The sequence below is a fragment of the Amblyomma maculatum genome, chromosome 4 (genome assembly GCF_055883805.1).
Source record: "Amblyomma maculatum isolate TAMU_Amacu chromosome 4, ASM5588380v1, whole genome shotgun sequence".
Lineage (NCBI taxonomy): Eukaryota > Metazoa > Arthropoda > Arachnida > Ixodida > Ixodidae > Amblyomma > Amblyomma maculatum.
This window is the reverse complement of record NC_139347.1, coordinates 175,015,867-175,304,224: the sequence shown is the minus strand read 5'-3', so window position 1 is coordinate 175,304,224 and position 288,358 is coordinate 175,015,867. Positions and strand designations below refer to the sequence as shown.

Below are 288,358 nucleotides of genomic sequence, written 5' to 3'. Positions count from 1 at the left end.
CCCAAAGGCCTCGACCCATGAGTCGAGGCCTAAAACTGACAATCCTGTGCTTTCTGCACAGTCGTCCACCGCATCTGAAGATGCGATGGACACAACTTCTTCACCCCAGCTGCCTAGGCGGCAAAGCTCACTGGAGCGAAAAAGAAAGGGAAAAGTCCCAATAACAGGTCCCAAGGACCTACAAACCTAAATTTAAACTTGTCCCTTAAATAACTTTTAATTATGGCGCTCTTCATTTATTGGAACTGCCGAGGACTCTTTAAAAATTTAGATGATATATATGAAATTCTTGCGGACTATCAACCAAACATACTTTGTCTGCAAGAAACCCATTTAAAACCAGCAGACTCAAATTTCCTTAAGCAATATAATGTATTCAGGAACGACAGGCAAGGCAGCTCTCACTCCTCTGGTGGCGTTGCCATTGTAACACAAAAATCAATCTCGTCTCGACACATCTCACTCAACACAGACTTAGAGGCAGTGGCAATCAGAAGCTTAGTTTATGGCAAAATAACAACCGTATGTTCCCTGTATATTGCTCCAACTTATAAGCTAAGTAGCGAAAGTTTTGAAAAATTGATTGATCAACTTCCGGAACCTTGGTTGCTGGTCGGAGACTTTAATGCTCACCACCCATTATGGGCATGTACAAGAACGGACTCCCGAGGCGTTCTAATCGAAAAAATCTTATTGTCCTCGGGATCATGCTTACTAAACACGAAACAGCCAACTTACTACAATATAGCTTACAACTCTTACACATCCATAGATCTAGCCATTGGCTCCCCGATGTTCCTGGCAGCTACAGAGTGGACTGTCATTACCAATCTATACGGAAGTGACCATTTTCCGATCTTAATAAAATATACTGGGAACGAAAATGAAAATGTGTCGAATCCCAGAAAATTCAAAGAAAATGCAGCCAACTGGAAGATGTTCAGGGAACAGTCATCATTGGCCAGTTCATCAGTTACTGACTTAGGCGTTGATGAAACTCAACGCTTAATCACGCTGCACATCATAGAGGCAGCAGAAAAATACATTTCACAGACGTCAAGTAAGCCACGAAATAAACGAAGACCGTGGTGGAATGCAGAATGTAAGACTGCTCGTGAAACTCAAAACAGGGCATGGTCGAAACTACGCCGATACCCCACAGCCGAAAACCTAATAGCCTTTAAGCGTGCAAAGGCAAATGGCAGGCGTATTCGACGCATCTCCAAGCGCGAAAGCTGGTCATCATTCCTTTCTTCAGTGAACTCCTATTCTGACGCACACAAAGTTCACAACAGGATAAGAGCACTTAAAGGATATAGCACAGTCTCAACGCCCCTTGTCAGCACCAGTGGTGACTCTCTTGAACATCAAGCAGACACACTAGGGCAACACTTTGAATACATATTCAGCTCAGCACACTATACAGATTCCTTTTTGCGGCACAAGGCAAGAGAGGAGAGGAAGCACATACATGATAAAAGGCCATCCTCAGGAGGATACAATAGCCCATTCACCATGCAGGAGCTGAAGATTGCACTAGACACATGTGGTAACACAGCATCAGGTCCTGACAGGATCACATACGGAATGCTCAGGCATCTGCATGTGAACACTGTTGAAACCCCACTCTACCTGTATAATAAAGTATGTGCCACAGGACGCTTTCCTAAAGCATGGAAGGAAGCGATCATCATCCCAATATTAAAACCCGGAAAAGAACCCACACTTGCTGCTAGTTATCGGCCTATCGCACTAACCAGCTGTCTATGCAAGCTTTTTGAGAAAATGGTAAATCGTCGCCTTCTCCATTTCCTTGAATACAATGGTCTTCTTTATCAAAACCAAGCTGGTTTTAGAGCTGGGCGATCAACAGCTGATCAGCTCATTGCCTTTGAGTCTTATGCAAGGGATGCTTTTGTACATAAACAACATTGTTTATCTGTCTTTTTCGATCTTGAAAAAGCATATGATACCACTTGGCGCTATGGTATCATCCGCGACCTCTTCTCTCTTGGCATCACAGGAAACATGTTGAGCACAATTCCAAGTTACTTGTCTGAACGGACCTTCAAAGTTCGTATTGGCAATGCATATTCAAAGCAGTACATTCAAGAAAATGGTGTCCCTCAAGGTGGTGTTCTCAGTTGCACACTTTTTGTAGTCAAAATGAACTCTTTAAAAAGCGTGCTGCCAAAAACTATTTTTTGTTCTGTATATGTTGATGACGTCCAGATAAGCTTCAAATCTTGCAACTTGGCCATCTGTGAACGACAAATTCAGCTAGCTGTAAACAAATTGTCCCGGTGGGCTGATGACAATGGGTTTAAATTTAACTCTGAAAAGAGTGCTTGTGTACTTTTCTCTAAGCATCGTGGCATCAGGCCTAACCCCAACATTACACTGAATGGCCAGAGCCTTGCCTTTAAAAAAGAACATAAATTTCTTGGCGTAGTTGTTGACGAAAAACTTTCCTTCATTCCCCACACAAAAACAGTTGCGACTGAAGTGTCTCAAAGCGATGAATTTGCTAAAAATTCTCTCTCACCGGTCATGGGGCACAGACCGCGACTGCCTTCTGAACCTTCTGAATAGTGTAGTTCTATCACGCATTGACTATTGCTCGATGGTTTATGGGTCAGCATCATCCTCTGCGCTATAATTGCTCGATCCCGTGCACCACCTCGGCCTTCGCCTCGCTACGGGCGCTTTCCGAACTAGCCCAATTGCTAGCCTCTATGTCGAGGCGAACCGATGGTCACTGCAACGAAGGAGACAATTAACTTCTCTAACTTATGCTGTGAAGGTACTATGCCAACTGGACCATCCATGTCGTCGGCTCCTGCTTGACAAAACTGGCACAGCACTTTTCTCAAAAAAACCATCTCTAACACCACCATATCCAATCAGAGTTGCCACGCACATTGAATATCTGAATGTTTCGGTTACCAGTCTCCATACAACTTCCATAAAAGACCTAATTGCTCCTTGGGAAATGCACGGTGTTAATTGCGACCTGTCGTTTCTTGAAGTGGGCAAACATGCATCCCCTATTGCCATACAGCAGCACTTCATGTCACTTCAGGAGAAGTACACTTGTGATGAATATTACACTGATGCTTCGAAGTCTGCTCAAATCTCCTGTGCAGCACATGGACCACAGTTTTCACAGTCAAAAACCCTGAACAGACATACTAGTATATTTACCGCTGAATGCCATGGTATCCTTTTAGCTGTTAGACACATTATAGAAAATAAAATACAGACGTCGATCATCTACACAGACTCCCTCAGTGTTTTAAAGTCCCTATCCTTTTGGAAATGGCAAAATAAGAACCCAGTACTGAACTCTCTTTATAACACCCTTATGTTTGCCCATGAACAAGAAATTAAAATTACACTGTGTTGGGTGCCAGGCCACCGCTGTATACCTGGTAATGAGGCAGCTGATAGGCTAGCTGCTTCAGCTGCCCTTCGAAATGACACAGACATTGATAAGATAACTTATCATGACCTCAAACCACACATAAAAAACATGATTCGACAACAATGGCAAGAGGAATGGGACGCAGCATCAGAAAATAAACTACACACAATAAAGGCAAAAATAGGCAGGTACACCACAGAAAAACAAGACAGATTTAAAGAAGTAGCCCTGTGCAGGCTGAGAATTGGCCACACATACATAACCCATACATATCTTTTAACCAACTCTCCTGCACCACGCTGCTCGAAATGTGGTGATCGACTCAATGTCATTCATGTTTTAATCATATGTGCACAACTGGAACCAGAAAGAAGACGTCATTTTCCCTCCTTGTTCACTCATCAAATACCTGCACGCCCATCCATTTTTATTGGCGACAACCCAATGTTTCCTTTAAAACAGGTGCTTAAATTTTTATCAGAAGTAGGCTTTTTATATGAAATTTCTTATCGACGTGGGTCTCAGCCCGCTCCTCCTTGAGAGGACGGATGAGATCTTTTAATACATCTACTTATACATTGCGCATCCATTATATATCACAAATGAATTTTAGGCCCTATACACCAGTTTTTTATCCCTTCATGAAAAATCAACTATTCCATCATATAAACTTGAGTGCACCATTAACCTTGAGTTTGGCGCTCTTTGGCCTGTGTCGCCCTTGCGCCATTAAAATCCATCATCATCATCAAAAATTTGACAGGCCGACTTGGCCGCTGGATTCTACGCCTGGAAGAATACCATTTCGACGTCACTTATAAATCTGGTCGCCAACACCAAGACGCTGACGCTCTCTCTCGCTGTCCCCTTTCGGAATCCACTTGCTGCTTTTCTTCCCAATTCATTTCCACCTCTTACCAGAGCCGACCATCTCTTTGCCCGACGTATATCACAACCGTTTGTTTTGACGACTCTGCGAACAAGCACGCTCTCCGCTCACAGCAATTAGCCGATGTCTACTGCCGTCCTATCATCGACCGCCTTATCGGCGCTTCGGATCCGCCCATTGCTAATCTTCACCGACAGCTTCGCAATTTCAAGCTCGAAGATGGCATCTTAGTCCGCTACGTGTATTGCACTGATGGAACTCGCTGGATCCCAGTCGCGCCGCGTGTGCTTCACCCACGTATACTGGCGGCTCTCCACGATGACGTTACTGCAGGTCACCTGGGTTTTGACAAAACCTACGACCGCGTGAGAAAACGATTCTTTTGGCCTGGCTTATCTTCCACCGTTGCCAAATACGTCGCATCCTGCCCTCTGCGCCAACGTCGCAAACGGCTGACTTCTTCGCCCGCTGGCCTTCTACAACCTCTTACTTGTCCCACCACGCCATTCGACGTAGTAGGCATCCACTTATATGGTCCCCTACCTCTCTCCTATGGGGGTAACCATTGGATTATAACAGCTGTCGACCACCTCATACGCTACGCTGAGACAGCACCTTTACCGACTGGTTCCGCTGAAGAAGTAGCAAATTTCTTTTTGCGATCAATTGTATTGTGTCATGGCGCTTCTCGGGTGCTCCTAAGTTACCGCGGTACAGCTTTCGTATCGAAAGTCGTTGCCGAAGTTCTTCACGCCTCAAACGCCCTTCATAAGACAACCTCAAGCTACCACCCCCGACTAGTGAGCGAGTGAGCGATTTCATCGCACCTTGTCGGACATGATATCAATGTACATCACACCAGATCATCGAAATTGGGACACTATTCTACCATTCGTCACATTCGCCTACAATACAGCAGTACAGCGAACTACTGGTTACTCTGCATTTTTCCTTGTTTATGGCCGTCCTCCCACTACAATCCTCGACGTTTTCTTCTTCTCTACGCCCGACTACTCCACATCAGTACCTACCCATTTTTTATCTCGTGTGGCCAGATGCCGTCATCTTGCCCGCCTCAACACTCAAGCGTGCCAGGAAGTCCGCAAGATTCGCTATGATTATACACATCGAGTGGTCTCTTTTCGTCCTGGTGACGAAGTACTGCTTTACACACCATTGCGCACCCCTGGCCTTAGTGACAAATTCCACCACCGCTACGTAGGTCCCTATGAGGTCATAAGCCAAACTTCTCCAGTGAACTACATATTTACGCCTGTTGATCCCCCAGCTGATCGACGCCACCGTGGAACTGAAATTGTTCATGTGTCTCGCCTGAAACTGTTTGTGCGCCGCGATGCATCGGTTAGGTAGGAGCGGCCAGGCTGGCCGCTTCCGACCCCCCGGGCAGATTGTGTGAGCCTTCCGTGGATGTTCTTTAATTTGTACATGCCATGATCTTCCTCTTTCGTTTGTACATACCATCATCATCGTCCCGCGGCGCCGGCGCCGGCACGCGCCTGGGTTTTGTCACCGGATTGAAACGCTAGACAAGGCATCGCTGGCCTTGCCGTCATGACCTTGCCGTATCAACCTAGCCTTCTTTCACAATATATATATATATATATATATATATATATATATATATATATATATATATATATATATAAAGGTGCGAACAGTCTACAAGTGCAAGGCAGATGTTTTTTTTTACACTGTTGACATTTGTTTTTTTTTTGCTGACGTTTTTTTTTACACTGTTGTCTCGTCGTGATTATTAGAATAAAGAGTATTCAATGCAAAGTGGAAGGAACGTCAGCGCGCTGATGGTGGGAATCGAACCCACGACCTCCGAATGTCGCGTCCAGTGCTCTTCCAACTGAGCTACATCGACGGCTGTTCCCCCTTCCGCTTGCTTGGGTATATACATTCACTAACCGGTTTTTAAACATGGATGGATGGATGGAATATAGGAGCCTCCCTTTGAAACGGGGTGGTAGCAGTAGCTATCATGTTCATTTTTCTTCCTATTTCTTAATTACTGCCTTATATTGGTTAACTATAGCATCATTCCATTTAATAAATTTTAGTTTCTACGTTACTAACATTATGTCACTTCTCTGATTTTAAGCCACCAATCTTCAAATCGTTTTTTGCTAGCTTCCACCACCGGTTTATTCACCCGGCCACTGGAATCTCTAAACCCCAGAGCTTCAGGAACAGTGACTGCGCCTGAATCAACTTCCGGATGGATACCATTCCATTCGAGTATAATATGGTCAATTGTTTCACTGGAGTGGCCACATACAGCACATGCGTCATGTTCATTGTTAAATTTCTTTTTGTGGCTGCTTCTAAGACACCCTGATCTAGCTTCAAAAAGTAGGGCACTGCCTCTTCAGCTATCAAAGAAAGCTTCCTTCGTGATCTGCCTTTTCCACTTTCGGTATAATTCCACACTGTTTCTTTTCCATCGAATTTATCCAATTTTTACCTTCTGTGATTTTCACCTGTTGCTAAACGCTTTTTATTTCTCCGTCCATGTGACTAGCATAGTTACTAGTTAGTTTCCTAGTTTTTTTCCTCCATTTTGAGTCGACGCTGTTTAAGTATAGTTATTTAAATATTTTTAAATTAATTTTTTTTTTTTGCTGAGCCTAGTAGAGTTTTGTCAAGAAAACAACCTGACCATAGCGAATACTCATTTTCAACAGCACAAGAGGCGCCTGTATACATGGACTTCACCGGACGGTCTGTGCAGGAATCAGATCGATTATATTCTTTGCCAGCAGAGATGGAGAAGCGCTATACAAGCAGTGAAAACAAGGCCTGGGGCCGATTGTGGCACCGATCATCAGCTTCTTGTTGCCAAAATTAAGCTTTGATTGAGGAAAACGCAGAAAACTAAAGGCCTTTCAGGTATGATCTGGATCAAATTCCATTAGAATATGCTGTGGAAGTGAGGAATCGATTTCAAGAATTAGATCTAGAAGACAGAGAGCCCGAAGAGATGTGGACCGATGTTCGTGATATAACACAAGAAGTTGCTTCTAAGGTAGTACCAAAGCAAAAGAAATTCAAGAAAGCAAACTGGTTATCTGAAGAGGCTTTGCAAATAGCTGAGGAAAGGAGGATGGCAAAAGGTATGGGGGAAAGAGAAAGATACAAGGTTCTCAATGCGGATTTTCAGAAAATAGCAAGGAGAGATAAGAATGCCTTCCTGAGCATACAGTGCCAAGCAGTTGAGGACAACAGCCAATTAAGGAACACAAGAGCTCTGTATAAGACAAAGACATCAAAGGAAGCTTCTGTGCTAAGCTGGGCGTGGTAAAGGACAAACGAGGCCAGGATCTCACTGAAGCCTCAGAGATAAAGAAGAGGTGGAAGGAATACACAGAAGAACTGTACAAGAAGGACCCGAATGTGCAAACCCAACATAAGACAGTTGGGATTACTTATTTCGAGCCGGGCATCCTGAAGAGTGAAGTTGAATGGGCCTTAGCCAGCCTTGCTAAGAACAAAGCTAGCGGAATCGATGGCATTCCAGCTGAGTTGCTTCAAAACCTCAACCATGACGCTGTTAACATTCTGCATACATTATGTCAGAAGATTTGGACAACCCTGCAGTGGCCACAGGATTGGAGGAGGTCAGTTTACATCCCCATCCCAAGGAAAGGCAGTGCCAAAGATTGTTCCAACTACCGCACGATCGCGCTTATTTCGCATGCTAGCAAGGTGATGTCGAAAATCCTCCAAGGTAGGCTGCAGCAGTATGTGGATCGGCAGCTTCCGGACGTGCAAGCTGGGTTTCGCAAGGGCAGAGGAACTAGAGACCAAATTGCCAACCTTCGCTGGATCATGGAAAAAGCAAGAGAGTTCCAGAAACCCATTTACTTCTGCTTTATTGATTACGCGAAAGCGTAATCAATAAAGCAGAAGTAGTCCGTAGTCCGTAGTCCGTAGTATGTAGTCCGAAATGACTTGGAACGCAACCAGATGTTAACGTTTGGCCTTGTGTTGTGATTTTTCCGTGCTGTTAATGACGTTTCCTGTAACAGGCTAAAATGCATTTTTAGAAAGCCGCAAGAAGGTTTAAAGATCGGTATATATTATGCTCTTTTCGCAGTTTTGTTTCAGAATGTTGTCTACAGCTACGTACAAAGCATAAAAGTCTGCAGTAAATATTCTTGTACTGTTAGAGCACGGAAAACGGGTAGAGGTAGCAATCCTCAGGTTTCCCTCTTCTAGTCCTGTTCAGTGCTTTTTCATACCGTGTGACCATATTCGTCCTCTTGTTCCACCTCTATTCCTGCAGTGTTAGGCATTCTCGCAATATGTGTTCTTGTGGTGCTTGCTCTTTTCTGAAGACTGTCAATGTGAGATCACATGTAGATGTAAGTTTGTGCAATGGTGGCAATGGACATTGTCTCTGAGCAACTTTTGAAAGTGCATCCAGAATTCCTAAATCTTGACATGTTTCTTCAAAGCGCAGTAGTAGGGCCTGATTGAATGAGGTTCGTTTATGAAGAGTGTTCTGAAGAGCCCTTTCTAACTAAGCGGTAAAAGAGATTTTTTGGTCTAGATCTAACATGGAAAAAGCAAGAGAGTTCCAGAAACCCATTTACTTCTGCTTTATTGATTATGCGAAAGCGTTTGACTGCGTAGATCACAGCAGATTGTGGCAAGCTCTCCAAGAGATGGGAGTTCCAATTCACCTCATCTGTCTCCTCAGGAACCTTTATGAAGGGCAAGAGGCCACAGTCAGAACTGGGCATGGTCTTACTGATTGGTTTCCGGTTGAGAAAGGGGTGAGGCAAGGCTGCATACTGTCGCCCTGCCTATTTAACCTATATGCAGAGTGCATCATGAGGAAGGCCGGTCTGGACGAGTCTTCAGCTGGAGTGAAGATCGCTGGAAAACGCATCAACAACCTTAGATATGCGGATGATACCACTGTAATGGCAGAAAGTGAAGTGGAACTCAAGATACTCCTGATGCGCGTACAAGAAGAGAGTGAGAAGTTTGGGCTTAAACTGAACATTAAAAAGACAAAGATCATGGCGTCTTGCCCTATCAAGTCCTGGAGCATCAATGGACAAGAAGTGGAAGCTGTGACAGATTTTCTCTTCTTGGGCTCCATGTTTGCCTCGGAAGGAGACTGCAGCCATGAAATTAAGAGACGCCTGCTTCTGGGAAAGAGAGCAATGGTTAGCCTTGACCGCCTAGTAAAGAGCAGAGACATTAGTATGCCAACCAAGATCCGTATAACTCGTGCTATGGTCTTTCCAGTTGTGATGTATGGATGCTTAGTTGGACTGTGAAAAAGGCTGACCGCCGAAGAATTGACGCATTTGAATTGTGGTGCTGGCGAAGATTCTTGAGAGTTCCTTGGACTGCCAGAAGATCAAATCAGTCGATATTGTCGGCCATAAACCCTCACTGCTCATTGGAAGGTCAAATTCTAAAGTTAAAGCTCAGCTACTTTGATCATTTTATGAGAAGAGAGGAGTCGCTGGAGAAAGATTTGATGTTGGGAAAGGTTGAGGGTCGCCGGGGAAAGGGTAGGCAGCGAACGCGATGGTTAGATGGCATCCTCGAGGCACTGCAGATGAAGTTGTGATGTTAGGAAGATGGTTTGAGACCGGAAAGAGTGGCGTGACATGGTCCATAGGGTCACGAAGAGTCGGACACGACTGGACGACTGAACTGAGCTGATTTAAATATTTTAGCTGCCCATCTGTTACTGTCCAATTTCCTCAGGCGTTCCTCACATAATATTTTACTCTGAGCTTCCCGTACTTCGAAAGGTGACCAGCCCATATCTCCCTGTACCGCCTCATTTGTGGTTTTGCCGTGGGCCCCTAGTGCTAATCGACCAAACGGCTCTCTTATTTAATTTTATGTCGACTGTATTTCTAAGGTCGCCTATAGGCACAAAACCGCTTTTCCAGAAGTAAGTTCGGGCACAATAATTCCTTTCCAAATACTCCTCAAAACCTCATACTTGTTGTAACCCCACAATGCCCTACGCTTCATTATCCCGGCATTTCTTTGCCCTTTGGCCTTAAGTGATTGCTCATGCTTTCCATTGTATGACAATCCTTCGTTTACCAATACCCCCAGATATTTATATGCTGCTACTCTGGGTATTTCATGGCCTTGTATTTTAAGTCCTTGATCAGTTGAGCCGTTGAAAATCATCAGACCCGACTTAACTGCCCTAAAAGTGAAGCCTATAGCGTCCCCTTCGTCTCCGCAATACTTAACTAGAGTTTGCAATTCTTCCAGACTCTCAGCTAGCAGCACAATATTATCTGCATACATCCAACCGGTGAGGCGCTACCCTACCTGCTTTTTACCTAATCTATATGACAGGTTAAAATCTTGGTTACTTTCTTGTATCCTCCATTCCAGGTTTATCATATAAGGCATGAACAGTAGCGGTGATAGAGGACAGCCTTGTTTTAATCCTTCGCATACTTTGACATATTCCGTACTTCTTATCCCTTCCCATGTAATTTCACTTTGTTACCCCGGTATATTTCCTGTAGGAACTCTATTATCTCATAACCAATACCTTCTTCATTTAAAATATTCCACAGGAGTTCCCTGTTTACGTTTTTGTAAGCCCCGTTTATGTCCAGGAAGGCCAAATACAAAGGTCTATTTTCCACTCTCGATATTTCGATGCATTTGATAAAAGCACGGACAGGCTATTATCTAAGCGGCTACCATTTCTCAAGCCGTTCTGAAGTTCTCCGAGTATCTTGTTACTTTCTACCCTTGCTTGCACCTTTAATTTCACCGCCTGCATGGCCAACTTGTACATAACAGATGTTATGGTAACGGGCCTGAAGGATTTTGATGTGCATCCTTTCTCCTTTCCCTTTAAAAATCAACTTCATTTTGTTCTGCCGCCAGCTGTCCGGAATTTGCTTATTCGTTATGACTGTTTCCACAGCTTTTAACAACGTTTTCTTACTTTTTGTACTAAGTTCATTATTCCGCTTGGTCGGAATGCCATCTATTCCTGTAGATGGAATTCTAGGAATATTTATTTCTGCCTTTCTCCAGTTTAGATTGGTCAGTTTTAAGCTGCTTTGTACTCTGCTACCTTGTGTTGCTTCCTGGCTTGCGGAGATTACCCTATTGTCGCTCTTAAATAACTCGGCTATAACTGATGTAATGTAGTTCACTGCGTTGTCTCCCTTTAAACAATTTATCTCGTTATCTTGAACCCGATCCTGCTTTGTTTGATTCTTTTTCCCTAGCCAGCTTATATGGTTCCAGGATTTTCTTGCTCCGCCTCTAGAGGCATCGTGTACGTCAGCCGTCCAGCGATCGGTGTACTGCTTTATTTCACTTTCGACGAAGGCCTGTACCTCAAGTTTCTTTTGTCGATATGATTCCCATTTTGGTCGATTTCCCCCTGAGATACCTGTGCTTTCTTTGCCACTCGGTGTTCCCTTCAAGCACCCCGTCGTTGTTCAATAGCTTCCCCGATTTCCTTATTCCACCAGCTCCGTGGCTTCCTGTTTCCATTCCGGCGGTTTGCTACTTTAACCTCCTTAATTTTCCTCCTTATGAGTAGTTCTACATGTTCATAATCCCAGTATTCCATGGGGCTTTTCTGTATTTCTTCCAATGTGTCTGCTGCTATCTGCGTTATTTGATCGTCGTTTAATTTTGCGTTTACTTTTTGACTATGTTTCATTTCTCTCTTCATCAAGGGCCCCATCTGCAGACTAATACGTTTATGATCACTTCCCAGACTACACTCCCCTTCTTCGTCTATTTCCATTTTTGTGACCTTGCTATAAATTCCTTGCGACACTAGACAGTAGTCAATGGTCGTCTGCCTGTTGCGGAATTTCCACGTGATTTGGTCCTCGCATTTTATTCTCGATTTACTATAACTAGATCGTGTCGCTCACAGAAATCTAGCGATAGCTTCCCGTTACAATCCGTGTATCCATCTAAATCGTCGATGTGGCCCCCAGCAGAATAATATTGGCTCCGTCCCCAAACTGGCTTGTATTGTCACTCAAATATTCAACAAAATCCTTATTTTCTTGCCTGCATTAGTGGTGTCCTGTTCCTAAATATACTACCCCTAGCTATGTCCTTATGCCGGCAATTGTTCCTCATACCCAGATATGTCCTTTAAAAGATGATTATAGATTTTATTCTCTGCCATTTTGTTCCCTGGTTTATCAATACACTTAACCCTCCAACCTTTGTTTCCGTTCTCGTTCTGTTGCACCCTTCCCAGACGTAGCCTTCTATCAACGGCGGACTTTCTAGATCCCTGAGATGAGTCTCGCGTAGAGTGTACACGCCTATTTTGTCATCCTTGGACTGCTGTTCTATCTCTAGCCATTTCGCTCTTTTTCTACCTCCTTGCATGTTTATGTAGCTGACCCTAGTGTTCAATTTCTATTTTGTAGTTTTCTTTCTCGACCTGCTCCTTGCGAGTTTTTGGGGCGAAGCCTCCGTTATTACACTCTCTTCTGTTTCACTTTAACTCCCTCTGTGCGCGGAGTCCTCGCGGATCCCCTCACAAAGCTACAGCCCTGCTTTCCAGGCACCAGCCGGCCTCTGCTCCCACCCTTTTGTTAAAATAAATGCCACCTCACTGAAAACCTTCACCAAAACCTGCTTCATGCACTTCCCTGTTTACCTCAACCACTTCGAAACGCTTGTCCAGGATTAAATTTCTTATGTCCTGAATAACTGTCACCATGTCCTTTTCCGGCTTTCCGTTCGATCCTAGCACCTCCGGTACTGTGCATACAACTATATTCGCTTGCTGTGTTATCTCCCTGATATTGTCCACTCCCTTAGCTAAACTTTCCACCACTCCTGCAGCGTCACCATTTATGACATCGTTTTGCACCGCGGCTACTATCACCATACTGCGCTCTGCGGAATTTTTCAACAGCCTATCTTTAATCTCTTTCAGCACAACCCTCATTATCCTCCCTAGGGAGGATGCAAGCAACACTCGCTGACACGTTCCAAGATATCTTGCTTGCATCTGATCATGTTAGTCTCCGGCGATAATTACCGCGCATTCTCTCTTCCTCTCGCAACTGTTCGCTCCTGCTTTCGGCTATCTGTGCCTTCTCTCTGGGATTTTCATTCTTCCTTTCGTATTCATTTTTCCCCACTTCTTCCTAGCTGCTTCTACATAACTCTGTCGGTTTGAATCCGTCTCATCTACTTTGCTTGTGCCTTCCATTCCAATGCTGGTCCCAGGCACGTGGCCCGCACTGGGATGTTCGTCTTCGTGGGTTCTAAGGACTAGTGAGCGTGCACCAGTGCCATCCTCATTCCTTGCGGCAGATGTCAAACATCCTGCTACACCGCGAGCGTCACGTAGCACGTGATTAATAGGTAGGGCAGCAGCTGGGCTTGCAACTCTCTTACGCTATCTTTGCGACCTCCAGACTGCCAGAAACCTTCGCAGAAACTCGAGGCCCTCGCAAGCTATTAAGCAAACAATTCAAAGGAAAATGAGGGGCTCGCTATTAAACCATTTAGAGGAGCGAACAGTCTACAAGTGCAAGGCAAATGTTTTTTTATTCTTTTGACATTTACAGGAGTTTGTCTCATGGTGATTATTAGAATAAGGAGCATTAAATGCAAAGCGCAACAAAAAACAACGCGCCGATGCTGGGAGTCGAACCCACGACCTCCGAATGTCGCGTCCACTGCTCTTCCAACTGAGCTACATCGACGGCTGTTCCCTCTTCCGCTTGCTTGGGTATATACGTTCACTGACCGGTTTTTAAACTTGTGAGCGTGCACCAGCGCCATCCTCATTCCTAGCGGCGGATGTGAAACATCCTGTTACACCGCGAGCGTCACGTAGCACGTGATCATCAGGTAGGGTGACAGCTGGGCTTACAGCCCTCTTTCGCTACCTTTGCGACCTCCAGAATGCCAGAATTGCTGCTGCATATGGGGGATATAGCACTTCGCAGGACTTATCTCCGCGCACCGAACGTCGTAATTTTTTAAATACTGTAAAGTGTCTTGTGAATTAAGGAATCAACGACTTTCTAAATCTCTGCCAAAATTAGGAGACCCTTAGGCACGTTTGTTAAGGGTATGAGAGGGAACATTTCACACCAACAGACGATGTTTTTCACGTTTTTCAATTTGTAATTTTTATTGTACTTATTTTATTTTGAAGTTTCTCAATTTATTATTCAAATATTTAACATAAAAAACGATTGGCATTTTAATTCCTAGAATTTTGACACCTTTGAAGATCCTTTTCCTAATTTTTATTTTCAATTATCTCTATTAATGATATAATGCTATCCGGTTTTTAAATTATCATGAATAATTCGCTTTTCATTCAATGTATAGTGACATTGAACTACCATTTATGCAATTCTACACTTCTCGTATAATTTAATACGTAAATCATTAATTACACACTATGAATTTTACTTATAGCATAATCAAGCATTGGCTTTTAATCCTGACCATATTAGAACCTGCCAACTCCTTTTCAATGTTGCATTTTTTTCCATTTTTTAGTCAGATACCTGATCAGTCACACCATCTACCTCTTTTCAATTAGCACATCAAGCGGTGCCCCTTAATTTTGAGCACTGTGACACATTTAGCGGATTTTTTTGTTTCCTTTTAACACTTTGATATTTTAATTGATAAATTACACTCACGATTTGTAAATAGAATGCCTTTTTATTCTAATGATTTTGACATCTGTGCAACATCTTTCAAATTATTTTATTTTTAATTAACTGATTGAGTGCATTATAATTTTACTTGACATTATCAAGCACTGAATTTTCATTCTGAGCATTTTGACACCTTTAAGAACATTTTTGCATTTTTCATTGGTCACTTGTGTAGTTCTTAAATTATTCCCTTATTATACCACTTTTTATAATTCGTAATCGCCTATCGGTGCTATTATTCAACAAACACTAGGTCATGGAGTAGGCAAGATACCATTTCTTATTCAAGCCAACAGCTCAGCCGACTCGCCGAGCCGGCTACTACTACTACTGCTACAATACCGACGACTTTTCGACAGAACAAGCTCTAATAGCAATCTCCTTATTGCCGATAATAAATATTTACTTTCATATATATATTTTTTTAATTATAAGGAAGCAAGTTTAGTCGACATTCTGTTTCGAGAGCCAAACAGGCATGGAGATATTAGGCTGTTTTTCCAAAAGCAATTCATGCTCTTAAAAATATTCGCTTCTAATCTTTCGGAAAATGCAGGAAGGACTGAAGTAGGCGGCAGTTTGAAAAAATTGTTTTTGTCACCAGATTTGTGTATCAACGACACCTTTGCGCGCTTCATATCTGCTGCAAATGTGGCGGAAGTTATAGAAGATAAAAAAATTAAGGATCGACATACGCCTTTCAAGGTCGAATTTGACTGAATGAATTGTGGCGAAAAGGCTGAGGTCACAGGAAAAAGAGAACTGAGAGATCATGTTTGACGACAGTGGGAAGACGTTGTTGGGCGTAGCGTGAGCGCTCCCGCCCGCGCCACTGCCCGCTTCTTCCTCCTTCCTCGTCCATAACAGTATTTTGATGGGCGCGAAGTCTCTAGCTTTACTATTTTTCAGTTCGAGAAGCACTGAGTGAACCTCACAGTTTTCATTGCAGGAAAGAGTAGACTACACTTATTGCAAGCACTTGGATAATTTATATAGGAGGAGAAGTGATTGCTGTTCGCATGATTAATGAGAAGAATATGAAGCATGTAAGAATATGAAGGCTTGCCGGCAAGAATTCTGCCAACACAGAGTGCTTATAGATGTGATTTGAAGGAATTTTTTTTAGTGTTATAACTAGGGTCAGTGGCAAACAGTGGCTCGATTAAAAACCCTGACCGCCCCTCCCCCCCCCCCCCCCTCGACCGCTTAGTGTATAAATAACTCCTTTTCAAATATGAAACATACCGCCAGCCAGTTTACTTGTATTTATTTTCATTTTGTATGAAATGCTTTCTGCATAAAGGCCCGCCTCAGCTATTTTGGTTTATGCACTCCTGCGCAGTCATTGGCGCAAAATGCGACTTTGTCATTTTCCTTTACGCGCAAGATAAGCCTGTATGTATCTCGGATCATCCCAGGCACTCCCATCTCTTTCCGTAGTATACAAATTGATTCTGTTTACCTTTGCTGCTTTATCTACATGTTTCTTCGCTGATATAAACTGAGTGCTGAGTAGCGCAGCTAGCATTCCTAAGCATTTTTCACAATGCCAAAAACGAACACCGGGGAAGAAACACACAAACAAAGCAGCTAAAGAAGGTTACTTTCTTTTTTTTCCGCAAGTCAGTTTCAACCTGAAGGCTTATGAAGGCGCGGTAAAGAACTTCAGCGAAGTAAAGATGAACAAAGCAGCAGCAAAAAAATTATTGCGCTTTAGTTTGTGGTTAAACCTGGAATTACGCCCGAGCAATCAGCATAGATACGGTGAGGTTCGGCATGAAACTAAAGACTTGACGTTTGCACATAGTAGTTTATGCTATGATTTCAGCTGTATTTATTCCATAGGGGAATCACTTCACGTATGGGAACCCTTTGCTTTTCATGGTTGACCATTCTCATTCGTATGTCGAAGACTTATAGTAGTATGACATCGTTTCCACGTCGAACTCAAGGGCACACCGTCGTTATCGCGGTCCTAGCAATTCTCTGTTGTCGTTCTCCTCTATTAGCTACCGAGTTATCTGTGTTCTCCTTCTTCTTTTTCTTCTGGTTCTTTTTCTCGTTTCTTCGCACTTTGGACGGGCACGGACAGGCACGGCGAAATGGGCATACCGTGGTCAATGCTGCTCTCGCTATAAAAGGAAAAGCATTTGCTCTACTGAGTGAATTCGATTTGAAGGTTTTACATGCGAGAGTCAAGGCGACAGCCGGGTGCCTGCTGGACCTAGTCTCCATGGTCAAGTCACACAAGCCAGGCATTCCGTTTCATGCGATCGTGTCCGAGCTGTGCATGTGGCAGTATGAGGTGTATGGTTTTTGCAGAAGCGAATGAAGTGACTTATAATTGTGGATCCGTTCCTGATCCCAGTTTCCAGAACCATTGTTGAGTTTCTTTCGCAACACAACCCGGGAACCTGCTCTGCGTTTAGTATTGACGTAGAAGGCATGTTGTACCCGCAGCCGCATGACAAGAAAATTACTATGTCGCCTTTATCAATGACAGGGGTGTTACTGCTGGCCGTTTTCTTGAACTGCTTTCTTTCTACCTGGCTTCAACCTCGTGAAATGGGGCGACCGGTCCTACGTGCAAAGGTCAGGAGTGTATATAGGTTCAAGGGCGGCCCAAATCCTGAACGGCATATTACTTAGGGCCGTGAACAAGGCTATGTAGACGACTGCCTGGGGTTCACTACAACAGAAGCGACATGAGAACATCGGTAAATTTTTGACAGTTTTCAAGGAAAACAGAAAGAGCCTAAGGTTTACTTTCGAATTCCCCGATAATGGCAGATCAATTTTCTGGACATTCCCTTGTTCTGAATACAAGAGCGTGTGTGTTGGAAACATGCACCACGATCGCAGAAGCCCTTTTTGAATCCCAATTTTGGTCACTCGAGACTTGTAAAAGATGGCATAGACATATTATGTCTTGGGTCGTCACTGAACAAATCGTGCCCATGCGTGATAGAAGACAGCTTCTGCGCACAGGGTGAAAGGCTAAAAAAGGCTGGTTTTCTCGAACAGGGCAAGCTCGCCTGTAGGAGAAGCTCGTGGTGAAAATGCAGGGCCTTGGCCGGAAAGCCAGAAAACATGTAGATGGAATAAATTAAAGGAATGCAGCTATCCCTTATTTACACCTTATCTGTCCCTTACCACTCACACCCTCTAAGAATATATGTTCTGGCAGGCGCGGCATACAGAAAGCCTTCACCTCCGAGAGCAAGGTCAGCAGCATTTGTGGCGCGCTCAAGAAGAATTTGGACCAGTCGGGGTCCACTCCAGGCCGGTGCGCTGTCAGACACGCCAAAAGATACGTGCCGTTCAACACGAGGTTCGTCTGTAAAGTACCCGTCTCGTATGGGAAAGTTTATTATGGAGAAACTGGAAGGTTCCTCATTGTCCTTTTGAGGCAACACGAAATGTCGTTGGAGACCTCGGCTGCCTATTTAGATCTCGTGGTTTATTGGCACGGCTGCAGCAAAATAAAATAATACTTTATGCGCACCGCATTCGGGGAGTGCCGATGTCATCTTTCCACATGTCCATCAAGTGGGGCGGGAAATAGTGGGGCATATCTGATGGTCACATCGATCACCTCGCCTGTTGCTAAACGTTTGGTGGCTTTACTCCAGATAGAAGTGGATGAACTTATTGGAAATTGACTAGTGCAAATGAGTCTATGCGCACATGCGTTTTGGCTTGTCCGTAATTGTTTTGCATGCCTTGCGTTTGTGTGTAGGATTGGGTAACTCCGGAGCGAACCGTATTCTCGGAACCGCTCCTTGCAAAGAGCAGGTAAGCCATTTGGCTCCGTAAAGTCGGAGCCGTACCCGCCGAAGCCGTCGGATCCGGAGCAATCAGAGCCGGAGTGGCCAGAGCCATCGGAGGGGTCGGATCTTTCGGAGAGCTAGCATGGTTCTCTCGTTCAGCGAACCTTTCCGTCACAGACGAGTGCGACTTCCACGCCATCTATTACCGATGCGAGAAAGCACCATCCCACCGTTCCTCGAAAGATTCGCAATAATGTCCTCGTCCTGGGCTGTCTTTAGAGTGGAGTGCGCCGTTCTTCTGGAGATGCGAGGGGGGTGGTTCTTTTGTTTTTGTTCTATGGATGGAGATCTGCTAGGAACGGCGGATCTTTTGAAAAGCCGGTGCTTTCTCGTTCAGTGAGCCTTGTCTGTCAGAGCCGGGTGAGATTTTTCAAAACGCAAAGCTAAAAAGCAGCTATACTGCCCTTCCTTGTCAGTGTCACAACCAACCCATTGCCTTCGGATCGTTCCGCGGGTATCGTGTGCGCACTGCTGCTAGTACCCGCACTTTCTTTGTGTGTGTGTGTGTTCGTTCCATGCCGACGAGTGGAGACCGGTTCTCGTACCCGTCCGCTGTGTAAAGTGGTCCGTGGCAATCCCTTTGGCTCTGTATGCGTAATATAGTGTAACACCCAATTCCACTGAAGGGGAGAGTAAAGAAACCTTAATTGGCAAAGAATGGCGCCATTGATTGCTATGCTGCTGTTCGAACAATGTCTCACGACACTCATCGGTCGTGCATTGTTCGCTGGGGCAACAACGCCACTTGAAGACGAAGTCTTTCGAGCCTCAAAAGACAATCGAACGTGCAATTTACTCTTTTGATGAAATAGCGTGTAGGAAGAGGACGAAGATAGAAGAGGACACAGAGAGCACTGACTACAACTTATATGCATCTGATCGGAAGAGAAGTGAAAGAAGTCAGTGGGAGGTAAGAAGAGGCAAACAATGACCATATGCCCGCTGCGCTCGTCGCACAACTACCATTCGCGCCAAACACGACACTTGCCGTTCTGCCATCCAATGCCTCCTCACTGACGACGCGCGAACAATCTTATATATATATATATATATATATATATATATATATATATATATATATATATATATATATATATATATATATATATATTGTCATGTAGTGGTGGCAAGGCCGTACACGTCAAAAGAAGACAGAGGCGTGATGGTACGGAAATTAACTCTTTATTGGGGCTGACTTGCGCCCGCAAAAGAACTAAGCAACTCGGCGGCGGCGATAGCAACAAACGTGCTCGTCGGTCGTCGGATAAAGAATGCTCGTCACACTCGGCAACGCTCAATTTAAAGGCTGCACAGAACAATCTGGATAACGTCGCAAACAGCTACCAGCACGGGCTGGAACATTGTGGAAAGACACCCAAGTGGCCGGAACCTTCGAGACAGATCTCGGTGCATCTTGCGCTACAACAAAACTGATAAAGGTGTGACTCGCGACATCGAGCATTAACAAACAAAGATTACGAAACTGATACGCGGTCCAGAATCAGAGTGATAAGCCTGTATGCCGGCGTCTGTTAAAAAAACAACAAATACTGTTTTGAAGGTTTCGCGGCATTACTCCCCCCTTAAAAAAGCATCGCCTCGATGTTCCAGAACAGAGAAACTTAAACATAAACACTGCAAAGTTTAAACACCACAGATTCTTTAACGCGCGTAATATGGCTTCAGTCACACAACATGTACAATTTCTGGGCGTGCGCGTCGCCGTTGTGATGCTGACGTTCCGTCGGGAATGACTTCATAGTCCAGTGGTCCGACGCGGCGAAGGATTTTGTATGGTCCAAAGTATCGACGCAACGTCTTTTCACTTAATCCGCGACGGCGAATTGGTGTTCAAACCCACACTTGGTCTCCTGTATTGTACTCTGCTTGGCGTTGTCGTAAATTGTATCGTCGGCTGTCGGTGCGCTGTTGGTCTTTAATACGCAGCCGTGCGAGTCGTCGAGCTTCCTCTGCACGCTGCAGGTAGGCGGCGGCGTCAAGGTTGTCCTCGTTGGTTACGTGCGGCAGCATTGCGTCGAGCGTCGTCGTGGGCTCCCTGCCGTACACAAGCTTAAACGGGGTAGCTCTAGTCGTCTCCTGGACTGCCGTGTTATACGCGAAGATCACGTACGGCAAGATGGCGTCCCAGGTCTTGTGTTCAGCGTCGACGTACATAGCGATCATGTCCGCGATCGTTTTGTTCAGGCGCTCCGTAAGGCCATTGGTCTGGGGGTGGTACGCAGTTGTTCGTCGATGGCTTGTGTGACTGTATTACAGGATGGCTTGCGTCAACTCTGCCGCAAACGCCGTTCCCCTGTCCGTGATGAGCACTTCTGGGGCGCCATGTCGCAAGAGAATTTGTTCGACAAAAATTTGGCGACTTCTGCGCGGTACCTTTTGGTACTGCTCTTGCTTCGGCGTAACGGGTAAGGTAGTCAGTGGCCACGATGATCCACTTGTTACCCATAGACGAAGATGGAAAGGGGCCGAGGAGATCCATCCCAATTTGTTGAAAGGGTAGGATTGAGGGCAGAATCGGGTTTAGTAGTCCCGCTGGTCTGATCGGCGGCGTTTTGCGTCGTTGGCACTCACGACACGTCTTCACGTAGTGGGAAACTTCGGCAGGCAGTCGCGGGCAGTAATACTTCTCCTGGATTCGACGCAACGTGCGCGCAAATCCGAGGTGGCCTGCTGTGGGCTCATCGTGCAACGCCTGCAGAATTTCTTGCCGAAGGGTTTTAGGCACTACGAGAAGCTGCGCGGTCTTGTTGGGTGCAAAGTTCTTCTTCACGAGGAGGCCATTGCTTAACGTGAAGGATGATAAATGTCGCCTGAACACACCAGGAGGGGAAGCGGTCTTTCCTTCCAAGTAATCGGCTAGCGCTTTCAGCTCAGGGTCTGATCGCTGTTGTTCTGCGAAACTGCTGGCGCTTACCGGTCCCAAAAAGGCGTCATCGTCATCGTCCTTCGGGGGAGAATCGACGGGAGCGCGGGATAAGCAGTCTGCGTCGGAATGCTTCCTGCCCGACTTATAGACTACAGTCATGTCAAATTCTTGAAGTCGTAGGCTCCATCTGGCAAGGCGGCCGGAAGGATCTTTCAAATTAGCCAGCCAGCAGAGCGCGTGATGGTCGCTTACCACTTTGAATGGTCGGCCGTATAGGTATGGACGAAACTTACAAGTAGCCCAGATGATCGCAAGGCACTCCTTCTCAGTCGTCGAGTAATTGACTTCGGATTTTGTGAGAGACCTCCTAGCGTAGGCGATTACTTTTTCCTGTCCGGCAGTCTTCTGGACGAGAATGGCTCCTAGGCCTACACTGCTCGCGTCGGTGTGAATTTCGGTCTCGGCGTTTTCATCAAAGTGGCCAAGTACAGGAGGGCATTGCAGGTGGCGCTTAAGTTCGTCGAAGGCTTCTCCTTGCGGCGCTTCCCACTTAAAAGGTACGTCAGCCTTTGTAAGCTGCATCAACGGTTCGGCGATCCGCGAAAAGTTTCTGACAAATCGTCGATAATAAGCGAACAGCCCAAGGAATCGGCGCACAGCTTTCTTGTCGGCAGGCGGTGGGAATTGTTCGATTGCAGCTGTTTTCTCCGGGTCTGGGCGAATACCGTTCTTGCTAACGATGTGACCTAGGAATCGGAGTTCTTCGTAGGCGAAGTGACACTTTTCTTTGCTTTTAGCGTTAGCCCCGACGACTTGATGGCTTCCAGCACTGTCTGTAGTCGTTTTAGGTGGCCTTCAAAGTTTGACGAGAAGACAACAACGTCGTCCAAATATACCAAACAAATTTTCCAATTCAAGCCTGCCAGGACTGTGTCCATTACTCGTTGAAACGTGGCTGGTGCGGAGCAGAGGCCAAATGGCATCACCTTCAATTCATATATATATATATATATATATATATATATATATATATATATATATAAGATTAGGCCCCTCTTGAGCGACCCACCCACCTCTAGAGGTGTAAGTGAGCCAGCCGGCTCAATTAGTCAGCGGAGCAGCTCCGAACCGCTCACTACAGTGAGCCGTCGTGCCCATCTCTAATTGTGCGAGGCAACACATCAACACCTTCTAAGCACGAGTTTGCAATGCTGTAGAAAAAATACTGTAGGCTGCCTGTTCGAATAACGTCCCGGTCGCTACAGTTGAGAATTTACGGGGTTGGACCAGAGCATCAAAACAATAAGACCAGCGTGGCAGGCTTCTCGAATCGAACAGCTCGTGCCATGCTTGCTCACCGAGCACGCACTGTTCAACGTCATTTTCTTCTTTCACTAGAAATGCCGATATTAGCGCCTCCGCTTACAGAGTCGTTGTGCGCTACAATACAAAATTCTGTTGGTAGTCAGCGCTTGGCTTGCCAGTGTGTGTTTCGTCCACGCTCTTCGTTTTTCGCGCTGTATAAAATTCTTCACTCGCACTAACTCGCCCAGTATTCAGTTTTGCTGGCAATCGTAGTTGGATGACTGACGAGCATGACTGCTGCTGCTGACGCTTACATCTTTCTTTGTTGTTTGGTGACGCAGGTCAACCCAGTAAAGAGTTTCTGTGCAATGCGCCACTTCCTTTATCGCCCATTGCATTGACGCTACGACGTCAGACTTTCTGAGGATGCTAACGCCGTCAACGTACACATGCACCTGAGGATGAAGCCATATGACCAAACACTGCCTCTCGTTTTCCCTGAGCCCCCCCCCCCCCCCCCCCTCCCTTCCACTAATAGCCTGATGAGCGTACGAAAGACTAGCTCGACCATGTCGGGATTGTGTCACCGTTCAATACCCATAATTATAAAGAGTAGCAAATGCTAGCCCACATTGGCGGCAGCAGTGGTCACGACGATATACTTCTGATACATTTTCTGTACTGTCGCAGATTTCCGCTGATACACGCGATAACTTCAACAGCAAAAGAAAACGAAGAAAAAGAGCCTGTCCTCGTGCCACGCCCAAACTTCTCGTCATCGGAACCAGGGATCGGGGATCCGTTTGGCGGCGGTACCATCGACTGACCGAGGATAAAAAGCGGCCACCGTGGCATCTAGGATCACATTGGCGGCAGCAGTGGTCACGACGACATACTTCTGATACATTTTCTGTACTGTCGCAGGTTGGTGCTCCCCCTTTTTTATGCGTACATTTAGTCAATTCTTTGCCCACTGCTGCTGCCAAGCGTGTTTCAATGCCTGATGATGTTGAATGTCCGGAATGCCAGTCAGTGGTGGAATATCGAAATGGCGTTTCCTGCAGCATATGCCTCACTGTGTTCCACGTAGGAAAGTGTGCAGACGTTTCTGAAGCAACACTGAAGTCAAAAAAAGACTGTCTAAAAACTTGGAGATGTCCTAAATGCAGAGGGCCGAAAGTCAATATGCAACTGTTTGAGAGCGCAGATGCAGAACCAAACCTACAGAGCATGTGGAATCTGCTGCTAGCCATAAACAAAAAACTGGAAGTGTTAATGCCACTGAAAGAAACTGTTGATGATGTGGAGAAAGCTGTGCAGTTCATGTCTGATCAGTTGACTGGTTTGTTTGAACGAGTAGAATAAAATGAGCAAGAAATAACAGAAATCAGGAAAAGAATTAGAAGGCTAGAGGAAAGTGAATGCACTGAATCACTCCTAACTCAGCTTAATGACTTGGAATGGCGGAATAGGCGCGCCAACCTGCAATTTCATGGGATTCCCCAAACTGAAAAAGAGGACCTTCTAGGAAAAATTTATGCCATTGCTGCTAAGACTCAGCTCCCGCCACTCTCCTGTGACGATGTGGATGCCATACATCGTATGCCTTCAAAAGCAGATACGATCCCTGCTATTATCTGCCGATTCGCAAAGCACAAAACCCGGGATTTGTGGTGGGCAAACAGGAAAAAAATAGAAGATGGTACAGTGCACGTCCTTGAAAACCTGACAAAAAGGAACCGCGAACTGCTAAAACACGCAAAGGAATGGGCAAAGCAACATGACTTCAAATATGTCTGGCACCGAAATGGCAAAATATTGGTGAGGAAATCTGACGGCTTGTCTGCGATAGTCATCTCAAAGGAAAGTAAACTTGATGAACTACTTAGGGGCCAGGGCCAGGGGGAGTAATGCACTTTTCGCACCCTAAATGAACCCGCCTCCTTCCTTTTTCAGCCAAACAAAGCCTCAGTTCTTCATGCCATCTATTCTAAACCCTCCGTGTACTCAGAAAAAGAAAAGCATGTCCTTCTTTCACGTTAATGCACAATCATTGCGTAACAAAGGTGACGAGTTTGAATCATTCCTTTCTGCACTTAATTTTCGTTTCAACATAGTGATGGTGACTGAAACATGGTATCAAAGCAATGATGAAGCCTTAGAATTGCCAAACTACAACACGTATGTGCAAAATCGCGTTGATAGACGAGGTGGGGGCGTTATGATAGCGATAGACAGAAATATAAATTGCAGCGTTCTTACCGATTTCACTGCAACTAACGATGACTATGAAATACTCTCTTTACAAAGTGGTAAAAACATCTTTTCTGTATTGTACCGCCCTCCAAAAAGCAACTTCGTGAATTTTGCCTGCTTCCTTGATGAATACCTCCAATGGATCACAGAGAACAATCTTAACGCTTTCTTGGGGAGCGATATAAACATAGATTTTCTTTCACATTCAACTAATAAAGTACAGTTAGAGTCAATACTGCAGTGCAACGGCTTTAATAACGTCATAAATGTCCCTACGCGATTACAAGCAGCGACAGCAATCGATGTGTTTTTTACTAACTCCTCAGCTGATGGTCTGACTTCTGGAGTAATAAATGGCCACATAAGTGACCATCTTCCAATATACATGCTTATTGAGAGTGTCTCCTGTCCTAAAAATCGTAAGTTCCATTTACTACCTTTCGACGAATTAATCATGACACAATGGATCATTTTAGGGCAGTATTATTAAATGTCAACTGGAATATTGTGCGAAACAGAGAGGACTCAGAAGAGGCTTACAATACTTTTATTGCCATATTTAAATCTATTTACGAACAATGTTTTCCTCTTGCAACATCCAAAAAACCGCGCAGAGCTCGCAAACCATTAATAACCGCTGAATGCCTCAAGATGATAAAAACAAAAACAGACCTGTACAATCGCTTTATCCTAACCAGGTCATCAGATGATCTTGTACAATTCAAAGCATACCGGAACAGAGTTACGTCTTTTCTTCGTCAGGCGAAAAAAGAATACATGGAAAGACTATTCAACCAAGATTTATTAAAAAGGAGCGATCTCGTGTGGCAAAATATAAATCGAGTTTTAAATCGAGTTACAACTGCTACTAGTGCACTTGAAATGTTGGTGAACAATGAAAGAGTGAGTGGAAAACGACTAGCCGATGAGTTCAATAATTACTTGTGTCTCAGGCAGTTTCCGGGAATAACAGTTCTAGTAACGTGAAGTGTATTGACTCGCGGGTTGTTTTCAGTGCATTCTTGTCTCCAACCAGCGCTAACGAAATCGAAAATTGTATCCTGGCTTTACGAAACAGCAAGTCTCCTGATATCGACGACCTCAAAACTTGCCCTGTCAAACATGTAGCTGATGTGTTGGAATATATTTTTAACTGCTGTATTGAACATGCAGTATTCCCTAAGAGAATGCAGTTTGCCAGAGTCACAGTCATTCACAAAGGTGGAGACCGGAATAATCTTTCAAATTATCGTCCCATATCTATTTTACCTGTTTTCTCAAAGTGCTTTGAAAAAATCTTGTTCACACAAATATTACGTTTTTGTCACAAATACAGCATAATAACGCCGAGTCAGCATGGTTTCAGAAAAAAATTTTCAACAGAAACTGCATTGCTAACACAAAAAGAGCTAATTTTAGAGTCTTTTGAGCACAAACTTCTACCTCTTGGCATATTCGTTGATTTTTCAAAAGCATTCGATCGCATCAATCACAAAATAATGTTGGCTAAACTCGAACACTACGGTTTCCGCGGACAGTTTCTTCATATATTACAGTCCTATTTAAGTTCTCGATCATAACAAGTAAAAATAAAAAATCACTTATCAGCTGTCAAGCACGTGGTTTCTGGTGTTCCGCAAGGTAGTATCTTGGGATCGTTGCTGTTTCTTCTTTACGTCAATGACGTTGTCCGTATCAGTTCTACCAACTTTTGTGATTTATGCTGACGACACAAGTTTATTTTTCAAAGCTGCCCAATTGGTAGACCTTGAGAAACAAGCCTCAGAATGCCTACAGTCGCTTCTAGAATGGTCTCAAAATAATGTTTTAAACACAAACACTGAAAAAAACCAAAGCTGTGCTGTTCAGGCCTCGAAACAATTTGACAAATATGCCACCACTCTGTTTAAAGATCGGTGCGTCATGCATCCAAACGGTCTCGACGGTAAAAAGCTTGGGCGTTATTTTCAACGAGAATTTGAGTTGGAATGATCATGTTGATATGGTGATGAACAAACTGTCAAAAGTTGTCGGTATCTTGTGTCGATTGAAATATTTTATGCCAAAGCGTATCAAGGAAATATTGTATAATGCTTTCTTTTCTTCTGTTGTTAAGTATTGCTTTTTGGTGTGGGGTACCACGACGTTTACTAATATTAACCGCTTATACCTCCTTCAAAAGAAAGCCGTTCGAAATGTTATGAATGTTCCCCGACTTGGACACACTGAACCAATTTTCAATGAACTTCAAATTATCCGCTTGCCACAATTATACGAAACATTACTCTTGTGGCGGTATGAAATCGGTGTACACAATAACAACTGCCTGGTAATAAAAGTGTCAGGATTGCAACGCAAAGAGTCAATATACACTACACGAACGACACACAAATGGCTTGTACCTAAGATCCGAACGAATTATGGTTACCAAATGCTGAGCTACACTCTCCCGCATGAATTAAATAAACAGTATGAACGAATGTGTAAATAATGAAAAATCGATTGTTTTATGTTTGATCTTGTTTCTAAAAATGATATTATGCTATGTACCACTGCAATGCCTCTGTAGGGTGCGTCGGGCTCGTCGAGCCTTTCTACTGGCTTTTTTCCGGCGCACCCAACATCCTCAAGATGTTAAACATTATTCTTATTCTTATTCTTATTTTGCCCTTATGGAATCAGCCCGTATCTATCTTGAGAAGGGACTGTTTTGAAGGATTGTGCTAGCTTCCTTCTGAAACTCCTCTCATACCCTCGAGCCAATTACTCGATCACTGAGGAGTGTTTCACGACCGTTTTGACTACGTCGAAGTTTTGCTGCCACATATACGGATGAACGTTTAGGGTAGTGAGCGATCGTAACTCTCTGGGCTGGGTTGTCAATTATAAAGATGCCTCTGGTCGCCTTTCTCATTGGAGCCTGCGTATTCAGCAATCGACATCTTAGTGCTTTACAAGTGTGATTGTATGCGTTCCGGCTATTACTGCGATATCACAAACCGCCGTAGATGCTTCACCGAGACAAGGCGGCGCCTCCTTGGGACCGGTCAGTGCAAGCCGGTATTGCGAAAGCAATACTACTCCCATTTTCAGCCCTTCGCGTAGCCACGGTCGGTAGGCACGTTCGACCTTTAATGACCCCAGATGGTTGTGACGTCATACCAGCTGCGAGGGATGCGCTACCAAGTCGAGTCGTCGGGTGGCGGCGGTCGGTGGGCACGGCACGCTGCAGCTGGAGCTGCGCTGCTACCGAGTGGAGGCGCTGCTTTCACCTCTTCTCTGGCAATTGAGAGCAGGGGGAGGAAAATGATGGGTATATAAATGCTCGCGCTTGCTCAGCTGAGGCACTCGCTATGCATTCTGATAAGCAGAAAGAAAAGTCATGCCGTCAAGGTGAAGCCAGGTAAGATAGCGGGCTACAGAGACAGATGAAGAACGGGAACAGCGTTTCGCTGGACGGCGCGCCGATGCAGCTTGACTAGCGCTTCGCGCTTCTGTTATATCGCCCTCATCCGGTGACGACTCCGAATAGAATGCATTGGACGCTTTGAACAGTTTGTCGACGTGGTATTCTCGATGCTATTATTCTTTCGCAAACTACCGGGCTTAAATAAAGCTAAGCCTCAGCAAATTTTTTTTCATAGCAGCAACGCTTAAAACATGAGGTATAAAACTAGTAGATTACATAAAAGGAGAGACCGCATCAGTTCTAGTTCTTCGCCTTAATATGGCATCGTCGTGAAAAAAAATAAAACTCAACAGCGTGGCTATGCAGCTTCATATTTGTAAAAAAACGAGAACAGCACCGGACACGAACAAGAACGTCACGAGACGTGCGCTGACTCTCAAGTAAGGTTTTAATACCAGCACCTGGTGCTTATATAGAAAAAACTCAGAGTACATCCTATGTCACACTAGAATCGATAAAACGAGAGTTAGAGAAGCGCGCGGCACTCGAAGGTCACCAAGAAAAGATATCTTTATTGATAGTGAAAGACGGTTTGCTGAAGCACTTTGGCCTTGATGGATATGGAAGGCTTGCAGTAATTTTCGCAGGGACTGATCACAGTGCTATCAAAGCACCTCTGGGCTACGCCACATGTCTCTGCTTAATTTCTTTTCTTTTTTCATGACTTCACACATTTTACAGTGGCTTACCAAGTATGATAGTTCATTGTTGTAGACGAGATTGCTTTTGCGCTTGCAATCTTTTCCGCTTCACACGCGCTGTTTTACAAATATGGATGTGTACCGACTAGACCAACTGAATGCTCTGCCTAAAGATATTCATTGTGCAACGGGCTCTGTTTTTGCCGTAATGTATGCCATTCTACAACTCGACAGATCGTACCTACCAAGCCAAGAAAGCATCTTTGTATAGCAAGCTAGGAGGGGCGGGACCGCAGGCCTTTACGCCTGCGGTTTTTGCTACCGGCCACCAGGCATACCAGATTGTAGTGCCGTATCTTGTCTTCTGAGGTCTGGCGACAAGCTCGGCATTACAAGGATTGCTTGTGGGGAACCTGCTGGCTTAGGACGGGCTATGAAACGGGAGATCATTCCGGATATGGTGTGACGCGTCGGACCAGCTCACAGAATTATTCTGGAACACAGTAGCTCCCCGACTACCGCGTAAGAAAAAGAGCTAATGCCAAGAAGGCAATGGTTTCAACTTTTCCGATGAACAGGCACCTCCGGACATAATCGACGTTCTCAAGCTCGGTCTCAGGCATCCCTTCGAACCTAAACTAGTCTAGGCAGATAAACTTGCAATATCAATATTAGCTGCAAAAAAGGTTGAAAATATTGAAAGGCAATGATACATTACAGACTGTGTGCTAATTCTTGACCGCCAGAAAGAAAAAAAGAAAAAGCCTAGTCCGGTACATGTCATTACAACGTGGATCTGTTCGCATGGCTTGAGGGTGATTCGATCAGATAAAGAAAGCAGGCTTGCTATCTTTTCTGAAGACCAATTCCATGAAAAACTGGCAGCAGCGATATTGAAGAGCTTCGAGTTTTTGACTTTGAAAGAAGTTGAGAGCCAGAATCAAGCGGTTGCGCTTTTCAATAACCGTGGCCTTCAACAGCTCTGCACGCCTGTTGGCAAGTGTAAAATAACTTCGTTTTTTCAGCGCACAAAGAAACAAGGATCATCTGTCGTTTCAAGCAGTCGTTTCAGAGGGGAGCAGGTGGTAACAGCATGTCTCACTCCTCTTGCAATACCTCTCAACCCTTCAATTTAATGACCCATTAAGGATTCCAGATTCCACGGCGTTTGTTTCTTTCCTGGCGGGTCGCAACCCAGCAACCCGTGTATCCTTCAGTATAGACGACAAGGACTTATTTTACAGCCTACCGATTGATACTGGATGTGTGACCGATCGACATTGGATGTGACCGATTGAATGTGTAAAAAGTTTTATTACAGAATATAAGGATCAACTAGACCTCGTCATGAAGTGTTGTGTCACAGTTGGAAGTTTCTTAGAACTACTCCGGTTTTACATGAGTTGAACTGTCACGAGTTGTCACGGCAAATTATATACATAGAAGGCAAGAGTGTTTATCAGATATAGTGCTGCCCAGTCCTTAATGAAATTTAGTTTTCCCGCGTATCTGAATAGGCACCTAGAGAGGGAGCTATCAGAACTGCACCATAAGACCACGAGGTTTTTGGATGACTACCTCATGTTTACAGATCCTGTCGGTTGGAAGCTCACGTGGATGACATTTGAAAGTGTTCATAATTTGTGGTTCAGGGCTTGAATTCTCCTTCGAGGCACTATCCGGCGATGACTTGCGGATTTACTCCTACGCTTCTATCCCGGCCATATTTCCTAGATATATAACCTTAGATCAAGAAATGCTATCCTTATTTTGCACACAGATATTCCAAAATAGTTAAAAATGGCATTGTCGGTTCCTGCCTTCGGAATTCTTTAACAAAACTTTTTGTGTTTGTGTGCTGTGTGTATTTTCTTTTGGCTGGTTTAAAATGAATGCTTACAAACTTGTCCAGTCGTCAACATAGTTCAGTTTCAGTACCTCGTTAACTATTCGGTCGGGACACAATCGGTACGACCGAAAACGAACCCCGACCTCAAGATGAGAAGTATGGGTGGTCCGCCTCTTGCGACATGCTTTATCTATCTTTCTCCGACACCCGTCTAATGTGGTACTCTTTTTCAGCTCTAGACGTAACACAGAAAGTGACACAGTGGGCGCATTGTAGGCGAGACTTTTGCGGCCTTCCGAGACGATCACCATTGGAGTATGGAAAGAATATTGACTTATCCTACCGTTCCAGGGGACATCGCCTACTCCGTAGAATCTGGTGAATCAAGTACAAATGGAATTTTTGCACCCGGAACAGTACCAAGGCATAACTCTGTGCGAAGATTTAACCTGTATTGCGCATATCACCAACAATCTATCGTCAGCTAACAGATCGCTTGGTTTCTTCAGACGGCACTTGCGCCACGCACCACAAGACGTAAAACTTTTCGCATGCAAGTCACTAATACGAACAAAACTAGAATATGCACCCCTTGTGGAGTCCAAACCAAATCTATCTGATAACTTCACTTGAATTCCTACAGAATAGAGCCGCTAGTTTCATTCATTCCTGCTATTCAGACAATGCCAGTATTTCATCATTAAAAGCTAAGCCCGGTCTACCAAATCTTGCATGTCGTCGTCGAATCGCCAGCATGTGCTTGGTTCATAAGTTTCTTTCCAGCTCACATCAAATTCCGCCCTACATCAATCCTCAGGCACGCATTTCACCCCGCATTGGTCATCCCCTTTAAGTTGCACGTCCAAAATCCCATACTACATCGTTTGTTGCATCATTCTTTCCTCGCCCAACCGTAGCCTGGAATGGCCTTCCACAAGATATTGCTGGAGTCACCTGCCCATCCACGTTTTGTAATTGTATAACTGCCATATTTACCCATAATGTTGTTATGGGAAGATCCACTGTCCAATAGCTTTGCACACAACTAACGTTGAACACAGCACCGTTCTTCCTACCCTCAGCGTCATCTTCTTCTGGGCGTCTGTAGCACTTCATCATCCTCAGCACGATCAGTGAATACGGCACGGAAGCCACAGCAACACCAGAGATCCAAGAGTGTGCTTAACAGCACGGTGGCGCCTGTCGTACCGGGACCTTTGGGAGTCTTGGGATGCAGAAAGCCTGGCATAAGCTATCCGGCGGGCGTCATGAGCGCGGAATACGGCATCACTGGCATTAGTACTGGTGGCGTCAGCCGCGGGTAGTGAGGTGTCGAAGGGCAGTAAAGAGAGTCGACGGAATAAAAAAATAAAATGGAGAGTATCCAGTGGTAGAATGGACAGATGAATTGCAGGCGAATGTCATAAAGGGTACATTAACGTCCCAATCTCGATGGTCGTCAGACACATACATGGCCAGCATGTCTGTGAGGGTACGGTTTAGACGTTCTGTGAGGCCGTTCGCCTGGGGGTGTTCGGCGGTTGGGAATTTGTGGCGGACGGAGCCCGAACAGAAAATGTCGTCAACCAATCGCAACAGAAAGCAGCGGCCACGGTCAGTTAGTAGTTCACGAGAGGCACCATGATGAAGAACCGTTTTCCCTACTCCCCCCCTCCCCCCCCAAAAAAAATAAAAATGAACAACTGGCCCGTGATGAATGACAAATCAGGAATTGATTACAAATCTGACCTAGAAAAACTAGAGAAACGGTTGGAAGCAAAATTTGATAGCAAATTTCAAGAGTTGGTGCAACTACTCAAACTAGAAATGAAAATTTGGGCAACAAAGATCACTACCCACGTGCTTCAGAAGGTTCAAGAGCAGCACGGCCCCCTGCCATCAAGAAATTAACGTATGGCAGTGGAAGTGCAGAAGCTTAAGTCCAAAAATGACCTAGTCCAGATTCTAGCAGAAATTCATAAACCTGACATTACTGCTCTCCAGGTGAATAAAGGACCAACCAGTCTGGCCGGAGGTAAAACTTTCATTCAGGAAAACGCGGGTAGCAACAAGAAACAGCTCATAGCCACTCTACTACAGGGACACATTACAGCCATACAGCACAACTTCGATAGTGTCCAGGCAAATTATACGTTGTTAGAAATAGTACCCAAGAACCGTGGTAGTAAAAACCTGTTCGTACTAAATATCTATAGCCCGCCACAGGACAAAGGCACCAGCCTATCTGATCTTAAACAAAAGCAATTACGCTAGCCAAAGGGGCGCAACTCCTCGTGGTAGGGGACTTCAACGCCCCTCACGCGCAATGGGGATACATAAAATCTAACAGGAAAGGAATTAAGCTATGAGAAGCCACGAGAGTTTTGGGACTCTCTTCTCAACGACCCTCAAGCTTATACGCGCATAGGAAACAGCATAAGCAGAGATACCATGCCGAACCTAGCCTTCACTAAAAACAATAGCAGCGAAATGGCTGAACAGAGGAAACCCAGCAGGCAGCGATCATTACATGATGCGAATCACCTTCCACACTTCATCATATAAATCAACAGCAGCAAAATCCAGAATTACCGACAGGGACAGCTTTAGAAAATTAAGAGAGGACACATCCTCTAATATAGAAGATCTGAAACAACTCAAAGAAGACACCACTATTGCCACCCAGGATATAAAAGCACCAGAGAAACAGTCCATTGCTTATCCGAAACTCTTGCACCTCTGGGAGGTACGCAGGTGCATCCTAAACAGATGGAGGAAACAGAGGTGTAACAAGAAATGCAGGTCCAAGCTAGCATCAATTGAACGACAAATCTAATTCCATGCACAGGAACTAGGCTAAAAACAATGGGGACGGATCTACGATGGGCTGAACGGCCAACGTGGGAACAAAAGAGCCTGGCTTCTGCTAAGACACCTCTCAGATCCCATGCTCACTAAAACAGCTAGTAGATCTTACATGAATCAAATCATACACGAATACCCAGGTACAGATGCAGATCTGCTAAGCGAACTCCGAAGCAGATATCTGTATATCGGTAGCAACCCCAATGCCACCTACTACTACAAAGGGGTTCCTAATGAAGGCTTATCGCGGAAGCGAAAATTTGGGCCGCGATCGGCCATTAACGTACTACCTCAGCGCCAAGGCCAGATGGCGTAACCAATAAAATTCTAAGAAACTTGGACCCAAAGTCAATCTTAGCAATTTGGGACTTAATGAATGAATAATGGAACAAAGTTGAACTTCCGCACATGTGGAAACACGCGAAGGTTGTCTTTATTCCTAAACCCAAAAAGGAGCTAAGGATAGAAAACGTAAGGCCCATCTCTCCTACGTCGTGCTTTGGTAAACGTATGAAACATGTTATTCTAAATAGCCTTCAGAACTACGCAGAAGAAAATGACCTTCTGCCCACTTCAATGATTGGTTTCAGAAGTCAACTGTGTACTCAGGACGTAATGCTTCAGTTGCATGCAGAAGTTATGGATCCCCCTAACAAAACCGGAAGCAAAGCAATTCTTACCTTGGATCTGGAAAGACTTCGACATTGACTCTCACGAAGCCATTCTCCAAATCCTCTCCAACATAAACACGGGGAACAAAACCTCTAAATACATTCGTTCCTTTCTCTCGGGAAGGACTGCGGAGCTACGTATCGCAGGACTTAGATCGGGCAAAATAGGAATAGGGGACAGAGGAACCCCGCAAGGATCAATCCTTTCCCCCTCCTTATTCAATCTAGCACTGATAGGTCTGCCTCAGAAACGTGAAGAAATCCAAGATCTTCAACACTTCTGATATGCTGACGACGTCGCATTGTGGGTAACAAAAGGTTCGGACGCTCACATAGAGAAAACGCCTCAAGAAACAGTGAATGTAGTCCAGTCATACGCTAACCAGATTGGGCTGAAATGCTCACAACCTAAATCTGAACTCCTAGCAGTCAGATGGAAAACACAAGACAAAGTAGAGATAAAACTGTGCCTGCACGGACTGCCCATACCTACAGTCGATACTATTAGAGTTCTCGGGCTCTACATCCAGACCAATAGGAAGAGCAATGCTACTATCAACAGGCTGGAAAAGACTGTGCAACAAATCCACAGACTGATACACAGAGTAACGGCAAGAAAGAGAGGAATGAAAGAGGTTGACATTTGTCGTCTTATCCATGCCTTTGTAATAAGTAGATTCCCATACTCAGTCCCTTATAACGGTTTAAGGGGCTAGTTGGTGCAGCATAATACCGAGAAATGTGGCGCAACAAACACAAGCGAAGAGACACAGCACACGCGCACACTACCAACTCTAATATGGATCTGAACACACTTCCTCTTCCCCCTCCTCTTCTTCTACACTCAAGTACATCTTCTCATCATCCTCTTCTTTGCCAAGGGGATAGTGGCACTTTCTTCCCCGCTGAACATAAACGTTGTCCAAGCATGGCAGTCACCAATTCTACAATCACTTGCTTCTCCACACCTCTGCTTTGCCCACTGGACAGTCACAAAGTCCACCATATAGTCATATAGTCACACACTAATAACCTCCACCACACATGTGAAGTAGGACATGTCCATCTACCACACATAAATTCTGAAGTCCCTATGCATTGAAAAACTATAACCTGCCAACATGTCCACCCAAAACACATCACTTGTGATTTCCTCATGTATTAAAAAAACTACAACCTGCCAACATGTCTACAAAGCAACGAAATCCGTGTACTTGAGGGAAAAAGAATCTTTAAACTACCACGACCACAGTACGTGAGTTATCTAAGAATAACAGCTTTAGGCCCAATAATAAACTTCATTCTTTGCATTACTCGAGAAGATTCCTCAATAAAAGTAAATTCTTTTCTACGTAACGCAGCGTGAGCCATTGTTTAACATGTTTAATATTTTAAGGAAGCGTCGGGATAAGATGGTGCGCGAAATTTTAGTGGCGTTCTGGATACAGAAGAAAGAAGACAGATGTATTAGTGAAGCGGGTCACTGTGTTTACGTAGAAAAGAATTTACTTTTATTGAGGAATCTTCTTGAGTAATGCAAAAAATCGAGTTTATTATCAGACCTAAAGCTGTTATTCTTAGAAAAATCTCACGTATTGTGGCCATGGTAGTTTAAAGATTCTTTTTCCCTCAAGTACATGAACTTCGTTGCTTCGGGAACATGTTGGCAGGTTGCAGTTTTTTCAATACATGGGGACTTCCCAAGTGATGTGTTGTGGATGGACATGTCCATCCACATGCACATGGGTGGTAGTGGTTATAAGTGTATGTCTATGTGGTGGACTTTGTGACTGTTCAGCATGGTATTAACTTCTGCGCAAAGCAGATGTGTGGAGAAGCAAGTGAGTGTAGATTTGATGACTGCCATGCTTGGACGATGTTTATGTTCTGCGGGGAAGAAAGTGCCACTATCCGCTTGGCAAAGAAAAGGGTGATGAGAAGATATACTTGAGTGTAGAAAAAGAGGAGTGGTGAAGAGGAAGTGTGTTCAGATCTATATTACAGTTGGTAGTGTGCGCGTGTGTTGTGTCTCTTCGCTTGTGTTTGTTGCGCCACATTTCTGGTTTTAAATCCCTTATCTCCGCCTCATTCAATCTGACAAGGCGAAATTAGACACTCATTAGAAGCACCTACAAGGCTGGGCTAGGTCTACCCAGAAACACTTCAACCGAAACACTTCTCTCACTTGGGATACACAACACTGTAGAAGAGCTGATCACCGCACATAAGACAGCACAGTTACAAAGAATAACGAACTCTAAAGCAGGCAGACAAATTCTGCACCGCATGGGAATTATTGCTGAACCACTAGCTAGCCATCCAGGACCGCTACCAAGAGGAGTGTGCGACAAAATTATCTCCAAACCTTTGCCCAAAAGAATGCATCCCTCCTTTAGAAGGCAAGAGGAAAGCTAGAGCTAGGGCCCTAAACAGAAAGTACCGAAATAAGGATGGGGTGGTGTATACCGACGCCTTGGACTACAATGTGGCTGAAGGTGCCTTTACCATCTATGTAATGCAGCACAGTAACGTCAGTAAATGCGTATCCGCCGCTTCGATCAAAGTGCGCTACTAGCACCAGGCGGAAGAAGCCGCAATCGCTTTAGCCATCGCTACAACAGATGCGGACATAATCGTCACTGATTCAAAAACTGTCATACGTACCTTCTCGTGCGGCAGAATATTAAATACTGACAGAAACATCATCGCGGATCTCAGACTCGACAGAGGGATAAACTCGTATGGACACTTGCCTAGTCAGGGAACCGAAGCAATGAGGGTGCTCTCCAACACGCTCGAGGATTTGTCGGCCGAGCGGTGAGACCTAATGCCGAGGAACTTGAAATGGAAGGACTGCTCACATACAGCGACCTCACAGAACACTTCAAACTCTCTAGGAGAGTATACCCACCACCACACAAATCGCTAAGACAAGAAATTGTTTGGAGGAAACTATAAACGAACTCTTTCCAAAACCCAATCCTGTGCCCCGCCGGGGTGGCGCAGTGATAAGCCGCTCGTCCACTGTGCCGGAGTTCCCGGGTTCGAACTCGACCTCGGCGGCTGCGTTTCGATGGAGGCGAAACGAAGTGGCGTCCGTGTGCTGTGCGATGTCAGCGTACGTTAAGAATCCCTGGGTGGTCGAAATTACTCTGTAGCCCTCCGCTACGGCTCCCCTTTCTCTCCACTTTCACTCCCACCTTCCTCTCTTCCCTTACGGCGCGGTTCAGGCGTCCACAGAGCAAGTGTGACAGATACTGCGCCTTTCCCTTCCTTTGAACCAACCAACCAACCCCAACCCTGTGGTTTACTCACACATATTTCCGGACCGCATAAGCTCATCATGCACTAAGTGCGGAGAGAAAGCCGAATTTAATCATATCCTGTGGGATTGCTCAGCTGACCTGCCTCCCAAGGCTCCCATAGAAGCTCCCTCACTTGAGTCCTGGGAGGAAGTGCTGCGTAACGCGAGCCCCGATATACAATTGGGCGCCGTAAACCGCGCTGAAGAAGTCGCCGCAAGTCACCAGCCAACGGCTACTTGGCTCTTCCACTAAGACTACTTCCGACAATAAAGTTTTCTCTCTCTCTCTCTCTAAAAGAAAATCCGCGACGTCTGTGGCGCAGCTAGTTGATATGACCGCGTAGCGTAATCGGTGGCGACGGCGATGCATTTGTTTCCCGAGGCGGAAACTGGGTAGGGGCCAAGAAAGTCAACGCCTACACAGGAAAACGGGTCAGTCGGTATCGGGATCGGCTGAAAATGACCTGAAGACAATATTGGGGGCTTCCTCCGGCACTGGCACAGTTCACATGCGGCATTGTACTGCTGGACGGAGTGGTAGATCTCCTACCAGTAGAAACGTCGGAGCAGGCTGCTGTATGTGCGAAATAGGTGGCCACCATGGGAGCATCAAGAAACTTCACAAGGATGGTGGAATGCAGGTGTTGGGAAACGACGAGCAAAAGCTCTATGCATCTGATCGAATATTACGCCGGTATACGTTGTTCTCGTGGAGTACAAATAAGGCGAGAGATGGGTGAGGGCAGTTGGAGGTGAAACGAAGGATAATGGAATGCAGCGAAGGATCTAAGTGCTGTTCGTCGGCAATGTTAGAAAATGCCGAGACAGACATGACACCTTCGTTATCGTCAGAGTCGGTAAGACTAGGGGAGTCGACGGGATGACGGGACAAGCAGTCTGCATCTTGGTGAAGCCCGCCGGACTTGTAGATGACGGAAAAGGTATTTCTTACTGTATCAAGATTCTAAAAGCCACAGGCCCTGATGGCAGCAAGATGCTACGCCGACCAACGAATGACCGCTCGGCGGTTTATTTCAGGCCTTTATCAGGACCACGGAACGAGAGGAGGGAAAGGGACTGGGAGAAGGGAAGTGACATTATGCGTTGCTTTCGAGCTGATAAGCTGCAGTCTGATACCATCTTCTGTTCCCAATAAAACAACTATGACACTTGGTGAAAGTGGCTGTCATAATGTAGCCTTCGAGGTTCCGCACGTTGCCTGGTTGATCTTCGTAGGCTTGGTGAGTTGACTGAATGATCTGTACTAGGCGTCGGAGTAGTGCGATTCACCGTGCTTGGTCTAGGCTTTTGCGATTGATGAGGGCTTGCGGTATCCCGGCTTGATCCGTTAATTACGGGCGTTGGATCCACCATATATTTTTGGTCCGTGTCCGCGTGTCCCCCACGGCCGTCGATAATCTGGTCTTCACTCTCTTGAGTCTGTTTTGCAGGGCTGCCGACGTTTTAGGGAATGGGTAGTAGGTGTCGCCTGTTCCGTCTCAGCAGCCGCTGGTCTTCCGTTTCCACAACGTACGACCTCGGTGCTGCTTTCTCGACTACTGTCACCGTGCGGGCCCAGTTGTCGCCTTGGACGCGAACTGATGTTCCTCCTTGAGTGGTGACACTACCTTGCCTACCGAAGACTGCCGATGTTTCAGCACTGCGACGCTTGGCTGCTCGTTGTACAGAGTCAGGGAACAACGGAGGTGCCGGCCTTGTAGCAGTTCGCCAGGAGAACGGCCATCTTCCAAGGGAGAAGAGCGATACGCTACCAGACCCAAACAAAAGTCGCTGCGTGACTCATTGGTCTTCTTAAGGATGCGCTTGACTAGCTGAACCCCCTTTTTCGCTACCTCATTAGATATCGGGAATTCAGGACTCGACGTGATGTGGTGAAAGTCGTACTTTTGAGCAAAGAGACGAGACTCTCTCGATACGAACTGGGGCCCATTGTCAGTATAAACTTCTACCGGGATGCCGTGGCGCGAGAAAATAGCACATATTTTCCCTATAACCTCTTTTGCCGTTGTGCCTCTTAGCTGCTCCACTTCAGGGCGATTCGAGTGGGCATCATATACTACCACATAAGAGGCGCCCCCGAACTGAAAGAGGTCAATTTCTACGCGATGACACGGCCTATCGAAGGTAGGCTGCATGAGCAGTGGTTCGCTCTGCTGCTTGTATGCATGCTTTTGGCGAGTACCACACCCCCGAATGAGCGCCTTAATAGCACTGTTCAAGCCAGGCCAGAATGCCAACCTCCGTGCTCTGGCCTTGCATTTGTTCAATCCGAAGTGCCCCTCGTGAACTCGTTGAAGGATTTCTTCTCTCATAGCTTTAGGTATGACGACTTTACAGCCCTTCAGCAGTATTCCTTCCACCACAGACAGCTCTCCTGCAAATGGCTCGAGCTCACCGTCGCTGGCCGAACCTTGTGAAATTCGCTTTCTCACCTCGCTTAAGTACGGATCTTCGCTGCATTCCTTTTCCAACAGCTCTTTCATCGGCTTGCTTACGATGCTGGAAATGACCTGCATTGCATGCACGTCACTGTCTGTTTTCCATGATGCAGTCGACAACTGGGTTTCCACCGGTGCACGCGACTGCATGTCCGCCAGCAACAATTCCTTGCCAGGCACGAACTGCAAATTATAATCATACTGTAAAGCCTGATAAAAAAAACGCTGCAATCGTGGTGGCATGTCTCCAATGCTCTTTTGTGAAATGGCAAGAAGGAGTCTATGGTCAGTTTCGATCAGGATTTTTCGGCCATAAACAAAATGGTGGAACTTTTCGCATGCGAATGCTATCCCAAGCGTTTCCGTTTCAATTTGCGAGTAGCGTGTTTCGCAATCTGTTAGGGTCTTAGATGCTACGTCACTGGGTGCCAGTCACTGCCATGTCGTTGAAGTAGCGCAGCGCCTAAACCAGTCCCCGAAGCGTCCGCTGTAATCTTTGTTTCTTTCACTTCGTCAAAAAGAGCGAGTAACGGAGGGCTTGTTAAGGCGTTGCAGATCTCTGCCCACTCACGCTCATGTGCGGCTGTACATTCAAACATGACGTTTTCTTTCACGAGGCTTCGCAGCAAGACTGTCTTATGACTAAGTGACGGGACGTACTTTCTGGAGTAGTTAACAACGCCCATCATTCTGCGCACCGCATGCTTATCTTTCGGGGCCGACAGCGACATGACACTGTCACCTAAGCTGCGACTGGGTCGTATGCCATGCTCACCTATTACATCGCCCAAAAATTCAATTTCTTTCGATTCAGAAACACACTTCTGCAGGTTAACTGTCAAGCCCGCTTGTTCTGCCCGCTCCAGTATGGCGTGCAAGCGTTCGTTATGCTGCTGCTCACTGTCACCCCACACTAGAATGTCGTCAATGTATATGCGGACGCCTACCAATCCCTCGAAAATTTCTGTTAACGTTTTCTGAAAAACTTTGCTTGCTGATGAAATTCTAAAGGAAAGACGAAGAAAGCGGTAGCTTGCGAACTGGGTCGCAAACAAGCACACTCGCGATGTACTTTCGTCCAATGGGATTTGATGGAGGCCCGCATTCGCATCCAGGCGGGGAAAAATACCTCGCACCCGACAGCTCTGCCTCAATCTCTTCCCTTGTTGGCATCGGGTAGTGCTCGCGCTTTATATTTTTGTTGATCTCTCTCGGATCTATGCACACACGAAGCGCTCGATTCTTTTTATGCGCTATAACCAAAGGACTTACCCATTCTGTGGGTTCATCCACCTTCTTGATGATGGAAGACTTTTCCATGCGCTCCAGCTCTTGTCTAAGAGGCTCCTTGAGAGCCAGAGGTACTCTCCGTGCTGGATGCACGAATAGAACAGCATCCGCTCGTAGAACCATCTTGTACCGCCTTCGACACAACCCGTGCCTAGAAAGAAGTCTGGAATAACCTTTTCCGGTGCTTGCTCAGTCCACTTCACCGAATCCACAGCTTTTGGAATTAACCCAAACTGCTGACATGCCTGCAGTCCTAATATGGCCTGACGGCCTTTCTTCACCACGAAGAACGTCACCGCCTGCGCCACACCATTCAGAAAAAAGAACTGTGTCGAGTCCGACATGCTTGATGGCACTGGCGTTGTAAGCTTTCAGCACAGGAGTACTTTGTTGGAGGCTCGGAGTTTGTTTTTAGACGGCGGTAACCAGTCGCCGGAATTATGTTCGCTTGCGAGGCTTTGTCCACCCTGAACCTGATATCATGGCCACGTATGCTTCCGCTAACCGTCCATTCTGCACCCGCCCCTTTATCGATGCCACAAACACCGATATTTAAAATGTCGAACCAATCCTCTGCCTTATCTTCTTGAACTTAATCTATCTGTCGGCTCGGGCGATGCTTGTAGCATACGGCAAAGTGGTTTGGCTTCTTGCAGGCATAGCATCTCTTTCCATGCACCGGGCAATCCCTCTCTGCATGCATTTTGTTGCATTGCCGATAACGAAAAGCTTTTCGCTTCTGCTCAGATTTGCGAGTATAGTCTACCTGCAGGGTATCTTTTGACCAAACGGCATTCTGCCGCGCTGACACCTCGACCGCTTTACATACTTGCTCTGCCTTCTGTAACGATAGGTCTTTTTCTCGCAGCATTTTTTCCTTCATCTTCGTATTGTTGGTACCGAAAACAATCTGATCTCGTATCATGGATTCTTCCAGCACGCCAAAATTACACAGCTTCGCCTGCTTCTTTAAATGCCTCAGAAACTGCTCAAATGGCTCTCCCTCATCCTGCATGCGAAGGCGAAAGACGTGTCTTTCATAAACCTCGTTCCCCTCATCAGTACAGTATTCGTCAAACTTTCGCAGTACGGTCTGGTAGTCTTCACTACTCTCACCTTCTGCAAAGGAGAAGTTGTTATAGACGTCGAGAACATCTTCCCCAGCGACACTGAGAAGGATTGCGGTCTTGGCGGCTTCCGTCTTGGGTGGCGTGGTAGGCGTTGCCGTGAAGAAAAGCTCCAGTTTTTGCTTGAACATTTGCCAACTTCTTCGTAAGTTTCCTGCCGGGTGCAGCGGTTTTGGAGGCTTGATAACATCCATTCTGGCGCGGCTTCGGTCCTTCTGACACCAGGTATCAAGCTTCTAAAAGACACAGGCTCTGATGGCGGCAAGGTGCTACGCCGACCAACGAATGACCGCTCGGCGGCCTAGAGAAAGAGATTGGTAAAGAGCGATCACTCGGAGAAAACTGGCCCCAGGAAATGCCGCGCGACTTTTTGCGCCTCCGCCGATTGATGGATGGCGGCACCAACGTGCGCATGCGCAGACGCGCACGCGATGGCACACTCTGCAGCGGTAGCCCGCCGGAGCACTAGCAGACGACAAGAAGTCGTTGAATGGAGCGGTTATGTGCTCGTGCCTCGCCGCGGTTGTGCGGCACAGACCTCTTGTGGGATGCTGCGCGGAACGACGGCAAGGTGAACAACGTTTTTTCTTAGCTACGCTGCATTTCAAGCAGTTTACGCTGACCATGCCGGCCGGTGCCAAAAAGTATCACAGCTCGTCAACAGGCGCGCCGGATGTTCAGGCTCAGTTCGTTACGCCGTATAACTCTGGCGTTTCCCAACCGCGGCAAGGTGTAAAATGTTGTGTTCCCGAGAAACAGCTTCATTTCGAACAGTTTAGCTCGTCACGCTTGACAGAGTGGCATGTGAAGGCACCAAGGCAGGCCGTTGGGCCAAAATGGCGTGTTCGCCGGCCGTTGCGGCCATGCTGACGCAGTTTGCCGAACGGCTAGTTTTGCTAAGTGTCGCGTTTGGCAGAGCGACGGTAAAGTGAGAAACGTTTCATGCTCAGTACGGCGGCGAGTGCGCTTCACAAAGTCGCACGTGTAGAATAAGCTAACAGGCATGACAAGGCGTGCTGACCGCCGCGGTGAAGTGACATGGCGATTTTGCGAACAGCTAGTTTTGCGTGGTGTCGCGTTTAACAGGGCAACCGCAAGGTGTGGAATGTTTCATTCTTGTCAAACTGCGAGGCATTTCGGGCAGTTTAGCTCAGCACGGTGGTCCGCGCTTCACAACGTCACGTATGAAGGGCAAGCCAACATGACGTGCCCGCCGGCCGCGGTTTTGCGTGGTGTCGCATTTCATGTAACGGGACAACGTTAAAGTGAGAAATGTTTTATTATGCAGCAGGCTTCATTGCTTCAGCTGTACAGTGCTTTTGAGGAGTATTGTTAGTTTAATGGCTGTTATTTCACTCACTGTAGAAATGCATTTTCAGATAGGTTCGCTTAGCCTGCATTTCCTGACCTCTACGTTGCAACAGTAGCTTTTGTATCAATTTTGCTAATCACAGCTTTTCTGTTCTGGACCATAACTGCTGCTCACCAAGTCCTCAGTACGCACCCAAATCAACAGTTGTGTGCGCGGTGCAGTGGCCTTACATTTCTTTGCAACCTTCTGCATCGTGTTCATTCCTTTTCCAACAGCACTGAATGGACCCACGGACTGCAGCTGAAGCGCGGCAGATGCCACAGGTGAACGGTGTGGCCTTCCCCCAAGCGTCAGTACTTCTCTCTGCCCTGAACAATACAAGTTACCCTTGCTAAGGTAGCCGCGACTGAGACAGCGTAGTTTATGTATAATGCCTGCTTTGTTACATATCATTTGCCATAATTTGGAAATTAATGTTATGCTATTTTTTTTATCTCTACCTAAGTGCTGTTTCACGCCTTGTGTATTTTGTTTTTCTGTATTTTGCACATCGCCTAATGTGGGCCAAGTTTTGTCAATGCATCCGTCTAGATCTGTTGCGTCTCTTGTGTGTTTTATGTGCAGAAAAATAAATGTTCATTTCACAAAGCACTTCGCGTCTTTTCTGCAATACTGTTTTGCAAAGGCTGTGGCGCAGCTGCGTTGATGGCCAGTTTAGAGAACTGGGAATCTATTTTTCATGTTATGCATGCTGAACATAAATAGAAACACAAGCAGACCGTGTAAAACCAAAATAATGCGCCAAAAGGGCAGGGAAGGGCGCAGCTCCCGCTAGCATTCAAATAACGCCTTTCAGCAAGACCGGAAGTAGTTGCCGCCAGCTGCTTGGTGCACTACAGTCAAATAGTCCGCTGGGCCCTATGGGAAGGTCCGCTCTTTACTAATCTCTTTCTCTATGTCGGCGGTTTATTTCGGGCCTTTATCAAGACCACGGAACGAAAGGAGGGAAAGGGCTCGGGAGGAGGGAAGTGACAAGTTGCTTTGCTTCCGAGCTGATAACTGCAGTCTGATACAGTTACAATTGTAGCGCCCAGCGCCCGAAACGGTTCGTAGGATCTTTGAGAGAGGAAAGCCAACACAAGGCATGATAGTCCATTTTAACAGTGAAAGGGCGGCCAAACAAATAAGTGCGGAATTTTGAAAGCCCGAACAAGAGCCAGGGACTCTCGCTCTGTGATAGAAGAATTTTGTTCCAACGTAGATGGGATTGGTTGGTTGCACAACTTTTATTTCCGTCGCAAATGGCCGTCCTCTTCTCCGCCCCCGGCACGCGTGCCGGGGAAGACGGGGAGTCGTGCGCCCCCGGATTAGAGGCTGGCAGGTAGCCCTTGCCTTGTTGCGGCCTCTCCCGCGAGATGGACGGTGCAGTGCTGGATCGCAGGGTACGCGCTTCGCAGCAGGGTATCAGAGGCAACTCTACTTGTAATATTTTGTCGTATCCCTGGTAATTGTGGGCACTCCCAAATTAGGTGGTCGAAGGTCCCTCTCGTCCCTGAGTGTTTTCATAGATGATTGTACCTAAGGTCTGGTAGCGCGTGATACGCCCAGACTGGGTCCATGAACATATTAGTTTGTAGCCGCCTCCACGCGACAGCTTCTCTATTATTTAGGCTAACATATGGCGGGGGTGCTAGTGTACGTCTGAATTTATAATGGTCGATGATTTCCCCGTAATCTTGCAGACGTTCGTCGTGTGCCCAGTGTTCAGGAGGGTCGACGGCTACCCGGAACTAGAGAGCTCGGGCTAGTTCGTGAGCCGCCTCGTTACCAGAGACGGCAGCGTGAGCGGGTGTACAAATTAACTGAATTTTCCTATTCCGCGTTCTTTGGGTGAGAATTTTGGCCGCCTCCAGCGGTATCCTCTCCTTTCCTAAATTTTGAATCGTAGTTTTGCTGTCGCTATATGAACTTGGCTTCCGTTCCTACGCAAGCTAGCGCTATCGCAACTTCCTCCGCAGTCTCTTTGTTGTGGCCTCTGATGGCTGCTGCGGATACCGGCGCCACTCGGCCATCGACTACCGAAGCTACCGCGACACCTGTTCTGCCGTTTGCCGCATCAACATAGACTACATCCTTTGATCCAAAGTTCTTGAACCGTCGCTCTAGAGCTTCGACTCGTTTGGCCCTTCTTTCGACATTACATTCTGGATGCATATTTCTTGGGAAGGGGGGGACAACCAAGGCGTTCCTGCTTTCCCTATTAATTGCGACTTTTTTGAACTCCTCTGTCTGGCTTAGGCCTACGTTTGCAAGGATTACCCTGCCTGTATCGGTCGTAATTAGTCCCTCTATTTGGGAGACTCGCACTGCTTACGCCAATTCTGCCCACGTGTAATGCACCCGAGTTCGAGCAGTCATTCACTCGAGGCACCCATGGGCAGTCCTAGCGCATTCTTAATGCATCTTCGAATCAGGCAGTCTGACTTTTTTTTTTCGCCGGCCTTGATGTCTACGTAGGGCGTGGCGTAACGGATTTTTCTTATTACCTATGCCTTGATTAGTTTTAGTATTTAGTAAATTTCTCTCCTTGAGGCCTCTTCCGTCAGCGGCGACCCTCCTCAAGAGCCCAAGAGTTTGCCTCGCGTAACTTTCTAATTTTTTCAGCACCTCTTCAATGGCCGTGAGATTGGATGACCATCCCCAGAATCCTGATCTGATCTACTTTTGGCACCGGTTCGCCCTCCACCTGAATATGAAACTGCCCGCTATTCTTGCAGCGGATGTACTTGAGGTTATAAACGAACAGCCCAGATTTATGCGTGTAGCACGAAAGTCCCCTTTTAGCCGCGTAATCGCCAATGATATCGGTCGCTGCCTGCAGGCGTTCCTTCGTACTCGTATCGCTCCCATGGTTAAGCCAGAGGTTGATATCGTCCGCATGCATGCTAATATTTAGCCCCTTGTTAAATTTACCCGGGAGGCCTCTTATTGCCGCGTTGAATAGGAAAGGCGATAGCCCTGAGCCCTGCGGCGTGCCTTAACTTCCTAACTCTATCGTAGGAGATTCTAAATTTTCAAATATAATGCAGGCTTCTCTGCCCGATAAGAGGTCTTTTACATAGTTGTACGTTCTCTCCCCTACTCCGAGAACTTCGAGCCCTTCGATGATAGCCTCGTTCCTGATATTATCGAAGGCCTTGTTGATGTCTAAGCCCAGGATCACTTTGGCGTCTCTCGATCACGCGTCTATGATATCATGCTTTAGTCGGAGCATTACATCCTGCGTGCACAAGAGTGGTCGGAGAGCGACCACTTTGTGCGGCCACAGGTAGTTTTGCTCCATTAAGCACGTTAATCTTGTCTGTATTACGTGCTCCAGCTACTTCCCTACGCATGTGAATAAGGAAATTGGTCTCAAATTTTCCATAGCGGGGGTTTTCCCGGTTGGGGTATTAGTATTATATTTGCCGTCTTTCATTGATCTGGCAACTGGCTCGTTTCCCAAACTTTTCCAATGAATTCGTTAGAAAACTAACAGAGTCGTCGTCTAAATTTCTTAGGATTTTATTGGTGATCGCATCGGGGATCGGTTTTGATTTAGTTTTTAGTCTTAAACTTTCCGCCCTTACCTCTGCCTCCGAGATGGGGGCGTCAAGCGCCTCGTTGGGCGTGCCACCGTAGCTCGGGAGGGGGGAACGCTGGTTGTCTGCAACGTACGTTTTTACTAACTTAATAATAAACGCCGCATGGGCTTGACGAAAAATTGAATTCATTCATGAGCCAAATGACCCAATTCATGGAACAAATTCAGAGCCAGGAACATGCACTTGCAGGGGAAGTGCAAAGAGTTCGAACCGAGCACATAGCCGTCAACGCGGGGTAGCAGAATGTCGAGCAAAACCCTAGCCCAGCTGAAAAATGGCCAGGCGCATAAATGAAAACCAAATTTGGCAGTGGAACTGTAGCGGCTTCCAGTGCAAGAGAGCGCTGCTGCAGCAATACCTTCCACTCATAACTGAGACCCCCCTCGCAATCGTCCTTCAGGAAACAGGGAAGGGAGCCAAAATTATGGGATGCCAGGTGTTCAACAGCGATAGAGGCGAGAAATTGATGGTGGCGACCTTTGTCAAGCACAACGTAGCGGTGATAGAACAGGATTTGAATTCCAGAGATATCGAGAACGTATTTCTCGAGATATTAACGGGACGAAAGATGGATCCCAGTCTATTCCTTCAACATTTATAGCTCACCCAAGCAAAAGAAAATTAGATTTTTGGCCCTTATGCGCAAAGCCATCAATGCGGCTGGGAATAATTCTTTGCTGATCGTTGGTCACTTTACCGCAAGACATCAAAGATGGGTCTATGCTATACAGGACACCAAAGGTAGGCAGCTACGGGAGGACACGTACAAGCAGCTGCTCAGAAATGCTTTCTGTGTACCTGAATTCAACATTTGCTGAATGAAATGGTGCACACATTATTCAAAGGCAAACCATCTGGATTGGATCATGTACTGTCCCCCTGCTCAGTGATCTGTTCTTAGCTATGCATGACAGAAGCCTCAAGAGCCGCTTCGAACACTCTCGAGTTAAAAAACAATTCTGTTTTGTGGATGCTTTCTCAGTTCTTTTCGACTGTGAGAAGGAAGCCTTTTTTCATGAAGAGCCTGAAGTTTCTAGTGTAATCAAAAGTAGCCTGGCTCCCATTGAAATAACGCATGAAATGCCAGACAACGATTCCATGTGCCTCCTTCAACAAAGAATCTTCTTTACACCCAGGTGCTGGGAATCTGAACCAAGGGGCACCAATCCCGTCCTGAAATACGACTTGGCTCGTTCTGAGCTTGAAAAAGAAATATCATTCAGTCTGCTCTTGTTAACGCCTTGAACACGTCATGCGAGCACAAATTGCAAGAAAACTTCTTGAAAAAGATATGCAGGCTCACTCAATCGTGGTACACGGTGAAAATCCTCTCTACTGTCGCAAAAAATTGCTAAAAATCACCAAGTGCAAAGAAAGTGAACCACTGGCGGAAGGAAATAGGCAACGCAAAAAGGTTGCAGTGATTCCTTACATGCACCAAATTTCCCCCAACTCTAGGAATTGTGGAAAGGAAGCAGGAGTTGACGTTCTTTTCTGCCCTCGAGCGGCTATTGCAGCTTTTTCGGATCGTCGATAAAAAAGAACAAAAAAAAAGAAGCCGCGCCAAGAGGCACAGCAAACCCTTAGCAGCATGTGCAGAAGGCATCAACTCCAACCCCTTGACTTGCCCTAAGGTATACACAGGTCAAACAGGCCGATGCATCAATCAAAGGCTAATGGAGCACAAAAATGACTTAAAGGGATATCAGTCAGGACTCTTCCAGCCCACTGCAGGACCTGCGGCTCAAAGAAGCCATGCCACCCAATGTTTGAAAAAATCAACAATTTTAAACCACTCGGAATAAGCTGAGATGTGAAATAATTAAAGCCGCCAAGTTTTTGAGGCTCAAGAATTATTCTGTAAGAACGCCCTTCATTTCACTCTCGAGAAAGAGAGACTGCCTTCCTTTCTAGATTTGTGTGATTCAGTTCGGTTTTAGCATTCATTCATTTGTTCAATTCATTTGCTGATATCTTATCTTTCTCGTTCAGTTTTATGCACCTCATTTTCATCATTTAGCTATGTTAATTGTTGTTGATTTCACCCTTGTGTCTCATGAGCGTTTCGTTCGTTTACTTTGGTTTAGCTATGTAGTATGCTGGTCTTCTGCATTTAGCAATGTCAATTGTTGGCTTCATTTTTGTTGTTCATGCCCCCTTTTTTCAGGTTTAGTGCACTTCATCTCATGTGTTTTGCTGTGCTAATTCTTAGCTTTACCTCTGCTACCCATTTTCTGCTCCCTTTGCACATTAGTATATTTTTTGTTTTAATTTGTCTGCTGTTCCATGTGACGGCGGCTTAAAAAACAATTTGCCTATTTTGTTTTCTCCTCGTTCGGGTTTGCCCTTCCGGTGCTTCTTTTGGTTTTTATTTTTCATGTTACGTTTTGTTGCTACAAGTGTCAAAAATTCGCCACTGGTTTTTGCCATTTTGGGTGCATAAGCAGGTGGTTACAGAATAAGTTGAAGTTCAGCGCCTGTTTTTGTCGTTTACGTGTTCTTTACTCTGTCCGTGTGGTTGAGCGCTGTCACCATGGCTTACAAGAATGGGCATTTTCTGCTGCAGCAATATCTTTCGCCTATCCTCACAGCGCACACTGAAAGTGCAACTTGAAAAGCTTTGCAGCCCATTCACTACACTAGCTTGGCTTCCTAAGCTCGCTGATATGAAGGCCACTGAAAACATCTGAAGCATTCAAACCCAATTTGTAAAAAATGGTCCTGTGCACTGCAAATTTCCATGAGTTATGGAAGGCCATCAAAAGTGCGTGGGAAGAGGTGAAGCCGATTCAACACTGTCGTACCAGTGCTTTACAGATTCTTGCCATGATACGTCTGCTGTTTTTGAGCTCTGTGATGACTTCCTCAGCTACTTAACTTCCTGTGTGCACTGCACATTGGTCCATACTCTCATTTTTGTGTGTATGTGTGTGTGTGTGTTTCAGCAAGTACGCAGCACGTCACTGAAAAGTTTCACGATTTTTTTAAAAAGAGATGCAGGATATTTAGCATTATTTTGCACAGCAACAAAGAATATTTTTTATGACCCTGAAATTGTTCAAGAGCTATTTTTAGCAGCTTCTCTTTCCTATGAGTAAGACCTAAATAGCAGCTTTACTTTTTCGAGGTTTCAAAGCGGCTTTATGACAGCACGTCTATGCTGGAACTATAAAGCATGCGTACTGTTTTTAAGTGAATTTTCTGCAGAAAAAAAAAATCATACAAGAAAGTAAAAACGAACAATTCATTTTCTTCGGAATAACTCATGATTACTTTCTTGTTTGGCTGCTACACACGGCACTAATATTCAGAACATTCGCATACCGGAGCTGCTTGCCCATCTGAACTGCCCTAATATGCAATGACCTCCTTAGAGGGAACAGCCTAGGATACTGTAGCAACAGCTGACCGCACTTTGTGGGCATGTGATTAGCCTAAGGCCGTTTACAGGCTTAATGCAGTTCCCGGGACACCTTTAGCGAATGTACACCGGGATGGCGCAGTGGTTACGGCGCTAACTACTGTTCCCAAGGACGCGGGATCGAATCCCGGCAACGGCGGCCACTTTTCGTTGGGGACGAAAAGCAAGGCGCCCGTGTGCTGTGCGATGTCAGTGCACGTTAAAGAACCCCAGGTGGTCAAAATTTCCGAAGTCCTCCACTACGGCGTCTCTAATAGCCTGAGTCGCTTTGGGACGTTAAACCCCACAAACCAAACATTTAGCAACCAAGCATACATTCACCCTGAACAAGCAGCTGTCTTCACCGACCGCATTTTCAAAGAACGTCAAAGACAGTGCCAAAAGGATTGCTGTACACCTGGAAGTGCAAGAAACGAAACTATAAGGCCTCATTCAACCGGACATAAAAGTGACTGCCGATGCATATTTGTGATGGTAGAAAAATTTCAGTTATTAAAACACGTATGCACAAGAACAAATACTTGTGTGTCTACAAAAAAAAATTTGTGGTTAGAGACTTGCCAAAATAAATAGCACCTGCGCGCTTCCCATGTTCGAACTAGCGACAATGCCACTGATCCTAGTACAAGTAAGTAGCGCTTGGTAAAACTGGGGCTGCAAAATATGGGCTAATGAACATAAGTTCACACGTTTTTTCGCGTAGTTTAAACTTCCAGTTGAGGAAAAAAAAATAACCTTACCTGAATGACTCTATTATCGTCCGGAGACCGTTAATGCCTTTTGCGAGCGACGATGTAAAGCAACTTGACGGTCATATCCTGTGTGTGCGCTCCACGTAGTGAACACTGCGAATGCTCGAGACTTGCGATGCATTTATAAGGATATAACAGGGTAGTTTAAGACGTCAAGCCGCCGGTAATAAAGGATTGCTATGCTAAATACGATTCAACCTACAGACCGCAAGAGCAAGGAACGCACAGCTGACGCAGCGTTTCAACTGAATAAGGAGAGCAACAGTTGCACAACGCAAAAAAAGGGGAGTGGGGTGAGTTTTATAGCTATCAAGAGTTTGTAATTGCTTAAATTGGTCTTCAAATATTAAATATATTTTGTGAAGTTAGATGGTTAGCGGTTATTCATTTTTTCATGTAACTCGATCTGGTTTCAGTGGATTATAGTTTCGTAGGTGATAATAAGAGCAGACGACAAGCCTGGAAGCCTTTACCTTTGATCATTGATTACAACTATTTTATGCGGTATATCATGCAGACAGGAGGGAGAAAAGAAAGAGTGAACAGGCTGTCAACCGCAACTAGACGCAGCGTCTATCTGCTATAGAATGAAATCGAATAATTAAAAACAGAGGAAGGGAGAATTCGATTGCACCTGTGGCCATTTTAACTTCATTCAAGCGAGAGATAAATAAAACTTCGCATTGCGTTTACGATATTGTCTCCACCACAACTACCCTCTAAAAGCCACACTTGTGTGTTTTTCGACGCCAAGTGCATCACCATGCTGGCGCATTTTCATGGGGTCGAGAGCCGAATTGTATCGTGAAAGTAAACAGGAGCTGCCGTAATTGTCTCATTTGTTATTTCGCTCCCGTATGTACTCGATCGGAAATAGAACATGTTTTTACATGCATGAAAAAAGGCATACTAATCTGCTAGAAGCCTACGCGTGTACAGCGGTGACTGGCGGTGATAGCCTGACAGGCCGACAATCGAGAATGTCGAGGAAAAGACGCATGCACGCGAGTGCACATAATTACCGAAAAATTGGAACGGGAATGATCAATACGCTTCTGTACGTACGGTATACGAACGGCGATTGACGTCCTTCATCTATGTGTAAGGGAGAATAAAGACCAGTACTCAACATGCAGCTTTGTCACCTCTGTAAGTTTAAGCCTTCCTCCCTTGGCCGTATATGTTCGAGGTTGAGCTAATCAAGCATACCCCCGCGCTTACACGAGCGGAAGATTTGCCGCGTCAAGAAAATAATGTGTCAGCATAAAAACAGCCAGGATTACATTTACAGTTACACGCTGCAGCTAAGGGACCTGTATATTAAAATAAGATGTGCTGTTAACGCAGATCAATGCTAGTACCCACTCTTCGCATAATTTCCCCATTTCTGGCAATGTGCATACGCGAAAAGCAGTGGCGGAAGATAGCAACCATGCGACGAACTTGTGCAATTGTGTCTGGAATTTCCGCACACCGCATCGTACCCGTGGTACGTACGAATTCCTATGCTAAAGCCTCGCGTGAAATATATCGAATATGTTAAACTAATTCTATCCCGACGTACGACGTATAAGCGTCATCAAAGCACAGCGTCGGTGCCATCCGACGTGTCACAAAAATAAATCGAAACCCCGACGTATAAGTGCATATACTTGTATGCACCTTATTGTTTTTTAATCAAGAACCATGGAGATAGAACCTAATTCTTTCTGTGCGTGTGACGAGCTTATAATTGCTCCTGAGGTGCAATTGAGGTGCAAATTTGGGGCCGAAGGGAACATCTAAAATAGCACTGCGACCATTGGATGCTCGAGCTGCATTCGCCCAAACAGTCGAATACGTTTTACGCTTGTTTCCAAGTGTGATGAAGCTTATATACTGCCTGCGGAGGCAGAAAAAATGTGCATGGCTGCCTGCTTCAGTGTCCAATACGGACGCTTGTGCTGCCTGAGCAACGATCGAAACGTGTAGTACGGAAAGTTAATTTTTTTTATCGCAGGAGTAAAACAACCTTTAACTTGTCGAAGTCTGCAGGAGCAGAATGGTCACTTTACTGATTTTTTCTTGGGGGAATTGTCATTTCACTCTTCCTCGAAGGAGTAGAGGTGAGATCTGCAGGATTAGGACTTTGATACCCGTAGTTTTAGTGAGCTGTCAGGAGCCGTTCCGCCAGAGTTGGGCCTTCCGAGAGCAGCGCTTTCAGCGCCATCTATTAGCAGCGCGAAAACGTGTGCACGCAGGGGCAGCTCGAGGGGGCAGAATCACGGGCGCGTCGACTGACAGTTCGGCGAGATGATTGAACTGCCTGTTCCATCCGCAGACTCACCTGATATTACAGCCCCCTTTAACACACTTGAATTCGAATATGCTCTTTGAAAAATTAAAAGAACAGCGCTCCTGGGCAAGATGGCATCACTTGGAGCATGCTCCTGAACTCCAGCACAACTACTAAGGAAAAATTGCTTCACATCGTCAACCAGCACTGGGTAGTCGTCCCCAGTGATGGGTCCAAGCCTGGAAAAGACCCCACAAAACTTGCAAACTTGCGACCCGATCTCTCTAACCTCAACCGCCTGTGATCTAATGGAACGCATGGTCACCAGTCGACTTACACATTACCTAGAGGCCTCAAATTATTTTCACCTGTTCCAGACTGGCTTCCGCCCTCAGCTAGTAACACAGGACGGCCTTTACCTTCTCCACACCAACCTGAACAGAGCACGCCGATGGTGCAAAGGGCGTCCTGACATACTCGTAACTGTCGATCTACACAAGGCGTTCGAAACCATCAGGCATCAAGCCATTATCGACGCGCTAATCCACACTGGAGTTGGAGCCCGCGTCATCAACTTTGTGAAATTCTTCCTGAGTAAATGAACCTATAAAATTCAAATCAATACTATCCACACGGCACAACTATTTACAAACCGCAGGAGTCTGCCTCAAGGCTCAGTCATTTCCGCCACCTTATTTCACATCGTCATGGCGAAAATCGCATGGCAACTAGACGAAATCGATGACCTATGGTTCACAATATACGCGGACGAGATCACGCTCTGGACTAAGTACCGTAATACGGCTAGAGAACAAACGGATACGCTGTAACTAGCACTAGATACAATCCAAATTGAACTTTTTCTACAGGCATGCATCCATCCCCGAAAAAAACTAAATTTCTGGTCATACATTACTGCCAGGTGGCGTGAATATCAACCTTCACTTCGGAGGTCAAAGCATCTCACAACCCCCGGAAGGTTATCTCCGGATAGTTGGCGTTCCCATCAATCAACATGGTACTGCTAAGGATTGCATCCAACAGCTAAAATATCAATGGAAGCCAACGCTCACTAAATCAAACGGCTCAGTAGCAAGAGTGGGAGCGCAGGGCGGAGGTAGCGCGTCGCCTCACCGTCGCTATTCTTCTCGCTAAGCTCCACTACGTTGCCCCTTACTTTCACATGACCGCAGCCAATTACAAAACACCTGGCATACTTTATAACTCTGCCTTGAGGGTTATGACTGGTCTACCCGTACACACGCGCATCACGGAGCTTCACAGATTCGCTCAACTCCCACCAGTGATGCACTTATTGCTGCGCATCGAACCAATCATGAAACTCGCCTGCATCATACACCCAACGGGCATCGCATCCTCAGTCGAATCTTTGACTAAGCAAACCTACCCTTGCCCATATTGGACCACCTTACAGCACCATGGAAGGAAACATTGGTAACGGATCCAAGATCCCTTTCAATAAACACCAAGGGCCAGGAAGAGATTACCGACGACGCCACATAAGAAATACATAAGACCAGCACATCGGTCTCCGCATTTATACCGACGCCGCCCTATATCATGACGATGACACCGGCATCACGTTTGCAACAACCGCTTACTACCAGGAGGGTTCACAATTGCACGCCACTAGCCACAGTGGTCGGAGGTGCTGGTCCGCAACTGAACTCGAGTTACCGGCCATCGACAAGGCCCTTCAACACTGCACCAAAGGAACGGATGATTTCATCCACATCTACACCGACAGTCAACAGTCTATAAAAACCCTGCAAGCCCGTTCTTACAAGACCTCAGTACAACACCGCATCAAACAGCGCTGCCTCTACTTGCGCTAGACCTCTAAAGACTCGGTACGAATTCATTCGACGCCTGGCCATCACGCACAAGGAACTGGGAACAGAACGGCCCACGAGGCCGCTGGCGCTCAGCTAGAGGAAGACCGCCAGCATAGCCTTGATGTGGGCCCGTCCAACTCGGACCATCCTTACTGTTCTCCCATCTCCTTCATCATACCGGACTCTTATCACGCGGCTTAAACTTTAGCGGAGTGGTTTGTTGCGGGACCTTGTCCCCGCTATTACTGTTCCGATCCCTTCCGGCCTCTCGATGTCAGTGCATGTTAAAGAACCACAGATCGTAGAAATTTCCGGAGTCCTCCACTACGGCGTCTCTGATAGTCTGAGTCGCTTTGGGATATTAAAACCTCACAAATCAAACCAAACGTTTCGGCCTCTCTCGTCCTGCCCAAGTTCTAAATCACAAGGCGTGAGCCGGTGCAGCGTACACACCGGACACCTGAGTCAATGGCGCTGAACCAAGAATAGCTTCCCCAACTGCTCTGCTGACTCCGTTGACCTGCAGCACTTGACCTAGACCTGTTCTGGCACGGCAGGCCTCCGCGCATGCTACACATCTGCTCTCCACATTCAGAGTTACGAAGACTGAACGGCCCCCGAAACACAAGGTTGCTGACTATCTTTTATGAGTGAAAGTCAAGAGCGTTTGCAAAAAAAACTTGAAACTTATTCAAGCTCTCTGGTTTGCTAGGAAACCTAAAACCAGATGAAATTTCAACTAGTCGGTTGATTCCTAACAGTAAGCAGGGGTGGAATGGAATGTGTTCTTTATAGAATGGACTAAATATTTTCTTCACCGTTGAAGATCTGTGCATGAGAAAATAATGAAGTTCGTGGTGAGTTCATCTCCAAATTTTTCGTTATAGGTTTTTATTTCCTTTCGCAGTAAACATTGCACATCAATTGTCCAACTTGAAGACGGCACAAAATGACCTTACTGAGACGCTCATGTGTACGTAACTTCCATTCTCCTATTATTTGTTTTATTGTGTGCGGCTTATTTTGCTCTGCATTATTCCATTTATTCTGACATTTATCTCTGAAGCTTTTTGTATTAATCTGATGCAATCTTTGTAGGTGATCTCTATTCTGTTCATTTACTTGTTTAGAGCTTGTAGCAGCACATAAGTCCGCTCTTTCGTTAGTATGTATTCAGACATAACTTGGAACGGAACCAGATGTTATGGTTTGGCCTTGTGTTGTGATTTTTCCGTGCTGTGAATGACGTTTCCGGTAATAGGGTAAAATGCATTTTAAAATGCCGCAAGAAGGTTTAAAGATCGGTATATATTATGCTCTTCTCGCAGTTCTGTTTCAGAATGTTGTCTACAGCTACGTACAAAGCATAACATTCTGCAGTAAATATTCATGCACTGTTAGAGCACGGAAAATGGGTAGAGGTAGCAAGCCTCAGGTTTCCCTCCTCTAGTCCTGTGCAGTGCTTTTTCATACCGTGTGACCATATTGGTCCTCTTGTTCTACCTCTATTCCTGCAGTGTTAGGCATCTCGCAATATGTGTTCATGTGGTGTTTGCTCTTTTCGGAAGACTGTCAGTGTGAGATCACATGTAGATGTAAGGTTGTGCCATGGTGGCAATGGGCATTGTCTCTGAGCAACTTTTGGAAATGCATCCAGTATTCCTAAATCTTGACTTGTTTCTTCAAAGCGCAGTAGTAGGGCCTGATTGAATGAGGTTCGTTTATAAAGAGTGTTCTGAAGAGCCCTTTCTAACTAAGCGCTAAAAGAGATGTTTTGGTCGAGATCTTATTTTCAGAATGTATGCCCATGTAAGCATCATCCTGCTGTCTGCAAGAGGAGGGAGGGGGGGAATTTGTTCCTACGCAGATGCATTTAATGGGAGATGTTCTTTTACAACATTAGAAGCAGGTAAACTAAGGTTGTGTATTGAGTCTAATCACTTTAGGTATAGTGGGGCCCCACAGCCCCTTTTAGCGTTTCAAACCACGCGCGCTTTTTTCTGTTTGTGTTAGTGTCCGCCCGGGCAGCACGAGTGCGCATGAGCGAGCTGCCCGGAGCGGGAGCGGCATGTTGTCGGCGCGAGGCAGAGGATAGATAAGCGCATCGGAAGCATGGCTCGGTGCTTTCTTGCCGGGCGGCCGGTCAGAGAAGGGCGGCGTGGCAGCGGCCCAAACCGGCGGGATGTACACGGACGACGGAGCGGAGTCCTGCTAGGCGAAGACAAGCGGCGCCTACAAGAAAGCCTTAGGAGTGTTAGCGTGAGTGCTGCCACGCAAGTAGCAATGCTTTTGTACCGTAATCAACGCTTTGGCCCTTTTACTCGCCCTATCCGCGCCGCAGTGTTTTTGTGTTGTCGCGGTGAAGCCCTCTCATGTTCCGTTTTATTGTGCATAGTCCACTGTCGCGCACTTCGACGGCATGTTTCCAGCGCAGTTTGGACCAATGCTGTTTCTTTTCTATTTTTTTACTCTTTTGTTGATCCGGAATAAACCGGTGTTTTTAAGAAAGACTGTTTTTCACTCAGTGTGCTCGGAGATGCTAAATTTAACTACGCTATGGCCTACATGGATGACGTAGTAATGTTCGCAGAAAGCTTAGAAGAGTACCTCCTTCATCTAACGAATGTCCTTCAACGAATGCAGAATTGCAGAATGCGGGCATCCCCATTAACCTCGGCAAGTTTCAGTTGGTGACAAGCACTATCAACCTTCTTGGTTTCATTGTGGAACAGGGAACAGTTCGCCCGGATGAAGGGAAGCTTCAGGCCATTCTGCAGCTCCCACCAGCAACCAACATAAAGAGCCTCCAGCGTTTCTTGGGCATAGTGGGATTCTACCGCCACTTCATCCCGAACTGCGCTGACCTGGCGCGACCCCTCAATCAGCTCCTCCGGAAGGGTGCCCGCTGGTCATGGACAAAAGCCGAGCAGGGATCATTCCGTTTACTCTCTGCGGCCATCGCGGATACTGCACGCCTGCATCTTCAAGACCTTAACCGGCCATTCACAGTACAAACGGATGCAAGTGAGTACGGAATTGCTGCGGTATTGCTTCAAGAACATCAAAGAAAGCTTTGCTCATTGGCGTTTGCTAGTCATACACTGACGGCACCGGAAAGGAACTATACTGTGACAAAGAAAGAGTGTCTTGCGATTGTGTTTGCCCTCAAGAAATTTGACACGTATTTGGATGGCGCAGAATTCACTATTCAGACCGACCACCAGGCCCTATCGTGGTTTTCAAGGTTGCAAAATCCAGCTGGCCGTCTAGCCCGCTGGTCACTCGCTCTCCAAAAATATAATTACAGGGTAGAATACAGAAGAGGCAATTTCAACAAAGTGGCCGATGCCCTCTCACGAGCTCCGCTTCCTGGTCAGGGAGAGCGAGCACCCGCGGTCCATGCTGTGACAGCTCCTGCCGACACCTTGGGCACACTGGTGTCCCGTCAACAGCTTTGACGCTCAGCTCTCAGACGACCAGTCCAACCAGATACGCCAATGCCTGAACAGCGCCAACCCTGCAGGAAGCCGGGCGCTAACGGAAGCTACGACAGCTATGTGGAAGCAGAAGATGGCTTGGTCCTGCGGTATATACCTGCTGCGGACACCGAGAGTGGTGAGTCCGCATTTCGTGTGGTCGTTTCTAAGGGCCTACGTAAGCATTTTCTAGAGTACTTCCACGACACACGCCTCGCAGGTCACAGCGATGACAAGAAAACATATGACAAATTGTGTCGCGTTGAAACATGGCCCCGCATGAAAAGGGATGTCCTGACATTCGTCCGCACTTGTCATACCTGCCAGACCGAGAAGCCGAGAGGAGGGAAACCACCGGGCCTCATGCAACCTGTAGAGAGCCGAAACACATGGGATATTGTAGCTTTTGGCATAATGGGTCCCTATCTCAGATCAGTGAAAGGGAATCGCCACTTGTTAGTAAGCAATGATAATTTCTCAAAATGGGTACAATTGTATCCGCTGAGTAGGCGAGACTCGAAAATAATTTGTTATAAGCTACTAGAAACATTCACTCGCTTTGGTTTTCCAGCTCAGCTTATCACTGATAAATATCACGTATTTCACCGGGTGGATATTCACTGCCACTTGCAAAGTTCTTGGCGTGCAGCACAAAAAGACAATGCCCTACCACCCTCAGGCAAACATTGCAGAGCGAGTGATTCGAAATCTCAAGACTATGATGGTGGCATTCACGGAGCGGCACAAGGACTGGGACGCTCGTATTCACGAGATGGCCTTCGCCACAAGAACCACGGTAAACCGGTCAACAGGTTTTGCGCAAGCGGCCATTCTCCTTGGTTGTGAGCTCAGGTTCTCTATTGAGCATGCTCTGAATGGCTCTGATTTACCGGATCTTAGCCATCTTAAATTTGCGCATGATCTTTCCAGCCACTTGGCCGAGACTCTGAAGGAGGCAAATGAAAACTTGGATCTTGCCCGCCTGGAACACTGTAAGCAGTACAACACGGGAAGGCGACCTTTAGAGTTCACAGTCGGCGACAAAGCCCTTCGCCGCACGCACCCACTAAGTGATGCAGCAAAAGGGTTTGCTGCTTCTCTCGCTCCACGATGGACTGGCCCTTACACGATAGCAAAGCGCGCGTCTCGGCTTTCTTAGTTTATTCGCCATGTGCAGGGTAGTCGAGAAGCCGGACCAGTCAAAGTGGCCGATCTCCGAGCTTACCACGGCCGTCCACTAGCCAAATAGAACCACTTGACCTACCAGGCACTACGGGTACCCACGCTCGGCGGATACCTCCAAGCATGCGCCCCGCCAGCAACAGTACCAGTTTCGTCCTTATGCCTCGTTATTTTTGTTTTACACCTCGGGAGGTGTCCCGTCTTGAGAGGGGGGAGTGTGGCGCCACACAGCCCCTTTTAGCGTTTCGAACCACGCGCGCTTTTTTCTGTTTGTGTTTGTGTCCGCCCGGGCAGCGCGAGTACGCATGAGCGAGCTGCCAGAGCGGGGGCGGCATGTTTTCGGCGCGAGACAGAGATAGATAAGCGCGTCGGAAGCATGGCTCGGGGCTTTTTCGCCGGGCGGCCGGCCAGAGAAGGGCGCCTTGGCAGCATCCCAAGCCGGCGGGATGTACACGGACGACGGAGCGGAGTCCTGCGAGGCGAAGACGGAAGCGGCGCCTGCAAGAAAGCCTTAGGAGTATTAGCGTGAGTGTTGCCACGCGAGTATTAATGCTTTTACCGTCATCAACGCTTTGCCCTATTAGTCGCCCTATCAGCGCCGCAGTGTGTTTTGTGTTGTCGCGGTGAAGCCCTGACCCATGTTCCGTTTTATTCTGCATAGTCCATTGTCACGCACTTCGGCGGCATGTTTCCAGCGCAGTTTTGACCAGTGGTGTTTTTTTTTCTATTTTATACTTTTCTCTTGATCCGGAATGAACGGCTGTTTTTAAGAAAGAATTGGTTTTTATCTCGTCGGGCGAGACCATCGCTCGCGGACCAGTATTCTAGAAGGCGGAGCCTTCATTTGGCGCTCAACGTGATTTCTGCTCGAGCTTTGTCTTGCCCCGCGAGTGTACCAATTTGAGGTTCATGCAGTTTCGTGCGTAGCGATGTCGCACTTACCGGGTGCAAGCGCCCAGTTAACAGAGACAGTTCGGCCTCCCACACAGGCGGGTTCCGGGCTTGAGCAATCAGAAGACAGGAAAAGCGAACCGTCCGACATTTGTAGCGGAATTCTTGGCCTCCTGTTCGAGCTACTTGAATCAAAGGCACATTTCAGAGAAATGGTAGGAAGCGAGGCAGTTTCGTTAACGCCCACTCCCTTGTATCGCGATAATCAGCTGCGGCTGAATTTGGCCGTGCCAAGGTTTGAAGGATACGCCGACAAGAAATCTGTTTGCGATTTTCTTTATAAAGTCGACGATTATCAGATGGCAATGGCAATTTCGGACAGCGCTCTGGTCACGCTTGTGCTTCCCGTAGCTTTGGTAGGTTCCGCAGCAAACTGGAGGCGTAGTAGCGGCCCTTCACAACAAAGCAGGATTTTAAAGACCGTTTTCGAGAAGAGTTTTTGCCGCCTGACTATGACATCCGTATCAAAGACGAGCTTTGTTCTAGGACGCAAGGCGAAAACGAGGGTTTGCTAGAGTATTTTCGCAGTTTTCAAGTATTGCATGAGCGGGCAGATCCTGCAGTTCCGGAACCAGAGAAGGTGGCTCATGCTATACATCGGTGCCATCCAAAGTACCAGCCATATCTCCGGCGTTGCCAGTTCGCAGACTTCGATGAAATGGTTAGAGAAGCATCCCGCATCGAGGCATCTTTCCTGGCGGAGCTACAGTACAAACCACCTTCCCCTGCAAAGACTTGCCTTGAGCCGTCCTGTGCGTGGCCTGGATCATCGGCAGCACACAGCCTGGAGGCGCCAGGCTGCCGTAAGGAGACTGGCCACTTGCACGGAGTCACAAGCCCTGATGCGTCTACTCAGGTGACGAGCCGATTTCATTGGGTGACAGGTCAGACGGGCCCGTGTCTTCTTGCCATACGCAAGCGCTGGCACTCTGTGTGGCAGCAGTTGGGACACCCCCCGTCGGAGCGCGCAAATCCTGGACATCACATGCAGCGGCTGCTGGCTACCATTCACCTACGGGTGCAGCGTGGGTGTCGCCACCGGGCGCAGCATGGACGTCACCTACGGATGCAGCTTGGGTGTGGCCACCGGGCGCAGCGTGAGTATCGCCACCGGGCGCAGCGTGGACGTCACGTACGGGTGCAGCGGGGTGTCGCCACCGGGCGCAGCGTGCACGTCACCTACGGGTTCAGCGTGGGTGCCACCACCGGGCGCAGCGTGGACGTCACCTACGGGTGCAGCGCGGGTGTCACCACCGGGTGCAACGTTGACATCACCTATGGGTGCAACTTGGGTGTCACCACCGCGTGCAACGTGGGATTCACCTTCGGGTGCAACGGTGTCGCCATCAGGTGAGAAGTGGGTGTCGTCCCCGGGCACAACTTGTCCTACGACTCACAGATTCAGGACAACGCAGGGAAGGGTGTTTTGGCCATCACATCATCCAGTGGCAAGGCCGCACAGAGGTGGCCAACCACCGGGAGAGCTCATCCAGTCGCTACTTTTCCGGCCTGAAAGGACCCAGGGGCCTTCGACCCAGGTGTCATTGATGCAGGTGCCATCATCGCCACCTGCTATGCAAGAGGCAGACTCCGAGAAACCCTAGAAACACTCGGTGAGTGCAGTCCCGTCAACTTCTTTTGAGGAAAGCCAACCAGACAAGACCCCGCTGGCCTTGGTCAAAATGGCCGGACTGGAACTTCCAGCCCTTTTAGACACAGGGTCTATGATGTCAGTCCTCGGCGATCAGGTGAAGATTCCTGTGAGACAAAACGTGTCCGGTTGCGGAGTGTAAACGCTAACCTTCGTATGGCATCAACTCACATAGTAGCCGCAACATCAGCAGCCCGCCTAACAGTTACTATAAATGGTTGAAAGATTAGACAGCGTTTCTTACACCTCCCCAAACTATCCTGGCCAGTCATTCTAGGCCGTAACTTCATAGTGAAGGCAGGAATCGTGATGGAACCTACCGGTGCGGCACCGGTACAGACTCATTTCAGTTAAAGACCAAGGCCGCTGAGCCACAGTCACAGTTGCTTGCCACGAACGGCCATTCGGCCAATATCACAGGAAGTGGTATTCTAACCGTTTTGAATTCCTTCACTGGGTCACAAGCGGAAAAAAGCAGAATCGAGACAATGCTCAGGCCCTTTGCAGCAATGTTCACGGAGACTTAGGGGAAGGCCAATGTACTAACCCACAGGATCGACACCGGCGATGCTCGTCCTATCCGATTCAATCTAAGGCCCTTGAGTCTCCACAAGCGAGCGCTGCTGGATGGGGCCCTCGACAAAATGGTGGCTACCGGTGCGGTAAGACCATCAAAAAGCTCCTGGGCGTTTCCTGTTGTTCTCGCGCCTAAGAAGGATGGAACAGCACGGTTGTGTGTCGATTATCGACGTCTGAATGCTGTGACAGTGCGAGACTCTTACCCTTTCCCGTCTGTTGGCTCTTTAGTTAACTGCCTTCTCAAAGAGACACAGGCGGCGCCGTCGTCTGACACCATACCAAAAGTGTTCTGTTCATTTTCTCCCCATTCCACCCCCCCCCCTCTTGCTTTTCTTCTCCCCCAGCCATCTCCTTTTTTTGCTAATCTGCTTGCCCCCTCTTTCCGGGCCTTCAGAATCTTCACGTTCGCCGCATCTTCTTGGTTTGGCCGCCCACCCGTACTCATGTTTTGTCCTCACTTTCCTAGCATTCATCAGATCTCCCATTGCCATCTTTCTTCTCCTCCTCTTTTCTTTTTAGTGGTCATTCTTTCCTGCGTCTGTACAATTTTCTAACCTCTAAAACTGAAACACTAGCAATGTAACCACAGTCTTGAAAAAGACCGGACCCCGGTCGAAATGTCGACGAAGAATAAATGAAGTGTTATTGATCTTCACTATTTATTTCTTCTGCAGCCAAGAACGTCTTTTTTGCAAGCATATATATATATATATATATATATATATATATATATATATATATATATATATATATATATATATATATATATAAAAGGGCGAACAGTCTGCAAGTGCAAGCAAGACGTTTTTTTTTACACTGTTGACATTTGCAGGAATTTGTCTCGTCGTGATTATTAGAATAAAGAGTATTCAATGCAAAGCGAAAGGAAAATCAACGCGCCGATGGTGGGAATCGAACCCAAGACATCAGAAGGTGACGTCCAGTGCTCTTCAAACTGAGCTACATCGGCGGCTGTTCCCTCTTCCGCTTGCTTGAGTAAATATGTTCAGTAACCGTTTTTTAAACTTGGATGGATGGATGGAATATAGGAGCCTCCCTTTGAAACGGGGTGGTAGCAGTAGCTATCATGCTCATCTTTCTTCCTATATCTTAATGATTGTTTTATATTGGTTAACTATAGCATCATTCCATTTATTAAATTTTAGTTTCTACGTTACTAACAATATGTCACTTCTCTGCTTTTATGCCACCAATATTTCAATAGTTTTTTTGCTAGCTTCCACCACCGGTTTATTCACCCGGTCACTGGCATCTCTAAACCCCAGAGCTTCAGGAACAGTGGCTGCGCCTGCATCAACTTCCGGATGGATTATTGATATAAACAGCGCGAACACGAAAACAAGGGACAAGAAACAAGAAAGCCACAGTACATGCGCTGACTCACAACTAAGCCTAAGCCGTTTACTGCAAGGCCCAGAAAAACAAACATGAAGAAAACGAAACAGTCACGTGAAAAACCCCTGGGTTCACCTGCTGCATAAAAATTACTTTAAAAAATCACTTAAAAAAGACACCTCTTTGCTTGAAAGAGCAAGAGACGTCTTGCTGACACACTTATTGTCCGTTGAAATAAAATACGCTTCCACTATCTCTCTCGTTATCTTCTCTTTGTGGCGATATAAAATCTTAACACTGTCAAACTTAGGAGTGCATTTCTTCTTCTCCTTCTTCATTATTTCACATGTCTGGCAATGGGATACTAGAAACGTTTTGTCCTTTCCAATTTCCAAGTTGTTACAGTGTTCCTGTAGTCTCTTATTTTTTCACCGTCCGGTTTGTCCTATATAACTGGCTCCACAAGAGAGTGGAAGCCTATACACAACACCTGTCTTGCATCCAACATAGGGGTTTATATGTTTCACCCCACATTCTTGCTTCTTCTCTTCTCTTTCCCTTTGAACAGCCGGGCAGATCCTCTTCATCTTGAGCGGGGCGGTCAGTGCGACGTCCACATTATACCTCTTGCCTACATTTTTGAGGCCATGCGAAATCCTGTGCACATACAGTACCACGGCAACCTTCCTCTTCCTCTCACCCATGCTAGGCAGGGATTTGAGTCTGTGCGTTCTTTTAAGGTTCTTCAGTACCCGGCAACTGGCCTCAATAATAACTGACTCGCGATAACCGGCCTTTGCAATTCTCTTCACTTGTCTTTCAAAACTCTTGCCCATGCCGTGGTAACAAGATTTCGTCAACGCACTTAATAAGCAAGTGTTTATCATCCCATTCTTCACTAACTTGGAATGTCCTGAATTGGAGCCCAGCAACGGCTTCATCGATCTCGGGTTGTATTCCCAACAAACATGATCATCACCGAATCGAATCAAAATATCTTAATACTGTAACTGATCGTCCACTGGTTTCTCAAAAGTAAATTCCAGGCCGGATCCACACTCAGTAAAAACATCCATAATGTCCGTCATTCTTTGACTGAATCCCTCACGGTTTGTTAATACTAAAAAGTCGTCCACATACCTGAAGGTGGAATAATGCAAGCCCTCCAAGTTATCCTTCAGGTGTCTGTCCACGTACATTAAGAAGATGTCACTCAAGACCGGTGCAACACTCGATCCAATGCATACTCCAGCCTTCTTCGTATATAGCTTGTTTTTCCATCCTATGAAGGTGGATTCCAGGTAGAACCTCAAAAGTTCAAGGAAACTTTCAACACTAACACCTGAGGCGTCAATGAAGTCACATTCATTATTGTCTTCTGTAATGCACATTTGTACTCGCTTAAGGAGGCAGTCATGGGGAAGGCTATAATATAAATCCTTGACATCCATGCTGAAGCCGACACAATTTCTTGGGTTGTGTTCTTTGAGGAACACGACAAGGGCTTCAGAGTTAGGTAGCCTTAGAGGGTCTGATAAAGTCAACGAGGAAAGGTGCTTCTGCAAATACTTGGACACCAGGTGCTGCCACGTGCTCTTCTTAGATACGATGGCTCTGAACGGAACATCTGGTTTATGGGTTTTTGCCGAAAAGAATACTTCCAAATGTAGTTGCTTGCATTTCTTCACCTGTTCACGTATCCGTTCAAGCCCCGGATCATCTAGAAGAGCCATAGCCCTCTCTTTTATCTTGGTCGCTTCCATAGGAAACCTTTTGAAATTCTTCTCAACAGCAGCGTCGGCTTTTTCTTGAAACTGATTCTCAGAAAAAATAGTAAAATACCCTTCTTTATCTTATAGTATAACTCCGAGGTCTCTTGAGGCCATCCATTTAGCAATATAGTTAATAGGGCACCGTTTCTCCTTTAATCCTTCTTTTGTGTGCTCTAGCACTTCCATGCACTCATGGATGCACCGCGACCTTTCAGAATCTTCAACCCTATTTGCAATACAGCGTGACATGGTCACCTGTTCAGCCTCATCAACTCTAGGTTCAAAAGCATGTTTAGGACCCAGCCTCAGCATCTTATCAATACCTAGAGGTATATCTTCATCAGCGAAATTCAATACCTTGCCTTGCTGATCTTTGTTCATTTTCTTCTTCCGTGGAAGCAGAGGTAGAACACCTTCCAAAGGAATTCCGTCAATCTTTCACTCAGGGCACTCCACTCTGTGTACTTGCGAAACGCACGCTGCTTGCTATACATGCACTCACACACGAGTCGTAGACAATCCTTGAAATGGCGGGCTTGCCTCCACATCTCAGACACCATTATACGGCAGAGTCTCCTGGAATGACCAGTAGATGGCCTCAGGAACCCAAAGGTCTTCAGGAATTCCGGAGGCACTGTGCCGAGCTTGAGGTACCAAGAAGCCTTTCTTGCTTGGCAGGCACAAACTGCAATGGCAGGCGCTAACACCTCAGGGTCATTAAACGAATGGTGCTGTAGGACACACGAAGAGCCCGTTGCACAAGAAATACGGCTTACCAAGATATTTTGTTGGGCGAGTTGGTAGTTATTCATTATTGATACAAACAGCGCGAACACGAAAACAAGGGACAAGAAACAAGAAAGCCACAGCACATGCGCTGACTCACAACTAAGCCTAAGCCGTTTACTGCAAGGCCCAGAAAAACAAACATGAAGAAAACAAAACAGTCACGTGAAAAACCCCTGGGTTCACCGGCTGCACAAATTACTTTAAAAAATCACTTAAAAATGACACCTCTTTGCTTGAAAGAGCAAGAGACGTCTTGCTGACACACTTATGGTCCGTTGAAATAAAATACGCTTCCACTATCTCTCTCGTTATCTTCTCATTGTGGCGATATAAAATCTTAACACTTTCAAACTTAGGAGTGCATTTCTTCTTCTCCTTCTTCATTATTTCACATGACTAGCAATGGGATACTAGAACCTTTTGTCCTTTCCAATTTCCAAGTTGTTACAGTGTTCCTGTAGTCTCTTATTTATACACCGTCCGGTTTGTCCTATATAACTGGTTCCACAAGAGAGTGGAAGCCTATACACAACACCTGTCTTGCATCCAACATAGGTGTTTCTATGTTTCACCCCACATTCTTGCTTCTTCTCTTCTTTTTCCCTTTGAACAGCCGGGCAGATCCTCTTCATCTTGAGCGGGCGGTCAGTGCGACGTCCACATTATACCTCTTGCCTACATTTTTGAGGCCATGCGAAATCCTGTGCACATACGGTACCACGGCAACCTTCCTCTTCCTCTCACCCATGCGTTCTTTTAAGGTTCTTCAGTACCCGGCAACTGGCCTCAATAATAACTGACTCGCGATAACCGGCCTTTGCAATTCTCTTCACTTGTCTTTCAAAACTCTTGCCCATGCCGTGGTAACAAGATTTCGTCAACGCACTTAACAAGCAAGTGTTTATCATCCCATTCTTCACTAACTTGGAATGTCTGAAATTGGAGCCTAGCAACTGCTTCATTGATCTCGGGTTGTATTCCCAACAAACATGATCATCACCGAATTGAATCAAAATATCTAAATACTCTAACTGATCGTCCACTGGTTTCTCAACAGTAAATTCCAGGCCGGATCCACACTCAGTAAAAACATCCATAATGTCCTTCATTCTTTGATTGAATCCCTCACGGTCTGTTAATACTAAAAAGTCGTCCACATACCTGAAGATGGAATAATGCAAGCCCTCCAAGTTATCCCTCAGGTGTCTGTCCACGTACATTAAGAAGATGTCACTCAAGACCGGTGCAACACTCGATCCAATGCATACTCCAGCCTTCTGCGTATATAGCTTGTTCTTCCATCCAATGATGGCGGATTCCAGGTAGAACCTCAAAAGTTCAAGGAAACTTTCAACACTAACACCTGAGGCGTCAATGAAGTCACATTCATTATTGTCTTCTGTAATGCACATTTGTACTCGCTTAAGGAGGCAGTCATGGGGAGGCTATAATATAAATCCTTGACATCCATGCTGAAGCCGACACAATTTCTTGGGTTGTGTTCTTTGAGGAACACGACAAGGGCTTCAGAGTTAGGTAGCCTTAGAGGGTCTGATAAAGTCAACGAGAAAAGGTGCTTCTGCAAATACTTGGACACCAGGTGCTGCCACGTGCTCTTCTCAGATACGATGGCTCTGAACGGAACATTTGGTTTATGGGTTTTTGCCAAAAAGAATACTTCCAAATGTAGTTGCTTGCATTTCTTCACCTGTTCACGTATCCGTTCAAGCCCCAGATCATCTAGAAGAGCCATAGCCCTCTCGTTTATCTTGGTCGCTTCCATAGGAAACCTTTTGAAATTCTTCTTAACAGCAGCCTCGGCTTTTTCTTGAAACTGATTCTCAGAAAAAATAGTAAAATACCCTTCTTTATCTGATAGTATAACTATGAGGTCTCTTGAGGCCATCTATTTAGCAATATAGTTAATAGGGCACCGTTTCCCCTTTAATCCTTCTTTTGTGTGCTCTAGCACTTCCATGCACTCATGGATGCACCGCGACCTTTCAGAAAAAAGTCGAGGCTGCTGTTTGCGAGGGCTTGCATTATTCCACCTTCAGGTATGTGGACGACTTTTTAGTATTAACAAACCGTGAGGGATTCAATCAAAGAATGAAGGACATTATGGATGTTTTTACTGAGTGTGGATCTGGCCGTGAATTTACTGTTGAGAAACCAGTGACGATCAGTTACAGTATTTAGATATTTTGATTCGATTCGGTGATGATCATGTTTGTTGGGAATACAACCTGAGATCGATGAAGCCGTTGCTGGGCTCCAATTCAGGACATTCCAAGTTAGTGAAGAATGGGATGATAAACACTTGCTTGTTAAGTGCGTTGACGAAATCTTGTTACCACGGCATGGGCAAGAGTTTTGAAAGACAAGTGAAGAGAATTGCAAAGGCCGGTTATCGCGAGTCAGTTATTATTAAGGCCAGTTGCCGGGTACTAAAGAACCTTAAGAGAACGCACAGACTGAAATCCCTGCCTAGCATGGGTGAGAGGAAGAGGAAGGTTGCCGTGGTACCGTATGTGCACAGGATTTCGCATGGCCTCAAAAATGTAGGCAAGAGGTATAATGTGGACGTCGCACTGACCGCCCCGCTCAAGATGAAGAGGATCTGCCCGGCTGTTCGAAGGGAAAGAGAAGAGAAGAAGCAAGAATGTGGGGTGAAACATAGAAATCCCTATGTTGGATGCAAGACAGGTGTTGTGTATAGGCTTCCACTCTCTTGTGGAGCCAGTTATATAGGACAAACCGGACGGTGTATAAATAAGAGACTACAGGAACACTGTAACAACTTGGAAATTGGAAAGGACAAAACGTTTCTAGTATCCCATTGCCAGTCATGTGAAATAATGAAGAAGGAGAAGAAGAAATGCACTCCTAAGTTTGACAGTGTTAAGATTTTATATCGCCGCAAAGAGAAGATAACGAGAGAGATAGTGGAAGCGTATTTTATTTCAACGGACAATAAGTGTGTCAGCAAGACGTCTCTTGCTCTTTCAAGCAAATAGGTGTCTTTTTTAAGTGATTTTTAAAGTAATTTTTATGCAGCAGGCGAACCCAGGGGTTTTTCACGTGACTGTTTCGTTTTCTTCATGTTTGTTTTTCTGGGCCTTGCACTAAACGGCTTAGGCTTAGCTGTGAGTCAGCGCATGTACTGTGGCTTTCTTGTTTCTCGTCCCTTGTTTTCGTGTTCGCGCTGTTTATATCAATAATGAATAAGTACCAACTCGCCCAACAAAGTATCTTGGTGTTCTGGATGGATACCATTACATTCGAGTATAATATGGTCAATTGTTTCACTGGAGTTTCCACATACAGCACATGCGTCATATCCATTGTTAAACTTCTTTTTGTTGCTGTGTGTTCTAAGACACCCTGATCTAGCTTCAAAAAGTAGGGCACTGCCTCTTGAGTTATCAAAGAAAGCTTCCTTCCTGATCTGCCTTTTCCACTTTCGGTATAATTCAGCACTCTGTTTCTTTTCCATCGAATTTATTCAATTGTTACCTTCTGTGGTTTTCACCTGTTGCTAAACGCTGTTTATTTCTCCGTCCATGTGACTAGCATACTTACTAGTTAGTTTCCTAGTTCTTTTCCTCCATTTTGAGTCAATGCTGTTTTCGTATTTAAATATTTTAGCTGCCCATCTGTTACTGTCCAATCTCCTCAGGCCTTCCTCATATAATAGGTTACTCTGAGCTTCCCCTACTTCGAAAGATGCCCAGCCCATAACTCCCTGTACCGCCTCATTTGTGGTTTCGCCGTGGGCACCTAGTGCTAATCGACCAACGGCTCTCTGATTCATGTTTTATGTCGACTGTATTTCTAATGTCGACTTTAGGCAAAAAACCGCAGACATTGATCAGTTGAGCCGTTGAAAATCATCAGACCTATCTTAACTGCGCTAAAACTGAAGCCTATAGCATCCCCTTCGTCTCCGCAATACTTAACTAGAGTTTGCAATTCTTCCAGACTCTCAGCTAGCACCACAATATTATCTGCATACATCCAACCGGGGAGGCGCTGCCCTACCTCCTTTCCACCTAATCTATATGAGAGGTTAAAATCTAGGTTATTTTCTTGTATCCTCCGTTCCAGGTTTATCATATAAGGCATGAACAGCAGCGGTGATAGAGAACAGCCTTGTTTTAATCCTTCGCATACTTTGACAGATTCCGTACTTCTTATCCCTTCCCATGTAATTTCACTTTGTTATCACGGTATATTTCCTACAGGAAATTAATTATCTGATAACCAATACCTGCTTCTTTTAAAATATTCCACAGGAGTTTCCTGTTTACGTTGTTGTACGCCCCGTTTATATCCAGGAAGGCCAAACACAAAGGTCTATTTTCCACTCTCAATATTTCGATGCATTCGATAAAAGCACGAACAGGCTATCATCTAAGCGCCTACCATTCCGAAAGCCGTTCTGAAATTCTCTGAGTATCGTGTTACTTTCTACCCATGCTTGCACCTTTAATTTTACCACCTGCATGGCCAACCTGTACATAACAGATGTTATGGTAATCGGCCTGTAGGATTTTGATCTGCATCCTTTCTCCTTTCCCTTATTAAATCAACTTCATTTTGCTCTGCCGCCAGCTGTCCGGAATTTGCTTACTCCTTATGACTGTTTCCACAGCTTTTAACAACGTTTCCTTACTTTTTGGACCAAGTTCATTATTCAGCTTGGTCGGAATTCCATCTATTCCTGTAGATGTGCTTCTAGGAATATCTTGTTCTGCCTTTCTGAAGTGTTTGGTAAGTTTTAAGCTGCTTTGTACTCTTACCTTATGTTGCTTCCTGATTTGCGGAGGTTATCCTATTGTCGCTCTTAAATAACTCGGCTATAACTTATGTAATGTAGTTCACTGCGTTGTCTCCCTTTAAACAATTTCCCTCGTTATCTTGAATCCGATCCTCTTCTGTTTGATTCTTTTTCCCTAGCCAGCTTATATGGTTCCAGGATTTTCTTGCTCCGCCTCTAGGGGCATCGTGTATGTCAGCCGTCCAGCGATCGGTGGACTGCTTTGTTTTACTTTGGACGAAGGCCTGTAGCTCAAGTTTCTTTTGTCGATATGATTCCCATTTTTGGTCGATTTCCTCCTGAGATGCCTGTGCTTTCTTTGGCACTCGGTGTTCCCTTCAAGCAGCCCGTCGTGTTTCAATAGCTTCCCTGATTTCCTTATTCCACCAGCTCCGTGGCATCCTCTTTCCATTCCAGCGGTTTGCTACTTTAACCTCCTGAATTTTCCTCCTTATGAGTAGTTCTACCTGTTCATAATCTCAGTCTTCCATGGGGCTTCTCTCTATTGCTGTCTCTATGTCTGCTGCTATCTGCGCTATGTGATCGTCGTTTAATTTTGCGTTTACGTTTTGTCTAAGTTCATTTCTCCTTTCATCAAGGCCCCCATCTGCAGACTAATACGTTTATGATCACTTCCTAGACTACACTCCCCTTCTTCGTCTATTTCCATTTTTGTGACCTTGCTATAAATTTCCTGCGACATTAGACAGTAGTCAATGGTCGTCTGCCTTTTGCAGAATTCCCACGTGATTTGGCCTTCCCATTTCGTTTCTATATTTACTATAATTAGATCGTGTCGCTCGCAGAAATCTAGCATTAGCTTCCCGTTACAATCCGTGTATCCATCCAGATCGTCGATGTGGCTGTTCATGTCCCCCAGCAGAATAATATTGGCCCCCTTTCCTAACTGGCTTATATCGTCACTGAGACATTCACAAGATCCTTGTTTTCTTGCCTGCATTGATGATTTGTTCGTAAATAAACTACCCCTAGCCATGTGCTTATGCCAGCAATTATTTCTGAAACCCAGATATGTTCTTTAAAAGATGATTTATTTCTTTGCCAATTTGTTCCCTGGTGTATCAACATACCTGTCCCTCCACCCTTTTTTCCGTTCTCGTTCTGTTGCACCCTTCCCAGACGTAGCCTTCTATAAACGATGAATCTTCTAGATCCCTGAGATGAGTCTCGCAAAGAGCGTACACACCAATTTTGTCATCCTTCAACTGCTCTTCTATCTCTAGCCATTTCGCCCTTTTTCTACCTCCTTGCATGTTTATGTAGCTGATCCTAGTGTTAAATTTCTTTTTTGTACTTTTCTTTCTCGACCTCCTCTTTGCCATTTTTTGGGGCTCAGCCTCCGTTATTACACTTTCTTCTGCTTCACGTCTAACTACCTCTATGCACGGAGTCCTCGCCGACCCCCTGAAAAAGCTACAACGCAGGCTGCTGTGACTGCGAGCGGACGCATGCCACATCGGCTCCGTCAAGTTTCGCTAATTATTGCGGCGTATCAACTAGGGCCCTCTTGAAATTTGTATACTGTATTCCTAACATCATCTGGATACAGTGAACGCCAAATATAGCCAGGTGGCCCAATTTTCATTTAGCGAGGGGAGATTTTCACCCTGCCACGAGGAGTTGGCGTTCGGCCTAACGGCTGCGTCGCTCCCGGAGGCAGTGACTCACCCTCGTCACCTATCAAGATGGCTTCTCAAGCTCCTCTGAGGGGAAACAACCCTTCCGAAATGGTCTGGAAGACTGTTTCGACTGTCCAACCTGAAGCTGTGACAGAACCTGCCCGTTTCAAGAACGAGGAGCTCTTTCAACTTGTCAGCCGGCGTTGCAGCGCCGGCTCCAACGCAGCGGCTGCCACATCGGCGGCGTCCCAAACCAAGCAGAAACGCCAGCGCACGAATCTGCCTCATTCCTTCGAAACCAAGCTAAGCCGTGTCTGTGGAAGGCCCGTCCTATGCCACGGATGCTACCTCAAGATTATGTCGTCATCATCAAGCCCAGGGTCACCGCGGACCTGAGGAACACCTTCCGACGCGGTGAGCTAGGCAAGGCACTGAACTCGCACTTAGGCATTTCTGCTGCCGACAATATTCTCGACATTGTACCCGCATGGGAGCAGAATCTGCTTGTTGTAGGGACACGAAATCCAGACCTCGCCGATCGCCTCATCGGCGAATTTAATTTGCCAACTGGTAAAGGCTTCCTACCAGTGCACGGGAATTTAAAGCTTACCGGAGATGTGTGCCGCGGTATCATCGGGGGCATCGCCGAAGATGAAACAAGCGCGACGCTCACTGCCCAAATTGTATGGCGAGGAGGCCAGATCGCCAGCATCCGCCGGCTCGGAAAATCAACCATCGCGCTCATCACATTTGTGGGAAAGTAGGTCCCGCGATACGTCCACTACAACGGGGAACTTACACCCGTCCCAGATATAAGCGAACTGTGCCGGCATGCGTAAAGTGTGGTGCTGTGGGACACCACTCTGACATTTGCCCCACGCCGAACTCGCCAAAGTGCGGCCTTTGCGGCCAAACTGTGACTGTGACGCAGGACGGTCTTGCGCCACACGAATGCAACCCGACCTGTGCAATCTGTGGATTAGCCCAACCCACGGGATCGAGAGATTGCACGGCCAAATTTCGCCGACTCCAACTTGCCGGAGACAGACCTTCACAACCTAAAGGACCTTAGACGCGAGTGTCTGAAATCAAGCAAGGTCACTCCACCGGCAGAACCAATGGCGGAGCGCCACGGTGCGATCCTACCACCGGCTCACACCAGAGTGACGTGAACGTAGACTCCTCCTCTCCCTTACAGCCGTCAACTGAGAAGAAGGGGAAGAGGAAGAAGAAAAACAAGAAAAAGAAGCAGATGCCGCCATCGCCCCCAACTCATTCATTCATTCATTTATCAACCTTTATTCATGAGGATGACTTGAGGCCTAGAGGGGAAGGGGGTGGGTTAGGTGAGGTTGAGGGCGCCAGACTCCGACATGAAGTCTAGCAGGGCACTAAGCTTGCGCTTGGCATTGGTATTGGGGGCTGTCCATTCTTCGTAACTCTGAATGTGGTGAGCAGATGTGTAGCGTGCGCGGAGGCCAGCCGTGCCAGGACCGGTCCAGACTTAGTGCTGCAGGTCAACGGAGTCAGCACGGCAGTTGGGGCAGCTGATCTTGGTTCGGCGCCATTGACTCAGGATGTCCGGTGTGTACGCTGCACCGGCTCGCGCCTTGTGAGTTAGAACTTGGGTTGGACGAGAGAGGCCGGAAGGGATCGGAGGAATAATACCGGGAACAAGGTCCCGCAACAAACCCCTATGCTCATGTTTAAGCCGCGTGATTACAGAGTCCTGTATGATGAAGGAGACGGGAGAACAGTAAGGGTGGTCCGAGTTGGACGGGCCCACATCAAGGCTATGCCGGCGGTCTTCCTCTAGTTGCGCGCCAGCGGCCTCGTGGGCATTCTGTTCCCAATTCCTTGTGCGTGATGTCCCCGCCCTCAAACCAGATGGCGCTGCCGGATCCCGGGCTCCGGCGCAGCAACAAAACACTTAGGCGACCAGCCGGGCACGGGCCGCCTCCTGCGTTCCCTTATCCTCACTCACTTCCCCTTCCTTGATACACGGCGTTGATGTCGAAAGCCGCAGGCAAAATGAGCAGCTTAGAGCGCAGATCGGGCAACTGCTCGCCAACATTCAAAATTTAGAGGAAAAACTATCCGCTGTGACGGGTGTCTCGAGTCCCGATGCCATGGAGAGTGAGCCCGAATTGCCGCCCACGTTCGCGTCGGCAATGGCCGCGATGGAGGCGCGCCTCACCTCCCATTCCAGAAAATGGTAAAGGCGGCCATGGGCTGCTTGGAGACCAAATGTAGGGCATTGGTCCCTGCAGCCGTCACCCGCTGCATGAAATCAACCACCCGAACGAGCCATCGGCTCCAATGGATCCAAGCCTTCAACAGGCACAAGAAAACTGTCGTCAAACCCACAGACGCGAAATCAGATGACTCCAAACCCGCACCCCCACCCGATGCTGGCTCTGGGTCGGAGTCTCATAATCCCCCATCTCTCATTTCCGTTCCTAATCATGGCAGGACGGCTTAACACGAGTTCCTCTCCTCCCAAAGCTCACATTTCCATATACGTAACGCAGTGGAACTGTAGAGGCTTTAAGGCTCGGCAGAAACGCGCGAACCTGCGTCTCTATCTCGAAACATTCGAGCCTTTGCCCGCCGTGGTCGTCCTCCAAGAGCCAGGAGCGGCAGCCAAGTTGAGCAATTACGCGACGTTCCAGCATGACCCTTTGTCGTGTCTCCTCGTGCACAAATCGTACACAGCCACCGAAATTGACGGGACCCGACGCGGACCAGGATTTTGATTTCAGCCCAGTTTACAAATTTAAAGAAATATGGAATATTACAGATCTACTCACCAAACACTTCCCACCCCGTGCAAAGGGCTGGGGAAGGCTAACGAGCGGGTGCTCCTGCGCCTGCTCACCAATCCAATGTTCTGCCCGGCTATTCTAAAACATTTTGATCCGCAATTCGACGGGCTATGATCGCACTGTGGGGAGGTGTCTGACACCTACCACATGGTGTGGGCCTGCCAGAAAAACCTATATTTGCCCCCTATCCCCAACCCCACCCGAGAGAGAACTGGAAGGCGACCCTGTCCGGCTGCTGCACCCTAGAGGCCCAAAAGGTCTTAACGCAGCGCGCCCGGGCTGCGGCAAATGCCAATGGAGTGCCTGTCTAGGCATCCCACCTAGTGTATATACTGTGGAAGAAGGCCAGGTCGAGACGGCAAGGCAAGGGATGCCGTGTCTGGCGTTTTACTCCAATGACAGAACCCAGGCGCGCGCCGGAGCAGGCGCCGCGGGACTATGATGATGGTATGTACAAATGAAAGAGGAAGATCATGGCATGTACAAATTAAAGAACGTTCACAGAAGGCTCACATAATCTGCCCGGGGGGTCGGAAGCGGCCAGCCTGGCCGCTTCTAACTAACCGATGCATCGCGGCGCACAAATGGTTTCAAGCGGGACACATGAACAATTTCAGTTCCACGGTGGCGTCGATCAGCTGGGGGATTAACGGGAGTCACTTTGCACTTCACTGGGGAAGTATGGCCTATGACCTTGTAGGGACCTACGTAGCGGTGGTGGAATTTGTCACTAAGGCCAGGGGTGCGCAATGGTGTATAAAGCAGTACTTCGTCACCAGGACGAAAAGAGACCACTCGATGTGTAGAATCATACCGAGTCTTGCGGACTTCCTGGCACGCTGCCGTGTTGAGGCGGGCAAGATGACGGCATCTGGCCAAACGAGCTAAAAAATGGGCAGGTACTGACGTGGAGTAGTCAAGCGTAGAGAAGAAGGAAGCGTCGAAAAATGTAGTGGGAGGACGGCCATAGACAAGGAAAAATGGAGAGTAACCGGTAGTTCGCTGTACTGCTGTATTATAGGCGAATGTGACGAATGGTAGAACAGTATCCCAATTTCGATGATCTGGTGTGATTTACATGGTATCATGTCCGACAAGGTGCGATGAAATCGTTCAGTGAGACCGCTAGTCTGGGGGTGGCAGTTTGTGGTTGTCTTATGAAGGGTGGATGACGCGTGAAGAACTTCGGCAACGACGTTCGATAAGAAGGCTGTACCGCGGTCACTTAAGAGCGCCCGAGGAGCGCCATGACGCAATACGATTGATTTCAAAAAGAAATTTGCTACTTCTTGAGCGGAACCAGTCGGTACAGGTGCTGTCTCAGCATAGCGTGTGAGGTGGTCGACAGCCGTTATAATACAATGGTTACCCCCATCGGAGAGAGGTAAGGGACCATATGCGTCGATGCCGACTACGTCGAATGGCGTGGCGGGACAAGGAAGAAGTTATAGAATGCCAGCGGGCGAAGAGGTCAGCCGTTTGCGACGTTGGCACAGAGGGCAGGATGCGACGTATTTGGCAACGGTGGAAGATAAGCCAGGCCAAAAGAATCGTTTTCTCACGCGGTCGTAGGTTTTGTCAAAACTAAGGTGACCTGCAGTAGCGTCATCGTGGAGAGCCGCCAGTATACGTGGGCGAAGCACACGTGGCACGACTGGGATCCAGCGAGTTCCATCAGGGCAATACACATAGCGGAGTAGGATGCCATCTTCGAGCTTGAAATTGCGAAGCTGTCGGCGAAGCCTGGCATTGGGTGGGTCCGAAACGCCGATAAGGCGGTCAATAATAGGACGGCAGTAGGCATCGGCTAATTGCTGTGAGCGGAGAGCGTGCTTGTTCTCAGAGTCGTCAAAACAAACGGTTGTGATATATGTCGGGCAAAGAGACGGTTGGCTCTGGTCAGAGGTGGTAATGCATTGGGAAGAAAAACAGCAAGTTGATTCCGAAAGGGAACAGCGAGAGAGAGCGTCGGCGTCTTGGTGTTGGCGACCAGATTTATAAGTGACGTCGAAATGGTATTCTTGCAGGCGTAGAATCCAGCGGCCAAGTCGGCCTGTCAAATTTTTGAGTGAAGACAACCAGCAAAGAGCATGGTGGTCGGTCACAACTGTGAAATGCCGACCGTATAGGTAAGGGCGAAATTTTTGGACAGCCCAGACGACGGCAAGACACTCCTGCTCGGTAATGGTGTTGTTTTTCTCAGCTGAAGTCAAGGTCCGACTGGCAAAGGCGGTAGGCGGTGCGATAATTTTCTCGCACAAAGTACGGCTTCATGCGCGCGACGTGAACAACCTCGGGTTTCTGCTGGCGACCAGCAGAAGAAAAGCCGTCCGGGAGCACTTTGTATGTGACGTCACTCAGCTGACGGAGCACTTTGTATGGGTCGAAGTACTGCTTCTGAAGTTTTTTGGATAGTCCACGACGTCGAATTGGAGTCCAGAGCCACACTATGTCGCCAGGTTCGAAAGTCACTCCACAGTGGCGGTAATCGTAACGCTAAGCATCTCGATCTTGCTGGTTCCGGATGCGTGCCCTCGCCAGTTGTCGCGCTTCTGCGCGTTGCGTAAACTCCTCGGCGCCAACTTCGAGGTCACGGCTGCCGTGGGGCAGCATGGCTTCGAGCATTGTCGAAACTTCGCGGCCATACAATAACGAGAATGGCGTCATTTGTGTTGCTTCTTGCTGAGCCGTGTTGTACGCAAACGTAACGTACGGCAGGACGTCATCCCAAGACCGGTGTTCAACATCCACGTACATGGGGATCATGTCGGCGAGAGTATTGTACAGATGCTCTGTCAAACCATTAGTTTGTGTATGGTAGGCGGTTGACCTGCGATGGGTAGTGCCGCTTATCTGCATGGTAGATTCCAGTAGCTTGGCAGTGAAAGCAGTGCCTCGATTTGTTATTATAACTGTCGGGGCGCTCAGGACGATTCGTTCGATGAAAAATTCTGCCTCGATTGCCGTACCGCGCTGGAGGGAATTTGTTTCAGTGTAACGCGTGAGGTATTCTGTAGCGAAAATTATCCACGTTCTGCCCGAATCAGAATTTTGAAAAGGACCCACAGATCCATGCCAACTTGTTCAAATGGGTATATTGGCACTTGAACAGGATGCAGCAAACCGGCCGGTTTCACAGGCGGCGTTTTCCGTCACTGGCAATCATGGCATGTCCGCACTTAATTTCGGTACTGCGGCCGCAAGATTTGGCCAGCGATAACACTTTGTAATTCGGGCCAGATTTCGAGCATACCCCAGGTGACCCGCGGTGGGCTCGTCATGGCATGCCTGTAAGATTTCTTTGCGGAGAGACTCCGGTACGACGAGGAGATCATCTCTTCGCGTCGGAGCGAAGTTGACCTTGTACAAAAAATTGTTTCGCATACAAAACGATTATTGCGTTCTGGCGAAGAGACGGGGAACTTCTGTAACACGCGCTTCCAGAAAATCGATACGTGGTGCGAGAGCTGGGTCGTCACGTCGCTGCTGTGAAACAGTGAGCGCGTCGACGGCTGCGATAAGGGGGAAGTCTGGTTCTTCGTCTTTCCGCGCAGCCTCAACAGGTGAACGGGACAAGCAGTCGGTGTCGTTGTGCTGACGTCCAAACTTATACACGATGGTCATGTCAAACTTATGTAACCGTAAACGCCATCGTGCAAGGCGTCCGGAGGGATCTCGCAAGTTCGTTAATCAGCACAAAGTGGTGGTCACCCACTAAACGAAAGTGCCGGCCATAAAGATCGGGTCGAATTTCATCATCGCCCATCCAAGTGCCAGACATTTTTTTTCGGTGGTGGAATAGTTCGATTCGGCACGGGACAAAGTCCGGCTGGCGTATGAGATAACTCGCTCGGCACCGTCTTGGCACTGGACGAGTACAGCGCCTAGACCCACATTGCTGGAATCTGTGCGGACCAGAGTCTCGGCACTCGCATCGAAATGGGCAAGCACAGGTGTTGTCTGCAAGCGGTGCCGTAACTCGCTGAATGCCTCTTGTTGTCCGTCCAGGTGAAGGTGACATCATCCTGGGTGAGACGTGTTAACGGAGCGGCAATGCGCGAAAAGTTTTCAATAAACCTCCGGTAACAGGCGCAGAGGCAGGAGAAACGGCTAACTGTCTTCTTGTTACATGGAGTAGGGAATTTGGTGACGGCTGATGTTTTAGCAGGATTGGAATGGACACCTCGATGGCTGACGACGTGGCCAAGAACAGGAGCTCTTCATAGCCAAAGTGACACTTTTGGAGTTTTAACGTGAGGCCTGCAGATCTGATAGCCTGTAGCACAGCGGAGAGACGTTAGAGGTGTTCCTCGAACGTTGGCAAAAACACAATATCGTCCAGGTGGACTGGACACATTACCATTTAATACCAGATAGAACGGCGTCCATCATTTGCTGAAATGTCGCTGGAGCAGAGCACAATCTGAAAGGTAGGACTTTGCATTCATAAATTCCATCGGGCGTGACAAACGCTGTCTTCTCGCGATCACGTTCATCGACTTTGATCTGCCCATAGCCGCTCTTAAGATCAAGCGATGAAAAGTAGCGCGCTTGGCGTAGCCGGTCTAATGAATCATCAATTCATGGCAGTGGGTAGACGTCTTTTCTTGCGACCTGGTTAGGCTTACGGTAGTCCACACAGAAACTTAAACTTCTGTCTTCTTAATGAGGACAACAGGTGAAGCCTAGGGACTTCCCGATGGCTGTATGACACCGTCATATAACATCTCGTCTACCTGTTGAGCAATGACTTCGCTTTCCTGCGGTGACACTCGGTAGGTGTTCTGTCGGACTTGTCGGGTGCGGTCGTCGCTTATTATGCGGTGCTTGGTCAGGGGTGTCTGTTTAACCACGGAGGCGGACGAGAAGCAGTCTTGAAACTGTATGAGTAGCCCGACGAGTCTGTCCTTCTCGTCCGGTGATAGAGCGGGATTCTCATTAGGGCCGAAGTTGGGCGTTTGGCTGGCAGACATGTTGGTCTCAAGAACAAAGCAGTCGTGAGCTACTTCTGCGACACCTTCAAAGTAGACTACAGTGGTGCCTTTAGCGATGCGTTGGCGTTCGTTCCCGAAGTTCGTAATCAGCACGTGCGCTAGGCCATTAGTCAGGTGAACTATACCGCGTGCAACACAGACTCCAGGATGTAACAGAAGTTCTGTGCTCTGTTCAGCAACACCGGCAGCACAGGACTGGTCGCCGCACCTGACTGTGACGAGAGCAGACGAACGTGGGGCATGGACACATCCGCGTCAACAATGCGTAAAGGTGCGTGGCGTCGTTCAGAATCAGCGCTCATCGTTGCAGGAATCGAAAACGTGACAGTACGGCGAGAAACATTATTAATGGCTCCATGCTCACCTAAACACGTCATACCGATTATAAGGTCCTTGCAGCAGTGCGGCAGGATAACAAAAACGGCTACATAGGCTGACTGGGCGACGGTTACTCAGGCAGTGCACCGTCCAATAGGTGTCATAAGGTGACCGCCAGCAGTATGAATTTGCGGCCACAGCCATTCAGTTTTCACCTTAGAGAGCCGATCTGCGAAATTCTTGCCTATTATTGAGAAGTCTGCTCCGGTGTCTAACAAAGCGGTCACTGGGTGCCCGTCGACGAGACCGGGAACGTCAGCGCTAACAACGTCATTGGCTTGAGGTTGATTAGTTTTTTCGGGTTCATTCGGCGGTGGTGGCATCGTAGTCACAACATCGGGCTGAGTTGTCACGGGGGATCTTGGGGACATCGATTCCATTCGTCAGCAACCTGCCCCCCTGTGGTCGCTGCCTTCAGTTTCCTCGGCGTGGGCTTGACGACCGGCGCCTCGGCGCATCATTAAAATTACGGCGGCTATGTGACGAGTAGCACGCGGGCGAAGACTGCGTACAGTCACTCACAGAGGTTGCACCGGTTGATAGGTATTCTTAGATTTCTGGAGGGCGTTCGCCGGCCCGGGGACGCGGGAAATCACGAGCGAAACCCCGAAGACCAAGCTCACGGTATGGATAACGACGGTACAAGTGGCCGGGTTCTCCGCAGTGGTAGCACAGCGGCCGTTGGCGACGAGTGCCCCAGACGTCTGCCTTCCGAACCGGTGGCTGCATGACGGGGCTCTGCTGGTGACTAGTGGTTGAGAAGCGGGCGGCTGCATGACGAGGCTCTACTTTGTTGGTGGCTGCTAGGAAGGTTGGTAGAACGGTGGCTGCAGAGCGGGCGGCGGCTGTGATTCGAAACGAAGCTGTTGCGCAGGAGGCACTGTGGGCCGACGAAGAGCCGCTGCGTAGTTTATAGAAAGCGGCTCCGACAGCGACTCAGGCGGTGAAAATGTTTGACGGATTTCTTCACGCACGGCTTCGGTGACAAAAGCGGCAGCCGGTTAGGCGATCCAGAGATTAGACGTAAGTAGCTCCTCGCGAAATACCTCGTGGATCAGCTCACGCAGACAGTGATTTTCAGTGGACCTGTACAATGTGGCTACACTGCGGAAGGGCTGACCACATGCAGACTCCGTGCGCCGGCATCGTGGCTGCAGGGCTCGCTCAATGAGGGTAGCTTCATTGATGAAGTCCGCGACGGTTTGAGGGAGACTGCGAACCAGACCAGCAAAAGGGGTTCTTTTATGCCCTGCATCAGGTGGCGCAACATCGCCAATTCCGTCATGTCGGGATCAGCCCGTCGGCAGAGACGGGTCACGTCCTAAGCGAACATGGCCACGCTCTCGTTAGGTAGTTGCACACGAGCTTCTAGGAGAGGGCTTGTGCGATCACGGCGGTCGTGGCTGGCAAAAATGACCCGCCGCTGCTGGCAAAAGAGATCCCAGCTTTGAACACTGGCCTTCCTATTCTCATACCGCCTTTTAGCGCAGCCCTCAAGGGCGAAATATACATCGCGCAGCTTCTGAGCAGGGCTACACTGATTAATATTGCGCCACTCGCTCGAACTGGTCGATCCAATCGTCGACATTTTCCCAGTACCGCTATGGAAACTGGGGGGCATACGAGGCTGCTGAAGCAGCAGATGATGTTGATTTTCCGGGGTCATTGCAGAAATCTCGCACTGCTGGTCGGCTGGCGCTGGTTCAGGTAGTGGCGCAAATTCCGGCGCCAGACCCCGGAGCCGACGGCTGCAGCGATGAACGGGTGTAGACGCGAGCAGAAGCCGGTTAGGACTTGATGAGCGGCTGCGAGAGGCCCGAGACATAGAGGTCAAGGCCTCACCTCCACAAGTGTCACGTAACCGTTTTGGCCCGTAACCAGAAGGTTGGATTTCAATGTGGGGTTGATCTTCAGTGGAGAGCAGGTCCAGAGCGCCGAGAGAAAGCTGCCAACTTCACCTCTTCTAACCGAACGCCACAGGGTCAGATCTCTCGACACTCTCGTTAAGCAGCCGCCTAGCGGCTGCTCACACGCTGCAATATATATATATATATATATATATCAGTTCAGTTCAGTCATTCAGTCGTGTCTGACTCTTCGTGGCCCTTTGGACCATGTCACGCCACGCTTTCCGGTCTCTCACTTCCTTCCTAACATCACATAACTTCATCTGCAATGCATCAAGGATGCCATCTAACCATCGCGTTCGTTGCCTACCCCTCCTCCGGCGACCCTCAACCTTCCCCAACATCAAATCTTTCTCCAGCGACTCCTCTCTTCTCATCAGATGACCAAAGTAGCGGAGCTTTAACTTTAGAATTTGACCCTCCAATGAGCAGTCAGGGTTTATGGTCGACAATATCGACATATTTGATCTTCTAGCAGTCCGAGCAGCTCTCAAGAGTCTTCGCCAGCACCACAATTCAAACGCGTCAATTCTTCGGTGGTCAGCCTTTTTCACAGTCCAACTCTCGCATCCATACATCCCAATTGGAAAGACCATAGCACGAGTTATACAGATCTTGGTTGGCAGACTAATGTCTCTGCTCTTTACTAGGCGGTCAAGGCTAACCATTGCTCTCTTTCCAAGAAGCAGGCGTCTCCTAATTTCATGGCTGCAGTCTCCTTCCTGGGTAATATTCAAGCCCAAAAAGAGAAAATTTGTCACCGCTTCCACTTCTTGTCCCTTGATGCTCCAGGACATGATAGGCCAAGATGTCATGATCTTTGTCTTTTTAATGTTCAGTTTAAGCCCAAACTTCTCACTCTCTTCTTGTACGCGCATCAGAATTCTCTTGAGTTCCACTTCACTTTCTGCCATTAAAGTGGTATCATCCGCATATCTAAGGTTGTTGATACGTTTTCCAGCAATCTTCACTCCAGCTGAAAACTCGTCCAGACCGACCTTCCTCATGATGCACTCAGCATATAGGTTAAGTAGGCACGGTGACAGTATGCAGGCTTGTCTCACTCCGTTCTCAATCGGAAACCAATCAGTAAGACCATGCCCAGTCCTGACTGTGGCCTCTTGCCCCTCATACAGGTTCCTGAGGAGACAGATGAGGTGAATTGGAACTCCCATCTCTTGGAGAGTTTGCCACAATCTGCTGTGATCTATGCAGTCAAACGCTTTCGCATAATCAATAAAGCAGAAGTAGATGGGTTTCTGGAAGTCTTTTGCTTTTTCCATGATCCAGCGGAGGTTGGCAATTTGGTCTCTAGTTCCTCTGCCCTTGCGAAACCCAGCTCGCATATATATATATATATATATATATATATATATATATATATATATATATATATATATATATATATATATATATATATATATATATATATATATATATATATATATATATATATATATATATAGTAGCGCCCGAAGAAGAAGAAATGCGATCACTTGGAAAAACACGCTGCTGCCGTGACTAATGCCCGGGCTGGTTCGCTGCTGTTGTGCTGCACTCTGCCGTTGCCCTGTCAACTCGATGACTCTGCTGCCGTCGTGTCCCTGTGTGTCAGGACGTGACATTGGGGAGATGCTGGGTAAGGATTCGCATGCAGTACACCCTAACACGAAATTCGAGCCCAGTATTAGGTCCTGGCCGCCGGATTTTCTTGGAGTCCTCAACTGCACCTGAGATCCGCACCAGCCAACGTCAGCAAGGCAAAGCGACGAAATTCGGACTCCTCGCCGAGCGGAACATCTCTCGGGCTAACGTAATCATGGCCGCCCAGTCGCAACAGCTTGACAATGCGACTGCGACACGGATAGTCTACATGCCTGTAACGACAAGGACTATCTTTCCTTTCCGTGCCGATGGCCTGGGTGACATTGAAGACTGGGTAAACCATTATGAACGGGTTTCTCGCCACAATGGGTGGACACAAGACGAATGCCTGCAGAACGTTTACTTCTCGCTGGAGGCAGCGGCGAAGTACTGGTTCGAGAACCAAGAAGTTTCATTGACATCTTGGGAGACGTGCAAGAGCGAGCTGTTACACACGTTCGCGAATCAATACCGACAACAGCATGCAGAAGAGCTACTGAAAACTCGTATTCAGGGCCCAGCGGAGAGCGTGAGAAGTTTCGTCGAAGACGTTCTGTGCTAAAGCTCTCGCGCCACCCCTGGGGTTCAGAGGAGAAAAAGGTACGTGCGTTGGTGCGAGGCGTACGAAATGAGATTTTTGGCTGACTTATAAGAAATCCATCGTCTACAGTAGCAAGGTTTGTCACCGAAGCTACTACTTTTGAGCGGGCGTTGGCGACGAGGAACACCCACTATCAGCGATTGGGCAACAACTTCCCGGACGCTTCGAGCCTTACCTCACCTCCTAGGAGGGTTTGGCATCGTTGATATTCGCGCTATCATCCGCGAAGTCATGCGAGAAGAGCTTAAGAGGGTTTGCCTGCTTCAGAGCAATGTTCCCCAGCAACTATTACTACAGCCGCTCGGGAAGAAGTGCAACACGCACTTGCTTCAGAAGGAGTACCCGTTGTTGTTCTCGACAGACAACCGACGGTGAGCTATGCCGGTATTGCCAGTCGGCCGCCTCCGGCCGCTCACCATTACACGCAGGGTCAGGATCTCGGCCCTCGGAGCCGCGAGGGCGAAGGAATTTCCACAGCTGGAGGCCCCCTGACAGGCGGCCGTTGTGTTTTAACTGCGGTGAGCCGGACCACATATATCGCCGTTGCCCTTATCGAGAACTTGGCTTTCGAGGATCCAGCCGACGTGAACCGCGCCCCCGCTACGGTGAACAGCCGCAGGATACCCCAGAATATTTTCGAAGTCCTCCATCCTCGCCAGTGCAAGCTTCACGTCCATCCCACTCGCCGTCACCACATCGCCGTTTCCCCTCCCCGCGGCTCCCGCACTCAAAGCCTGTCCCCTCTTTCTCGTCGGGAAAACTGAGTACGGCTACGCCTGAAGGTGGCGTTGCCGAAGTTGGCCGAAACAAAGAACCTCCATGTACGTTAAAACGTAGCGCCACGAACGAATTCACCCTTGGGGACACGAACTGACCTACACTTTCCAATAACTTTAAGATAATAATCGACGGTCACGAAGTTGCCGCGCTCGTTGACACCGGTGCTGATTGTTCTGTATTTAGTGGAGAATTTTGCGGCCGACTGCGAAAAGTGACTACCCCGTGGAATGACCCTCCAATACGAACCGCGGGAGGTCACCTGGTATACCCTAAAGGGAAATGCACCGCCTACATCGAAATTCATGGTGAGACCTGCCCTGCGAAATTCGTGATCTTAAAACATTGCTCTAAAGCTGTTATTTTGGGAATTGACTTTCTTCGTGAGTATGGCGCAGTGATCAACGTGGGGCAGAACAAATTGACACTCCGGACACATTCTGTTTCACCAAGGCCTCATGTAGCGAGCCGAGCTGTGCTTCGGGTTGACTCCGAACACGTCTATTTGCCGCCGCTGGCGACAGTTTGTCTGCCTGTTAGAGCCGAGACATCTGTTTGGGGCGAAGGTTTCATGGAAGGAAATGTTTATATGCTGCTTACGAGGGAATCGGCGTTGCGAGAGGGATAGGAAACGTTAACGATGGCCGGGCCAACGTCATCACGACCAACTTTAGGAATGAGCCGCAATACCTCACGAAAGGGACAGTTATAGCCTACATGGAAGAAATTAGTGACGTTCACGAGGCTGTTGCATTTTCTGAGCAAGGCTTGTCATCAGGAACACAAGAAAATCGAAAATTGCAACTGAACCTAGATAAAAGACTGGAGTTGTCCCAGAAGCGCGATCGTCTCAAACTTTTGCATCTATACAACGATTGTTTCTCCGCGACATACAGAGTTCGCCAGACGCCTGTCGCAAAACACAGAATTATTGTCGATGGCGCAGCACATCTGATTCGCCAAACCGCCATACCGGGTTTCCTTGAAAGTACGAGAGACGATACAGGAGCAAGTGCGTGAAATGCTTAACGATGATGTCATCCAGCCTTCCAACAGTCCGTGGGCTGCACCTGTTCAGTTCAGTTCAGTCGTTCAGTCGTGTCCGACTCTTTGTGACCCTATTGACAATGTCACGCCACGCTTTCCGGTCTCTCACTACCTTCCTAACATCACATAACTTCATCTGCAGTGCCTCAAGGATGCCATCTAACCATCGCGTTCGCTGCCTACCCTTTCTCCGGCGACCCTCAACCTTTCCCAACATCAAATCTTTCTCCAGCAACTCCTCTCTTCTCATCAGATGACCAAAGTAGCTGAGCTTTAACTTTAGAATTTGACCCTCCAATGAGCAGTCAGGATTTATGGTCGACAATATTGACTGATTTGATCTTCTGGCTGTCCAAGGAACTCTCAAGAGTCTTCGCCAGCACCACAATTCAAGCGCGTCAATCCTTCGGCGGTCAGCCTTTTTCACAGTCCAACTCTCGCATCCATACATCACAACTGGAAAGACCATAGCACGAGTTATACGGATCTTGGTTGGCAGACTAATGTCTCTGCCCTTCACTAGGCGGTCAAGGCTAACCATTGCTCTCTTTCCCAGAAGCAGGCGTCTCCTAACTTTATGGCTGCAGTCTCCTCCCGAGGTAATCTTGGAGCCCAAGAAAAGAAAATCTGTCACAGCTTCCACTTCTTGTCCCTTGATGCTCCAGGACTTGATAGGGCAAGACGCCATGATCTTTGTCTTTTTAATGTTCAGTTTAAGCCCAAACTTCTCACTCTCTTCTTGTACGCGCATCAGAAGTCTCTTGAGTTCCGCTTCACTTTCTGCCATTAAAGTGGCATCATCCGCATATCTAAGATTGTTGATACATTTTCCAGCAATTTTCACTCCAGCTGAAGACTCGTCCAGACTGGCTTTCCTCATGATGCACTCCGCATATAGGTTAAATAGGCAGGGCGACAGTATGCAGCCTTGCCTCACTCCTTTCTCAATCGGAAACCAATCAGTAAGACCATGCCCAGTTCTGACTGTGGCCTCTTGCCCTTCATACAGGTTCCTGAGGAGACAGATGAGGTGAATTGGAGCTCCCATTTCTTGGAGAGCGTGCCACAATCTGCTGTGATCTACGCAGTCAAACGCTTTCGCATAATAAATAAAGCAGAAGTAGATGGGTTTCTGGAACTCTCTTGCTTTTTCCATGATGCAGCGAAGGTTGGCAACTTGGTCTCTAGTTCCTCTGCCCTTGCGAAACCCAGCTTGCACGTCTGGAAGTTCCCGATCCACATACTGCTGCAGCCTACCTTGGAGGATTTTCAACATCACCTTGCTAGCATGCGAAATAAGCGCGATCGTGCGGTAGTTGGAACAATCTTTGGCACTGCCTTTCTTTGGAATGGGGATGTAAACTGACCTCCTCCAATCCTGTGGCCACTGCAGGGTTGTCCAAATCTTCTGACATAATGTATGCAGAATGTTAACAGCGTCATGGTTGAGGTTTTGAAGCAACTCAGCTGGAATGCCATCAGTTCCGCTAGCTTTGTTCTTAGCAAGGCTGGCTAAGGCCCATTCAACTTCACTCTTCAGGATGCCCGGCTCGAGATCAGTGATCACAACCGTCTTATGTTGGGTTTGCACATTCGGGTCCTTCTTGTACAGTTCTTCTGTGTATTCCTGCCACCTCTTCTGTATCTCTGCGGCTTCAGTGAGGTCCTTGCCTTGTTTGTCCTTTAACACGCCCAGCTTAGCACAGAAGCTTCCTTTTATATCTTTGATTGTCTTATAGAGAGCTCTTGTGTTCCTTAATTGGCTGTTGTCCTGTGGTACTGGTCAAAAGGAAAGACGGGTCGCTGCGATTCTGCGTAGATTACCAATGACTTAACAAAGTGACAAAAAAGGATGTATACCCACTGCCACGAATTGACGACACCCTCGATCGGCGCCCTCACGCCCGCTATTCTTCGTCGATGGATTTGAAGAGCGGATACCGGCAGATTGAAGTAGATGAGCGCGATCAAGAGAAAAGCGTTTATAACACTAGATAATCTCTATGAGTTTAAGGTGATGCCGTTTGGTTTATGTACTGCCCCTGCAACATTCCAATGAGTTATGGACACTGTTGTCGCCGGTCTGAAGTGGCAGACCTGTCTTGTGTATTTAAATGATGTTATTTTTGCGAGCACCTTTGCGGACCATCTTGTGGGCCTCGAAGCGGTTCTCCAGGCTATACGGAAGGCAGGCCTCACACTCAAGCCTTCAAAATGCCGGTTTGCATTGAGGGAATTAAAGATCCTTGGGCATATTGTCAGCAATGCGGGCGTGAGTCCAGATCCTGAAAAAACAGCAGCTGTAGCGTCGTTTCCACAGCCGTCGGACAAAAAGAGTCTTAGAGGGTTTCTTGGTTTGTGCGCCTACTTCAGACGTTTTGTCTACAACTTTGCCCAGATCGCCGCATCCCTTATCAACCTTTCAAAAGATAGTATTGCCTTTGAATGGAATGAAGAGCAAGAGTTAGCATTCAGGCAGCTAAAACAAGCCCTTCAAACACCATCTATACTAGGCCACTTCAATCAAGCTGCCGACACTGAGCTGCACAACATCAGCAACAAAGGACTGGGGGCAGTATTTGTGCACTTGCAGGACGGCGCTGAGCGAGGTATTGCGTATGCTAGCCGCGCCCTTTCCAAGTTATAGTGTAATTACTCCACAACGAAAAAGGAGTGCCTCATTTTCGTCTGGGCAACAACAAAGTTCCGACCGTATCTGTACGGCCGCAATTTTTCTGTGGTCACTGACCACCACTCATTATCTTGGTTGGCCAAGCTGAACGATCCTGGAGGCCGGCTTGCTCAATGGAACCTTCGACTGCAGGAGTACGGCATCACTATAGTATATAAATCCGGCCGAAAGCATTATGACGCTGACTGCTTGTCTCCAGCCCCCCCTGGAGCCGGTGCCAGGAGACGATGATGACGCTGACAGCTTTATTGCGGTCTTAAACACGACAGATATGGCGGTTCGACAAAGACATGATCCACAGCTTGACCAACTAATGGCGCACCTTGAAGGAGACTACGATGTGGTACCGGGTGTTTTCCTGCGTGTCCTGCCCACATTTAGAATTCGGAACGGCGTCCTATACAAAAAGAACTTCAACAGCAGCCAGACATCGTGGCTTCTTGTTGTGCCGGAAGATCTGCGTAGCGAGATCACGGAAGCTTGCCATGTTGATGCTACAGCTGGTCACCTCGGTTATAGCCTAACACTTTCATGGATTCGGGAAAAGTATTACTGGCCCAAACTCATTAAGTATGTGCGTCAATACAGAATATCTTGTCGCGAGTGTCAACGGCGGAAGACGCTATTTACAAGTCCGGCGGGTCTTCGTCAGCCAGTCGAACCGCCGAGTGCGCCGTTCCACACAGTCGGAATGGATTTCCTTGGCCCATTCCTCCCGTCCCAGTCCGGAAACAAATACATCATAATAGCGACAGACTACCTGACGTGCTATGCGGAGTCCTGCGCAGTTCCGTCTGCGACGGCTGCGGAGGCAGCCAAATTTTTCATTGAGTGTATCGTCTTGCGGCATTGCACACCGGCAGTTCTGATCACTGACCGGGGTACCGCATTTCTGGCACAACTTCTACGAGAGATCCTGCGTCTAAGTTGTACCAGCCACCATCGAACTACTGCGCATCATCCTCAAAACAATGGGCTAACGGAGAGGCTGAACAAGACGATGGCTGATATGATTGCCACGTACGTGGACGCCGACCATCGAAATTGGGACGAGGTGTTACCTTATGTTACATTTGCTTACAATACTGCAGTTCAGGAGAAAACACGTATGTCACCTTCCCAACTGGTGCATGGCAGAAAGGTCACTACCATGCTCGATGCTATGCTGCCGCACGAACCGCCTGACAGCGTCGCCGATGAGGCCCGACTAGTATGCGAGCGCGCGGAGGAGGCTCGACAACTGGCCCGACTCAACATATAGCACCAACAACGTACCGACGCTCATCACTATAACCTCCGGAGACGCGACGTTGATTTTCGACCTGGGGATAAGTTTTGGGTTTGGACACCGGTTCGCCATCGCGGCATTTCGGAAAAACTTATGAAGCGCTACTTTGGACCCTACACGGTTATTCGTCGCATCGGTGACCTCAACTACGAGGTGCTTCCCAGCGGACGCCGGCCATCGTCACGCCTTTTCTTCCGTCCTGAAGTTCATGTTGTACGGCTTAAGCCGTAATACGTGTGACCCTGGAGGAACCCTTCAATGTTGTCTCCGCTGCACTTTTATTGCGAAACAACACATGCAGACACTAACCGTGTTCTTGCTGGTGCTTTCTTATTTTTCGTTTAGCATCGAGACGATGCTTCTTTCGGAAGGAAGGCAGATAGCGCCCGAATAAGAAGCACGATCGCTTGGAAAAAGACGACGCTGCTGCCATGACTCACGCGCGGGCTGGTTCCGCTGCTGTTGTGCTGCACTCTGCCGTTGCCCAGTCGACCCGAGGTCTCTGCTGCCGTCGTGTCCCTGTGTGTTAGGACGTGACAATATATATATATATATATATATATATATATATATATATATATATATATATATATATATATATATATATATATATATATATATATATATATATATATATATATATATATATATATTGTTACGTGGAAGATCTACAGTCTGAAAGCTCTCCGCACAGCTAACGTTGCTGAAGGCACTGATTTCACGACACTCAGCGTCGTCGTCTTCTCGGAGTCTGTTGCACTTCTTCATCCTCATCACGAACAGCGAATACAGCTAAGTAACACAACCCCCCCCCCCCCCCCTCCCCGCGGGAAAAGCACAGTCCCGGTGCGGTCTATGTTAGCGAAATAGAACGCTGATAATAGGGCTTTAGACGGGACACATGTACTATTTCGGAGGTTGGAGCTGTGGACGGGGACTTCGGAACCACAGATTCAACTTCGTAGGTGACGTCGGTCACGGGGCGCAAAACACGGTAAGGGCCAGCGTAGCGGGACAAAAGTTTTTCACACAAGCCCACTCGACGGCACGGGAGCCACAACAAAACGAGAGATCCAGGAGTGTAGTGGACATCACGGTGGCGGCTGTCGTACCGGATCTTTTGGGAGTCTTGTGATGCAGAGAGCCTGGCATGAGCTATCCGGCGGGCATCATGAGCGCGGGTGACGGCATCACTGGTGTAAGTACTGGTGGCGTCTGCCGCGGGTAGGGAGGTGTCGAAGGGTAGTAACGGTTGTCGGCCAAATAATAAATAAAATGGGGAGTATCCAGCGGTAGAATGAACAGATGAATTATAGGCGAATATGACAAAGGGGAGATGAACGTCCCAATCTCGATGGTCGTCAGACACATACATGGCCAGCATGTCTGTGAGGGTACGGTTTAGACGTTCCGTGAGGCCATTGGTATGGGGGTGATATGCGGTGGTGAATTTGTGGCGGACGGAGCACGAACAGAGAATTTCGTCAACCACTCGCGACAGGAAACAGCCGCCACGGTCAGTTAGTAGTTCACTAAGAGCACCATGATGAAGAATTACGTTTTCTAGAAGGAAGTCAGTGACGTCTGTGGCGCAGCTGGTCGGTATAGCTCGGGTAATAGCATACCGAGTAGAGTAATCGGTGGTGACGGCGATCCATTTGTTCCCCGAGGCGGAAACTGGAAAGGGGGCAAGGAGATCAGCGCCTATACGGGAAAACGGGTCAGTTGGTATGGGTATCGGCTGCAGATGACCTGAAGGCAAAATTGTGGGCTTCTTCCGACGCTGACACAGTTCACAAGCGGCAATGTACTGCTGGACAGAACGGTAGAGCCCCGGCCAGTAGAAACGTCGGCGCAGGCTGTCGTATGTGCGAGAGACAACCAAGTGGCCAGCCGTGGGAGCATCATGGAACTGTTCAAGGATGGTGGAACGCAGGTGTTGTGGAACGACGAGCAAAAGGTCTGTGCCATCTGTTCGCATATGACGTCGGTATAGGGTGTTCTCGTGGAGCGCAAATAAGGCGAGAGATGGGTCAGGGCGGTCGGAGCTAAGACGGAGGATAATGGAATGCAGAGAAGGATTTAGGTGCTGCTCCTTGGCAATGTTAGCAAAGGCGGAGACAGACAAGACACATACATCATCGTCAGAGTCTGTAGGACTAGGGGAGTCGACTGGATGACGTGACAAACAGTCTGCATCTTGGTGAAGCCGGCCGGTTTGTAGACGACGGAAAAGGTGTATTCTTGTAATCGTAGCGCCCAGCGCCCCAAATGGCCAGTAGGATCTTTTAGAGAGGAAAGCCAGAACAAGGCATGATGGTCTGTTATCACATAAAAATGGCGGCCAAACAAATAAGGGCGGAATTTCTTAATAGCCCAGACAAGCGCCAGGCACTCTCGCTCTGTAATAGAATAATTTTGTTCGGGTGTTGAGAGGAGGCGGCTGGCATACGCAATCACCCTTGTACGGCCGTGTTGTTGCTGACCGAGAATAGCTCCTATTCCATGACCACTTGCGTCGGTATGGAGTTCAGTATTGACGGAAGGGTTGAAGTGGGCCAAGACTGGTGGAGTAGTTAGAGCAGCAATAAGCTCTGAGAAAGCTGCAACTTGTTCAGGCCCCTGATAGAATGAAACGTCTTTCTTGAGGAGTTGGGTGAGCGCACGAGCGAGGACTGCGAAGTTCGGGACGAATCGTCGGAAGTAGGAACATAGGCCAATAAAGCTTCGGGCATCGCTGGATGAACGCGGAGTGGGAAAATCTCTGACGGCACGTATCTTGTCAGGGTCAGGCTGAACGGCGGAAGCCTTAACCAAGTGACCAAACACTTTGATTTCCCGATGACCGAAACTGCATTTCTTTGAGTTGAGTTGAAGGCCGGCGCGACGGAATAGCTCGAGAATGGTAGAAAGGCGAGAGAGGTGGCTGTCAAACGTGGACGAGAAAACAATGACGTCGTCTAAGTAACAAAGACAAGTCGTCCACTTGAAGCCGTGCAGCAATGAGTCCATCATCCGTTCGGAAGTTGCAGGGGCTTTACATAGGCCAAAAGGCATGACTTTAAATTGATAGAGGCCGTCTTTTCCCGGTCTCTCTCGTCGACAGAAATCTGCCAGTAGCCGGAACGAAGGTCGATGGATGAAAAGTAGCTGGCTGCGTGCAAACTATCAAGCGCGTCGTCGATGCACGGATGCGGATACACATCTTTTTTGGTTATCTTATTCAAATGACGGTAGTCAACGCAGAATATCCAACTGTTATCCTTCTTTTTGACCAACACAACAGGGGATTCCCAGGGCCTACTGGAAGGCTCGATTATGTCGTTCGTTAACATCTTTTCGACCTCCGTTTGAATGACGCGTCGCTCGGCAAGCGAAACACGATAGGGCCGCCTGTGGATAGGACTGGCGTCCCCAGTGTCAATGCGGTGGGTTACAACTGTCGTTGGACCCAATGGGCGGGTGCCGAAGTCATAACGGTCACTGTAGGTAAACAAAAGCTTGTGTAAATCAGCGGCAAATTCAGGTTGCAGATCAGCTGATATCATGCTGTCAAGCGGATCAGGGCGCGATGTGGACGACGAGGGGGTGTTGGCAGGGACGGCAGTTGTATGATCTGTAGACAGAGCTGAAATGGCACAATCGGTCATCGGGGACAGCGAAGCTAATGAAATTCCCTCGGGCAGAACTTGAGTTGAAAAGCTGAAGTTGAGGACTGGGAGAGTGGTGCGGTTCTGGGAGATGTGCACAATTAGATGAGGAAGGGTGACGTGCCGCTGCAGCATGACATCAGTAATGGGACAAGCGAGATAGTCGCCATCTGGGACGGGTGGGAATGGCGACATAGGGATGTAAACGGCAGTTTCTGGAGGAAGGCGGCTAAACTGTGCTGATCGAAGTCGGGGTGAGCAGGAGGGGTCTTCAGAGCAGAGCGGGAGGTCCAAGCGAAGTAGGCCACTAGAGCAGTCGATAAGGGCAGAGTGGGCTGTTAAGAAATCAATTCCAAGGATAACGTCGTGGGGGCATTCATGAATGACGGTGAACAACACTGGGGCATGACGGTCAGCAATTGTAACTCGCGCCGTACACATGCCAACCACGGCAGCAGGGCTGCCATTGGCGACGCGAACTGTGGACGAGACGGCTGGCGTAAGGACTTTCTTGAGGCGACGACGAAATGTGGAGCTGAGAACGGACAGTTGGGCGCCTGTATCAATTAGAGCAGAAACGGGAACTCCATCCACAAGGACGTCGATACGGTTATTTTGTAGGGCAGGGGCCAACAGAGGCTTTTCAGTCCGGGTCATAAATGCAGCGTCACCTCCGGGAGCTGCATTGGCTAGTTTTCCAGTAAGTGCCCAGAGTAGGACGTTAGCGAACTGCGGCGAGGATGAGGAGAACGCGAACGTCGTGCTTGCGGGGATGGTGAACGGTTGGCAGGACGGACAGTGGAAACAGGGTCAGCACGGGTCTGGTCGGGGCGAGGTGAGGTATAGCGAGGGGCATAGTTTCCGCGGTGGTCGACGTAGGTGAACTGACGAGATGGCGTATACCAGCGGCTACGGCAGTGACGGGAGATGTGGCCAACGCGAGAACAAGTAAAACAGATGGGGCGATTGTCATGGGTACGCCATTCATTTGGGTTGCGGTACCGATATCGGGGCGAGAAACCGGCGCTGGATGAAGCAGCAGCAATCACTGGAGGTGCAGGTCCTGAATCCACGGTGTCGGTGGCGCTGGCAGAAGGGAGGCCAATAATCGGAACTTCTTGGCGAACAACAGCCTTAATAAGTGATATAGTAGCCAGGGTGTTGTCGGGTGTATGCGACATTGAGGCCGCGGGAGTCATTGCCTCAAGCTCTTGGCGGACAATGCGTGTCAAAGTGTTGTCGTTAGCAGGCGGTCGAGGGGTCGGAAGATCGATGCAGGAGGAGCTCGCAGCAGTGTTCGGCAGCCGGTCGAAACGGTGAGATATTCGCCTCTGTTTCGCCTGCTCGAAACGTCGGCACACCTGCAGCACAGAGTCCACGGTGGAGCAATCCCTGCACTACAGGAGGTTAAAGGCATCGTCGGCAATGCCTTTTACCATATGGCCGACTTTATCCTCCTCACGCATGCCTTGGTCGACTTTGCGGCATAGAGACAGGGCGTCTTGAATGTAAGTGAGATAAGACTCCGTATGTTTGGGCGCGAGAGGCGAGCGCTTTCTTGGCGGCGATGTGGCGGCCAATAGGCTTTCCGAACAGGTCGTGTAGTTTCTGTTTGCAGATGTCCCAAGATGTTAGGTCGTCTTCGTGGGTTTCAAACCACACCCGTGCGTTCCCAGCCAAGTAGAAGATTACATTCGCAAGCATGAGTGTGGGATCCCACCGGTTGTGCTTGCTCACGCGCTCGTATAGGGCTAGCCAGTCGTCTACGTCGACGTCATCGGTCCCGCAGAAGGTTCCGGGGTCGCGGGGATGGGCCATGACAACAGCAGGTGCGGCGGCTGTAGAGGTAGAGGCGTCTGTAGTCATTGTAGTGGTTCCGACGTGGCGGCCGCTGCGGAGATGCAGCTTGTGACAGGGGATCGAATAGATTGACCTCCACCAAGGGATGTTACGTGGAAGATCTACAGTCTGGAAGCTCTCCGCACAGCTAACGTTGATGAAGGCGCTGATTTCACGACACTCAGCGTCGTCGTCTTCTCGGAGTCTGTTGCACTTCTTCATCCTCATCACGAACAGCGAATACAGCTAAGTAACAATATATATTGGGCTCGTAACTAGAAACTGAATGGCGATTGAGCCACAATGCACTGCAGAGTGCTTCAAGAGCACCGAGAGAAGGTCACAGCGAACTTCAGTCCCTTCGTTACGTGTCACTACGGGACTTCCGCTTCTTCAATTCGGCGCACGTGCCTCGCGATGAGCAGCCGCCATCCGGCCCCTGTTCAACACTGTTGAACCGCTGTTGCACTTCTGCGCGCGGAGAATATTCCTGGGCGCGAACTTTGAGGTGACGGCTGTCACGGGGCAACATGGCTTCCAGTATAGTTAAAACTTGGCGGCCGTGCAGTTGACTGAAAGGGTGTCTTTTTATGACTTTCTGTTGCGCCGCGTTGTACGCGAATGTGACGTACAACGGGACGTCATCCCAAGACGGATGTTGAACATCCAAGTACATGAACACGACGTCGGCGAGATTTTTGTTGAGACATTCTGTCAAGCCTTTACTCTGTGGATAGTAGGCCGTTGATCTGCGGTCGGTAGAGGCGTTCAGCTTGTTGATAGATTCCATCACCTTGGCATTGAAAAAAAGCGCCTCGGTCCGCTATTATACCTGTCGGGGCGCCGTCCCAAAGGACGACGCTCTAAGGTAAAAATTTTGCTTCCTTGATTGCCGTGCCGGACTGGAGGGGCTTTGTTGCAGCGTAACGCTTGATTTATTCTGTAGAGACTATTATCTACCTGTTGCCCAAAGCCGAATGTGAAAAAGGCCCAACAGATTCATGCAACTTGCTCAAATGGGTATCTGAATGTTTTTATAGGATGCATCAAGCCTGCCGGTTTCACAGGTGGTGCTTCCTGTGGCTGACATTCATGGCGCGTTCACACAGTGTCTTACTGCAGTCGCATGTTTGGCCAGCAATAGCATACTTCAGTTGACACGCGTTGGCTTTATCATGACATGCCTGCAAGGTTTCTTCGCGAAGAAAATCTGGAACGACGAGGAGATAATCTCTCGCTGTAGGAACGGAGCTGATTTTGTAGAACACACTGTTTCGTAAGCAAAAGGATGACTGCGCTCTCGCGAATTGACGTGTAAATCCTCCGCAGCACACGTTTCCAGAAAATCGAAATGATGCGAAGGCTGGATCGGCACGTTGCTGCTGCTAAAGAGCGACCACGTCAACGACTGCGAGAAGGGGAAAACGTTTTTCTTAGTTCTCACGCTCAGCCTCAACATGTGAACGAGAGAAGCAGTCGGCATTGTGCTGACGCCCGGACATATGCAAGATGGTCATGTCCAACTCCTGTAGCCACAAACTCCTTTGTGCAAGGCGTCTGGATGGATCTCGCAAGATTGTTAACCAGCACAGGGAGTGGTGGTCGACCACGACCCGAAAGTGCCGGCTGTAAAGGTAGGATCAAAATTTTGTCACCGCACTCACAACAGCGAGACATTATTTTTTGGTACTAAATTGTTGTATTATGAACAATCTGCACGCGACAAAGTCCAGCTGGCGCATGCGATGCGTCGCGCGGCGCCGTCCTGCCACTCGACGAGCATAGCACTGAGGCTCAAGTTGCTGACATCTTTGTGGGCTAGAGGCTAGGCACGAGTATCGACGTGAGCAAGCACCGGCGTGCTATGCAAGCGGCGCCATAACTAATCAAATGCTTTTTGCGGTTTGTCTGCAAAAGTGAAGATGACATCAACTATGGTGAAACAAGCAAACAGGGCGCCAATTCTTGACAACTTTCCAATAAATTTACGGTAATTAGCGCAGAGGCTCAGGAAACGGCGAACTGTCTTGTTGTTGGAAGGATTAAGAAATTTGGCGACGGCTGCAGTTTTTGCGGAATCTGGCTGTGCAACTTGATCACTAAGTGGCTCAAGAACAGCAGTTCTTCTAAGGACTTGAGGTAATGCCGGCAGACCTGATAGCCCGTAGCTCAGTGGAGGGAAGTCGGAGGCGTTACTTAGACGTTGGCTAAAACACAACAACGTCGTCCAGGTATACTGGACACATTCGCCATTTACAGCAACATTGACGTGACATGTCTGCGATGTGACTGTACTATCTTCACCCATCCCTCTCTTACAACTTTTATATCCACTCACCCCTTTCCCCCAGTGCAGGGTAGCAAACCGGTTTCTTTCACGGGTTGAACACCCTGCCTTTCCTCCTCATTTCCTCCTCCTAAAGCCACATATAACTGCCTCCATCATTCGCTGAAATATCGCTTGAGCGGAGCACTGTCCGAAATGAAGAACCATGAATTCATAAAGTCCATCGAGGGTGACAAGCCATGACGACTCGCTATCACGGTCATCGACTTCAATTTGTCAATGACCGCTTTAATTTCAAGCGACGTAATGTAGCGCACGTTTTTCAGCCGGTTTAATGAGTCATCACGGCGCTCCTGGCTGGCAAAAGTGTCCAGCAGCTTCTGGAGGAATAAATTCCAGCTTTGAAGACAGGCCTTCCTATTCTCATACCACGTTTTAGCGCAGTCTTCAATGGCGAAGTAGATTTTGCGCTGCTCCTGGACAGAGCTGCACTGATTGAATCGAGCAACTCGCTCGAACTGGTCAGTCCAGCGGTCGACATCTCCAGCAGCACCGCCATGAAAATTAGGGACACACGAGACTTCTAAAGCAGCAAATGATGCTGACTTGCTTGGGCCCTTGGAGGAGCAGGAGGAAGATGAGGACGAACGGCAGGGAGGTTAACACGTATAAGCAACCGCTTTGCTACCCTGCACTGGGGGAAGGGGGTGAGTGGATATAAAAGTTGTGAGAGAGGGATGGTTGAAGTTAGTACAGTCACATCACAGACATCCCACATGACATCACGTCGCAGCTAACATAACAGGAAACTCAGTCTTTCGATTAGGCCTGTGTTTTTCATAAAGCGGAGTAGTACCTGGGAGGCCTTCACCGGAGACGATCGCCATGGCCAGGGACCTAAAATCTTAGTTTCAGTCAATGGGCGTCCATCTAGATGCTCCAGCGTACGGCATTGACACTGTCTTTCCTCTTATGGGGCACTCATAAAGAATGTAGCCTATAGACTCGTCGCACCCACAGTTTGTACATGAAGGGCTGTTTGCCGTGTCTATCATAAACGAATGCGAGTTTGTGAATGCTACGTACACCAATCCACAGGCGGCACAGCAAAGTTTCTTCACGTCGGGGTAGGCCAGGTGGAAGTGGGAGCTTCAGGTCAGGGTCCAAGGAACTTTAAACGGCAGTTGGAAAACTGGTCAGAATTCGACAGGGAGAGTGTGTGTTCCCGCGCAAGTGCGGGACGCCTGCCCACTGCGTCTGCCTTGGAAATCTGCCGTGGAAAAAGGAATCAACACACAATCGCCGTCTTGGTGGGCTGTTCGTGCGATGTCGTCTGCCCGAAGATTGCCCGCTGTGCCGCTGTGTCCTGGAAGCCATTGGAAGACTAAGTCATGTCCTCCACTAATTGCACAGTGATAAAATTGTCGCATTTCCGCAACGAGTTGTTCATGGGCTCCACAGCGAAGAGCCGCTTTTAAGGCTTGCAGGGCTGCTTTTGAATCTGTGAAAATAGACCACCCCTGAGGGCTCTGCTGACTCATATGCCTAATTGCGACACGAACAGCGCTTAGCTCTGCAGCTTTTGAAGAAGTCTAGTGAAATGTCTTAACTTTTATTTCTGTATTATTCGAAGGTATGATCATGGAGCCTGAAGAACTCAAGGCATTCACTGGACCATCGGTGTAGACGTGCAAACAATTTGTATGGTGCTCATTGAAGTATTCAAGAGTTATCTGTTTTAGTTCTGTCGGCGATAGCTCGACCTTCATTGTGATGCCGGGTATTGCAAGAAGTACGTGTTGTTTATGCAGGCTCCATAGTGGAGAGGACGGTCTAGATGCGGGTGTAAACTAGGACGGCAAAATAGCGCGATGCGCATAAACGGTCTCTGTACACGATGTACGCAGCCCGGTAATAGGAAGACTGGCCAAATGATGACAGCGACCGCGGGAGATGTGTCGGAAATGTGCCCTCAGGGAGCCAACTGTTAGGTAGGTAGATATGAGATGCTCCTGTGCAATTTAAATGGTAGCAGCCGTAGAACGCATTTCGGCAATCCCAGGAAGGTTAGCAGAGCTTGAGCTTGAATGCTGTGAAGAATTCCTATGTTGGCTTTTCTGATATTTCCAAATGCAGGTAAGCGGTACGGAAGAAATCACATAAATAATGCACGCTATAGTTGGAACATCGACCGCCCGGACGCTCGCCATGACTTTCCCCCAATAAACACAACTACGTGAGCATTTGCTGTCAGCCTCTATTTTTTTTTTCAAATGAAATATGGGGAGTCCACGAATGATTTCGCTCGATCATCACTCCCAGAAAGCGATGGCTGCTTCGGTAGGGTATTGCTTTACCATCAATGCGTAAGGTGTAAGGTGACATGTTCTTGCGTGTACATGCAACTAGAGAGCGCTTTTCAATGCCTTGTGTTGGTGTCTTCTTGTGTCTCTGTGTCCCGTCCTTTGCGCTGTTCTCAAATATAAAAAAAAAACTCTTTTCAGTAGATACCTGTAGAACTTGCAGGTGGACGCAGGCCGCAACAATACTAGCCGCCTTTTTAAGCCTCGCTCTAACCTGTGGGGGCGTAACTCCTGGTACCCAGACACAGATGCCGTCTGTATACATTGAAAGTTGCGCCGATTGTGGTATTAGGTCGACAAGCCGGACAAGAAAAAGATTGAAAAGCGTTGGGCTTAGTACTCCGCCCTCTGGGACTCCTCGGGAAGTGAAATGAGAAGATGTTGGGCCATTCTCAGTCTGCATAAAGTGAGTTCTGCTGGATACATAACTGCGTATCAAGCAAAAAACACAACCGTCAAGCTCGGCAGCTTACAAAGCGTCCAAAATAGCCTGGTGAGGGACGTTTTATATGTGCTCTGTTCATCCAGATACAACGCCGCGGGTAAACGCTTCAAAATTGTTTGGCATTATACAGATGATACCAGGTCCACCACTTTGTCAATTGAAGCGCGTCCACGTCGTCGAAACTCTGACATTATATCCGGATATATGCAAGAGCGCTTCAGGTACCACTCACTACGTGTAAGCAGCATTCTTTCCAGTACTTTGACAACGAAACTAGCCAGTGCAATTGGACGGTTTGATGTCAAGTCCAGAGGCGATTTGCCATGTTTCAGGAGCGGAACTAAATGACTGCACTTCCACTCGTCTGGAACTTTACCCTAACTCCATGATTTGTTGTAATATTCCAAAAAAGCGTGCCTAACTTCTTCTGTAACATTGCCAAGCGCAGTGTATGTTAATCCGCCGGGATCCGGTGATGATGACCGTTTGCACGAAGTCAACGCAGCGTCAAGTTCTCTCACGGAAAAGGGAAGGTCCATTCGTGACTACCGTGAAGCTGAAACATCTTTGAAATGTAGCGTTGCCACTGGAGTCGATTGACTTGCTACCCTAGCGCAGAAACCTTCTGGTACCTCGACCTCACCACGTCTTTGATAGAGTGTGAGAGATTTGCATGGGTAGAGCTGTTTAGAGGATGTTCGGAGACCACGAACGACATTCCAAATGCGTGATAAAGACTTGCGGGGATCAAACATATCACAGAATGACCGCCAATATTTTGCCTGGAGGGCTTGAATTCGGCGCTGAATTGTTTTTTTTTTTTTGCATGTGACTCGCATCTCTGAGGTCGAGGCGCGACTTTTTGTGTCAGTATCTACGCTCTGCCCTCCGTCGCAATGCTCGCAGGCGCTGTAATACCGTATCAAACTCTGTGTAGGTAGGCATTGGGGTGAAGAAAAACGTCGCGTTTATCGTGGTCTCCTTAATTTTCTCTTCAATATCTGCAGAGAAGCCTGCTGTGCAAGCATCATCCATAAGTGTTTGAAATTCCGACCAATCGATGTAGTGCATTTGTGGGACAGACGTGGATGTGGAAAGGCCATTATTGATCACATATGTAGGAATGTGGGCACTTCTGTGTGTTTCTATATCTGCAAACCATTGGGCGATGCTGTTAAGGCATCGAGACACGAAAGCTAAATCTATACAGCTGCTGTAAGTTGCCCCTCGAATAAAGGTCGGTGCACCGTCATTAAGACACTGCAGGTCATGATCAGTGGCGAATGACACACGCTTTCTTCCCTTGATGTTCATTCGAACACTTACCCACATGATATGATGAGCGTTAAAGTCTCCTATGATGATCCAAGGGCCAGATGTCATCGCCATCAAGTCGCTCAATCGTGTGGCGTCAAAACGACTTGATGGCGACATATACGCACCCACAAGTGTAAACGTGAGATTGCGCTTCTTCACTCTCAGGCAAACGTACTGGTTATCGTTGCTGACAGTAACCGGAAGATCACATATGTGAGTTCACGCCTAATATAAAAGATGACCTTGCTGTTTCCTTGATGCGTCCGAGATGCAAATGCCTCGTAGTCTGACAGTCGTAAGATCTTTGATACATTCGTCTCACAAATAACAAGGATGGGGATGTGATTTGCATGAACATATTGTCGAATATCTGCAATTTAGGACTGAAGCCCACGGGCATTCTATTGAAAAAATAGAGGCGTCCTTGAGTTTTTTTTCCAAATGTTAATGCTGGAGGAGCCATTGTGTCTGCTACTGTAGAGCCGCTAGAACTGGTGTTAGCGCGTCCAGAACCTGTAGCGCATTTAGTGCTGCTGGCATGTGCAGACTAGATAGCACAGCGCGGATTGCATTCATCATGGACGTGAGAATGGCAATTACCTGTAGGTCTTGGCCAGGTCCCAAATCCTCACTTTTCTCTAGTTCGGCAGTAGGTGCAGGACATTCGGTTCGCGGCAAGTTTTCTGGCCCAGCGGACGTGGAATGTTTTGGTAGCGGTGGCCAGTTAATGTCTGAGGCAGCAACTCCAGATTCACCGCCCGTCAAGGTCCCTCGATTTAAAACTGCAAGCATAGGAGTAGGACAAGATGCAGGAGTGCTCGAAGCCTTGCTATCTAAATTAACCGCTTTCATAGATCTTCGGCGACGCGAATGACGCCGTCTCGCACCATAGCAGCGGCCTCTTTTTGGGTAGATTGATCACGCATCATTTTCTTCAGCACTGCCCGTTCTATCTTTAAGCGGGGGCAGTCCTTTGAGGAGGAGTTATAAGGGCCATGGCAGTTGGCGCATTTCAGAACAATTGTGCGGCAAATGTCGCCGCTATGCGACTGAGAGCATCCAAGGCACACGATTGAATATTTGCAGACCGCACTTACGTGCCCGATCTTCATACATTTTTTGCAATGGAGTGGCTTGGTCACGAATGGCCGGACCACGTGTCGGAAAGTCCAACCTTCACATGCGATGATATGCAGACAATTTGCAGCGGTGGCGTAGCGGTAGAACATCCGCCTCGCATGCAAGAGGACCGGGGTTCAAATCCCGGTGCCGCGCAATTCTCCACCGGATGACAAAAAAAAAAAAAAAAAAAAAAAAAAAAATCCGCGTCTCGATGGAATTGCATATACAGGTTTGGGGTGCGACCTGATGCCTCCGGCAACGCACTCCCTCACCAGAACAGGAGTTGGCCACCTTGGTGCAGTAATTGGCCACAACCTCCTATGATAAGCTCCATAAAACCCCGGCCCTCAGTCACCAGCGGCTGCGGAACAACTGACCCCGGCGGCGGTCAGACCTGTGACGCAGCAGGGGGTGCTAAGAAAAATGAGGCATATACTGTACTGAAGGATGGGCATGTACTGTGTTATCGAGGTTTACCAGAGAGGCGACAACTAGGGGTAGGCTTCCTTGTCAATAAGTATATAGCGGGTAATAGAGATGAATTCTATAGTATTAATGAGAGGGTTGCAGGCATCGTTATTAGGCTTAATGAGCGGTATAAACTGAAGGTTGTACAGGCCTATGCACCTACATGTAGTTATGATGACCAGGTAGTTGAAAGCTTCTATGAAGATGTAGAATCGGCAATGCGAAAAGTAAAGACGCAGTATACTGTACTAATGGGCGACTTCAATGCCAAGGTAGGGAAAAAACAGGCAGGAGACAAGGCAGTAGGTGACTATGGCATTGGTTCTAGGAATAGCAGGGGGGAGTTACTAGTTGAGTTTGCAGAGCGCAATAACTTCCGAATCATGAATACCTTCTTCAGCAAACGGAAGAACCGGAAATGGACATGGAAAAGTCCTAACGGAGAGACTAAAAATGAAATCGACTTCATAATGTGTTCAACCCCCGCCATTGTGCAGGATGTAGAGGTAATCGGGAAAGTTCGATGTAGTGACCACAGGATGGTGAGGTCCCGAATTAGCCTAAATCTGAAGAAGGAATGCAATAGATTAGTAAGAAAGAAACCCATCAACGAATTAGTGGTGAGGGGGAGGGCAGAAGAGTTCAGGATCTCGCTAAAGAATAGGTATTCAGCTCTAACTGAGGATGGCGACATTACCCTAGAGGCAATGAACAATAATTTCAGAGATATCATTACTGAGTGCGCGGTAGAAGTAGGCGGTAGGATAGTTAGAGAGGATACCGGTAAGCTGTCTAAGGAGACGAAAGACTTGATTAAGAAACGGCAGAGTATGAAAGCTTCCAATCCAACAGACCAGATCGAATTGGCCGAGATATCAAAGCTAATCAATAAGCGCAAGGTGGCCGATATAAGGAAGTATAACATGGAGAAAATTGAGCATGCTGTAAAGAACGGGGGAAGCCTTAAAGCGGTAAAGAAGAAATTGGGCATAGGCAAAAACCAGATGTATGCGATAAGGGACAAGGCGGGCAACGTCATCACTAATATGGACAAGATAGTCAAAGTAGCCGAGGAGTTCTATACAGATCTCTACAGTAGCCAAAGTAGTCAGGACCGTAATGAGATTGGCGGTAGGGAAAAACAGTCAGACGTTCCACCAGTGACGAAGGACGAGGTCAAGAAAGCACTAGAAACTATGAAAAGGGGGAAATCAGCTGGAGAGGATCAGATAACTACAGATTTGCTGAAGTACGGGGGGGGGATATCGTGCTAGAAAAACTGGCCACCCTGTATACGCAGTGCCTGGTGTCATCGACGGTACCGGAAGCATGGAAGAATGCAAACATTATCCTCATTCACAAGAAAGGGGACTCTAAGGACCTTAAAAATTACAGACCAATCAGCTTACTGTCTGTTACCTATAAGGTATTTACTAAGGTAATCGCTAATAGAATCAGGACAACCTTAGACTGCAATCAAGCAAAGGATCAAGCAGGGTTTCGGAAACGGTGCTCTACTATCGATCATATCCATACCATCAATCAGGTGATAGAAAAATGCTCGGAATATAACCAGCCCTTATACATAGCATTCATTGATTACGAAAAAGCATTTGACTCAGTTGAAACCTCGGCGGTGATGCAGGCATTGCGAAATCAGGGGGTAGACGAGCCGTACGTGAAAGTGCTGAAAGATATATATAGTGGCTGCACAGCAACCATAGTTCTACATAAAGAAAGCAACAAAATTCCCATAAAGAAAGGTGTTAGGCAAGGAGACACAATCTCCCCAGTACTATTCACAGCTTGTTTAGAGGAAGTATTCAGAGACTTGGAATGGGAGCAGTTAGGGATAAGGGTAGACGGAGAATACCTCAGCAATCTGCGATTTGCTGATGACATTGCCTTGCTAAGCAACTCGGGTGATGAACTGCAAATAATGATTGATGACCTAGACAGAAAAAGTAGAAAGGTAGGCTTGAAAATCAATATGCAGAAGACTAAGGTAATGTTCAACAGCCTCGGGAAGGAACAGCAGTTTACATTAGGTGGCGAAATACTGGAAATAGTAGGCGAATATGTCTACTTAGGACAGATAGTAACCGCAGATCCGGACCATGAAAAGGAAATATCAAGAAGAATAAGATTGGGATGGAGCGCATTTGGCAAGCACTCGCAGATTATGACTAGCAGCTTACCGGTATCGCTCAAGAGGAAAGTATACAACAGTTGCATCTTGCCTGTACTCACCTATGGGGCTGAAACGTGGAGGCTAGCCAAGAGAGTTCTACTTAAGTTGAGGACAACCCAGAGGGCTATGGAACGAAAAATGGTAGGGGTAACATTAAGAGATAGAAAGCGTGCAGAGTGGGTCAGAGAAATAACTCAAGTTACCGAAATTCTAGTGGAAATTAGGAAGAAGAAATGGACATGGGCAGGACATGTAGTGCGAAGAGCGGATAACCGATGGTCGCTTAGGGTAACAAACTGGATTCCAAGGGAAGGAAAGCGTAGCAGGGGGAGGCAGAAAGTTAGGTGGGCGGATGAGATTAAGAAGTTCGCAGGGGTCAAGTGGATGCAGCTAGCACAGAACCGGGTTAAGTGGAGAATAATGGGAGAGGCCTTCGCCCTGCAGTGGGTATAATCAGGCTGATGATGATGATGATGATGATGATGATGATATGCAGTCTCCCTTGAAAGGGAGCTTGATACATTTCGACCTCCCGATGCGCTGCACTTGCAGTATGGAGATGCTATATGGTGCTGGTTTGATTAAGGCTGGTAACTCGATGTCAGCGATGGCCACGTCAACATTGCAGATGACGCCGGCTATAGTGCCACCGTCCTGAAGGATATGAGAGCGCACACTGATGTCGCCGAGTTTGTTGATGACGGTTAATCTCTCCAATGCGCTCCGCTCCATTTTATCAATGGCAGTTATGTTTGTGTAAGGATTCACTCTAACGTCTTTAATCTCGGTTGACGTGACTTGAGTTGGTCTGACTTGACGTGGCCTGTTGAGTTGGTTCAGATTGTCTGTTGGCGTCTCTCGCACAAGAGAGACAGCGTGTGTCGGAGGGCTTCGCGTAGTGATGACCGTGGACGTGCCTGATGATGACGAAACTTGTCGTCGGGGTAGTCTTCGCTTTGCTTTCTTGCTACGTACCGACAGGAACCCATCATCGTCGGCAGAAGAGCCATCATTAGCAGGCGAGTACAGCACGGTGGCAGCGGTGGCGTAGCAGTAGAACATCCGCCTCGCATGCAAAAGGACCGGAGTTCAAATCCCGGTGCCGCGCAGTTCTCCACCGGATGGAAAAAAATCCGCGTGTCGATGGAATTGCATAAACAGGTTTGGGGTGCGTTCTGATTCCGGTGAACACCTCCAGCAACGCATTCCCTCACCAGAACAGGAGTTGGCCACCCTGGTGCAGTAATTAGCCGCAACATCCTATGATAAGCTTCATAAAACCCCGGCCCTCAGTCACCAGCGGCTGCGGAACAACTGACCACGGCGGCAGTCAGACCTGTGACGCAGCAGGGGGTGCTAAGAAAGCCTGGCTCCGCTGGACAGGCCGCCATTGGAAACTGACCCTGGCAACGTTTAATGCTAGAACCCTAGCTAGTGAAGCTAGTTTAGCGGTGCTGTTAGAGGAACTAGAGGGCATGAAATGGGATGTCAAAGGGCTTAGTGAGGTTAGGAGGCCGCATGAGGCATATACTTTACTGAAGGATGGACATGTACCGTGTTATCGAGGTTTACCAGACAGGCGACAACTAGGAGTAGGTTTCGTTGTCAATAAGTATATAGCGGGTAATACAGATGAATGCTATAGTATTAATGAGAGGGTTGCAGGCATCGTAATTAGGCTTAATAAGCGGTATAAACTGAAGGTTGTACAGGCCTATGCACCTACATGTAGTTATGATGACCAGGCAGTTGAAAGCTTCTATGAAGATGTAGAATCGGTAATGCGAAAAGTAAAGACGCAGTATACTGTACTAATGGGCGACTTCAATGCCAAGGTAGGGAAAAAACAGGCAGGAGACAAGGCAGTAGGTGACTATGGCATTGGTTCTAGGAATAGCAGGGGGGAGTTACTAGTTGAGTTTGCAGAGCGCAATAACTTCCGAATCATGAATACCTTCTTCAGCAAACGGAAGAACCGGAAATGGACATGGAAAAGTCCTAACGGAGAGACTAAAAATGAAATCGACTTCATAATGTGTTCAACCCGCGCCATTGTGCAGGATTTAGAGGTAATCGGGAAAGTTCGATGTAGTGACCACAGGATGGTGAGGTCCCGAATTAGCCTAAATCTGAAGAAGGAATGCAATAGATTAGTAAGAAAGAAACCCATCAACGAATTAGTGGTGAGGGGGAGGGCAGAAGAGCTCAGGATCTCGCTAAAGAATAGGTATTCAGCTCTAACTGAGGATGGCGACATTACCCTAGAGGCAATGAACAATAATTTCAGAGATATCATTACTGAGTGCGCGGTAGAAGTAGGCGGTAGGATAGTTAGAGAGGATACCGGTAAGCTGTCTAAGGAGACGAAAGACTTGATTAAGAAACGGCAGAGTATGAAAGCTTCCAATCCAACAGACCAGATCGAATTGGCCGAGATATCAAAGCTAATCAATAAGCGCAAGGTGGCCGATATAAGGAAGTATAACATGGAGAAAATTGAGCATGCTGTAAAGAACGGGGGAAGCCTTAAAGCGGTAAAGAAGAAATTGGGCATAGGCAAAAACCAGATGTATGCGATAAGGGACAAGGCGGGCAACGTCATCACTAATATGGACAAGATAGTCAAAGTAGCCGAGGAGTTCTATACAGATCTCTACAGTAGCCAAAGTAGTCAGGACCGTAATGAGATTGGCGGTAGGGAAAAACAGTCAGACGTTCCACCAGTGACGAAGGACGAGGTCAAGAAAGCACTAGAAACTATGAAAAGGGGGAAATCAGCTGGAGAGGATCAGATAACTACAGATTTGCTGAAGTACGGGGGGGGATATCGTGCTAGAAAAACTGGCCACCCTGTATACGCAGTGCCTGGTGTCATCGACGGTACCGGAAGCATGGAAGAATGCAAACATTATCCTCATTCACAAGAAAGGGGACTCTAAGGACCTTAAAAATTACAGACCAATCAGCTTACTGTCTGTTACCTATAAGGTATTTACTAAGGTAATCGCTAATAGAATCAGGACAACCTTAGACTGCAATCAAGCAAAGGATCAAGCAGGGTTTCGGAAACGGTGCTCTACTATCGATCATATCCATACCATCAATCAGGTGATAGAAAAATGCTCGGAATATAACCAGCCCTTATACATAGCATTCATTGATTACGAAAAAGCATTTGACTCAGTTGAAACCTCGGCGGTGATGCAGGCATTGCGAAATCAGGGGGTAGACGAGCCGTACGTGAAAGTGCTGAAAGATATATATAGTGGCTGCACAGCAACCATAGTTCTACATAAAGAAAGCAACAAAATTCCCATAAAGAAAGGTGTTAGGCAAGGAGACACAATCTCCCCAGTACTATTCACAGCTTGTTTAGAGGAAGTATTCAGAGACTTGGAATGGGAGCAGTTAGGGATAAGGGTAGACGGAGAATACCTCAGCAATCTGCGATTTGCTGATGACATTGCCTTGCTAAGCAACTCGGGTGATGAACTGCAAATAATGATTGATGACCTAGACAGAAAAAGTAGAAAGGTAGGCTTGAAAATCAATATGCAGAAGACTAAGGTAATGTTCAACAGCCTCGGGAAGGAACAGCAGTTTACATTAGGTGGCGAAATACTGGAAATAGTAGGCGAATATGTCTACTTAGGACAGATAGTAACCGCAGATCCGGACCATGAAAAGGAAATATCAAGAAGAATAAGATTGGGATGGAGCGCATTTGGCAAGCACTCGCAGATTATGACTAGCAGCTTACCGGTATCGCTCAAGAGGAAAGTATACAACAGTTGCATCTTGCCTGTACTCACCTATGGGGCTGAAACGTGGAGGCTAGCCAAGAGAGTTCTACTTAAGTTGAGGACAACCCAGAGGGCTATGGAACGAAAAATGGTAGGGGTAACATTAAGAGATAGAAAGCGTGCAGAGTGGGTCAGAGAAATAACTCAAGTTACCGAAATTCTAGTGGAAATTAGGAAGAAGAAATGGACATGGGCAGGACATGTAGTGCGAAGAGCGGATAACCGATGGTCGCTTAGGGTAACAAACTGGATTCCAAGGGAAGGAAAGCGTAGCAGGGGGAGGCAGAAAGTTAGGTGGGCGGATGAGATTAAGAAGTTCGCAGGGGTCAAGTGGATGCAGCTAGCACAGAACCGGGTTAAGTGGAGAATAATGGGAGAGGCCTTCGCCCTGCAGTGGGTACAATCAGGCTGATGATGATGATGATGATGATATGCAGTCTCCCTTGAAAGGGAGCTTGATACATTTCGACCTCCCGATGCGGTGCACTTGCAGTATGGAGATGCTATATGGTGCTGGTTTGATTAAGGCTGGTAACTCGATGTCAGCGATGGCCATGTCAACATTGCAGATGACGCCGGCTATAGTGCCACCGTCCTGAAGGATATGAGAGCGCACACTGATGTCGCCGAGTTTGTTGATGACGGTCAATCTCTCCAATGCGCTCCGCTCCATTTTATCAATGGCAGTTATGTTTGTGTAAGGATTCACTCTAACGTCTTTAATCTCGGTTGACGTGACTTGAGTTGGTCTGACTTGACGTGGCCTGTTGAGTTGGTTCAGATTGTCTGTTGGCGTCTCTCGCACAAGAGAGACAGCGTGTGTCGGAGGGCTTCGCGTAGTGATGACCGTGGACGTGCCTGATGATGCCGAAACTTGTCGTCGGGGTAGTCTTCGCTTTTTCTTTCTTGCTACGTACCGACAGGAACCCATCATCGTCGGCAGAAGAGCCATCATTAGCAGGCGAGTACAGCACGGTGGCAGCGGTGGCGTAGCAGTAGAACATCCGCCTCGCATGCAAAAGGACCGGAGTTCAAATCCCGGTGCCGCGCAGTTCTCCACCGGATGGAAAAAAATCCGCGTGTCGATGGAATTGCATAAACAGGTTTGGGGTGCGACCTGATTCCGGTGAACACCTCCAGCAACGCATTCCCTCACCAGAACAGGAGTTGGCCACCCTGGTGCAGTAATTAGCCGCAACATCCTATGATAAGCTTCATAAAACCCCGGCCCTCAGTCACCAGCGGCTGCGGAACAACTGACCACGGCGGCAGTCAGACCTGTGACGCAGCAGGGGGTGCTAAGAAAGCCTGGCTCCGCTGGACAGGCCGCCATTGGAAACTGACCCTGGCAACGTTTAATGCTAGAACCCTAGCTAGTGAAGCTAGTTTAGCGGTGCTGTTAGAGGAACTAGAGGGCATGAAATGGGATGTCAAAGGGCTTAGTGAGGTTAGGAGGCCGCATGAGGCATATACTTTACTGAAGGATGGGCATGTACCGTGTTATCGAGGTTTACCAGACAGGCGACAACTAGGAGTAGGTTTCGTTGTCAATAAGTATATAGCGGGTAATACAGATGAATGCTATAGTATTAATGAGAGGGTTGCAGGCATCGTAATTAGGCTTAATAAGCGGTATAAACTGAAGGTTGTACAGGCCTATGCACCTACATGTAGTTATGATGACCAGGCAGTTGAAAGCTTCTATGAAGATGTAGAATCGGTAATGCGAAAAGTAAAGACGCAGTATACTGTACTAATGGGCGACTTCAATGCCAAGGTAGGGAAAAAACAGGCAGGAGACAAGGCAGTAGGTGACTATGGCATTGGTTCTAGGAATAGCAGGGGGGAGTTACTAGTTGAGTTTGCAGAGCGCAATAACTTCCGAATCATGAATACCTTCTTCAGCAAACGGAAGAACCGGAAATGGACATGGAAAAGTCCTAACGGAGAGACTAAAAATGAAATCGACTTCATAATGTGTTCAACCCCCGCCATTGTGCAGGATGTAGAGGTAATCGGGAAAGTTCGATGTAGTGACCACAGGATGGTGAGGTCCCGAATTAGCCTAAATCTGAAGAAGGAATGCAATAGATTAGTAAGAAAGAAACCCATCAACGAATTAGTGGTGAGGGGGAGGGCAGAAGAGTTCAGGATCTCGCTAAAGAATAGGTATTCAGCTCTAACTGAGGATGGCGACATTACCCTAGAGGCAATGAACAATAATTTCAGAGATATCATTACTGAGTGCGCGGTAGAAGTAGGCGGTAGGATAGTTAGAGAGGATACCGGTAAGCTGTCTAAGGAGACGAAAGACTTGATTAAGAAACGGCAGAGTATGAAAGCTTCCAATCCAACAGACCAGATCGAATTGGCCGAGATATCAAAGCTAATCAATAAGCGCAAGGTGGCCGATATAAGGAAGTATAACATGGAGAAAATTGAGCATGCTGTAAAGAACGGGGGAAGCCTTAAAGCGGTAAAGAAGAAATTGGGCATAGGCAAAAACCAGATGTATGCGATAAGGGACAAGGCGGGCAACGTCATCACTAATATGGACAAGATAGTCAAAGTAGCCGAGGAGTTCTATACAGATCTCTACAGTAGCCAAAGTAGTCAGGACCGTAATGAGATTGGCGGTAGGGAAAAACAGTCAGACGTTCCACCAGTGACGAAGGACGAGGTCAAGAAAGCACTAGAAACTATGAAAAGGGGGAAATCAGCTGGAGAGGATCAGATAACTACAGATTTGCTGAAGTACGGGGGGGGATATCGTGCTAGAAAAACTGGCCACCCTGTATACGCAGTGCCTGGTGTCATCGACGGTACCGGAAGCATGGAAGAATGCAAACATTATCCTCATTCACAAGAAAGGGGACTCTAAGGACCTTAAAAATTACAGACCAATCAGCTTACTGTCTGTTACCTATAAGGTATTTACTAAGGTAATCGCTAATAGAATCAGGACAACCTTAGACTGCAATCAAGCAAAGGATCAAGCAGGGTTTCGGAAACGGTGCTCTACTATCGATCATATCCATACCATCAATCAGGTGATAGAAAAATGCTCGGAATATAACCAGCCCTTATACATAGCATTCATTGATTACGAAAAAGCATTTGACTCAGTTGAAACCTCGGCGGTGATGCAGGCATTGCGAAATCAGGGGGTAGACGAGCCGTACGTGAAAGTGCTGAAAGATATATATAGTGGCTGCACAGCAACCATAGTTCTACATAAAGAAAGCAACAAAATTCCCATAAAGAAAGGTGTTAGGCAAGGAGACACAATCTCCCCAGTACTATTCACAGCTTGTTTAGAGGAAGTATTCAGAGACTTGGAATGGGAGCAGTTAGGGATAAGGGTAGACGGAGAATACCTCAGCAATCTGCGATTTGCTGATGACATTGCCTTGCTAAGCAACTCGGGTGATGAACTGCAAATAATGATTGATGACCTAGACAGAAAAAGTAGAAAGGTAGGCTTGAAAATCAATATGCAGAAGACTAAGGTAATGTTCAACAGCCTCGGGAAGGAACAGCAGTTTACATTAGGTGGCGAAATACTGGAAATAGTAGGCGAATATGTCTACTTAGGACAGATAGTAACCGCAGATCCGGACCATGAAAAGGAAATATCAAGAAGAATAAGATTGGGATGGAGCGCATTTGGCAAGCACTCGCAGATTATGACTAGCAGCTTACCGGTATCGCTCAAGAGGAAAGTATACAACAGTTGCATCTTGCCTGTACTCACCTATGGGGCTGAAACGTGGAGGCTAGCCAAGAGAGTTCTACTTAAGTTGAGGACAACCCAGAGGGCTATGGAACGAAAAATGGTAGGGGTAACATTAAGAGATAGAAAGCGTGCAGAGTGGGTCAGAGAAATAACTCAAGTTACCGAAATTCTAGTGGAAATTAGGAAGAAGAAATGGACATGGGCAGGACATGTAGTGCGAAGAGCGGATAACCGATGGTCGCTTAGGGTAACAAACTGGATTCCAAGGGAAGGAAAGCGTAGCAGGGGGAGGCAGAAAGTTAGGTGGGCGGATGAGATTAAGAAGTTCGCAGGGGTCAAGTGGATGCAGCTAGCACAGAACCGGGTTAAGTGGAGAATAATGGGAGAGGCCTTCGCCCTGCAGTGGGTATAATCAGGCTGATGATGATGATGATGATGATGATGATATGCAGTCTCCCTTGAAAGGGAGCTTGATACATTTCGACCTCCCGATGCGCTGCACTTGCAGTATGGAGATGCTATATGGTGCTGGTTTGATTAAGGCTGGTAACTCGATGTCAGCGATGGCCACGTCAACATTGCAGATGACGCCGGCTATAGTGCCACCGTCCTGAAGGATATGAGAGCGCACACTGATGTCGCCGAGTTTGTTGATGACGGTTAATCTCTCCAATGCGCTCCGCTCCATTTTATCAATGGCAGTTATGTTTGTGTAAGGATTCACTCTAACGTCTTTAATCTCGGTTGACGTGACTTGAGTTGGTCTGACTTGACGTGGCCTGTTGAGTTGGTTCAGATTGTCTGTTGGCGTCTCTCGCACAAGAGAGACAGCGTGTGTCGGAGGGCTTCGCGTAGTGATGACCGTGGACGTGCCTGATGATGACGAAACTTGTCGTCGGGGTAGTCTTCGCTTTGCTTTCTTGCTACGTACCGACAGGAACCCATCATCGTCGGCAGAAGAGCCATCATTAGCAGGCGAGTACAGCACGGTGGCAGCGGTGGCGTAGCAGTAGAACATCCGCCTCGCATGCAAAAGGACCGGAGTTCAAATCCCGGTGCCGCGCAGTTCTCCACCGGATGGAAAAAAATCCGCGTGTCGATGGAATTGCATAAACAGGTTTGGGGTGCGTTCTGATTCCGGTGAACACCTCCAGCAACGCATTCCCTCACCAGAACAGGAGTTGGCCACCCTGGTGCAGTAATTAGCCGCAACATCCTATGATAAGCTTCATAAAACCCCGGCCCTCAGTCACCAGCGGCTGCGGAACAACTGACCACGGCGGCAGTCAGACCTGTGACGCAGCAGGGGGTGCTAAGAAAGCCTGGCTCCGCTGGACAGGCCGCCATTGGAAACTGACCCTGGCAACGTTTAATGCTAGAACCCTAGCTAGTGAAGCTAGTTTAGCGGTGCTGTTAGAGGAACTAGAGGGCATGAAATGGGATGTCAAAGGGCTTAGTGAGGTTAGGAGGCCGCATGAGGCATATACTTTACTGAAGGATGGACATGTACCGTGTTATCGAGGTTTACCAGACAGGCGACAACTAGGAGTAGGTTTCGTTGTCAATAAGTATATAGCGGGTAATACAGATGAATGCTATAGTATTAATGAGAGGGTTGCAGGCATCGTAATTAGGCTTAATAAGCGGTATAAACTGAAGGTTGTACAGGCCTATGCACCTACATGTAGTTATGATGACCAGGCAGTTGAAAGCTTCTATGAAGATGTAGAATCGGTAATGCGAAAAGTAAAGACGCAGTATACTGTACTAATGGGCGACTTCAATGCCAAGGTAGGGAAAAAACAGGCAGGAGACAAGGCAGTAGGTGACTATGGCATTGGTTCTAGGAATAGCAGGGGGGAGTTACTAGTTGAGTTTGCAGAGCGCAATAACTTCCGAATCATGAATACCTTCTTCAGCAAACGGAAGAACCGGAAATGGACATGGAAAAGTCCTAACGGAGAGACTAAAAATGAAATCGACTTCATAATGTGTTCAACCCGCGCCATTGTGCAGGATTTAGAGGTAATCGGGAAAGTTCGATGTAGTGACCACAGGATGGTGAGGTCCCGAATTAGCCTAAATCTGAAGAAGGAATGCAATAGATTAGTAAGAAAGAAACCCATCAACGAATTAGTGGTGAGGGGGAGGGCAGAAGAGTTCAGGATCTCGCTAAAGAATAGGTATTCAGCTCTAACTGAGGATGGCGACATTACCCTAGAGGCAATGAACAATAATTTCAGAGATATCATTACTGAGTGCGCGGTAGAAGTAGGCGGTAGGATAGTTAGAGAGGATACCGGTAAGCTGTCTAAGGAGACGAAAGACTTGATTAAGAAACGGCAGAGTATGAAAGCTTCCAATCCAACAGACCAGATCGAATTGGCCGAGATATCAAAGCTAATCAATAAGCGCAAGGTGGCCGATATAAGGAAGTATAACATGGAGAAAATTGAGCATGCTGTAAAGAACGGGGGAAGCCTTAAAGCGGTAAAGAAGAAATTGGGCATAGGCAAAAACCAGATGTATGCGATAAGGGACAAGGCGGGCAACGTCATCACTAATATGGACAAGATAGTCAAAGTAGCCGAGGAGTTCTATACAGATCTCTACAGTAGCCAAAGTAGTCAGGACCGTAATGAGATTGGCGGTAGGGAAAAACAGTCAGACGTTCCACCAGTGACGAAGGACGAGGTCAAGAAAGCACTAGAAACTATGAAAAGGGGGAAATCAGCTGGAGAGGATCAGATAACTACAGATTTGCTGAAGTACGGGGGGGGATATCGTGCTAGAAAAACTGGCCACCCTGTATACGCAGTGCCTGGTGTCATCGACGGTACCGGAAGCATGGAAGAATGCAAACATTATCCTCATTCACAAGAAAGGGGACTCTAAGGACCTTAAAAATTACAGACCAATCAGCTTACTGTCTGTTACCTATAAGGTATTTACTAAGGTAATCGCTAATAGAATCAGGACAACCTTAGACTGCAATCAAGCAAAGGATCAAGCAGGGTTTCGGAAACGGTGCTCTACTATCGATCATATCCATACCATCAATCAGGTGATAGAAAAATGCTCGGAATATAACCAGCCCTTATACATAGCATTCATTGATTACGAAAAAGCATTTGACTCAGTTGAAACCTCGGCGGTGATGCAGGCATTGCGAAATCAGGGGGTAGACGAGCCGTACGTGAAAGTGCTGAAAGATATATATAGTGGCTGCACAGCAACCATAGTTCTACATAAAGAAAGCAACAAAATTCCCATAAAGAAAGGTGTTAGGCAAGGAGACACAATCTCCCCAGTACTATTCACAGCTTGTTTAGAGGAAGTATTCAGAGACTTGGAATGGGAGCAGTTAGGGATAAGGGTAGACGGAGAATACCTCAGCAATCTGCGATTTGCTGATGACATTGCCTTGCTAAGCAACTCGGGTGATGAACTGCAAATAATGATTGATGACCTAGACAGAAAAAGTAGAAAGGTAGGCTTGAAAATCAATATGCAGAAGACTAAGGTAATGTTCAACAGCCTCGGGAAGGAACAGCAGTTTACATTAGGTGGCGAAATACTGGAAATAGTAGGCGAATATGTCTACTTAGGACAGATAGTAACCGCAGATCCGGACCATGAAAAGGAAATATCAAGAAGAATAAGATTGGGATGGAGCGCATTTGGCAAGCACTCGCAGATTATGACTAGCAGCTTACCGGTATCGCTCAAGAGGAAAGTATACAACAGTTGCATCTTGCCTGTACTCACCTATGGGGCTGAAACGTGGAGGCTAGCCAAGAGAGTTCTACTTAAGTTGAGGACAACCCAGAGGGCTATGGAACGAAAAATGGTAGGGGTAACATTAAGAGATAGAAAGCGTGCAGAGTGGGTCAGAGAAATAACTCAAGTTACCGAAATTCTAGTGGAAATTAGGAAGAAGAAATGGACATGGGCAGGACATGTAGTGCGAAGAGCGGATAACCGATGGTCGCTTAGGGTAACAAACTGGATTCCAAGGGAAGGAAAGCGTAGCAGGGGGAGGCAGAAAGTTAGGTGGGCGGATGAGATTAAGAAGTTCGCAGGGGTCAAGTGGATGCAGCTAGCACAGAACCGGGTTAAGTGGAGAATAATGGGAGAGGCCTTCGCCCTGCAGTGGGTACAATCAGGCTGATGATGATGATGATGATGATATGCAGTCTCCCTTGAAAGGGAGCTTGATACATTTCGACCTCCCGATGCGGTGCACTTGCAGTATGGAGATGCTATATGGTGCTGGTTTGATTAAGGCTGGTAACTCGATGTCAGCGATGGCCATGTCAACATTGCAGATGACGCCGGCTATAGTGCCACCGTCCTGAAGGATATGAGAGCGCACACTGATGTCGCCGAGTTTGTTGATGACGGTCAATCTCTCCAATGCGCTCCGCTCCATTTTATCAATGGCAGTTATGTTTGTGTAAGGATTCACTCTAACGTCTTTAATCTCGGTTGACGTGACTTGAGTTGGTCTGACTTGACGTGGCCTGTTGAGTTGGTTCAGATTGTCTGTTGGCGTCTCTCGCACAAGAGAGACAGCGTGTGTCGGAGGGCTTCGCGTAGTGATGACCGTGGACGTGCCTGATGATGCCGAAACTTGTCGTCGGGGTAGTCTTCGCTTTTTCTTTCTTGCTACGTACCGACAGGAACCCATCATCGTCGGCAGAAGAGCCATCATTAGCAGGCGAGTACAGCACGGTGGCAGCGGTGGCGTAGCAGTAGAACATCCGCCTCGCATGCAAAAGGACCGGAGTTCAAATCCCGGTGCCGCGCAGTTCTCCACCGGATGGAAAAAAATCCGCGTGTCGATGGAATTGCATAAACAGGTTTGGGGTGCGACCTGATTCCGGTGAACACCTCCAGCAACGCATTCCCTCACCAGAACAGGAGTTGGCCACCCTGGTGCAGTAATTAGCCGCAACATCCTATGATAAGCTTCATAAAACCCCGGCCCTCAGTCACCAGCGGCTGCGGAACAACTGACCACGGCGGCAGTCAGACCTGTGACGCAGCAGGGGGTGCTAAGAAAGCCTGGCTCCGCTGGACAGGCCGCCATTGGAAACTGACCCTGGCAACGTTTAATGCTAGAACCCTAGCTAGTGAAGCTAGTTTAGCGGTGCTGTTAGAGGAACTAGAGGGCATGAAATGGGATGTCAAAGGGCTTAGTGAGGTTAGGAGGCCGCATGAGGCATATACTTTACTGAAGGATGGGCATGTACCGTGTTATCGAGGTTTACCAGACAGGCGACAACTAGGAGTAGGTTTCGTTGTCAATAAGTATATAGCGGGTAATACAGATGAATGCTATAGTATTAATGAGAGGGTTGCAGGCATCGTAATTAGGCTTAATAAGCGGTATAAACTGAAGGTTGTACAGGCCTATGCACCTACATGTAGTTATGATGACCAGGCAGTTGAAAGCTTCTATGAAGATGTAGAATCGGTAATGCGAAAAGTAAAGACGCAGTATACTGTACTAATGGGCGACTTCAATGCCAAGGTAGGGAAAAAACAGGCAGGAGACAAGGCAGTAGGTGACTATGGCATTGGTTCTAGGAATAGCAGGGGGGAGTTACTAGTTGAGTTTGCAGAGCGCAATAACTTCCGAATCATGAATACCTTCTTCAGCAAACGGAAGAACCGGAAATGGACATGGAAAAGTCCTAACGGAGAGACTAAAAATGAAATCGACTTCATAATGTGTTCAACCCCCGCCATTGTGCAGGATGTAGAGGTAATCGGGAAAGTTCGATGTAGTGACCACAGGATGGTGAGGTCCCGAATTAGCCTAAATCTGAAGAAGGAATGCAATAGATTAGTAAGAAAGAAACCCATCAACGAATTAGTGGTGAGGGGGAGGGCAGAAGAGTTCAGGATCTCGCTAAAGAATAGGTATTCAGCTCTAACTGAGGATGGCGACATTACCCTAGAGGCAATGAACAATAATTTCAGAGATATCATTACTGAGTGCGCGGTAGAAGTAGGCGGTAGGATAGTTAGAGAGGATACCGGTAAGCTGTCTAAGGAGACGAAAGACTTGATTAAGAAACGGCAGAGTATGAAAGCTTCCAATCCAACAGACCAGATCGAATTGGCCGAGATATCAAAGCTAATCAATAAGCGCAAGGTGGCCGATATAAGGAAGTATAACATGGAGAAAATTGAGCATGCTGTAAAGAACGGGGGAAGCCTTAAAGCGGTAAAGAAGAAATTGGGCATAGGCAAAAACCAGATGTATGCGATAAGGGACAAGGCGGGCAACGTCATCACTAATATGGACAAGATAGTCAAAGTAGCCGAGGAGTTCTATACAGATCTCTACAGTAGCCAAAGTAGTCAGGACCGTAATGAGATTGGCGGTAGGGAAAAACAGTCAGACGTTCCACCAGTGACGAAGGACGAGGTCAAGAAAGCACTAGAAACTATGAAAAGGGGGAAATCAGCTGGAGAGGATCAGATAACTACAGATTTGCTGAAGTACGGGGGGGGATATCGTGCTAGAAAAACTGGCCACCCTGTATACGCAGTGCCTGGTGTCATCGACGGTACCGGAAGCATGGAAGAATGCAAACATTATCCTCATTCACAAGAAAGGGGACTCTAAGGACCTTAAAAATTACAGACCAATCAGCTTACTGTCTGTTACCTATAAGGTATTTACTAAGGTAATCGCTAATAGAATCAGGACAACCTTAGACTGCAATCAAGCAAAGGATCAAGCAGGGTTTCGGAAACGGTGCTCTACTATCGATCATATCCATACCATCAATCAGGTGATAGAAAAATGCTCGGAATATAACCAGCCCTTATACATAGCATTCATTGATTACGAAAAAGCATTTGACTCAGTTGAAACCTCGGCGGTGATGCAGGCATTGCGAAATCAGGGGGTAGACGAGCCGTACGTGAAAGTGCTGAAAGATATATATAGTGGCTGCACAGCAACCATAGTTCTACATAAAGAAAGCAACAAAATTCCCATAAAGAAAGGTGTTAGGCAAGGAGACACAATCTCCCCAGTACTATTCACAGCTTGTTTAGAGGAAGTATTCAGAGACTTGGAATGGGAGCAGTTAGGGATAAGGGTAGACGGAGAATACCTCAGCAATCTGCGATTTGCTGATGACATTGCCTTGCTAAGCAACTCGGGTGATGAACTGCAAATAATGATTGATGACCTAGACAGAAAAAGTAGAAAGGTAGGCTTGAAAATCAATATGCAGAAGACTAAGGTAATGTTCAACAGCCTCGGGAAGGAACAGCAGTTTACATTAGGTGGCGAAATACTGGAAATAGTAGGCGAATATGTCTACTTAGGACAGATAGTAACCGCAGATCCGGACCATGAAAAGGAAATATCAAGAAGAATAAGATTGGGATGGAGCGCATTTGGCAAGCACTCGCAGATTATGACTAGCAGCTTACCGGTATCGCTCAAGAGGAAAGTATACAACAGTTGCATCTTGCCTGTACTCACCTATGGGGCTGAAACGTGGAGGCTAGCCAAGAGAGTTCTACTTAAGTTGAGGACAACCCAGAGGGCTATGGAACGAAAAATGGTAGGGGTAACATTAAGAGATAGAAAGCGTGCAGAGTGGGTCAGAGAAATAACTCAAGTTACCGAAATTCTAGTGGAAATTAGGAAGAAGAAATGGACATGGGCAGGACATGTAGTGCGAAGAGCGGATAACCGATGGTCGCTTAGGGTAACAAACTGGATTCCAAGGGAAGGAAAGCGTAGCAGGGGGAGGCAGAAAGTTAGGTGGGCGGATGAGATTAAGAAGTTCGCAGGGGTCAAGTGGATGCAGCTAGCACAGAACCGGGTTAAGTGGAGAATAATGGGAGAGGCCTTCGCCCTGCAGTGGGTATAATCAGGCTGATGATGATGATGATGATGATGATGATATGCAGTCTCCCTTGAAAGGGAGCTTGATACATTTCGACCTCCCGATGCGCTGCACTTGCAGTATGGAGATGCTATATGGTGCTGGTTTGATTAAGGCTGGTAACTCGATGTCAGCGATGGCCACGTCAACATTGCAGATGACGCCGGCTATAGTGCCACCGTCCTGAAGGATATGAGAGCGCACACTGATGTCGCCGAGTTTGTTGATGACGGTCAATCTCTCCAATGCGCTCCGCTCCATTTTATCAATGGCAGTTATGTTTGTGTAAGGATTCACTCTAACGTCTTTAATCTCGGTTGACGTGACTTGAGTTGGTCTGACTTGACGTGGCCTGTTGAGTTGGTTCAGATTGTCTGTTGGCGTCTCTCGCACAAGAGAGACAGCGTGTGTCGGAGGGCTTCGCGTAGTGATGACCGTGGACGTGCCTGATGATGACGAAACTTGTCGTCGGGGTAGTCTTCGCTTTGCTTTCTTGCTACGTACCGACAGGAACCCATCATCGTCGGCAGAAGAGCCATCATTAGCAGGCGAGTACAGCACGGTGGCAGCGGTGGCGTAGCAGTAGAACATCCGCCTCGCATGCAAAAGGACCGGAGTTCAAATCCCGGTGCCGCGCAGTTCTCCACCGGATGGAAAAAAATCCGCGTGTCGATGGAATTGCATAAACAGGTTTGGGGTGCGACCTGATTCCGGTGAACACCTCCAGCAACGCATTCCCTCACCAGAACAGGAGTTGGCCACCCTGGTGCAGTAATTAGCCGCAACATCCTATGATAAGCTTCATAAAACCCCGGCCCTCAGTCACCAGCGGCTGCGGAACAACTGACCACGGCGGCAGTCAGACCTGTGACGCAGCAGGGGGTGCTAAGAAAGCCTGGCTCCGCTGGACAGGCCGCCATTGGAAACTGACCCTGGCAACGTTTAATGCTAGAACCCTAGCTAGTGAAGCTAGTTTAGCTGTGCTGTTAGAGGAACTAGAGGGCATGAAATGGGATGTCAAAGGGCTTAGTGAGGTTAGGAGGCCGCATGAGGCATATACTTTACTGAAGGATGGGCATGTACCGTGTTATCGAGGTTTACCAGACAGGCGACAACTAGGAGTAGGTTTCGTTGTCAATAAGTATATAGCGGGTAATATAGCTGAATGCTATAGTATTAATGAGAGGGTTGCAGGCATCGTAATTAGGCTTAATAAGCGGTATAAACTGAAGGTTGTACAGGCCTATGCACCTACATGTAGTTATGATGACCAGTCAGTTGAAAGCTTCTATGAAGATGTAGAATCGGTAATGCGAAAAGTAAAGACGCAGTATACTGTACTAATGGGCGACTTCAATGCCAAGGTAGGAAAAAAACCGGCAGGAGACCAGGCAGTAGGTGACTATGGCAATGGTTCTAGGAATATCAGGGGGGAGTTACTAGTTGAGTTTGCAGAGCGCAATAACTTACGAATCATGAATATCTTCTTCAGCAAACGGAAGAACTGGAATTGGACATGGAAAAGTCCTAACGGAGAGACTAAAAATGAAATCGACTTCATAATGTGTTCAACCCCCGCCATTATGCAATATGTAGAGGTAATCGGGAAAGTGCGATGCAGTAACCACAGGATGCTGAGGTCCCGAATTAGCCTAAATCTGAAGAAGGAACGCAACACATTAGTAAGAAAAAAACCCATCAACGAATAAGCGGTGAGGGGGAGGGCAGAAGAGTTCAGGATCTCGCTACAGAATAAGTATTCAGCTCTAACTGAGGATGGCGACTTTACCCTAGAGGCAAGGAACATTTTTTTCAGAGATGTCATTACTGAGTGCGCGGTAAAGGTAGGCGGTAGGATAGTTAGAGATGATACCGGTAAGCTGTTTAAGGAGACGAAAGATTTGATTAAGAAACGCCAGAGTATGAAAGCTTCCGATCCAACAGACCAGGTCGAATTGGCCGAGATATCAAAGCTAATCAATAAGCGCAAGGTGGCCGATATAAGGAAGTATACCATGGAGAAAATTAAGAATGCTGTAAAGAACGGGGGAAGCTTTAAAGCGGTAAAGAAGAAACTGGGCATAGGCAAAAACCAGATGTATGCGATAAGGGACAAGGCGGGCAACGTCATCACTAATATGGACAAGATAGTCCAAGTAGCCGAGGAGTTCTATACAGATCTCTACAGTAGCCAAAGTAGTCAGGACCATAATAAGATTGGCGGTAGAGAAAAACAGGCAGACGTTCCACCAGTGACAAAGGACGAGGCCAAGAAAGCACTAGAAACTATGAAAAGGGGGAAATCAGCTGGAGAGGATCAGATAACTACAGATTTGCTGAAGGACGGGGGTGATATCGTGCTAGAAAAACTGGCCACCCTCTATACGCAGTGCCTGGTGTCATCGACGGCACCTGAACCATGGAAGAATGCAAACATTATCGTCATCCACAAAAAAGGGGACTCTAAGGACCTTAAAAATTACAGACCAATCAGCTTACTGTCTGTTACGTATAAGGTATTTACTAAGGTAATCGCTAATAGAATCAGGACAACCTTAGACTTCAATCAAGCAAAGGATCTGAGACCTCGGCGGTGATGCAGTCATTGCGAAATCAGGGGGTAGACGAGCCGTACGTGAAAGTGCTGGAAGATATATATAGTGGCTGCACAGCAACCATAGTTCTGCATAAAGAAGGTAACAAAATTCCCATAAAGAAAGGTGTTAGGCAAGGAGACACGATCTCCCCAGTACTGTTCATAGCTTGTTTAGAAGAAGTATTCAGAGACTTGGAATGGGAGCAGTTAGGGATAAGGGTAGATGGAGAATACCTCAGTAATCTGCGATTTGCTGATAACATTGCCTTGCTAAGCAACTCGGGTGGTGAACTGCAAATAATGATTGATGACCTAGACAGGAAAAGTAGAAAGGTAGGCTTGAAAATCAATATGCAGAAGACTAAGGTAATGTTCAACAGCCTCGGGAAGGAACAGCTGTTTACATTAGGTAGCGAAATACTGGAAGTAGTAGGCGAATATGTCTACTTAGGACAGGTAGTAACCGCAGATCCGGACCACGAAAAGGAAATAACAAGAAGAATACGATTGGGATGGAGCGCATTTGGCAAGCACTCGCAGATTATGACTAGCAGCTTACCGGTATCGCTCAAGAGGAAAGTATACAACAGTTGCATCTTGCCTGTACTCACCTATGGGGCTAAAACGTGGAGGCTAACCAAGAGAGTTCTAATTAAGTTGAGGACAACCCAGAGGGCTATGGAACGAAAAATGGTAGGGGTAACATTAAGAGATAGAAAGCGTGCAGAGTGGGTCAGACAAATAACTCAAGTTACCGACATTCTAGTCGAAATTAAGAAGAAGAAATGGACATGGGCAGGACATGTAGTGTGAAGAGAGGATGACCGATGGTCGCTGAGGGTAACAAACTGGATTCCAAGGGAAGGAAAGCGTAGCAGGGGGCGGCAGAAAGTTAGGTGGGCGGATGAGATGAAGAAGTTCGCAGGGGTTAAGTGGATGCAGCTAGCACAGAACCGGGTTAAGTGGAGAAATATGGGAGAGGCCTTCGCCCTGCAGTGGGTGTAATTAGGCTGATGATGATGATGATGATGATGACTCTACTATCGATCATATCCATACTATCATTCAGGTGATAGAAAAATGCTCGGAATATAACCAGCCCTTATACATAGCATTCATTGATTACGAAAAAGCATTTGACTAAGTTGAAACCTCCGCGGTGATGCAGGCATTGCGAAATTAGGGGGTTGACGAGCCGTTCGTGAAAGTGCTCGAAGATATATATAGTGGCTGCACAGCAACCATAGTTCTGCATAAAGAAAGTAACAAAATTCCCATAAAGAAATGTGTTAGGCAAGGAGACACAATCTCCCCATTACTATTTACAGCTTGTTTAGAGGAAGTATTCAGAGACTTGGAATGGGAGCAGTTAGGGATAAGGGTAGATGGAGAATACCTCAGTAATCTGCGATTTGCTGATGACATTGCCTTGCTAAGCAACTCTGGGGATGAACTGCAAATAATGATTTATGACCTAGACAGGAAAAGTAGAAAGGGGCTTGAAAATGAATATGCAGAGGACTAAGGCAATGTTCAACAGCCTCGGGAAGGAACAGCAGTTTACATTAGGTAGCGAAATACTGGAAGTAGTAGGCAAATATGTCTACTTAGGACAGGTAGTAACCGCAGATCCGTACCATGAAAAGGAAATAACAAGAAGAATAAGATTGGAATGGTGCGCATTTGGCAAGCACTCGCCGATTATGACTAGCAACTTACCGGTATCGCTCAAGAGGAAAGTATACAACAGTTGCATCTTGCCTGTACTCACCTACGGGGCTGAAACGTGGAGGCTAACGAAGAGAGTTCTGCTTAAGTTGAGGACAACCCAGAGGTCTATGGAACGAAAAATGGTAGGAGTAACATTAAGAGATAGAAAGCGTGCAGAGCGGGTCAAAGAAATAACTCAAGTTACCGACATTCTAGTGGAAATTAAGAAAAAGAAATGGAAATGGGCAGGACATGTAGTGCGAAGAGAGGATACCCGATGGTCGCTGAGGGTAACAAACTGGATTCCAATGCAAGGAAAGCGTAGCAGGGGGCGGCAGAAAGTTAGATGGGCGGGTGAGATTAAGAAGTTCGCAGGGGTCAAGTGGATGCAGCTAGCACAGAACCGGGTTAAGTGGTGAAATATGAGAGAGGCCTTCGCCCTGCAGTGGGTATAATCAGGCTGATGATGATGATGATGACAGCACGGTGGCGTGGCTGCTTGCGTCACTCGAGTTGTAGAGGCGCTTCGTCTGGGCGACCGTTGCCGACGCACCGGGTTCCACAAGAGGCCCATGGGTGTCCACTTGCATCGCCGTGCCAAAATGCGAACGGCACATCCAGATTATGTGACAAATTCCAAAAAACAACTCAGACGCGAGCGCAGCGTTCTGGTAAAGAACAAAGTCTTCCTCCCGCGCTTGATCGGGCCCTTGGAGAAATCTCGAATGGTCGGTCGGGTGAAGCTGCGTCAGTTAGGGGAGGAGAGTCTGGCGCCAAACCCCCGAGGCGGCGGTTGCAGCGATGGACAGGTGTAGACACGAGTGGGAACAGGCCGGGACTTCATGAGCGGCTTCGATAGGCCTGAGACATGGAGGTCAAGGCCGCACCTCGAGCACTGTTACGTAGCCGTTTGGCTCATAACTAGATGGTTTTAATGAGGGTTGACCGATAGGGCCCTGGAAAGCACGTCAAGAGCACCAAGAGACGGTGCTCTTGACGGATTCTCATTCACGCGTGAAGCACGCGTCTGAAAATTGAGCTTCACGCGTGCATGAGTTCCGCTAAAAGATTGACAAGGCTCATGCACTTGGAGCATTCACCACCTAGCCACGGAAAGTTCTTAACAAGTGTTGAAAACATGCAGCTCATGTACCCACATCAGGCAGACATGGTTCGATCGAGAGTGAAGTTGCTGTAGCTCCGTGACGCCGAGTCGTCGTTTTTCCAACGCGCAAAGCAAAATGGCACAGTAATAAAAAATGCAACCGTTGTGTAGAACAGCCCTAATTAGATAAGGAGCAGTGGCTTCAACTACTCCCCAAGCAAGGCAGCAAGTCTCTACTTTATTGTCACGCCACATGAAGCGCTTATCGCTACAGCAGATCTTGTACCGCTTCCGAAAGGCAGCGCCTGCTTGCCCGTACTTGGTCAGGAGTTGAAGTCTAAACAAAAACATCATATATACACTCGAATGAGCATGGCGCTAAATCGCGAGCCGGGCAAACGGTTCGCGTCACGTTACATTCAAGCCATATTCTTCCTAAGAAACCCGAAGCGCTGGCTGAGAAGGCGTGATAGATTCGGGAAGGGGGGGGGGGGGGGAGGTATTTGCCACAATACTCCAAAAGGCCTGTTGTTTTCGTTTCCTTCCAAGCTGCATAAAAATTGACAAGATGATAATTGTAGTAGTGGCGGCTAGGCTTCACAGAGACATATGTGTGCACACTACGTATAGGATGAACCAAGAGCTTCACACATGCAGTTGCTTTATTGCTGCCTTGAAAGTCGCGGTCAACGGCGGTCCAGGCCACAATGGCGTATGGTGTCTAGAAGGCCAAGAGCAAGTCGTGGAGAGGGGCCAGTGTGCTGGCGCAGCGAGGGGTAAATCATCGGTAATAGCTGGCGAGACCAAGACCAACAGCCTGATGGTGGACGGCTCAGGAAACTTACTGATGGCTCTAAAACGACCAGTGTAGGATGAAAGACGTAGTTCTGGGCACCAGCATCAATGAAATAGCGATCATTGGTGTTACTGTAGATGACATAAACGAGGTGACTTGATCATGGGCCGAGAGCGCCGATCGCCGTTAGTGCTCGATCCGACCGTTTTTCTTGTAGGAGGAGGATGGCGGCACTGTCGTTCCGCATACCGGGAGCGACAGTGGTAAGAGGAAAACGTAATGTGGCCTGGCGATCCAAAGCGGGCGCTGTACGGCGATTGGGAACGGTACCGACTGTTTTGTGACTCTGCCCTGCGCAAGTAGTCGTCAATATCCTGCAGGCGTTTATAACGATGGGGTCGGGGGTCGTCGATGGCGCAGCCGCGCAGGCCGATATGCCTGTATGGGCAATGGCGTAAAATGTGGCCTGCCTCATCGCAAAGGAAGCTAAACGAGAGGTTGTTGGACGTCATCCAGGTGTCGCAATTCCTGTGGCTCGAACTTCGTTAGTAAGCTGGGCGGGCAGCGGCCAAGGAGCGGCGTTCAGGAGGAGCTTGTTCACTTCGAGCGGTTTTGGAGGGTCGCGTCAGGGTGCAGGGCGGCGTGCAGCAGCGGCGTAGTTCATAGCTGTTGGGTCTTATGTTGGAGCTTTCGGAGCCGTAGTTTGAGGAACGCCTAATTCCTACTGTACTTATTGCGGACGACGCCTGCGAGCGACGCCATTTGAGGTTGAATGGTCGATGGTAGGAGCCGGCGCAGTTGTTCCCTCATTGTACCCTCATATACCCTCAAGGCCAAAGGCATTACACAGAGTGAATGGGTTACTTAGAATACAAAGGCAAATACAATATAGTGAATGTTATAAGAATGCGAAGTCAGTTTTCTTCAGATTAAGCAAAATTGACCAGTGAATCGTGAATACGTTTGTTATCTTTAATGGTTGCAATGTCGGAGGGAAGGCGGTTCCACTCGATGGTTGTCTGGGGAAGGTATGACGTAAAAAAAGCTTTGGTACGGCATTTAGTGGTTCCGACCTTGTGACGATGGTCGATGCGATGGAAAATGTACTCTGATGGTGGAGATGAAGTCGTCGTTTAGTGTGTCATGATAATATATCTTGTGGAATAAAGTGTGGAATAAAGGAATAAGAATAATTGAATTGCCTGCGAGATTGTAAAGATGGAAGGAAAATATTAGCTTTCATGGCTGTGATGCTCGCAGTACAATTATAATTTGAGTTAATGAAGCTGACTGAATTAGTTTGGACAAGTTCAAGACAATATGCTAAGTTATCATATGCAGGGTCCATTATTGATGTTGCATATTCAAGTTTTGTACATATTATTGTTTTATAAAGTAGACGTTTTAGGGAATATGGAGCGGCGAAAATGTTGCGACGAAAATACCCTAACATACGAATAGCGTTATTAATCACGTATTCGATATAGGCACGCCAAGATATATTTCGTGTGATATGGACGCTTAGATACTTATATGAGTTAACCGAACTAAGAGGAATGCCATTCATGTAATATGAAGGAGAAGGATTTGAAGTGTGCGAAACGTTTATTATTAACGTTTATTTCCATTGTCCATGTTTTTATGGAAAATCTCGATGTTCTAATTTCCAGTTCTTCATGGACGACATCGCGGATTAGTTCCCACAGGCAATCTGCGTAAGTAGCTGCATCGTAGCATTATCTTGCAGTAATTATGTGAAGTGACCGGTTGTTCTGGTGCATACGGGCGTCCAAAGCCTTTTCAATTGTTTCTGCGTCCTGACAGAACTACACAACAGTGTTTGGCGGCTTTTGCAGAAGACATGCAAATAACTAAATCTTTCAAGCCGTGCATGAGCAAGTTCAATTTAGTGTCATCATTCATGCCGTGATCGGCGAGGCAGAAAAGATGCTTCATCTCTTCAACCTAAGCAAATACCGACTTATGAGGCACCTGGATCCTTGGTGGAACGAGGAACTGGGCCCTTTCCTTTCTCATTATACTTGGGAAGTCCTTGAAACTTTCATCTTAAACATGTTCCAATACTTCAAATAAGGCTCATGGTTCTCCAACCCTATTCGGACAGACTCTTGGAGTGCAAAATAGACTTGCCTTAGCTTGGCTTCGTTGTTCCGGACTTTTAACGTTGCTACGCATTCGAACAGGGGAAGCCTGTCTTCCGCATCTTCAGTGGTCAGTTTTTTACATATGGGGGCTCCCGGGGCTGCACAAAGAGAGGGGATACTGTAGAGATTGTCAGCGTTGATGCCTTCCTAGTTCCAACGGCGTCAGGCAGCAGACCGTGTCCGGGTTCGAGCAATTGAAGTCCGCGGCTGGTTCTGAGGCCTATTGGCTTGTCTTTCAGGGCGACAGGTACGGGTCTGCGGTTCGCTTTGATGGGGTGAACTGGAACAAGAAGAGCAGCACCTCCGCCAGATATCATGGGATGGTGACAAGGTGGATGGCAACAAATGAAGTCTGGGAGTGCACTGAAGAAATAGATTATTGGGCTAACTTGCTCCCGCGAAATAACTGAACCATTCGGAGGCTGCGATAGCAACAAACGTGATTTCTTGACGCCTAAATGAGGATGCCTGTCACACTGGTCAACTCTAAATTAATAGGCGACAAAGAAGTGTCTACACAAAGTGGCAAATGGTGACTAGCATAACCTTCAACATTGTATAAACGCACAAGAGTGTCTGGAATCTTCGAGATACAGCTCCACGCACCTTTCGCGACAAAGAAAATGTTAAAACATCGTCTCAGGACAATAGGCATGAATAAACGCACAATACAGAATCAATCCGCGCAGTATATTTACAGTGATAAGGCCGCATGCCAGCGGCTGTCTAAAAAGAACAAAGATTCGAAGTATTCGAAACGCTATCCTGCGCACCGGCGGTAAAAGACGCTACAGAAAAGTCCTGAACAAACAAACTCACCCATGCAAGGGCCCCTGCTCTAATTCACTGATAATGTCATATTTCTAGGCCATCACAAAAAAAGCCCCTATCGCCCGCCCGCCTGCTCTACGTAATTATGACGCACCGCGCCCAGGCAACATTGGCCTTCCACATAGTTTAAAAATCCAAGGAAATCAAATTAATTCTGCCTTTGAAGCCATACGTATTCCCTTTCGTCACGAGCCCTTTGCCCCCTTGTTTTGGCGTTGCAAATAGGCAATGCATTCGTACACAGAGGCGAAGGAGAAGGGTCATAGACTGGCATCGGGGAAAAGAAAGGGACATATGCCAAAAGTCTTTACACTTTAAAGTCGATCGGGAACAGATAGAGGAATGGGACAAGAACTTTGGGAATTTGCTACAGCAAAAAAAAACTGGAACGAAAAATCGCGAAGACAGTTGAGTAACGGCGCACCGGTGTTTAGTGAAGGCATAGACGGGGGCGTCAGCAAACAGCTACTTTCTCAAGAGGCTGTCCGAATAGATAACAACATGCACCAGGTAACATTCGTAGCTTTTAGCCATTACATAACTCCATGAAAGCAGCGGTTCTGCGGGTGGAATGAGTTGGTTTTATGAACGATCGCCAGAAGTTGCCCGAAGAGTTTCTGAAAACAGGAAGTGCGCATTTCGGTCAACCGCAAAGTCCCTGTGATGTGCGCCTTGTACAAAATCACCAGTATGAATCAGACGATGATCCTAATAGAGATTTCTGCCAACAAGACACACAGCTTGGCCGGCGAAAGCATCATACGAATCGTAAACTATGGATGTGCCCGACGATGCTTCACGGTTTGCCTAGCCACACGGGCCATCTGCCAGGAACTCCGGCCTTCTTTATCTTCAAGAAACACCAGGCGCGGTCTTCTAGAGCCATTGCATACCAGTTGAGAAAAAATTTAATATTCAATGAGACGAGAAATTACAATGTTCATGAGTTCGTTGTATCAAAATGCTCACTTTTTCTTTAATTTCAAGCAAATGCTTCTCTTAGCGTCACAAAAATGATTTAATGGCATCATTGAGATGCCGCAGCGGCTGTCAAGAGTCTGTGGGCCAAACGTTGATGACGTGCGGCGTTTATTAGTACTAGACCAGGCACCAGTCCAGAAGCTGCTAAGAATGTTTTGAAGATCCCGCTACCGACGTTCTCTAGGTGCTACCGTGCGCACTAGAATCCGGGAGCCGGCTGGTGCCTACTGAAACAAGCCTTTTAAGCCCAACCTAAGGCACTGGTGGGAGGAACATATGCTCGAAGACTGGGCATCCACAGGAAACGTGAAGACGCCGTCGCGCAAGCTTGTTCCTGATTTTGTTGCCGAGGCGTGGGCTGCTGTACCCGAGGAGACTGTGGCACACTGCTTCAAAGGATGCGACATTGCCGACGCACTCGGCTGCTCGTCGGACCGCGACCTGCAACGCTGAATGATACACGTTGGAGCCATGGCGCCAGAGAAGCTGGGTTGGAATTCAAACGGAATGCCATTAAATATTTTTACAACTGACACGGAAGAGTATTTCCATGGTTTTGAGATTGATTGCCATAGCATTCATAAGTATTGCGCTCAATAAAAGCCATGTTCCTAGACATAGATAAGATTTTATATTCATATGCAGTTTGTTTGCTTTTCCTGGGGGAAAATGTTGCCGAAACCATGTTTAATTTTGGTGCTGTTCTGATATTGTCCCCCCCCCCCCCTACATATTCAGTATTTTGACCGGCGATGGTGGGGCACTTGCTCAGAATTTTACGGTAACTGTAGTGCATTTAATTATTTGCATGTCTCGCTAGATATTACAATTTAATCACTTTATTCGCGACAAAAAACAAGGTATATCATTAAAATTATTGGCAGTCACCCATTTATCACGTTTTTTTTCCCCGGTAATCAAAGACTACGATTCGCCGTCATTTGGCTTAAATGCATTCATTTGCCTACTAAAACGTAATATTACCAGCAAATAACTTATTGAAGCAGAATGTTTATCTTATAGAACAGTATAAAATGTGTAGATATTATTCAGCGTAATGCTTTTAAAAAGCGTCAGAATTCACTTCTTCAAATAAAAATAATTGCTATCAAGGTGGAATGAAATATTTATGGTTTGGGAATGATGATATCTGGTATATAATTTTATTTAGCGCCCCAGCCACTGAACTTGTGTTATCACTTTATCAAGAAGCACTCTGTCAGAGAATTCTGAGTAATCTAACAAGCCAATTTCTCGACTCTTTTGTATCTCGGCATCATCACCGATTGCAAAACTGTATAGTCGTGCAAACTTCCGCATGAGACAACGTAGCCATTCGTAATCGTTTTTCACTGTTGCAGAAAATAATTGACATGTTGGTCCTATATTGGTTATATTTCCTTATGTTGCAAAAGCAACTGTACATACTTGGCGACAGCAGTTGCGAAGCCTTATTAAAAATGCCACGGCTCGGGAAACACTAAATTATCTTTTTGAGCATTGTCACTGATTTGATCTACTTAGAAAACACGATTAAAAGTATACAAAAAAAACATTCGGTATTCCTTTCTCTTTGTGCAAGTGATACAACAGGGAACTGTACTATAAAGTTAAAGTTTTCACACACGGGCAACTAGAAGTTCTCTCACTGCAGCGAAGATTACATTTATACTTCAAACCAATTACCTTTATGGTTATCCAAGAACAGGCTCTGTCAACCATATTCTTCTTGTCCGTTGTAAGGTTTTCTATCGAGTAACGAAAACAAAGAAACTTGTGACAGATAGCAATATAATGTAAACAAATTCCTAAATTCTAATTATTGAGTTTTTTTAAAACAGACAAAGCAAAGATTTATTTGCTCGTATTTATGCGTGCTGTATGGAAAAAACAAACAAAAAAACAGCGTCGAAAGCGACAAATGTTTCATGTGACCTCACTTTCTGGTCCAGCGTGCTCCAGTTCCGTATGCTAGCAAATAGCAGAATCAAGTTAAAATAAATCACCCAGTTGAAGCGACATTCGTTGCTGAGAGAACTCTCTTTGGCATGTCAAAAATAAACAGCGCAGACCAAACAGACCGGCAGCACATTTGACATCACAAATTCCTGTGTCACAGTTGTCACGAGTGGTGGAAAGTAAACATGCAAAAAGAACAAGGCTCTGTTTTCAAAGAGGTTTCTAAGGATATTGCCACGAAACCTTCAAAACTGTATTCGTTCTTTTTTTTTTTTACACCAGCCGGCATGCAGCCTTATAACTCTGATTCTGGATCGCGTATCAGTTCTGTATTCTTAATTTGTTAATGCTCGATGCCGCGAGACGCACCTTTATCAGTTTCGTTGTAGCGCAAGATGCCCCGAGATCTGTGTTGTGGGTTCCGGCCACTCGTGTGTCTTTCTACAATGTTCTAGCTTGGGCTATTAGCAGTTTTCGACGTTATCTACATTATTCTAAGTAGCCTTTAAATTGAGCGTCGGCGAGTGCGACGGGCATTCTCTGTTAAACGGTCGACGAGCACGCGTGTTGCTATCGCCGCCGAGTTGCTTAGTTCTTTTGCGGGCGGAAGTCAGTCCAATAAAGAGTTTCCTCAGTGCAATCACCGACGCTTCCTTTGTGTCATCGACCTCGTCACCACTACGTGACATCTGGTGGAGGTGCTGCCCTTGATCCATCAAGCGAAGACCTCTGTCTTGTTCCTGTCGCCCCGGAAGACCAGCCTACAGATCACCGAGCCAGCTGCCGACTCCAAATCCTACAACCCCAACATGGTCTGCTGCCTGATCCCGTTCGACTCCGGAAGGCATCAACTTTGGAAATGGCCCAGTCAACAGCACCAGTCATCTTCGTGCAGCCAATGGAGCCCCCCATGTTCCAAGGACTGCCCAGTGAAGATGCGGAAAACTGGATGGACCTTTTCGTCCCTGTAGCCGAATTCAACGGCTGGAACGACGCGAACTGTTTCAATCTTTATTTGTTCCTGTTCGACAGCCGCTGGCATGCGGCCTTATTGTTGTTATTCTGGCGCACTTATCAATTCTGTATCCCGTGTGTGTTCATGCTCGTTGTCGGGATACGAAACCTTATCATTTTCTTTGTCGCGGACGATGCGCCGAGATCTGTCTCGAAGATTCCGACCAGTCGTGTAAGTTTCGACAATGTTCCAGGCTGTGCTAGTAACAGTTTGTGACGTTATCTAGATGGTTCGAAGCTGTCTTTAAATTGAGCGTTGATGTGTGCGACAGTCATTCTTTGTTCAACGATCGACGAGTACGTTTGTCGCTATCGCTGACGCCGAGTTGCTTAGTTGTTTTGCGGGACCAAGTCAGCCCAATAAAGAGTTAATTTCAGTACCATCAAGCCTGTTTCTTCTTTTGGTGTCAACGATCTTGTCAATACTACGTGACATCTGGTGGAGGTGCTGTATTTGATCCTTCAAGCGAAGACCCCAGACTTGTTCCTGTTACCCTGGAGGAATAGTGGATGGAAACTTTAACATGCCCGATATAAAGTGGAATTCGCTCATCCCGAGAAATGCTACGCACGACAACATATCAGATATCCTGTTCTGAACAATACAACCTAACCCATATTGTCAATTTCTCAACCAGGATTGTCGGTTGCTCGAGTTCTCTTTTAGACGTCATATTCGTTAGCAACCACTTCCTTGAAGGCACAGCTTACGTTGAACGTCTAGAAGGCTTATCCGATCACAAAATAATCCACTGCTCTTTACAATTTCCAAATCCTGTCCGAACATTAGGTCTCGCAAAATGTGTGCTGTCTTTCAAGAACGCAGATGATGCTGCTATTATGACATATCTAGCTTTTAAATACGATAATTTCTTAGACTTAGTTTCCGAGGAACATTCATCTGCAGATGTAATGTGGACCGAGTTCAAATACATTGTGGTGCACTGTATAAACGCCTTCATTCCCCAAGTACAGAAAATAAATAAAAAACACAGTCCCTGGATATCACGAGACGTAATCCACGTAAAGCGCAAAATAAGAGACTCCGGAAAAAACGAACATTTTGAGCATGTAGAAATACAGATTCGGAAATAACTCTGCTGTCAAGGTCATTTAAAAACAAAGTTCGCATTGCCAAAAACCATTTCCTCAATTATTCCCTGCACAGTTTTATCAGGAACTCACCGCGAAAATTCTGGCGCTACCTAAATGCCAAACGCGACAACATGCCTTCATTGATTCATCAGGAAAGTAACGAGAAAGCTAACTCTTTAATTAAGTATTTTCAATCCATTTTCACCGTCTATAACGGTTCTTTGAACCAGTACCTACGTAGCCACAACCGAAACAATGTTCTAGGCATGCCTAAAATATCACAAGCTGGCATTCTGTCCTTTTTGCTGAATATAGATGAAAGGAAAAGCAGTCGCCTAGATCGAATACCGAACACGTTTTTGAGAAGATATGCAGAACCAGTAAGCAATTTTCTTTATTTAATCTTCTCAAAATCGATCCGTGAAAGTCGCCTCCCAGCTGAGTAGAAGGTAGCAAAAATAATTCCGATACCAAAATCAGGCGACTCTACCTGCCTGTCAAATTACCGCTCAATTTCCCTAGCGTGTACATGTATAAATACTAGAACATATATTTTGAAACATTTGACAGAATTTGCAGAATCAAACAAGTTACTTCATTCAAATCAGCACGGCTCTCGACACGGACTGTCTGCAGCGACACAACTAGTAGAAACCATTCATGACCTAACCCAGGCAGCACATTTCATCGGCCCAATAACGGGGATTGATTGGGGATTACTGGCCCACAAGTGGCCCAATGGTGCCATTGAGCTGCTAATAATGTGCAGCCACGCTATACCATAATCATTATTGGCCCAGTGAACTTCACCCATATCCGTTATTGGCATTCAACCGGCTAAGAGCGGTCAATAATGCCCATTCATATTGAACAGTTTGCCATTATTGTATACACAGTGAGGCAGCCTGGTCATTATTGGCCAACCAGCTGCAATTGTTTGCCAATATCTTCCACACCATGGTATAAGCTGGTAAATATTGTCCGGTCAATAACAACGGCTTCTCAATATTGAATATATCTAGGCATACAGTGGTCAATATTGTCCAACCAACTTTGGCGGCTTCCTAACATTGTAATATCTTGGTTTCTAGTGGTCGATATTGTCTAATGAGCCTTGATGGCTGACCAGCATTGCACATATCATGGCATAGCTTGGCTAATATTGTCCGGCCATTATGGTTGCCTCGTCAACATTGAATATATCTGGGCATACATTGGTCAATATTGCCCCACCAGCTTTGGTGGCATCCTAACATTGTATATATCTTGGATTATAGCGGTCAATATTGCCTTATGAGGTCTGATGGCTGGCCAGCATTGCACATATAATGGCATAAATAGGTTAATATTGTCCGGCCATTATGGTTGTCTTGTCAGCAATAAATAAATCATGGCATATATTGGTCAATAGTGACCAGCCTGTCATGGCGGCCTGCCAACAATGTATACATATGCATTATATTGTTCAATATTGTTCGATGGACTCTGATGGCTAGCCAGCATTGCACCCTAATGGCATAGGTTGGGCAATAACGTTCTGCCAATATGATTGGCTTGTCAACATTGCATATATCTTGACATAGATTGGTCAATATTGTCCCATCAGCTTTGATGGCATCCCAACATTGTATATATCGTGGTTTCTAGTGGTCGATATTGTCTAACGAGCTTTGATGGCTGGCCACCTTTGCACATTTCAGGCTGCGGCGGCGCTAAAAAAACAGTAGAAGCAGCTCTGACCGACAGAGACATTTCTAATGCTTGCATCTCAATATGACAGTGTGTTGGGGCTAATTTCGTCGCAACTAAATTTTTCGCTGGCCCGGACGTCAGTTTACGTTCAACTGTAGAAGATATTCATATGCCATACGTAATTTGGGCCACCATATATATAATGTTTATTGGGATTAATGTATAGATTGTCCTAAAATTGTTTGACTGAGCTGACCAGACCAAATGAACAGAAGTGCCCATCATGGAAAATGTAGAATATATTTTTCTGAATACATTTTTGTGATTCGCTAATTGTTGTGGATGACCTGCGATTATACTTGACAATTTTGGTAGAGAACTCTTTTATTTACGACTTTAGGCACAATTAATTGTTATGTAAAATTCTGCATATAATATCTTCGAGACAATTCCTGCAGACTAGAGGCCCGGATGTCGATCACGGTTGGACGTAGCTAACACAGATAGTATTCCAAACTTTAGCCAAGTGTTGAAAAAATTCTGACAGCACGTGGAATCTACACTGCAGAAATTAGCGAAGATGAGATTAATGCTACTGCATACGGTGCGTTACGTATCATTACGTTATCAACTAAACGCAGCGTCATTACCATTTATTCTGTCATCATTGTCATTACCACTAATTGCAGCGTCATTCTCGTCGCTATCCTCACGGTAGACAATGAGAATTAAGTATGGTGCTAGTTTCGCGATCCAGGGTTTAGCACAGTTGGTTAAAGCGTTAACTAGGCTAGGAATTCGATTCCCGGTGGAGACGATTTGTTTTTCTGATCTCGTCAAATCAGGATGATTGAAAGTGATTGACACATCAATGCACAGATCCGATGCACAGATATACCTATGCACAGATCTCGAACACATCTCGCGCACAACTCTCGCGCACGGGATTTCGTTCCATGGGCCTATTTATACACATACGAGTACAAGCATACGCGCACGCTCGAGCACACATCTGATCTGACAAGCAAATATTTAATTGATGCGTGTCCGCGAAAAAATCCTGCGCAGTCAAGAAACGCAAGGTACTCAAATGCAATGAACGCAACAGAACGTGTGAGTCGCTTGAACAAACACGTTTTGATTGTAAACGCAGAAACGATCGACGGTGAATCCACATCCTGTAAACGTTTGTCCATGATTGGAAACACGCACGCGTAGCATCATTATTTCCGCCTTTTTTTTACGTGATGGAAAGAAACCCAACATGTTCAAGCTAAGCAGAGGTGGGAGAGATCGATCGCGCTAGCCAATCAAACACGCACTGCATGATTCGCCATTACCCTAGCTGTTTCCGGCATTCAGCATAAGCACCGACTATACCACGCCTCAGTACTAGCTGTTCTTATAGACAGATATGTTGGGCTGCTTTCAGGGCCTTCGAGTTCTAATATCTCCCCGCAGGGGGCACCTGTTAAAGCAGGTGTTTGTGTGTTTTGTGCGACACCACGGACCCCGAGCACCCACGCTTAGCCGTGCGTGGCATCGTCGTGTCTGGGGAAAAGGGGATCCTGGTGGTTGAGCCGATGCCGAGTGTTTGGACCTTTAAGGCCCCTCGGCGGAGGCAACACACCACTTTGGCCCACGCTTCCCATAGACGGCACCTCCGGGCTGACCCACCCGGGGGAAATCGGAAGTCGCCTTTTCCTGTCCTCCTCTCCATCTTTCACTTTCCTGTCATCTATCCTACAACTCTCCTGTCCTCTACTCTCTTCTTGGTTTTTACCTTACTTCCCGGCGGCGAGGGTTAACCTTGTGTGGCTGACTACCCTGAGTTGAGCCATATTAGGTTATAGTTAAGGTATACAGCTGGCGTGGGCAGGGCTTTTTTTTAGGCACCTGTCCCGTCCCCTTGTTGGACTCCATGGTGGGTGGCTGGTACCATAACGGAACAATAAAATAAATTTTATGGCTTCTTCCCTTTCCGCAACTGATCGCCCTCCCGCCAAGAGAGGGCGCACCGATGTGACGAACAAGTTTTTCACTAAAAATGTAAACAGCTTCCCCCGCTTTCATGTCATTCACTCTGAACAAGCAGAAAAAACTGCCCGTCAAGTCTCCGTTCCTTGTGACAAGGACTCTCACAGACACAATAGGTCCAGGCTACAAAGTCAAAAAGCTACCAAATGGTGACCTCCTCTTAGAAGTGCTGTACAACCACCAGTGCGAAAAGCTAGCAGCTGTTACATCATTCGGTGATGTCCCTGTCACAATCTCACCACACCGCTCACTCAATACAGTTCGTGGGGTCATTTCAGATAATGACCTCAAGTTTCTGACCGAAGAAGAATTGCTCGAAGGACTCAAGGACCAAAATGTCATCAACGTTTACCGAATCAAGATCAGGCGAGACAACAAAGAGATCCAAACTAAGCACATCGTCTTGACATTTGCGCTGAGCACCCTTCCAGACTCCGTTGAAGTAGGATACACAAAGCTGCAACTCAGACTGTACATACCTAACCCACGTCGCTGTTATAACTGCCAGAGATATGGCCACAGCTCCCAGAGCTGCCGAGGCCGACTCACCTGCGCAAAATGTGCTTCAAATGAACATGCCACTGACAACTGCCAAACTGAACCAAACCTTTGCGTAAACTGTGAGGGCAACCACCCAGCATACTCAAGATCCTGCCCAACATGGAAGAAAGAAAAAGAAATTGTAACCTTAAAAGCCACTGAGAACATTACATTCGGAGAGGCGAGAAAGCGGCTTTCATTGGTCCAAAGCCCAACTTACTCCGTTGTGACGCAACAGGGCGCAGCGTCACAGCGTGCTTCGGCACCCGCCCAGGTCACGGGTAGTGACCCTGGTGTGGAGCCATCCGCGCCCACGGTGGCTGTAGCTGGCGCTGCTCCACCACCCCCAAAGCAGGCTTCGCGACCTTCCAGGTCTGCGGGGCCCAAGGCCTCTTCTCACACGGGGAGGCCTACTTCAAGCGTTCCGGTGTGTTGTCCGCGGTCATCCAGCGTGTCTGAAGACGCGATGGACACGACAACACAGGGTAGTCCTGTGCCGTCAAGACGGCGGGACTCCTTAGAGCGTGCAAAAAAGGACAAGCCCCGAATCACGGGGCCAAAAACAACGTAGTCTCTATTTTACTCATATAGCTTAAGATGGCTTTTGTAATAAACTGGAATTGCAGGGGACTGCTTAATAACTTAAGCGACATAAAAGACATTTTAGCAACATATTCACCTGTGGCATTATGTCTGCAGGAAACAAACCTGAGTCCTCTACATGTGAATATTCTTAAAAAATACAAAGTTTTCCGCCGTGATCGAGAGCAGGCATGCAGGCTCTCGGGCGGTGTTGCCATCATAGTTAAAAACAATATTGCATCTCGTGAACATAGGCTCAAAACTCGGCTAGAAGCAGTAGCTGCCACACTTATCACGTATAAAACAATCACAATTTGCTGTATTTATATAGAGCCACACTTAAAAAATAACACTCCATGATATCGAAGACCTTTTCAGCCAACTGCCAGATCCATGCGTAGTAGTTGGCGATTTTAACGCCCACTCTTCTTTCTGGGGCAGTGAAAAAACTGACACGAGGGGCCAAATTTTAGAAGACTTTATTCTGTGCAATAATATCTGCTTACTTAACACCGGAAAACCCACTTACTGCTCCCCGAGCTCCGGTAAAATGAGTTTTATTGATTTATCTTTCTGCTCATCATCGGTTCTTAGCGATTTTAAATGGGATGTCTTAGATAATCCGCATGGAAGTGATCACCTACCTACAACAATCAGTCTAACATCATCACCATCTATAATTCAAACCAAACCAAGATGTTGGAAGCTGCATTTAGCAGACTGGAAGCTTTTTAAAGAGAAAGCCGACTTGAGAAAACTATTTGCCGAAGATTTTAATGTCGACGAGTTAAATGAAAGATTTACCTCTTGTATTTTAGCCGCCGCACGCCAAGCCATCCCTCAATCATCTGGAGTTGTGAGACAGAACTGTAAAGTGTGGTGGACAAAAGACTGCAGGGAGGCAAAGAAAAAACAAAATAAGGCGTGGAGTATATTTCGCAGGTACCCCACACAAGAAAATCTCCTAATTTTCAAAAAGGCTAGAGCTAAAGCCCGCTATGTGCGTCGTACTGCTGAAAAAGCTTCATGGCAGCATTACATCTCTTCTATAAACAGTCATATAACATCCAAGGATATGTGGGCACAAGTAAATAAATTAAATGGCAAGTACTCCCCGTTTACAGTTCCTCTCCTTACAGACCCAAATACCCAGACAAGCATTCAAGAGCAAGCGGACATTTTAGGTGAACATTTTTTCATGGTATCTAGCTCATCACATTATTCAGAATCATTTTTAAAGTATAAAAGCTAAGCAGAAAGACAGAAATTACCTACTACTGGCAGCGTTCACGAATCATACAACAGTCCCCTTACACTACAAGAAATAAACACAGTTCTCTCTTCCGACAAACGTACAGCACCAGGCCCAGATGAAATACACTATCAAATGCTAGCCCATCTTTCTGAATCCTCAGTTGAAGCACTCTTAAAATTTTTTAACAAGGTATGGATGTCAGGAGAAATACCGCAGGCCTGGAAGAAAGCCATTATTGTTCCGTTACTGAAACATGGAAAGCCACCAACATCCCCAAGCAGTTATAGGCCCATAGCACTAACGAGTTGTATCGCTAAATCGTTTGAAAGTGTTCTAAATATCAGGCTCATGTTTACACTTGAATCTCGCAAACTTCTCGACACCCGCCAATGTGGATTTAGAAAAGGATGTTCGACAACTGATCATCTTGTGCGCTTGGAAAATACGGTACGAGAAGCATTTATACGCAGACAACACTGCCTTGCCGTATTTTTTGATTTAGAAAAAGCTTATGACACGACGTGGAGGTATGGAATCCTACGTGACCTGGGAGACCTTGGCATCCGCGGCAGAATGTTAAAATGCTTGAAAGAGTTTTTGTCCGACCGTTCTTTCCAAGTTCGTCTCGGTGCTACTCTGTCAAAACGTTTCACTCAGGAGAATGGTGTACCTCAGGGGTGCATCTTGAGTACCACGCTGTTTATAGTAAAAATGAACTCCATAGTAAAAATAATCCCAACGACCATCATGCATTCAGTCTATGTCGATGACCTACAAATAGCATGTACATCCTCTAATGTATCAACGTGTGAGAGACAAATTCAATTAACAGTGAATAAACTAGCGACATGGTCAGATAGAAATGGTTTCAGGTTCTCTGCACAGAAATCAATAGCCGTTTTATTCTCACTTAGACGAGGTTTGCAAGTGGACCCTACAGTTTACCTCAATGACATTGCTCTCCCAGTAAAACACGAACATAATTTTCTAGGCATTACTTTCGACAGAAAGCTTACTTTCCTCCCCCACATAAACACCCTTAAAAAGAAAGCCTCCCAATCTTTAAATATACTCAAAGTGCTGTCACGTAAACGCTGGGGAGCCGACAGGACATGCCTTCTGCAGATTTATCGTTCAGTTGTACGTTCGAGCCTGGACTACGGTTGCATAGTCTACGGTTCCGCAAGACCCTCATACCTAAAACGACTAGACCCAGTCCACAATCTAGGTCTGCGTCTTTCGACCGGGGCATACAGGACGTCGCCTGTGCGAAGTCTGTATGTAGAAACCAACGAACCATCTCTTGAGGACAGAAGAACCATGCTAACTTGTTCATACATTCTTAAGATCCGTTCGCTACCAACACACCTCTGCTACCCCATAGTAACAAAGTGCCCGTCCAGAACCCTGTTCAACAACAAACCGCAAGCAGTCAGACCCCTCCTCCTCCGCTTCGAACAGATGTGCGAAGAAATAAAAATACTCGATACACTCCCCGACATTGCACAATGCCCTGATCCATTACCCCCTTGGTATAAATTTCCCTGTGTATGCGACCTTACTTTAACACAGTTTGACAAACAACAAACTCCACACGAACACATATTACAAGAATTCCTGACATTAGAGGAAAAATACAAAGACCACAATACGTTTTATACCGACGGTTCTAAAACTACCTCATATGTTGGTAGTGGTGTCGTAGAAAACAATCGCCAGAAAACAGTTAGGTTGCCCAATTGTGCATCAGTGTTCACTGCAGAAAGTTATGCCATATCCATAGCTGTGGAAAAAATAATAAAATGCAATATTGAAAAGAGTATAATCTACACTGACTCCCTCAGCTTAATCACAGCATTACACTCTAAAAGTGCAACAGAACCTGTAGTGGGAAAAATAATACATTGTATAACATCAGCCGAAACACGAGGTTACAAAATTAAATTCTGCTGGGTACCTAGCCATGTCGGAATCGTAGGTAACGAGACAGCTGACGAATGTGCAGCAGCTGCCCGAAAAGCAAAAATAGAAAAAGTAAATGTACCACGCAAAGATGTTTTAAAATTCATACAAAAAAAGCTCAGGGAAAAATGGCAAGCCTCATGGAAAAATGAAATAAACAACAAACTACACGTCGTGAAACCAGTTGTCGAAGAATGGAAGTCATGCAGTCACCAGAAACGCTTCATGGAGGTAATATTATGTCGCCTTCGAATAGGACACACGCATCTTACTCATAGTTACATTCTCAAAAAAGAAGATGAACCCATATGTGAAGACTGTGGACATGGACTGACGATAAACCACATTTTAATTTCATGTAAAAAACTCGAAAAGCTACGGAAAAAGCATTTCACTCTATTTTACACCAAACAGATACCATTCCATCCATCACTTCTCCTAGGAGAGAATGCAATTGTAGACATTTCATGTGTTTTTAGTTTCTTAGAAGAAACATCCTTCCTGAACAAACTATGATATCTTAACACTTCATTCCTTTAAAAAAAAAAACCATAATATACCTTGTGCTTGGCGCATGATAGCCTGAGTTGCTTATGCGCCATAAAACACAACACAACACAACACAGTTCTAATATCTACTAAACACAAATTTGTACTGTACTCTTTTGCGCTCTGCTGTGGGCTTCAGCAACAAAGACTGAACGAGTTTGGCCATCGGTGCAGCAGCGCATAAAATATTTCAGCTGAAAGAAAAAATACAAGCAACATATATTCTACGTTATGTCTAGCTTATTCACTTGACAAGAAAACAAGTCTGAACTGTCCTGGAATGGTTCGTATTCTAATGCGACGTAAATCGCACACTGCCAAAAAGTAGTGTACATGTCAAAGATAATAAAAAAAATCAACAGCACTGCATGGGGCAAGGCAAACGAAAAAAAAAAATAAAAATTTAAAACAATTACCTACAGTGTAATGAATGCGCGCACATGTGTCGCCAGCATATATGGTAACAAAATTGAAATTGCATAATAACGATGTTCTTTACGGCAGGTATTTTTGTTCGAAAGCTGTAATATATGGCTCATAATGATGCATTTGACCACAGCGTTTGACAGCGCTCTCCTAAACATTGTTCAGAAACTATTCTTCAAACATTCATTGCCTTATTATCCAACCATATAATCACCGCACCGAAGGCGTTTCCCTTCAGAGAACTAAATAATTCTATCCCATCATGTCAACCAGGCAGCTAATTGCAATTCATATATATTAAAAGTAATGTGAGTGCGTTACTTCAGCAGTTTTGAGGCATTTTTAGAGAACACCACTCTCGAAGAATTTAACACATGATTGAGAATTAGGGTTCCTTTGTGAAATATTCTGCCGCTTTCACAAACGCTGCTTCCGCGGGCTGAAAGATGATTCTACCGCGCTTCTTTCTGAGGACAACCTTGTCCCAAGTTCGTAGATATAGTTTTAATGTTGACCCTTGCTTTCTTTCTATTTTTTCATTACTGCAAATTTAGTTCTTCAGATCATAGCTCGTCGAGTATTTTGTATTTCTTGATATGCCCACGCTTAGTTCTACGCGGATTTTTTCTTGCTCTAAATGTCCACCTGATTTGAAAAAAAAATAAAAAGAATAACATGGGAATTTTTAACCTTGAAGTACTCGTAGTTATGGTCGTTTTCGCTTTTCTTTTCCTTAATAGGAATACAGCAAGTATACGGGCTGTTGCATCGCTCAGTTGCGCGTGATGACGTTTCAAGAGCACTCCGTCATGAACCGCGACCTGTGTGCCATCTTTAATAAAAAAAAAAAATATGTCCATTTGTTCGAACCGAGGACGATTCCGGGAAAACTGAAGATTTTTTTACGCATGTGATTATTATTTGAAACAATGAGGTGAAAAGTATTTTGCATTAACAAAAAAATATAGCGAAATTATCATTCCGCTGAAAATGTTACCGAGCCAACAGTCGAGGCGACCAAAGAGCTCCGAACGCACTCCTCGTTGTTTTAGCGAAGCCAAGGGCAAAACTCTGCGCATTCCTCCTCACAAGCTTGGCGCAAAGAACATATGGTTTCCATTCTCTCGTCCTTTTGTCGCCTCTCCGCCCGAGGGCCTTGACTAAAGCAATTCTCCAAACCGCTTTCAACTTCCCGTCTTGTAGCCTTTTCTCCCCGTTAAGCAGTCATCGCGGAAGGGCAGCGACCTTCACTGCCCTCTCTTTCCTCCCGGCTAGGCAGGCGTTGCTCACAATGCCCCCCACTCTACTCCCCCTCACTCTTCCCTTTCTTCCCGCCAACTTTCCTGGCCGGCAGCCTTCTGGGCTCACGTGGTCCTGCGGGACCTTTTTCATTTCTCTCACCCCCTTTTCGAGCTTTATGCCTACTCTTTCGACAGATCTCAAGCAAAAAAAAAAAAAAAGAGGGAGAGAAAACACAACCATCCTTCTGCCCCCTTCCAACCGTGCCTCACAACTCGACAGAAGCCGCTGATTCAGAGGCATCTGGTCGGCCACACAATCCCCACCGGCTCGAGCTGCTCGAGCTCCCCCAGCTTTGGACAGCAGAACCGAAAAACCAAGCCTTCTGAAAGTTCCGATTCGTTTTAATGGCCATGCCTGAAAGAGGATATTTGTGAGTACCACCAGCATTTTTAAGTTGTTTGTTCATAACTGAGCTCTCTGAGATTATTTCTTGCTTTGTCTCCTTGTAAGATCGCTACTTTTTCTTACCAGGTGTATAAAGCATCAGATCCCTGGGATGTACTTTGCGTGGCAGCATTCATTTTGGATTGTTGCAACTGAGGTCTGCAAATCTGCGCTAGCCGTATGGTAAGATACTTTTTTTTGCATTATTTGGTGCAGTATGTTGTCAGCCTTGATCATCATGTCAATAACCGATATGCTTGCGAGAACGGAAAGTCATTTATTTCGACCGCACCACGCCAGTCAGTTCTGAACTGTATTTTCAGCGCACTATTTTGTATGCATAAACTCTGGTAATAATGACAAAATTTACGGTGCAGAGGTGGCCAATTTGTATCGCAAAAGAAAAACGTGGTCCTGTAAAACATGACGCGTGTTTTGTGTCATTTTCAGGTTACAACTTCATCTCGCGTGTGTTGTGTGTCTGAAGTGGTCAGTTTCTTTTACAAACTATATTCAAAACTCAGAGTTAAGCCTAGCTTTCTGGGACATGATTTTTAGTTGCGAACGAATATTTAATATTGTAATTTGTCGTTATGAGTGCGCTATTGGAATGGTAAACGACGCGTAGCTTATTCACGTGTTTGATCTTTCTTTTGCGCTAATTCCGAGTAGTAGAAGTGTCATAAAATAGCCGCTTAAAATAGGTTATTTACAATTGCTACCATAGTTCTTATACTTTACCACACGTACAAACTTGTTCCCACAACAAACGTGATGCTAAGTTACGGAATTCTTTTTTTCAGTTCGAGTGTATCATACAAACCCCAAAGCATCTGTGTCGTACCTTGTTTTGGCTGCAGCTTTGACAACTTTTAAAACGTTCTGTTCGCAGTAATGATGCGGTGCACACTAAATTTAGCAGCCGCGGTCGGAGTGCGACTACCATTTTTGTGTCTGTTTTTTTCCTTTGTACTTTCTTTTTAGTTCTTGCGGCAATCTATTCAAAGGAAAGCTATTGATTTGAAGCTTCCAGTTATGACGGCGTCTTTCTTCTACAGGTGTTCGATCACAAAGGCACTACAAGTATAAGGGGGCAAGCACTGACTACCGTTTAACGAATAGATAACGGCAAATATCATTTTGTTTTATGTTTCCAGCGTCAACAACACATCCACATGAGAAGCCGTGCACTGCCAGATGTCGCAACCAATGTAACCAAGTTAATATGGCCGGCGTCACTGAGCATGCAGCTTATTTCAACCTGAGTAAATCAGACAATAAAGTTGCCTGAGGGCCAACAGGTAGTGCTTTATTCTGCATTTTTACTCCACGGTCTAGCTGCACTTCCACTTTCCAAAAGTTTTCTGTCTTAATGGGATTTATGAATGTTGCTTTTATTTCCAGTTGCAATCTGCGAAAGGAAATACATTGTTATGCACGCTGCTCAAGTCCATATCTTTAAAGGCTGCATGGAGCAGCTGCCCCTACAACCGACCACAAAAGAAGCTGCGATGAACGCAGCGCCTTCCTCCAACCTGGGACCTGAGAACACCTTGCCAAGGGACGTAAAGACAGGAGGAGCACTGAAGTCTAAGAGTTCTGCCTAAATGTTTCCATGCCCTGTAACACGTGCACACCTAATAAATCACCATGCAGTGAACCTTTCAGCTGTATTATTTTCTGTGCATGGATATCCTCAGCATGCTTTATTTAAATAAAAAGCTGCATGAAAAATATCTGCACTGCATAAGTAGGGGATGGCTTTGCAGGTGCCTATTAGTCATAGCACGAAAAAGCAACTAGCCGGATTGCCAATTGCTCTGGCTGGATGCCAATAATGCAAAACCACTGGGCAAGATTGGATTGGAAATATTGGGTAGCCGATAAATCTGGCTGGATGCCAGTTGTGAATATCCAGTGAATAAGCATGGATACAAGATATTGGATGGCCAGTGAGCTTGGCGGGATGGCCGTGATATAACAACCAGTGAGTGAGCTGGGGTGGAAGATATTGAGTAGCCATTGAGTGCCGTTGAATGCCAGTAAACAAGGTAGTGTGCCAATACTGGTTTTGATAGGAGAGCCGATCAAATTGGTTGGCATATATCTTGGCTCTTTGTGCGCCCCAATCAGACGCCAATATTGACCAATATTGGGACCAATATATCCCAATATTGGACCATTGGCGGTCCATTGACGGCGTGCTGCTTGGGAACTCAAAACATTATTGACCAGCTACAGGTAGACATAATATTTAAGGACTTTTCGAAGGCATTCGATCGTGTCTCCCATGTTAATTTACTTCGCAAGCTAAACAGCCTACTTGGGGACGGCCCCCTTGTTCGCTGGATCGAAGATTTTCTTTCAAACCGCTTTCAGTACGTGGAATACACTGACCACTTCTCTGATCGTGTTCCTGTTTTGTCCGGCGTTCCACAGGGCTCTGTTCTGGCACCACTTCTGTTTTTATTGTACATAGATGATATAGCAAACAAAGTGGACGTCACCATTCACCTTTTTGCGGACAACTGCCGGCTTTAACATACCATTAGAAGACATGAGGACCAAATAAAGTTGAATAATTGTCTAAATAGGGTAGTGCAGTGGTGCGCGGATTGGCAAATGGTGATAAACTCTGACAAAACTGTTTGCTTGACGGTGTCAAGGAAACTTTCAAGTCTGCTGTTTCCGTAAGGTTTCAATGACACCGTCCTTCAAAGTGTTACTCAGTACAAATACTTGGGCGTGATCATTTCATCCGATCTTAGCTGGAATGCTCACATACAACATGTAGCTAGAAAAGCCCTGAACAAACTGTTCTATATCAAACGCATCCTATTGCAATCCACCAGCCAAACAAGACAGCTCGCTTATGTCAGCCTTATCAGACCTGCGCTCGAATATGCCAACATAGTAGGGTTTCCACACAGCAAAAACCACATTAGCACGCTTGAACGTGCACAGAGAAAAGCGGTCCGCTTTATCTATAAGCGCTATAAGCCAAAGCCACCTAGAATACTTGAAGGCCTGCGCGCTCCCTTCGTGACGTCACGCACCTTGACCCAGCGGCCGTTCTCTGCGACCCTCCGTGCAAGCTGGACAAGCGCGGTTTGCTAGTGGCACGGGTGCGCTGTAAAATTTTTGCACCTCGTAATTAGTTGCACTTTCGTAAAAAAAAAGAAAAAGAACAGCATTGAATATGTTAATTTTTTGCTCCTGATATATATAGCGGTATCGAATATATCGCGATAAGTTGCACTTAAATTCAAGCTTCAGGTCAGAAAAAGAGATACAAAAAAAGGAGCAGCGCACACAGGACTTTATTTGAATAATTAAAAAATATTTACATACAGAGCACAAATTTGTTCATGCATACGTTGCCTCACAGTATTCTATTGTAAAGTTTTTAGCTTTCTCTTTTGTGCTTTTGTTGTTATGCCTGCTCTCAAGCCGTCAGTTTTTATTTGAACATAGTTCTTCAAGAAAGTGTTGGCTGCAGCGCGCAAGCGCTCCTGCATATATCGATGTCCTCGTTATCTGAAAGCAGGTAATTCGTGAGAGCAATAAGGATGTCTCTTTGATTGCCTGCCGCATGGAACCTGGCGGAATTTTCTTTTGTCGTAAGTTTTTCTAACATTACTTGTGTTTGCAACACTGCGTTGATTACAACTGGCTGCGGGAACTTCAGAGCGCCTCTGGTTAAGCCTGTTATTAGGTTATTTTTATCAATTTCCAGTTCTGTGTGTTGTGTGGTCAGGTTGTCAGCACAAGCTTCGCATGGCAGTTTCTTTAGCGCTGCATGGGCACAGAATCCGGCTATATAAGCTATTGCTGGCATGGAAGCTTCCTTGCCTTTATAGTCGCTATCTGTTAAAATAATTTTGTAATCTTCAGCAAGCCTTTTTCCGTCGACTACTGTCACCGATGGCTTGCAGAGTTCTTTCATCTCTGAGAGGATCAAAGAGTCCTGAAGTCTAATCTTCGTTTCTGACTCGAATATTTGTTGGACCGAAACATGATAATTCGAGCCAGAAAGACGGCGGTACCGGCCAAGCCTGGCCTCTAGGCTGTCAGTTTGGAAGTTTTCGAGTAGAACATAGTCTAAACGGAGTTCTTCAATGCAGTATCTGCTGATCTCTATCAGAGAGTAAGACGTGAGCCGCAGAGCTGCATGCGTGTCCTTTGTTAGGGCTCCAGTATCCATTTTCACATCCTTCCACATGTCCAGCCAATTCACGACGGAATTTAAAAACTCTAGTTGCGCATCATTCATGCACCTAATTGGATATTGAAGTGGGTCTCTAAGGCGTCGGCCCTTCGACGGGGTCTTAACGTTGATGATGCACCACCATTTATTGATCAGCTCAATGAAATTAGCTGTGTCTGTTGCGTACAGTAAATTGAGCTGATTTCCGCGCGTTCTTAACGCTTCAACCACAAAAGGGTTGAATATTTTGAGAGCCAATTTCACATTCTGACGTTCAAGGTTTGAAGGGTTCAAAGCTTTGTGCGTCAGTCCGTACCCAAATTTTGATAAGCATTGTTGTTCAGAAGCATGCAAGTCTCGCAGTCTTAAATGATGCCCCATTAACCCGTACAATCGACCCTGTGTTGTTAAACTCTGGATAAAAAATGCATGTGCCGGGGTTCTTTTGGTTCATCCAGTTATTTCTGACGCATTTTAATAAATGAACTGGGTCCACAACATAAAAAAGTGGCCTCTGCTTATCTGCTGGATGTAGATAAACGATGTCTACTGTGTTTTGTTTGGAAAAAAGCGACATAACTTTCCTGTTGATAGGGTTGTTGTCCGTTATGACAGCAATAACAGTGAGGCCAGCGCTTTCCAATTCCAAAATAGTCTTCACCAGAACGTCGTGCAGTTGACTTGCTTCAATAGTGACTACAGGAAGAATATGTGCGACATCTTTATGGCCTTAGAGTAAGGACTGGGTCATAAAGACATGTGCCGCTTTTGCCGCTTCAGAAGAGTTTGACGCCGTCCCACTCAGTGATCCTCCTTTGAAGTCAAAATATTGCTGAAGGTGAATTTCATCGACCATCAATGCTACCCCTCTCTCACGCGGCTTTAGGATATTTGCTCGTTTTTTTATGTACCGCAAAAACCCCTCATCATTTTGCTCCTTTGCCGGACTGGCATTGTAACGACTACTTAGCCTCATTAATGTTGATCTGTGTGGTAATGCTATTTTCCCAGAACTACGAAGGAATCTGTAGACATGTGGAGAAATAGTAAAAAGAAGGCTTGCAAACACAAGGAATTCTGCGTAGTACCTAATGGCTCCACCTTCTTTCACAGCTAATAATTGGAGTTGCTCTTTTAGAAAAGTGACCACTTCAGCCTTTTCTCGCGGCAGTAGCTCGTCACTCGTCAGGTCTTCGAGGAGTGAGAAAAGCAAACTGAAACAAGCCTTCAATTTTTCTTCTTGCTGGCACACATTTGGTGCTTTAAATTTGTGCACTGCGTCTAATACATACTGGATAGTGCGCAAATCATCAGTTTTCAATGGAATCGCGACCTGATGACTGGAAAGCTGGATTTTTTTCCAAAAGGCTGTAATTTCCATGTGCTCGTTGATTACTACAGAGCGTTCAACCTCCGGTGGCCCAGCACTGCCATCAACATGCACAAATAAGACACACTTTTCAGTTTGCGTTAGTGTCCAAAAGTTAGAAACTTGAATTTCTTGGAGCCTCGAGAGAACATATCCAAATGAGGGCAGCTTGTTTTTGCGCTTCTCTTCTTCGTGCGCAGAAATTGAAAGCTGGATGGCTTCTTGCAAGTGCGCTTGCTCAAAACGCGCTCTTTTTTCTTCCGGCTCTGGGCGCACTGGCTTGCTGTCCGACAGGTAAGTAGGGCTATTCGGAAAAATCGTGGGGATTGCGTCTGGGGTCAACCTTGTAAGGCCCATAGGTACTTCTATTTTGTTGCCTGTAGCATCTGTGTAGGCGGACTTTGTTCTCAGATACTCAGGTTTGAAATGCAGCTCGCAGACCTGCAAAACGCCGAAAGGAAAATGTCCTGGAGGAACCAAAATATAATATTTTCTGCCGCCGTGTATTTTTCTTCCGATTTCTTTTATTTTAAGTTGAGTTTAGACTACTATGTGTGTAGTAGAAAATGCACCCATATCATCGCCGTCTCATTTATTACGAGAATGCAATAACTCCAATGGCCTAAATCATTCCCTAAAAAAAACACTACACTTATAATGTTCAGCCTAAAAGTTTGAAAAAAAGAAAACAGCTTTTAAATGTACACGTGGTCACCACAGAGTCTGATGGTATGTGTCGGCATTTTTAAATATGATGGAGTCGCAAACAGTGAAGTAATTACAAAAAAAATGGCATCAATTTGATCTTTGAAAAACCCTGCCTTACATATAACGAAAAAAACAATTACTCAGACCTGCAGGTTGCGCAAATTTTGCGACACCTTGAATTTCATACCGCTCCTTGTCAAAATTTCAGCATCATGATAACAAATTATAACCCTTCAATGATTTCAATTCAATGCGCAGCAACAACATACCTTAGGGTCTCGCAGGGTGCGGATGTCGACGTCGTCGCGACGAACGGCACGCTCTCACTTAATCCGACGAGCGTCATTAGGAAACGAAAACACACGCACTTTTGGTCCGTTTTCGTAGTTTCCTTTGCAGTTGGGAACGCAGCAGTGACCCATCGCTTCCACAGGAAGCCCAGGCCAAGCGCCAAGCACAAATTCACAACTTTCAACTCGGAACTCACAAGCACAAGAGCAATAAGACTCAGCACCACGTGCTGACACACGCGCATCCAGCAACACGAGGCGACGTTGCCCTGCTGATTGACACGTGCGAAGAGACGAGGAAGTCAGTGCCCGTGGAATGCGGGGGTCGCGGATGGGTCGAGGCAGGTCGACGGTCAAAGTAGTGTGACGTCAGATAGGAAGGGAAGGAAAGCGTGCAGGAATTGAAAATCCTAGATGGCGCTGTATAAGCGCACAGATTCACCTACCGAGCTCCTTTCCCGTGCCGGCCTCGCAACCTTCGAGGTCCGGGCAAAACTTCAACGCCTAAAATTCTTATACGCAGTTTTACACAATGCTCTACAGCTGAATCCCACCGCTGTCGTGAGACACAAAAACGCCAGACCGACACGACATAAGCACGACTTTACACTAGAAGAATGTTTTTTTGCATCAATGATACTTTTCGCTTTTTTATTTTCCGCGAGTTGTTCGGGAATGGAATTCGTTAAACCTTGCTATAACTGCCCAGCCTATAATCGAAAAATTTACCAATACTCTGGAAGAAACAGTAGGACTAAAACCTGTTTTCACAACCAGCACCTGTAAAGAACCGCTGTGAAAAGTAATGTGATATACCATGTACTGTAATCGCCTGTGTTTTATGTATGTTTGGTTCCTGTATGGGTTGTCTGGCCTGCATTTTACCTGCGTTTAGGACTACCATGTTCCCACTCCCGTAATAATCCCAATCGGAATTTATAGTATTCTGAAATAAATAAATAAATAAATAAACAGACCACCGAACCAGTCGCCGGCTTCAAGGGCTCCAACCTGAACACGGTCTGCTGTCGGACCCCATTCGATCTGGAAAGGCATCGACGCTGACAATGGCCCAGCCTACAGCACCGGTTGTTTTGGTCCAACCCCGTGAGCCCCCCTGCTTCATGGACGACAGGACGAAGATGCAGACGGCTGGATGGACCATTTTGACTGTGTGGCAGAATTCAACGCTGGGACAACGCCGCGAAACTCAGGCAAGTTGACTTTGTTCTTCAAGGAGAAGCCCGAGTTTGGTTCGAAAATCATGAGGCAACTATGAAGGATTGGGAGACTTTCAAGGAAGCGTATTTGACTGCCTTTTCATACATCGTCCGAAAGGAAAGAGCCCAGGCCCTCCTTCAGTCAGGACTTCAACTCCCTAACGAGTATTTCCTGGCTTACGTTGAGGACATGAAGCGCCTCTTTCGCCGCGCCGACCCCATCATGACCGAAGGTGAGAGAGCCAAATTTTTAATGCGAGGCGTTAAAGAACCGCTTTTTGCAGGTCTTGTACGAAATCCGCCAAGAACCATGGCGGAATTTGAAACGGAAGCGTCTACTATCGAGAAGACGTTGGACACCCTTATGCGCCACTACAAGCGACCGCTTCAACCGGACTATTTAACCTACTACTAAGCGCATCGGCAAGCGGAGAGAATCTTCGGGACCTCATTCGGGAGATCATGCGAAAGGAGTTCCGCCGATTGCTGCCATCATCACAACAACCCCAGGTGGCGACGTTCGCGGACCTCGTACTTCAACAAGTCCAGCAGGCACTGGGCGTTCCTCAAGCGACGACTCCGACAGCTCCAGTGCATGAATCAGCAGTGATCAACTATGCTGCCGCTCCCCAACGCGACCTCCCAAGCCTTCGCCACTACTATCCTGCCTCCGAAAGCCGCCCCTCGGCTCCCACCCGCCAAGTTTAAAAAGCGATCTCCAAGCCTCAGGAAATGCGACGCCTGGAGGACATCTAACAGCTGACTGTTCTGCTTCCATTGTGATGAGGCAGGATACATCCTCCGTCACTGCCCGAACAAGCGGATCTAACTTCGTGGTTTCGCTGTCGACGCCCCACGACCCCGTCCTAGCGAGCGATCACCGGAAATCAACGACTTCCTGTGCAGCGGAGAGCACTCGTCGCTAAGGCGTCTGTCACGCTTCCCATCGCCGTAGAATACCCGATTTGCGTCGCCGGTGCCGCGGTTACTTGCAAGGACGGTCTCCTAGCCCCCGTAGGGGAAACTAAAGGCAGCAACCGTTGGAGGTGATGTTGCTCAACGGTGAAAACACGAATATCCTTCGCCGCCGACGACCACTAACGACGCCGCAGCCATTTCATTACTTCCCCACCCGACGACATCGACGACAACACGACCAGAGTGCAAGCTGACACCGCCGCCCAGCGAAATAACAACGGTATGCCCCAGCCATGACCTGAAGAAACGACAGAGCCGAGATCGGACACCAAGGACCACGTGCAATGCGATGACGCAAACAAGCTACCTTTAAGTTGATGTCGACGGTCGCAGGGTCACTGCCCTAGTATATACCAGAGTTGACTATTCAGTCATCAGTGCACCGTTAGCCTCTCAGCTCAAGAAAGTTACAACCGCTTGGGATGGCCCACTGATTCCCACCGTAGGTGGCAATCTGATTACCCCATCGGGACGATGCACTGCAAGAGTAACCGTAAATGGGCGTACCAGCTTTGTGGTCTTGCAGCAGTGCTCCCGAGACGTGATTTTAGGCCTGGACTTTCTAAAGAACATAGGGCTATCATCGAGCTCCGATCCAAGCTCATCAAGCTCTCTGCAGATAAAGCCATACCTGCTACGACGACGTCGACGCAGCACGTCGCTCTAAACGTCCTCGACGGAGAATTGACCGTGCCGCCCCGATCAAGCGTAGCACTCTGCGTAGGTATCTCAGACCTCGAAACCGCTTAAGGCATCGTCGAAGCAAATATCCAATTGCTCTTAGAACGAGGGGCCGGCATTGCAAGAGACATCGCGAAATTCCGGAGAGGACAAGCTGAGGTGCTGGTAACAATCTTCACCGAAGAATACCGGCATCTCAACAAGGACACGACGACCGCTTTTCTCGACGGATTAGCGGACCTCAAAGATCTATTCGGCCTCGCCGACCAAAGAAGCAACGGACCAATTCCCTCAGCCCACATCTGACATCACCCCAGCATTGACCCAAAGCAGAAAAACCCAGATTCGCAGTCTTCTTCGAAGCTACAGGGAGTGCTTCTCGTCATCATCGAAGGTACGACAAACGCCACTGGCCGCACCGCTTTATAACGAACACGACCGACCTCTGCGCCGAAGCCCCTATCGTGTATCACCGCGAGAACGCCAGGTCATACGCGATCCAGTTGAAGAAATGCTGCGTGATGACGTAATCCAGCCATCGAACAGCCCCCGGGCGGCACCAGTCGTTTCAGTTGAGAAGAAAGACTGCATACTTCGCTTCTGCGTAGATTACCGCCGCTTGAATAGCATAGCTAAGGAGGATGTCTACCCGCTTCCCCGCATCGACGACACTCTCGGCCGGCTCTGCAATGAAAGGTACTTCTCATCGATGGACCTGAAGAGCGGATATTGGCAAATTGAGTCCGACAAGAGAGGTCGCGAGGAGACCGCATTAATCATACCAGACGGCCGCTTTGAGTTCAAGGTGATGCCATTTGGCCTCTACTCCGCACCAGCAACGTTTCAACGAGTAATGGACACAGTCCTGGCAGGCTTGAAATGGCACATTTGTTTGCTATATTTGGACGTCGTTCTATACTCGTTAAACCTTGAAGACCACCTAAAAAGACTTCAGGCAGTGTTGGAAGCCGTCAAGTCATCGGGACTAACGCTAAAAGCAGAGAAGTGCCACTTCGCCTACGGAGGACTGCGGTTCCTAGGTCACATCATTAGCAAGGATGGAGTTCTCCCACACTCGGAGAAAACAGCTACAATCGTACAATTCCCACCGCCTGTCGACAAGAAAGCTGGGCGCCGATTCTTTGGGTTGTGCGCTTATTATCGACAATTTCTCAGTAACTTGTCGCGCATCGCCGAACCGTTGACGCAGCTTACAAAGGCTGACGTACATTTTAAATGGGAAGCGCCGTACGAAGCAGCCTTCGACGAACTTAAGCGCCCTCGTGTCCTTAGCCACTTTGATGAAAACGCCGAGACAGAAATTCATACCGACGAAAGCAGTTTGGACCCAGGAGCTGTTCTCGTCCAGAAGAGTGCCGGACTGGAGAAGGTAATAGCCTACGCTAGCAGGTCCCTCACTAAAGCAGAAGTCAATTACTCGACGACCAAGAAGGAGTGCCTCGCGATTATCTGGGTCATTTCTTAGTTTCGTCCATACCTATACGGCCGACCATTCAAGGGGGTAAGCGACCATCACGTGCTCTGGTGGCTGGCTAATTTGAAAGTTTCCTCCGGCCGCATTGCCAGATGGAGCCTGCGACTTCAAGAATGTGGCTTGACTGTAGTTTATAAGTCGGGCCGGAAGCAGTCTGACAAGACTGCTTATCCCGCGCTCCTGTCGGCGCTCCACCGAAGGAAGATGAGAAAGACGCCTTTTTGGGACCGGTAAGCGCCAGCAGTTTCGCAGAACAGCAGCGATCAAATGCTGAGCTCAAAGCGCTAGCCTATTACTTAAATTTGAAGACCTCTTCCCCTCCTGGTGTCTTCAGGCGACATTTATCATCATTCGCGTTAAGCAATGGCCTCCTCGTGAAGAACTTCGCCCCCAACAGGACCGCGCACGTTCTTGTAGTGCCTAAAAACCTCCGGCAGGAAATTCTGCAAGCGTTTCACGGTGAACCCACAGCAGGCCGTCTCTTATTTCCGTGCACGTTGCGTCGACTCCGGAAGTACTGCTGGCCGCGACTGCCTGGCGAAGTTGCCCACTACGTAAAGACGTGTCGTGAGTGCCAACGACGCAATACACCGCCGATCAGACCAGCCGGACTACTAAACCAAATTCCGCCCCCAATTCTGCCCCTTCAACAAAGTGGGATGGATCTCCTCTGCCCCTTTCCATCTTCGTCTATGGGTAACAAGTGGATCATCGTGGCCACTGACTACCTTACCCGTTACGCGGAAGCAAAAGCACTACCCAATGGCACCGCAGTCAAAGTCGCCAAATTTTTTGTCGAAAAAATTCTGTTGCGACACGGCTCCCCAGAAGTGCTTATCACGGGCAGGGGAACGGCGTTTACGACAGAGTTGACGCAAGCCATCCTGGAGTACAGTCGTACAAGCCATCGACGAACAACTGCGTACCATCAACAGACAAATGGCCTTACGGAGCGCCTGAACAAAACGATCGCGTTCACAATTGCCATGTACGTAAACTCTGAACACAAGAACTGGGAAGCCATCTTGTCGTACGTGATCTTGGCGTATAACACGGTAGTCCAGTACACGACCAGAGCGACCCCTTTCAAGCTTGTGTACGGCAGGGAGCCCACGTCGACGCTCGGCCTATGTTGCCGCACTTAACCAACGAGCAGAATCTTGACGTCGCCGCCTTGCAGCGTGCAGAGGAGTCCCGACGACTCGCCCGACTGCGTATTAAAGACCAACAGCGCACCGACAGTCGACAATACAACTTACGATGACGCCACGCAGAGCACAATCCAGGAGACCAAGTCTGGGTTTGAAAACCAATTCGCCGCCGCGGATTAAGTTAAAAGTTGTTGCGTCGGTACTTTGGGCCATACAAAATTATTCACCGCGTCGGACCACTGGACTATGAAGTCATTCCCGACGGAACGTCAGCATCACAACGGCGACGCGCACGCCCAGAAATTATACATGTACGACTGAAGTCCTATTACGCGCGTTAAAGAATCTGTGGTGTTTAAATTTTGTAGTATTTATGCTTAGGTTGCTTTGTTTTGGGACATGAGGCTTTTTTTTTTTAAGAGGGAAGTAATGCCGCGAAACCTTCAAAACTGTATTTGTTTTTTTTTTTTTTAACAACCGCCGGCATGCGGCTTTATCAGTCTGATTCTGCATCGCGTATCAGTTCTGTATCCTTTGTTTGTTGATGCTCGATGTCGCTAGACGCACATCAGTTTCGTTGTAGCGCAAGATGCCCAGAGATCTGTCTCGGGAGTTCCGGCCACTCGGGTGTCTTTCTACAATGGTCCAGCTTGTGCTAGTAGCAGTTTACGACGTTATCTGGATGGTTCTGAGCAGCCTTTAAATTGAGCGTTGACGAGTGCGACGGGCATTCTTTGTTCGACGATCGACGAGCACGCGGGTTGCTCTCGCCGCCGAGTTGCTTAGCTTTTCTTTCGCGGACGCAAGTCAGCCCAATAAAGAGTTTCTTTAGTGCAATCACCATCTCTTCATTTGTGTCATCGACCTCGTCGCCACCACGTGACAGTATGAATACGCTACAGATACTCATGTAGAGCACATCGTAGTCTATATACACCTACGAGACACATTTGTCTTAAAATTAACTTCGAAATTTCACTTTTGTGATCATATTCTCTCAGAATCATCGAGCGCAGAAAATGGCGCTTTTAACCAGAATAGCAATACCGCCAATTCTTTATACTAGATGTTTGTGGCCGTAACCGCACGTATGCGGGAGCATGATATCATGAGAAGTGTTTGAATGCATCGATTTGTCGTGATGACAGTAAGAATGAATTGTCACTTTAAAAGTTGTGTAGAACGTGCTGTTGCTCATAGCATATTTTTTAGCACTTTGAAATCCTGCACAAACACATTTATTTTTAGAATTGTTGGTGATATTGTGAAGAGATTATTAAACGACATCATGTCAGCTACACAGCCTCACAAATAATTTTTTTTTATTTCTGCGCATGCAGTATCATGTATCATCACATCATAGTGCACTAGTCTCAATCTCGTTCTATGAATTTTTTTGAGCGTTAAGAATTGCCACACTTCTGACTGTCTCTACATGCTCAGGTGCGTGGCATTCAAACTGAAAAAAAGAAATTGCTCCAACGTTCATTTCCACATGCATAAATCAGCCACTTGACAATGAGACAAAAAAGGCAATAAAGTGCGCTCGCCGGAAACGTTTTCATTACGACATGCGCCAAGTATTCCCATGGACACTGCGCAGGGGCTGGAAAAACACGTCAGGCACGCGCATGTGTATAAAGGTTTGCAGCCTTTATTGTTTCGTCTAACATTCCACATTTTGATTTTCAAGCGATCGAAAGTGCTCGAAAATGCTCCGAAATGCATGTGGAGGCAAGCGGACTGCAACAATTGCATCATTTCAGCGGTTTTCAGTTGTATGGTCGCGTTATTTGCAGGAAGTTTCTTCCCTCAAGCCGTTTAGTGACGTACCCAGGATCAAAGCTTTCCCCGTTATTGGGAATACCTGGAAATACTTCTCTTTCTTAGGTAAGAAACAGTATTTTGATTACTTATTTTTCTTGTTAAATACAGTGAAAATAATGGCTTCAACTACACTTATACATAGGTTCGGTGCACTAGTTATGAAATGCTAAAAACGGGAAATGCTTAAAAAATCTAAGACGTTCTTGCAGGGTAGTCGTTTCACTACTGGACTCGTGTTTTTGCGCAGAAAGACAGCACGGGAAGGAACGAATTTGCGAGAAATCAGGAACTAAAACTTAACTTTTTGTTAACATGCTACTTTCAATGCTCTTAACTGGGCTAGTTGGTGAACGAATTCAGGCATGGTGCTAGCGCACAAGGAGGACACACTGCGGGTAGGCGGACAGGACAAACGCTAGACTTGCAACTGAAATTTATTCCGGAAAAAACACACTTATACAATTTTTTTCTTTTTTTTTCTCTTTCCCTCCTCCTTGACATGCTGCGCTGGTGCCGCCTTCAGCTGCAGTCGCGTCAGAAGTGATAAAAGCAACTTAAAAACGCCACGTTTACAGAATGCACTGAAATGATTAAATTCGATAGATCTAAAATGAAAATGGGACGAAGAACGTCATGAATACGATACAAAAAAACCTTACAGAACCAAAATATAAACAGGAAATAAAACCGTTGTGGCGAAATAAATCTTCAAAAGGTAACGTGAAAGCTAAAACAGACATGTGTAAAGGTATCCCGAGTTGAAGTACACCGCGATAACCCAGCAACAATTAGATGAGACAGAAAAAACAACCATGAATTGATAAATAAAATACACCGCGAAAACACCGGCAACAAAATGAGCAGGAGTTCCAAGACAAAACAAAAACCACAATACCCTTGGCGCAACCCCAGGCACAATTCTTAGGACAGAGGAAAGAGTGATGGGAGAAAAAAATTGCCCGCCAGATAGTAACAAGGGCTACGACGAATAATCAACTACTGGTGAACGAAAAACCTTCAGAATTTTCATAATTCATAATTCAAAACCCTCATAAGCAACCATAGGAAAGATGAATACTAGGGAGAGTAGGAAAATCCTTGAGGCCCTCTGTATAAAACTGGCAGCAGATGAATGCGTGAGTAAGCCCTCTGTCGAGCTCAGTAACAAAGAATGGGAATATCTGGAAAGGTATGGTGGCTGTCAAAATTTTTGATGGCTGTTTGTTCACCAGTAGCTGATGATTCGTCATAGCCCTTGTTACTATCTGGCGGGCAATATTTTTCTCCCATCACTCTTTCCTCTGCCCTAAGACTTGTGCCTGGGGTTGCGCCAAGGGTATTGTGGTTCTTCTTTACTTGTGTTGGAACTGCTGCTCATTTTGGTGCCGGTGTTGTCGCGGTGTATTTTTTATCAATTCATGGTTGTTTTGTCTGTCTCATCTAATTGTTGCTGGGTTGTCGCGGTGTATTTTTTTTATGATTGTTTGGTCTGTTTCATCTAACTTCACCTCAGCATACCTTTACACATGTCCGTTTTAGCTTTCACGTTACCTTTTGAAGATTTCTTTCGCCCCAACGATTTTATTTCGTGTTTATATTTTGGTTCTGTAAGTTTTTTTTTTTTTTCGTGCCGTACCGTAGAACAAATTTCAGTTGCAAGTCTAGCGTTTGTCCTGTTCGCCTACCCGCAGTGTGTGTCCTCCATGTGCGCTAGCACCATGTCGGACATGCTACTTGTTTATGCTGTCCATCCTACTTATGCCAATAAGGGTTAGAACAATGTATTGGTTCTTGTTAGGAACTTGCGCGGCAGGTTAAGCGTTTGTTTTCTATCATACAATAAATAGCTTAGAACGTTGATGTTTTAGCGCATAATCGGCTTTACAATTTGCATTCATGTCTGCGAGTCAAGCTAAAACCGACAAAAACATGAAAAAAATTTTGACCACAATAGCCAAACTCTCCTTAGAACGCAAAAATTTTCGAGAGCACTGTGGAATTTACACTCCAAGCGAAAGCTTGAGTGTTACTGGTGTACACGGTGGATCACGTTTGCTCTCCTTACGAATAATGCCTAAATGCACCATCATTATTACCGCTTATGTCCTCATTTTTATGATCACAAATTGCAGTGTCATGCTCATTGCTACTATGATCCTCGTGGTATGTAAGGTGAATTATTATATTCGGTTTACAATCCCTGGCGTGGCGCAGTTGGTTAAAGCGCTCGGCTGGAGATCCGAGAGATGGAGGTTCGACTCCCAGTACAGATCAGATTTTTTAAATAAATAACTCCTAATTAATGACCAATTAATGTTATGATATCGTCACAACTAAATGTCTGAGTTGCGTCGATGATGTCATCAGTTTGATTGAACTAACTCCTTGTGACTAAATTTTCGAATTGTCGCCTAACCAGATACGACCTTCATATTATCTATATATTGACGAAATTATGCGGCAGAATCGTGGCTGACAGCATACGCCGTTGAAGGCTTTCATATTAGAACCCTTGCATGAGGAACTAGTGGAGCCAACCGGCAGATCCACCCGGTCGGTAAGAGTGAAATGCCCGTTTGACAACGCACAGAGAAGCCGCGCGTTTCGGGGCACTTATATAACCGGGCGGCGCAGGGGGAGAAAAGACAAATTTTGCGAATCCTTTTTCTGCATGGCCGTCCATTGTTAGTCTTTCCGAGGGTTTGCTTCAAGTAGAATACATGCCAGGGCGTCGGTGCATCACGACTAGCGCCATGAGTAACTCCATCAGTCGCTGAGGTGGTCTTGCCTTGGGAGCTCGATTTTATCTTTCCTTTCAATCTTCACTGTTCCGTCGGTCGTGTAAGCTCATCGGATGCCTAACCAACACCTTCTTTTAGAATGCGGACATGATTTGGAATGCCAGTCAGTGACAACAATGTTGCGAAGCTCTCACCTGCTCTGTGTTGACGGCGCGCATGAAAACTTTAAGATGTCTTGCATGTTGAGGATGCAGTCGTGAAAAATGAAGCTTTCATCAGTGAGGTGGCCATCTCAGCTTGACGATAAACAGGAGCCTATGAAAAGATGTCTTCTGAGGTTTCGCTTCCCGTAGAATTCGTGCCATGGCGTCGGTGCATCGCTGCTCGGGCCATGCGTAACTCCGTCAGTCGTTGATGTGCTCGTGCCTTGCGAGTTCGATTTTAGTTTTTCCTTCAAAGTTCGCTGTTCTGTCTGTCCTACAAGCTCATCGAATTTCTAGTCAAGAATTGCTTTAGAATGGTGGCTTCATTCGGAATGCCGGCATTCATCTCCAAGTTGCTAATACTTTATATGAAGAACCAGTAGATATAGATATTCAGCTTCGCTTTAACCAAGCCGTACAAGTGTAGTTGCGTTACCAAGGTGTGGTGTGTCCCGCTCAAGGTCAGAGGCCAAGGTTGATTCGGCACATTTTACGAATATGTGTACGAATTATTTCGCGAAGTGGTGAAATCTGACTGATAAACATTTTTTTGCTAGAGAGAAATCAACATTTTAGCTACTTTGCTCTCATTAAAAATCCTCTAAAATCTCCTATTCCTGTTTCGCATAACCCGGCAAGAGAAATTATGAGTTTTAATAGCAGGTTTTTCTTAGGATATAAAAATAATTATACGGGTAACTGTATGTGGAGCCTGCACACATCAACAAAAAGAAAAACGAAATTGCACACAGCAATGCCGATGCAACTGATACCATATCGTGCCAAAATGTACATGTTGATTCCAGTCCATTTACAGCGCAGAATTGTTCATTTGTTTTCGGAGACCAATACTGAAGATATACTGACACACAAGCTCCCAGAGATCACTATCTCGTAATGTTCAATTACTTATCTTCAACTTTCTACTATTGTACATGAAGAACAAGCGGACATAGATATAAAGCTTCGCTTTAACCAAGCCATACAAGTGTGGCTTCGTTACCAAGGCGTAGTGTATAGTACTCAAGGCCAAATGGCAAGGTCGGCTCTATTCCATGTTCTCCTATATTAAATGAGCTACACGAATTGCCACCAGCTGCCAAGACGGCCATGCGATGTGATCTCATGAAGGCATACAACGTGACAATAAATCAATAGCTGGTCAAAATCATCTTCCAAATGTAATCTACCAGAGATGTCACGTGATGTATGTCTTACGATGCTGGCACAACATTTTTTGCTGAATGCAAACAGTGTCGCTTCAAGCAACCAGCATTCACAACGAGGCGTATGTCGCGCAATGCTACAGTTTGGTTTTCATTAGACGAGGAGAGCACAACAGAAATAAGGTGGGACAAAATTAGACATGTGCCAAAGCATCGCGGAAGCAAACGCCCAGGCTGAGTGAGGTTAAACATCAAGATAAGAAATTTTAAAGTAACAGCACGAAAAGAGGTTCTGCAGAAAAAGCGGTATCGGCGTGGTCGGCGTTGGCGTTGTGACGAACAATCACGGGCGTGCACCTCACAAATTCTAGTTTACAGGTAACAGCCGGCAGTGATTACTTGTTGGGTGGGGTTACTGCATGAGAGCACCCGACACCACGGGCCTTCCAACTCGGGATTTTCTTTTAGATGGAAGGGAGGGGCGAGTATCAAACATTTCGGGACCTCTGCATTCCGACCGACACGCTATCCTGAAGTAAAGCAGGCGCAAAAATACGGGACATTATCAATGTTGGGTATATGTTGAGTGTCGTGGTAGCTTCTCCCTGTACCCATATGATCCAGTTTCATACAATATAATTATAGGCAGTCATCAAAAAGTTATTGTTCATGCCAGTTGCAAAATGCAGGTGCACTTTGCGTCAAAGTTATTGCGTAATACCCGAAAGAAGAGCTTAAATGTTGCCTTAATTCTTCTATTATGGCGAGAGCAGAGCTACGAATAAATAATTGAACCTCACATGGAAGGCTCCGAATTGCATTGTAAAGTGTACAGTGCTGACAATAATAAAGCTGCAGTGTTATCCTGAAGCCGCACCTCAGGGCCAGGGCCTTGAAGGTTCAACTAACGTCAACTCGGCTACATAGTTCAAACACGTGCGTAGCGCAAGCAGTTCGCGAACATGTGTTGTTAATTGCCGTCCTGCTTTCGCTGAAACTGGATTTGCGGTGGTTTACCTCGTAGAATGAGGTGGACGACTTCCACTGAGTGCAAGTCGCGAGGATGCACACCCTATGCCCTAGAAGCCGCGCAGCCGCGTACTGGCACAGCCGGATGTCGTCGGTAAAGGTTTGCATTGAAAAAAAAAAAGAGAAAAGACTTTAAAAATTAGGCTGTGGGCTGCATGGCAACACCCTTAGAGAGCCTCTATGATGTATGTCATGAGTCTTCGGCAAATGGACTAGAAGGGGAAAGAAAATAAGCTTTCTATGGGCTTTAAATCTTTCGTGAGTGCTATTAAATAATATAAAAGGGGATTTTATGGAAATTAATAAGTTTTTCAGGATAAACATACCAAGCCACGCGAGGAACTGCAGGAGAAGTTTTCGCCTCAGTCACCTATATTTCTACAAACACTGGAATTAGGTCAAAGCTTTCATTACACAGATTAAATGTACATCATGATTTGTTTTCTCTTATCACAGCGCACCGCAGCTAAGAGTGTGTGACAGAAACTTTTTCTTCCCTTTTATCCATTTATATTTGGGAAGTTATAGAAATATTCGCTGCAATGCGCGGATTTAACAGCAGGGATTGATCAAGGTTTAAAACCACGAAACTACTAAACTTTTCTCAAACTTGAGATATATTGCTAACCGGCTGCTAAGTGGACAATTGTTCCTAAGTCATAATTGTTTCGTCCATCGCAATGCGCTGCCAAAGCATGGCTGAAAAGCTGAAGAAAAGGAAATTGCGGGATCGGTGGCATGTGGCATGGAAACAGTGGTATTTCCTTGGTCTTGCAATGCATAATGCGAAGATGTTCCTGTTATGAAAAAAAATATATTCTCTGCGAAATACGGTAGGACCTCATACCTGTCTAGTGCCTAGCATTGTGCACTTATTCAGCGCTTCTTTTCTACCGCTAAACTAGACCATTTCCTTAATTTGTGACAGCAGCGATTCTGCCTTTCTCCAAAAATGTTTATTCGAATAAATAAATAGCATGACTTTAAATTCTCGAAGTTGATGGCACGTCATTTGTCTCTTTCAGGGTTGCACCGCAATTTCGATACAAACCGAGTTTCCTGGGATATGAATCGCCGATACGGACCTTTGGTGGCCGAGGAGCTTCCTGGGCGGAATGCTGTATTGCATGTATTCAGTGCCGACGACATTCGAACCCTTTACCAGGAGGAAAAACAAATGCCCTACCGCATGGGAATACATCCGTTCAAGATTTATCATACGAGCAAGCCGAAATACTTTGCCAATTGTGGCATCGTTAATGCGTAAGCCCGTAATCAAGAAACACATTTAGGACACGGATTTGAACACTGCGAATGAAAAACGGCGATGCGACTTATAACATAAAAAGCAATATTTACCTTAAAAGCCACGTTTGGCAGGTAGCGGCAAAGAGCTGTGAGTGTTAACATTGCTTAGATGCAGAATGGCGGCGGGTTCAAAGAACACAGTAAAGATAGTTTGTCACTATGGCTAATCTTCGTTTAACACCCTCTAATGTTACAACAAAAAAAAATTAGATTTCCTACTCAGGCTAGATGAATTCTTAAATCGTGAGTCAGTGCCATAATGTGAAACATTGCGGGAAACTTATCAAAACTCTATTAGGAAAGTGTTCACCTCTTTGTCGAGCACGAAAGCCAACCTTTCTCCTGACGGTTGTACCTTTGTGTTCGTGCTGTGCCATTTTTTGCTTGCCTTAATGTATCTATCAGTGATATAAGGACAGGGCGAGGATTCTTGAACATTATTTTTATTGCAGCACAGAGCTGGAATATTGTATGATGTTTTTGAACATTTTGTTGAGAGTCTTATAACTGTCTAAGGCGTTTTAATCAGTTGCTTGTCAAGCTTATCGTACGATCACAGAGCGTAGTTTCGGCTGCTTAAGAATCCACTAGTGCGTGCTCAGGAAAATTGTTTTAAGTAAATCCCGAATTATTTTAAGGTAATGTTGTGAAGTTGCCGAAGGAAATGATAACGTTATGCAAAAGGCGACTATTGCTTTTAGAGGTCATGCTCCGCGAGCACTGAGCAGGTACGACTGCCATACAAAACCTGCAGAGAGCGTTTCTAATATCAAAGCGCAAATACTACGACCGGCTCAATAGAATATTTGCGTTTATTGTGAATTGGTTATCTTACAACTGGGAAAATTTGGTCTAGTAATATTTTCAAATGAAAAATGCAATTGTCTACAATATGCAGTAAAAGATTACAGAAAAAAGACAAGCAAGGAACGTGGCGACGCGAAGGCTTGTGTCGTTCCGTTGTTCTGTTTGCAACTTCATTGCGCTTTTAATATCTGATCAGTAGTTCCGTTAACTCACAATAGCCTCTCTATATTTTCCAGGCACGCTCTGTTAACCCAGCAGCATTAAATGGCCCGTTCTGCAGAACACTAGGTGCCCTTATTACCAGCATCTTTTCCAAAGAAATATAAAGGGGACGAATGGCAAGTGACATGGCAGTGATCGGATTGGTCGGTAGTTTGTGGAACATCATGTGACCAATTGACACGGCCGAGCTGTCAGGTGCTGGTAGCGTAGGTCTGAGTGGTTACGTACCTCTCGGCTACGAAGAAGGCACATCAGCATGGTGGGGCTAAAGCAGGGCATCATATCTATGTCGGGTAATATTCCACGCAAATTTCCGCCTGTGATATGTATGAAAATAAATACACGCAAGACAAATGACTCAACAAAAAAGACTAACCAATAGGAAACATTTTGTAGATCCTCGTTCATGTATCCGCCGAGTGACTTTCTAATATTTATTCTATAACTTGTACTTCTATTCACACGCATGCATTCATTAGACTTCAGTATTAAGACAGTCATGTATGTGAAAGTCCGATGTTGATATATAGATATCTATAATGCCCCGACTTAGCCAAGCCTTATGAATGTACATACTTCCGTGGTCTAAGAGAAGGCTGTCTTACCGCACAAGGACCCTGAAAGGTTCGATTTCCATCCCACTCATCTAAAAGTAGAAACAGAAATTTCCGCTCCTGTCATGTCTTAAGGTCTCTTGAAGTTGCGAAAATCCGCCTTCGATTTCTGCGCTGGCAAATATGTCCCATGTTGATACCTACCTCCAGAGCCATTCCTGTGTGTTTTCACTCACAAGGCCGACGACGCAGAATTTTCTGCAGAGCGAGGCCTTTAACGTTATCTTTTTAACTAGTTCTTTGAAGCTTGTGTAAGTTATGATGTTCGTGTACACGAACGAGGACCCACATGAACAGAAGCACATTCTGGCCGTTTACGTTGTAGCATCATACGCCTGTAGGGTAAGCCTACTTGGGCACAAAATATGTTCTTACCTCTCACTCACTAGTGGTAAAAATCTGTGCTAAAACAATAATTCTATGATACCGCTGTTCACCTCGCCATCCTCATTCGCCTCCACGCTTTTGCAGACAAGGCGAAGAGTGGAAACAAATTCGTAATATGGGTCAACCGTGCACCCTCCGGTCTCCTGTCGTCGAGTCATATGCGGGGCGCATAGAACAGGCTACCGATGATGCACTGCAGCTGATCGCAAGCCGGAGAGACAAGAGAGGAGATGTCGCTGGCTGCGATGAAATCTTGGCGAGGTGGGCACTAGAAAGTGAGTCTTGTTTTGAGTCCCACAAAGCCCGATGAACTGCGTGGTTTCAATGTATAAAAATATTTCTTTATTCTTCCAACTGTGATTTTTTTTCTGTACACACCTAACTTTACACATGGTCTATTAAGTTTACTATGTTTCCTAATGAAAACAAGCTCAGCACGGCAAAGGATGCGACAAGTAACAAAACAAGTACTAGCGACTTTCTGACCAGCAAGTTTCAAAGCCATCCGTTTTGTTTTCCCAACGCTCAGTTTATCGTGACACTATAATCTTTTATGAATATTGGATTGACAGGAAGGATCGTTTTGATCACACCTCAGTTAATATGAAGATTGTATATGGTACATCCAACCAGCGACATTGAAGCCGACTTCCCTGGTTCATCACATTCTCTATAGCAATGCCAACGTATTTCCCCTTTGCTTCTTCCCGTTCGTAAGCCTACTTCAGCTATCAAAATGGCACTCCTCTATCACGCGCTTTCTATGAATAGACAAAAATATCTAAAGCAGCCGTGCATTATCAATTTAGACAGTTTTGCTAAGATCCCTACATTGCTTTCAATGCCAGCTGTGGTCAAAAAGAAAAACAAAAGGAAAAGGTGGTTTTCAACTGTCCCATGAACTTTTGAATATAGATGCCTGCTCTAAACAAGAGGTCTTGCTTACAATCAAATTGTATCCCCGTAGTGGCCTGCTGCAAATATTGAGTGATGTGTGCCTGTCGTGAAAATTCGTGGAAAGGAACTGCTGAATTATTTATTATTTCGAAATGGCTGTCAAAAGAATAATTTTTTTTTCGCCATTGAGAAAAGCGGATTTCTTCTTGAAAAAACTTTGCTTTGTGCGCGACCTGTATAGCCCAAGCTCTGGGTTTGGTCTTCATACGGTAGCACTCACTATTTTTAGCGCCAAAATAAAACATCTGAGTGTCATACGCAGATGTCTGCCTTAGTTGATTGGATGTCAGTGTGGAAGGTGAATTATTGTCGTCTCTGAAAGAAACGGTTAATCAAAATTTCATGTGTTATATTTGTGTGTGTGTGTGTGTGTGTGTGTGTGTGTGTGTGTGTGTGTGTGTGTGTGTGTGTGTGTGTGTGTGTGTGTGTGTGTGTGTGTGTGTGTGTGTGTGTGTGTTGTGTGTGTGTGTGTGTGTGTGTGTGTGTGTGTGTGTGTGTGTGTGTGTGTGTGTGTGTGTGTGTGTGTGTGTGTGTGTGTGTGTGTGTGTGTGTGTGTGTGTGTGTGTGTGTGTGTGTGTGTGTGTGTGTGTGTGTGTGTGTGTGTGTGTGTGTGTGTGTGTGTGTGTGTGTCGAGTATTGCCACATGAAATGAAATTACATGACGTTTCTATCTCGTGAAGCTCTAGAGTGTGTTATTCAATGCATTTCACGTTTATTTCCATAAAGACCCATTTTCAGTTACATTACATAAAGGGTAGGTGCAAAGTTTTGGATTCAAGTAAAAAGCAGCCATATGTTATGATGATGAAGATGATAGCAATAAATAGCTGCACACTCTACGCGAGAAATTCGCGGGAGAGGTTGGTGTTGCAATTTTATCGTGCAGACCACTCCAGCCCTCGGCGGTAGAGAGAAAAATGAAGCTGTGAAGATGATGGTTCGCGCACTTGGACGGCTGATTTGGAGTTTACGAAGTGCTCGGTGAGATATGACTGCCGATGGGATCCTGTAGTGCACAGTTCGTAGATGGCTGTAAAATTTTGTGAAATAATTGAAGACTGGTAATGCGGTGGCGCAGCTCGAGGCGGCTGTAATCCTGAAAGTGGCTATGTTGTGGCAGGATGAATGAATCATAATAGCTGCATGGCTCTGAAAACGTTCAATTGCATCGGTAAAATAGGCTTGTTGTGGGTGCAAAATCCGTCATGCATGTTTTAAATTTGATTTTAATGGTGCTTCGTATGCTAATAACTTGAACGTATGGGTGAATCACGAATATGATGTCTCAGAACACCAGGTGGTTTGTTAGCACAAGATATGATGTTAGCTGCGTGCCTTTTCTAGGACAGATGAACGCACAATGTTGTGCCATAATATTTGTGCGTTAGCACCGGTGGCACGGAAAATATGGACACAAGGGGGTTACAGCTGCTATGAAAAGAAAGTAAATCAGATTTTTTAGTCATTAAGCTCTGTTAGCCAAATTTTGCATCCATCATAATTTTTAGTAGTATGATTTTGGACGGGCTGCTGCAATTCAATTCCAAAGTTTTTTTTTACAATATATACCAGCATGCGGCTTATCACTATGACTGTAGCCATGGACCGATTCCGCACTGTTTGCTTCTTCATGCTCGTTGTTGCCAGATGCGGCCTTAACACTTTCATTGTAGTGCAAGATGCGCCTAGATGTATTCTACCACTCGCTTCTGTTCCTACAATGTTCCAGGTGTTGCTAGGCGCAATATGCGGCATTATCTGTATGTTTGCCCGCCGCCTTTATATTGAGCGTAGACGGGTGCGATGAACATTTGTAGATCAACTACCGCCGAGCACGCTAGTACCCCTGTTACACGGGCGTTTTCAGTGGCAGTTCAGTTGAGCTTCAGTTGCACGCCATAACGGCCGTTGGAATGGAACGGTGGTGGTTGCGCTCACTCTGCACTTTCTATGTTGATTTGGTTCACTTCGAGCTGGTTCGAGCTGGTTGAACAGCGCCGTCATCCTTCCGTATACATGGGTGCATTGTGTTTCTGCACTCGCAGTTTGGCAAGGTGATTCTGCCACAAGTTAATAAATGCATCAGTAACGCTGTCCAGCCAAAGCGTTTTTGCCCAGGATAGCTCGCGTGCATAGGAGACACGTTGCGGTTGGGGGCTGCCATCTTTCTTATTTGACTACGAAACAGACGAAAACGGTGTCCGAAAGGAGACTGGCGAGCTTGAGTAATGACGTCGTCGTAAAGAACTTCGCAGCCAACAGAATCGCGCAGCTTCTTGTTATGCCCGAAAATCTCAGCCACGAGATTCGTCAGGTGCTGCACGATAAGCCGACAACAGGGCGTCCTGGGTTTGTGCACACGTTGCACATGATACAAGAGAAATATTACTGGGCACGGTTTCCCGCAGATGGTGCTCATTATGTGAAAACGTGCCGTGAATGCCAGTGACTCCAGACATCCCGAACGAGACTTGTTAGACTACTCAGCCCAATACTGCCCCCGGTAAACCATTTTTACAATTCGGATAGACCTCCTTGGCCCTTCCACACTTCATCAGTGGGGGACATATGGATCATTGTGGAAATCGATTTCACGAACCGCTACACCCAGGCGAAAGCCCTGCCTAGCGGTACCGCAGCGGAAGTTGGTAAGTTTTTCGTCAAACGAATTCTCCTGAGACACGGCGCTCCTGAAGTTCTCATCACGGGCAGAGGAGCTGTATTTACAGCTGAGCTCACTCAGGCTACAACCTCAGTGGCTTGCGCTACACCCAAATGAGCCACTGCTGGACAACTGCTCACCTTCCTCAGACCAACGGACTTGCGGAGCGCCTCAACAACACAATCGCAGATATGATCGCCATGTACGTCGACGCCGAACAGAAGACCTGGGACGCCATCTTGTCGTGCGTGATCTTCGCCTATAACAAGGTTATCCAGGCTTCTGCAGGGCGACCCCGTTCTATCTTGTGTATGGCAGCAATCCAGCGACTATGCTTGATACAATGCTGCCGCACGTAACAGACGAGGAGAACCTGGACTTTGCCGAATACCTTCAGCGTGCAGAGGAAGCTCAACGACTTGCATGGCTGTCCATTAAAGAACAACTAACCGGCGCCCAACGATACAACTTGCGACGCCGCTACGCATGGTACAAGCCCGGAGATTAAGTATGGCCATGGACACCAATTCGCCGGCACAGACTAAGTGAAAGTTTTCGTCAATATTTTAGGCCTGAAAAAATCATTCGCCGTCTCGGACAACCGGACAATGACATCATTCCCGACGATACGACAGCATCACAAAGGCGACACGCACGCCCCAAAATTGAATACCTTTTACACCTGAAGCCATATTACACGCGTTAAAACAAATCCGTGTTTAAACATTTGTAATGTTTATGCGTAAGTTGCTTTGGTTTATGTTGGAACATCGAAGCTATGGGTTTTTAGGGGGTAGTGATGCCTCAACACATTTGAAGCTATTTTTGCTGTTTTTTTCAGCAGCCGCCGACATACGGCCTTATAACTCTGGTTTTGGAACGGCAATCAATTCTGCATTCCTTGTTTGTCCATGCTTGTTGTCGCGAGGCGCAGCTTTTTCAGTTTCTTTGTCGCGCAAGTTACGCCGAGATTTTTCTCGAAGATTCAGACCAGCCGCGTGTGTTTCTGCGCTGTTCCAACTACTGGTAGTCAGAGTCTGTGGCTTTATCTCGATGTTTCTTCACATCCTTCAAATTGAGCGCTTACGTGTGCGACACGTATTCGTAGATCGACGACCACCGAGCATGGGTGTTGCAGTTGCCGCTGCCCTTTCCTTAGTTCTTTTGCGACGCAAGACAGCCCAATAAAGAGTTCATTCCCCTGAAGATGAAGTCTCCTCATTTGTTGTCAACGGCATTGGCACAACCACGCGACAATATCGTGATACGTTTGAGCTGCATATGGCCCGTATGTCGTAGATAGATTGTACTGCGCTGTTAACTAGTTGTCTTGGTGGTGTACTTTGCCAGTGTAAACATGTTTATTTCCATCATGATGCGAGAAAAGGCCGATTCGATATCCAGTCATTGTCGATATAAGAAACATATATCCCCTGCCCAAAGATTTCGGTGTTCTGCAAAAATGCATTATTTAAACCATGGCGCCCTTTTGGCCTCAAATCGTAAGAGTTGTTGCCCAGAAGCACATCACAAAAGACCTACTGCAGCAGCTGAACCAGGGCCCCAAGCACGAGCCTAAACTTCTACGTCCTCTAAATCTAATGCGAGTGGTGTCTTCTTCGACAGATAAAACATGCATGTAACTCGCCCCTCCTCTGCAGCATTACCCTTATGCGGTGTTACTGCCGGACAGAAGAGCTGCAAGAAAGAGCGTACAAGAGGTAACATCATGTATTGGCCACAGCCAACCTGAACGTCAGTAGGGTCGCTCGTAATATGGTTTCATTTGCACAATATGCGCCACGTTGCAACGCTGGCTTATGTGCCATGAGCGGGCTAGTGAAGCTGCTGAAACTTATACGTCACTGAGGCGGTGGACAGCGTCGTAAGGGCAGAAGTTGCTGCGCAGTAATTGTTTGGACAGCCCGCGGCGACGAACGGGCGTCCAGACCTGCACTTAAGTCGCCTGCTGTGTAAAAAACGAAGCTGCGACCAAAGTTGTAGCGCACAGTATACTACTGTCAGTACATTCGTTCTTTGGCTTGTTGCCGCGCTTTCGTCGCGCGTTGAACATAAGTGGCGATGTCAAGTTCAGTTTCACTGTCAAGGTCGACGGGTAGTATAGCGTCGAGCGGAGTGGTAAGCTGGCTACTGAGGACTAATACGAATTCACTGAGCCGTGTTGTTTCTTGATTTTCTTTATTAAGGCGAAAGCCTTTATTGGCTCAAACGCCGTTCGGCGTCCTGTCCCACTGAAACAGTCCTTCAGATGACGTCATGAACCGAAATGCACATCATAATTCTCCTTATATACTATGAGGAAGATGGGTAAAAATAAATAAATAAATAAATAAGTCCTGCGTCCAATGAGAATCGAACCTCCATCCCTTGTATCCCCATCCGAGCGCTTTAACCACCTGCGCCATGCTCGGGATTTTCGCAGCCGTGGTATTTATTGCACGCAGCTATGTACAGAAAGGACTATGTACACAGACTATTTGCAGGCTCTCAGCCTTTGCTCAGTTGTACCACAGAAAACAACTCAAAGGTAGGCAAAGATAAACACCGTGTCACTAAGCGGAATCCAGTCAGGTTGAAAGTCATTTTCTTCGTACTTCAGTTGCAGCATTATTTTTTCTAAAAGGGTACTGGTTGGAACAACAGGTTCAGCTTTGCAATCCAACGTTCGTGTCTTGCAAAAGCTATGAAGTGCAGTAAGTAAACATATGTGATATTGTTCGTAATCAGATTGTGTAACAGCAATTAAGATACCGCACACTACGAATTTAGAACAAAACATTTCTATAGAGATCTTTGCAGCACATCCCAAAGAATAATTGCGTTCTTGCAAATAATGAAACAGTGCTCAATTGCTTCAGGCACGTCATAAAGATATCAATTTGCAGAAGATACAAAATATTTTTCCTATTGAGCCATGTGTTAACAGGTACAGCTTCGGTGTGTAATTTAAAGAAAAATGTTTTCATGCAAAGAGAAATCGGCATTTTGCGCAGCTGTTCCTTGAGCCCGAACTGTAAAGAACGATACAATGGTGGCGTAAGAAGCATTGTTATCAATGTCTTGTATAGGCCCTAGCGCGAAACAGAGTATAAGTATTCATTCGAGAATCCTACTATCAAAAACGGCACCTAAGCACAAATTTCCTGCATAAATCCTAGTAAATATAGGTAGTCCGTAAACTCTGAAGAAACCGCTAAGTGGGAAGCAAATTCGTGAAACTGACTTGCAGGAATGCTCTTATAATCGGATGTGAACAACCACGAAAGAAGAAACGGGCAACCAACTGCCTTATATACAGGTGCACTAAGCCGAGCCCCCGTCAAAAACAGGTCTGAATAGGCTATCATGTCGCATCGGTTAAAAATTTGATAACCAAAAAGGTGGCGCAAATATTAGGTGCAATTATTAGATGTAACATCTACGACAATGGATCACCTGAAGCACATAATAAATGTTTGTCGCTAGAATCACGTTGCAGGCCTGAGCCCGACCTTAATTTGAAAGCCGATGAGTGACCAGCGTATTATCATAACGCCGTGCGACTGGAACTCGCTCTTTGCAGTAATGTGCACTTGACTTAATTGCATACAGCGGAACACAGGCTATTTTAGGAGGCACACATGGCCATTCCACTCTTGCATTTTAGGGCGGTGTTGAGCCCCATGAACTAAACCAAGTCCCAGAACTCAAGAACTGAATTATCTGAGTATCAGAAACTATGCCAAATTGTTCTAAGCCGGATATAACGTTTTCTATGCTTTTTCTTAAAACGCAAGACCCTCCTCATATGCTAAAACTTTAACCTCTATTCGAAGGAAAGGGAAGCCATGAATAATACTGTTGTGTAAAACACTCAAATGGGCTCCAGATAAGGGGTAAAAAGAAGCGGATACATCAAACAGCCTTGCTTCACATAAGTGTTGATTGGTACGGGACGTAAGGGGTGGCCATTTACAATCAGCCGAGTAGAATAATTCATATAGCAAAGTTGCACCCCTTTTAGTACTACAAAACCAACATTCTTTCTCTTCTGAAGCGAAAACAAGAACGTATGGCAAACTTGATCAACTGCTTTTGCGAGGTCAACCTGATCATGAGAGCAGGAGCATGATTCGAGGATTGTGCGTGCATTGTGCACTTTGCTTTGCAAGGTACGGTCCCTCATACCGCACGTCGGGTGAGGGCCAATGATAATCGACATTGCAAACTGTAGGCCGTTTGATAACATTTTGGCGAAAATCTTGAAATCGACATCTGCCAATAAGATTGATCCATAGCATTCCTCACTGAGTATAATCTTTATTTATTCGTATGCTTTGAAATTAGGACTGTGTGACATTGTGAATGTCTCAGTATGGGCCTCCAATCAAAACTCATCACGAAGAGATCGCCACGTCCGGGATTTTGAAGCGCACACCATAATTGTCCTTGCCACCTTGCCTCCTGTCAGGATTATAGTAGCGATGAGAATGAAGCTGCAATTAGTGATAATGACAGTGATGACATTAGCAAAGATAATTACGATGCATTTATTTGATAATATTAACAAGAGTAAACGGGATGCACCGTGTCCAAAAGTAATTAACGCTTAGGATTTTTGCATTTCTGCAGTGTAGATTCCAGAGTGCTCAAAAACTTTTATATGACAATTTTGCTTATAAAAGAACTTGATCCCATGTTTGGACGCCAATTTCGCGTACGAAAGAACTTGATCCCATGTTTTGTGCTCGACATAGCCATACATGGAATGCACGGAGGTCACGGTCCTGTTGAGGCGTTTCAGCAAGCCATTTGTCTGCGGGTGCCCGGGCATTCTGCGTCTATGGCTGTTGTGTCTGAGCTTCAGCGCAGCCTGAGTGAACCGGGCCTTAAACGCAGCTCCACGGTCACTAATTATAGGTTCAGCAGCGGCATAATACAGGACGTTGTGCACAAAGAATTCTTCGACTTCAGCAGCAGTACCGCATCCAAGTGAAGTGGTCTCAGCATACCGTCAAGTAATCCGTCACGACCACAATCCACAGTTTTCCAGTTGATTGCTTCTGAAAAGGGTTGATGAGCTCCAGACCAATTTGCTGGAAAGCATGTTTGGTGGCGCGATGGGCTGAAGAAAGTCGACCGGTTTCAGAGGACGAGAGTTGCGCCGTTGGCAATCGCTTCATTCATTAACATAATTATGGAGTAATGATGGTAATATATGCGAATAATAATTCAGCGGAATCTTTGCCAGCGTATAGATCATTCACAAGTGGTTCATGATTACGAGCGCTCAACACTTCGGACCGTAACTGTGATGGTACAACAAACAGAGCCATCTCCTTTTTGCGGTTAAAGTTGCGCTTGTAGAGAACTGCACGTCGCAGAATTTACTGTAGCCCACGGCGAAACACGAGCAATACACTATCATTAGAGCCCTTCAGGCACTCAATTGTTGGCACCAACTCAGAGTCGGTCCGTTCAAGCTGCGCCATACTGGATACTCTAATGGCATAAAGAAAGGGGCGAAATCGGTGGTGTCTTGAGAAGCCGGTTCCACGGGTGCTCGTGATACAGTCCGCATCTTGGTGCTGCTGGCCCCCCTTTACGTGATATGGCAACCGCTCGGTCCGCTCGATGCTCGAGCTTCCGGATGCAGAAGATGGATCTATCTGGACAACTGCCTGGAAGGGTCTTTAATGCTGCCTAGCCAACACAGGGAGTAGTAGTAACTGACAACAAGAATTGGTCGTCCGTAGATGTATGGTAGGAACTTACTGTGACCCTAGGTGACGGCAAGACATTTTCCTGTCGTTGAATACTTTCTTTCCAGTCGAGAAAGTATGGGGCTCGAGTATGCAATGACTCGTCCTGCGCCTCCTTGTATGAGAATCATCGCGAGTCTGACGTTCCTGGCGTCAGTGTGGGCACCAGTGTCTACATTATTGTTACAATGAGCTAGCATTAGTAGATTTTGAAGGCGACCGCGGAGCTAATTGGAGGCTTTATCCTGGGAATTCCATAATGAAATGGTATGTTATCTCGAGTCAAGGATGCCAACGGCTGAGTTAGACGAGATAATGAAAAGCGTCGCTAATACGAACAGAAGCCCAAAGAGCGTGGGAGGGCATTGTCGGTTGCTCGTGGGAAACTGGACATAACAACAGTCTTGTCGGGGTCTGGAAGGACACCTTGTGCTCTGACATGTCCTAAGAAAGGGAGGTTTTTGAAGGTTAAATGATATATCTCTGACCAGAAGGTTAGTTGTGCCGTTTGGAGAGCTTGAAGGATAATTTGCAATAGCTGCGAAGTGTTGGTCGGAGCTAGATGGAAAATTACCATGTAATTACGTACACAAGCCACGTGTGCCACTTAAAACCACCTAAAACCGCGTCCATAATAACCAAAACATGGCCGGAGCGCAGCAAAGCCCAAACGGGAGAACCTTAAATTCTTACAGACCGTCGGGTGTCTCGAACGCCGTTTTCTGGCGGTCTCGTTTGTCCACTTGCATCTAACGATATCCGCTTCTGAGATGTAAGGAAAAGAACTTGGTGTCAGGGAGTCGGTCAATCGCGGGGAGTGGGGATACATTCTTTTCAGTAACGTACGTTATTTGGTTCGCTGTAATCTGCACTGAACCGGTCTTTTTTTTTTCACCAGGACTACTGGCGATGCCCACAGACATTTTGCCGGCTGTATAACATGTTTACCAAGCAGACCCGATGTCGCAGACCACTGCATTAGATCTCCCGGCGCGGAATGGCGGTACCTGAGGATAGCTGACAGGTCGACGAGGGTTTGAAGAATGGTAGCGCGGATGAGGTGAAGTTCAAGAATCATAGCGGCCGTATGTCACAGGATTGTGGCAGGCCGACAGACTGGCTTCAATCTCAAGCGGCCGTTCACCATTCCGTGGGCAAGGGTCGTCGGGCGTAAGACCACACACACCAACTCTGCTGTGCGGGCACGCCCTGTAAAGATGCCCCGGTTCATCAAAGTGGTAGCAGAAGATCCGACGGTCCGGTGAATGCCACGCTTCACACTTCTGTGGCCGCTGATAGGCTCGCGGAGCAGGCACGCAGGAATGATTGGGCTGGCGCATTGCTTCAGGCGCATTGCATGGGGCCGAAACGTAAAGGCTAACCAAGAGGGTTCTACTTAAGTTGAGGACAACTGAGAGGGCTATGGGACAAAAAATAATAGGGGTAACATTAAGAGATAGGAAGCGTGCAGAGTGGGTCAGAGAAATAACTCAAGTTATTGACATTCTAGTGGAAATTAAAAAGAAGAAATGGGTATGGGCAGGGCATGTAGTGCGAAGAAAGGATAACCGATGGTTGCTTAGGGTAACAAACTTGATTCCAATGGGAGGAAAGCGTAGCAGGGGGCGGCAGAAAGTTAGGTGGGCAGATGAGGTTAAGATGTTCGCCGGGGTCAAGTGGATGCAGCTAGCACAGAACCTGGTTAATTGGAAAAATATGGAAGAGGCCTTCGCCCTGCAGTGGGTATAGTCAGGCTGATGATGATGATTGCTTAAGTATTGGAGTTCTTGTCGTAGCCTGATGCTCGCACTGGTGCCTGACAAGGGAGAGATGAGTAGAAAGCTCTGACGTCAAGCTGGCTAGAGACCTAATAAGAGCTGCTGACGCGCTGCCAGGCGGACTTTGTCGCCGACGACTCGAGACAGTGATGAAATAGAAGGGTCGCTGTAAGACCGCTGGGTGGCTGGATATTCCTGTCTGACGATCGATCTTATCGGGGCGCATAAAACGGTCACAACGCACCTCAGTTGCAGCGACGGGCTTAAGAGTGTTTACATCACAACTGTACTGGCTGGCGCGTTGCAGTAGCTTTGTTTCCATAGTGGTCGCCTCGGTGAGAAATTCCCCAACAGTCCTTGGCGGAGTGCGTACAAGGCTCGTCACCAGGTTTAGCTTTATCCTATTCATGGAGTAGCGAAGCTTCTCCTCCGCCATTGAGGGGACGGCACGCTGGAACAGACGTGTCATGTTCGGCATAAAGATGCGAACGCTTTTGTTCGTTCGCTAGTTGCGGAAGTGTAGCCACGCTACAGCTTTCTTCAGGAGGTCTGTGTTGGGGAATGTAGCTAAGACATTTCGGCGAAATGCTTCCCGCGTGAACAGCGTGTTCTAGTGGTCCTCGAACCAAGTCCTAGCGAAATTTTCGAGTACGAAGTAGTCGTTCCAGCCGTTGTAACGGGCGACCGGCTCTAAGGGGTCTAAGTCTTCCGCATCTTCGTACTGGTCGCCGTGGAATGATGGCGGTGTTTGTGGCGTGTGGTACAGGATTACTGCCGGGGACCTAATTTTCTGGAGCGATTTGTGTTGCGGCTGCCGGTCAAGGCAGCGTCGTCCTCTTCGGGGTGCCAAGAGGCCCAAATTCTGGTGACTCAGCGAGAATGCGGCTGCTTAGGCGCTGAGGCACCGGTGTGGGATCCCTGTTTTGTCTAGTCAGCGTACGTGGATCGGGAAGCCTACCCCGCACGGCTCCACCAGATGTGTAGCAGTTGTTACGCTGAAGTACAGTAAAGGAGTACTGCTACTGCAACTGAACGAGGGCACGAAGAGCCGGCCTACACTTTTACGCCCTCTATCTCTGCTGTCTTTGGCATCTTTGTTCTACATATTGTTACGGGCGAAGAAGAAGAAGAAGCGGGCAATGGCGTGGGCAGGCGCGCTCGCGCTAGGTCCGCCATCATTCCTTAAAACGTCAGCTACCATCGCCATCGATCATGCTCTGTCTCCTGTCTTCATCGGCTTGAATCATTGAATCTCCTTTGAGCGGTTGACGACTCATCAAAAACACGTTACGTGCGTAACAGAAATTCAATATCTATTTTTGTAAGGGAAGCCTTTTTCACGCCGGCTTGTGCACTGAAATGAGCAGCAACTGGGCATAGTGCTGCGAATAACGCGAAGTGCAAGAGCGCAATGTCAGGGAGTTCGGTCGTAGCAGCGGCGGCTGCCTAAAAAATGTCACCCACGAAAAATGAAAACACAAAAAGAGCGAACTTAACGCGCGCTTTTCCCGAAGACCGCCGCGGAGCCAATCACCGTCCGATGGGAGATGTGAGAGAGGACGATCGGCGAGGGTGCGCGGCGTTGCGGCATAGTTCACAGAAAGTCGCTACTTTCAAATTACCAAGGGATTTTCCGGAGGGCTAGCTTTGCGCGCCGTCTGGTAGCCGGAAAACGCACAAGTGGAATGGTGGTCATCACCAACCTGTATATCTTAAGTAAAAATTTAAGGTAAAGCTCCGTCAGTGTTTTTGTTTTTGTCGTCGACAGAGGCATGCAGACGACAAACTACGCAGCGAGATCACCAGTGCGCAGACGGAACGGCACACAGCAAGACATACGTGTAAAAAGCGCATACTGTGCCCTGCTTTTCATATGCGGATGATAGGGTAGGCGAGGAAGTGTTTCGTCGTTGGATGTGATTCAGGGTACGGCAAAGAAAACGAAAAAGCCCTCTTATTTCGGCCGCCAACTGATTCAAAGCTTTTCGAGCAGTGGAAGCAGAACATTCCGCAGATTGGCCAGGAATTAATCAAAAACACAGGGTGTGTGCGCCGCATTTCAAGGATGAATGTTTTTCTCTAAAATACTACCGCAGCTATAAAGGAAACGTATTACTTAATGAAGAATCCAAATGAAGTGATCCAAATCGGGGGGAAAATTGGTGAGGTGTATGAAGCAGATGAGCGCAACGGGACTGAAAGCGATATATGCCAGCGATCAGGCAGGCAACTGATGACACCTCAGTGCAGCTGGAAGATGCAGACAACACGATTTCAAGGGATATATTTCCCACGGCAACGCAAGCGATACTTATACCCGCAGCGATGCAGGCGATACGCAAGTGCAGCGACAAGGATCACACAACAGACGCGGCGGCAGCACGGTATCGCCGGAGCGGAGGCGCGGCGGCCGCACGCTTCAGCAGAGTCGGATGGAAGGATGGAATATAGGAGCGTCCTCTTTGAAACGGGGTGGTAGTAGCAGTAACTATCCTGCACATTTTTCTCCCTATATCATAATTATTGATTTAGAATGGGTAACTAAACCATGATTCTATGTATTAAATTTTTGTTCCTACAATACTAACATTATGTCACTTCTCTGCTTTTAAGCCACCAGTCTTCCAGTCGTTTTTTGCTAGTTTCCACCGCCGGTTTATTCACCCGGCCACTGTTATCTCTAAACCCCAGAGCTTCAGGAACAGTCGTTGCGCCTGCATCAACTTCCGGATGGATACCATTACATTCGAGTATAATATCGTCAATTGTTTCATTGGAGCTTCCACATAATGCGCACGCGTCATCTCCACTGTTAAATTTCTTTTTGTAGCTGCGTGTTCTAATTGCGCCCTGATCTAGCTTCAAAAAGTAGGGCACTGCCTTTTCAGTTATCAAAGAAATCTTCCTTCCTGATCTTGGTTGGTTGGTTGGTTCATGGGAAGGGAAAGGCGCAGTATCTGTCACACTTGCTCTGTGGACACCTGAACCGCACCGCAAGGGAAGGGATGAAGGTGGGAGTGAAAGTGGATAGAGAGAAAGGGGAACCGTAGTGGAGGGCTACGGAGTAATTTCGACCACCTGGGGATCTTTAACGTGCGCTGACATCGCACAGCACACGGACGCCACTTCGTTTCGCCTCCATCGAAACGCAGCCGCCGAGGCCGGGATTCAATCCCGGGAACTCCGGCACAGTAGCCGGGCGTCTTACCACTGCACCACCCCGGCGGGGCCCTTCCTGATCTGCATTTTCCACTTTCGGTATAATTCCACACTCTGTTTCTTTTCCATCGAATTTATCCAATTTTTACCTTCTGTGTTTTCCACCTGTTGCTTAATGCTCTTTATTTCTCCGTCCGTGTGACTAGCATACTTACTAGTTAGTTTCCTAGTTCTTTTCCTCCATTGTGAGTCAACGCTTTTTAAGTACAGGTATTTAAATACTTTAGCTACCCATCTGTTACTGTCCAGTTTCCTCAGGCGTTCCTCATATAATATTTTACTCTGAGCTTCCCGTACTTCGAAAGATACCCAGCCCATATCTCCCTGTACTGCCACAGTTGTAGTTTTGCCGTGAGCACCTAGTGCTACTCGACCAACGGATCTCTGATTTATTTCTAATGTCGACTGTACCTCTGATTTTAAGCACAAACCCGCATTTCCGAAAGTAAGTCCGGGCACCATAATTCCTTTACAAATACCCCTCAAAACCTCATACCTACTGTATCCCCACAAAAGCAAGGCGCCCGTGTGCTGTGCGATGTAAGTGCACGTTAAAGAACTCCAGGTGGTCTAAATTTCCGGAGTTCTCCACTACGGCGTCTCTCACAGCCTGAGTCGCTTTGGGACGTTAAACCCCACAAACCAACAAACCAATGCCTTATGCTTGATTATGCCGGCATTCCTTCGCCCTTTGGCCTTAAGTGATTGCTCATGCTTTCCAATGTATGCCAATCCTTCGTTTACCCATACCCCCAGATATTTATATTCTGCTACTCTAGGTATTTCATGGCCTTGTATTTTAAGACCCTGATTAGTTGAGCCGTTGAAAATCATCAGAACCGACTTAACTGCGCTGAAACTGAAGCCTAGAGCGTCCCCTTCGTCTCCGCAATACTTAACTAGAGTTTGCAATTCTTCCAGACTCTCAGCTAGCAGCACAATATCGTCTGCATACATCAAACCGGGGAGGCGCTGCTCTACCGCATTTCAACCTAATCTATATGACAAGTTAAAACCTATATTACGGTCTTGTATCCTCCGTTCTAGGTTTACCATATAAAGCATGAACAGCACCAGTGATAGAAGACAGCCATGTCTTAATCCTTTGCATACTTTTACATCCCTCGTACTTCTTATCCCTTCCCACGTAATTTCTACTTTGTTATCCCGGTAAATTTTTCGTAGGAACTCTATTATCTAATAACCGATACCTTCTTCTTTTAATATGTTCCACAGCAGTTCCCTGCTTACGTTTTCGTACGCCCCGTTTAGGTCCAGGAAGGCCAAATACAAAGGTCTATTTCCCACTCTAGATAGTTCGATGCATTGGCTAAGCACGAACAGGCAATCATCTAAGCGCCTATCATTTCTAAAGCCGTTCTGAAGTTCTCCGAATATCTTGTTACTTTCTACCCATGCTTGCACCTTTAATTTCACCGCCTGCATGGCTAATCTGTACATAACAGATGTTATGGTAATCGGCCTGTAGGATTTTTTGTGCGTCCTGTGTCCTTTCCCTTTATAAATCGAATTCATTTTACTCTGCCGCCAGCTGTCCGGAATTGGCTTATTCGTTATGACTGTTTCCAGAGCGTTTAGCAACGTTTCCTCACTTTTTGGACCGAGTTCATTAATCAGCTTGATCGGAATTCCATCTATTCCTGTAGATGTGTTTTTAGGAATGTTTTTTTCTGCCTTTTTCCAGTTTAGATTGGTCGGTTCTAAGCTGCTTTGTATTCTGCTACCTTGCGTTGCTTCCTGATTTACGGAGATTACACTATCGTCGCTCTTAAATGACTCGGCTATAACTGATTTAATGTAGTTCACTGCGTTGTCTCCCTTTAAACAATTTCCCTCGTTATCTTGAATCCGATCCTGCTTCCTTTGATTCTTCTTCCCTAGCCAGCTTATATGGTTCCAGAATATTCTTGCTCCGCCTCTAGAGGCATCGTATATGTCCGCCATCCAGCGATCGGTGGACTGCCCTAATTAACTTTGGACGAGGGCCTGCACCTGAAGTTTCTTTTGTCGATATGATTCCCATTTTTGGTCGATTGCCTCCTGAGATACCTGTGCTTTTTTTGCCATTCAGTGTTCTCTTGAAGCAGCCCGTCGTTGTTCAATAGCTTCCCTGATTTCCTTATTCCACCAGCTCCGTGACTTCCTGTTTCCATTTGAGCGGTTTGCTACTTTAACATCCTGAATTTTCCTCCTTATGAGTAGTTCTACCTGTTCATAATCCCAGTCTTCCATTGGGCTTTTCTCTATTGCTTCCTGTATGTCTGCTGCTATCTGCGCTATTTTATCGTCGTTTAATTTTGCGTTTACGTTTTGTCTAAGTTCATTTCTCTTTTCATCAAGGGCCCCATCTGCAGACTAATACGTTTATGTTCACTTCCCAGACTACACTCCTCTTCTTCGTCTATTTCCATTTTTGTGACCTTGCCATAAATCTCCTGCGACGTTAGACAATAGTCAAAGGTCGTCTGCCTGTTGCGGAATTCCCACGTGATTTGGCCTTCACATTTTGTTTCTCTATTTACTATAACTAGATCGTGTCGCTCACAGAAATCTAGCAATAGCTTCCCGTTACAATCCGTGTATTCATCTAGATCGTCGATGTGGCCGTACATGTCCCCCAGTAGAATAATATTGGCCCCATTTCCAAACTGGCTTATATCGTCACAGAGACATTCAAAAAGTTCCTTGCTTTCTTGCCTGCATTGATGTCCTGTTCCTAAATAAACTACCCCTAGCCATGTCCTTATGCCGGCAATTGTTCCTGAAACCCAGATATGTTTTTTACAAGATGATTTAATCCTTTGCCACTTTGTTCCTTGGTGCATCAACATACCTACCCCTCCACCCTTTTTTTCCGTTCTCGTTCTGTTGCACCCTTCCCAGACATAGCCTTCTATAAACGGCAGATCTTCTAGATCCCTGAGATGAGTCTCGCAAAGAGCGTACACACCTATTTTGTCATCCTTCAACTGCTGTTCTATCTCTAGCCATTTCGCTTTTTTTCTACCTCCTTGCATGTTTATGTAGCTGATCCTAGTGTTAAATTTCTTTTTTGTACTTTTCTTTCTCGACCTACTCTTTGCCATTTTTGGGGGCTCAGCATCCATTATTACACTTTCTTCTGCTTCACTTCTAACTACCTCTGTGCACGGAGTCCTCGCGGACCCCCTAAAAAATCTACAGCCCGGACTGCCAGGCACCAGCCGACCTCAGCTCCCACCCTTCTGCTAAAATGAATGCCATCTCGCTGAAAAGCGCTGCCAAAACCTGCTTTATGTACCTCCCTGTTTACCTCAACCACTTCGAAACGCTTCCCCAGGCTTAACTTTCTTATGTCCTGAATAACTGTCACCACGTCCTTTTCCAGCTTTCAGCTCAATCCTAGCACCTCTGGTACTGTGCATACAACTATCTGCGTTCGCTGTGTGCTATCTCCTTGATCTCGTCAACTCCCTTAACTAAACTTTCCACCACTCCTGCAGTGTCACCATTTAGGACATTGTTTAGCCCTGCGGCTACTATTACCATACTGCGCCCTGCGTAATTCTGCAACAGCCTATTTTTACTCTATTTCAGCACTGCCCTCATTGTTCTCCGTGGGAAGCCTCCAACCAAAACTCTGTTATCACCATTTACACATTCCAAGATATCTCGCTTGCACCTGTTCATGTTAGAATCTCCGGCGCTAAGCACCTGGGCCTTCTCTCTCCCTCTCCTAACTGTTGGCTCCTGCTTTCGGTTATCTGTATCCTTATCTCTGGGATTTTCATTCTTCCTTACTTCTTCCTTTTTTCTGGCTTCTTAGCTGCTTCTAAATAACTCTGACGGTTAAAATCCGCCTGACCTACTTTACTTATGCCTTCCATGCCAGTGCTGGCCCCAGCCACGTGGCCCGCATTGGAATGTTCGTCCTCGTTGGTTTCAAGAATAAAGTCGGCCCCTTTTTCAATCTGAGGAAGCTGACCAAGCAGTTTCTGATTTTCCGCCCTTAACAAACGTACATCATTTTCTAAATCATCCACACGAGACAGGAAACTGCCCCTTTCTTGATCGAATCTATCTAGACGCGCACTCAGTACGCAAAACCGACACAAAAAGGCGCTGCCATCCGCTTCACCTACAGTGTCAAAACGCTTTTCCTTGAGATTAACCTGCGCCTCACACTCAGTACACTTTACCTTCTTTTGATTGCACATTCTAAGCGCTCTTCGGCTGAACTATATCTATTACGAATTCTCAGAATATACAAATTGCCAAAAGAAGACCCAAGAGACGACTAGCAAACACGCGTTAAAAACGAATTCTGCGAATGCCAATAGCCTAGAAAAAAGTATTTATCTAAACAAGATAGTTACAGAATGAACGCCAAGAAAACCTAGCTTCCGGCACGAAAAACCAGGCCGCTAGGACCAAGAGCTAAAATATATTCTTTAGGCTGCACCTAACCTAACTAGCTGAAAACGAAATAAAGTTAATGAAAGAAAGAACTCATCTATTTGACGCTTCGGAAGCTCCCGCTGTCGCCTGTCCGACCGTTTCCTGTAGCCACGTGCATTCGGAGGAGCGATGGAACACGCGTCCGCACCACACGGCTGTCAACTGTCAACTCGGAGATAATTACGAGCGCCATCTATCTGATCCGCCACCAAGCTTTCCTCGACGTAGCAAAATTTCGCCCTTGCAAAGAGCGGAGTCGGCGCTCCTGTCTATCTCACTCCGTGGGTGACCGCTTCACCCGTTGGCCCGAAGCCGTGCCAATTCCTGACATTATGGTGCAAACAGCTGCAGAGCTTTCGTTTCAGAGTGGGTCCCGCTGCCCCGGCATTGTTACCACGGATCGCGGCCGCCAGTTCGAATGTGCCCTCTTAACTTCGCTCACACAGCTGCTCGGCACTAAACACTGCCGCACCACATCATACCATCCCTGTGCCAACGGCATGGTCGAGTGGCTTATCGCCAGCTCAAGGCTGCCCTCACTACGCGCCTGGATCGCTAGCACTGGGTCGACCACCTTCCTATGGTGCTCCTAGGCCTACGTGCCGTCCTGCGTCGTGACCCTGGCTGTTCGACGGCCGAACTCGTTTTCGATACATCCCTGCGGCTTCCCGGAGACTTGTTCGTAACTTCGGCACCATCGTCCCCTACAATACCTTCATCGCCTACAAGACTGTCTTCTGCGTCTGCGCCCAGTGCCGCCTTGCTCATCTGCCCATCAAGTCTTTCTGCACACAGACCTTGCTTCCTCGACGCATGTGTTTCTCAGGCGAGACGCTGTAAAGGCGCCTCTTACCTCCTCATACGATGGCCTGTACCGCGTCCTGAACAGGACGACAAAGTCAGCGACAATCCTGCTGGATGGTCGCGAAGATGTCGTCTCTCTAGATCGCCTCAAACCCACGTACCTCGAGACATCTACCCAGAAGGTTTGCTCAGATGTTTCCGGCTTATCTGCAGACCTGCTTGCCGCCGTGGCATCCCCCTCTCTGCCCTGTCAGCGCGTACATTTCGCCGTTCCGTCTAGGTGGGGGCCCTATGGAATGGGACCTTGCGCTGGAGTTTTGAGTAGGGTGGCGCCGCCTCGTGGCGGCCAAGGAAAGCCTGAATGGGTAGTACAACGGCGGCTCTTCCTATGCTGCAGCGCATATCTCACAAGCTTTCTACGCCGATTCGTGCTTCTTTTTAAGCCTTTGTGAGGGTGAAAAGAGTCGTCATGCATCGTGGACATCAGATGTTCAAACCATGTGGCAAAGGTCTTGCCGAGTACCGTCCGTCCCGAAACATCGTCACCGCTAGTATTTTCGCTTGCGTCGTAGGGTGCCATGGACAAGTTAACAATTTCATTCTTCAACTCTACAGCTTTCGTTCAATCCGTACGAAAAGGGGCTACAGTGCGATTGGTACGGGCGGTCATGTGCATGCATATAGTGGTTTGAGAAACGCCGTTCGCTCTAAGCTGGCCTCTCCGCCGGCTCAGAGCTGACATATGTAGAGTAAAGCTATATACGCGTGTTTATTTGTGATTGAGAGTGAAACCGCCCGTTATGTTACTGTTTTCGGCAGCTGTGTATGTAAGAACTGCACGTGCGTGCGTCACCGCATGTTCTTGATCTGATAGAGCGCTAAATTCTAATACGCAAAGTCCCCACTGCTCCCGAAAGCCAAAACCCTCTGGCTCAAGAGCTGCAAGCACATAACTCTAAGGCTATTAGTAGTTGAGCAGTGGTGAAACGAGGTCAGCGTGCCTTCTGATATCTGCACCTAATGACGAACACAAGCGCGTGCCGCGGTGTAATTCGAACGTTTCTGCAGACCCTGCTTCAGCTTTTTGTGGGACTTTCTAGTATCTGGTCTGTATTTCCAAACATTACGAGTGTGTTTTATCAGCTAAATGGTGCGTAAAAAGCAAAAACCGGCTTAGGACCAACTTACAAGCTCACATGCATACACTGAAGGCGAACCCCAACTACCTCTGCACGGCCGGCTCAAGATGCCCATCGGAAGGATTGTTTTTGCCTTAGGGGGTTGTTTACGCTGCCTATCAGTGTTGCGGTTTCGGGTATTACTTGCTTAAGCTCAGCTGCGTGTAAAGCTTTCAAAAAGCTCCACGAATTCGCGCGACACGCGCCTGGTGCGTCCGCTAGCAGAGCGCCGAGACTTCGCCTCCGATTACTGTATGTCGGATAATGCCTGACGTTGGATTATTTATTTTTTTTTTTACGTCGTGACAGCCTCGAAAGATTTTTCAGCGCCTTAAATTCGTTGAAATTCACACATAATAGAAATTAAAGCGGTGAATCTATGCTGACTCAATGCATTCGAATGCAGACACCGGGTATTTGTACAACACAGCAGACGCCCCCAGGGGGCACTTTTTAGCACCGTTTTCGCAGCGCCCCCTGGGCAGGCCAAGGCTCCTCTAAAGTGAGGCGCTGAGATTAGCGTTACCAGCCCGTGTTAGAGGAAAATAAAGAGATACAGCGCGTGCTCAGAGCGCAAGCACGGCACGGGCTGTTCAGAATGAGAAGCCTGCCACGCTGGTCTTTTTGCTCTGGTGCTCCGCTGCGACCCTGCAAATTCGCAACAAGCATATGAACTGCATCCAGTACTATATGCTCCATCTGGCGTTTGGTAGCAACTTCTACCTGCAGTTAAGCGACGCTGATTTGATGTCACCCGTTAATAATTAGGGGGATTATTAACGATGCGCCCTTAACTGTGCGCTCACTCCTAGACACCCTTAGAATGAGTGGGGGTTGCTGTTCCTGTCGCAAAGGAGATGCCCTCGACCTGCGTGGCAAGCTCAGCTGGAATTCAACTACCTTGTAGTGACGAAATGGGGTGGCCGTTTGGTGCCCAGCGGTCGCTGGTTCAAACCAGTGTAAGCATCGGAGTCAGAAGTAACAAACAAAACACAATTTATGCACAGCAAGACACGATACAAAGGAATACACAAGAACACTTGAAATGCACAGCCGAGAGGTTCACAGAATACAAACGCTAAGCATGCAACTACAGAGGTATTCAATAACACAGTTGCTTTACAACACAGATGAAACACGAGAGAGTTACATAAACAAACACCAAATTGTTCACCGGGCACTATTGCAGTCGGAAGCCTCAAAAGTCACGATGTGGCCGCCATACAAGACGAGCGCCGCTCCCTTGCAGGTCCGTGGGCTTACCAGCAGCGGGTGATCTGCGGAAGTCCAGCAGAAGCACTGCCGAACACGCCGCAACCACTGACTGACTGACTGACTGACTGCACAAGCGGCGCGGTCTCTATAAATATGGTGCGCCGCGTCTGTCTGTTAACTCGCGCCAAAGCTAGCGCGCACACAAACGTAGTTTCGCTGGTTAGAGCGCTCCCTTCTCCTACCGTCGAGCCGCGCGTCGTCATTGGCTAGGTCCCATAGAAGGTTCTCGATTTTTCTGGTATACTCCAGCTTGATGGGTCCGCGTGATCGCCGTGTGATGGGAAAGAGGGCGACGGCGACGCGTACAAAGCTACGCGCTCTCTCGCGCGGGGAAGGAGGCTCTTCTCGAGCTTTCCATGCGACGCCGCGCGGGCCTCGGGCCGTGCCGGCTGAATAAAAATGTGCGCCGATTTCGTGACACTTGCAGATTATCATCATCGATGCCTGCAACCAAGCTTTGCGCACGACGCTTTTGTCTGGTGATGTTCAACTTACAGGCCGATCGCAGTATCAAGGGTTGTTCCAGATGAGCGAATCTCGTCAACATCGATCACAACCTTCGCACTCTGATACAGGCATCGGAGCGCGGAATTATTGAATGCCTTTGAGCTGTTAAGTAATTTGGCCTAGAAAACGGTCAATAATGTTGTTGTTGTTGTTGTAGGGGTTATTTATTGTATGTACAAAAGGAAAGAAACGATGTTTGCCAGCCCCGGTATCTGCTATCTTATATCTGAAGCACCTGAACTGGGGCGGCGGAAATAAAGGGATAGCGAGGAGAAGGTAGAGGAAATCAAAGAGGTGAGTGATAGGGAGAAAGAAAAGGGTAGGTGAAAATAAAAGATATATATACACTATGGTAGAGTATACAGTAGTTTGCTTGAGGCCCACCTGCAAATGTCTTAAGTCACTGAGCACTCGGCCCATCGGGAGGGCCTCCGCAATAGCTCTGCGTCCAGGCAACTGTTCACAGCGCACGCACTGGCCAACTGTACAAAGCACTGACGGCTGTCGTGGGCGACCGGCCATTATTGTGGGAAATAGCACACTTGGAGCGTTCAGTCGGAGCGCGCACTATCTGGCGCGCACTATAGGCGGGTCATCAAGCCCGCCTGTTGGATGTACTCACACAAGCTCACGTGAGCTCGCTCGCGGACGCGCGCACAGCCCGGCGGCCACAGGAGCACAGCTACGCTGTCCGGGATTACCTCCTGCGCTCTGTGCGCCGCCAGCAACTCACGTCGTGGTTCGGCTAGCGCGGTGCAGCGCAGTAGAAGATTTTCGAGAGTTTCTACCGCGCCACAGCCGTCACACACATCACTAGTGACAAGTCCGTGGCGTATCCGTCGTTCCCCAGGCCACACACATCCAATGCGTGCACAGAGGATCATTGCGCGTTGCAGCCGAGTCAGTGAGCGGCCGCTGACACTGTGAATGCGCTCACCTCTTGCGATGCGTGGGTCGGGGTGCTGCGTCCGGAGGTGATCGTCGATTACCGCACGCACATCCTCCAAAGCGAGTTGCTCGTCGCTAGGAGGGAGTTCATGTGCCGCGGTCGCGAGCTCGTCGGCACGTTCGTTGCCCTCTATGCCGCAGTGCCCGGGGATCCACTGTGCCCGTATAGCGCAGCCACGTTCCGCCAAGCGCTTGAGACGCGCGCGAATCTGACACAGCAGCGGAGTTCCCCGGTCGGTGGTTTGAAGGTGGCTGAGGGCAGCGCGGGAGTCACATAGCACGGCACACCTGGGTGGCGGCGGAGTCAGTTCAAGCAGTAGATCCAGGCCTAGGCGTAAGCCCAGCAGCTCCGCCGTGGTGGAAGAACCCAGGTATGACAGGTGCAGCTGTCTGTGCAGTTGCAGGGCGGGGATGGTAGCCGCCGCTGCTAGCGAGCAACCGTCTCTGGCCACGGAGCCGTCGGTGTAAACGAGGAGGTGGTGTTGGAGTTCCTCATAGATGACGGCTCTGGTCAGCTGCTGCACTGCACAGGGCGGTGTGGTGCGTCTCCCCGCGATTCCGACAATCTCTCGCTGAACCTCCGTAGCAGCGGGCCAGGGCGAGAAGAGGTCGTAGGGGGGCGTTGCTTTTTTGAGCTGCTCGTACTCGAGCATCGCCGCTCCCATGCGCGAGTGGCGAGGATGTAGCAACCGATATAATAGCGGGCCGCCGTCCTTTGCGCGCTGTAGGCGATCGATATGTCGGAGCGCCCGTCGCGTGGCCTGAAGTTGTAAAGGCCACGCACCTGCCTCGGCCAAAGTAGCTGCGCATTGAGAGTTCTGAAGAAGGCCGAGGCAAATGCGGAGCGCCTTGCGATGCTCGACCTCTAGCTTTTTGAAGCATGGTTTGCGCAGTGTGACGAGCGGTAGCGCGTAGAGTATTGCCCCCAGAGCCACGGAGTTGTACAGCCGTAACGCTGCTTGCTGGGAGATGCCCTGGCCTCGAGCAGTGAGCCTGTGTACGGCGGCGGTGGTTCTCTTCATCTGCAGGCAGGCGTTGATCGCCGCGGGTCGGAAGGAAAGGCGCTGGTTTATGTCCAACCCCAGGTACCGCACCGAGCGTCGCCACGGCAAGAGGGTCCCGTCCAGTGAGAGCGGCGGTGGTCGTTTGCGCGAGCTCAGAACACCGGCCATTGCGACGGATTTGTCCGCGCTGAGCGAGAGACCTAGGCCGCGCAAACAGTCGCTCACCGCCGTCAGAGCTGCCTGCAGGCACGCGCGCACCCGTACTGTCTCGCCCGGCGGTCCCAGGCACCACAGAGCAAAGTCATCAGCGTATATGGAGATGTACACATGATGCCAGCAGCCTGCAGGCAGGCAGCCCGGCACCACCGACATCGCCACATTGAACAGAAAAGGTGACAGGACAGAGCACTGCGGCACGCCTAGCCCGACCGGGCGAGCCGCCGAGAGAGCACCCCCCACGCGAACACGCATGGAGCGCGCCTGGAAAAAGCTCCGAACATATTGTAGCAAGTGTCCGCCCACGCCAGCCCTCTCAAGCATCGCGAGAATGGGAGAGCGGCAGACGTTATCAAACGCGCCCGACACGTCCAGCAGTAGAAGCAACGCAACCTGCCTCACTGCCTTCGCGTGCTCGAGCGCACTGACAACATCGGAGATGGAATCCGCGGTGCACCGCATTCCCCGAAAGCCCGTCTGCCGATCATCAAACAAATCCGCCGCCGTAGCCTGCTCGTTAAGGCGATGTAAAGCCATGTGTTCCATGAGCTTACCAGCCGCAGATGTTAGCGCCACTGGACGGTATCCCGCGAGCTGGGTTGGTGGGCGTCCTGAATTGAGGATGGGGCAGACGACTGCCGTGCGCCAGTCCTCCGGGAGGGTCCCGCGTTCCCACACTAGGTTGATCTGCTGCAGGAGAACCAGCCGTTGATCTTCGTCCAGGTTGCGCAGCATCTGGTAAGTCACCCCATCCGGCCCTGGCGCCAAGCGACGGTGGCAGCGCTGTAGCGCATTGTTGAGCTCCGTCACTGTGAAGAGGGCATCACAAGGGTCACCAGGGGTAGAAGCGTTGGCTCTGTCTCCGGGACTCACAGGTGAAGTTTGGCTGCCTGCGTTCGCGGGGCTTTGAGGGGCAAAGCGGTCCGCAAACCGCTCAGCTAGCTCCTCGTAGCTAAGGCCGCTAGAGATGGCGAGAGCGGCCAGCGGCTGCGGGTTCGCTTGTGGCGTTGTGATGCGTCGCAGGATGGTAAAGAGCCACCGCGAGCTACAGTCCTCCTCCATCTTCCTGCAGAGCGATGCCCACTGCCGGCGGTAAAGTTTGTTGGAATGCCGCCTCGCTGCTGCGTCCAGCCGATTGTATACTGTCCAGTCGGTTGGTCGGTCCGTCCGCCGTGCTCGTCGCTCTGCTTTGTCGCGTTTTTGTCTCAGGTCGAGCAGCTTGTTGTCGGGCGTTGGTTGCCCTGCCCGAACCTCTACGCGGCGAGTTGCTGGGAACGCGCTACGGACGAGACTGGAGAAGAAATCCGCGCCGGACGTAGCTGCGGCTTCTACTTCGCTGCGGAATCGGTTCCAGTTGACAATGGAGTAAGTGCGCGTGGCGCGAGCTTCCTTGGCAGTGGGCTCAATGAGGATAGAGAAGTGATCAGAGCCGCAAAGTGATGGTGCGCGATTCCAGGTCGCCTCGATGCCGCTGGACGCGAACGCAACGTCTATGCAGGAGCCGGGTGTGCCGCGTCGCCGGAAGGTGGGCTCGCCGGTGTTCAGCGGTGTGAGTCCCAGCTGTGTTGCCATGGCGTGTAGGTCGTCTCGTCGTCTCCTCGCGCGGTGTTTCAGGCACTTCCCCACGCACAATGATGGGCATTGAAATCTCCGAGGATGATTTGTCGGGTGGCACAACACGAAGAGACTGCACTGAACCACTGGGCATTCCACTGCACAGCTGGGCGCACGTAAACACTAGCCACAGACGTGTCCACACCACGTATGCGGACTGTAACAACAACACACTCCAGCACATCACTCGTCGCCGCCGCCGAGTCAACGAGGACATGTTGGACATCGCGCCGCACATAAACAGCCCACCGAGATTTCCCTGGTTTGTGTTGGGGATCACTGCACGGAACTGCAGCACATGTAACCTCCTCACAGGTTGTCGGGGAGTGGTATCCGACGTAGCCGGGCAGCCGCATTTGAGGGTCCCCCTCTTGTGCACGAACGTACGTCTCCTGCAGCGCTACAACCTCAGGAGACTCGTTAGACACTCGTAAGCGCAGCTCTGAATAGCGCGCGGCAAGAGAACGTACGTTCCACTGCAGGGTGGAAGGAATTCGGGGAGGAGTCCGGCGACTAGCCATGATGTTGGACATCCTGTAAGGAGGCGCCTGCTGCTTCTAAGCAGACGCGCCTGTCGAGAGAGTCCTCCGGGATATACCGGGCGAGGACACGAATTGCAGCCATCAGCTGCTCGATCTTTTTGTCTCGCTCGTCCGGAGAGGTGGTGTGGATTTTGCCCGGACCGAAAATGGGTTGTGCGGTGCGAGCTGTGGTCTAGGAGCCCCCGGGGTGCTGCTGGCGTTGCTGCTGGCATGGCCGCTGCTGACGCCCCTGCTGCTGGCGCGGTCGCTGCAACTGGCCCTGGTCCTGTCGGGGCTGCTGGGGCGGGCGCTGGTGCGCGCCGCGGGAGGCCGTTTGCGCATAGCTGGGAGCATGATGGTGCTGCTGGCCACCCGAAGGAATAGTTCCCTCACAGACAACCGCGCGAACGGCCCGCCGGGAGAGGGGCACTTCTGACGTCGCGAGGATAGTGGCCACGTGCCTCTCTCTCTGTCACGCAGGGCAGACTGGATTCGTGGCAGCATGGCGGCCTCCACAGTTTGAGCACCGCGGCTTGGCTCTGGCAAACTCCGCACTTGGATGTGGCCCACCGCAACGGACACAACGCTCCATGGCTAGACAGGCTTCGGTTGCGTGGGCCAGGCTAGAACACCGAGCACACTGTAGCGGGCGAGGACGACATGGTCGGACCGGCAAGACCCGGCCGTGGATGGATATATGTGGCGGCGGGGCAGTAGCGGCGAACCTGAGCCTCAGGATGCTGCCGTCCAATGAGGCCGCTTTCACTGTCACAGCAGAGTCCACCGCTGCAAGGAGCTGTTCGGCCGTGCGGCGGGTGTCGACACCAAATACCAGCCCGCTGCACTCGTTGAGCGGGGCTGGTTCCTTGGCCCGCACGGGCAGGCCACGGATGACCGTTGTGGCCAAGAGGGCATTGAAATTGCCCTCGTCGGCCACGTCCACGGCCACTACGTTGAGACGCGTGTTCACGCGCACTGCTAGCACGCCAGGACGTGGATGAAGCTCCTCCGCCAGGTCCCAGCCTTGTTCTGTGGTGAACCCAGTACCCCGGACTGCAGGGCGGAAAAGTACCGTCTTGTGTGGCAGCGCGGTGGGGGCCACAACAGCCGACGCAGCCCTGCGGAGGGCCGCCTGACGGCACCGCTGGGCCTTGGCTGTCTTGATTGTCCAAGGCACCAGGTTGGTGGGGTCCACTGCTGCCTGGACACACGCGCTAGGCAGCTGCCGTTTTGTGCTGGTCTCCGCCGTAGAGCAGGTGCTGGAGGTTGCCGGTCGCTCCTGCTGCACCAAAGGCATCGCTCCAGCAGGCTGGGTGCTGGATATGCCCATGACTGGAGCGGCTTCTACTGGGCCTGCAATTCCCTCCGGTGGGGTAAAGCGGGAGAAGGAGCCAGAATCAGGGGGCCGGTGGGCCTCCTTCTTGCCACCTGCTGCCTCTAGACTGTCAGTGTCGCTTCGTTTGGGGCTGGGCGAACGCCGCCTCTTGCGCAACACGGAAGTATCCATTGCGGAACCTGCGTCTTCGTCTTGGGACGCCATATTGTGCACTGAAGTGGGAACTACAGTGTCTGGTAGTGCCTTTTCTGTTTCTGGTGCGCAGCGCGAGGCTTCATCGGGGGCGCATACACTGAGCCCGTGTCGCGTGACGATAGCAGACGGGATGTTGGACGAGCGCAAAGAGCGGAGTGCGTTCTTGGCGGCCTCCGCTGACTGGGTCGCCAGCATCTTCCGTTGTGCAGCGACAAGGAACTGATGAAGCAGATCGGAGCACTCTTCAATCGCCGGGCGGCACGCGCTCAGGGCTCTCCTGGCTGTGGTGACCTCAGCCGTGCTTTTGCGAGCCCTGCCGCGAGACGCCCAGAAAAGCTCCATTGGCAGAGCTACAGGCTGGCTTTGAGCGAAAGCTGCTTGTTTTCGCGTGGTAATGAGAATAACATTATTTAATGTTGTTTTTTACCTACATTGTAAACTCATTACATATTTTGTTCATTATATTGATACGGGGCAGAAGGCTAGCACAGGAAACCGCGGCAGGTGATGAGCAAGTGTTCACAGCACGGCAGAGCAGAACACAGCAGGTGTTTAGGCAAGCCCAACGGTTTCTTCTGCTTCGTCGTCTCTCACTCTATTTTCTATCGTCATCCTCTTCGATGGCATACACGTAACATTACCCGCCACGAAAAGCACAGTCCCGGTGCGCACTAGGACAAATTACTGCAGGGGTAGTACGGCTTCATTCTGGCGACATGAACAATCTCGGTGCGTGGCATAGAGGACTGTCGCGGCGGATGTACAGGGGCGACCTCGTATGTCACAGAAGTGACTGGCCGTAAAACACGCTAGGGTCCTGCGTAGCGTGGCAAGAGCTTCTCACACAGCCCAACTTTACGATCGGGAGTCCAGAGCAAGACGAGAGAGCCCGGAGAGTAGTGGACATCCCGGTGGCGAGAATCATGGCGTCTTTTTTGAGAATTTTGGGAGAAGGCCAGTCGGCGGCGAGCAATAACACGGGCGGCGTCAGCTCGGGAGATGGCGTCACGAACGTAGCAACTGGCATTGGCGGTGGGAGGCAGTACGCTGTCAAACGGAAGGGGACGGTCGCGGCCGTACAGAAGATAAAACGGTGAGTAGCCCATTGTGTCGTGACGAGAGGAATTGTACGCGAACGTTACAAACGGCAATGTGATATCCCAGTCACGGTGATCATCCGAGACATACATTGACAGCATGTTCGTGAGCGTGCGATTGAGGCGTTCGGTGAGGCCGTTCGTTTGTGGATGGTAAGCGGTGGTAAAATAGTGCTTAATAGAGCAGTACCGAAGAATTTCGTCGACTACTCGAGCAAGAAAGCAACGGCCACGGTCAGTGAGCAGTTGGCGTGGAGCACCATGGAGCAGGATAACGTCATGGAGAAGAAACGCAGCCACGTCAGTTGCACAGCTGGTGGGTATCGCTCGGGTGACAGCGTAGCGCGTAGTATAATCTGTGGCCACCGCAATCCATTTATTTCCCGACGCAGAAAGTGGGAAAGGCCCGAGGAGGTCAAGGCAAACTCGGGAAAACGGGTCTACTGGGATGTCGATCGGCTGCAGCGATCCAGCAGGCACAACCGAGGGCTTCTTCCGTCGCTGACACCGGTCACAAGAAGCCACGTAACGACGAACAGAGCGATAGATGCCTGGCCAAAAGAAGCGGCGGCGGACGCTATCGTACGTACGAGACACGCCAAGATGACCCGCTGTGGGTGCGTCATGCAGCTGTTGAAGAACGGTGGTACGCAGGTGTTCGGGGACTACGAGCAGAAGCTCGGCGCCATCTGGTCGCATATTCCGTCGGTATAAGGTGCCGTTGTGGAGCACAAACATAGCAAGGGTAGCATCAAGGTGATCAGTGCTGAGGCGATTAATAATGCTGCAAAGCTTCGGATCTAAGCGCTGCTCATGGTGAATGCTTGAAAGGTCAGAGACGGCCAACACATATGTGTCATAGTCGCACTCGCTCGCAGATGGCGGATCTACCGGATTGCGGGACAGACAGTCGGCGTCAGCCTGCAGACGGCCAGACTCGTGGACGACAGAAAAAGTGTATTCCTGAAGTCGGAGGACCCAACGGCCCAGGCGACTAGTAGGGTCCTTCAGCGTAGAAAGCCAACATAAGGCGTGGTGGTCGGTGATGACGGAGAACGGACGGCCAAACAAGTAAGGGCGAAATTTTGTAATGGCCCACACGAGGGCTAAACACTCACGTTCTGTGATCGAATAATTCCGCTCAGCCGCTGAAAGAAGACGCCTGGCATAAGCAATGACGCGAGTGCGACCCATCTGGTGTTGGGCGAGTATGGCACCAATACCGTGACCACTGGCGTCGGTGCGTACCTCTGTTGGTGCCGAAGGATTGAAGTGCGCCAGCACGGGCGGGTTGGTGAGGGCTGCAATGAGCGCAGAAAAGGCTTGGGATTGTTCTTGGTGCCAACAAAATGGAGCGTCGTTCTTCAAAAGATTGGTGAGTGGACGAGCCGTCTCCGCAAAGTTGGGTACAAACCGCCGAAAATAGCAGCAACACCCAAGAAAACTACGCACGTCACTGGCACAACGGGGTGTAGGAAATGCACTTACAGCACGTATTTTGTCTGGATCGGGTTGAACGCCACGGGCGTCGACCACGTGACCGAGCACCTTGAGTTCACGTCGGCCGAAGCTACATTTCTTTGAGTTCAGCTGAAGGCCAGCTTTTCGGAAGACGCCAAGAATGGTATCAAGGCGATGGAGATGGCTCTAGAATGTAGAAGAAAATACAATGACGTCATCGAGATAGCACAAGCACGTCGTCCATTTCAATCCGCGCAGGAGAGAATCCATCATGCGCTCGAATGTTGCGGGCGCATTACACAAGCCGAAAGGCATCACCTTGAATTGATACAGGCCATCGGGAGTGACGAAGGCAGTCTTCTCTCGGTCTCGTTCGTCGACTGCGATCTGCCAATAACCGGAACGAAGATCAATGGAAGAAAAATAGCTGGCACCGTGCAAGCAGTCGAGGGCATCATCTATCCTGGGGAGCGGGTAAACGTCTTTCTTTGTAATTTTGTTGAGGTGTCGGTAGTCAATGCAGAATCTCCAGGTATTGTCCTTCTTTTTAACAAGCACGACAGGCGACACCCAGGGACTGCTCGAAGGCTCTATAATGTTTTTTTCTAACGTCTTGTCCACTTCACCTTGTATGAAACGTCAATATGAGTAAAATAAAGTTTTTGTCAACATAAACTTGCAAATGAAAGCAAGCATTTCAGCATGTGTTTTACAATCTCAATGGCTCTCGTCGTAAACGTCACGCCAGGGTGACATGTGTACGTTCACGTTTCCGTAACTTCATGCTCTATTTTGACGCCATCGTCGACGGCATAGAAGACATTTTGGTATTGTTATATTACTCCACTAAAGGATTGCTTCTCTTGTATAAAAGAAACAAAGGGTAGGACCTTTTGAGGCTTGCTTTACGCTGAACGTTTATCCCACAAAGAGCCCTATAGGCCGTCAGTGCTCTAGTTATCGCGCATACATGAATACATTTTAGCTTCCGAAAAGGAAATAAGACTACATTTTCGTGGAACATAAAATTTAGTTATATGATTTTTATTTCTTGCCGTGAAGCTAACATTCTTGTATTCCCACTTGTTCTTACAGCGATTGTCCACGTGACATTGGGAAAAAGACTTGGGCTCCTGGAAAGTGAACTTGATTCAGGCAGCGACAGTGCTCGCATTTTTCAAGAAATAGAAAGTTTTATGCAATGCGCGGAGACAGTGATGATGAAATTTCCATACTACCACTACTTCCCTACACCAAGCAGCCGGCGGCTGAAGCGCGCCGCAGACTTTATCGCACCGTAAGTCTCTACAAGTCATATTTGATGTCACATTATGACCTCTCTGTTTGCACTCTCTATGCGTTGTTCCCTTTAGGTCTTTTATTTTACTGCTATTTGCCGTTAGCCAGTAGCGGAACGTTAGGTAGCATCGACAGCCCTACATCGAAGATCATCAGCCGTTTGGTAAATGTCTCGTAGATCTTGTTTGTTACAAAAAAGGTTTCCAGTCTTCTCAGTTTATAGTATGCCTAACTTCGAAGGTGCCATTATTCTGATGACCAAACATAAGGAGCCAATATTTAATTCATACTCATTGGGGTAGTTCATTGTATCTGCCAAGTGCTTCTATTAGTTTTACGCAAGGTGCTCGGCAGCGCGCTCGCAGTAAAGGTGGTTGTTGCCATCACCAAAAGAAGATTCAAGATAACATGCTGAGCGTTTTATCGTGACATTCTCCTCAATCCCTTTTCCGTTCATATCCGGCAATGTGGACTAAATGCTGTTTAGCTCATGGAGCTTGACTTTTTTTCATACATAATTTCAAATCATACAAATATAAGGTTTAGTGCTCAGAATGACTTATCAGTGGGAAAAACGCAGATCATGCTTTTATATACTAGAAAAATGTATAAAATATTTGCCTCTACCGCTACGCTAAGAAGAAAAGTGTAAAATATTAAAATTACGTTAGCGTGTCCCAGTACGAGATTTGATGCCTGATGCTTGATACTCATTGGCTTTTGCTTGCTGTGGCAAGCATTCTTGATGCCGAGTGATATATTATATATCATACAAGTAAAAGCATTTTATTGAACAATGAAACATCTAAACAAAATTGATAATAATGAAGGGTTCGTATGCACCATCATATAGAGGAATAAGCATTCAACATCTTCGATATGTAGCTCTAAACTAAAATCTCATACGGAGAGAAAGTTGAGTTAGATACATCTCCTGATATACATTTTGGCCAGACGTGGTGGCTTCCAGGTAAAGTAGCAGCCAGCCTGCCGTGATGTCTGATATATATAGACCCAGAAATTATCTCTACGTAGCACTGATTGGTGACAGGTAGTAATACGTACTTGGGTTGTCATAAATGTTTTTTGGTAGTGAAGTTTTGCTAATGCATTATCTCAGGTTTCTCCTCCGTCTCACACAAGAGGCAGCTGTTGAAGTTCACGCCAACAGAGGCAGATGTCAGAGGAGCACCGTCATTGAGCATCTCTGGGCCGATAATCTACCATTCAAAGAGATGTTCACCTTCCTTCATGACCTCATCTTTACCGGAAATAATACGGTGAGAGTTCTCCTCCGGGATTCTTGAAACAAAAATACAGCTGGTTACAATAGTTACTTAAATTCGAAAAAGGTTCCTACAACTGTGTATTCTTCTGTACTTCGTTATGAATTTTTACGCTTTAGTTTGTTATGCTTTGTTTACCTTTCATATAAAACGTTCTCATGCATATGATTTCAATCTATTCACATTTGTTATTCCCATTTTCTTTTACATTCTAGTGGGAATGAACGAGCGCAGTTCATTCTCATTTTTGACATTTCAGTGCAAATGAACGTGCCCAGATTTGCGATCTGGGCAGCGGCGCCAGCAACTCTGTGATACGCCCGCCTTCTCAATGTGTAAATGTAAGGTTGTTCTGGCTCCTCCTCCGCTAAATGCGTGATGCTCGCCTAAAATTGTAAATTGTAAATTGTTTCATAAGAACGGAAGGCGCAATATGTGTCACACAGACATATGTGTGTTTCGATGAAGCAGAAACAGACGGGCGTCCATATGCTGTACTATGTTAGTGCACGGTAAAGTTCTCCAGGTGGGTCTAAATTACTCCTTTACACTCAAATACAGCACTTTGTTCTCTTTACGCTTTCACTACCACCTTCCTCTCTTCTTTAGGGCGCGGTCAGGTGTGTACGGAGAAGAGTGACATATTTTTCCTCTCTCATAAACCATTTACAACTTACTACTAGGTTATTAAATTTTCTCCTTTTTTTTGAAATGCCCAGAGTGAAGGTTGTGTCCTAACTTTTTTCCTTTTGTTGCATAGTTGCTTCATATTGCTCATTCTTTTTGTTAGGGCGAACGCCTTTAATTCCTTATACTTACTGCCGTGCGTCCGGCGTCCTATCCCACTGTAGCTGTCAATCATTCTTACAGCCATTCCTGGCACTTGATAAACGTATCTTAGTCCTTGTCTATCGTCATGCCAGCGCGCTTGCCATGCAGACTGCCACCGATATTTAGCAGTACATCATAATCCATAATGATAGTGGTAGCTAGTGATACTGACAGTGATTATGATATAAATAGAGATGACTAAATATTACGTTATCACAAGTCGCGACGTCATAAGGACGACACATCAGGTCATGACGTCACGAGGCGATTCACGCATATGTCGGGTGCGTTAACCGAAAGTCAACTGAGGCTACGTGGCTGCGCTTGGGAGGATGTTAATTAGTAATTAATCTTTTACTAGAAATCTACTCTATCTGGTAGTTTCCCCTAAATATTTCATCAGAAATGGAAGTTTAGAAAGAAACAAGATCATAGGAAAAATCACGAAGATAGAGTAATGCACACAAACCCTCAAGCGCCATGTTGAAGGGGCAAAAGAAATGCTGGAAGAGGAAGGCGCTCTAGAACAGTCGATAGCAAACTAAAGCACATGTGGGAGGTCAAACATAGCGTTGAATCCAGGCTAAAAAAGCAAGGGTTTAATCGCAACTCTAAACGGAGGCTTGCCAGACAAAATAGGGAGATCAAAGAATACGCGGCGAAACTTTGTGAGCAAAGTTTATGTAGCCGATGCGACGATATGAAAGAGGCATGAGCCTCTAAAACGTGCTGTGTATTGAGGCACCCAACTAAATAAAAAATCTAATAAGGAATCACACTAGCGAAAACCAGACATGCTTTCCAGGGGACGAATGAGGAGTTCCTGGACCAAGTAGCAAACACATACTTACAAGGGGCACACCATTAGAATCGCCCTCCCAGAGTACAGTGGAGCCTCTAACGAGGAACTTGACACGCCTATCACAAAAGCCGAGGTCAGAGCGGAGCTTTTAGGACTTAAAGTCAAATCAGCCTCGGAACCCGACGAGCTAACATAAAAGAACCTGAGTAACCCATAAAATGACTCCATAAGAGCCGTAATGGTGTACATGCAGAAAATCTATTAATTATAGCTACCTCAACAATGGAAATCGGCAAACGTAATCCTAATACCAAAACTGGGCGAACCCCGAAAACTGGAAAACTTTTGTTAAATTTCCTTAATCTCATGCGTAGGGAAACCAATACAAAAGCACTTCATGGAGCAAAACAACCTATTGTCGCACGAGATGGTTGGTTTCCGGCTACGTTTCAGCATGCAGACCGTGATGCTCCGACTAAAACACAACATAATGAACTAGCGATCTAGTGACGCCAAAGTAATCCTGGTACTATACTTAACGAAGCTGTAAAGTCTCGGGTTCGTTGTCTTCAGATCTTCCGCACCTCTCCTAGGCGCTCGTCAATTACTGGCGACGTGTAGTTCACATACACACAATGAGACGAAGGACGATGACTTTCAGTAAAAGACGAAACTTACCTTTATATAACAATAAGAACACAAAGTACAGAAACAATATTTACAAACTAAAGGCGACTACACAACAAGAGAGGTGACTGAATAAAAACTACGTGCAGCTTCACAAGATGACGCGCTAACAGCAACATGAGCTCATTGCATTTTTTTACTTCTTAGTCGGGGCCTGCTTGCTTCCGCTAGTTTCATCGATGACCAGAATTAGCACCAGAATCAGAACCTCCGATGGCCGCGCGGCGCGCTATTAAATAACCAGCGTCGAAGCTTCGAGATGCGGAGGAGGAGCAGAAACAGCTTAGCGCTGCTAAAAATGTACTCCCCCTCAACTCCCGGCACGCTAAAAATACCAGCCATCGTCAGTGCACGCGGCCTCCTCAAAGACACTAAGTGGGGAGGAGGGCAAGGTCCGTGCGGAGGGATGCACGCGTGAGTCAGCCCGTGTCGACGAGGGCGAAGAGGCGCAGCGCTGTGGCCGAGATTGCGCAATTGGTCTCGTCGCCGCCTCGAAGCGGCTCGAACTTTTCGTCGCCGCTTTCTGCGACGCGCACCGAAACATTAAAGAATAGGCTACGGCGGCCTTAAAGAAGCCTTGGTCAATCGCACTGAAAATTAATTAATTGAGCTTTGCTCTGTTTCGGACCACTCTGGATCGATTAAAGCGAAAATAACGGAACTGAAAATCTTCGTGTCTATGCTCCTTTAAAGAAACGCTAGCGACCACTTCATAAAGCTAATGTGGGCAAAACCTGCATTCTAAGCTGCTTGAACTGGACGATTTTCCTGCAGATGAAAATAATTTATTGACCAGAATAGCGGCTCAAAGTGGATTCAGACTTGTTAATGTCGAGAAGCCCATCTCCTCTCCTTCTTTAAGTAAGCTACGAAGTAGCGTAGCCCATGAAGTTCGTTTAATGGTCAGCGGTGTGTGCTCATGCACATAACGTGCGAAATCAGCCACTGATACATCTTATTTTCATCTTTCCACGCGTGAGTTCCATCTCGAATCTACGGCCCACAGGTATTTTTTCAACTCTGGGCTGTTGTGACGAATCTAACTGTCTTACTGTACAGATTTAAATGAACTTGTAAAGTTACGCATCATGTATCAGTATTAATGCGTTAATAAACAATATTAATAAATAATAATGCATCTTTTGGCTTGGTGCGATAGGTGACGAAGTTGGCAGAAGACAGGTAAATAATTTGTGAACACTTTCAGGTAGCAGCAGCGGCCACATATACGTTGTATTGCTTGGCAAACAACCCTATTGCCCAAGAAGAAGCACGACAGGAGGTTGACTGCTTGTTCGATGAAGGCTTGAGCAAGAACTATATTTCCGCTTTCGTATCTGCATGCCTGAAAGAAACCCTCCGGTAAGCTATTCGACCATTGCAACTGCAGTTTCACGCAGCCATTTTGAACCTTTTTCTACTAGAGCTTACCAGCCATAATCCTCTCGGGCTAATACAGTAGAATAAAAGGTAGACAATGAAGAACATGGAATAAGCCCTTGCTGCGAATACCTGGATACCATATTTTAGCGAATCTTGAGACATTTCGCGTTAAGGGAGAGTGTGTTGTCTTCTATATCCACTTTTGCTGAGAATAACCTTTGGGTTAAAATATGTCTCTTTGGACGTCCGAAAATTTAATTGAGCCTATTTTATTGCCGGTAACATATTGAACACTTTGTGCTGGTTTTACAGTTTTTAGAGAATCTATACTAACATTTACACGGTAGGAAAATACAGATAATCAGGAAGCTGAAGGACTGACTGCAGCACCATGGATAAAAAAATGAAAGCTGATATTGTATATGCTGACGACTATAGTAGGTTGATGGAAGGTTTAGATTTTCGTTTCGCTTCAGTAAATAGTTCCACTTGAGAAATCTGAAGGCATTATTATGAGGTATATGCTTCGGTTAAAGAGTGTGTTTTCTTGAACTAGTTGCAGTGTGGTAGAAAACGCCGTAGTCTACAGTCCGCCTTGAAGTAAGTGAGTTTATTATAAGCAAGTGGTGTTCCACATTCATTGCCTGTCCGCCTAAGCATACATGCTTGTAGGTGGACAGAGGAGTCCGACACATCTGTCTCTTATATACGCGAAAATGTAGCGCGTATGTGTTAGACTTTACAAAAACACTTTAAGGCAATCCAAGCAGTGGAAAACACTAAAACAGAAAATCCTTTGACACTGACAGCATGCAAAAGAATATACCATCTCTGTGTATATTATACTCAAGAAGAAGCATAAAAAGTCCTGAATAAAAAAAGCAAAAAAAAAAAAAACAAGAACGTAACACAACCCTTACTGCATTCAAGATACCATACCACAAATGTCAGCACACTCCTTTCGGAAATCTTCAACATCTTGGTTCATATGTTCTAAGCTGGCTTTTAGCTCACAGATTTCTTTGCGCATCTCACGTTTGAAGTCAGCCAGTTCAGTTCCCATGGCACAGGCCAGAGCGTTTTTAAGGCTCAGTACACAAAACACGAGTGGATGCAGTTGGCAGCACGTGGTTCAGCGCTGGGCTTGGTCACACTGGTCAGCGCAGCTGCCTCTGTTTATCACCTTGCAGCAGCTCCATTATCATGTGCTCGATTACGAAGGATAGCGGGAGTGCCTGGGAGCAAGTTGAAAAATAAGCTTCCGCTCCGTTCGTCGCCTTCGCTGCCGTCATCAAAAAGCTGCCAGTATGATCCACGGAATCCCATCAGATTTATATTTTCAAATAATAAATTGTGGTCTATGATATGGAATCCTTTTCTGAGATCAATGAAAAGCGCCAGGATGACTTTGTTACTGTCTATGGCTTTGTTCACATTCTCCACAAAACCTTCAAGTAGTGTGGTGGTGCTTTTCCCACACCCCAAGCCATGCTGAGACTCAGACAGCAGGTGACAGCAGTATGACCTACCTGCTCAGACAAAGAAGTTGCTGTGGCAAATTAAACAAGAAGCAAAGAAAAAATCATACAAATTTGTATGGCTGAAAAATGGGAAAATTTTTGTGAGGAAAGTTGAGGGCTCTGGAGCGATAAGAATTGAAAACCTATGTGATATTGATAAGCTCAAATAGCCATGACTGACGACTTCGATTCTTTTGCCGACTGGAACACACATAGAAGTAGTTTGTTTAATTCCCAAGCCAACGCTGCAGTAGATCTTGTCCATATCAACATAAGGAGCATCAAGAAGCATTGGAATTTATTAAATGTCTACCTGTCTGATTTGGCTAGGTACCTTGACATTGTGATTCTGACTGAAACTAATGTTCACCAGTATGAGTCTGACACGTTTATTCTTCCGGGTTTCCAATCTTTCTCTTATTGTCGTGACTCTGGTAGGGGTGGTGGTGTATTCGTATTTGTTAAAGAATGTTGGCACGTTGAAAGAGTATCCTGTGCTTTTACTGCGGCGGAGGTGGTGGCCCTTTCACTCACTTTCAAAGACGAGACATTTTTTGTGCTGGCAATATATCGCCCTCCTAACTCAATACTCGACGTATGTTTTTCTGAACTTACAGAATTGTTAAATCGACACAATCAAATTAATCTGATAATAGCAGGAGACCTTAATATTGACATTTCAGAAACAAGGAAGCCTGGTGTTGAGTGCTATTTAGACTTAGTTGCCTCATACGGAATAGAGAATATGATTCGTAGTTATACTAGAGAAGAGGTAATGGGCACTAGACTTACTCAGTCGTGTATCGACCATATAGCAGTTAGACTCCCGAATTATGACGTTAACGCTGCAGTAATACGAAAAAAAGTGGCGGATCATTATTTCACTGTGCTTTGTGTGCTCAAGCACGATAGGGAAACGTCAAGTCAGACTGTTAGAACGATAAAAATTATCGATAACAATTGTTTGGACAACCTCGTTCAAACTTTTAACTGGAAGATACTGTTAACTCAAAGTCACGTTGATGCTTATAACTCTTTAGTAGCTAAGTTTGATGAGCTGTATGCCGGTTCCACAAAGGAGGTTAAAATCAGGTTAAGGAATCCTGAGAAGAAATGGATAACGAATGATATACTGAAATTATCTCATCAAAAAGACAAACATTGGAGGGCGTATAAACAAGATGTCGGGAATCTAGCCTTGAAAGAGCAATACAGGGCACATCGTAATAAACTTACTGCTGCACTGAGGCTAGCAAAGAAGCAATATTTTTCTGCGGAATTTTCTAGGTGTAGCAAGAATAAAAGGAAAACCTGGAATCTATTAAATGGGTTATTAGGTAGACAGAAAAAACCTAATTTGGATGAGAATTTGCGTTGTACTTTCGGAGAAGTGGATTCTGCGATCGTTGCGAATTCTTTTAATGACGCGTTTCTATCATCCATTAGGGAGCTGAAAACGCGAACTAATGATTCTACCATCCCCTACCAAGGCAAGAAAACAATCAATTCGGCTGCGTTTCCACCTGTTGATGACGAAGAGTTGTGGAACCTTATTCAGACGCTACCAGATAGCAAACCACCAGGATACGATAGGATTAGGTTGCGTGATTTGCGGAGCAATTACTCCATACCTAAAGAAGTACTTTTGCATATACTCAATGGTTGTTTTAATACAGGAGACATACCGCCAGGTCTTAAGATCTCAGTTTTAAGACCAATCTACAAGTCGGGAAAAAAGTCGGATCCAACCAACTACAGACCGATTGCCATACTGCCGGTCATTAGCATCCTGATGGAAAAAATTGTCCACCAATATATGACATCTTTTTGTGAAAAGTATTCATGTTTGAGTACTACACAGTATGGTTTTCGTCGTAATATTGGTACGGTTGAGCTTCTCGAAGATTGCTGCGATTTTATCAATGGTAATTTGGATGAGAATTTATGTGTTTTTGGGTTATTTATGGATTTATCGAAAGCATTCGATACCGTAGAACACTCTGTTTTGTTAAAAAAATTGGAAAGTGTTGGATTCCGCGGTCCATATCAAAAATATTTTGCAAGTTATCTGTCTAATCGTAAACAAGTAGTGAAAATTAATGCATCATTTAGTACCTTTTCTGATATTCAGTACGGCGTACCACAAGGTTCTGTTTTGGGGCCCTTCTTGTTTAATATTTATGTAAACGATATGGTTGACTTAAAATTAAATGCAAGGTTATTTCAGTATGCTGATGATACGGCATAAGTAATATCCCATGAATCAAGCCCACAGGCACTGAAACTACTTCAGTACGATGTCAAAAAAATAGTAGATTGGTTTTCTGGAAATCAAATATACATAAACAAAAAGAAAACTGCGTTGATATGTTTCCGAAATCCGCACAAGAATGTTGATCTTTCCGCGTCGATTCTTTTGCATGGTAGTGACTGTGCCAATTGTGACTGTTCGCTGCTGCCCTACTCGAACAGTGTTAAATATCTCGGCCTGTATCTTGATTCTAATATGTGTTGGTCGTCTCAAATTGACCACTTATTAAAGCGAATGCGTTCCCTTTCTGTGCAGCTGTATCGTATAAAATACACTGCACCTGTAAAGTTGCGTCAGACTGTGTATAAATCTTTGGGAGAATCTATGCTTAGATACGGCATTTCTGTCTATGGATCATGTGCGCCCTGTAAGATTAGGAAGGTTGATAAGTTGTTGTGCAGAATCTCCACTAATTTGCTGTATGGAACCGCTTATGAGAAGGCTGACTACAACACCAGGATGGCTGAAGCAGGTGTTAGTCCCCTGCATGACTTGTACGTGCAAGCGGTAATTCTAAGAAATTACTTTTCAAACCAGTTCAAACAACCAGATAAAAAACCAGAGTCCCTTAGGCACATAGCACGTTACAAGGTACCAAGGGTTTATACCAATTATGGCAAAAAAACACGACAGTTTTATATTCCTTACTATTTCAACAAACTACCAGCACATGTGTAGGGTTGCGATTCTATGAAGGCTACTAAATCTGCACTGAAAGCGTGGATTGCAGGTCGCGAAGAAAGCTATCAAGCTTCTTTGTAATTTATGTTCGTTTTTTTTTTCTTTTCCTTTTTTTTGCCTATTTCATTATGTTTATTGACTACAGGTTTCAGTGTCTTTTAGCTATTGATTGTACTGAGAAAACTATATATGCATTGTACCAGTTTTTGTTTGTTTTTCTTTTTTGAATGACTGTGTACTATCAGCGTTTTTATATTGAATGCATACCGCTGTGACTGCCGTTGCCCGCCCACAAGCGCTTGCGCTTCTGCGGGTACCCACTATTTTTTTTGCATGTATATTTCTCGCAATAAAGTTCATGTATGTATGTATGTATGTATTATGTTTGTTTAAACTCACCAATTGCATGTCGAGCACAATAATAAAGGCTTTCATATTCTTCCCAAGTGGTCTTCCCAGCTCATATCACGAACGACAAATTAGGCCTTCCAACTTTAAGGATGAATACTTCGGCTTCACTAAAAAACATTGAAATTTTTCATGAAGCCAAGAATTCTTAACAGAGATCGCAACCCCTCCTCCCTTGCTGTCATCTCTACAGATCGAACATTTTTTTGAGACCTTCGATTCGATATAACTGCACCGTGTCACTGTCAACGTTCACCTCAGTGAAACAACATCTAAAAATGATATGGATTTATGCATACGCTTCAATAAAAGGCCCAAGTATTTTTGAAGGCTTCTGATGATCACATGTATCAAGCGATGCAATTTTCTTCTGCTCCTTAATATTGTCGAGTCTTTGTGTTGTGTATTGATCTAGTGTGTCAAATTCCTGCTTCATGTTATAAGTGATAGGGTCTCCTCTGATTCAACATTAATTTCACAAGCATGCTTTCTCATAAATATTTTCCCATTTTTCACCCACACATATTTGTACGACTTTTTGTTCGCTTCCTTCTCTGCTAGTCACAGCAGGTTATTTGAGTAGGCTGTGATGTTCTCGTTGTTGAAAATATTGTCATCTCTTACGAATGTTTTCTTGCTAACGCATTCATGTCTTGTCTGTGTGCTCAAGGATCTAACCAGTATAGGAGGTGTGTGGCCCGCTCAAGGTTTTGTTCTGTGTATGGTTTCCACATGTTCAGTCGTTGCATCAGCCTGTCCGAGCCTTCCCGCTAGCAACAGCAACTCCTCTTTCAGGTTTTCATTCCTGTTTCTGCAATGCCGTTGATCTCAATGTTTCTCCTATGTGATTATTCTTCTTCTTGGGCCCCCGCGGGGGTGCCATTTGACCTTATTATGTTAATGGTCCTCTACTGTACTTGGCGCTCGAGAATGGCAGGATACCATTGCGATCCTGACGCACGGCCAGCACGTATCTATTTCCGGGAAAGCGTGAATAAATATGTTGAAATTCAGCAACTTGCTCCTGAAGCTCACGAGTGGCTCGGAAGATTGGAGCCATTGGTGACCCTAAGAGAATTTTAGCATGACGACGCCACAACCCACCTGGGCTGATTGTTGTATTAATTAATGCTCATTGTACCCTGTAAGTGGTTTTGTGTATTGTGCCAGTCAGGCAATAAAGAAAAAAACACCGGAAAAAAAGCCGGGGTTGCGCAGTGGTTACAGCACTCGACTATTGTTCTCAAGAACGCGGAATCGAATCCCGGCCTCGGCGGCTGCTTTTCGATGGAGGCGAAAAGCAAGGTGCCCGTAGGCTGTGCGATGTCAGTGCACGTTTAAGAACCCCAAGTGGTCGAAATTTCTGGAGTCCTCCACTACGGCGTCTCTCATAACCTGAGTCGCTTTTGGACGTTAAACGCCACAACCCAAACTAAACCAAACCAATCTTTCGGGCGACCTACCTCAGACTTTCAGGCTGTTTCCAGCATTACAAAATTTCGCTTAATAATGTCATTTTTGTTCTTTTGAAGCATTTTCAACACGCTGTCATACTGCTCAGATATATGCTCCAAGGAAGTTTGCATTGTCTTCATTGCCGTTCCCTGTTCCTCTAGTTTTAACAGCACGTCATCGTGTTTCACCGCTTGAGCCTCAATAGTCTTTTCTAATTTTTCTAGACGGTTGAGTACATCCGAAACCTTTTCTGTCGGTGTCGTTATGCAAGTCATCACGTCTCTGATTGATGGCTTAGGCTCTTGATCCACCTCCCCAGCATCAGAGTGACTGCCTAACTGCCTAGGTTTTGTCTTGTTGCCCTAGTAATGCCCGGTATGCAAGTTGTGCAAGTCCAGCATTCTAGCTCGTTCTTAGACATCTTTTTCAAAGCTGCCTTTGTTACACTCGAGCACTGACCAATGTTATACGAGTTCTCAGAGATCGCACAGGTAATGTTATCTGACTTAAGAGTCCTCATGCATGCAAGACACACACCTTTATCTTTCATTTCAACTAAGCAGAGTGCAGTCCGTCGTAACGCACAGAACAAAAACAGACCAAAAAATTAATCTGTTCATTTACTTAGAATGGTGAGACAGAAATCATCAGCGCTGCTCGGCGCACCGCCGGACAGCAATCCCGCGTCACTCGCAGTTCTTTAAATAGCCGTCCGTGCAACTCGGTTTGTCGCTAGTTCGCTGTCTCTGAATGACGTCATTGTTGAAGCAAATGTCACTGCACACGCCTGTTCCAATGAGCAGCTCACTGTTAATCCTTTCATATGATCGTTACTTCGCTGTCTTCTTAAAGCTGTCTGTTCCACCGCCGCATGCAGTGTCGAAACCCCTGATGCCGCTTGCAGGCTCAGACAGCTGCAGGCACGTTTCTACCTCCTAGAATGGCAAGAAGAGATCACCAGCGCTACTCAATGTGAGCACAGCCATACTCTCAAGACGATGATGATAAATAGAAAGTACAAAGTTTTATTACTGAAAATATACTATTTCAAGAAAGCTCATGCACGGAACAGATGTTATCGCAATGCTAATAATCAAAGCGTACCTAGCAACTCTGAGAAAGCTTGATGTTCATTTTTTGCCAGAAACATAAACACAAATCATATCCATGCTTACTAGCACGCAGAAGCACAAGCTTCTACACTCGTCCCATTTTCTACAGGTATAATGAATATGATCTTTCCTGTGCGCAAAACAATGTTGCAACCTAGCGTGGATAAGATACTCAAACTGGGCGGAAATATTCTAGAGGTGCACTTGAACCGCTACAGTGCGATGAGGCGAAAGCCATTATAGCGCGGTGGATCGCAGCCCTTCACTACGGCACCTCTATGTCCTCTTCTTTAACTCCGAACTTCCTCCCTTCCTTTACGGCGTGGTACATGTGTCCGCGGAGAATTGTGACAGATACTGCGCCTTTCTATCCTGTAAATGAATTTCAAAGCTGCTGATTCCTGCTGTACTAACGCCTCTGGTGCGGGCGGAGTCTGACTTTGGACTCCTTACCTTACGTACTAACGCCTCCTAGACACCTGGGTCTGCTTCTGTTTTCTGCGTCGTGTGGCGTTCGAAGAAGCGGCAAATGAAACGGCGCCTAGATCGGAGGCCCGGCGAGGTCAGCTTCGTATATGCATGAATAGATGAATAAGAACGTTTATTCACAGCTTTCTGTCCGCAGACCGGGCCCGCAAACCGCGCCCGCAAAAGCATGTCTGCAGCAGTTGCGGATACCTGAAAAGTGGTAGAGGTTAATGAGTGGTGTCAATCGATAGAGGCTGCTGTAGTGATGCTGCAGAAAAAATAATTAGGCCAATAAATTATTCAGATAAATAATTTAAATAACTGATTCACAGGAAAGGAAAGGCGCTGTATTTGCCACACTTGTTCTGTGGACACCGGAATCGCGTAGTAAAGGAAGGAAGGAAGGTGGGAGTGAAAGTGGAAAGAGAGAAAGGGTGCCGTAGTGGATATGCCGTCAAGGATGTGACATCACGCAACAGGAAGTACAGCCGAAAAAAGGCATAGGAAGGGATTGGCGCGCACTTGGAAAGTACCAATGACTACAAGGGCTAAATAAGTGAATTTCTCTGAGATAGAGAATGTGACGTTACCCAACCGGAAGTAGAGCCAAAAAAGGGCATAGGAAAGGATTGGCGCGCAATTTGAAAGTACGAAAGACTAAAATGTTCAAAGAAGAAGTGAATTAAGCTGCTAAAAGCAACCAGAAGCAAACCAACAGCAGCATATGTGCTTTCGCATTACTCCAATGTAGATTCTGCAGTGCTCCTTAATTTTCCCCACCGTAAATGGGGGCGCCTCACCTCTCCACCCCCGGCACACAGGTCTAGGGGACGGGGGCTAGCGCCTCTGCCACTGAAGGCTAATAATAATAATAATAATAATAATAATAATAATAATAATAATAATAATAATAATAATAATAATAATAATAATAATAATAATAATAATAATAATAATAATAATAATTAATAATAAATAATAATTGGTTCACAGGAAGGGCAAGGCGCAGTATCTGCCACACTTCTTTCTGTGGGCGCCTGAACCATGCCTTACGGGAAGGGATGAAGGTGGAAGTGAAAGTGGAAAAAGGAGCCGTAGTGGAGAGCTACGGAGTAATTTTGACTACCTGGGGATTTTTAACGCGCTGAGACGCGCGTCTTTCTCTCCCTCTTTTTTGTTTCTTCTCTATTTTCTCTTCTGTCCGCACGAGGCAGCGGAGGTGGCCAACTGAGGTGGCCCAGCTACAGAACCAGTAACAGGTCCGTGTATTTTCTTTTCCTTCTTCTTACAGCCACAACAGCAACATCGCACTCTCCCTCTTTTTTGTTTCTTCTCTATTTTCTCTTCTGTCCGCACGAGGCAGCGGAGGTGGCCAACTGAGGTGGCCCAGCTACAGAACCAGTAACAGGTCCGTGTATTTTCTTTTCCTTCTTCTTACAGCCACAACAGCAACATCGCATCGCAGAGCCCCGCCGGGGTGGTGCAGTGGTAAGACGCCCGACTACTGTACCGAAGTACCCGGGTTCGAACCCGACCTCGGCGGCTGCGTTTCGATGGAGGCGAAACGAAGAGGCGTCCGTGTGCTGTGCGATGTCAGCGCACGTTAAAGATCCCCAGGTGGTAGAAATTACTCCGTAGCACTCGACTACGGCTCCTCTTTCTCTCTTTCCACTTTCACTCCCACCTTCCTCCCTTCCCTTACGGCGCGGTTGCGGTGTCCACAGAAAGCAAGTGAGACAGTTACCACGCCTTTCCCTTCCTATAAATAAATCAGTCGCACCGCAGACGTGGCGAGGTCTCCCCTGATGGGGCTGTTGCAGGTAGGTCACCGCCGCTTGCGGCGGGGGCTAGCCTGCCACCGAATGCTTATCTGTTGTAGGCCGTCATTGCACCCGCCACCGCTTCGGTGGTGGATGATGGCTGTTGTTGCGGCGCGCGTCTTTCTCTCCGTCTTCCTTTTCTTTATTCTCTGTTTTCTCTTCTGTCTGCACGAGGCAGCGGAGATGACTCAGCTACAGAGCCATGGCAGGCCCGTGCATCTTATTTTCCTTCTTCCTACAGCCACAACAAGAACAACAACACCTCTTCGTTTCGCCTCCATCGAAACGCAGCCGCCGAGGTTGGGATCCAACTCTGGTACTACGGCGCAGTAGTCGGGGGTCTTACCATTACCCTACCCCGGCGGGGCATCGACTAAACGTTAACGAAGAGATTTTGTCTTTTTGCGGTCTCGGCCCCCGGCCTCGGCCCCCAGGCGGACGGCTTGTTGCTGACGAGGGGGTTCGTCGCTCCGCTGCAGAGCTTCCCAGTTCTCTCTGCTATTATCTTCATCTCCAGGGGAGCCGACGCTTTCCCATATGATGTGGTCTAGGATACCCGTCTCCCCACATGCTTTAAAAAGACAGTTTTCATGTTCCCGTGGCAGGACGTGAAAAGTTCATACTGGGTTGACAAAATTTCCAGCTTGCAGTCGCCACCATGCCGTCGCTTTTCTATTACTATATTATCCGGTGGTGGCTGTAGTTGTCTGTTTATTCTGTAATTCTCAACTATTTCAGAATATATCTGTGCGTATTCATCCAGGTTCTGGTAATCGAGTGGTTCTACAGTTACATGAGTCGCCTGATGGCGCTATCAGCTGTTTTGACAGGATATTGTGCGCCTCTTGTCGCATAGAAGCCGCATTGAACGAATCAACGTTGAATGGCATTCTATCGTTCGTTTATCGGAAAGGAAAGGTGCAGTGCCATTTGCCGTATCCCGCTATCATCCTCAAGTTAGACAAGGGGAATTATGAAGAGCTTTTCAGGATGCTGGGTGTGGCCCAGTGTTAAAGCTCTGTTCGAGGGGATACAAAGAATGTAGGTTTGATTCCCGGTGGAGACAAGGCTTATTAATTTACTTTTAACTCTTCAACGCCTGTCACCCTCTGCTTACCGCGTCTGCCGACAGCTCCTGCTGACAACGATGAGAGCTTACGGGTTTTCGCCTTAAAAGAAGAACCACTCAAAAGGTTTGCAGTTGGACATTTTGCAGTTTTGTTGCGGAAGCAACACTATGCTAGTTGATGAGCCATTTCGCGGAGCCCCCAATGGGCCAAGCTGCGCATTGCGAGGAGCGAGTGACGTCACATGGAGCACAGCTGAAGAGCCGCATCCGACGCCTCTGCTGCGCGGTTGACTCAGTAGTAATAAGTAATAATATTAGTAGTAGTAGTGTAATATAGCAGTAGTAATATTATATAGTATAGTATAATAGTAGTATATTAGTAGTATTATAGTAGTAGTGGTGTATAGTAGCTTAGTAGTAGGATAGTAGTATAGTAGTAGTTGTAGTATAGCAGTATAGTAGTATTATAGTATAGTGTGGTACTTGTAGTAGTAGTAGTAGTAGCAGGAGGAGGAGGAGTGACGTCACACGGTGTACAGATGTTGCACCGGGGCCACCGGTGACTCCTCCTTGGCGCGGTGACTCAGAAGTGCCGCCGCCGCCGCAGATTTGATTGGCCATTGGCCACACCACAGAGAATTTTCGTTCAACATCGGCCATAATAAAGATCAGCTTTGACGGCAAGTCTGTTCACAGAAGCGAGGAGACAGCGATTTGAGGCGGCTTTAGCAAACCTTTAGTAGCCAATCAATTTCAGAAATGTGTTTTTGTGGAATAAATAAATATACAGGAAGGGAAAGGCGCCTTATATCTCTCACTTGTTTCCGTGGGCACCTGACCGCACGACAAGAGAAGGGAGGAATGTGGGAGGAAAAGCGGAGAGAGATAGAAGCCGTAGTGGAGGGCTACGAATTAATTTCGACCGCCAGGCGATATTTGTGCACTTATATCGCACAGCACACTGGCGCCTCTTCGTTTCGCCTCCATCGAAGCGCAGCCGCCGGTGGTTGGGTCCGAGCCCGGAAGCTCGGGTAGTAGGGCATCTTAACGACTGCGCCACCGCGGTGGATCCGTAACGTTATGCATTCATTTGTCACTGCATTATGATCAATATAATGAAGAAAAACGTTATGCAACTGTCTCTTTATCAGCAATGTGTACTTACTACTAATAGGTTTTCCATTTTCTTTCAGTCTTTACCCTATCATACCTGGCATAATTAATAAATTAAGGAACGACGTGATATTATCCGGCTACCAAATACCGGCCAACGTAAGTTCACATTTATTTTTATTTGCAATACTTTCCTGTAAAATGTTACTAAACCATCACCTCTACAGCCACAGTGGTTTAATCATTATGCAAGGGAAGCATTGTTGTTGTAGGACTATGAATTTATTTACAGGGAGACAGCTTATGTCTGCCTAAATCTAGTGGCGACGCTCTAAGTCCCCAGGGGGATGTCGAAATAGGAAGGTGGGGAGGGGAGAGGGTGGGCAAACGTCCGCAAGAGTCCGAAGCACAAAAGCACAGCTACAAAGATCACGGACATAGAGGGCTATCGAGGGTGTCCGCGGATCGCACGACACAAATGCAGTAACGTCCGGTAAGCCCAAGCCAAGTGCAGGGTCAGCTTTGAATGCGAGCACCGTTTTGCGCGACGAACGCCCCAGCTCCGGGAGGAGCTAGAATAGTTTGGAAGGTCCGAGAATGAACTCGGGTACGACACCCTGGTTGAGTGGCGTTAGGACTGCAGGGGACCGTAGTAGACTGTCGCTTCGTTGAAACCGGGCGGCAGCAGGAGGTGACTGTGGAGAAACCACTGCCTTGTCAGCGGCACGGCGGATGGCGCAGAGGAGACCGTCCGGGGACGACGCACCGAGGTCCGTGAGCAGGGAGCCAGCGAGAAGCGGTCTCTTCGGAGAATCCGGGAGGCAGCAGGAGGGACCGCTGAGGTACCTCTGAGTTGGCAAAGGGATGGCGGGTGTCGCTGGAGGAGCGACCGGAAAGGCGGCACTTCGAGGATCGTGAGCACAACGGTGACGTGGGCTGCTGGCGAAGCAGTGGGGAGGACCGCAGGAGGAGCGGCAGCAGACGCGGGTGCGTCAGGGCCCACTAACGGAAACTGGCAGAGGTCAGGAGGACTGAGCCCACGAAGGAGCTGCAGTGGGCCGCCGCAGTAGCCACGAGTCCGGTCCTACCCGGGGGCACGCCACAAACGTGGAGGCAAAGAGGGGTGTGCCGCAGAAAAAACCAGGCCTCCGGTACAACACTGGATCAACGCCTCGAAAGTGGTTGCGGCAAGGGCGTGCTGTGAGGGTCCGGAAATCATCTCATCCATTGGAGCACTGGGGCAAGACTCGCACGCTAAAGCGACAAGGGGCGTGAAGGACGTCGCAGGAGCGGCCACCGCAGTGACAGGAGTGCTGGCAGAAGCCAGCGAGCTGGGGCCAGGATGGCCCGGAGACCACCACAGGAGACTGGAGCGCGATAGGACCGTGCCTCTTAAGGGGGCGAGCAGGACGCGCAAACGCAGAAGGGAGGATGCAGGCCAACGAGTGCGGGGCGAGAGGGGGAGCGCACGTGCTCGCCGGAGTGAGTGAGTGAGTGAGTGAATGAGTCAGTGAACTTTAATAACTGCTCGGGGATCTTTTTCTTTGCCTCTTCAGCCGAGGGTGACGAGCGGTTGGCGCCCGCAGTCCAGGCCACACTTGCTTTCGCCAGTTTGCGAGCTCTTGTGACCAAGTAGAACTGTGCCTCTCGGTCAGAGCTGGCCAGCAAAGCCTCCCACTGTCTTTCATTTGGGTTTTCAATTTTTTGCATATAATGTGAGCTGCATTTCCATGTTATGTGGTACAGGGTAGGGGTCCTCCCGCACCACGGGCACTCGTCTCTGAATGTCGTGGGATGCATCATGTGTAATATGTGCAAATTAATGAAGGTGCCCGTCTGTAGCCGCCTCAGATCTATGGCCTCCTCGTTGCTGAGCTTTTTATGCTGCTCCGGATGTACTTTCCGCAAGCCTCTGTAGTGTTGTAATATTGTTGTGTAGTCAGGGTCAAGCAGAATCAGGTCCTCTGGCGCGAGACTGTTGGGCACACGGTAGGTTGCATGTGCTTGGGTTACCCTGTCTGCGTAAAAATGCCCGTGATCCCTGCATGCCCCGGATCCACACTAGTGTTCGAGTGTATTGTTTTGTTGGCTCGCTTGTGGAAGTAAGGATTTCGTGCGCTACCTGAGATAATTTACCCCGTTGAAAATTTCTGCACGCGGATTGAGAGTCCGACAGTATCGTCAGACTCTCTCCCGTTTCTCTTCCTTGCCTAATGGCCAGTGCGATAGCCACTTCCTCTGCCTCCGTGACCGCACAGTTTTGGATCAAGGCGCTAACTACTTCACGGCCTTTGCAGTCTGTGACCGTGGCTATCACCCTCTTTGCGTTGGTTTCGTATAGGGCTGCGTCGGTGCACCTTGACGTGTTGTAGGCCATTGTTTTATCATAATACTCTGCCCTTGCTTGCCTCCTTCCCGGGTGTAGGCGGGGGGTCCATGTTTCTTGATATGGGCCGAACTCGGTACCAATTTCTGACTTCCCGCGATACCTCTGTTGCCTTGTTAAAAGCCTGTAGGTGTGCGCTATATCCCAGCCTTTCCAACACCCGTCTTCCCGTCCTCGTTTGTAGAAATCTGTTTAGCTGTGACTTGATATGGGCTTCTGTTAATTCTTGTATTGTATAGTGTAGGCGCACAGCTGCTAGCTTGTGGTTTGGTGTGTTCTTGGGGAGCTTGTCTGCGGTCTTGATCGCCATTTTGATGATGGCGTCCGCTCTGTCTTCCTCTCCTTTTGTCATATTGAAGTAGGGTAGAGCGCGGCCTGCTGTGTCGCGCCGCCGTCAATGGGCAAGCGCGTCCTTGGGGAGTTTACAGTTGCGCCCGCTATTTCTGCTGAGGGCGCCACTGTTCGGGGACACGTCGCCACCGGGGTCGCCGGCTCTGAGCGCGCGGTTTGCTTCCTTTCTGGGCGCGTTCGCCTCGTGTCTGCGTGGTAAACGCAAACTTTTTTCTGTGCGCGTGTGCAAGCACGTTAACATTGAGACGGGATGAGTTTGTTTTTTAAGGCGAAAGCCGTTCTAGGCTCATGAAGCGAAAATCTGTGTGCAAAAGCTGTGCCTGTAATCTGTGCGTCGCATCTGTGCACTGGTGTGTCAATCGCAAAAGCGGACGTGCAAGGAGATAGATTAAGAATGAAAATGATTGTAGGTGATAGGTAATCAGATTAATAAAAATTATAAATAGACATTGATAGAGGTAATAACTAATAATGATTAATAATGACTACAATGATTTGTAATGACCAGTATATCAAACTACGACATGTAATGACCGGAATTGATTAGAAATGAGTAAAAGTGCTTAGCGGGGTGTGGTAATGACAATTATCGCTAGGCATGACTCATCATTACTGTTAATGACCACGAAATGACCAATAGGTGAAACGACATCTAATGACCACTGCTGATTCTAAATGAGTGACCTGCTTAGTTATGAGTGATAAGGGCTCCAATGACTACGCAGGCAGACTCATCATGACTGGGAAACGACCAATATATAAAACGACGACTTGAAATGATGAACTGTGGCAAACGATCAGAGGCAAACGATAGGAGAAGGGTAGGCTTTCGCCGTCCTCCGCTTAAGAGACATCTAAGAGGCCCTCTAATTTTATCTACTGAGCGGACTTCAGGCAAGGAGCAGCGAGGAATGCAAATGCACTCCCTTCCTCTAAAATGAAAGTGGCGCTGAGGTTAAAAAGTCCAGATGCTGAAGAATAATGCCCTATCAGCTCCCATTGAAGTTTGCTACAAGGGCTAGCAGATTGTACTTGTTGGTGATTAATTATAGGTTAACCGTGCAAACAACGTGACGGGAACACAGGAGAAGATAGCACAACCGCGCTAGTTGTGTCGTCCTCTTTTCCTGTGTTCCCGTAACATTGTTTAACCTATTTAGTTACCATGGAGCTGGCCACTGAACTACGATTTTTAACGATGTGTTGTGAAGCAGATGAACACGATGAGGTAGCACCAGATGTTCTTCTCGCAGGTTATGTTGCGAGGATATATCTGAAAAAACTATGAAGGGTTTTTTATATAAACATGCAATTTGTTCTAAATTTTGCCACGCTAGTCTGAGTGACCTTGCAAGTAGAGGAGCCTGTGCATACAACATTTGTTTATACTCTTGAGACTGTTTGAGTCGATGCGATAAACTGAAAAGCCACGTTCCACAGAAAATCCGGCACCCGCTCTGTCGGCGGAAAGTCGGAAAAAAAACCTCTGTTAATAGGCACGTTCGTTGGTGATATGGCCAGATATCTTTGGCGCAATAAGAACACATGGCATGTTCAATGTGGGAGGAGCTTCCAAACCAGAGAGAGTCAATAACATGTAAGGGTCAAATGGGAATTATTGAAAGCGGGACCCTTAGATCCCAAGTCAGGCACACTATACTCCTATAGGGCACGTTCGTACGGCTTCGGTAAAGAGGGGCTTCATATAGCTATGTGTAAGGTGCTAGTTCATATAATGCTGTGGCTGAAGGCTGCATCCTAATGATATGCGACAGAGGCACCAATTACGGGGTACGGTGAATAAGCAGGTAGCAAAGTGCGGGCACTCTAACGAGGCTCCTCAAGGAGGTTTAAGAACCCTACGTTCTGTTTATCACTACTAGGTTGTTGCTTAATTTATGCGATATTTGGTAATGGTTTTGAGGTGACATGTCACTCGTGGAATAGCCTGTTGCAATAAATATGAGTCAACTGGACCAGTCACAGGTTAATGAAAACCAAGGACAATGGAGGCTTGATGTACCCCGCAAAGGAAGTAATCAAGCTTAGTCAGCTTACGAGCACCTTCATTAACAGGATGATGAAGTCTGAAATGGTCCGGCGAAGTAGCAAGCTGTGTAAACTTTTGACGTCATCATTGTTTTGTCACTGTACACAGTACCTGCAGCTTATCTATAAAAACAATGATCGTGCCCATGCTAAGGCGCTATGCAAGATATCGTTAAGTTGCTGCCCCCACTGATAGCCAGCTGGACTGGAAATGTCAACTCAACTGTGGAGCGATGTTTATGGCTACGGCATAAACCTCTCTCAAGAAAGGTTTTCCGTCTGTGACTGGTAAATTTTTTTCATTTTAAATAAGCGTACTCGGCTGCTCGCTGAATCTCGGCTGCAGTTGCGCTGACACGTGAACGTTCTTGTGATCACAGCTAAGAGTTTCAAAACAGGAACACTCGATGTGTGTTCTTCAATTGAAAATTATGAACCTGCAAAATTGTATGGGTTTGCGGGCAGCCAATAAAAATAGTACTAAAAACATTCGGTGCATATACGTAGCACATTGAGACAGACCGGCTCTATCAAGCGCGCTTACTTTGCCCGGTCATGCAAAATGCTGGATGCCATGACGGATAGCGTTCTGGCACACAGAGTTTAAGGTCTCCAACTGAGTCGAAGATCCTAGGTTATCATTTAGATTTAACCTAGTAAACATCTTCGTATTTCTACTGTAACATTTGTCAGAATGAGATAGAAAGGTAGGTTACATGTCGCATTTTCACGGAGGTTGCTCACAGAAGCACAATTTTTTATTGGATAGCGCTAGCCGCTTAGAACAGGTTGACATCAAATTGTGTATAAAAGCTGTATACAGGAATGAGTAAATGTTATTAAAATGACACACGGAATTCGCGATATAGCTAATTAAGTGGTTATGCATTAGGCTACCGTGCCAGCTAAACAGCTTCGAATTGTTCACAGCCGGGTCACATTTTCATGCGACAAACAACTGGATCCGAATACAACATTACGATAACGTGAGCTCGCCAGTCGAGTGGCCTTGAACCACCGTCTCTAAATTTTGCGGGGTACACTCCAGTATACATCCTTGCCGAGCAAGCGACTAGTGCTGACATGGTCACACTAGACATGACAGTATATACTAATTCGCGTTGCCAAATAGTGTGAAGCGGAGCTCTTATATCCTTAAAATAAAAGGCTTCTACCACGCCGACGCCTCCCTCAAAGCGCAGCCAGGCGCAGCTATCCGCGCGCGGCTGGATGGGATGGATGGACGGAATATAGGAGCGTCCCCTTTGAAACGGGGTGGTAGCAGCAGCTACCATGCTCATTTTTCTCCCTATATCTTAATTACTGGTTTAGAATGGTTAACTAAACCATCATTCTATTTATTAAATTTTGTTCTACATTACTAACATTATGTCACTTCTCTGCTTTTAAGCCACCAATCTTCCAGTCGTTTTTTCCTAATTTCCACCGCCGGTTTATTCACCCGGCCATTGTTATTTCTAAACCCCAGAGCTTCAGGAACAGTGATTGCGCCTGCACCAACATCCGGATGGATACCATTACATTCGAGTATAATATGGGCAATTGTTTCACTGGAGTTTCCACATACAGCACATGCGTCATCTCCATTGTTAAATTTCTTTTTGTAGCTGCGTGTTCTAAGGCACCCTGATCTAGCTTCAAAATTAGGGCGCTGCCTCTTGAGTTATCAAAGAAATCTTCCTTCCTGATCTGCATTTTCCACTTTCGGTATAATTTCACACTCTGTTTCTTTTCCATCGAATTTATCCAATTTTTACCTTCTGTCTTTTTCACCTGTTGCTTAATGCTCTTTATTTCTCCGTCCTTGTTACTAGCATACTTACTAGTTAGTTTCCTAGTTCTTTTCCTCCATTGTGAGTCAACGCTTTTTAGGTACAGGTATTTAAATACTTTAGCTGCCCATCTGTTACTGTCCAATTTCCTCAGGCGTTCCTCATATAATATTTTACTCTGAGCTTCCCGTACTTTGAAAGATGCCCAGCCCATATCTCCCTGTACCGCCTCATTTGTAGTTTTGCCGTGGGCACCTAGTGCTAATCGTCCAACGGATCTCTGATTTGTTTCTAACGTCGACTGTACCTCTGATTTTAGGCACAAAACCGCATTTCCGAAAGTAAGTCCGGGCACCATAATTCCTTTCCAAATACCCCTCAAAACCTCATACCTATTGTATCCCCACAATGCCTTATGCTTCATTATCCCGGCATCCCTTTTCCCTTTGGCCTTAAGTGATTGCTCATGCTTTCCAATGTATGCCAATCCTTCGTTTACCCATACCCCCAGATATTTATATTCTGCTACTCTAGGTATTTCAAGGCCTTGTATTTTAAGACCCTGATCAATTGAGCCGTTGAAAATCATCACACCCGACTTAACTGCGCTGAAACTGAAGCCTATAGCGTCCCCTTCGTCTCCGCAATACTTAACTAGAGTTTGCAATTCTTCCAGACTCTCAGCTAGCAGCAAAATATCGTCTGCATACATCAGACCGGGCAGGCGCTGCTCTACCGCCTTTCCACCTAATCTATATTACAGGTTAAAACCTAGGTTACTGTCTTATATCCTCCGTTCCAGGTTTATCATATAAAGCATGAACAGCACCGGTGATAGAGGACAGCCTTGTCTTAATCCTTTGCATACTTTCACATCCTCCGTACTTCTTATCCCTTCTCACGTAATTTCTACTTTGTTATCCCGTTATATTTCCTGTAGGAACTCTATTATCTCATAACCGATACCTTCTTCTTTTAATATGTTCCACAGGAGTTCCCTGCTTACGTTGTCGTACGCCCCGTTTATGTCCAGGAAGGCCAAATACAAAGGTCTATTTTCCACTCTAGATATTTCGATGCATTGGGTAAGCACGAACAGGCAATCATCTAAGCGCCTACCATTTCTAAAGCCGTTCTGAAGTTCTACGAATATCTTGTTACTTTCAACCCATGCTTGCACCTTTAATCTCACCGCCTGCATGGCTAACCTGTACATAACAGATGTTATGGTAATCGGCCTGTAGGATTGTATGTGCATCCTGCCTCCTGTCCCTTTATAAATCAAATTCATTTTACTCTGCCGCCAGCTGTCCGGAATTTGCTTATTCGTTATGACTGTTTCCAGAACTTTTAACAACGTTTCCTTACTTTTTGGACCGAGTTCATTAATCAGCTTGATCGGAATTCCATCTATTCCTGTAGATGTGTTTTTAGGAATATTTTTTTCTGCCTTTTTCCAGTTTAGATTGGTCAGTTCTAGGCTGCTTTGTATTCTGCTACCTTGTGTTGCTTCCTGATTTGCGGAGATTACCCTATCGTCGCTCTTAAATGACTCGGCTATAACTGATGTAATGTAGTTCACTGCGTTATCTCCCTTTAAACAATTTCCCTCGTTATCTTGAATCCGATCCTGCTTTCTTTGATTCTTCTTCCCTAGCCAGCTTATATGGTTCCAGAATTTTCTTGCTCCGCCTCTAGAGGCATCGTGTATATCAGCCATCCAGCGATCGGTGGACTGTCTTATTTTACTTTGGACGAGGGCCTGCACTTAAAGTTTCTTTTGTCGATATGATTCCCATTTTTGGTCCATTTCCTCCTGAGATACCTGTGCTTTCTTTGCCATTCGGTGTTCCCTTGAAGCTGGCCGTCGTTGTTCAATAGCTTCCCTGATTTCCTTATTCCACCAGCTCCGTGGCTTCCTCTTTCCATTCCAGCGGTTTGCTACTTTAACCTCCTGAATTTTCCTCCTTATGAGTAGTTCTACCTGTTCATAATCCCAGTCTTCCATGGGGCTTTTCTCTATTGCTTCCTCTATGTCTGCTGCTATCTGCGCTATTTGATCATCGTTTAATTTTGCGACCCCGAACGGTGGCGCCGCGGCGGGGGCGACTGGAAGTAGGCGCCTCCCGCCGGTTTCGAGCGACGTAGCAGGCCGGACCTAGTGCGCTTCCATTGAGCGGCCGTGGTAGAGCATACTCTACTCTGCTAATAACGATGCTCGCCGGAGCGAGCACCGCCCACACCCGCTCTCGCCGAGCGCTGAGAGGCGAAGACTATTTCTTCCCTTCGACTTCTATTTGTTTTGTTTTCCCTTGCTGTCAGCATAAGATACGGGGTTGCATATCTTACCCTACAGAGAATATAAGCTCATAAGTCAGTACTAATCTAAGTAGGCTGTTTCCTTTGAGTCCCCTGCTTTTGAGAGATGCCCTTCTGTCGAGACCCGTTACCTTACAGCATAGGTTTGTAGGTTGCCTAGTAGAAACCCGTTTCTGCCGTCGACCTGGATGATGAGTTATTGGATGCTAACTGATTAACCTGGGGCACGTTTTGACAATCAGCTGTTATTTCTAAGCTTGGCTTTCGTTTTGGTTCGTGTAGAATAGTAGCTCCGATTTTTGCGGTGAATGCTTGAGGTCTATATTTTCGGCGTACTCTGTGACCGTACTAGCCGCGTGCTCGAGCTCCTCCTGTATTTCTGCGTCCAAGCCTGAGCTCAGCCATATGTTGATATCGTCTTCGTAGAGGCTAAACTTGATACTTGTTATTATTTTGAGCAGGGGCGAGAGGTTAATAATATCTATGTTCCAAAGCAATAGGGAGAGCACCGAACCTTGTGGGGAATCAGCTGAACTACTGAGCCTACGCCAGCGACAAAGGCAACAAATCCAGAGTAGCCGTTTTCGTCAAAAGGAGCGTCGTGACCACCCAAAATAAAACTACTCCAAAGAGACTGAAGCGGCACTAGTAGAAATGAACACGGGTGGCACTAACTTGCCAGCATTATTATTCTCACCTCATAGGGCGCACCGAAGCAAAAGAAAATATGATTCAGGTCTCTCTTCAAGAATGCTATCAAAATAGCCGGCAGAGACCCCTAATAATTACAGGCGACTTCAATGCCGCGCACCAAGAATAAGGGTACAGCTAACAAGACCAGAAAGGCAGGCAGCTGTGGTACCCTAGTGAACATCCAACATGGCGCCAAACGGGTTTTAACCAGTCCTGTATTGTCCTAAATAAATTTCATACCGACGTGCCCAGCCCTGCATGAAGCTTAAAGGTTATTACCGGACAGGTCATGCCGGGTATGAATATCGATGTGGGGGGTCCGCTCCGTAATTGAGGTAATACACGGCAGAGCATTTTTAGTATATATCTCGAATAGGACATCCCATTCCTGTATTGAGCTAAGACCGGACAGACCATTTACAGTATGCATCTCGAACAGGACATACCAGTCTGGAATAGATATGAAACCAGGCGGACCAGTCCTGTATAGGGGTCATATACAGGACAGATCGTGTCCGATTTAACTCAAACTGAACAAAGCCGCCATGAACAGAACTTTTACTAGACAGTATTTCCGCTTCACAACAAAATTCAGGCGGATAGTGAAGCTCAACCAGAACGACCATATCGGAACATGCCTGCGTGTTAAATAAGCATGAAAACATATATTTTGTAGGTTATGAAAGCATATTGCCGCAGTATTATCTTACTGGCGCCGCCTTTTGGCGAGCTTGAGAGACTGGCATACGCTCGTCTCCTTCGGTCTCGGTGCTCGCCCGAAAGTCGGTTCCGTGCCTCATCTTGCCGGTGCTTTTGCTTAGTTGTGAGTAAATCTGCTTAACCAGTTCCACTGGCTTCTGCGACATTTTTGGTGGAGGTGATAGGTGCATTTCATGTACGAAGAGCCTCTGGCTGCCCCCTACGCCCATCTACACACCGTGGACACGACACCTGTGCACAAGGCGAGCCGTCGCTTGAGAGGCCTTGCTCCCGAGTGTGGTCCTCTTGCTTCAGCACCGCGAACCACAATGACTACAGTGGCAATCCAGATCATTCAGCTTCCCGTGAGTGCCCAGCCGCTGATCTGCCATACCCCACGTATGCCCACGCCGTTCCATGGCCACAAGTTTGAAGACGTTGAGGACTGGTTGACCAGCTACGACAGGGTCACTGCGTTTAATGCATTGGACAAGGAGCGGAAATTCCAGAATGTTTATTTCTCACAAGAGGATGCCGACAAGATGTGCATTGAAAACCATGAGGCTACCATTACCACCTGGCAGGATTTCCGGCAGCAGCTGCTCGGAACATTTGGCAAAGAAGCAAGTAAAGAGATAGCCGAACTCGCTCTACAGTCCCGAGCACAGCGGCCCAATGAAAGCATCGCCATGCTTGTAGAAGAAATGACTCGCCTTTTCAACCGGGCGGATCCGTCTATGATGGAGGTAAAGAAGGTGCGCCACCTTATGCAAGGCGTCAAGGAGCAGCTGTTCGTTGGTCTTGCACGTGACCTTCCATGTACTGTGGCTGATTTTACGAAAGAAGCAACAAGCATCGAGCGTGCTTTGAATCAGCGATTTGTACAATTTGATTGCTCTGCGAACATCGCTGCCGGAGACTTCCGCTTGTCAATGGCCGGAAATGACAGTGAAGCCTTCGCGAATTTATCCGAACCATCGTGCGCGAAGGCTGCAAAAGCTGCCCTCTCTCGGGCAACATCCACGTGTTGGTGGCATCTCGGATATTATGCGCGAGGAGCTCCGCCAATCAGTGCCATTAGTACCATCACACCAGCCGCCTGCGTCACACATCATGACGTACAGCGACGTGTTGCGTACCCCTGCGCCTGAACCATCGGCACCCTTCAACCCTGCTCCTCCCGCTCGTCCTCCCCCCCCCCCCCCAACATCCAGTTTCGACTGGTGTGCCTGAAGCTCTACCACCCGTTCGTAAATCACATGCGTGGCCCACGCTGCACAACCTGCCTTTGTGCTTTCACAGCGGCGAAGCCAGTCACGTTCTGCGCCACTGCCCGTACCGTCGGATGGGCTTGCGCGGAGTTTCCCCTGATGCCCCTCGGCCCCGCTATGACGAATGACCTCGGGACATCAACCAATACCTCAGCGAGAACGTCCCACTTGCGTCCCTCCAGCGACGTCTGTCCAGGTCAGCATCGCCGAGACAGTTTTCCTCCAGCCGCCGTTTTTCCTTCAGGCATCAAACGGCATTCTTAGCGCAGAAAGACACACACACACACGAGATAAAAGGAAGGACACGGGACAGGAGCTACTACGCTTGGTGGTTTGCACTAAAAAGACCTGCAATATATAGCAAGGACGCCACATGCACAGATCAACCAATCACGCCCCTTTCACCGAAAGCGCTCAAGAAATCGCAGTTCTGCCCCCAACAGAGCGACTGACGTGTCACGAACACACCCCTCCCCCCTCTTTCTTATATGAAATGCTTCAAGCTTGTGTATCAGATCCCGTTTACTAGCGGGAAGGTTTACATAGGCCAGACTGGCAAATGTGTTAACGACCGCGCCGCTCAACATTTTCGCTCCTTAAGCTCCGACAAGGGCGCTAGGCTCCCTGAGAACTGTGCTCGATGCAGTGGGTGTGAGCCGCGGCTGAACTAGATGCGGATTCTCGGCAGAAACATTGATAAGAAGGCGCGTGAACTGCTTGAAGCATTTTATATAAGAAAAAGGGGGAGGGGTGTGTTAGTGACACGTCTGTCTCTCTGTTGGGGGCAGAAATGCAATATCTGGAGTGGTTTCGGTGAATGGGGGCGTGGTTGGTTGATCTACGCATGTGTGGTCATTGCTATATATTGCAGGTCTTTTCAGTGCAATAAACCAGATGTAGTAGCGTCTGTCCCGTGTCCTTTCTTTTCTCTCGTGTGCATGTGTGTTTTTCTGCGCTAAGAATGCCGTCGGAAGCTGAAAACCATCTAGCCCGTCAATAAGTTCTTTTAAACCATTTCCTTGAGGCAGTCCGCGCCGGGATAACTGAAGGCGGCGACCATCGGGGGTAGGGCCGCCGTCGATGAACACTACGACCAACGTCCTCCACTCACCGATTCGATCACACATACCGACCTCCGACCCTTCGCTCCGACCAACAGTCCGACCAGTTTTCGACGATCGCCGAAGCTTTCCTCTGACGCCCCCAATCGACGCACTGCACTGCCAACGAGTCCGACGACCTCTCGACGATTACAGAAGCTTACCTTCGACGCCGCAATTCGACGCGACGAACGACCCGTCAGCTCGACGATCACTGACACGCCGCACTTTGTCGACGGTGAGGTACATTCTGCCGAGATACCAATCGTCGTTGATAACCACAACACGACTGCTCTTGTAGATACCGGCACTGATTTTTGCGTTATGAGTCATGGTCTTGCTACCATTCTGCGAAATGTCTTGACTCCTTGGCACGTAACCCCAATAACGACAGCCGGAGGGCATGTGGTAACACCGCTCGGAGTATGCGCCGCTCGCGTCAAGATTCACCACGTAACTTTCTCGTGTTACTTCATTGTGCTAGCAGAGTGCCCCATGGACCTGATTCTCGGCCTTGATTTTCTTAGAGAAAATGACGCCATCATCGACCTCCGTGGCTTCATGATGACGTTTTCCACTCACCGCGCAATTTCCGATAAGTACACACAGCGCAGCAACGCCTACACAGGCAGGCCAGTTATCCGAGTGTGCGACGACCATGCCACTTTACCTCCATGCACCAGCTTGTTTGTTGCTTGTGACAGTGCAGTGCAACAACCCTCCCCGCCTTTCAAGGCCTTGCGAAAATGAACGTGAATGTATTGTTGAGCCTACAAGTCTGCGTCGCTCGGGTGGTCTTTGCCTTGAGAAATAAACAAACTGAACTGATTTTAACGAACTTTCGTGCCGAATACCGCCATTTACTGCAAGGTACAGCTATCGCTTATTTTGACGAAGTGAGTACGCCATCCGCCCATTGCGCCCATTCGCTGGCCAACGAGAACCCTCTCGGGAGTACTGGACATACTGTTCAAAGTGACGTGAATCTTTCTTTGTCTCTTACCCAGAAACGCCGCCTTCAAGCCATTCTGGATACTTATCGTGACCGCTTTGCCGTCACTTCCAAAGTGGAACAGACGACAGTAGCCAAACAGAATTATAGTTGATCCCACCGAGCGCCCTATCCGCCAACACCCCTACCGAGTATCGGCAAAAGAACGAGAGGCTATTCGGGTGCAGGTTGATGAAATACTCCGCGATGATGTAATCCAGCCGTCCACAAGCCGATGGGCCTCACCGGTTGTGGTGGTCGCTAAAAAGGACGGAACACTCAGATTCTGCGTCGACTGTAGGAGGCGTAACACAATTACGAAAAAGGGCGTCTACCCAATGCCCCGAATAGATGACTCGTTCGACCGACTCCGCAACACCCGATACTTTTCATCGCTCGATCTACGCAGTGGGTACTGGCAGATCAAAGTCGATGAACGTGATTGAGAGAAGACCGCATTCATTACTCCTGGCGGACTGTACGAATTTAAGGTGATTCCCTTCGGTTTGTGTTCCGCTCCCGCAACCTTTCAATGAATGATGGACTCTGTCCTAGCCGGTCTGAAATGGCAGACGTGCCTCGTCTACCTTGACGACATTGTCATTTTCTCTGCGACCTACGAGGAGCACCTCAAATGATTGACTGCCGTGCTAAATGCCATCCGCGGGGCCGAACTCTCACTAAAACCAGAAAAATGACACTTTGCATTCCAACAGCTCAAGTTTTTGGGTCACGTCGTGAGTGCTGAGGGAATTAGCGCTGCTCCAGAGAAAACTTCGCCCGTAGCTGCTTTCGCGACCCCCACTGATAAAAGTTCCGTGCTTATGTTTTTGGGCCTCTCTGCATATTACAGGAGATTTGTGCACGACTTCTCCCGAATAGCGGAACCATTGACTCGTCTAGCAAAGGACGACCAGCCTTTCATCTGGGTCGGCGAGCAGCAAAGGGCCTTCGTGGAGCTTCGCAAGCGCCTTCAAACAACGTCCGTACTTGGCCACTTGGACTTCGATGAGGAGGCCGACACAGAATTTCATACCGACGCCAGTAGCGTTGGCCTCAGTGCGGTTCTCGTTCAGTGAGAAGAAGGCGTTGAGCAGGTGATTGCTTACGCCAGCCGCACCCTGTCTGGTTCCGAAGCGAATTATTCTACTACCGAAAAGGAGAGCCTTGCTGTTGTGTGGGCGGCAACAAAATTTCGGCCGTATTTGTATGGTCGGCCGTTTAGACTGGTCAGCGACCACCACTCACTCTGTTGGTTAGCGAACCTTCAAGACTCCTCAGGCCGGTTAGCCCGCTGGAGTCTCCGCTTACAGGAGTTCGACGTCACTATTGTGTACAAATCCGGCAAAAAACAGAGTGACGCTGAATGCCTATCGCGAGGCCCTATCCTGTGTTCTTCAATTGAAACCGGAGACTGTTTTTCTTGGCGCTCTCACGACGCCAGTTCTCGCTCATCAGCAGCGAGACGACACCGAACTGCGGCCCCTCATGGATTACCTCGAATGAACCGCCTCATCGCCGCCTCGCCTTTACACACGTGGCCTGTCTTTCTGCTTGCATTACGGTGTCTTCTACAAGAAAAACTACGCTTCCGCAGACATTCAGTATCTGCTGGTTGTCCCAACGCGGCTCCGTACCGACGGTTTGCAGGCATGCCACGACGAGCTTTCTGCCGGACATCTCGGTTTTTCGCGCACCTTGGCACGAGTACGACAAAAGTACTACTGGCCCAAGCTTGCTGCTATGGTTCAGCGCTTTGTTAGGACTTGCCGTGATTGCCAACATCAGAAGGTACCATCTGTCAAGCCGGCCGGCCTGCTGCAGCCTATTGTTCATCCGCGAGTACCTTTTCATCAAGTCGGTATGGACTTGCTCGGGCCATTTCCTACGTGACCATTGGGCAACCGGTACATTATAGCCGCCACAGATTATCTAACCCGCTATTATGAGACGAAAGCTCTTCCCAGCGGCACGCCTACTGATATTGCGAACTTTTTCATCTTTAATCTAGTCCTTCGTCACGGTGCCCCTGCGATCGCTTTAACTGACAGAGGCACGGCATTTACTTCAGCTCTAACCCAGGAAGAGATACAACTGAGCGTTTGGATACGTTTCGACACTTACTGCGGTGGAACGTATCCAAACGCTTAGTTGTATTTCAGTCGCAAGTGAGATATCAATACCTGTGCAAGTGTATCTAGTTGAAGGTTTCGACTTGCAGCGTTATGTCGTTTACAACGTCGACATAAACGAAGATCAAACCACCCTTAACGTGAGCTGTACTGCCCAACGCAAAGAGTCATAGAGGCCCGATACATAGGAAAGGGGCGTTTCTGCAGGATCACCTTGCAAGGCCCTCCAACACTCCCAGCCTGTCTGTACTACTACGGCTGCATATTAAGGCCGCGGCCATATAAACCGATTGTGACTTGCTGTTACAACTGTTTCCGGGCAGGGTACATGCGCAAATCTTGCCCTTTTGCTACTGCTGATGAAGGTGCGTCTGAAGGAAAAGTTACGTACCGATGCGGCCTCTGCAAATCGGACGACCATGAGATAACTTCTCCAAGTTGTCCGACAAAGCAAAAGGCAACGCAGAAGGCTCGCATTCGGAACGCTAAGCATTGGCCAATGGAAGACATGACACCAGTGCAGACATCCAGTCTCTTTGCAGCTCTCCAGTGGGATGATGACGAGTGGCCAGAGCTTCCGGAGCCCGCTTCGAATGCACCTCCAGCCAAGACAAAGTCTAACGATACGGTGCTCAAAAAACGCCGCCGACAACAGCCAATACAGCAGTGTACTTATCTACCAGACGACGATATGGCTGTAGTGGATGAGTAAATGAATCGTCTCTTAGCAGAGGTCTCTAAGCTCCAACAACACCGCGAAATACTTGCTCGACGTCGGCGAGCTGCAGAAGTAACTGCCAAATCTAGCAATTGCCCAGCACCGTTGCCTTCATCCCGTGCAACAGGGGAAATTTGCTGCCTCTTCCCAAGTACCATAACGACCAATAATAATTCTGCAACATCGCTGCTCCAGTATATGGTCAACCAGTTGTCCAACCTGACATCTGTGATACTGCAGTTCTAGACTAGCACACGAAAATGGCAAAATTCGGTCGTCCTGGTGTACTACAATGGAACTGTAGAAGCATTTCCACGAAGGTGGCCTAGCTCAAGACACGACTGCGATTTAACAAGCTTCGGGTGCAGGCTATGTTACTTCAGAAAACGAACGCCTTGCCATCAATTCCGGACTTCAGCGGCTACGTGTCTCCTTCAATGACCGACCGTCGCGTGCAGACTGCTTCTCCCCGGGAAAGGCGACGGTATATGTTGAAACGCGTATTCCTCCATGTGAGCCTTTCTCTCGAAAACTGGTGCACATCATACCAACAGGTAGTAGCAGTTGCTGCAAAATTTCTGAAAGGAACCGTTGTTCTTGTTTCATATTACGTTCGACCAGCTGGAGGGGCCCATTCCCGTATTAATCTTGGCTGGTTATTAAGTGTTCGTCGGCAATACCTTAGGTGTCCAATTTTGGTCGGAGGCGACTTTAACGCCCCTTGCCCAGATTGGGGGTATCCTTCTGCAAGCCCTCGTGGTAGGCTTGTGCGGGACGCCTTCACTGATGCCCTGTTTGTTCTGCTTAATCACCCTGTGACAGCAACATGGCGTGTGCGTCACATACGTAGTGCTGCCTATGCTCCATACTTAACGTGGTGGATGGGCGCGGGAACTCACTCCTGGCACATGGAGCCAGACTGCTGGGGAAGTGATCACCACCCTATCATCATCATCGGTCTCCATCCCTTCCGTCTCCGCCCTTTAAGCCGGAAATGTTCTGTAATCAACTGGGACCGCTTTCGCTCATGTCTCGACAGTATGGCTTCAGATTCGCCGTCACTCTTTGTTGACTGCATACAAAGAGCACTAAACAGCGCTACGACTACTACCTGGATTGATGTAGGTCGACCGGCACCAGATCTCGGTCTGCTTAACTTGTGGGCAGCCCGCCGTCAAGCTGAGCTGGCTGCTACGCGTGGCCCTACTTCGGGGCAGGCATGTACACGACTGAATTATCTTACTGCGAAGGCTCAGATATATGAACGCGATCTATCGCGACGCCAGTGGCATGCATGGTGTGAACAATGTTCTGATAAATCATCGAATGCCTCACTCTGGCGAACGTTTCGGGCAATGGAACATGGTCTTCGTTCTACTGACGCCGCAGCAACAGCATGCTTTGCGGCTAATCTGTCGCCGGGCGATTTCGCCAAAGAAGCTGCTCGAACATTTTGCCCAAAATACGATATACTGCCTTCAGCTGGAAATCCTAATTTGGCAGGTATCCCTGCAGACGCATGGAAACTACCATCTTCTGCCGACGCAGATGGAATTGCGAGCCCCTTTTCGGTGTCTGACCTGCTGGCTGCAATTGACGATGCGAAACGGAAAACAGCGCCCGGCCTGGACGAAATTCAGTATGAGGTTTACAAGAACCTCGGTGCTGCTGCACTAACTCAGCTACTAGACTAGACACCATAAACAAAGTGTGGCTTGATGGTGTCGTACTCGAGAGCTGGAAAACCGCTGTCGTGATCCCTATTCCCAAAACTGGGAAGCCTCCAACAGACCTCGCCAACTTACGACCAATCTCCTTAACATCAACGCTTTGCAAGCTTGCGGAGAAAATGCTAGTCACACGGCTTTCTTGGTGGCTTGAGCAGAACGGTTTTTATCACCCTGCTCAAATTGGGTTTCGTCCATGCATAGGTACAGAGGACGGGTTGGCTGTCTTGGCATCAGCAGTTCTATCATCTACCCGCAGCCGCAATATACGTACCATATTAACAATGGACGTTGAAAAGGCATATGACAACATCAATCATGCTGCAATCCTGAATGCCATTGACAGGCTTCATGTCTCTCCGAGAATACGCACTTTTATCGCATCATTTTTGGACGGAAGAAAATTTGCAATTCGCCTCAGTGGTGACACAGTTGTTTCATTCGTTTCACTGCGTGGCGTGCCCCAGGGATCAGTACTGTCTCCGACGTTGTTCAATATTTCTTTCATCCCATTGGCGTCGCGCTTACATGATATCCCTGAAATCAAGTTTTTGCAACACGGAGATGATATCACGGTATGGAGCACTCACCATGATCTTCTCACTCAAGAGGCCACCCTTCAGTCACCATTAGATGTAACCTTTGATTAAGCGTCCTCCATTGGCCTGCAACTTTCTGTGTGTAAAACGTCATGCACGTCAGTCACCAACCGTTGGGGACGCCGTAAACGTACCTCAAATCCAATTCGTCTCTCTCTATCAGGCGTCCCAATACAAGAAAGTTCGAGCTTGAACATTTTGGGCTTAACAATTTACCAATCAGGATCAGCGACTGCTTGGCTTTCTCAGGCAAAAAAGCAAGCACTTCAAACTATGAGTTTAATAAGAAGAACCGACCCTAAAACGAGTGGCGCTGGCTCGTCTGTAGCACGCCAGTTAGTGAGGGCGGTTCTGTCGCCACGTATTGTTTATCAGGTCCAGTTCCAGCATCTTACAAGAGCACAATGAGATCACCTTGAAGCCGTAAATCGAGAAGCTATGAGGACCATAACATGCCTTCCACGACTCACACCGGTCATAGCCTTCAAGAAGAATGCGCAGCTCAACAAACACCATCGATGAACGGGTGCAGCAGAGCCGTGATGCTCGCAGACTCAAGGCCACTTCGTCACATTCCACGCAAGCACTAAGGGCGTATGTGATGTCACACATTATTCTTCAGCCACCTGCGCTAGTTCTCCCTGCCTTGAAGTTTTTACAGTTAGGAGACAACAAGCCAACTGATATCGGCAGTCCAGCGTCTGCCAACTCTGCATCGTTGCTACGCCAGAAATTTGAAGAGCAAGATACCTGCCTCAAGATTTCATAGTAGTGTACGTAGATGGAAGCCTGCAAGGCTGTGAAGCCAAAACGGCATTCTACTGTCCACGGAGACCTAGCCTGAATCGGACAACTACGTTTCAGCTTTCGGAACCACTTACATCTTTCTGCGCTGAGCTTTTGGCAGTTCAGGAGGCACTCTGCTTCGTGACTTCTATAACCATGCTCCCTATAGCCCACGTTGTCATCCGCCCTGACACACTTCAAGCAGTACGTCTGCTCCGACGTGTCAGCCGCTGCCCTAAAATTTGCCAGGACATCCCCCAGCTTGCGGCTCGCATCCCACAATCAATACGCATTGAGTGGGTCCCACGGGATCTGCTGCCTTCCCAAAGTCAAGCTGATTTTGCAACCATCCTCGTGAACCAAGGTGCATCAATCCCACGGCTTCTCCAAGTCGACGACGCTACCCTGCTTTTGTCAAGAAAGGAGCACCTCTGGCGCCGCACACGTGCACTTATGCCTCCGTGTGCGATATCCCTTCCCCGCGGTCTCACCCGTGCAGAGGAGGTTGCGCTTAGGAGGATGCTGATCGGTGTTGCCCTTACACCAGCTGTCACTAGGATGTGGTCATACTTCCAACACTTATATCCCCGCCCAGGGGGCCCGATCTGTAAAAACTAAGATGTTGAGGCCGACATCCACCCCTTGCTTTGGGACTGCACAGCATTCAAACCAACACGAATCCGGAACTGAGCATAGCTGGCCTTTCAGCAACGAATCCTGCCTCATATGTCACTTGGACGCAGGGAGCTCATCATCGCTCACCTCTGGACTTCATAAAATCAGCCAACCTTTTCCCATTCATTTAATCATTTATTTGTCCTTCATCGCATACCCTACTGATGCCCTGAGGCAATAAATATCGATTAAAAAAAAAGATGCGGCTCAGTGCCAATTGTCATCGCAGAACAACAGCTTACCACCCTCAGACGAATGGCCTTACTGAGCGACTCAATAAGACCATCGCTGATATGCTTTCTATGTACGTCGACGAAGACCATAAGAACTGGGACCAGATACTACCGTATGTAACATTTGCGTATAACACCGCAGTCCAGGAAACGACCCGTTTCACACCGTTTCGTTTGGTGTACGGTCGCGAAGCTGTCACCATGCTGGACGAAATGCTACTGCCAGATGTTGCCCACCCATCGATTGCTGGTGCCGACCAATTCCTGCAGCATGCCGAGGCCGCTCGCCAGCTGGCTAGACTGAGAGTCCGAACACAGCAAGTTAAAGTTGCTCTACGTTATAACCTTCATCACAGGGAGGTAATTTACAACCCTGGCGATCAGGTTTGGGTGTGGACACCTGTGCGCCAGCGGGGTCGCTCAGAGAAGCTTCTGCGCCGCTATTTCGGCCAGTACGAAGTACAACGCAAACTCAGCGACGTCACGTACGAAGTGATCCCGCGAGGAACTGTTCGCTCATCCCGACGGCACGCCCAATCGGAAGACGTACATGTCGCCAGGATGAAGCCCTTCTACTCCCGCTAGGTCAAGCTACATGTGTTTTTTGTGTGTTTTTTGCTTCCCTTAGCTGCTTTGTGTGAACGCGGCATCCTCGCCGACTACGGTTACCCCTGATCTTGCCATTCGGCATCGGTACGATGCCTTTTCAACAGGGAGGGTCAATACCGCAATGGTATCTTACTGGTGCCACCGTGTGGCGAGCTCGAGAGACTGGCACGCGCTCGTCTTCATCGCTCTTGGTGCTCGCCCGCCAGTTGGTTTCGTGCCTTATCTTGCCGGTGGTTTTGCTTCGTAGCGAGTAAATCTGCTTAACCAGTTCCACTGGCTTCTGTGACAATATATATATTATATGTTACAGCTTTCCTGTATATGGGGAGTACGCGTTGTTTCAAAGATACCTAGAAGATATGAAGCCGTGAATGTTTACGCTGCTCTAACAGGTACTATATACGCGCATCGCATTACTTTTACGCGTACAACAGTCACTGCAGATTGTTCAACTTGTGGGCGATTCTTCTGCCCGAGGGATGCGCACGACAAACACACAGTGGGCCGTATGATAAACATCTTTAATCTCACAGGGATCGGGGATCGTCGAAGTCGGTGTCGTCGTCCGGGTGGCTGCGGGTCGTTGAGAGCGCCGGAACGAAGAGCCAGGGACCAAGGAGCCAGAGACCAAGCGAGGGCGAGACGGCGGCGCGTGCCTTCTTTTATAGCCCCCTCGCGCGGGACCGGTTATCCCCGTGTGAGCGGGGAGAGGGAAACAGGCACGCGCGCAGGGAGCATTGGGAAGTGGTGCGGCCTTCGAATGCGCGGTGCGCCACGAGCCCCACATCTTCCCCCCCCCCCTCAGCGTCCGACCCGGGCTCCGCCAACAGCCGGGCCATGTCCATGTCCGAGCCCGGTTCGGCGTAAAATATGAAGGCTTGTCGCCTGGCTCTGGCGGGATGCCATCTCAACTGGTCCGTGGGACGGGAGAAGCAGCAGGCATGGCGGGACTGTTCCGGCTGGTCCCTCTCCGGCAGCGGCCACATCCTCGGGGTCACAGCGCAGCTGGGCTCGGCCACGGATACGACTGGCAGCGGCCCTGAGCTGCTGCTCTACATCGTTGACCCCTTTCGACGTGGCGCCGTGCTGGATGCACATTGCAGCAGGCGTTTCCGCCACGGGCGCACCTGGCTTCCTGAGGCCCGTACTCCAGGCCTGGGCAGTGGGCTTCAATCCAACTCGTTGAAGACGGCCAGCATGGCCGCGCTGGTCACAATAATGGGCCACGAACTAGGGGGGTACCCCCTGTTTAAGCGGCCCCTCCTTGAACCAAGCGCTGGGTGCGGTTTCCCGCCCCAGCGACGGTGGTTCATCTGGCTGCTGCAAAATCTTATCAGAATGCATTCTGAAAGAAGCAAAGACGTTAGACAAAGTAGTGCACTACCTTGGCCTTAGGTTATAGCGTCGGTTGCAAACCGGGTTGCTACCTGCATCGTTTTGAGCTTCCCCCCCTTCGCAGTTATCGTCCTTGCGGAGGTGGTAAGCTTTCAAGTCTGCGACGTGCACCGGACCAGCAGTTTCACCGCTCGCCAACAACCGCAGCTGGTAGGTGAGTGGCGTAGTCCGTGCCGTAACTTCGAACGGTCCAACCCACTTGTGCGCTAGCGACGCGGCGAAACCACGCGCTGCGTTACTAAGCGGGTGCGTTCTTCTCAGTACCAAGTCGCCCGTGTTGAAAACGACATGACGACGACCTTTGTTGTACTGATACGCTTGCTCTATGCGCGCGACATCGAGGTTTTCACAAGCCGCGCGCTGCGCTGCCTCAAGGCGCTCGCGGAGCTTTGCCGCGTACTGTGTAAGCGGAGGGGGCGCGGGCCCCGCCGCGTCAAGTAGGGCGTTCTCTAGCGGAAAAGCGATCTCTTTCCCAAAATTCAAGTAAGCAGGTGTCATACCCACCGACCTGTTCACGGTTGTTCTAGTGGCGAAAGCCAGTTCGGACAACCGTGCGTCCCAATCTCTGTGCTGCTCGGTCGTCGCAACCAGCATACTCTTAACATTCCGATTCACTCTCTCGGTTATGTTGCTCTGAGCGTGGTAGGGACTCGCTTTCCTGTGGCGGATTTGAAGCGCCTGACAGGAATCAACAAAGACTTTGCTTGTGAAATACGAAGCATTGTCTGTAATGAGGTCGGAAGGGAAACCGAAACGAGTGAATGTCTCCAACAGTTTCTCCCAAATCCGTTCTGACACAAGCTTCCTAAGGGGGAAAACCTCAACCCATTTGGAATAGTGGTCTGTTATTACCAGGATATATTGGTGTCCGCGCGCGGAGCGAGGGAGGGGTCCCATGATATCGCACGCGACCACTTGCCACGGATAGTTGCTAACTACCGGCTTCATCATGCCAGCGGGTTTCCCCGCCCGAGGCTTGGCTACCTGGCAAACAGGACATGTACAGGAGTAACCCAGCACATCCTTTCTCATACCTGGCCAGGTCGCGACACGGCATAATTTGTCGTAAGTCTTACTGCCGCTGCCATGGCCTGCCAGCGCTGAGTCATGGAAGTACTGGAGGAATCGTTTCCGCAACTTCCTCGGGACCACGACTCGGAAGGGGGATGCAATCACCTCTTCCTCGTCAAGTTGGGGGATGTAGCGGAGCAGTAAGCCATCATCGCCCAGCAGATACGCGTCGTACTTGCCCTCAGCGTTCCCGGTGCAAGCTGCACTACTCGCAAGCTCTGTCAGCACCCGCTGGCATAGACCGTCTGCTTTCTGGGCCTCAATTAGCTCTTCCCTACTGACCGCTACTCCCCAAGACAGATTTCTCTCTGCCTCGCTTCTTGGCAGGCGAGTAGTCGCCGCCACCAGCTGCTGCGCCTTCTCTCTCTCGCAGCACAGCGCGGCAACTCTGCCCGCCTCCTTTCTCTCTTTAACTACGCAGGGCGTGACACTCGTGTCCGCCCTCTCCTCCTCTCCACTAGCGGCGACGCCGCTTTCAGCAATGCTGGTTTGCGCCTCTTCTGCGCTTCTGCCAGCCTTCAACGGTGCGCGCGATAAAGCATCGGCCACCTTATTCATGCTGCCCCGGCGGTACTCAATGGCGTACATGTAACGTTGCAACGTCAGCGCCCATCTCGCGAGTCTGCCTGCGGGGTTTTTCAGCCTCTTTAACCACGAAAGTGCCTGGTGATCTGTCTGCACGGTGAAAACCGCTCCGTCTAGGTACATGTCGAACTTTTACAATGCGAACATTATCGCCAGGCATTCCTTTTCGGTCACGGAGTAATTCCGCTCCGCCGATGTGAGCGTGCGGCTAGCGAACGCGACAGGGCGCAGCTTGCCCTCGTGTTCCTGCAACAAAACAGCTCCTACACCGGCATCACTAGCATCTGCCTGCAAGACAAACGGCTTGTTCAGGTCGGGGAGGCGCAAACTAGCGGTGTTCGCTATCGCGCGAGCCAAGGCAACAAAAGCGTCGTTCTGTTCCTTGCCCCAGACCCATTTCGAGCCTTTCGGCAACAGCTGGTTCAACGGCCTAGCGAGCTCTGAACAACTAGGGATGAATTGTCTGTAGAAGGCAACCATTCCCAAAAACCTCTGCAAGCTTTTCACGTCCGTCGGGCAGGGGTAGTTCAGAATTGCCTGCAGTTTGTCATCGTTCGGTCTCAAAGTGCCATCATCAACCACAAATCCCAAGAGGTTCACTCTCTTCGATGCCAACTGCACTTTCTTTGGGTTGATCGTTATACCTGCACGACTCATTCTTTCAAGAACGGAATTCAAGTGAGTGAGATGCTCTTCGAACGACTGTGAGAATGTCACGACGTCGTCTAGGTACGCCATCGCGTAGTTGAACCTTGCATCGCCCAGCACGATGTCCATCAATCGCATGAACGTGCTCGGTGCATTAGACCAACCAAACGGGAGTCGAGTAAATTCGAAGAGCCCGCGGCGACAGGTGAATGCGGTTTTCTGAATGTCACCTTCCGCCACCTCAATCTGCAGGTACCCTCTGCTTGCATCCAGGACTGTGAAGAACCTTGCGTTCCCTAACGCGTACATCACAGCCTCGATCGACTGGAAAGGGTACGCAACCGTAGGCGTCAGTGAGTTGAGCTGTCGATAATCAACACACAGCCTGACCGAACCATCTTTTTTTTGGCGCTAGAACCACTCGGGACGCCCAGGGACTTTGTGAGGGTCTCACCGCGCCGGTATCTATCATCTCGTCAAAGGCGCTGTCGAGAAGCTGTCTCTTATGCGCGCTTAACGGCCGCGGGTTACATCTGAAAGGGCGCGCATCACCCGTTTCGATCTCGTGCTGAAGCAAGTCGGTCCTGCCTGGTTTCTCTGTGAAACAATCCGAAAACGGGAGTAAAGTTTCTACGAGCCTTCGGCGCTGACTACCGGTTCCCGAGAAGGACGCGATAATTGCTTCTAATGGGCTACCATTCAGTGTCGCGGGAGAGCCCTCTGCCACAAAAGCGTGAACGCTCGCTCGCTCAGCGGCGCATTCCTGTTTGGGTGCGCTAACAAAGGGAATGAGGGGGGTGAAGGGGCTGTAGCGATAGCCGTTCTCCCCCATGTCAAGCACAATGCCTTCGCTCGAAAGAAAATCTCTTCCCAGAATAACTGGTATGGCTAAGCCGGGCAGATAGACGAAGCGATGCCTCCGCTTCCTGCCGTCAAAACGCAGGACCAGACGCACCGCTCCTTCTGCTTTTGTCGTTCCTGCTGCTAAGCTCAAAGGGGTTTCTGCTGGCCTGACACGGATGTTACATCTACGGCAGGCCTCGAAAACATCATCACCGACCAATGACAGAGTTGAGCCCGTGTCAACGAGTGCCGAGTGGCTTTGACCAACTAACCGCACTAGCATAAAGGGGCTCGACCGTGACAACATTCCTTGCGCTCTACAGGCGAGGGGGACAAAAGCCTCTGCGCCCCCGGGGCTGTCGCCCGATGACGCGGCGTGGGAGTACATTTCCCATTTTCCGCCGTGGCTACCACGAAATTCTCCCGCCGACGGCGACAGGCTGGTGTTACCAATTATGGCCGCCGGCAGTCCGCGTTTCCCTACATACGCCTTGCTTGACACTCTCGTGCCACGTGGCCCGGCTGGTTGCAATTCCAGCAAAGCCGATCGTTCACCTGCCGCGCGGTCGGGGGATGCCGCGTTCCACGAAGCGGCCGGGGACGTCTTTCCCCTCTCTCCGCGCCTGTGCGGACGTCGCTGGCGAGCCCAGCTCGACGCCGCTGCTCGAACACATACGGGTCAAGAGCGCGAGGAATCGCGGAGCCTTCCGCTGGCCTTTCCTGCCCTATCGTCATTACGTCTGCGCCTCCGGCGCGCGGCATGGAGTCTTGGCCTCCGGCTCAGGCGCATCGCGGCTCTAGCAATTCGGCTGGCCTGGGGGGTGGCTGGTAGCGCAATTCAGCGAGTAAATCCGCCTGTACTACCTTCGCTTCCTGTGCTAGGGCCTCGAGGTTTGCAAAACCACGTCCCCGCAAATACGGCTTGAAGCGCGGATGGCATTGCCTCATCACGCGCGTGACCTGTTCTAGATCGGTTGCCGTGGGATCTGCCCTCTTGTAGAGCTCCTGCATTGCGCGTACATACTCGAGGAGGCTCTCCTCTGGGTGCTGTGTGCGCAACGCTAGCTCCTCAAGCATCCGGCGTTCGTAATCGGGCGGCAAGAACTCGGCGCGGAAACGATCTGTGAAGTCTGCCATCGACTGGAAGGCCGGCTGGCAGCGTCTCCACCGCGCCGCGCTCTCAACAAGTGCCACGGGGATTACCTGCGCTAGCACCACGTCGTCTGGGGAACCCAGCGCCGTCTGATAATCCTCGAGTTCTTGCAAGAACTCGTGGACTGACTTCACGTCCGTGTAGCCGGAAAAGGAGGGGACCTCTACATTTATCCGCGGACGCGAGACTGTCGCCGCAGCTGCGGCTTGGTTGGCGCTAGCCACCGAACCGAGCTGACGGGTGAACACCGACAACACTTCGTTCATCTGCCTCATCAGGGCGGCCGCATCTGTAACCTGCGCAGACTCTACCGCGTCCTTTACCTCACTTCCGGACGCACTGGCATCCGAAGCGGCGGCCCTATCTGGCACGTCTTTTCTCGGAGGCATTGCACTCAACAACTAAGGCCGCCCGGGAGCCTACACGCGCACGACTACCACCTAGCCCGCATCAAGAGGCTAGTCACAAAGGCTAAACACTTCATAAAACTAACATATGCACAAAAAAAATTAAAACACAAACCGCCCGACACTAAAAAACACACACATAACCAAAACAAAATTAAAACACTGTACAAACACTACTATACTACACTCCGCGTCATCTGCACACACGATAGCCCTAAACTCAAAATGGCGTCGCGCCTAACATACAAAGGACCGGCCCGTCGTGTTGCCGTGCGCTGCCACGTTGGCAGAGAAATCGTCCACATGGGTGCTAATTCAGCCCCAGTTAGGTGCCAGTTGTGGGCGATTCCTCTGCCCGAGGGATGCGCACGACAAACACACAGTGGGCCGTATGATAAACATCTTTAATCTCACAGGGATCGGGGATCGTCGAAGTCGGTGTCGTCGTCCGGGTGGCTGCGGGTCGTTGAGAGCGCCGGAACGAAGAGCCAGGGACCAAGGAGCCAGAGACCAAGCGAGGGCGAGACGGCGGAGCGTGCCTTCTTTTATAGCCCCCTCGCGCGGGACCGGTTATACCCGCGCGAGCGGGGAGAGGGAAACAGGCACGTGCGCAGGGAGCATTGGGAAGTGGCGCGGCCTTCGAATGCGCGGCGCGCCACGAGCCCCACAAACTTTGCGGTATATCTTCATATCTGCGACTGAAGAGCTGCAACTTTCAAAGCGAAAGTGCAAGCAAGGACGCAGCGTTTCGTTAGCGACTATAAAAATAAGCTTGAGATTAAACTAAACACATCGCTGACCATCTAAGTATGTACAGATTAGCCGGATATCCGGCGTCGCTTCCTCGAGTGCGAAACACTTGGCCGGAAGTAAATTCATTGATGCTGCTGCTCCGCTGGCAGTAGGTGAAGCTAAAGCAAGCATTATTAGAAGTGTTGGTGCACCGCACATATCTGGAAGTGGCAAAAAATACATGCGTTAGAAGAGAATCACAAAACACATCAGCACTAGTAAGCTGCGACATTCTGAGGTGTGCCTGCAAGAAAGCGATGTGTTTCAAAGATTCGAGACACCTTCAACCCTGTGGGATTTTTAGAAGCATCTATCTGACAGAACCTCACAGTGTTTACCTACAAACTGACTGTTGTCCTCCTCCCTGTGCGGAATCTTTTTTGTTGGATGCTTTTACCTAATATCGCGAATATAAACTACAGTAAATGTTAATCGCTTATTTGAAAATTCGCCTAGAGAGCAGATACAAATGAAAGAACTGTCAGCGGGTTATGTTAATAAAGACGTAATTCATTATATTCAATTAACATGCTGTAACGCCTTCAGGAACTACGAGGGGACATCAGAATAAACAATTGAGTAGTAAAAACCTACATTTCATGCTAGCCCAAATGACGTTAAAATCATCGTACAGCTCTTTGTGCGGTAATTATGGCGGTTGAAGATACTGTTACGTGGTGGCATGACAAGCGATGGAGCACAGTGACACAACCAAAACAGAACGGCGGGATGACATGACGATAAAATATGCTTTTATGGCCAGCAGGCCCAGCGCAAGCGCTCCGTCCCGCTCCACTGCACACTTCGTCATCTTCGTAAAACTACCCAGGGCCACCGAGCGATCATCCCCATCGATTGCTAGAAATTCAATGCATGAAGTGACGATGAACACAGGCACAGTATTAGGACATGAAACGCTGGACACTACACTGAGCGAAGATGGGATGAATGATTTCCTCGGAGCATCAGGTCTAATCTTCACCGTTTGCCGGAGGCGAAGGCTCATGGACGCGCTGAACGGCTTGGGCGGGAGCGCTGTCTTCATTCGAGTGGTCGTAAGGTAGCTTCGTTGTGGGGTTGGTGTCACCCGTTAATAATTAGAGAGGTATTATTAACGATGCGCCCTTAACGGTGCGCATACTCCCAGACACCCCTAGATTGAGTGGGGGCAGCTTTTCCGGTCGCGAAGGAGATGCCCTCGACCTGCGTGGCAAGCTCAGCCGGAATTCAACTACCTTGTAGTGACAGAGGGGGTGGTCGTTTGGTGCCCAGCTGTCGGCGGTTCAAGCCAGAGTAAGGGTCGGAGTCGGAAATAACAAACAAAACACACTTTATACATAGCAAGAGACGATACAGAAGAATACACAAACACTAAAATTGCACAGACGAGAGGTTCACAGAAAAACAAACGCTAAGCATGCAATTACAAAGGTATTCAATAACACGGAGGCTTTACAACACAGATCAAACACGAGAGAGTCACCATAAACAAACACCAAATTGTTCACCGGGCACTGTTGCAGTCCGGTGAGTTGATATGTGGGTTGAAACAACCCACATATCAATCGCATTAATCAACTCACTCTTAAAACCAAGCCGTATGGACGTGTCTCAGCGTCGCAGGGGTAACGAGAATGCAAACGGTTCTTACAGGCTGATTCTGACATCACCATCCCATATGAAAGAGGCGGCCCGAGTTGGCAGCTCCTGCCCTCAAAGGATGAGCTTAAATGTTCCAAATAATGTAGCACATTACACTGATAGGGCGTGATAGGGCAATAATGTAGAGGTAAAAGAAGCGTTCGCCGCTCCTTTCGCAATTCAACTAGGGTTAACCAGAGCTAAAAACCACTAATTTTTTTTATCAACTGAGAAAAAGTGTTTTTTCTTCCCAAGGCATTTAGGTACTCTTTCTAAATATTCTGTCCCCCTTGAGCTCGTCGCACGCATTCTATCTCTTGTGTCGTCCCGCAGTGTGAAATATGCACATGGCTCTAGAGTTGCCTGCCTAGATGCAAGTGAGCTATGTTTTGAGAAAAATAAGATACCTTGACCTTTCTGTACCCGTATTCGTAGACAGGAATACAATGCAATGCAGGTGTCTTGAAGATGCAATTCTTTCTAGCGATGTCGAACTGTGTATAGTTCTTTTTAATCTCCAGTATGTTTTTTGTTTTACTTATTCGCGTCGATGCCTGAAACTGTGCGTCATCGGTGAAATATTTTAATTTCACTAATATTTACGCCACGCATATTTTGCGAATTGTTGGTCATTGTTTTTCCTTTCATTCCAAATTAATGCAGCGTTATTTGAAGAACTTGGGAAGTTTCACTCTCGTTTGTGTACAGAAATTAACGTATTGGTTTAATTCAGGTGCCTGATGGTAGGAAACTATAGGAGCGGTAGAGGAACCAATGCTTAACCTTTATCTGCGGTATCAAACTTATCGAGACCTCGGTATGCACCGTCACGAACGCACGCAAAAAAATGTTGGTGGGGTTCATCCCGGCCGAACCCAGTTAACGAGCGTAAGCTCTGTAGGCTTCGCGGTCGGCTCCATCATTAAGATTGCCTGAGTCAGCCTTACGCTTGGAACAGAGTGCAGACATGCACGGCCAGGCCACCGCTTTATTCATGACGGAACTTAAACCAGCGGTACTTTAACAGCTTTTTGACCTTCTCTAAGCAACTAGGTAGCTAGCTGTGGGGGCGATAGCACTGGATTAAGCCAGCGTGGATGCGGAGAGGAGTGCATGGCGGAGCTGGTGGTGTAGTGATTACTAACAGTAAAGCCGCCGTGAGCATGAGTGAGTGAGTGGCTCAGCTGTGGCAATGCGCAGATGAAAATTGTGCATGCGCGGCACCTAACTTTAACGGATGAATTAGCTTGGTACCACAGAGAATGGTGGTACTGGAGCTTGCGATCAAACATGGATTTAATGGCAAACGCGCATTAATCACTTGCGCAGGTTGTGCTCAGGACTGAGCAGTTCGTAGCCGGAAGGTTGGAGGAGAACTTCACTCGGGCAACAGAGTTCCTTCCACAATGGTGGCTTCGATCACCTAAGCAATACATTGAAAGTACCAGCGAAAGAGAGGAATTGACTGCACACCCGTTCGGATCTCTTCCATTCAGCTTTGGCCCGCGAAGTTGCGTCGGTAAAAGAATCGCTGAGCTTGAGGTCTGCACCCTTGTTGCAAAGGTATGTCTGTCTTTTATTCGATCTAAAGCATTGTGTACGGAGTCCATATTAATAGCTCGAATGGCTAATGATACCAGCGCCATCCTCGTCGCCATATCAATCAATATGACTACATATACTGCGGGACAGATGCCTTCATATATGCAAACAATTTGAAGCTTGTATCAGTGCCTGACATAGATTTTTGTTTCTGCTGGCATACAGGTTTGGAATGAGCATTAAAGGGATTCTCTTTAAGTTGAAGCCTTATACTGACATTTATTCTTATTTGTTGCATTTCGGTGAACATCCTTCATTGCCTTTAGCCAAAACATATAGACATTGTGACATGATTTAAGGTATTTCTTATATATATATTTTGATATATAGACTGAAGTAAATGACCGAGTGCTTCAAATGCTGTCAGCTAAAGTGCAAATTATTTGCACTTTCGTAGCTCCCAAAACGTTGATTCAATGGGTTCAAGTCTATCAACTTTCAGGGTATTGAGACAGAATCGCTGTCCTGCTTCATAACTGCAAGTGTACGTATTCAGGTACCGGTTCACTGAACTTATGAAGGTGTTTTTTACATGTCCCTATCTTCTGAAAAGACACTTCGTGATCGTTGTCAAAGGGCTCAGGCTACGTTATCTGTTGACACGACGAGTAATGGTGCATAAATGACGCTTTATTCAAGAAGGCGAGCGGTTATATAGGCAAGCGGTAAGATAACAGAAATAAGGGCGGCTTCTGTCCGGCTTGGTGCGTGTGCATGACTGCATTATGTCACATCTCCCCTCTTTTTTTATATAGTCGAAACAGGCAGTGTTTTAGAACTCTGGTGCCGGGTATCTTCGGGGTGTTTGGCGCTTCCGCTGACTCCTGCGGAGTAGTATAGATTCGGATGGCCCTGTGGCGTCTTGGGCTCGCACAGCAGGCAGTGGCGCGGGTGTCTCGTGGTCTGGAAACCAGGGAGGAGGAGCCGGATTGAGGTGTTCTCTTATGCGCTGAAACTGTTGACCCTCTTCCGTGTGATGACGTAGGCACGAGGAGTCTCAGCACGCTGTTCGACCGTGACAGGGGACAATGATCTTGTATGTATATGGTTGCGGTCGAGCCAGTGCGAAGCTCTGGAAGAAGCCGTGTACCTCTGTTGCAGAAGCAGCGTTGCTTGCTCCTGATGTCTTCTAGCCTTCGTCGCATGGTCTTGGGTGGCACTGTTTGTGGCTGCAGGTGGCTGGCTGGTACACGAAGCAGTGTTCTTGTCTGTTGGCTCATGAGCATCTGCACAGGGGCTTCAGGGAAGAGTCCCGAAGTGAATTTTGGCACTCAAGCAATGCTGCACAAAATTCAGTGCTGCCAAAACGGAACCGCCTTAACAGCTTCTTAGCTTCCTGTACTGCCCTTTCTGCCATTCCATTCGAACGGGGATAGTACGAACTAGACCGGACGTTCTTGGCAGCTACAGAGTGGATTGTTATTGACAATCTATATGGAAGCGACCATTTTCCCATCTCTGTGAAGTACACAGGCAATAAAAATGTAAATGCATCTAGTCCCAGGAAATTTAAAGAATATGCGGCTAACTGGGAGAAGTTCAGGGAACACTCAGCTCTGCCCTGTTCATCAGTTACTGCCTTAGGCGTTGACGAATCTCAACTCTTGATCACGCTGCACATTATAGATGCTGCAGAAAAATACATTCCACAAACATCAAGTAAGCCACGAAACAAACGAAGGCCGCGGTGGAATGCAGAATGTAAGACTGCCCGTGAAACACAAAACAAGGCATTGTCGAAGTTACGCCGATACCCCACGGCTGAAAACCTAATAGGATTTAAGCGCGCAAAGTCAAATGGCAAACATGTCCGACGCATCTCCAAGCGAGAAAGCTGGTCATCATTCCTTTCTTCTGTGAACTCTTATTCTGATGCTCATAAAGTATACAACAAAATAAGAGCGCTCCAAGGATATAGCACTCTCGCAACACCCCTTGTCAGCACTAGTGCTGACTCTCTTGAACACCAAGCAGACACGGGCAACACTTCGAATACGTATTCAGCTCTGCGCACTATACAGATTCTTTTTTGCGGCACAAGGTAACTGCGGAAAGGAAGCCTATATGTGATAAAAGACCGTGCACAGGAGGGTACAATAGCCCTTTCACCATGCAGGAGCTGAAGATTGCACTATGCACATGTGGGAACACAGCACCAGGTCCTGACAGGATCACATATGGAATGCTCAAGCACCTGCATACGGACACGCTTGAAACCTTACTTTGCCTGTATATTTAAATACGTGCCACAGGACGCTTTCCGAAAGCATGGAAGGAAGCGATCATTATCCCGACATTAAAACCCGAAAACGAACCCACTCTAGCTGCCAGTTATCGGCCTAATGCTCTAACCAGCTGCTTATGCAAGCTTTTTGAAAAAATGGTAAATCGCCGCCTTCTACATTTCCTTGAATACAATTTTCTTCATACAAACCAAGCTGATTTTAGAGCTGGGCGGTCCACAGCTGATCAGCTCATTGCATTCGAGTCTTATGCAAGGGATGCTTTTGTTCATAAACAACATTGTTTATCTTTCCTTTTCGATCTTGAAAAAGCATATGATACCACTTGGCGCTATGGTATCATCCACGACCTCTTCTCTCTTGGCATCACAGGGAACATGTTGAATACAATACGAAATTACTTGTCCGAACGGACCTTTAAAGTCTGTGTTGGCAATGCATACTCAAAGCAGTACATACAGGAAAATGGTGTCCCTCAAGGTGGTGTTCTCAGTTGCACACTTTTCATAGTCAAAATGAACTCTTTAAAAAGTGTGTTGCCAAAAACAATTTCTTGCTCTGTATATCTTGATGACATCCAGATAAGCTTCAAATCTTGCAACTTGGCCATCTGTGAAAGACAGATTCAGCTAGGTGTTAACAAATTGTCCAGGTGGGCTGATGACAATGGGTTTAAATTTAACTCTGAAAAAAGTGTTTGTGGACTTTTCTCTAAGCAGCATGGCGTCAGACCCGACCCAACATTACACTGAATGGTCAGAGCCTTGCCTTTAAAAAGGAACATAAATTTCTTGGCGTAGTTGTTGACGAAAAACTTTCCTTCATTGCCCACATAAAACAGTTGCGGCTGAAATGTCTCAAAGCAATGAATCTGCTAAAAATTCTCTCTCACCGGTTATGGGGCACAGACCGCGACTGCCTTCTGAGCCTTCTGAATAGTGCAGTTCTATCACGCATAGATTATGGCTAGATGGTCTATGGGTCAGCATCATCCTCTGCACTAAAATTACTCGATCCCGTGCACCACCTCGGCCTTCGCCTCGCTAGGGGCGCTTTTCGAACTAGTCCAATTGCTAGCTTTTATGTCGAGACGAACCGATGGTCACTGCAACGAAGGAGAGGATTTACTTGTGTAACTTATGCTATGAAAGTACTATGCCAACTGAACCATCCATGTCGCCGGCTCCTGCTTGACAAAACTCAGTTAAATTCAGTCGTTCAGTCGTGTCCGACTCTTCGTGACCCTATGGACCATGTCACGCCACGCTTTCCGGTCTCTCACCATCTTCCTAACATCATATAACTTCATCTGCAGTGCCTCGAGGATGCCATCTAACCATCGCGTTCGCTGCCTACCCCTTCTCCGGCGACCCTCAACCTTTCCCAACATCAAATCTTTCTCTAGCGACTCCTCTCTTCTCATCAGATGACCAAAGTAGCTGAGCTTTAACTTTAGAATTTGACCCTCCAATGAGCAGTCAGGGTTTATGGTCGACAATATCGACTGATTTGATCTTCTGGCAGTCCAAGGAACTCTCAAGAGTCTTCGCCAGCACCACAATTCAAACGCGTCAATTCTTCGGCGGTCAGCCTTTTTCACAGTCCAACTCTCGCATCCATACATCACAACTGGAAAGACCATAGCACGAGTTATACGGATCTTGGTTGGCAGACTAATGTCTCTGCTCTTTACTAGGCGGTCAAGGCTAACCATTGCTCTCTTTCTCCGAAGCAGGCGTCTCCTAATTTCATGGCTGCAGTTTCCTTCCGAGGTAATCTTGGAGCCCAAGAAGAGAAAATTTGTCACAGCTTCCACTTCTTGTTCATTAATGCTCCAGGACTTGATAGGGCAAGACGCCATGATCTTTGTCTTTTTAATGTTCAGATTAAGCCCAAACTTCTCACTCTCTTCTTGTGAAACTAGGACAGCACTTTTCTCAAGAAAACCATTTCTAACACCGCCATATCCAGTCAGAGTTGCCACGCATATTGAACAACTGGACGTCCCGATTAACAGCCTTCTTACAACTTCACTAAAAGAGTTAATTGCTCCCTGGAAAATGCATGCTGTTAATTGTGACCTGTCGTTTCTTGAAGTGGGGAAGCACGCATCCGCTATTGCCATACAGCAGCACTTTATGTCCTTTCAGGCGAAGTACACCTGCGATGAATATTACACCGATGCTTCGAAGTCTGCTCAAGTGTCCTGTGCAGCACATGGACCGCACTTTTCACTTTCAAATACCCTGAACAGACATACAAGTATATTTACCGCTGAATGCCATGGAATCCTGCTAGCTGTGAGACACATTATAGAACAGAAATACAGACATCGATCATCTACACAGACTCCCTCAGTGTTTTAATGTACCTACCCTTTCGAAAGTGGGACAATAAGAACCCAGTCCTGAATTCCCTTTATAACGCCCTTATGTCTGCCCATAAACTAGAGCCTAATATTACACTGTGTTGGGTGCCAGGCCACCGCTGTATACCAGGTAACGAGGCAGCTGATAGGCTTGCTGCATCAGCTGCCCTTCGAAACACTACAGACACTGACAACATATTATATCAGGATCTCAAGCCAAACATCAAAAACACGATCAGACAGCAATGGCAAGAGGAGTGGGACACGGCAACTGAGAATAAACTACACAAAATAAAACCAAGGGTAGGCAGATACACTTCAGAAAAACAAAACAGATTCAAAGAAGTAGCTTTTTGCAGGATGAGAATAGGTCACACATACACAACACATTCATACCTTTTAACGAACTCTCCTGCACCACGTTGTTCGAGATGCGGTTGCCGGCTGACAGTGCTCCATATTTTAATTGAATGTCAAAGACTTGAACAGCATAGGAGACGTCACTTTCCCGAATTATACACGAAACAAATACACATACACACATCCATCCATCTTTCTTGGCGATCATCCAATGTTTCCTTTAGAAAGACTTTTTAAATATTTATTAAAAGTAGGCTTTTTATATGGAGTCATATATCAACATGGGCGTCAGCCCGTTTCTTTTAAATAAATGGCTTTCTTTTAAAGAAATTGTTGTTGTGGCAACTTATCCTTTTAACACGTACATCTCACCCTTTCAGTTTTACTCAGACCACTAAACACCTTAACTTAACGCTTTTAGGCCCTATACACCACTGCGTTTATACTACACACTCCGGAAAAACATTTAGGCCCTATACATCACCGTATTTAAGTACTTCATTAAACACCTCACCTCGGACATTTTATAAACTTCAGTTGTCACTCCAGCTTGTGTTTTGGCGCTCTTTATGCCCTTGCGCCATAAAAAATCAATCCATCATCATCATCAACTAGACCGGACGTGTTGCAGGGCAATCTTATCGATGTAATCCCTAAACTGTTGACTACTGAAGAGTTGTCCATTGTCTGTGCAAAGTCGCATTAGGAAGCCCTGTGTTGCAAAGATGTCAATGCATGCTGAAATGACCTTGTTAGCTGACGGTGGACAAGCCCGATTTCAAAAAGGAAAGAGTAAAAGAAAACAACAACTAAGTACTCGGCACCCTCAAGATGACAAATATCAGCTCCTACTGACTTCCAGGGTAGAGTTGGTATCTCGTAACGTAACAGTGGTAGACGAGCATTTTTTGATTTGTACTTCTGGCATGTTTTACAGCGTTGAGCTACTTCCTCAATACCGCTGTTTATACTTGGCCAGAAGACAACGGTTCGAGCACGTGCCTTCATTGTTTGCCCCTGTGTGCGCAGCATGAAGAGAAGCCAGTACCTCACTGCCCAGTCTGGCAGGAATTATAAGGCGATTGCTCCGGAACACAAGGCCGGATTCAGTATGCAGCTCGTCGCGGAAGCTCCAGTAGCTGCGTAGCTCGGGAGTGACATCAGCCTTGTCAATGGGCCACGCTGGCCTTGCATACTGGCGAAGTTTCACCATGCTTTGGTCACGGTTCATCTCCCGCAGAACTTGCTACAGGCGCCTGTCTGAAGCTTGAAGACAAGCGATAGCGTTAACGCGGAAATACGCGCACTGTTCTACGAGCTGCGCTTTATATAGGAAAACGTGATAACGCGTCAGCGATGAAAAGTAATTTTTCCGGAGTGTACTTAACATTTATGTGGTGTTTTTGTAGGTTTAGACGCATACGCTGCAGGTGGAGAGGGCACTGGCATAATGACTTCTTGAAAGTCATTTCGACGAGCTTGTGATCAGATTCCACAATGACTTCTGGCTGCCCAAAAATGTAGTCTGAAGTTTTCACAGCCGTGGACGATTGCTAGAATCTCTTTCTCTATCTGCGCGCCTTTGCTGCGCCTCTCTCAGTGAGCGAGATGAGTAAGATAAGGGGTGTCCATCCTGCATTATCACAACGCCAATTCCGTTTTGGCTGGCGTCTACAGGTAGGATGATTGGTTTGCCTTTCTGGTAATATGCCAATATGGGAGCTGTTGCTAGTGTTTCGAACATTGTTTCAAAGCTCTTTTGATGTCTGTCTTTCCAAACCCATGCGGCATTCTTTTTCAAAAATTCTCGGAGTGAAGCTGGGAGCGTTGACGGCTGTAGGTGAAAACATCCCCGGAACAAACTTCCCCGGAAAGAATGTCCCCTCGGTAAATGGCGCCTAGGAAAAAATGTCCCCAAGGCAGAAATTCGCCCTGAAAACCTCACCTACCAAAACTCGGTAGGCACAAAAATGAACATTGTATTTTTTCTGTGATGACTTTGAGAATACATATCACCATTCTAAAGGGCCTGGGTCCTCTGGACGTCTTATTAGTAGTCTTGGGAAGCTGCCGACGAGAGAAAACGCCGAACTTCCTCGCACATCTTTCAGTGACGAGGGTCTACCGTTCCCGCTCTCGATGGTGCAGAATTGCAGCACTATTGCAGCTCACCATGTAGAAGCACAGTCTAAGCCTTTATAGAAGCCAGAGCTCGTGGAAAATAATAAAAATAGTCTGGAAAGTAAAAAAGCAAATCATGTTCAAGCTAACACAATAATTGATGCAAAGTTAAATAAGGAAACTTGCACGATGGTAGTAGAAAATGAGGTTCTGGGTTTAAGTGCAATGATGAACTGAGCAGTGAAGGAAGGAAATATGACATATGTTGTATTGGAATAGTCCACCATTTCTCGAGCGGCTTCTGGCGCTAGACCTTTCAACAGGGCCATTCCATCTTCTATGTCATCCAGCGGCAGGAAAGCCAGGGCTTCAAGCATCCCCATGAAGGTACGAGATTTTTCATCTTCCCTATAACGGCTCACCAAGCCAGGTACTTTCGTACAAGTGAAAGAAGCAGGCTTTTATGGTGACGTCTTCTCAAAACACAGCCTTGGCAGCGTTCATGGCAGATCTTTCAAAGCCGCACATAACAATGTCTGGGTACACACTCACCTCAAGAAATGCACACTTGCCACAAAATGACCTGAACAGCTCTTCGTATGCTTCTTGGTTTTTCCGTGTCATGAAGGCATACGCAACTGACACGACTTCCTCTCCCAGGGGCACAAGGATGAAGTAGAGCTGCAAAAAGCCTTTTGGAGCGAGATCGAAGTTGCCGTCCATAAACCACATGCTGCTCCCGGCTAGAAACTTCATGCAAGCTGGGCTGGCAAAAAAAAAGCAGGCGGGTTTCAGTTTTAGGACCATTTTCATAGCAGAGAAAGGGCTCTGGCTTGCTGCCTGCTGTCATCGACCATGGAGGCTGCACAACAAGGTCCTCGAGACTGACAGGATTCGGTGGTTAGATTTGCTCCGCTGTGGACGAATGGTGCGTTTCAGGCGCTGCTCACTGCCCATGCGTCATTTTTCTTCTAATCCAAGGTCTCTGATGGCATCTGCGATGACAGCAGCAGGCTTTTCTTTCGAGGCAAGGGCATCTTCTTTCAGTTTGTGCCTGGTTTACGCAATATTTATTGCTGCATTATCTGTAGGCTGATTGTGGGGAACACTTAGGCGGTATTCAATTGATGAACCCTCAATAATCACAGCACCTTTGCAAGCACTCCGTTTAGAACAGCACCATCGATTGCCAGAGCCAACATCTTTTTGCCTGGTGTACATGTAATCACCAAGGCAAAACTTTATGCTCCCTTTGTTGGTTTTGATGGTCTCCATTCTCAAAATAAGAACCGCATCATTTACATCTGCACCTAGATAACCAATAATCGCACTGGACACCGGGCATAATTGCCCGTCCCCTAGCCTATGCACTTACCTCATAAGGGCTAGTGGGACCACAAGCCTGCTGCAAAGAACCTTGGCCACTTTCTCTAGCTGCAATGCATACGCACTCAATTTCCAGCCCTTATATATTGTCGGGTTGGTGGTACATCGCGATGACACGGTATTATACAAGTGCATTGCTTGTGACACGCTATCATCTTCGTGCCAGAGCTACGACCTGACAAGTGTTTATATATCTATCTATCTATATATATATATATATTATATATATATATATATATATATATTTACAGATACTGCTAATCCCATTCGGGATTGTGGCAGGTGGGCATATGTTAGTACAGAGAAGTGTATATAGAGCATATAAGGAACACACAGTGACATGATCATATGTCCAAAGCAAATCAAGAATGTAAAATGCACACGGTACAAAAATGGTGAAACATATCATACAAACAAAAACAAATATGAGGCAGATATGAACGAGAATTATACATGTATTACGACGCTAGACTAAGAGAAGAAAAAAAACTAAACGTACTGTTTTCACATGTATACGCGTAAATCACAAGTAACAGAGCAAGAACAGAATCGAACGGGCGGCATACCGAAAATATGCGCATAAAATAACATTTTGCTAATAAGTTAAATATCTTTTCACTGCTGTTGCAAACTTAGTAAACGAAGATAAATTAGTAATAGATGAACTCAGGCTCTTCAATTCTCTTGTGGCTAAAGGGAAGAATGAGTATTTGTAGCAGTCAGTGTGGAAGTGATATTCAGCTAGCGTATTTGAATGCTTATTACGTGTTGGTCTAGGTGCAGAGAAAGCGATATAATTACCAGGATCAACTTTTAAGTGTCTATGAAGTAGTTGGTACAGGAGTTTGAGAAGTGCAATTTTCGCTCGGGTTTGAAGTGTTTTTATTCCTTGTCTTTTCATTATTTCAGTTGGTGAGTCAGTTGTTCTGTATTTATTGAATATGAACCTTACTGCCTTCCTTTGTACTGCTTCAATTTTATTTATGTCTTGATTGGTAAAATGAAATCATACGACATTTGCATATTCGAGGACAGAGCGAATCAGTGTATTGTAGGCTAATAATTTAGTTTTATAGGGAGCTTTTTTGAGGCTAAAATGTGACTAAAACGACGGGCGAAGCTGTACCAGCAGGCAAAGTTCCGCGCACAGCACGCGAGAGCCCACTTCGGCGTCCTTTTCTTCCTGACGCTACCTAAGGACATCAGGGACACCAGGTGACATTACTCCCCCACCTAAAAAAACGAAATCACAGACTGGGCGGGAGCGATGGGCGATGCAAATGAGTACAGAAACCGAATATAAAACTGAGGCGGCGCCCTACACTACTAAATGAGCGCATAGTAAACTGCACATTACCGCGTGAAATACGGTTTCATGCGGACAACGTGCACCACCTCAAGCGTGGTTGCCGACTCGAGGTCTGCACAGTATACGCTAAAAGGACGTCGTATGTCACTTCTGTGACACGGCGCAGAACCTCGTAACGTCTAAAGCAACGCGACAGCAGTTTTTCAGACAAGCCGGGCCGGCGCACTGGTGTCCACAACCAAACTTGCTCTCCTGGTTGGTATGTGACATGTCGATGACGGAGGTTGCTGCGACGCGTATCCTTGCCTGCCCTGCTGTCGCTGAATGGGGATGCGGGCAAGTTAACGTGCTTCCTCTGCGCACTGAGCAAACGGTTCAGCGTCTGGGATGAGAAGAGTATCCATGCAGCACGGAAGCATGGCATCCAACATCGTCTGAACGTAGCGTCCATAGAGCAGGCGAAATGGCGTAAAACGCGTCGTCTCTTGGATGGCAGTGTTGTGAGAATATGTAGCCCTGTATACATGGACTCGACAGAGTCGGGTCGAGTAAGCTGTCGAGTAAAAAACCAGTTCTTGGGTTCATGTATACGCGGTCGGGTCGAGTAAAATAGGCGGCAAAGCGAGTAGAGTTAACTCGCCTGCAGGGGGTAGGTTAACTCACTTGAGCCGCTTGTCTAGAAGTACGTAGACGCTGTCGAGCCAAGGGGCGAGTTATGGGCAACTCTGGGATAAAAAGCTTCCGGTCATGTGATCGGCAATCTAAAATGGCGACCGTTAAGAGTTCACGCGCATCTTGGGCTGATAACGAAATAGAGTCGTTTCTCGCTCTTATCAACGAAAGAAATGTTAGCGAAGCTCTGGATAGTAAAAGACAGCGCAACCAGAACGTCTTCAAAGAATTAGAAGCGGAAATGACAAGCCCTGGATTTTTTGGACTTGGCAACAGCTTAGGAGCCTGTGGAAAAACTTGAAAAAAAGACTCACGGCCGTGAGTATACACAGTTCCTCAATCGAATTGCGACCTCATTACCGAATGATATGATGTTGCAGTAGCACATTATAATTTCGCAACAGGATCATCTCGAGCAAGAGAGAAGTGGCGCAGCACCGTCTGCGTGGAAATAGTATGGGCACATGAGTACGCTCCTGAGCCACAGGCCGATGGTGCAAGTGCGAATATACGGCGTTGAGTCCGTCGGAGATGACGGAGACCACGTTGACAACTAGCAGCTGGGCAAGTATACTTCTTGACGCATGTGTTCTCACGCTTTTATCTTTCGATGCCGTTTAGCATGTCAGTAGTGCCGAAGTCGCACATCGCAGCGTTGTTATGACGAAGTTCAGGTTTGATACCGCAGGGTTCAGTCGTTCGTTTTCGCATTTGTAATATTTACGTTACTAGCGGCAGTGTGTTGAGTGCCCAAAGTATGCTTGTAACAATGCTTGACAAATGGAGGGCGCATGCGGCGGTGTCGACTGATTTTTTTTTATCATGCTACTACATGACTGATGCAAGTTGCCAACCTGTACACTTCATGACATTAAGGTTTATAATTGTCTTATCCGGAACAAAAATAACAATAACAATAATAATAATGTACTACTTGTGCTCTGCACCTTGCTTCGTCATGATTTTCTTTTCTCCCAAATGATGTGAATGTTTGTATTGAAGTACGCCACAGCAGTGATACACTGTATCAAGTTCAATTCAATTACATTCTGCAGCTCATCATAAACTACTCTTAAAATTTTATTTTGGGCTTCTGTCTTTTTGTCTTAACGTCACTACTTCAATTGATTTTTTACCAAACAGCCCACTTTGCTGTGCTCATTTGCATTTCCGGCATCTAGTTATTCTCTGGGGTTTGGTCCCATAGCTGAGTACTGGAAAAATACACTTATGTAATTCAAAGATATGTAGACAGTGTTCAAAAACTAATGTCTAAAAAGGAAAGTTTATATTTCTTGCTAGTCACACTCATGGGGCTGAAACTTGGAAACTAAGAAAGTAGCATAGCAACTGCTGGTAATTTGGAATGTGCAGAAAGGTATCATTGAGTGAATTACAAAGCAAGACATGAGTAGTGAATGTCTGGAGGGTATGGTGTAGTAAGGTGAGTATGTTTACTAGGAACATACCTGGCTAGTTGTGAAAGAAAGACACTTGGGGTTTGAAAGGCATCTTACAACTGTTAGATTGTAAGTTGTGCAAGGTGAGCCTTTTGGGAGGCCTGCAAACAGTCAAGTAAATTTTTTCTTCTGTTTTGCAGACATCACTGACAGCGAGGCCAGAAATGAGGATTGAGCTGATGGCTTTCAGGAGCATAGCGAACGTAAGCATGGGCAAACTGAATGGTATATCATAAGTAAGCTGCATGATAAGGGTAAGGGGCAGAATTGTCTACCTGGGACTAAATTACGCACCGATCACATAAAAAAATCACAAATCGATCAATTAACTGTGCTCCTGTTGGTTGGTTCTGGCAAGTGCACCAATACGAGCGGGGGCCGACAGGTTTGTGACAGCTTTAATTCGATGTGATTATTGCCTAATTCACCCCCTTAGCACACAGATAGCCTTCAATTCTCAAGTGATTAAGCTTTTAACACACCTTTCACTGACTGGTTGAAGCAGTCGAAGCAGGTGTGCTGCCCAGCTGCACTGCTAAGACCATTGGACCGCCTTGAAGATGGTGGGTTACGCATTATTGCCAAAATGGACCTAATGCGGCAACCCTGTTTTTGCCGCACAGTCTAGGACGCTGCAGATGAGGCTACAGTGTCATTGGTCAGGAAGCCATGTTAATTTTTTAACAATACTCCTAGCACCTGTTTAGGCCAGGTGTATACAACTGCTGCTTCAACCTCTGTGACTGCTTAGAATCTCTGAAGAGATAAGAATTAGATTATTGTGTTTCCTTTATGGTTCCTTATAGTAATTATTGCAAAGCCCTATAGCATTAAGGCACAATATTATTCTCTGATTGTGCTGAGGCTGGATTTTGATTTGGTCAGCACACCTCCTGCTATGAAGTATAATCCACGATGGACCACCTCAAAGAACCATGCAACTACATAGCATAAGCTGATACCCATGGTGCCTTGAGAAGACTTGAGGTATATTGAAGCACTTTGCTTTGCGCCATGCTGCCTTAAGTCAATGTGAGCATTGCATCTCGGAAAGTTATTCAGACAGGTGCACTGTAAAGAAGGCATTTTTGGTGTGCATTAACAGACATGCTTAAATGACTGATAGCCATTTCGGTACTACTTGTAGAGACCTTTTCCAAACGCTTTGGCTGCGCTACTTGCTGGTGAGCAGGCTGTGTGGTTTGGATTTATTTGTGCATTCTGCACGAACAGCCCATTCATCATTTTGCTGCTTTTCCACACAGCAATTGTCATTTTTAGAATGGCACCTTACAAGCATTGCTGTTGGTAGGCAACATATCAAAATAGTGTGGCCCAACAGCTTTTCCGTGCAAAAATGTAAGTGGATGCATGCTTTGAAGGAATTCACTATGAAAACGAGGCTGTTCTGAGTAATAAATAGGCAGGAAACCATGTGAGACATTTGATGTCATACAGGCTAGTTTTTGGATTTGGTTTTCTAAGAAAAAGAGAATCGAATTGTTTTCCTCATTTTAGCCCACTGTGTATCCTTAAATACCCTCAGGTGATCCAAATTATTCCAGAACCTTCCGCTATGGCATCAGTCGGCGCACATTTTTTTGCTTTGGGATACGAAGCCCAAACACCATATCATTCCACAGCTACTATATGCTTTCCTGCCTTCCCTTTATGGAATATTAAGTCATGATTCAACTCTGCAGTCATATTTTGCCGAAGACAGACTTAATGCTCTCACAGTTTTCAGTGCTCTGCTGCCTATTATTCACTCCTCTTTTCTTGCCAAGGTGCATGATAATGCTGAAGTTTTCTTGATGTTGAATTGTAGTCCCACGAATAAGCTTTGCATGTTTAAGTCCTCAGTCCTGTCCTAGAGCACTGCCCGAGACATTTAGCAGGGCAACTTCTTGAGCAAATCCGAAGTGTTCAGAAAGTCAACTGTAAATTTTTATCTCTAGCTGTTCCCAGTGAATTGCACAGATTACTGGGAGGCTTAGCGCGGAATGAACAAGTAATCATGTCTTACCACCTAGCCCAGAACTCTACTTTGCTCAAGTGCACAGAATACTGCTTTTAAACATGCAGTTAATAGCATTGAAGAGGTGTGCGTCAACTTGCCCAGTACATTTTCTGATAGGTCTTTTTCTGTCATCATGCATTATAGCTCACCTTGATTTTCAATTCCCTCAACACTAATTCTTTAGTTTTTTTTCTGTTGGAGAATCCTTTTGGCACTGGGATTTAAACCATGGGCCTCCTGCACACGAGGCGGATGCTCTACCACCACTTCATTGAACTGGCCACTGTAGTGGCCATTGTTCTGAGCCCTGAATGTCTGGTGACGTTGCTGATGCTCAGCTATATTGCAGCATTAATAAGAGAATTAGTGTAGCAAACTAGTTTTATTCAAGACAGGCAGACATTCAGACACAGAATAAAACTATTATATACCTGCGCTATCAGCAAATGGTGTCAATATAAACTGATATTATTTGCTGTTTTAGGTGTGGCTGTTTGCAAAATACTGTAAACTGGTACTGCCAGGAATGTTCAGGTAGTTAAAAGAAATTCACTGCTGCCAATGTTTGAAGAAAAATATTTTATATACCGTTTGCTGAAGAGGCCAGAAGTAAACCAAAATATAGCACTTTCATGTTTTGGTAACTTTAATTCTCTCACTAACCTGTCTGTAACTTTTCTGCCACTAGATATTCTGAGAGTAAAAGGTGAGTATATGCCTACAGTCTTTCTTTTTTTTTTAACCCTAATACAAACCTCTGTTTGCTGGTTATATTTACCATGTGTAAAGCTGTGTGCGCCTTTCCACACCTTACATTGCCATGCATGAAGTATTACTAGTGAACAGGAGACATAACAAAAAGGGACATTGTCTCATTTGTCAGTTCTGTGCCTTTCTACAACCATGTCTTCTGTCCTCCAAAACCACAGCTTTCTGGAAAGTTCATTCCTTCCACATTCCTTGTCAATCTACTGCACGTGGTTAAAGTATAGCATTGCGAGTATGAACAGCACAATTCTGGAATTTCTTTTCAGAAGACCTGCCTTTCTTTTGCACTGCAATTCTTCACTTTTGAGCAATAATTCACCATATGTAAATATTTTTCTTTTTTTGCAGCGAGTACCTCAAGCAGATCGCCTCCGCAGAAGCGACGCCACACGGCAGAGGCCAAATTCGAAAAGGTGCTGCAGAGCATGCAGCACAGGAATCAAGAGTTTTTGACAACCTAGGCTGATCTGCAGTTTCAGAAGCAGAAAGAACCGCTAAAGTTGGAAAAACACACACTCAGGATTTGCTGCAAGATGTGTCCAACACCTTTTTACAGGGTACGCAAGCCTTAATGGCACAGTTGTATTCACAACAGGCAACACTATTAGCAACAGCACTGCAACATCCACCCAGCTTCCCACAATTTGTATCACCACAACACTTTCAGAATGTTACAACACAGCACCAACAACGAAGAAATCGTACACCAACTTCCAATGCCACGAACACACCAAAAACACTTAGTTGTGGGTAGGTACTGCCTTTGCAAAAATAACTGAACAGCTGAATCTGCGAGGCCAAGCTCAAGGTTGAGCAGCGGTGCTGCAGTCCTCAGCACTCACTTTTGCTTTATTTTCCGGTTAAAACTCTAAACTGTCTCATGTAAGCTTTCGTCCTTGCTCAGCTTCAAAGGCAAGAAATTTCACATCACACTTGCTATCTGCGTTCTTATAGAAAGAAGGAGAGCAAGAGTGAAGGCCTAAGTCAGCCAGGTTACACTTGTATCAAGGGATCAAGGACTATCGCTGGGTAGCGCAGCAAACGGCTACTTGGCTTCGAACTTGTTTCAGTGGAAAACACAGCTGCTCAGTTGCGTTTGTCAAAAATGGGACCATGATGTGCAATATAAATATACAGAACTGAAGTGCAATATGGTCAGAATTTTAATTTTAGCGCGGCCCCCCAGCCTCGAGCTTTTTTGGGCAGCAAACACAGCTGCTCAGTTACTTTCGACAAAGGTGGCAATGGTGTGCAATATAAATATATAAACAAGTTAAGTGCAATATAGTTAGAATTTATAGTTGTTACACATTAAGCAGATAAAAGCCAGTTTCATTTATTTTCAACCCTACAGTTAACCTACTTCCAGAAACTGCCTCATGGTGTCCTACATAGTTTTCATTTTTCTTATTGTGTTTTCTCAGTATCCTTCCCGACTAAAGAGTGAGTTCTAACCTACCCATTTCATTTCCACCTACCATTACGTTTCAAATTAGCATACTGACATACGTATTTTCTGGTAAATATATTGTGGTCTTTATATCTATCCTTGCTTCATATTTAGTCTTCATGACACTCATTTGTGATATCTTATTAGTACCTGATGTTATGTCTTAATAGCACCGAAGACCAAGTTGTTTTCAACATCTCAGTTCCTAATTTGTTGACATTAACTGATGATATGATCTTGCATTTTATGACACCTTCTTTTTGGTTGGTCTATTTTTTAGTGAACTATGTTTATGCATGCTTCTCTTTATTGCCTAACCAAACTTGTGCAAAACTGTGATGTGTTTATTTTTGCCTGCCTGTTTCCCTTTTTTATATTCTCGAAACCCCATTCAAAGTTCTGTATGTGGTTATTGAGATAAATCTCAATAAACAAGAAAACTGTCATTTGAAAATGTGCTGGAATATGTATTCCTTGGTGAATGCATGCATGACAGGGTTCTTCAAGACATAAAAAATGCTGGCATTATTAGTAAGTTATTCTGCTCAAAGTGTAACAGGTAATAACACTTTAATATGAGATAGGTGATGCATTGCATGTTGCAAAATAAAAAATGGCTTTTAGTGCAAAAGGTGATAAAACACTGACACAGAGCAGGTGCTAACTGCCGAGTGGAGTTTGCAAGGCATACCCTGTGTGATGCCTGAGCATTAAAGCATACAAACAATTTTCTGCTGTATGCAGTTCAAGCAAGGCTGCTTGTGTGTATTGGGAAATTTCGAGCGAGGTAGTTGCTAAGGCAGTCCCTTATTTCTGAGTGCTGTGTACTTGCATAAGGCCTGCTGACGGGCTGCGGGAAATCTTCTGTTTCAGTTGACGAAACAATGGCACCCTAGGACTCTTCATACGACTCTAAGTGCTGTTCACAAAAGTTGTGTAGCACCCAAGCTGTGATGGCAACGGGAGGCACAAACTTGTAACTTATGTCTGTGAGCTTTAGCAAAACACACCAACGCCCCTTTAACCTGCCAAGTGCCCGTTCAACAACATTCCTACCAGGGCTGTGGTACACATTGAACGACTCCGCTTCTTTTGATAGCCTCCCTGAATAGCCGTTCAAGATCCAGGGCAAGGACGGGTATGCAGGGTCGGCAAGAAGCATAAAGGGAAGAAGTTTTCCCTCAAAGAGACGGTTGCCCTTTGGCATCAGCTGGTCACTGCTCTTGCAGAGGTTTGCCATTTTAAGCGCCGTGGAGTCATGTGCGCTGCCTGGCGCAAGGCATTAAATGCAGCGAAACCTGAGGTCACAAAAATAGGGTACACTTACAGGCAAAGAAGCTCTTGAAGGCTATTATTTGCACCAACTTATTAAGTGAGGGAGCACAGCTGCAAAGTCAAAATATTCAGTTCGTATCACTATCAGTGGCACACCAGCAAAGCAAAATTAGCATACAAAGTAATGTCACAAAAGGAAAAGTTGAGAAACATCCTGAAAAAAAAACAGTCTCCAAACTATTTTAATTTAACAGAAGTAGTACACGCGCAAGATGGTGCATAGCTTTTGAAAGGAAGAATGGCACAAAGAAGAAAAAGCCAGGAGTCCTGTGTCTTTTTTTACTTACAGGGTGTCTTTTTAGTGCTATTATTTTTTTCAAAACAATGCTAGGTTGCATTTGATACATTTGGTGGTATCAGTGGCATATTTCCAGTGGGCTTACAATATATAAGCATCATGATGATTGGGCTTACAATATATAAGCATCATGATGTGTACACATTGGTGCAGCTAAGGTTTTTTTTTCTTTTAGCTGTGTAACATGTAATTGCACGTGTTCCAAAGAAGTATTCAGGTAGTTTCTATTCTACACTTAATAGTCATAGAGCTAAGACAGATGATGGAAACGGCAAAACATACAAGGTACGTTGAGCTCCTTTCTGCATCTGTTTGTGCTTTACTTTACCTAAGTGCAAATTATAAATACACAGCCTTTCTCAAGATTTTCGCTATTTCAATTTAAAAAAAAACGGGTATAAAAGTAGTTTACCAGCGAAACAATGCAGGAAATCTGCAGAATTCGTAGTTCTTAAAGGCAACACTGTCAGTAATGGACGTCCCAAAGTTTAGATGAAATACGATACATTCGTTATCATGATAGTTAATCACAATAATCATACTTTGTGAGGGTTGCTATCAAACAATGCCTTGTTTGAAAATTCTCTGTGGCTCTTTCTTTACATCAGCATGACCACTAAATACCTGGCTTCGAAGAGTAGTGATTGCACAAAGCAAAACCAGCATGATTTGGTATCAATTTCCAGAAGCTTTGAGTCAATAATAATTGTGTGCTACGAGAAAGCAAGCTTTTACTCCCTGTAATGAATGAAGAAATAGACTTACATGCCACGGTCGTCCACAACTGCCTGCCCGCTGTATGGTGCCCACATTTTGCGATTGATAAAATCTTTATAGGCTTTTCTAGAAGCAGTGATAGGTATGTGGGTGCCATCGATTGCACCACATGTCTGTGGGATGTGGCACTTTTCGCTAAAATGTCTAGATATTACTGCAGCCTCTTCGCTTGTAGGCATGTAGATGTATTGTTTGGCGAGATGCTTTTTTACAGTGCTGCAGAAAAGGTACACGAATTTCTGTACAGTGCTTTTGTGGACTCCAAACTGGTTTGCCACTACCCTATACTCACAGCAGCTAGCCAGTTTGTACAGGGCAATGGCAATCCGCTTGTCAACAGGCACTGGCTCTCGGACAAAATTGTTCTCCGGCGACATGAATGGAGCAAGGGCGGCACCCAATTCACAAACATTTGCCCTTGACATTCCGAAATTTCGCTTTCATTCACTGTCATCAAAGTTATTGCATACAATGTTATCCCAACAATATGTGCTCCTTTTTTTGTCCATGCTCGGCATTTTAGTGTTCGACAATACCAGTTGTTGGGCGAGTTAGTGTGCACGGTAATCCATAATAACAGCGCGACAGACGGGACATGGAAGGAAAGACGACAACACAGAGCGCTGAAAAAAAATTGTTCCGATACTTTAGCTATCAAGTGGGCTTCTATTATTTCCCTCGTTAGCGTGTCGCGGTTCTTTTCTGCCATTGGGTGCCATTGTTCCCAGTTCTGAAAGCTGCATGGTGTTACCAGTTTAGCACATCTTTTACTACCCTGTCCCAAATATGCTGAAAATGGACTGTAGTGCGCGGCATCGCAGCCATAATCCTAAATTAGTGGTCCAGAGTGTTGCTAGAGCAGTACGCCTAGTTATGTCGCCATGCCGCAGAAGGTACTGACCAGCAGAAGAATATTGCTTAATTTTGAGTATAATTTTTAATATTCACTTCCACCTATTATACCGCGAGAAGTATTTGTCAACGAGCAGTAATATATACTCAACGCGTGTGACGAAGCGCCATAAAATAAAAACGCAATATTCGCTGATGCAAGGCGAAGCCCGGCATATGTCCGCCTTCCACGTACGCACGGAGTTCGATGTGCCACCGAGAAATTTTTGCAGGGTATTGGTCCCTCACGCATAGATTAAGGTACGGCTGAGGCGAGCAAAGACCTCTTTCCAGGAATTTCACCCGAGAAATGCCGAGCACCAAGCCGAGCAAAACCTTGTGAATTCGTTAAAGAGAAAATAAAGCGTGTGAAATTGGCGGTACTGAGATAAACACAGGACCTCGGGATTGCGATGCGAACGCTGTGATCGTCAGTCCACCGCACCGCGCTGTTAAATAGCAGTAAATAAAATACAGGAGAGTGTATTCCTGCACTGCGGTACGCGCGCTGCATTTTTTGGGGGGATCTGGTCCTGCGGTTCAAAGGCATAGCTACCACTAATGGTGAACATATCTAGCTTGATCCTTTTGGAACACCGCATAAACCGCTCTATTACAGCCTCTGCACACGAAGATTAAAAACAGGCGTAGAAAAATGGTTACTAACCATGCAAAACGGCGACTTCATGGTCGGACCAACCGGCGGTGAGCGAGGCGACGTGATGGTTCGTACATGTTGACAACGAGCCCGGTGCCGAAACATCACGACAGATATAAGGATGTTATGCACACTTATCCACGACACCAAGATCATCATGAAATAAAGTTGGTGCAGGGACAGGAAAATGATTATGATCGAAGCAGACAACGCAGCCATCGCGAAAGCGCGGGAAAGCTTCAGCCAGAAAAGCGAACCGGAAGTGCCGGAAGCGTGCCCGATAACAACTTTTCCCGAAGCTAGGGGCAGCTGCGTGTAGACACCTGCGGGGTCGAGTAAGTGGTGACATCGCTTACTCTACGCTTACCCGACTCTGTACTGTCGAGTCCATGTATACAGGGCTTATGACGTACGAGAGAGTCTCGTCCCAAGTCTTGTGCTGGGTATCTATGTACAGTGAAATCTTGTTGGTGTTCGTTTTATTGAGTCTCTCCGTGAGGCCATTCGTCTGTGGGTGATAGGCAGTGGTTTTACGATGGCTCGTGTGACTGAGCTGAATTACGTCGTGCGTAAGTTGTGCCGTAAATGCCGTGCCTCTATCGGTGTTTAGTTGGGACGGCGCACCATGGCGCTACACGATTTTCTGCATTAAAAACTGGGCGATCTCAGATGACGTGCCACGCTTCACCGCCTTGGGTTCCGCATACCATGTGATATAGTCGGTCACGGCTATAATCCATTTGTTACCGACCGATGTCATCGGAAATGGGCCCACAAGGTCGATGCCGATTTGGTCAAACGGTGTTCGGGGAGGCGCAATAGGTTGGAGCAAACTCGCTGGCGTGCGAGGCGGCGCCTTTCGACGTTGGCACTCACGACAGCCTCTGACGCAGCGATGAACGGCGTCAGCAAGTTTAGACCAATAATAGGCTTGACGAACTCAGGCGAGTGTCCGTGCAAAGCCCAAGTGCCTGTCAACGCGCCGCGCGAGCAATAGAGCGGCGCCGTCGAGTAAAGTTGCGCGGCGCTGTCGCTTCCCTCGGTGAGGGCGCTACTGACGTAGAGGTCGAGGTGCACGGGTCGCACGGGTACGAAAGTCGGCTCGGGGCGGGAGCGCTATTATTCGCTAGCGGGATAACTGTTCCTAAGCATGAATCACGCATATTCAGCATATTTACTTGTAAGGCCGATATCCACTAAGCATAACAAGTGACCATGATTCTTGTTAGGCAATAACACCAACGCTATATGACATTTTATGTCAGGCAGTTTTAAGAAATTGCGCATGGCTAGAAAAACTGCATGACTGCTTCGCTAGCGCCAATGGTAATAGAAAAATTACAATGCTAGTCTACGCTGCAATAAAACAAAATTTAACAAGAAAGGCAACAGCATTTATTTACAGATTTCACAACAGCAATTGTCCTACAAGAGTGCCATGTAGAAGTGGTGCGATGAATAGTTGCTACAAGTAGGGAAAAATGTTCACAGGGACTGCTCCCTGATAGCACTTCAGAAGCCAGCTTGATTTACAGATAATTGGAAAAACTGCATCGCAGTATGCCATTGAGATCTGTAAGAACAATTTCAGTATCAGCTGTTACTTTCAATGATTCAGCGCGTCGTACAAACTTTGTTTTTTAACTTGAAAAACAAAAAAGACAAATATACGCGTTGCGTATTTCTCTTTCGGTCACTCCAAAATAATCGTCACAGTAGGCAAAGCTTGTGTTTTTGTTTTTTTCACAGAATTGCGCAGTTAGCGAAACAAAACAAAACTGCGCTGGAGCACATGTAATATACCACACAGAGGAGCTAACCAGGGAAGAAGTTAGTATCGCAGTCCAGAAAATACACGTGACGTCTTCATCTCGAGCTTGGCGCCCCGATCTCATCGTGGTGAATTGGCGTCGTGAACACTGGCCAAGGGTGCAAAGACGGCAATGAGGGCGGTGGTCCAGTCCGACCAAGCGGTGTAGCGGCGGCCTTCGTACAGGTGCCACGAGCGGCCGGCACAACAGCGATGGTCTTCCGCGACGGCGAGCATGGTATAGCGGGAGACCAGGCGGAACGCCGGGCAGCATCGTCCGTAAGTTCAATCCACGCTTCGGTATCATCACAACCACTACGGAACTGCAGAAGAGGTGCCGGTGGGGTGGTACTGAGAACACAGAGGGCAGCGAAGAGCGGCTAAGCGCTGCAGTAAAAAAGGAGGATAACTCCCGGCGAGTGGAGAGCGCTTCGAGAAGGAGTGCCAGGGCCGAATCCGCCGAGGAGGCACGGGCGCCGTGTCGGGCACGGGGCGAATAGAAGTCACAGGCACCGAGTAAGCCGGCCGTGTGACTGCACGGCCGCTTCGAAGGAGGCGCGGGTCGGAGAAGTCCGGGTCTGGCCTAAAGTTAGTCGGCTGTGTCATTGTAAATGAGAACAAGCAGACGCACGGCCGCTCCTTGGAACACACTTTTTTCTTTTTTATCCTCTCTTCCTCGTCTTCTCCTACTCTTCAATTCATCGTTTCCAAATTACATCACAGTATATATATATATATATATATATATATATATATATATATATATATATATATATATATATATATATATATATATATATATACTTATATATATATATATATATATATATATATATATATATATATATATATATATATATATATATATATATATATATATATATATATATATATATATATATATATTGTAACGAGTACAAGGCAGCGATCACTGATCGGAACAGTTCCACGCACTACACTCAGGTTCGTCCTCTTTGTCCTCTTTTCAGAGAGGCACGCGGCATGACCCCTCTCTTCGAACGCGGCGACTCGACGCGTTCGAAGAGGGGGGTAAAATTTAAACGTAACCAGTAAATCGCCATATTAAAATTAGGCTGCACACCACTTTTCGGCAGATTAGGACGAAGTCTAATATTGAGAGTATAAAGAGACAAAATTTTGATGTGTGGATATGTGTGGAAGTTCTGCGGAAGTGTCCTCTACACGCTCCTGCAACATAAGCCTATTAATGAATTATCTCCCTCATTGCACGCGTTAGCGTTGAAAAGCGAGACCTTTAGTTCATTAATTCAAGCGGCTATTGTATGCGCATTGTATGCATCAGCAGTCGCTATTATATAGCACGTTGAGCGGAATCATGAAGTCAAAACAATAACGCGCATAACGGCGCAAAATGATCAGAGCATTAGGTGAGATTATTAGCTTTGTGATGCGCTTCCGAGCAGTTTCATGTGGCTTGGAACAAATGCACAGTAGATCGCAGAGGCAGCAGAGGTGACTAGTCTTCGTCGGGGTGAAGTTCTTGCCGCCAATGTCGTTGAACCACTTTTTCATTCGAATGGTGTCCTTCTTCCCACTCGGAATTGCGAAAAAAATGAAGCGTTTTTCACGACAGCTTGTGCAATTAAATATGCAGCAGCTCGGCATAGCGCTGCATTAAAACAGCGCGAATAGCACGAAGTGCAAGCGCGGAATGCTAGGGAGCTCGCTCCTACAAACGGCGGCTACCTAAGAAATTGCGCCAGCTAAAAACGAAAACACAAAAAGAGCGAACGTTTCGCGCGCTTTTCCCGGCGACGGCCCGCGGAGCCAATCACCGTTGAGAAGACCGCCGATGGGAGAGTTGAGAGAGGAAGATGTGCGAGGGGGCGCGGAGCGGCGGCAAAGTTCACAGAAAGTCGCTACTTTCGTATTATCAAGCGACTTTAGCTCGTAGTCCCCGAACACCTCCGTGCCACCGTTTAACAGCAACTACACGACACGTCCACTGCGGGTCATCTTTATTGATCTCGCACGTACGACGGCGTCCGCCGCCGTTTCTTTTGGCCAGGCCTCTACCGCTCTGTTCGTCGTTACGGGGCTTCTGGTGACCGGTATCAGCAACGGAAGAAGCCGTCGGTAGTTCCGGCTGGATACCTGCAGCCAATCGACATTCCAGTAGAGCCGTTTTTCCGAGTTGGCCATTGATCTCCTCGGGCCTTTCCCACTCTCTTCGTCGGGGAATTAATGAATTGCGGTGGCCACGGTATATACTACGCGCTACGCTGTCACCCGAGCGATACCCACCAGCTGTGCAACTGACGTGGCTGCGTTTCTTCTCCACGACGTCATCCTGCTCCACGGTGCTCCACGCCAGATGCTTACTGATCGTGGCCGTTGATTTCTTGCTCGAGTAGTCGACGAAATTCTCCGGTACTGCTCCATTAAGCACTATTTCACCACCGCTTACCATCCACAAACGAACGGCCTCACCGAACGCCTCGACCGCATGCTCACGGACATGTTGTCAATGTATGTATCGGATGATCACCGTGACCGGGATGTTACTCTGCCGTTTGTAACGTTCGCATATAATTCCTCCCGTCACGACACAATGGGCTACTCACCTTCTATCTTCAATTCAGCCGTGACCTTCCCCTTCCGTTTGACAGCATACTGCCTCCCACAGTTAATGCCAGTTCCTGTGTTCGTGACGCCATATCTCGAACTGACGCAGCCCGTGTTATTGCTCGCTGCCGACTAGCTTCCTCCCAAAATTCCCAGAAACACCGCCATGATTCTCGTAACCGGGACGTCCACTACTCTCCGGGCTCTCTCGTCTTGCTCTGGTGTCCCGCTCGTAGAGTTGGGCTGTGTGAGAAGCTCTTGCCACCCTACGCAGGACCCTACCGTGTTTTACGGCCAGTCACTTCTGTGACATACGAAGTCACCCCTGTGTATCCGCCGTAACAGTCCGCTATGCCACGTACCAAGATCGTTAATCTCGCCTGAATGAAGCCGTACTAACCTGCAGTAGTTCGACATAATGCGCACCGGGACTGTGCTTTTCGTGGGGGTAATGTTACATATAAGCCCAGCATCGCTAGATTTTGAAGAAGACGATGATCAACAATAGTGACGCGGAAGGAAGACGAAGCTGTAGCAACGGTAGCTGGTGCTACGAGAAGGTTGGCGCCTACCCGAACATTCACTTAGGTTATCAGCCGTTGCGTTCTCGAACTAACCTTTTCGCCATGTATCAATATATTATTTTCTCATGCATTTCACTCTCTTCAGTATTGCCCCTACCTGCTCCGAAGAGATCCAGGCAAATAAATAAATGCGAGTTTTTAGTACACAAAAACGTACTAAGCTTTGCTTCCAGTCGTCAGGCAGTGATTAAGGATTAATTGGGTGGCTAGAAAGGAGTTCTTTAATTGTTACTTTCCCTGTGAGAGAATGGATGCCGTCTGTTGAGGTTCTAAATCGAAGTGCTCCTTTATTTGCAGAATTTAGAACGTTGGCTCATGTGTAAAAATGGTGGTCGACAAGGCAGCAGCGCAAATCCACCCCATATCAACAGTGTATACCACGTGTCCTCTGTTGTAAGGAAAATGTGAGAAAAACAGGCGAAGAAAACATTGCTGCGGATGAGGTTTGGACCTCTGCCTGAACAAACAAATTAGCGCCCCTAGACCAGCCACGCGATCACTATGCTGTCACTGCGTTTTATCTATTTACTGAAAATATATAATATTCACAGAAGAACCATGAGCCATGTTTGACTGAGATAACATAGGCGGTCATGATACGTATAAGTGTACAACTGTCGCGTTTTAAAGCAAGCATCGTTGTCTTATAAAGTTCCAACTGCAACGCACTCTCGTGCTGTGCCGAGAACATCGTCATGTTCATGAAGTTTTGTATGCGTCGCTCCTTCATTTAGCCTAGGTAAATGCGACATCACATGCGTCATCTGGGCATGTGCGGCCAAGACCGCGAGCGTAATGCTGGGCGAATCCACCAGGTGGCGTGACAAAAATTATGGAGGGCACACAAACTCCACCTTTAAGGGTATGGAGCGAGAGTGGAGGCTACCAACTCACATATGTAAAGCACCCCTTCAACCAAGCCATGTAAATGCGCCGGCGTGGTCTAGAGGTAACGTGAATTCAACTGCCCCTGAACGCTGGTTCCCGATATTATACTCTCATAAAAAGGAGGCCCAAGTTGGCAGCTACTGCCAAACGTTTCGTGACGGCGCATGCATTCTGACTGCTCGAAAAACCTGCCGTAATGTATCTCTCGATACAAAAGAGGAGGCGTGCCATAGAGGAAGCCAGTCTCGCATAAGACAGATACCGCAGCAGTGGCGAACAGGCTGCCTATAACGTGTAGACAGAGTGGCCCGTTGCCGAGAAGCTTACTAAGCTCGGAATCAAGCCAAGATCGAAGTGGCAGTGCAGTGAATGTCTAGCGAGCATACCGCTAATACTCTTAACTATGTTAAAGGATAGCTGAAACTGTATAATTTTTCCGCTCACAGTCAGAAATTCTTATAGTTTCACTAAACCCAGCTTTGCTCAACAATTGCTGCAGAACAGCCACTGCGTGTATGGCAAAAAAGTTAAGAACCTAATTACTAATTGCTCAAGTGTGGTCACGGAAGCTGGATTTCACACAAATCATGATATTCGGTATGCGATGCTCGTGCATTACTGTGGCTACATTTAAGGTTACTGTGTCAGATCTGGAGGGTCATAGCTTTATCTGAAGAAACGGATGACGACACTGATGACTTAGACTCACCTACTTTGTTGCACGTGACTGAACAAAATGTATTTGATTTATCTCATTGTTGCGAAGCATGGGAAAAGCAGCGATATAGACTCATCTTGGAAATTTAATTACTGCGCCCTGAAACAGAGAATACTGAAGCAGCATCAGAGAGGAGGCGCTCAGTCGTGTTTCAAGGGAGTGTAATAAGGAACAGCCTGTGCAGTTGCCCCATTTTGATGATGAACATACAAGAACTAGACCAGCTCACATGCCGCTTCACTCAACCAGGTTTACTTTTTTGAAGAAAAAAAAGACGTGCTTTTCTGCAGGTCTCCCAGGGTGCACTACCGAACTGCTGTTTTATAACTTGTATGCATAATAAGTATCATTGAGAAGAAAACGGAGCAATCCTCAAAAAATGGCCGGTTTGTTGGTTTTTATTACATAAAGTTTTACACTGTAGTGCGATTCAGGCTGTGAGAGGAGCCAAAGTGAAATGCTCGGAAATTTCTTACTCTCGAAGTGTTCAACGCACGCTGATACCGCAAAGTGCACGGGTGTCTTGTATTTCGCTTCCATCAAAATACGACCGCCACAACTGAGCTTGAACCCTCATGCTTCGGATAAGCAAGCGAGCACGCTATCACTAAGTCACCGTGTTTGTACCCACAACCTAACCTGGCGACAGCTACCTGCCGCAATTGATGGCATAAAAAACTTAAGTGAATTGAGGATAAACACTTCCTGGGCAATCCTATTAACACCGACTTAACAGATTGCTGGAATGCATGCGTATTGTTAAGCGCCTTGATTACCGGCATGCGCATGGAAGAGCACGAAGAATGCTGACTCTAACAAATTCTTGTGCGCAATTTTCATTGCCCGACTTTAGGCAACCATGCGGCAACCAACAGCGATGCTGCGGACGATATAAAATACTCGTCTCGAATCGCCGTCTCGACGGTAGCATTTGTTTTTATTTCATTTACTGTCTTATTGTGCACGTCTGTACGTCTGGGTCAGTTTCCAATGGCGGCCTGTCCAGCGGAGCCAGGCTTTCTTAGCACCCCCTGCTGCGTCACAGGTCTGACCGCCGCCGTGGTCAGTTGTTCCGCAGCCGCTGGTGACTGAGGGCCGGGGTTTTATGGAGCTTATCATAGGAGGTTGTGGCCAATTACTGCACCAGGGTGGCCAACTCCTGTTCTGGTGAGGGAGTGCGTTGCCGGAGGTTTTTACCGGCATCAGGTCGCACCCCAAACCTGTATGTGCAATTCCATCGACACGCGGATTTTTTTTTTTTTTCATCCGGTGGAGAATTGCGCGGCACCGGGATTTGAACCCCGGTCCTCTTGCATGCGAGGCGGATGTTCTACCGCTACGCCACCGCTGCACCCCCGCTATTGTGCAGGATGTAGAGGTAATCGGGAAAGTTCGATGTAGTGACCACAGGATGGTGAGGTCCCGAATTAGCCTAAATCTGAAGAAGGAACGCTATAGATTAGTAAGAAAGAAACCTATCAACGAATTAGCAGTGAGGGGGAGGGCAAAAGAGTTCAGGATCTCGCTAAATAATAGGTATTCAGCTCTAACTGAGGATGGCGACATTACCCTAGAGGCAATGAACAATAATTTCAGAGGTATCATTACTGAGTGCGCGGTAGAAGTAGGCGGTAGGATAGTTAGAGAGGATACCGGTAAGCTGTCTAAGGAGACGAAAGATTTGATTAAGAAACGACAGAGTATGAAAGCTTCCAATCCAACAGACCAGATCGAATTGGCCGAGATATCAAAGCTAATCAATAAGCGCAAGGTGGCCGATATAAGGAAGTATAACATGGAGAAAATTGAGCATGCTGTAAAGAACGGGGGAAGCCTTAAAGCGGTAAAGAAGAAATTGGGCATAGGCAAAAACCAAATGTATGCGATAAGGGACAAGGCGGGCAACATCATCACTAATATGGACAAGATAGTCAAAGTAGCCGAGGAGTTCTATACAGATCTCTACAGTAGCCAAAGTAGTCAGGACCGTAATGAGATTGGCGGTAGGGAAAAACAGTCAGACGTTCCACCAGTAACGAAGGACGAGGTCAAGAAAGCACTAGAAACTATGAAAAGGGGGAAATCAGCTGGAGAGGATCAGATAACTACAAATTTGCTGAAGGACGGGGGGGATATCGTGCTAGAAAAACTGGCCACCCTGTATACGCAGTGCCTGGTGTCATCGACGGTACCAGAAGCATGGAAGAATGCAAACATTATCCTCATTCACAAGAAAGGGGACTCTAAGGACCTTAAAAATTACAGACCAATCAGCTCACTGTCTGTTACGTATAAGGTATTTACTAAGGTAATCGCTAATAGAATCAGGACAACCTTAGACTGCAATCAAGCAAAGGATCAAGCAGGGTTTCGGAAACGGTACTCTACTATCGATCATATCCATACCGTCAATCAGGTGACAGAAAAATGCTCGGAATATAACCAGCCCTTATACATAGCATTCATTGATTACGAAAAAGCATTTGACTCAGTTGAAACCTCGGCGGTGATGCAGGCATTGCGAAAACAGGGGGTAGACGAGCCGTACGTGAAAGTGCTGGAAGATATATATAGTGGCTGCACAGCAACCATAGTTCTACATAAAGAAAGCAACAAAATTCCCATAAAGAAAGGTGTTAGGCAAGGAGACACAATCTCCCCAGTACTATTCACAGCTTGTTTAGAGGAAGTATTCAGAGACTTGCAATGGGAGCAGTTAGGGATAAGGGTAGATGGAGAATACCTCAGTAATCTGCGATTTGCTGATGACATTGCCTTGCTAAGCAACTCGGGGGATGAACTGCAAATAATGATTGATGACCTAGACAGAAAAAGTAGAAAGGTAGGCTTGAAAATCAATATGCAGAAGACTAAGGTAATGTTCAACAGCCTCGGGAAGGAACAGCAGTTTACATTAGGTAGCGAAATACTGGAAATAGTAGGCGAATATGTGTACTTAGGACAGATAGTAACCGCAGATCCGGACCATGAAAAGGAAATATCAAGAAGAATAAGATTGGGATGGAGCGCATTTGGCAAGCACTCGCAGATTATGACTAGCAGCTTACCGGTATCGCTCAAGAGGAAAGTATACAACAGTTGCATCTTGCCTGTACTCACCTATGGGGCTGAAACATGGAGGCTAACCAAGAGAGTTCTACTTAAGTTGAGGACAACCCAGAGGGCTATGGAACGAAAAATGGTAGGGGTAACATTAAGAGATAGAAAGCGTGCAGAGTGGGTCAGAGAAATAACTCAAGTTACCGACATTCTAGTGGAAATTAAGAAGAAGAAATGGACATGGGCAGGACATGTAGTGCGAAGAGAGGATAACCGATGGTCGCTGAGGGTAACAAACTGGATTCCAAGGGAAGCAAAGCGTAGCAGGGGGAGGCAGAAAGTTAGGTGGGCGGATGAGATTAAGAAGTTCGCAGGGGTCAAGTGGGTGCAGCTAGCACAGAGCTGGGATAAGTGGAGAAATATGGGAGAGGCCTTCGCCCTGCAGTGGGTATAATCAGGCTGATGATGATGATGATGATGATGTGCACGTCTTCCAAGCCCAGTAGATCTTGCGTATGCGAGCATGGCATCGCTACATTGGTACCGATGCCATCTAATCTCGCAAGATTTGAACATTGTTACCGAAGCTATCCCGTCTTTTTCTGACTGTTCCCGACCTTCAGCCAAAACGGCTGACTATTATTACGAGTTAGGGGTGATGATCAGCAAGGCGTTATCCTCTACCGATCGACGTGCACTGAAGCACGTTCTCGTGCCAAGTTCTTCTGTGTTTGATGTTGCCAGGACAGGATCTTTTTCATTTGTGCCAGACTATCGTATGCAACATTCATTTAAGACAGGGAATGCCAATCCCATCAGGCAGAAACCATATGGAGTGTCCTCAGCCGAGCGTTAAATTATTTAAGAACAAGTCCAAGAGAGGCTGCAGAAAGGAGTGATTCCTAAGTCTTCGAGTCCGTGGGCAGCGCCCGTAATACTATTGAAAACGAAAGTCAATGTATGGGGATTTTGCGTTGACTATCTTCGCTTGAATTCGGTCACGAAAAAGGACGTGTACCCACTGCCACGCATTGGTGACGCTGTGGACTGTCTGCGCTCTGCATTGTTTTTCTCGCCCATTGATCTCCGCTCCGGATATTGGCAAATAGCGATGCACCCGTGCGACAGAGAAAAGACTGCATTCGTGACTCCTGACAGCTTGTTCGAATTTAATGTAATGTCGTTCGGCTTGCGTAATGCGCCTGTGACGTTAGAACGTTTCATGGATACGGTTCTTCGCGGCCTAAAATGGGATATTTGCATGTGTTACTTGGATGGTGTTATCATCTTTGGCAACACTTTTGAACAGCACCACGAACACTTTGTAATCTTCCTTGACTGTGTTGGCAAAGGTGAACTCATTTTAAATACCGAGAATTGACTCTACGAAGAACGACAAACTCTTGTACTTGGCTTTCTCGGGGACAAGGACGTCATTGGACCTGATCCGCAGAAGCTTGCTGCAGCTAGAGACTTTGAAAAGCCGCGTACAGTCAAAGGTCTTCGGAGTTTTTTTGGACTGTCGTCGTATTTCTGCAGCTTTATCCCTGGTTTAGCGCTCCTTGCACATCCCCTAAATGTCCTTCTGCAAAAAGACTCACAGTTTATTTGGACACCAGACTGTTATTCCACTTTCAATCAGCTGAAATTTTCCTCTGACCTAAGCACCCCTTTTGCGCCACATTTGTCCTGAACGAACGAAAATATTAGTGGAGGTTAAGTATAGGCGACTCAGAACATCTGTGAAGTTGTTTCACTACGCTACGGAAACCCGCATTTTTTAAAACCTTTATCCAAGCTATCCGGGACACTATAAACACACACACATACATAAAATGCGCGCGTGTATGTGTGTGCGCACGTACATCCGTAATTCTAAAATAAACGCCAGTCGCTAACACCGCCTGTGTTGTTTTCTCGCTCCACCCTGTGTTAGAGCTGTTCCCAACATGCTCGCAAACCAACACACCCACCTCTGCACTCTTCTCAATAATCAGCTTCAATCATCTGTTTAACACACACACACATATATATATACATAGAGAGAGGGTTGCGACAGACGCGGCTGTTCAATTTCACAGTTTATTTTGTCGACAGTTTCGGGAATAGTATAACCTTCCTCAGGACAAGTTTACAATATTCAGTCTTCCAGTTTACAATACCCAACAAGACTGGATATTGTAAACTTGTTCTGACGTAGGGAATACCATTCCCGAAACTGTCGACAAAACAAACCGTGAAAATGAGCAGTTGAGTCTATCTTAACGCTCTACTTTATTCAGTGAACTGGACCATTGAAACGCACTGGATATTGTACATATGTATGTATATATATGTATATATATATGTATGTATATATATATATATATATATATATATATATATATATATATATATATATATATATATATATATATATATATATATATATATATATATATATATATATATATATATATATATATAAACATTCCTTTCGCCTTTTAAGCAAATCAAATGTTTTCAAAGAGTACAATTCGGTTATCAGCTAATTGGTTATTTTTCGTTACTTGGTATCGGATTGATAAAACAGCTCAAATTTAACTATCACAAGGTGTCTTTGTAACAAACGTTTGCCTCCCACGAGAATTTTTCTTCTGCTATTTTGAACCGAAGAACCTCTGTGGTTTAAGGGTAGCGCAGCGCACCTATCACGCTGTCTGAATGCTATGTGCTTTCTTCGAACCTCATCCAAATTAATTGGGTCGCTTGCCAGCTGAGTTACTTTCCTTGGTTGCGAGAAGCTCCTCAAGAAGTATGCCGCAAATTTAAATACTTTTCATTGGTTTCTTAACGTTTATGGCTCAATTGACTCTTTGCAATGTTGTGTGGAAATTTGGAACATCAAAACACGCTGAAGATATTGCTAGTGAATATTTTCTTGTTTTAATTTACAGAACCTAGCTAATACCTTACACAGATATCAGAATCTTTTTTTTTTCAGGAAAAACTCGAGGTTCTTAAACAAGCGTTTCATGAAAGCGCTTGATAGCAGCCACCAAAATCTCAACAGGGCAGAAAGCCAGGCAAAGAAATGAGGTCCGTAACTCACGAAAGCTGTAATAACCGGTAGCGGATAAAGAGAGGTTAATGTTTGAATCTCGAAATGCCTTCCTGCTGCATGCGGTGCCCGAGTCTCGCCCCAGCAGCCGATGGAGCGCTGATGTGCGCTTCGTTTTTAATCGCATCTGTCGAATCGTACTTCTCGGTATAACAAAAAAACCCCTAAAACCTCCTGTCTCCGGCATCTATGCAAACGTGGCGTCATAAAGCGCCTATTTAAAGCAACGTGCCAGATGACAATGAGTTAGGAAAGAAAACTGGTACTTAAAAAAAATTTTAGCTGTCAATAATTAAAACGCTGCTTGCATGCGGCAAAGATAAGGAAGGAAAATGAGCTAATTTTTAATTTTAAAAAGCGGTCTTTTATTATAGATCACTTTCAAAATAAAGGCCATTAGAAAATGGGACCTTCAAGTAGAGGACATCTGAGATAAAAAAGACTTCAGTGCTATCGTATTACCAACCCGTAAGAAAGATACATGGTTTCTAGAATGTTTCATTCTTTCGTGCGGCTGTACAAAGGAAATTTGTGAAACATTTAGGAACACTCTCCGCTATCAGTTCAACGAAATCAGCTCTCTTATATCTCCAAGCTAAGGTGCAGATGAAAAAATTATTGACGGCACCTTGTGAACTAATTCGAAATATGTACGATGTTTCTCGGTCCCGAAATTGTAAAAGAACGTAATTTTTTACTGTGCTTCGGGTTTTTTAAATTAAATGGGCTCTTAGCTTAAGTTTTGCTATTGAACCTTATTTGATCTTGTTTAAACTTTATCTCTCTACAGATTCTAAGGAGATACAAAATAGAAAACCACCACGGAGACATCGGGTTCTGGACAATGATGACTGCTAGGCCAGAAAAAGCAGTCAATTTGAGATTTCTTGAACGAGGTGTTCCTTCTTAGAATGGCAGGCACATTTGTCAAGCTTTGTGATTTTCTTTAATGAACAATCGAATATAGTGGACACATTCTCTTACGCGGCGTCAGAGCTTATATTGCATATGAGAAAGGACATCGTTATATACAGAGGTTCCTAAGCCTAGATCTCGTACATAAAAGCCATGTGAGCGTCGTGCCAACGAAGCGGTGCTTCCGCAAGCTTCGGGATATGTAGCATTCGAACTCTTCTTGCCTTCAGTGTACGTTCCGAGAATTCTCTTGACGTTGCTGTGCAACTTCAACTATTCCTCAGATTTCGGATTGTTTACTCTGTGCGCAATAATTCTTAACAAACTAAAGGAAAAATTGCGCCACTGATGTAAATTTCCAATAAAATTGATACTTTCTTATTATAAACAAAATATTTTTACATCGACTCTATACCCTTTATGCTTCAGCCGGGCTACAAAGCGTGCCACTACTTCAACTGAACTAACGTTTTTTATAAGCGTACTCTATCGAAACAAGTACCGCTGAGCGTACGTCGAGGAGAGCCTATTTCTAGGACATCATATGTGTGTTTGGTTTCTGCATGCACCGAACATTAGTTCTTGTTTAAAATGAAGGTGCCTGGCTTAATATCAGTACCAGTCACCAGAGTTATAAGTGTATTTCTAGAATTGTAGTTTTAATTTATGAGTAGTGTCTGAATGAATCACTGCCGCTACTTCTAACCATGCCGGTGAACTTCAACACGCACACAGACGAGCCGAATGGCCGTTGCCTTATTTAGGTAGACTTCAGCAGAGCAAGACCAGCCAGCAATAAAAGGGTAGTTGCGTGAACTACTTTCGTCGCTTGTGTACGCTGCTCTAGTAGTACAGAACTGATGTGGTTCCAGAGGAGCGATAAGTAGGTGGCGCAAGTTCTGCGCCAACAGTATGTAACGAGGCGCTTTGCACAGAAGAAGTTATAATCATCGTCATCAGCCTTACGGCACCAACTGCAGCGCAAGTGCCTCCCTCCACAGCTCTGCAATCAGCTGAGTCTTCACGAAAGGCCAAATCGAATGAAGACTGAACATACTATCCCAAGGATACAACTTCAGACATCGTCTTTTGAAGTACAATTAATGCTCATCGTGTTTGATCAGAATTAATTAGAAATCTCCTCCCCCTGCAGTGTCGGCGACCCAAAAGAAGCGGATTTCGTGCAGCTGATGCCGATGGGGCCAGCAGCTACAACGATTATTGATTTATTGCAATACTTTACTCTAACAGTTCAACAAGTTTCTTTCATGCTTTCCGCAACAAATTTATATAATATATTCATAAATGGGGGGGGGGGTGCATTACATAACACCACCAACATCAATCATGCGAAAATTGCTGGTTTTGCGTTGCAGACAACACGTAATCCTAATCGAGTTCTGTATAAATGAGGTAAATTGTATTTATTCATAAATATATTGTTACGAAGCGGCAAGCCGATGAAGACAGAAGACAGAATATGACCGATGACGATGGTAGATGACGTTTAATGAATGTTCGCGGGCCTAGCGCGAGCGCTCCTGCCCGCGCCACTGCCTGCTTCTTCTTCCTTGTCGTCCGTAACATGACCCGTGGCCACCGAGCGATCGTCCCGATCGTGGACGAGGAAGTTTAGCGATGTTAATGATTTGATGGCAAGATGATGGGCGTGTCTGGATGCTTGAAGAAGAGGAAGAAGGAAGAATAGAACGGCTTGCCGGTACGATGTCTGATGCGTGGCTGATCCGCCTCCCTTCGAGCTGTCAACCATCCGTCACCAGAGTCCATGGGACCGATGGCTCGAGGTCACGTCGGGCAGCTTGGGCGGGGGTTGCGTGTTCGTGTCCATCGGTTCCTTCGGGTCATTCGGGTCTTTCGGGTCCTTCATCTCGTTTCTTATCAGTATGTCAGTTCTCCTTGTCTTCAGGTCCGGGCTGGGGGCTGGGCGGTGGTAGTTGTTCTGGTCTGGGCTAGAAGGGCTGGGGCGAAGTTGCTCGGCGATGTCCCTGGGCCCTCGGTGATGGTCCCGGCTTGAAGATGGCTTCGATGCTCCAAGGCGAGGATGGGGATGCCGTACCCCGCACCTCCAACCAAATGTTACGAAGCGGCAAGCCGATGAAGAGACAGAATATGACCGATGATGATGGTAGAGGACGTTTAATGAATGTTCACGGGCCTAGCGCGAACGCTCCTGCCCGCGCCACTGCCTGCTTCTTCTTCCTTGTCGTCCGCAGCAATATTGTTACACTGTACTGTTTTGTAAGTTAGAGACGCCATTCACCATGTGTGTGCGAAAGTTCAGCGAGAGTAAGTGCGAGGTTTTCGCTGTTTGCTTTCAGCGTTGAAACTGACGCTACATAGATTTGCTCTCTAGAGACCTAAGAGTTCCATAAGCTGACGCCGTCTCATTTACTCGCTGCTGGTCACAAGGTGCCACTGCAGTGAGTTCTCGAACATCCACGTTCTTTCTGTTATCTGGAGTGAAATCTGAGGGTGCTGCAATTCCGGAGCCACGTAGCTTCCACTAATGATGAACTGACACGCTTCCTGGCGCGGGACAGGAGGACCTTTAAGGTGAAAGTTTTCAATGACTTATGCTATCGTCGACCAAAGCTGTCCTCGCGACCAGCGCACCTAAATGGTCGACAGAGAAAGGACGTCATCAGCCACCAAATTCGAAGCGACCAACCAGAAGTGTCATCTTGTCTAGTGTCCCTGCCATCTGCAATACCACATTTGAACGCTCTTCAAGTAACGCCACGCGACAGGAGCGATGGTGTACCGCCCAAACACACACCTGTCGGAGAAAGTGTGATACTGTGCTTTCTCTTTCCTTAAAACGAATTACAAATATATGTAGTACTGCAACAAACGCCGATAATAGGCGAAAAATGAGACGCAAATCATAGGAGAGGAAGGATA

At 47.0% G+C, this 288,358-nt stretch overlaps 1 protein-coding gene and 1 pseudogene across 1 annotated transcript; one reads left to right on the top strand and one right to left on the bottom strand.

Annotated features, from left to right (window-relative positions):
- Positions 1–152,491: 152,491 nt before the first annotated feature.
- LOC146193521 (uncharacterized) lies at positions 152,492–155,436 on the bottom strand (annotated as a pseudogene).
- A 7,115-nt stretch (positions 155,437–162,551) lies between these two features.
- LOC146193520 (putative cytochrome P450 301a1, mitochondrial) lies at positions 162,552–285,431 on the top strand. The gene is made up of 10 exons (XM_084600571.1): positions 162,552–162,563; positions 162,629–162,719; positions 168,821–169,058; positions 171,218–171,408; positions 203,221–203,422; positions 204,545–204,704; positions 208,238–208,392; positions 220,451–220,529; positions 251,366–251,599; positions 285,312–285,431. The coding sequence occupies exons 1-10, from the start codon at positions 162,552–162,554 to the stop codon at positions 285,429–285,431; spliced, it is 1,482 nt and encodes a 493-aa protein (XP_084456697.1).
- Positions 285,432–288,358: the final 2,927 nt, after the last annotated feature.

What these genes read in the sequence shown, in the direction of transcription:
- LOC146193520 (XM_084600571.1), top strand. An exon ending in GAAATACTTCTCTTTCTTAG is followed by an intron (nt 162,720 to 168,820) that starts GTAAGAAACAGT and finishes TGTCTCTTTCAG; the next exon opens with GGTTGCACCGCAATTTCGAT. An exon ending in GCCGCAGACTTTATCGCACC is followed by an intron (nt 203,423 to 204,544) that starts GTAAGTCTCTAC and finishes GCATTATCTCAG; the next exon opens with GTTTCTCCTCCGTCTCACAC.